This window comes from Antechinus flavipes, chromosome 3 (genome assembly GCF_016432865.1).
Source record: "Antechinus flavipes isolate AdamAnt ecotype Samford, QLD, Australia chromosome 3, AdamAnt_v2, whole genome shotgun sequence".
Taxonomy (NCBI): Eukaryota; Metazoa; Chordata; class Mammalia; order Dasyuromorphia; family Dasyuridae; genus Antechinus; species Antechinus flavipes.
In genome coordinates this window covers 68,061,286-68,349,643 of record NC_067400.1, presented here as the reverse complement: position 1 = coordinate 68,349,643, position 288,358 = coordinate 68,061,286, and the positions used below count along the sequence as shown (strand labels likewise).

Sequence of the window (288,358 nt, the reverse complement as noted above, 5' to 3'; positions counted from 1 at the left end):
TTTCTTTCCTTTAGTATGATTTTGCTGTATATTTAATAGAGTCATGTAGTTAGATAAATACTATTGTCATTTTACTGCATTATAATTGTAGGTACATATTTAACATAACTAGATAAGTGTAACATAGTTTTATATGTAAAATAGACATGTATTAAGGACTTGTGATTCCATCAGTGTGAGAACTTCTTCCACCAATATAACTTAACTTAACTTAACTCCAGAGAAGAACAACTAACATTTATAAAGTGCTTAACATTAGTAAGGCACTTTTACAAATTTATCTCATCTGATCTTCACAGCACTATGCTGAATCACATCAATTGTGAAATTCCTATTGTAATCAAAATCAGAAGAAAAAAGTTATAACTAAATGGAAAGAGAGTCCAAAGGTCGACCTAGGGGAAACAAAGAAAGAAAAAAAACAGTTCATTTTGTTGAGTTTGTGAAGCCAAAAAGAAATCTCGTTCCATGAGATGTCTGGTCATTTCATGCTGAAAAATTCATAATAAAAATATACAAAAAACTGCCATAAAAATGAGATAAGGTGATCATTCCCATCTTTCTGATAACTATCACTCAGAGGTTAAATGACTGGCCCAAGATCACACAGTGTCACAGATGGATTTTGAAAACTAATCTTCTAAGTCTAAAATTCCCAAATCTAAAATTTAATAATGGTAATCTTAGGCAAGTGATTTAACCTTTCTAGATGTCAGTTTCTTCATTTGTAAAATGAGAGGGACAAACAAGATGGTTTATATCTTTAGCTATGAGTTTTATATCTATAGCTATGAGCTATGGTCTATGTTCCATTATGTAATATTAGCCCTAAATTTTATAGTTTGAGAAAATTACCTTTAAAAGGCTAAATTATTTTTCTCCTGTCAGATTGTTCTATTAGACTGTGAGTTCCCTGACAATAGGAAATGCTTTTTGCCTTTTCTTTATCCCCAGTGCTTAGTACAGTACTTGGCACATAGTAGGTGGTTAATAAATGCTAGTTGTCTAAATGAAATGCCCGTAATCTCATTCATCAGTCTATGATGCTTCTTTATTCTAGGTAATATATGATTACTAAATAGTAATATGCTTTGTTCTCTGTATAATATTTATCATGTTCCATTCTTACCAGTTTATAAAATACATGAATGGATTACTACTTATTTCATGGCCACATGTATGGATTCTATGGTGATGAGACACTAATGAAAGCATAAGAGTCAAATCAATCTCATTCATGGGCTGGCCAAGCTGTCAGTCAATAACAGGTTAGACAGCAGTAGTATTAACTGTTTGATACTCAAAACCTGACTGATTGGTTCAGCCAATCAGAGGATGCAGGAATAATGAAGGACACTGGACATGTCCTCCAAGGCAGTCCTGGCAACTTTCCCCCTTTTCTTTTTTACTCCCATCTGAATATAAGGAAATGAATTGTGTTTACCTGAAGACATTAATAATAGTAATGATATAAATTAACTAGCACTTGATGTTTTATAAAAAGCACATTAGATGTGTGTGTGTGGAGTATTGTATGAGTGTATGTGTGTATATATCTACATATGTATACATAACTATATATTTTTCTTAACTGTAGTTTTCTTGGGTATTGAGGGGGATGAAAGGGAGATATGTTTGTCTGTGTGTACATATTTATCTACATTTGTATATATAAATATATTCTAAAAAAAATTTTTTAAAGCACTTTAGATTTTATTTCTTTTGATCCTCACAAAGCTGGGAGATACGTGCTACCTAAAAATTTATAATAACACATAATTTATACAATTTATATAATAATACTAATTTATCTCCACTTTATAGAAAAGGAAAATAAGTTTCAAAAAGATTATAGAAAGGGTCTGAAATAGGATTACAACCAGTCTTCCTGATTCCAGGGTCAGTGTCTTTCTAATTGCTAGGGCTAGGAACTAGGGGAAAATGATGAAGGACAGAAGGTTGAGAGATGGGAAGGAGAGCATCCAATAGCAAAGGAGCATGTGAGAGTCCCATCTTGCATAAGGAAGAAAGCATATGATGATATTGCTTTAAAGATTTATCATTGGATCAGGTAGGTGGCATAGTGGATAGAACACCAGCCCTGAAGTCAGGAAGACCTGAGTTCAAATTTGATCTCAGATACTTAACACTTCCTAGCTGTGTGACCTTGGGCAAGTCACTTAACCTCAATTGGCTCAGCAAAAGGGAAAAAAAAAGATTCATTGTTGTCTTGACATGGAAATTTCAAGAATTAGGTTACTGAATTATAAAGCTGAGAAGAGCCATGATGAATGAAGAGAGGGAAAGAAGAGTCCTTTCTAGGGACTAGACCTGTGGAACTAGACCTGGTGGAAGGTGGCTTCCACTAGGGAAATCCTCAATTTGATTTTTTTAGGAGACTGTCATTGTGACTAATGGTTACTCATTCAACACTCAGTGTTTTGTTTTTCACCTTTTAAATAAAACTTTATTCTGGCGAAATTCATTTTTAACAGTGCCAAGCCAGTCTCAGTACATTAAGGAAGTGACATACAAACATTTCTTCTATTTCCTAAATATCTTATGGCATCTCAACTTTGGAGTCTGCATTGAGTGCACAACCCTCTGCAAACATAAAACCATGCACCAACACTCCCTCCACTTTGGTTTTGACTTGTAGCTGGACATCAGATGTTCTCAAATGTAACAATGTCCCCATAAGCCCCAGTGTAGTTATGGAAGTCTTAGTAATTTCTTTCCTTTTTCCATTAAGCCTTATAATTCCAACATGTAAGTTATGAAGATAATTCTTTACACATGGTTGAAAAATATATTTATACTTAAATGAAAGAGTGTTTCATATGTAATGTTTATAAAACAAATTTCCCTGGATTACTTTAGACAAAGTATGAAATGCTTCATCTTCAACAACTACCACTTAAAGGTAAGAAGCTAATTATAAGAGTCTTTTTAAAAAGAATTTTTCACACTAATGAATCCAGAATGCCAAGATTTTGTAGTTCCTACTTGCTCTCAAGGACTAATGGAGCTATAGATTGTAGCCAACCAATTTTCAAGGTCAAATATCATTCAATTTGTTTCAATCATTATCAGTTCCTTTTAAAGTATCTTTTTTTTTTTATCATAGTTGGTACTTAGGAACTGAAGAACACTTGAACTTTGATTCTCTCTATATTTTCTCAGATAAATCCTCCAGTAATCTGTTGCTATAAGGACTATTATTATGCCTATTGTACAAGTGAGGAAACTGAGATACTAAAAGAGCATGGGATTTTAACTCAGATCTTATTGACTCCAAATCCAGTCCTTGATCCATCATACTATCTTTTGTTAGTCTATGATAGTCTACAAGGATGTATTATTAAGTATCTCTGTATACGCCTATAATTCCTCCCCCCCACCCACAAATAATATCACTGTGCTAGATTACAGGGAGGAAAAAGGAGGGGGGAAAGAAAATGATTAAATATAATTAATAATTTGAACTAAGCATTAATTCTGCATTTGCCTAATAAAGTTTGATGATTCCATACCTGTTACCAAATTTAATGTCTATATTTTTACAACCAAATTTCATTCCTCTCCAGCCTGCATTCTTGTCTTTCTCTATCATGCTGCAGAAGCCTTATCATCCTTTCACCTCTGAACTTCACATGTTGGAAGTGATCTCTATTACTATATCTTCTTCCTCTGATTGACTATTCCTTCCAGAATCTTTATTTTCAAGATGATGTCCAGGTACCCATGTCTGTCTTCATTCCTCCCCAGGTTCTTCTCATGAATCTCCTAACTTTTTTCCACCATGCCTTCTCTGGGTATCTCCTGCCACTTATGCCATTTTTCTAATTCTTCTTGTGCCTCATTAAATTGTAAAGTCCTTGAGGGTAGGATTGTCTATTCCTGCTTGTATTTGTATTTCTAACATTAAATATGGTATCTGGCACATAGTAAGTACTAATAAATGCTTCTTGACTCTACTTGATTACACTTTAAAAATATTTCATGAGGGCAGCTATGTGGTGCAGTGAATAGAGCACCAGCCCTGAAGTCAGGAAGACCTTAGTTCGAATCTAACCTCAGACACTTAATACTCCCTAGCTATGTGACCCTAGACAAGTCATTTAACCCCAATTGCCTCAGCAAAAATAAATAAATAATAACAATAAATGATGGAGGATGGGATGGGAGAAGAGAGTAGGTTAGAGGAGGAATTGTTACAAAAAGTAGAAAAGAACCAGAGAAAAAGAAAGAGATAAAATGTCTGTTAGGTACATCCTAAATGACCAACATCTTTCATCAGTAATTTTGAAGAGTTGTGCCCCCTAGTGGCTCAAAGGTAGTGAAACAAATTGGGATCTAGCCAAGAAATGGGCACTGATGCCTTTAAATAAAGTGTCCTCAAAATAAAGAAAATGCTGTTGTCATATATATATATATATAAAACTATGTTCATAGTTGTCTCCCACAATAGAATGTAACTTCCTTGAGGGCAGAAATAATTTCTTTCATCACTTTTCTAAGTCTATACAATAAACAAAACATTAAATCAAGCCTTGATTTGTAGTTTTTGATAATTTCCTAGGTATACATATTAACGCTGAAAATTTGAAACTTTGCTCTTATGAGCTAGGTATACTCCTGGAAGCAGTTAATCAAATTGTTGGGCAGAAGGCATGCTTTCAAATTTGATTCTCCCTGTTGGCTGTTTTGTTTTTTCTCCAATTGCCAATAGTGTCATAGTATCTAGAAGGACCCAATTCCAATACCCTCATGCCTTCGGTTTGGTTATGGGAATCACTTTTATTTTCTCTTGCATCTCTTGAGCCTGGTCTCTACTTCCAATCATAAGCTCAAAATCATTGAAGAATGATAAAAGGAGAAGAATCTGGAGCCAAGCGAATAGGTATTCTCAAAAAAGCTGTATAACTAGGAAAAATATCCAAGGTCACTGAACATTTTTCTCCCCAACTTCCCAACCATTCTTCTTCATGTCATGTGGGAAACCCTGGTTCCAAGCAGTTCTTATGGCTTTAGACTAGGCTCAGACATGCAGTGAGTTCAAGCACCATTCAGCTTATTTCATTCACCTCTGTTTACCATTAGGGGTAGCTAAGTGTGTGGACAGAGTGCTGAGCTTAGAACCAGGAAAATCTTAGTTTAAATTTTGTCTCAGATACTCAATAACTATGTGACCCTGGGCAAATAACTTTTCCCTGTTTGCCACAGTTTCCCCGTCTGTAAAATGACCTGGAGAAGGAAATGGCAAACCACTTCCAAATCTTTTCCAAGAAAACCCTAAATAGGGTCATGAATTGGATACAACTGAACAATTGTCACCATTATATATAGAACTTTTTGTTTTTTTTTTAAGAAATATTTCTAAGTCTCTAATATTTGGTTATGAAACCAAAAGTAAAAATTAAAGTCCCTATCAAGTTTATCTCAAGAAAGGAAAAAGAATTTTTAATTTTTTTATTCTTATTAGTTTATTTTTAATACAGATTCTTTTATGAATTATGTTGGGAAAGAAAAATCAGAGCAAATGGGGAAAACCATAGGAGAGATAGAAAACAGAAAAAAGAAGTGAACATAGCATGTTTTGATTTACATTTAGTCTCCTTAGTTCTTTCTGTGGTTGTGGATGGCATTTCCTGTCCAAAGTCTATTGGAATTCCTTTGGATCACTGAATTATTGAGAAGAAACAAGCCTTTCTTAGTTGATTATCGCACATTCTTGCTGTCATTGTGGAAGTATTCCTGGCTCTGCTTGTTTCACTCAGCATCAGTTCATGTAAATCTTTCCAGGTCTTTCTATAATCAGCTTATTCATCATTTTTTATAGAATAATAATTCTATTACCTTCATGTACCACAATTTGTTCAGCCATTCCCCAATTGATGAACATCCACTAAATGGAAAAATAATTAACCATCTCAGCTCTCACAGTAGAGCAACATTTTATAATAAGTTTGAGAGAGGACTAAAGAGCTCATATTTTGAATATCATAACTGGAATCATATATCATCCTAATATAATTGTATTTACTGGATAAAGATTAGCTATATGGGCTTAAATAGATTTTAATCTTTCTGACCCTCTGTTAAGTCTGAAAAGGAGTAAACTGTTACCTTTAAAGCCTCCTGCCAGCTCGAGTATTCTATAATTTATGATTAAATCACTCAACAAACTTTTAATAACAAGTGAAAAAGGTCTCTGACTTCAAAAAGTTCACATTCTAAAAAGAAAAAAAAAATGTATACCCTGAACTGCAAATACAAAACAGATACAAAAGAACTGTTGGTTGTCTCAATCAAGTCCAGCACTCTGTGATCCCTTTGGGGTTTTCTTGGCAAACATATTGGAATGGTTTGTCATTTCCTTCTCCAGTTCATCTTACAGATGGAGAAACTGAAGCAATTTTAAATGATTTGCCCATGGTGTCACACAGCTAAGAAGTATCTAACTGACCCAAGCCAGGAGTTCTATCCACCACACAACCTAGCTGTTCTATATAAAAGAGATCCAAAGTAATTGGAGGAGATGGGAAAGGTGATATCAACCAATGGGAGGTGGAAGATGGTAGGGAGATGGTAGGATCAGTAGAGATTTCCTGTAGAAGATAGTACTTGGATTGGATTTTGAAGGAAGCTAGAGATTCTAGAGGCAGTAGCTAGGGAGGAATATGTAAGAGGAGGGGTGCACAGCTTGTTGTAGGGATGGGAACCAATGGGAAAGAGCATAAAATGATTGTGTCTAAATAATCTATTGTTCCTTTAGCATTATAAAGAACTATAGCATATGTATCACCATATATCTATGTGGCTGACTTGTAGGAGTGTTCCAAATTAACACACCTGTTCATTTTTAAAAGTTCAATTATAGGCACAGCTAGGTGGCCATCAGCCCTGAAATCAGGAGGACCTGAGTTCAAATGTCAGACACTTAATATTTCCTAATTGTGAAACCCTGGGCAAGTCACTTAAGCTCAATTGCCTCAGGAAAAAAAAAAGGAAAAAGAAAAAAAGTTCAATTACAATTTCATTATTTTGCATATGCAACACTTTTCTCCTTTTGAAAAAAAAAAAAGCTTCTAAATGATGATTCTGTTCTCGGACTATTCCCCTCCCCTCAAATTTACTTGATCCATAGTAATGATAATAATGTGGTAATAATGTCACAAATTTGTCTAAAGTTTTACAATTTTCAAAGTCCTTTCCATACAACAATCCTTTAGAATATGTAGTATTTTATCCTTGGAATTTTATAGCTGGAGTCTCTAACAATTATATTTCTTAGCCAAAGTCACAAAGCTATCAAGTAATAAAACTTAGAGTTGGATAGATGGAGGTGAGAGAGAGAGAGAGAGAGAGAGAGAGAGAGAGAGAGAGAGAGAGAGAGAGAGAGAGAGAGAGAGAGAGATGGACATACTTGTTTGAAGGTGGCCAGACACAGATACTTTTGAAAGATGCTGGGGAGGAATATGGTGTGTAATTCTTTCCCAGTACTTCATCTCGACACGCATACACACGCATACACACACACACACACACACACACACACACACACACACCTCCCTGACTCCTCCCTCCTATATTTAGCAAGTTTAAAAAAGAAAAACTCTCATGCAATGAAGATAAAATTTTTCTGAAAGAGTCACTTGTTTGGATTTAGCCTGTTCACAAACACTTCTTGTAAAAATGGTCTTTTCCCCTTTTCCTTAAGTTGTAATCTTCACAGGTAGAGATGTCAGTTTCACCGGCTCCAAGGTTTCTGTGTCAAGCCAGCCTTTCTGCTCAAAATGCCTCTGGGTAGCAGGCATTCCAGACAATCCATAGCAGGTACAATGAGGCATTATTTTTCTAGTTCAGGTATATCATTAAAGAAGACAACAATTTATTGTGCATAATTCACATGATGTTATTAGGAAGTTTTCACAACACCCAGAGAATAGAAGGTGGGTGGGAATTTTTTTTATATACCCACCTAAAGAAGGTGAAGAAATTAAAGTTAATGATTTGCCAGAGGCTGCCCGGTAAGACAATAGCAGGTAGAAGCCAAAGCACCTCTTCAGAAAAATACACAACCCAGTGCCCTCACTCCTTCCTTCTTTGTCCCTCCCCCTCTGTTAGGAGTACTCCCACCTTTTCTGGGACTGTGTCAGTATTACATTCTCTGATAAAGGCTGTGGTAAAAACCATTTATAATGGATCCACAGACATATCCTATATCCCAATTTAACTAATGATCCAAAGCTGATATAGCCAAGGAACGCTACCATGCTTTCCCATGAGTTGTCTCATGTCTCCTTCCTTTGCTCTGCTCCTTGGAATTCCCAGTTCTCTTCAAGGTTCTCAGTGCATGATCTTTTCTGATCCCGGTCCCCAATTTATTTTACATTTACTGTATTTATACTTTGTGTTTTCTTACCAGTATGTAACTACCTTCTCTCTAGTTAAAGGTAAGCTTCAAGAGGGCAGAGATAAGTTGTTTGGGGCTTTGTACATGCAAACCTTGAACTGTACTTTACATATATAATAAGTTCTTGATAAACACAAGGTTACATCAAATTGATTTCAAGAGAATACTACCAGCTACTTTTCCTGATTGCGAACATAGTTACAATCTGCCAGACTTTAAGCTCTTTGAGGACAGGAAATTAGTTTTCTCTAAACTTTATATCCTGTCTCCTGCAGGGCCTGGAAGGGTGCTCTGCACCCAGTAAACCCTTAACAGATGTTTCTTGAAGGAATACTAATTTCAGATTATACAGATGCCAAGACTGAAGTATACTCCAATGATTTGCTACAAAAGGATATTAATGTAACTGCAGAATTTCCAAACTCTACAGTCCCATTTACCTTATCAGCACAGTGCTTTATTTGAATTTTTCTGCTATCAGCCTGAGCATGGGACCTAGTTTGATTGACACCATTCCTTTGGATAGGAGCTTCTTATTTCTACTAAATATGCATCTCACTCCTTACCATGACAGTAATTCCAAGGTCTTCAATATGTAACTGAGTCAGAAAGCCAGAAGGTAAGTTCCATCATTAATATGCTTGCTGGCAGCCTAGCAGAATGACAGTGGCAAGAATGAGTTGCTGATGGAGAGCTTAATATTTTTTAACTGTAAAAGTTTGTAATGGAAAGTACTTTACTATCCAGTTTGGATAAAAGCCTCTTGGCAGAAATTAAATCAATGATATCCTGAAAAAGTAGTATATATTTAATGTTGCAAGTTAGGTATGGCATCAGAAGGTACAGTATTTAATTCAATCAAAAAATTTTAATCATTTTTGTGTCATTGATCCCTTTGATAGTCTGGGGAGACATATGGGCCCCTCAATAATATTTTTCAACATAGAAAATGAAATAAATTATAAAAGAAACAAATTACACTGAAATATAGTTATCAATTAAAAAAAAAAGTTCTTGCTTCCCAGGTTAAGAACCCCAGAATTAAATCATATTTAAGCATAAGTCACTAATTAATAGTCTAATCACAGGACCCAACAAAGTAAATGTTTTCCCTTCTCCAATCTTCAATGTTCATTGAATACCTCAACTAATGGAATTAAAAAGATAAACATTTTCCAGAGCTAGGACCCCCTCTAGTTATAGATACCTAATGGAGAAAATTATCAATGATTTGAACATTAGGTGGTTACTATGGCAGACTATTAACTGATATTGTGCTTTTAATCTTTAGCTACTTCTTTCAGACAAGTACTCTCTCAAGCTTTTTCTTTAAATAGATTTGGAGAGAGTTGATGCTTTACTTAAGCCCACAAATCAATCAACATCTCAGGCAGTTATATAAACTCAAAATGCCAGTCTACCAATCTGTGCTAAGTATTATTTAATATGTTCAACCAGGTGGCTACAGGTCATTCTCCTCCTTATATTCAAGTCCAACCTATGGGGAAAGGTATTATTAAGTGAAGCAGGGTGAGTCACTCATTCATTTATGCCTTATATCCCTGAGGAACAACCTGACCCAAGAAGTGCCAATAAGAGAACCCAATTCTCCCTGTGCAACAAGAGAACTATTCGATTCTGCAAACATATATTGTATCTAGGATATACTGCAACATATTTAACATATATAGGACTGCTTGCCATCTAGGGGAGGGGGTGGAGGGAGGGAGGGGAAAAATCGGAACAGAAGCGAGTACAAGGGATAATGTTGTAAAAAAAATTACCCTGGCATGGGTTCTGTCAATAAAAAGTTATTATAAAATTAAAAAAAAAAAAAAAAAGAAGAATTCTGCTCACCTCTCGTTAGTCCTACCAACTCATACTCCAACTGAACACAGGCCCAATAGTTAGCAAGCTCCTAATCCTCTAAATGTCCTATTCCCAGTGATATGGAGTGCCTATTCTCCTCCATGGATTCTATTATATAGCTATACTGCATTACTTGCTGTTCATGACACCCCATGTTCCAAGCTTTCTTGCCTTGCTCTAGTGGTTTCCCTGGCTTTCTTTAAGGTTCAGCTCAATCCCATTTTATTCAAGAGACCTTTCTAGTCATCCTTCCCCAGCACTTCCTTTTAAATTTATCTTCGATTTACAGTGTATTTCCTAAATATGTTATGCCAAAGTTCCCTTTTAATGTCGTGACCCAGTTTCTCTAATTGTCCTATTTAGTTATTCTGCCTTAGGTTATAACATTTCCCTCTTAATGTTTGAGATAAAGGTTTTATAGGTATTCCTTCTTAATGTTTGACAAGATAAAGGTTTATCCATTTTAGATGTCATTAGAATATCAATAACCTCCCCCACCTAAGTACCTCCATTATGTCATTGTTCTTGTTATTCTATAAAAAGCTTGCTGTCCCCATACTCAGGGCTAGACTCTTTGAGATGATAGTCTCTTCTAGCCCTGGGATCAACATGGATCCATTGGAACCAGTATTTCTCTCCATTTAATAAACTATTGAATTGGTCTCTAATCTCTTGTCTTGCTCAGTTTCTTCAGCATTACAAATCATATAATGATTTGTAGATTGTCACCTCATTGGCAGTTAGGTAACTTGCTGAATAGGGCACTGGTTCTGGAATCAGGAAAACCTGAGTTCAAATCTATACTCAAACACTTAATAACTCAATAACTCTGGGAAAACCATTTAACCTGTGTTTGCCTTAATCTACTGGAGAAGAAAATAACAAATCACTCCAGTATCTTTGCCCAAAAATACCCTATAAACAGTGTTAGAATGCTTTGGTGCATAAGGTCAAGAAGACTCACTGAAGAGTAACTCCTCCATAAGAATATGAGCTCTTACTTTTTGGTCATGGTCTTACCAAGAAAAAGGAACACTAGACAGTTTCTCCAATTCTTATAACTTCTCCAGGAATGATACAATAAAAAAAAAAAAAAGGAAAGAAAGAAAGAAAGAAAGAAACACCACTAAAAAATAGAAAAATAAAGAAATACAAATTTGTTTTAAAAAAAAAATTTCAGTTGTCTCTATGGTCTAAAAAATAAAAAATCAAGAACCCTAACAAAGTAAAAATAATTTTTTTTTGGATAAAGTTAACAGCAAAGAACACTGAACCAATGAACTTACTTAGCAGCTCTTTCCCTACCAATCACAAGACTCTAGCAGAATGATACAATGCAATTTATGGATTTTCAGCAGAATTCAATTCTGCTTTCATGTACCCACCCACTTTGTGCTATGCAAATGGAGCTACAGAAAAGGGGAAAGTTTGCTCCTAGGGTGCTCTGTCAGAAAACTGAGGAATAAAGGAAGCTGAGGCAAGTTATGGGAGGGGGTGTGTGTGTATGTTTAAGAACTGACAGATGAAAAGCTTGAGTCCATAGTAGCAAAGCTTGCCAAAGAAATAAACAGAAGTTAAGGAAAACCTGACAGAAGAGAAACAAAATTCAATAATGCTAAATGAAAACAACGATATCCACATAAACAAAATAGGTCTCCCTGAACATGACAAATAAAAATCCCTGGACAAATTCAAATAACAAAAGACTATTCTGTACCTATAAGAAATTACTGGAGGGAATATTATGCATTTAGAAGAACAAAGGAGCCTTCCTGCAAAGAAAAACAGAAGTAGGCAGACTGAATGTTCTATACCACAAAAGTTCAAGAAAAGTAAATAATTGCAGCAACCAAGGAAGACGTAAGTAACAAAATAAATAACTCCAGAATAATAGAAAAAAATTTAAAAGAGGAAGACATCTACATTAAAAATAATAATACCAGAACAACACAAATACATCCAGGAGATTCCTTATAAAAAATACATAAAGAATCAAGGGTAAAAGTTCAAAGTAAATAGAAGAACTGATATTAGAAAAACAGGCCTGAGAAATTAATGCCTAAATCTTCTAGAATGTATTCTCTTTGAGGAAAGGGAACTGTGTTTTTGCCCTGGTGTATATGTGTGTGTGTGTGTATGTGTGTGTGTGTGTGTGTGTGTGTGTGTGTGTGTGTGTCTGCAGCACTTATTGCAGTGCCTGGTATACAGTAAATGCTTAATAAATATTTGTTGGCTATCTAAGTAAATGAGCCCCCACTCTAATCTCAACTCTACTCCTATAATGTACCAAAAGAAATCAGATGTTAAGATAGATAATGTTATTATCACATATTCTTGCAAACTATATTTGTATGAAAGAATACCTCAAAATACTAATATTAAGAGAAATGCAACCTTGAGCCATCACCTCAAACTCAATAAATTGGCAAAGGTGGCAAAATTAAAGAATAATCAATATTGGGTGAATTTGTGGTAAAGGAAGGCACATTCATGCATTGTTAGTAGAGCTGTGAATCAGTACAACCACTTTGGAAAGCAATTTGAATTATGTAAGCAATTAAAATGCTCACACCCCTTGACCTAGAAATTCTACTAATATATATATATATATATATATATATATATATACACACCAGAGAGTTTCCAAAAAAAGATTCCTACCTAGCTACTACACAAATAAGGTCCCTCAGTTGTTAATTGCTAAAATTGGTCCCTCAGTTGTTAAATGCTTCAATATTTTCACCTCAAGGGTTTTCTTATCTCCAGTAGTTAGGAAGGGAGCTGGAACTGAAGCATTTCTCTCTGCTAATAAAAGTAGGTGCATAGTGATAGCTTCTTAAACTTTTTCCACTCACAACCCTTTTTTTATACAACCCCAGGTAAATAGGTATATAAAAAAGGCAGACAAATTAAAACACTTTCTGAAAATAAATCATAATTTCATCATTCCCATATTCAGTTACTAGACCCCATAATAAGGTCATGATCCACAGCTTAAACAGCTGGAGAACAGAGCACTGGACTTGGAATAGAGAAGACTCAGGTTTCTGAATTCAAATACAGTTTCAGGTACAGACTGGCTTTATGATGGGCAAATCACTTAACCCTGTTTACTTCAGTTTCTTCATCTGCAAAAAGAACTGGAGAAGGAAATGGCAAATGACTACAGTATCCTTGCCAAGAAAATCCCAAATGAGATCACAGAAAGTCACATACAATTGAAATGACCCAACAAAAATAATATAGTGATATTATCCACCTCTTAAAAGAATTATACATTGTTTCAACTCTTATTTTCCTCCATGGAAACTTGAATTTTCTCCCAGTATCCATCTTCCAAATATTCAGAATTAGTAATTAAAGATAAAGAAAGGGCACAAAGATAGCCACATGCAATGAAGGCCACTTGAGAGAATCTCCGGGATATTTAGAAACAACCAACGCTATCTATCTATCCTGATACTGGTTGTTACACATTTAATTTTGAACCAGATTCTGCCAGTATACAAGTTAATTCATGAAAGTAAATTAAGTTCTTCTGAAATTCAATTAACATAACATACAATTAGATTTTTGGATAAGATTAACTTAAGTGGAACTCATACCTTTACAATCACATGCAGTTTAAAATGATCCTAACAAATTGCAAAAATGGTCATTAAAAATAGAATAGAGGAACAAATACATAGAAAGTCTTTCTCACAAGGGTATTGCATGTGGGTGACTGCAAATCTGCTGGACAGAGTACAACACCTACTAGAGCACCTGGTACATAATAGGTGTTTAATGAATGCTTTTGATGGGCTGATTGACGGAGGGAGAGCTCAATACTTCAGGTGTCTGAGGTAAAGTGGTAAGGTCATGGGATCCACAGGAAGAAAAGATCTGACATCAGGATGTGCAAGAAACAGTAGGCTGCTTGGGAAATGAGGGGCAGCAGTCAATTTGTATATTGGTAAAGAGGGTGGAGTTGATAGAAGTCTGATGTAAGAATCTGGCAGCTGAAAAGAGAATCTGGGCTAAGGATAGGGAAGGATAGGGCTAGGGAAAAGGTGTCTCTTAGTGTGTGTGATGTGATGGGCTTATGGTAAGGCCTGTTCTCTCTTTAAAAAAAAAAATGTAGTTTAGAAAATAAAACAAAAAACAGCACAGATTATGGAAGGGAATGCGGGAGAGCTGGTTCAGACAAGCTTATTTGGAAGGAAGGAGGGGGCAGGTTAAGGGAGGGAATGCTAATATTAGCTGGAAAGATAAGGCAATAGCTGGGGGGGAAATGGAAATTAGAGGTAGAATGTTTATGTAGCTGAGGCTAACCCTCCCAAATACAGAACTGTGAGGTCATAAATGGAAAAGGAAGCAAGTGAGTTGAATATTACATTATTAAGGTCAAAGCACAAGGATTTTCTTTAAAGAAGGAAGCAAGTGGGACTCTGGTAAATAAATGTAACATCTATCTATTTGGTATTTATTTAGTATTCCCTCTATAAAATCCTGCTGATTTTACTGTTGTAATATCTCTCACAAATAACCCATTCTCTTTTCTGCCACTGCCCCCACCCAGTACAAGCCTTCATCACTTCACGTCTGGACTATTGCAATAGCCTGTTGGTGGCTGAGCTTTCTTCAAGTCTCTCTCTATTCCACCCAATGGCCAAATGAATCATTCTAAAATGCGGATATGATTTCTCCCTGCCCTTCTCTTCAATAAGACTCCTTATCACCACAAAAATATAAAATCTCCTGTTTGGTATTCAAAACCCTTCACATCTTACCCCTCTTCTTATCTTTCCATTCTTATATTTTGATCCTCACTACATATTCCTTGATCCAGTGACATAGGTTTCCTTCAAACTAAACACTCCATGTCCTAACGCCAGATATTTTCACTGTGTGCTATTCCAAAAGCACTGTGTGCTTTTGAACTCTCTCATGCTTCATCTTCTCCTCTTGGATTTTCGGGCTTCCTTCAAGTCTTATCTAAAATCCCACTTTTTACAAGATGCCTCTAGATATCCTTTATAATACCCGTGCCTCTCCTCTGTTGACTATTTCTAACACACCAGGTATATAGCTTGTTTATACATAGTTTGCAAGTTTGCTTCCTCCTCTCCTCATTAGCCCATGAGGTTCTTTTTTGTTTGCTTACTTCTAATTTTTTGCCTTTCCTTTTTCCTTTCTGCTTAACACAGACTGACACATAAGAGATGCTCTATAAATGCTAATTAACTGAGGGAATATGGCAACTTCGCAATACTGATAGAAAAAATATATATCAACCAACAAAAAAAGTTATGCTAGAGCTACTTCTTATAGATAAAAGGGAATTAATACAGAATGTCAAAATGGAAGTTGGGTATTTATGACCATTGTATGAATTTATGAAAACAAAAATTTAAAAATAATTATATGAGTATCAGCAGCTAAGAAGAAAAAAAATCTAACCCAAATGCATTCATTTCAATTCATCCAACAGTTATGAAATTCCTGCTGTATGCTAAGTGCTAAAATAATATAGCTATATACAGATTTGACTCCAAATCTGTGATTTATTTTATATATATGGAGAATTTGTCCTCAGGCTAACTACCTCACATCTTAAGAGAGAAGTTTTGGGGAAATTGGAAAGTTAATTGACTTGTCCAAGGACACACAGACAAGATTTCCAACAACCACAATTAGATGTCTCTTTCATATCTCTACACATAGCAAACATTTGAAGTTTTCAAAGTGTTTTACTTGCTTATTTAATCTTCACAACAATCCTATAAGAGAATTAGGAAAGGTATCATAATACCCATTTTACAGAGGAAGAAATTAGTCAAAATATGCATTAGTATTTTCACTTTTTGTTTGTTTGTTTGCTTTTTCATCCCCATGGTTTTATTCCCTTTGGTCAGATTTTTCTTATGCAACATGATCAATATGGAAATATATTTTAAAAGATTGCATATGTTTAACCTATATCAGATTGCTTGCTGTCTTGGGGAAAGAGGGGGAAAGGGAAGGAGGGAGAAAAATTCGGAACACAAAATCTTACAAAAATGAATGTTGAAAACTATCTTTGCATGTAGTTGAAAAAGCAAAATGCTACCAAGGGAAAAAAAAATCAATATGTATTTACTGAGTGATTACTCTGTGCCACGTGCTATGCTAAGCACTAGAGATGCACACACACAAACACACACATACACACAGAGTGAAACGTGTACATAAGTAGGTATATGCAAGGTAAATACAGAATAGATACAAAATTTTCTTAGGATGGCTGAGAGAACCTTCCAGCAGAAGGTGATTTTTATATCAAGCCTTAAAAGGATTCAAAAAAGCAGCTGTAACAGGGGAGCATTCCAGGTCAGTGGGAAGAAGGTACACACATGGCAGATGGATCATAGTATTTGAGGAATAGCAAGTAAGCCAATATGGCTAGATTGTACCATGCAACAAAGGCCTCACCTAGCCTAGAAAGCTGGAAAGGGCCAAGTTGTAAAGAACTTTAAATGTCAGAACATTTTGTATTTGATTCATGAGGTAATAGGGAGCCACTGGAGCTCCCTTATTAAAATAAGTGACATTATTGCTCTAGACCTTGGAAAAATCCCTTTGATAGTTATGTGGAGGTTAGATTAAAATAAATGGAAGCTTGAAGCAGAAACATAGCTCAGGAAGTCAGGTACAAAGTTGAAAAGGGACTCTAAAAGGGTGGGAGTCGTGAATGTAGAAAAGAAAAAGGGCAAAATGTGGTGGAGATAAAAAAAAGAAATACAATTTGTTAATTGATTGGATACATAGGAAAAATGAAACTTATAAAACTTAGCAATCAAATTGTTAAGGATAAAAGATGATCCAAAACTTCAACATTATTACAATTCAGTTGAATTATTTTTGAAGATCCAAACATTATCTGGGCATACATTATAATTTCCTGGAGTAGTGGGACATGTTTCAAGAATGAAGTATATTTTGGAAAGAAATGGAAAACTCAATAGTTTAATCTCATCCAACTATCCAAAATCCTTTAAAGCCTGTAGAGAAAGATGTGAGCAATTAAAAAACAGACAAATACAATGATAATACTAGTTCATGGAATCTCAGGAAATAAAAAGAATTTCTCAAATATTATCATGTGTCCTTTGTTTGAGCTAATACAATCCCATTATAAAATGGGAAGGGGAGCTGTATGCACTGGATACACTGGAGCTGTAAAGGCCTAGTACAAATAAATTGGATTTAGAGAAAATCAAGTATCTGAACTCATATATGTAAAATATATATAAACACATACAAATATAAATATATTATAAAATATATAAAAATATAAATACACAAAATACATGATATGTTTAGGATTTACATATTACATAAAATATAAATGTGTACATATATCACATAAAACATTTATATATTATACATATAAACATATATGTATATAAAAGTATATATAAAGTATATAAAAGTAAAATATCTAGTTTCTTTTTAAAAACATGTTAGGGGAAACGCACATTTTGAACAGCTATATGCAAATCATCAAGTCTGATATGAATTCTAAGTTGATAAGGGAAATAGTTAATGAATTCCCTGCAGGCAAGAATCATTTTTGAAAAGTCTTAAGAAACTAAGAAGTTTCTAGGGGACCAGAAGAAAACAAATGCAATTCTGTTGATCAAAGCAAACAAACAAAAAAATCATTTGAGCAATTAACCTCATGTTCGCCACAAAAATACCCACTAAATTAATGCAAACAATGAAGAGAAAATGTATTAGTGTTAAGTGGTATTACTTTCTAAAGGAAAATTCAACGGAGATAAAATGGATATGATTTCAGAGCGGGGACAAGGATGAATTAGTGAAAAATGAATTACTATGTACCAGATGAACAAGATAATGCAATATAATTTGACTTTAACCAACTATTCAATTTAAGACCTAATGAAATTTCACAAAATGTATTCAAATTGATTTGTACATAAATAAATGGTAATGGTGAACGATGATGTTTAAAACAAAAAGACTACAGGATATGAGACTAAGTTTACTCTTTATTGAGATGTTCATTAGCAATCTGAAGGAGGGAAATAAAAATTTGTTGCTTTCCATTAAAATTGAAAAGGCCAAATGTTAGAAAACATTGTCTGGAACAATTTTAAAAGTGTATATAACCTAAATAACAGAATGGAACTGAGGTTGATTACTAGATTGAGAAAAACAAAACCAAAAATAAATAGATAGATAGATAGATAGATAGATAGATAGATAGATAAATAAAAGAAAAACAAAACCTTTCCATTGATTCTCCTACTCTTGCTTTGATGGATGAGCCAGATAAACAGGGGATTTCTGCAGTACAGATTGCACAAGATAGGTTTGACTTCCTTGAACATTCACCTATTATGTGGAAAGATGTGTATTCAAATAATTCCCATCAGCCTCCCTAAGTGAAAAAAACAAAATCTTCCAAGTTTGGGTCACTTCCCTTTTCCTTTAAGGGCTCACATCCATCTCAAATATAAGTGGGAGGAATAGGTGATGTAATCTTAGTAGCAATTACCAGTTACAAATGACATTTTGGGGTTTAGCACCAAATGATGAGATTAAACAACTGGTACCAAATGTTGGGGTTCTGTCATGTGAAGAATTCACAATGGCCATTCTCTTTGCCAAAAGATAGGTTTGTTTTAGAGAAGAAGTTACAGACAAAATGAAGAGATACAATAGATATCAGGAATGGAAATTGTGAAATAGAGTTGGGACAGTATAGAGAGAGATTTTAATAATTAATGCTGGAAAGGACAAGTTCCCTAGTGGAACTCACAATTATTCAGGAGAAAGGAAATATTCCATTGACTGACAGACTAAATTCATAGAGGAGTTTAGCACTCTAAAAGAATTAGCTATAAGAAAGAGAAAGACATCATAAGGCATGGAGGGAGGGGGAGCATGAAGAAGGGATGATGAGAAAGATACCATGAGACAGACTGCCACAGCAGACTGATGTGGGACATAGACAAACTTATAGTGGAAATTTAATCTTCGGGGTTTGATATAACTTAGATTTCTGACTGGACATAGCAAGGTGGAGCTACTCATGACCTCCACAAAGGGACTGATCCCCATCAGTGCCCTTCCCTGCCTACTTCAGGGAGTAATTTTATCAGTATTTTAGGCTCTCTCTGCCAATCCCAATCCCACCTAGTAACCCAGGGCTTCATCATAGGGATTGGATTTAGGATTTACTGGCATAGGAACTGCCTTGTGAGGAAAACTTTTATCGAGGTAGGTTGGCAATTAATAGTTGGCAATTTATAGTCTTCTCTATAATTTATAGCCTTAGAGTTAGATTGGGGCTTTCAGAGATTATTTGACTTTCCTGGTTTACACAGGCAATCTATGCTATAAGCATGATTTGAATGCTTATTTAGGGATCTGCTCTCTCTATATAACCTTCTTTCATACCTCAATGTTTATAGAAGCTAGATGGTGCCCAGATTGGAGTCAGGAAAATCTGAGTTCAAATCCAGCCTTAGAAATGTACTAGCTGTGTGACCCTGGGCAAGTCACTTACTCCTGTCTGCCTCAGTTTCCTCATCTATAAGTTGGAGAAGAAAAGATACTGGAAACTCCAATATCTTTGTCAAGAAGATCCCAAATGGGGGTCCCAAAGACTCAAACACAATTTAAACAACTAAACAATACAGCTACAACTTTTAAAACATCCTCCTCTGTCAGATATCATACTCTGATTTTTCCCTTTGGGTACAGTTTCATTTGAGCTACAAAAACTATTATATGAATAGGTCTCATTTTGATAAAATAGTGTGTCTAATTGTTTTGAAATTTTCTATATAGTACTGTGAAGACAAAACAATAAACAAATAAAACTCTAATGCCATATATACAACAATTTCCCCACTCTTCTACTCTAATATTAAGATTGCCAATGTAACAAGACCATCATAGTCAGGTTTGGGTTATTTTTAATCATATAAGCATGGCCCAAATATCATGAAATAGACTAAAAGTAGAATTCACTGAAAAGACACCAGATTTTTAAGCTTAGAGTTTCTGTTCCTTCCATTGTGAATCTCTGGCACATCTTTCAGTGTTCTGTAGAAAAGAAAGGATTCTATATCTTAGATTATTTCCCCTAGGGGAAGACAGAAAAATTGACTTCCAGTTATCAATAAAAGGTGACATTTCAGACTTTAGCTTATTGTCTCTTATTCTGTGACAGAAGTCTCCTTTCCGTAGCACTGAAGTTCTTTTTCTTTATTGATGAAGAGAGGGAAATACTTCTGTATGGCTAGCCAGTGAAGACAGTGATTACTCAGTTTAAGCAAGCCTGAATTTGGGCATGGCTTAAAATTAGAACTCAATCAGTGGCAAATTGCTGGTCTAAGAAAAAAGGGGCTGGGGAAGGTATGTTGTAAACTTTGAAGATGATTGAGCTCAGTTGAAATATTCTAACATTTTGAATTTATAGTTTTTCTTTTCAGTGTATATGGAAATAATCTTTTTTGGTAATGTTTGTCAGGCATAGAACAAAAACAAAGCAAAAAAATGTTACTTTGGAGTTTGTGAGAACCTCAATGTGACTTTTTTTCCTCTGTCCCCTTACTTTGGTGGGCAGAAAGGAGATACCTACTCATCTACTTAGGTAAGTAATTAAAAATATGAGCACAGCACCAAAAGTTCAGCTGCACTTTTACAATCAGAGATTTTAGTCAATCAATAAAGATTTTTTAAAGTGCCTATTATGTGCCAGATACTGTGCTAAGTACTGGTAATACCAAAAAAAAAAAAAAAAAGAGTGGGGAGAAGACGACAATCCCTGAATTCAAGGCGTTAACAATGTAATAGAGCAAGACAACACATAAAAAAGAAACAAAAAGAGAATGGGGAGGATACCCAGCTAGGGTTATTTATGTTGAATCTAGAAGAGTGCAAGCTAGGTGGACAATTTATAAAATGGATGTCCCAGAAGTCTCCTTAAATGGAGGATTTAAGAGCTCTTCACTGTCCCTTTTCCAACCTTTCCAATTAGAAGGAGAGGCCCCAGGGGTAGGGATACTTTAATGTTAGAAGAGACCTCAGAGTTTGTCACTTCTAAATCCTTGATAATCAATAGATGAGGAAACTTAGGACCAGGGCATCAAATAACTTGCCCAAAATATTACAAGTAATAGTTAGCATTAAAAACATTTTTAAAAATTATCTTATTTCATTAAATACTTCCTGATTACATGCAAAAAAAAATCTACATTTATTTTTTTTTTAATTTCAGTTCTTTTTTTAATTTTATAGACTGAATCTATGGTTGGTACAGTCTTGGGTATGGCCTGAATCATATTAAAATATGTGTGAAATATTTAATAAAATTTTTAAAAAGTCAATAGAATATAGATGATTTTTAATATGTGATTTTCTAAGTCAGTAAGTAGCTGACAGAGAAAATTATGTGTAGTTTGGTGGCCCCAGTTTCTCATTGAGTTAGACACCATTGCTTTAAAGAATTAATAACTAATATTTGTGCTTTAAAATATATTACCTCCCTTGAGTCTCACTGTAATGCTCAGTGTATGGCAGATAGTACAAATATTGTTATGCTCATTTTCTAGAAGAGGTTGTTGAGGCAAAGTGAGAATAAGTGACTTACCCACTATAGCTACTAATTAGAACTCAGGTCTTCCTCTAAGTCCAGTGCTCTAATAAATGTCAAGGTCAAAGATATGAATCAGTCAATAAATAAGCAAACATTTATTAAATTCCTGCCATGTTCCAGGAACTGTACTAGACACTGGGAATATGAAGAAAAAAATGAAATAATCCCCATCCTCAAGGAGTTTACATATTAAAGAAAGAATGGGACTTACGTACCTCAAATATGTACTTAAGAGATACAAGGTGATTTGGCAGGTGCTGGTAATTGGAAAGATAATGAAAGGTTTCATGGACAGTTGAGGTTGTGAAGTGATACAAAAATTCTGGAAAGCAATTTGGAACTCAAATTGCAAAGTCACTAAACATTGGGTATCTCCTCCTTTCACACAGAGATGTTGCTACTAAGCATAAACCCCCAAAGATCTAAGACATAAGGCAAGGACTCATAGAAATAAAAAAATATTTATTATTGCATTTTGTGTTGCAACCATGAACTGAGAGTAAGGCAGGCAAGTTGGGAACAATTGAACAAACAATGTCATGAGAATGTAATAAAATAGTGCTGTAGATTAAGAAATGACGAAAGCAACAGGCTTAGAGAAGCCAGGAAAGGCTTGATGGTAAACTTGATGAAATGATACAGAGCCAGGAGAACAATTTATTCAAATGACTACAATAATAAAAAACTTTTAAAAGATTTAAGAACATTGTACACAGTAATAGACACTGTAAACGACTCAGCAGTTCTCCACAACACAGTGATCCAAGATTATTCCTAAGTATTTGTGATGAAAAAATGCTCTTCACCTCCAGAGATAGAGACTGAGTGAAGATCAAAGTATACTTCTAATATTTCTTTTTTATTCTTGATTTTTTTTTGGCATACATTTTCTTTTGCAACATAGTTTAATATGAAAATGTTTTGCATGATTTTACATGTATAATTTATATCAAATTGCTTATCTTTTTGGGAGAGGGACAGAATATGGAGCTCAAAATTAAAAAAAAAAGAATATTAAAAAGTTTTGTTTACTTGCAAACAAGAGAAACAAAATAAAAATTAAATGAAGGATTTAATGAATTCTAATACAATGGATTCCAAGAAGACACCAGAAAACTGATGATGAAACATTCCTCCCACCTTTTGGCAGTGGGGATGTATTAAATGTGCAGAGACTTAAGTTTTCTCCCACCTTTTGGCAGAGTAGGAATGTATTACATGTGTAGTGAAACTTAAATTTTTAGATACAACCAATGTGTAAGTTTGTTTGGCATAAATATACCCACTTGTTATGAAGAAAGTATTTTAGTTTGGGGGAGAAGAGTAGTAGGTGGCGCAGGAAGAGGGGATAGAAGAGATAAGGGTAGTAACAGTGAAGAAAAGCAAAAAATAAGAGAACCAATGAAACATTTAAAAAAATACAAAGAAATTGCAGAAGGAAGTTCAGAAGTAAACACAGAAAAGGCGGGTAGTGCTTTTGCTAAATAAATAATAAAATATTTAAATATTTGATGTAGAAATTGGCTCTTGAACTGAGTCTTTTTTTTTTTTTAACTTTTTATTGACAGAACCCATGCCAGGATAACTTTTTACAGCACTATCCCTTGGACTCACTTCTGTTGAACTGAGTCTTGAAGGAAATTAACATTTTAAGAGGAATAGGTTTGGGCAGAGAGAGCTTCCCAGGTAGGGAGGACAGCAGTGATAAAAGCACAGAGACAGAAAATGGGATATCACATATGAAGAAAAGTGAGGTCAGATTGCACCATAGTTTATGAAGGGAAATGTATATAATAAGACTGGAAAGATAGGTAGGGAACATATTTTGAAAGAACAAAGAGAGAAGATAGAATTTGATTTTAGAGCTCCTTATTTAGAGCTACTGGAATTTATTGAGTAGGAGAGTAAACTCATTGCCCTTCAGGAAATTGATTTTGACAAATGAGTCAAAGTATTGGATGGATTGGAGTGGAGGTAGCACTTGAGACAGGAAGAGTAACCAGAAGGTATTTTAATAGTTTAAGAAAGAGGTGATGAAGTCCTGAATCAAGGTGGTGATTATATAAGTGGAGAGAAGAGTTCAGATCAGTCATGTCATAGAGATAGAAATAATAAGATTTAACAATTGTTTGACTCTGTCAGGTGTCTCAGATTCCATATCTAGAACCTGATCCATTAAGCCTTTGTAGCTGATTAGTAAGTGGAATTCTGAAGTCAGTCGCCTCAGTTACAAGTCCTAATATTAATGGTTTGACATAATTAGTAAACTTTAAAAGCTTACTAATTATTTAAAATTATTTATTTATATATTATTTATTTTAAAAACCATTATTGCTATATGCTTTTAAAACTACCTTGAAAAACAACTGTCCTTAACCCAATGGCTCTTCTATTCTTGTGCCATAAAACAGCTTCCTTTGGGGTTTCAGTGATAAACATCTTAGTATTCTTATTTCCCCTATGATTTTAGAAATTGTTAACTAGGTCTCCACTCTTCTCATTTAGAAATACAGTATTCATTTGACTTTAAAGGATAACCATTATTTACATTAATTTGGGGAAAAAAAGGAATCAGCCATCCAATTATAATATTGATATTTTCTTTGTCTAATTGGGTAGGTCAAGGCACTTGTTTGACTCACAGCTGTGGCAGGTTTTTATAGATTTTGGTGAACTTTAATTGCTATAAATATTGGATTGTGTAACAATGAGCATTCAACGGAATTCTGTTCAGCCCCATCTGCTTTCAAACTTTTGACAATATGTTGTCCATTTCAGGAGAATCATTCATTCCAAATAGCCCTAAGGGTAAAAAAGAAAGGAGTTTCACATATGGCTCAGAGAGTTGAAGTCCATTAACAAATTTTTGGCTGACAGTGTCTAATGAGTTATTGTCAGTGAAAATATTGTAAATAAGCCCTTACTTGGTTAATAATAATAAAACCAAACTACAAAGAAAACATAACTCCATTCCTTGTAGTGTCATATTGAATAGTAGATCAGATATTAAAATCATTTGTGATTTCAAGACTAATATTGTCTTAATTAACTAATTATACAGAGGAATAGTTTGGGATATTTAAGGGATGGGTGGAGAAGGAGGGAGAAATCAATACAGTGTACCACACACACGTTTCTTGAGCTCTCCATGAATAAATTTGTCCATTCCCAATATTACAGAAGGTATGGTCTTCTGAATGTCTCTGGATTCCCCTCTTTTTCATTTGCAAGGAGTAAGGTATCTTGGGTAATACCCCAACTATAACACAGTTGGGACAACAAAGGAGAATCAGTGGAGAATTTCATCATAGTTACTCGCTAGCTGTTTGAGCCTAGGCAAGTAAACTTTCCTCAGCCTCAATTTCTTTATACATAAAATAAAAATGATAATAGCATCTAGCTCACATGACTATTGTCAGGATCAAATGAGATTACCTACATAAAGCCCTTTACAAACACCAAAGCATTCCATGCATGTCAATTGTCAGAAATGTCATGATTATTGTTTCCATTATTATTTGTGAACTTAGTCCTTGCAACTTTATTATTAAAATTTATTTCTAGGATTGGCTGATTATAGAGTCAGAACTAGATATTTTTATTTACTCGTGGCAAAATTGATCATAAATTGTCTTTTGCACCTTCTCAGAGCAGAGGTGCAAAAGTCACCAGAGCAATGAAGAAGGAAAAGGGGAAGAAGGTCTGCTCCTCACTTCCATAAGAGTTAGACAGGAAGGTGGCCCTGGGAGAGTGATACGATAACATTTGGACACTGGAAATGATGGCTGTGGCTTAGAAGATATGAACTGTGAGAGAACAATGAGATGAAATGCAGGGACATTGTTCAGCAGAGAGAGGAAATATATCCCCTTCAGATATGGGTGTTCTGTGGCAAATACTTTTTCATCTCATGCTAGTTATGTTTCTGCTCATTAGCCATGCTTTTTATGTGCTCTCTTAGTGGTAGCTATGACCCATCTCAAGGTGGATCCTTTATTTTGTGATTATATATACAGGTGTTGGCAATGCTAACCCTTCCCACACCATATATTCTATGGCTTAACAATAGCAATCTTTTCCATTCCAAAATACTAATTTCTTCATATTCCAAAAACAAAGTCCATTGGCATAGGCCAAGAAAAATAGAATTTTTTAGCTCCTTTTCTCTGGCACCTAAGGTGGGGAGTGAGTAGAATTAGCAAAGGCAAAATAGGTGGCAGACTGGGAAGCACAAATACTAGAGCTTAGCCCAATATGGATCATGATGTTGGAAATTTCTTGATGTAGGCTACACATTAATGTAATTCAGCAAAGAAATTTTCAGAATCCAGAGGAAAATATCTATCTCTCTTTTGGAAGTGATTTATAAAAGACCTGATTACTAGGAAGAAAATAAGGTAATTTCTCAATGACTGCAATTTGTATGTGTGGCTGTGTCTATATATAGATTCCATATGTACATATTGAAATACATATTGCAAATTCTTATACACATGCAAATTATATATACATGTATATTAATGAAAACAAATTGACAAATTTCTTTGCAAATGAATGACATTCTGACAGTTTAATAACTAGACATTAATTTTTAAAACCACATAAGAAAAGACTTTTTTAAAGCTTACTTCGCCTATGAATCACAGAATTTCAAATAGTTCCATTTTTTTAATGTTGACAAATGATTCTCTGTTGAAGTCATTTTATTTGTAAGATTATTGACCATGAAGAACTCCAAATTTTCATTTTCACCTCACTATTCTTTCAGAGTTTTTTGAAAACTAGGGTTTCCCATGTATGGTCAAAATTCCATTAACCATGCTAACAGTGGCAAATGATGTTGAACATCTAAAATAGAAAATAATTGAAAAAAGAAATAAGAAAACAATTTTCATCCATTGGAGAATGGCTGAATAAGTTGTGGTATATGCATGCAAGGAATAATATTGTGCAATAAGAAATGATGAACACATAGATTTCAGAAAAACCTGTAAAGACTTTTTGGAACTGATGCAATATGAAATAAGCAGAACCAGGAAAACATTTTACACAGTATCAGCAACATTGTGTTTTCATCAACTAGGAGTGATTCAATTCTTTTCAGCAACACAATGATCTAAGATAAGTACAAAGGATTCATGAAGGAAAATGCTATACACAACCAGACAAAGATCTAATGGACTCTGAATGCAGATCAAAGAATATTTTTTCCACTTTATTCTTTCTCATGTTTTTTTTTTTCTTTTGATCTGTTTCTTCTTTCACAACTGTGACTAATATGGAAATATATCTTACATGGCAGCACATGCATAAATTAGGTCAAACTACCTACTTTCTTCAGAGAGGGAGAGAGGGAGAAAACTTGGGAATTTAAAGTCTTGTAAAAATGAATGTTAAAAATTTTCTTGTCATGTATCTGGGGAGAAAATACTATTACATATATATATAAATATGAAAAATATATAACAAATATATTATGATATGATAATAAAATAAAATATATAACATCTAGATATAAAATATTACACATATAATAATAAAGTAAATCTTTTAAAATTTTTTAATTAAAATAATTTTTGATTAAAAACTAAATTTTTAGTATTTAAAAACCAAATGTTTGGTTTTTAAATACAAAGAATATATAGTCTCCAACAAGCATACCTTTATAATTATTGACATATTCTTCTTGAACTATCTTCAAATTACTCCTGCTTGCCAGTAATCTTGTACTGATTACATCAAGATCTCTTTAATAAGAACCACAGCCACTCAAAAGAGCCCTCTCTCTTGATTGATACAGCCATTCACAGTGGAAAAAACAAAGTAAATAAAGAATAAAATGCACTTAAATAGACAATGAGATCTACTTCCTTTCTCAAATGAGTATTACAGATAGAAAATTTGTCAGGACTATTACTGAACAAATGGAAGAGAGTGCACCCATTTGGGAAACCACCACTTTTACCTATGCTGAACTGGTCACTGACACAAAAACCCATTTTTTCAACTCTATTTTAACAACCACCATCACCACAACCAGCATTTATAGAGGATCTACTATATGCCAGGCACTGTGTAAATACTATACATATATTCTCATTTGATCCTCATGACAACTCTGGGAAGGAAGATACTATTATTATTCCCATTTTACAGTTGAAGAAACTGAGACGAAGAATGTTTAAGTGACTTACCCAAGGTCACACAGATAATAAGGGGTTGAGACCAACTTAAATTCAGGTTTTCCTGATTCTGGGATTAGTAATTTATCTGCCATGCCATCTACCTCATGGCTTTCACATAATGGAAATGAGAGTAATGCAATCACTTCAGGGAATTCATTATTCACACTAATCAGGAACTAACTGATAAATTATTATAATAATGTGAAGAAAAGAGGAGGATTAGAAAAGAGTTCTTATAAGAGGTGGTACCTGAGTTGTACTGTGAAATAAGTCAGACTTGAAGACTTGGTAGTGCATTCTGGGAACAGGGACAGGGAAGGCAATCTATGTAAAGAAACAAATGATCAAGACAAAACATTGCATTGTGGCATAGCTATAGTTTACTTTAGCTGGACTATAGATTATGTGACAAGGTTTAATTGTGTAACAAGAAGTCCTACGTATATTTTGGCAACTTTGCAATGTCCTTATCCAGGTGAAATCTGAAAAAAAAAATCAGTATCTACTATTTCCCCAAAAATAGTCATCAGTTTCTCTTATATATATATAGGTTCATAAAGTTGGAAACATAGAATGGGTTTATTTAAAAATTAAAGAACATAGAAAAAATTTCCATCATACTCCCAAAGAATCAAGACACTATTATTATTTTCTCCCAAACCTAGACAGTCTCTATGACTTACACGGTGTCCTGGATTGGGATTCCAGATGAGAGACTTGTTCCTGAATATTACTGGGTCTTTTTTGTATGTACCTTGTTTTTTCCTTGCTCCTTTGACTATGGGGGTGGCTAGCTCTTTAGAAGCCAAATCAATTAAGAGAATTTTACTATAGAATTCTAATGTGTTATAACTCAAAAACATACTTCCTAACTAGGCTGCTATCATTCTTTGAAAATATATTTTGTATGATCTCACAGCTTTGCTCTTCCTACTTCAAGTGTCTCAGAGGTTGTTATGCTCATCCTTCTCATCCTCTCTCCTTCAGAATGAAGAATAGGACAGTATTGCTCATGTCAGCATGTCCCTCTATGTCTCAGGATTCAGAGGGGAAATCACATTCTTTCCTACTTGTCATTTTGTCCCCTCATCCTTTAAGGCACTTTTTCAAGTGTCCCATGGTTGCTTCCTAAAAGATCTCTAACATGGAAATGGAAGACCAGAATCTGTTGATCCCAAAACTTATTGGGAGAGAGGATCTTACCTGGAGAGGGAAAAAGATTGTTCTATTTTTTTTTAATAGCTTTTGCCATATTTATTGTGTACAGAAGATTATATTTCTATCAATAGCATAATGGCATCAGGAGCCTCTCTAAATTTTTGTTACAAAAGATTACTAAGGGAAATCTGTTTTCATTTCATTAGAAATCTAGGAAAAAAATAAGCATCTTTCAACATCTCTATCTTGACATGACCCTTGTGAATAATGTTAAATTAAATTGATAATCTTCCTTAAGAAGCCTTATATTTTATATTTTGGTCATATTGAATGAATAATGTTGTCTTAATTTTGATATTAATTAAAGTATATTCTAAAACAAATAACTTCTCTGTGTATCTTTGTTTTTTCATCTATAAAATGGGAAAATATCTTCTCTCTCTCTCTATAGCAAATGTCAAACTATGCAAGTAAAATTACATTAACAATATAAAATCATCATCCATTTTGAAATTGTTCAAATGGTCAAAATCTTTTATTAATACCTATTATAATGTTTTATCATCTATTACTTGATTACTTTCTATTGTAATCTACTGCCTATGTTTTTTTTCTAATTTGTAAAAATTGATAACAAAATGAAAAAGGAAGGATGCAGAATGGAACAAACACTAAATTACAACCTTAACGCTGTTATTTAGTTTCTGTGATCTGGGGTAAGTCACCTAAATCCTCCTGGCCTCGGTTTCCTTATTTGTAAAAGATAGGACTTGGACTGAATATTCTTAAATGTCTCATCCATCTCTAAATCCTATACTAAGGGTAATATAAGCAGAGAAGGGAATGTTAAAATAAAGTTGAATAATATCCTTTTAGGTAAATAGATCTATATTAAGATTTCTGGGAAATAATCATGATTTCATTGAACAAGCAAGGCTAGATGTAGACTGGAAGTACAGCTCAGTGATGACCTTCTGTTTTCTCTCAATATTAGTCAGCATAACTGAACAAAAAGCCAGGGTAGTCTAGCAATATTTTAAATTACTAAAAAAAAAAAAAAAAAAAAAAAAAAAAAGGTATAATCATAGGATACAAATGGAATAAAATGTAGCATAAAACATTTTTAATGGGTGCTGGAGCTTATGGATCCATTTCCAAATCTTACCTACCAAGGAGAAAAAAATCAAAAATAAAAGGAGATGTTTACAAGTTTGTTGAAGGTTTGTGAGTTAATCCTGGTCCTACCTAATTCCTAACTCTTTTCTTCTAGCTGTTCTGTGGGTCAGCTAATCCTTTCCTTTCTAGGTCATCTGGTTGATCTGTTTCAGCTCTTTTGCTAATAGATTCATAATGGTAATATTATATTCAAAATATATCTTAGTTATTATGGAATGTCCTCATCCAGCCCTGACTAAAATCCAGAAGGCTCTGCCCTATCAAACATTTCCATTCTTTACGCCTTGCCTGAATAACCTCTTGGTCACCAACCCTAAAACAGGGAACAATCCCATCCTGACCACTGGATAATTGAGTTTTAGGGGGAAAATATGTCTTTTTTGGATCCCTGAAAATTCTAGCCTTGGGTTTCAGGCTGTGGTTCTGATTTTGTGCACCTGTCTCATCTGCTTTTTATTTGTAAAATGTCTTGAGGATTTAGCCACCCACTTGCTATTGCCCTTAAACTATTCCATCTTAATCTTGCTTTCAAGGAATTCCTTGAGCCATTTCCACAGATAACATTACCTTTGGTTTGAAGCTTGCTTTTCTATCTTCTCACCCTCAGAATGACATCAAGGCTATTTCCTCAGGTCATAATGTTGCCACAATAAAGAAAGCAAGAGAGCCGAACTTTGGAGACAAAAATAAAGAGCTGTTACCCCAAAGCTGAAATTATCTACATCCTGCATATATAAGCAACATAAAACAGATTTCTTATATGGTATTTCTAAAGTCTAATCCATCATAATCCATCATAAGACTTATTATCCTGGCAAAGGGGAGGGATTGTGAACCAAGTCAGACTTCTTCACAGTGGAGCAGCATGATTTTTCTATTTATGCTTCCTGGCACTGTGTGGGCTCTGAAGAAAACATAATCTGCTAAGACTTTTTGAAACTCTTCATCATATATGCCAAAGAAAGACTTCATGTGTAATGAGTCAATGATCAAAAGTAACATCACTTACATCTCCATCTTTGACACATCTTCCAAGGATTTCCTAGTCTCTTAAGAATAATCAGTTACTATTTGCCTTTGTCAGTGGTCAGAAGACATTGTCACAAATAAAAGGGAGAATTAAATTGAATAAGAAAAAGTAAATGTTTCTTTATACTTCCTTTTAAAATTGTGAATGGACCTCTCCCAGTTTGTACTCTGTCATTGTAATTTATGGTAGTCATTCAAAATTTGGAATAGTTTTTGTTCTACATTATTACATGTATCAAAGTGACTATTATAAGCAAAGTACTATGCTAGATACAAAGATACAAAATTTAGATTAGAGACCAGCCTTGCCCACATGAAATTCACAATCTAGTAGAAAAGGTCAAAGTCATTTGACTTCTGTAGGCTGCTTTTGAGACAGAACTTAGTATGTAAACAGGGAGATATCTTTGGAGTCCAGTTTGACAGAGAAATAGCTTGAAGGAAACAGTGTTCTTTTCTTCCTTTCCTGAAAGATTCTTCAGGATTGTAATGGGAATAATAGAAATAAGACAAGGATATTTTAAATTTAAAACAATAAGGAGCCATTGAGGCTGGGGCAACAGTAGCATTCTGACTGATAAGAGAGAAACATGGAAGGAGGAGGAACTAGACAGTAATGGAACTGAATCTTTACCAGAGTGGCTTGTATTTTCATCCATGAGAAAAATGGGATCATTGTGATCAGGATACCTACTCCTTGTTTCCCCCCTCCCTTTTGTTTTTAAAGTTGTTTACTTGACTATTATAAATAATATGTTCGATATAAAGGATCTATTTTAATTGCTCTTGAGTTATATGCTTTCCTTATTTGGGAATAAGAGACTACAACAAAAAGAAATTATATTTAGTCTTGGTACACAAGGATAGAAAAAGGACTAAGGTTCAAACCTTGATTCAAAAATCCCAGTCTCTCTCCTAGTTAGAGTAAAACCTCAGTCAAAAGAAAATCCTATTAATAAGCTTTAATAAAATTCCTTGGAGGCAAAAATAAAGTGGATCCAAGGTTTGTATTTGTCTTTTCATTTGTCCTAAATGAAAAAACTGAGTTAGAGCACCATATTTTCTCACAGAAGATACTATTTCCGTGTTCCTTTGATTAAATACAGATACTTGGGGAGAGTGGGATCCCTCTTTCTCATATTTCAGGGAATTGCACCTGTTTATTTTCCCCCTTCCAACTTGGAAAGTTCCTAATCGTTCATCCAATTAGAAATCAAATTATCTAATTTTGTATCCTGGTTAATTGTTTTCTTTTAATTAATTGGTCTTATTTGGTTAATTTTTTAATACATAAAGATCTATCTCCTTCTATATTTGAAGTCCAGTGACAAAGCTGAAGAGGCCAAATCCTGATTTATTATACAGTTGGTATCCATTGCTTAATAAATTGGTGTGTTCAAAAGCTCAAACCTTTGTTTCCTTAATCATCTTATCTTTTACCCTCCACAAAAGTCATTTTCTTGTTCCATTTCCTTTTTTAGTGACTGGAGAAAGGAGACTGCCTGGCAAAAGGAGAAAAGGTATAGAAGGACCAGGCCAGTAAGACTTACATTCAAAAGTGGAAGCCAGAAGTAGGGAGTCAGAAGCATCCTCTACATGTAAATCTTTATCCTGACAGGCATAGAAGGCAATGGTTACAAAGACTAGTATCAACTAGATTTATTCTAATTCTAACAAATGGCATTAAAAGAAATGGACCTAAGCTATAGCTCAAAAAATTTATTTTTAAACTTTTTTTCCCCTGGGGCAATTGGGGTCAAGTGACTTGCCCAGGGTCACATAGCTAAGAAGTGTTAAGTGTCTGAGACTATATTTGAACTCAGATCCTCCTGAATTCGGGACTGGTGCTCTATCCTGCACCACCTAGCTGCTCCTGTTTTTTAACTTTTGAGCTCAAAGTGTATTAAAAGATAATATAACCCAGAATTTCTTAATCTAGAATTTATGAACTTCTTCTTGTTGTTAAATATTTCAATAACTGTATTTTGGTATAATTGGTTTTCTCCATAATTCTATGTATTTTAAAATATTGTTTGAAGAAGGGGTAATGGACTTCACCAGACTGCCAAAGGGATCCAGCACAACAAAAAGTTTAAGGACCAATATTCTAGCCCAAGTTTCTTCATTGTACAACTAAGGACAGCCAGACCCAGATAAATGAAGTCACAAAGTCAAATAGAGCAAGAAGAAAAAAATAAAGATTAGGGACCCAAGAGTGGTGACTCCAAGAGTAGTGCTTTTTTTCATAAAACCATCCTAATTGTTTAAGTGGCTATGAGAGCCTTCTCTGAGTATGATCTACCATGTTTTGGGTTTTTTTTTTTTTTAGGTGTTATTGATTGGTAAGGCTTTGACAACAAACATAACCTAGAGTCAATCAAAAAGAAACAAACACTTTTCCTTGGCCATTATTCTTATTCCAAATCCAAACTTTGACCCTCAGTTCTCTGAATTACTTCTCAGACTAGTCCTCTGGGGTCAGGGAGTAAGAGTTCTCTCTAAATTTTTAGGACTCACCACAAGGAAGAAAAAATATATAGTACATGTAGTACATAATAGTACAAATATTTTGCCTTTCCCAAAGAAGAGCAAGATCTGGTACCAATAAGTCAGACAGTAATTAGAATGAAGAAAGACATATTTGGGTGGATGTATGTGTAGGAATAAAGGGAAGAGAACATGGATAAATGAAATAAGAAAGCATAAAATTTGGGAGAGGGTAAGAAAATGTTTTAACTTATAACACTTATATTAAAATATTTTCTATCTCTATTTCCCTTTGCTTCTTATTTCAAAAAAAAAAAAAAGATCAAAGATGATGGCAGAAATATTCAAGACAGGAAGATGTGTGATCTCCTTCTTCCCAGCAAGCAAGTTATTGGGGGAGAAGAAAGCTGATTTCTGCCTCTCAAGAGGCACAGAGAGGCAGTCAGGTGGCAGAAGTCTCTCACTAGCCTCAGGTTTCCTGTGACTGTTTTTCTTAGTCAAGATGCTCACAATAATGGAATGTTTTCTGCCAGAATTTCAACTCCCCATCCCCAGGAGTCAAGATGCTTGAAACCTTTTTTTTTTAATTGACAAAAGAAGGATATGGAATGTTCCCAAAGAATTAATGTGTACAACAATTGCATGGATGATGAGAAGGCATTTGCAGTCCATTTTTAATTGAAGAAACTACAATATGTGTATGTGAAAGCTCCAAGGATACATTATTTGATTAATAGCTTAATACCAACCAGATGCTTGGTGATTGGTATCTTAGAAATGGAACAGATACCTATAGAAGAGAGATAAATAATCCAAATCTAGCTTATCTATTTAGCTCTTTAATAAAACAACAACACTTTTTCTGGCTCCTTCACCCATGCTTTCAATTTGCATTATGAAATTGATTATAATATCAAAATAGCTTCCAATAGTAAAGCAGTTTAAAAAATACATATCAGATTCTTCATATAGAAATCTGTAAACAAAGATAAATAAACATGTGGTGATCTTTGCAAGCTGCTCTTCTGGTACTCATATTTCTGACTGATACTGAAAAAGATGCCTGTTGGGTTTTGAGTAATACTAGTGCACCCTAGTGGTCAGTAATAATTGATGCAATTTAGTGTCGCCTTTGTTTCTAGGGGGTATCTAAATAACATCCAAATCAGACCTTTTTATTATTATAAGTTGTTTACTATTATGATTGTTATCACTATTAATACTGTTATTGTTCAGTCATTTTTCAGTCACGTCCAACTCTTTGTAACCCATTTAGAGTTTTCTTGGCAAAGATACTGGAGTAGTTTGGACTTTCCTTCTCCAGCTCATTTTACAGATGAGGAAACTGAGGAAGAGTTAAGTGATTTGTCCAAGGTCACATAGCTAGTTAAGTGTCTGAAACCAAATTTGAACTCTGGAATATGAGTCTTCTGGATTATGCACTATGGCACCGCCTAGCTCCCTCTAATTCTGTTACTGACAGTAGCTATAGAACAGATCAGGGAAAGAGCATTGACTCTGGAATCAAAGGATTTGGGTTCAAATCCTACTTTTGATGTCTATATGAACTTGCCTAGTCTTATTGGGCCTCAATTTCTTCATCTTTAAAAATGATGATTTTGACTTAAATATCTCTGAGGTCTCCTCTACAGCTCTGGAGCTGTGGTTTAAAAAAAAAAAAAATAGAACTGTTAACCTTGAAGGGATCCGAGTTCTAATTCTAAATCATAATGAACTAAAAAACCTAGCAGTTATCATTAAACCAATCACCAAAGGTAATATTTTAAAATATTCATTTCAATTCAATTCAACAAGTATTTACAAAAAACCTACTGTATGCTACCATTGTTATAAAATAACACAATATAGGATAGGATAGGATATTAGCATATCATGTAATATATAGTATATAACATATTATATTACTATATTTAAATATGAATAGTACATTATAACAATATAATATTATAATAATAATGTGTGACATAGTTATATCACTAGGTAACAAAAGGGTCAGTTTTCACAATCATCCAGATAAAAGCATTTGAAGAATCTTATATAATTTTTCATCTTTTACAAAGTCTTGTCTAACTATTACTTATCATCTCTAAGCCTCTATTTTCTCTACTATAAAATAAAAGCATTTGACTAGAATAAATAAAGTTTCTCCCAACTATGCTCTCTTCTAATGTTTGATTCCTTCAGAAATAAATAATAATAAAAATAAAAGTTGAAGTTGTCCTTCCTATAATTAAGTAGAAGAACTTTGTTTTTATTGGTCATTCCTTTACCTCCTGATGAAAAAGGACAAAAAAGTATTTTTTCCTAAATAATGGTACTGGATTTTCAAATCTTATCTGTACTATTGCTACTTTGGTTAAGCTCTAGACTTAAATATCTCAGTTTCTTCATTAGTAAAATAAGACAAATGGACCTAAATCTATGATCCCATTTTTCATTACTGATAAAAATTTATTTTAAAAATGAAATTAATCTCTTTATAGTTAGCCTTTAACAAGATGAACACAAAGAAGTAAAGTATTCCATTGCTGCACTCAGTGGTTTATTAGCTAATGCATTGTTGTACTTGTATGACTACATTGCATCCAAATATTACATACCCAACATATAACAAAATGAACAGACAAGAGATGGAATCTTGGTGCCTTTGAATTTGAATAGAATGCCAAAAGAATGAGAACAACAGAAAATTGAGAATGAAGGGGAGGAATTTCTGGTTAATCTTTACAGATATACAACTGCCAAACCTTTGAAGGAAGTAACTTTTAAAACCAAAAACATTATGGGGGAGGAGTTGAAAGAAGGGAGAAAGAAAGGGGAAGATCATGTAATCTATGCTTGCTGAAACTAGCTTGAGCTTTGGGTTTACTACTGACTCACATGAAATTGTCACTAATATAATCTTTTACACCTTCTCAGAATGCTGATCCCAAAGCACCCATTTTTTTGTTCCTAGCAAGGGAATTTCTAAGCTCTTTGGTTAATTCTTTGTCAGTTACATCATGGTAGGGTGAAGAAACTTATCCATTCTAATTTTTTTTGGCAAGATGATTGGGGTGGAGTGACTTGCCCAGGATCACACACGTAGGAAGTGTTAAATGTCTAAAAATGGAATTGAACTCAGATCTTCCTCACTCCATGGCTGGTGCTTTATCCACTGAACCATTTAATTGCCCCAAGAGCCTTATCCATTGTAAACATTTGATTCTAAACTAAATTGAATATCTTAAAAGGTATCTGTAACTACTGATGAGCAGAGTTATGATGAAGGATTACCTGGGAGATAGTATGGAAAAAATACTGGTTTTGGAAGAAGATATAAGTTCATATCCTGCCTCTTTTGCTTATATCCTAAGTGGCTTAGGCAAATAATTTAACATCCATAGGCCTCAAAATCCTCATTTGTAAAATGAAAGGGTTGAAATAGATACCCTCCAAAATCACTACTATCTCTAGAGAGGATTTTATGAAAATAAATAATCTTTAAAATACATAGGTTAATATATTTGATGGAGTGGTAGGTAGTTGGCACAGTGGATAGAGTACTGGGCCTGGAATTAGGAAAACCTAAATTCAAATCTAGCCTTAGATACTTACTAGCTGTATGACCCTAGTCAAGTCACTTAACCCAGTTTGATTCAGTTTCTTCATCTGTAAAATGAGCCAGAAACCCAAATGGAAAAGTACTCCACTATCTTTGCCAAGAAAACCTCAAAAGGAGTCAAGAACAACAACAACAAACAAATCATACTAAAATGTTCTTAAATGAACAATTCTATCTATTGAGAATTCCATTCTCTTTAAAATGAGAGGGTTGAACCCAATAGCTTCTGAGATCCCTACTGTTTCTAGATATATGATTCTATGAAAAGAAATAACTTTCAAAATGTATAGATTGTATTCCTTGTTTGGGGATGGAGGAGATGAAAGGGAAAAAAGAATAAAGTAAAATGTATAGACTGGCATATTTTTCTAATGCATACTTAAATGCAACAACAACAAAAAATTATCTCTGTCAGGGTAAAAACTGACCTTGGAATTCCATTCTCTTGAGAAAGAGTTTGACATTCAATAACTCAACATTGAACTATTGAATTCAATAAATTCAATTGGACAAACATTTGATTAAATAAAAGGGCAAGCTGCAGTAAACTTGAAAGTTGATTCTTAATTAGAACTGAATGGAATAGTGTAGCTAAGTCCAAATTCCTTTCTTTAGTTAATTCGTATGCATTCACCAGTTATAAACAATTATTTATTACCTGCCCTGGAGTCAGGAATACCTGAGTTCAAATATATTCTCAGATACTTACTAGCTGTGTGATTCTAAACAACCCAATTAACTCCAACTACCTGCAAAACAAACAAAAAAACAAACCAAAAAAACAAAACCCACCAAAAAACTCCAAACAAGTAGTTATGATATTTTCCATTTCAAGAAATGCAGGTGAATAGAGCATGACATCTTGGCCTCTCCAAATTAGAAAGACTTTTCCACTGGAAAAATCAAGGTCCAGAAAAATATAGTATAATCAACATTTATTTAGTACCTGCAGAGTTCAGAGCACTACGGACTAAAAATTTGATTCCTAAGAGTCACAGATATCGAAAACAAGATGGCCAGCATTATCAACTCACTGAGATTCCTGCAAGTTAACTCAACTGGCCTCAGTGGTAATTGTCTGAGAAAAGGATAGCTGAGGAATTCCAGGATAAATTGAAATAGAGACAGGTCACATTTGTAAGTGGTAATTATTTTCTGAGGTACTCCTAGCATGGTGATAATAAGGTGATCTCAATGCCCAAATAGAAGAGATTTGCTTTCTTTCATGGTCAAAGTCTTCACCCCAAAGCCCAACCAGGAAGATGTTTTTTAGACAAACCCACCATTCATTAACAATCACCAGGAAAGAAAGTATAATTCAATTAGCACAAATGCATTTTTACTCCTAAAACACAAATTCAAAGACTAATATCAACTGGTAACTAGTCACTGACATTATCCTCATAGGCAAAAAAAAATACATTATTATTGCTAAGGACAAGTTGTTTCATTGAAATGAGTGGTGAGCGACCTACCTGTAAGCTTGTCAACCTTAAACAATATGTATGCATATAATTGAGTGTTGAGGCTTTGAGGAGAATTATTAACCCTTATGGGCTGTGGGAGATGGTGTATTTTATTTGTGACTGTAAGGTCACAGCTTTCTATGAGGTTTGCAAATTTTCACTTAAGGTTAAACTTTCTGTTGATTTTGGGATGCAAACTATTAATTATTCACAGTATTTTAGATTAAACGTTGGAAGGGCCCTTAGAAGCATCAAGTTCAATCTTTTCATCTTTCATCTTTCATCAGGGGTCAGGGTTCTTGAACATTTTTTTACATCACAGACCCCTGTGGCAGTGTGGGGAAGCCTATGGCCCCTTTCTCAGAATAATGGTTTTAAATGAATAAAATAAAATATATAGGATTACAAAAGGAACCAGTGTGTTAAAACACAGTTATCAATTTTTTTTTTTTCATGGAGCTCCTGCCTTAACCATTAAGTGATTTTTGAAAGGTCACAGGGGTAGTAACAATATCATTTTATACATGAAAGTAGGTATTTAGGGATAAATCTACATAAATAAGGGGGAAAGTTTGACTGTATTTTTATTACTCTTGTTATCATTACAGTCTCTTCCCTGTCCTTTACCCATATATTTGTTCAGCTACTAGAATCAATCAGGTTGATTCTTCCTCTGATTCCAGAGGGTCATTCTGCTGCCTTTCAATAAACTTCCTGACTTTTAAACAAGCAGAAGCAGTTGGTAAAGCCCTTTTCTCTAAATTTATGTTGTAATGATTTTATATTAGCAACTGTGTTTGGGGAAAGAGGAGGGTGGAGATAGGAAAGACTTCCTTAGAAGGTGGCAAGGGATTCCAAAAGGTGAAGTGAGCCAAGAAGAGCATTCTGGGCAGGGTGGACAGTGCAAAATAGTCCTGGACATGCCAGGAGATGAGTGATATGCAAGAAAACAAAAATGAAGGAAAGGGGACATATTGTGATGATCAACTGTGATGGTCTTGGCTCTTTTAAACAATGAGGTAATTCTGGCCATTTCCAATAGATTTGTGATTGAGAGAGCCATCTGGACTATGAGGACTGAATGTGGAACACAACATAATATTTTCATCTTTTTTGTTGTTATTTGCTTGCTATTTATTTATTTCATTTTTTTTCCCTTTTTGAGCTGGTTTTCCTTGTGTAGCATGATAAATGTAGAAATATGTTTGGAAGAATTACACATGTTTAACCTATATTGGGTTACTTGTTGTCTAGGGGAGGGGGAGGAAGAGGGAGAAAATGTTGAAATACAAGATTTTACAAGGATGAATGTTCAAAACTATCTTTGTATGTATTTTGAAAATAAAAAGCTATTATTAATTTTTTTTTAAAGAGGACATATTATAAAGAGTTTTGCCTGCCAGAGAGTGAACCTAATATTTCATCTCTGAGGCAACAGAGAGTCACTGGAGTTTTCAGCCGATAAGTAGCTTGTTTATAATCCTCTTTTTTCTATCTTACATTTATTCCACCTGTGTGACTGCAAACTCTAAGGACAAGTCCTGAGATGTTCACTTCTACATATCCCATAGGTCCAATATTTGTCAACACTTATGTAATTACTTGGAGCAGAAAATTAGCAATCTTCTCCTTCTGGCTTGTCTCCCTGTTTTTGAAGACTACCCTTCCTCTCCTAAATCTGTAGCCTCTGGGATTTAAAAATCTGAGAAGAATAAGAGATCAAAATGGTGTGGTATTTAAAATAGTTTTCAAAACCGTTGAGGGGGAGAGGGAGGGGAAGGAAGTGCTAAATTTGAAGTCAGAGGCCCTTGGTTCAAATTCTGACTTTGCTACTTGTTATCTGAGTGACTTTGGAGCTCGGACCTGTGGACATTTCCCTCTGGGCCTCAGTTTTCTTATCTGTAAAATTAGGTAAATTGAATTAGGTTCTCTCTTAAGTCCCTTCTGGGCAGCTAAGAGGTACCTGGAGTTAGGTAGATTCATCTTCCTGAGTTCAAATCCAACCCTAAACACTTACCAGCTGTATAATCCTGGGGATGTCATTTAACCTCACTAGTGTCATCTGTAAAATGAGATGGAGAAGGAAATGGCAAACATTCTAGTATCTCTGCCAAGAAAACACCAAATGGGGTCATGAAGAGACCCTTCCATCTCTCTACACCATCCTGATTGCAATGAGTACTTCTTTTTCTTCCCTTGTAACTTGTGATCTTAGCCTCTTAAGATTAATTATGATAATGCATTCCTAAATCAAAACAATCATAGAGAAAGGTTGAAAGGGTGCTACCATTTAGATATATAGATATGCATGTCATTGGCAACTTGGCTGGTCTTAGACCTTTATCCAAGACAAATGACCTCAAAGGTCCCTTCCAGCTTGAAATCCACAATTTAATATGATCTGGAAAAAGAGTAGACTTTTTACTTGGATTAGCCCTCAAATGTCTCACCCCTCCATTAGATTTCCTCCCTTCCTTCCTTCCTTCCTTCCTTCCTTCCTTCCTTCCTTCCTTCCTTCCTTCCTTCCTTCCTTCCTTTTTCATTCTTTCTTTCTTTCTTTCTTTCTTCTTTCTTTCTTTCTTTCTTTCTTTCTTTCTTTCTTTCTTTCTTTCTTTCTTTCTTTCTTTCTTTCTTTCTTTCTTTCTTCTTTTTTTCTTTCTTCTTTCTTTCTTTCTTTCTTTCTTTCTTTCTTTCTTTCTTTCTTTCTTTCTTTCTTCCTTCCTTCCTTCCTTCCTTTCTTCCTTCCTTTCTTTCTTTTTAAAATAAAATTTATTTATCTTTTTTGTTGTTATATCACCTATTTCTTCCTGTATTTTTCCTTTTTTCTTCTTTCAGGCAGTTGTCATAAAATGAAAATTCTTAAAGAAAAAGAAAGAAAAGGAAAAAAATAAGCAAAACTAATCAGCACATCCACAAAACTCCAAATACATATGTAATATCCCATACTTAGAGACCTGCCACCTTTATAAAAGAGTAGAAGGTGCCTTTTTATATGTCTTATTGGAAGTACCAAAGAAAAAAATGTGGCAAATAATTGAAAAGCTCTACTTTATTTGATCAAGTAATTGAGAATGAAAAATAGGTAATGAAAAGCAGAAAAGGGATCAACAGGAATTATAATCATGTTAATTAGAAGTTTAGGATAGGATAGGACTAAATCTCTGAGTTAGATGGCTTAAAGGCCTCCCAGAGAAGGTGACTCCTTTCATGTAGGGCAACACTTTCTCTGTAATTCTTAGACTTAGAAATTTACCTCAATCAAATTTTAAGATGATGTAGCCAGAATGGATCAGAGATGGGATGGGAACTCATGTTTTCCTGATTTTAAAATAAGATCTTTCTCTATTATACCCCATTACCTTTCCAAAGAAATTAAACTATCACTTATTCTAAATAAAAAATATATATTTCCCATTAAATTTTCTGTATTATTTTTAATATGGCAATAGTGTTGCTTCTACTATTTTATTGCAATGAATTTCAGTCACATGATAATTGAAATTTCCAGGTAAAAGTCAATCGATACCTCCTCATGGTGTAAGGGTCTTCATAACTTGCATTTTACAATTCTCAGGTAGGCCATTCTAGTGAAACTCAAAAAATGGGCAGTTGCTGGATTGTGGATCTATCATCTGAAAGTTTCACCACTAGATGATTATTTTTTCCCTATCACAGACTGACCACCAGGTAATTATTTTTCCCCCACCACAGATTCCTGAAGATCATCTAATTAGCTAAGGTATGAAGCATTTGTAACCTATATCAATGAAGGGAATAGCCAAGCAAATAAAACACAGTATAAAGTATTGAACTATATAGACCAAATGAGATTCCATAGTCTGGGCTGGGAACAATGAGCATTTCCAAAACTGAGTCACCTAAAATGCCATCTGCCCAGGAAATCTCTTCTGAACCCTCCAGCCAGAAGTGATTTTTGCTTCTTTTTTAAATCTCAAAAATTTTTCTTTTATCCTTTCTTATTCATTTATGTTATAATTTATATTATAACTATTTTAATATAGGTCATATATCCAACTAGATTTCAAGCTCCTTGAGACCAAGGACTAAGTCCCATTTATCTTTAAATCTCTCTCAGAACCTGGCACATAAAATGTTTAAAAAATGTTGAAATTACTTCTTTGGTAAAGATGAATAAATGAGTTCTTCTTTCTCTGTCTCTATCTCTCTACTTTGTTTCTATCTCTCTGCTTCTGTCTGTCTCTCTGATTCTGTCTCTCTCTGTTTCTGTCTGTCTCTATCTCTATCTCTCTGTTTCTGTCTGTCTCTATCTTATCTCTCTGTCTCTTTCTTTCTGTCTTTGGTTGACTCCTCTTTGTCTGCCTTTGTCTGTCTCAGTCACTCTGTCTCTCTCCTTTGTTTCTATCTTTATCTCTCTGTTTCTGTCTGTCTCTTTGATTCTGTCTCTGTCTCTATCTCTGTCTCTGTCTCTTTTTCTTTCTCTGTGTGTGTGTGTGTCTCCTTTTTGTCTGCCTTAGTCTCTCTGTCTCAGTCTTTCTCTGTGTTTCTCTCATTTCAACTCCAGAAGTATAAGATGATCTGGGGGAAAAAATTAGCCTTTCAGGAAGACCTGAGTTCCTGAACCATCTCTGACCCATAGTGGCTATGTAAGCTCAATGCTGGAACTAACTTTCCAAGTCTATGAATTACAGAGAAAGGGGAAAGAGTCACTTTACCTGGGAGTCCTTTAAACCATTGAACTCAGAGGTATAGTTACCATCCCTATTTTAATAATTTCTCCACCACAGAAAATGCCTAAGCTAGAATAAACAGAGGATATAGATAATCCTCAACTAGTCCATTCCATTCACTTGACTCTTTGGATTTACATTGAACAAGTTATTTACTATTCACCTCAGACCTATAACATCTAAGCAAGACCAGGCATGATTAGAAATGTCAATCACCAACAAAATTGATTAAGCACCTACCATGTTCCAAGCACTGCCCTAGATGCTGGGTATACTGGTCCATCAATTTTTCCTCCATAAGGTATAACTCCAGTCTGTTGACTATAGGAAGAGTCAGCTTCTCTTCTGAGGAGAGCATTATTAAAGAAACTTAAGTGATTTTTTCCAAGCCACTTACCACACTGTGACAGAAAGGTCACAGGCATGTTGTGTTGTTGGGATTTTCTCCCTTCCTCTCTCCCTCCTCTCTTTTTCTTTCCATCTGACTCTTTTCACAGTCTAAATAAACTTGTTTCAGATCTCTTCTGCTAAAGAATTTAACCTGGAGGCAGGCTCAACCTTCCCTTTATAAGTATGTATTTTCTTCTGGGCCAACAAGCTCAGCATTAATTCACAGGGCGTGTGTCTCATCTTTTTGTTCCTGGGAGGACACAGAAGCCTGGTGGGAGCCCACTGATCTTCACAAGTCTGCCTAGGAATAGGAGGAATTGGAGAGCAAGGATTTTATCGTACTATTTTCTCTAGAGCCACAGAGAGGTACAAGGAATAAAACTGGCCGTGGGTTGTGGTCAAAAGCCTCCATGGGGAGAGTCAGGACACATTTATTCGGTCAAGGTCTTCTATGATAGTAATGCTTCTAGTAGGAAGCACCAGAAGGAAGTAGGAGGAGGGACTGGGGAAACTAGAGCCAGAGCAATAAGCAACAGGAAAGTTCAGGGGAGAGAATGGCAGGAAATATAAGTCAAGAAATACAAGGGAATATAGAAATATTCTCCAAAGGTAAAAACCAGCAAGTGTGGTCGATAGTGTAGGATATCTGGGATGTGACATACACTAAGAGAAATAAGGATGGTCTAAGGTAGAACCAAATATGCACATAGGTTTGAGTTAATCCAAATAGGATACTTCTGTTTGAGTCACTCATTGCAAGGATTAGACCTCCAGTCTATAACCCTTGAATTTAAAGCTAATCCTCTCCCAGTTTTGTCCACAATTTTTTGTTTGACCTTCAACAAGAAAGTAATTTCGTTTTCCTTATTAGAAGAAGCTGAGTTTGTGTGGTGTTATATACAAGTTAATGAGAGTATTAGCTGCTGATTAAAACTAATTTCAATCTAGTCTAGAGATTCTTAACATTTTGAGAAGGTGGGCATCATGACCCTCTTTTTGTGTTCTCAAATGCATAAAATAAAGTGCGTAGGGTTATACAGTCACCATTAATATTGAAATATCAGAAAATTCTTGGACTCTGGACAAGTCACATAATATTATTTGCCTCAGTTTCCTCATCTGTAAAATGAGCTATGGAAGAAAATGGCAAGCCACCCAGTAGTTTTGCCAAGAAAACCCCAAATGGAGTCACAAAGAGTCAGATGTGACTGAAATGCTAACAACAGCAAAAAATAGAATACCAGACTTGAAATGAGCCAGACCTGAGTTTTGCCTTTACACTATATAACTCTGGACAAGTCAACTAACTTCTCCAACTCTTTGTTTCCTTAGATGTAATACGGGGACAATAATAGCACCTATCTCATAGGCTTGTTATGATGATCAAATGAAATACCATATTTAAAGTGCTTTCTAAATCTTAAAGAGCTATATAAATCCTAGTTATTATTATTCAGCATCAGTCCTATTGGATTATTAATGAGGTAAGGTCTTAAGACTTGCCCTGTCTACCTCTATCCAAATATCTAATGACTTCCAAGGCAAGCAAAAATATATTCCAGATGCGGCTTTGTCTACCCCTACTCTTCACTCATTTTAACCACAGAAATTGGTCTTTCCTAAGCATTCCAGAGTTGGAATAAGTTGGACTCTTGCCACTATGACTGAAATTATCAACTACAACATGCAGATTTCAGAATAGGATGAGCCTCTGGAATCTCTCTGCTGGCAAAGTACAACAGAATTTTTTCAGGGAAAGTTGACAATCGAAATGTCCTTGGGGGCTGTCAGCCAGGGAAGATACCCATGAAGGAAGAAGGAGATAAAATGAGAGAAGTCCCAAAGTATTGCAGTCAGGTGAGAAATGAAATGTTTTGAGATGAGCCTCCTTCTGAGGTAGACTATCAAGGGGTCTTACAAAATGGTGAAGTTTTTCCAAAAATGATTATGTCCAAAAACAAAAAGAGGCAATGAACTAGGTCCAAATTTGAAAAGGAAGAAGAGAATGGTTCCTTTTTTGGTCTTCTTTTTTTTCCTCTTGTAGCTTTTCCCTTTTGTCCTAATTTTTCTCTCTCAATATGATTCATGAAGAATTATGTATTTAAAAATATAAAAAATATGTATTTTAAAAATTAAAAATAATATTGTGACTTGTCCAGGGTCCAAATTTTTTTTTTAAAAATGTATTAAAAAATGTGTGCACATATAACCAGAAAAATAAAGAAAACAATAACAAAAGGAAAAAAAAGTCGAAGAGAATGACAGGATTATTTTTAGGAAATTGAAAAATTCTTTTATCACTGTGCCCCCAGCTTTTCATTAAAGTATAGTGGAATATGGTGGGATATAAGAGGGTTGCTACTCACTACTCTGGGTTCTTGGGATCAGATAATAAATAGTCATTTAATTGTGAAGCAAGTCTTTTATTCTGGCCAAGCAGGACAGATACCCAAGTAGAAGGCATCTACAATGAGCCCAGGATAAGAGGTTCCTAAATATACAATTTAGGGCAGCATTCATAAACCAAAAATTATTCAGTGTATCATTGTGTAAAATTAATAAAAGAAAGATGACTATTAAAAAAAAACCACAGGTGGTTATATAAATATATAGTATATATGTTGAAAACATATATTAATCGTTACAGGAGATATATAGGAGAGTTATCATCGTGATATTGCTAGTTGAGAGAAAACTGGCAGTCAGGCTACACAAGGAGAACTTTCCTAGGATTTTTCAATCCTCAACTTTTATCAGCTAAGTTTTTACACCAATAAAAGGTGAAAAGGAGATACTAGATGTTAGCTGTGATACCTGATCTTATAGTTCTCTAGGAGTCATTACAGCAAAATGGCTGATTCAGAACAAGATGGAATCTGCATAAGGTTTTTTCTGAAGAGAGAAGGGTCTCTGTATGGTATAAATATGTCAGGGAAGTCCGTGGTACAGTAAAGGGAGAAGACAGTTGATAAGGGATGTTAAGGTGAGGGCACTGAGGAGGCTCACTGGAAACTGCCAACATCATGACACTTGCTGAAGTCAATCTCTATGGACCATCTGGGGAGGATAATTTTGTTCACTTCTCTCACAAAAGCAAAAGTTCATCTTTGCAATACAAATATTTTACCAGAAGCACTATATGGCAGCAAAATATGGAGGTGAACATGAAAAAATAAATAAATCTCTTAAACTTGGAGCTTACTCTCCCACAAATACATACCATATTTATGGAAAGAGTAACTCAAAATGAGAATGCAATGGTTAATAAGGAACATATGGAGGCATTTGTTGGCAAAGTCAACCCCTACTGAATAGTGCTGCAAAACCTGCAAATTCTCTGCCTCCTGATAGTCCTAGAACTGGATTCTCAAAATCTGCTCTTCTTCACAGCCCACCTATTCATTATTGGGGATCAAAGTTCCTTCAAACATTTCTTCTCTGTCTCAGTGTCGGACAAAGGTTTGGAACACATTAAGATCACATGGTCATTGTGTAGGGTCCATCATTGGAATCTCTTCCACAAGCTACATCTTGCATTGTTTTCAACTCTTGAACTGCTACAAGACTAATAAGGGGAGGAAAAGAGAGGTCTTTTCCCTCTGCTCAGGGAGTGGGCTGAGCTTTGGAGGATTGGGGAGAGGGTGTTTTCCTGCACAACTGCTCTAATTTATGGTACAACTGACTGCTAGCTCTTTAGGACTCTGCTATTTAGAGATGTAGCTAAATTGTTTTCTCATCCAATTAGAGTTCCATTTTCCACTCAATCTGAGAGAAGTTCACACCTCCGAAAAGGATTGAGACATAGCTACATCTTTTATAGTTAGTTTAATACTTCAGTAATTCCTTATCCTATAATTATTTTCTTGGTCTTCTTTGACAAAATCAACTGAATTGAGAGAATGGCAGAATCTCCTCCTTTCCTTATATTTGCCTTACACAATATCCTAAATTTAATTATGATGACATTAATTAGCATTAAAAAAGAGATCTCATGATTTTAAAAATAAGAATAACAGATTAAAAATATCAATTTATATATTTTCTTGCCAAACAATGAGAGTTAAACACTTATAGTGTGTTTTTGTTTTAAGGTTATTCATTGATTTCTACAGTTCCGTGTGTGATCCCTATGTGTAAGTAGTTAAATTTGTAGACAACAAAGTTCAATTCATTTCAATTGTTGGTGTAGGAACAATATAGGTTAAAAAAAAAAAAAGCAATATTAGATAAGATTTTTTATTTTTTTAAAACTGAAAAAAAAAAGAATTCTTATTCATATAACATTTTCTGTATATAAAGTATGTGCTTTCTGCCTTGTCCCATAAAAACAGATGGAAGAATATTAAGAATATTACAATGTGTATAACATTTTGAATGTCCTATTTCTATTTCTATTACCTTTTTTTAAAACATCTCTCCCCTCTCTCAAACACAACAAGCCATCTCTTATCACAAAGAATAAAAAACAGAAAAGAAAGGAGATGGGATGGGAGTTATTGAAATATTTTTTTAAAATGCTTGTAAAATAACAGAAGGATAGTTAAAAGAAAAAAACAGATAAGTTTGAAAGCCTTGAAAGTTGAACTTATTATGTAAGGTATCCCAAAAGTGTCAGTGCACTTTAAAGCTATTAAAGAATATTCACATGTACAGATATGTGTATATACGTAGATGCATATTCATACATATATGTTAAAGCAAATTGAATTTATATAATAAAGATTTGTAGGTTTACTTTTTTTTTGAAATGCATATTTTCCTGGAAAGTCTTTAAAACCTTCATCCCTCTCCTTACCACTACCCCTGAACCTCCCTACTACACACAAAAAAAGGTTCTATCTTTGGAAGTATGACCAAAAACCAGAGTTAGAATTCTAAAATCAGGTTATTGAATCTGGCAAACTCCAATTAAACAAACATATGTGCCACCTACATAGAAGTGCCTGGGAGTCTAAACACAAAACAACAACAACAACAACAGAAACAAAAACAAATGAAAAAAAAAAGTTTTGCTTTTAATGAATTAATTTTCTATTGGTAGAGTTTACACACAATCCAGAAGTAGTCTTGAATAAATAATAGTATACTTTGCTTTTTGTCATTTTCACTTTTATAGTTCCTTAAAACTAAAGATAGCAAATTAAATTACTATATCTATCATTACTCTACTATTACTATTATCATTACCATATATATATATATATAGCTTATATATCTATCTATATTTCTATATATCATTCATTCAAGAATACTTTTCATCACTAACATAAAGTATCTCATTATCCAGAATGAAAGAATTTTCTGATCTAATCACTCATAATTCACTAACCAATATTTGAATTTTAAAAACTAATAAAACGTTTCACCAATTCAGAAATACTATAAAAGATCATCTACCCCTACTTGGCAAAGAATTTTAAAGAGAGAATATGATTTGGTTTGTTGATCACATGCTTTTATCTTGTTCATCTATGATGGATCAAGTCCACCAATTAGCCCATTAAGTATATTTAAGCAAGTCTGCAGAGATAGAACTATAACATGGCTCCTTGATGATGGGTATGAGATTTTCATCCTTGCTATTTCCAAATAGTTTAAGTACAACAGCTGCTTGTGTTCCATATATATATATATATGTAGGTATGTAGATATGTGTGTGTATATAACCTACATACATATTTTTACCCTTAAGCAACTTATGTGCATATACACTGCTTAAAGGTAAAAACTGGGATCCTTCATCACTGCACAGTTCTTCTGGCTTGGTTTTTTTAGACTTCAGTTATATGCCTCAACAAGCAGAGACCTTGTACAAGTCACAGGTTTGCCACCAAAGTTTAACTTTGGTTCAGAGTAAAAATCACATGAAAAACCATTTTAATATGTGACTTCTATACTCTCCTGGTCAAAGCATTATGCTCTTCCAATGAACATGTTAGCCTAGCAAATTCATGCTGCATCTGTTTATCACATTATCCAGGAACAAATTATAGATAACAAGAATGTATGAAAATGAATCAATCTCTATCACCAAAAACATAATCTCAGATTATACCCTATACATAGTAGATCAGTAGCATCATTTGTTTTGTCCACCTCTTCTATCCACAATGACATAAGAATTATAAGGACAGTGAAATTTGAAATTAATATAAACTAAATATAACGAAGTCTTCATCCTTTATAATAATGGAAGATGAAGAGAACCTTTATATCTTAAATCCACAAGTTAATTACCAAATTTCATTTAATACAATAATTTTAAACTAGTATCCTAACACATCTTTAATAACTAGTATTATTAATAAATATAAGAAATAGTATTGTATAATGAATAGAGAGTTGACTTTGGAATTGGAAAGCCTGACTTATACTGATTGTATAAGTCTGGGCAAGTCTCTTAATTTCTGTGTCTAAACCAGAGGTAGCAAACACTTGGCTGGTGTGGGAGACAGCATATAGCTTACAGCATATATTAGAGGTAAACTCCAGAATGTGACTGATCATTCTGTTTTGGACAAAGACTCATCTCTTATCTAGATTACTCTTCAGTAGGGCAACAGGAGGGTGTGGTGCTCTTCTTCCCAAATGCAGCCAAGTGATAAAAGTTCAGATCTTTTATTATCTCCAATATAGCCCGGTTAGCTTAGAGGCCTATCTCTCTGCTTGGTTCCAAGAGCTCTTGCTGCTTTATCCTTTGCTTCTGCCTCTGCTTTCTTCAGCCTCCAGAGCCAGCACCACTCTTCATGTCATTCCGGTGAAATCTCTCCAAGAGCCTCTATCTGTTTCTTTTATACAAGAGGGAGGAATTGTGAGATGAGAGAGAAAGAGAGAGAGAGAGAGAGAGATTGAGATTATGGGTTTTCTCCCATAGTGCTCTCTGGCCCTAAGAGCTTCAAGGGAGGTGTGAATTCATAAAGTTACAAAGTTTACTTTGTGAAACTTCCATACTTGTGAACTCCAATGAGTAAAGGTGTGAACACAAGCCTTGTATTAATTAGTTCTACTTAGTACCTTGTTTCAGGTTCTGGCCCAAAACATCTTCTTGTAAGATCAGATCAACTCTAATTAGTTAGCAGTTAGTAAGGATTCCAACATCTCCCCCTTTCTTTTATTTTAGAACATAGGTTGGTCATAACCTATTTATGTGAATGGAATACCACTAAAAGGATTGGTAGACACAGGTGCAGATCGTACTGTAATTAGAGGTGCCAGCTGGCCCAGTCACTGGCCAAAGATTAAGGCAGACACCTATATGTCTGGAGTAGGAGGATCAATAGCAGCAGAAGTTAGTGCTGCCCCTATGAAATGGACATTTGAAAATGAAACAGGAGTTTACTCCTTTTGTGGTTGAAAAAATCCCCATCAATCTGTGGGGAAGAGACATTTTGCAATAGATAGGATTACAATTAAGTACTTCGGCTTTTTAGGCAGGGCTGCTGTTGAAGGCCTGCCAGCACTCTCACCAGTTCCTATTCAGTGGAAAACTGATACACCAGTGTGGGTAGAACAGTGGTCCTTAACAAGAGATAAAATTCAGGCCTTAGTAGATATAGTGCAAGAACAACTTGTCCCCATGTCCAAAATGTAACCGAGGCTTTCACTGGGCCTCTAAATGTATATTGACCCAGAGGAATGAGAGGCAGGGCCCAGCTCCAAAGTATCAATCAAAGGACAGGTGGGGCATGATAGCAGCAGAGGTTACACCCAGAGAGACTTTAGAAATTCAGGACTCTGATGTCATCAACCAACAGAAAAGCAATCAGGATTACAGTTGGGAAGAATACAGGCCTTTTAAGACAACAAGACAATATCCAATGCAAACAACTCCAATGTAATTACCAGATGATGAGGAGAAATCCCAAAAGTGGTAAATAGAAGGGAATTAGATAGGTTAACTGCTTGGGGAAGAGGATCTGCTTATATTTCTACAGATGGAGAAAGAATCAGATGGCTGACAATGAGACTGTTAAAAGGATTTTTAAAATCTTCAGAAATCATTGGATTTCCTAAGACAAGATGAGACTGTTTCAGTTCTTGAAAAACCAGCAAGAATCATTGGCTTCCCTGAGATGAAAAATTGTTGATGAGACCTTTTTCAGTACTTCAAAGCTTACAGGAACTATTAGATTCCTGGCACAAGAACTAATGGACAATGGATTCCTTATGGACTATTTCTAGGACTTATGGACATTTGTAAATTTTCAGGATGATTCATGTTATTTGTTACATTACTACTAGCCTGTGTTATATTGCTATGTGCTATTGTAAATTATGTATAATGCCTCTCATATTGATGGATTTACGTATACCATGTATATCTATTTCAAAGTTCTGCCCCATATTGATGGACTTATGTGTACTTGTTTCTAGTGAGCCCCTTCAGAAACCCGCTAATCTGATTTGACTTCCTATTTCCTTTGGGGTTTTTATCTCCTTCCTAAGGTGTCAGGGAAGGCGTGATCACCTTTTTTGGTGATCTTTGAAATAGATATACATGGTATACGTAAATCCATCAATATGGGAGGCATTATACATAATTTACAATAGCACATAGCAATATAACACAGGCTAGTAGTAATGTAACAAATAACATGAATCATCCTGAAAATTTACAAATGTCCATAAGTCCTAGAAATAGTCCAAAAAGGATTCCATTGTCCATTAGTTCATATGCCAGGAATCCAATAGTTCCTGTAAGCCCTGAAGTCCTGCAAAAGTCTCATCAACAATTTTTCATCTTAAGGAATCCAATGATTCTTGCTGTTTTTTCAAGAACTGAAACAGTCTCATCTTGTCTTAGGAAATCCAATGATTCCTGAAGATTTTAAAAGTCCTTTTAACAGTCTCATTGTCAGCCATCTGATTCTTTTTGGGGAAGCAGATCCTCTTCCCCAAGCAGTTAACCTAATAGGTGCAAACACAAGCATTGTACTAACTAGTTCTACTTAGTACCTTGTTTTAGGTTCTGGCCCAAAACATCTTCTTGTAAGATCAGATCAACTCTAATTAGTTAGCAGTTTGTAAAGATTCCAACAGGAGGGGGCAGGGAATATAACAAAACTATGATCTATTATCACTAAATGTTTGATTTTTACACTTATTTTATATACTTATATACCTGGGATCATGTAAACAATTTCTCAGTCGAAAAGGGGTCTTGCGTGGAAAAAGTTTAAGAAGCCCTGATTTAGACAAAAAAAGGATCTACTTCTACTCCAACTTGGCTGAGTGGAACACAATGGGCTGCAATTCACTTTAGATTAAATTCTTTGTAAGGTTCTCTAGTTGGGTGGAGGCAATAACTCTACTGGATAAGATAGTCTAGGAGCAATAACTTTTGGGGCAAGGATAGAGATTTCCTTAAAAAAGAATCTGTATCTCCCCAATAATTGGTTATTTAATGTTAATTTATCTCAATGTAGATCACAAATATACAAATATTTTTGTGAAAACTAACAAAATTGGAAGTTATATTTTCACCCCTTAACATCCCCAAATTTGTTACCTAAGTACAGATGGTTAAATAATAACCTACCTAAAGAATAAGTTGAAAATTTAAAGAATTGAAGATAGCATCATTAACAATTGTTTAGCATTATTCTGAATATGGGATCTAAATCTAATAACAGAAACTTTTTTTTTCCTTTTCATAATTATTTCATTAAGATTTAATCAAAGAAAGTTTTTAATCAGTTACAAGAGTATAATGTCTGCATAGAATACTCCCTCATATTTCTGTTTAATAACAGTTTAAAATTGTTTTAAAAAGACAAATTATGGACTTCCGGTTAAGATGGCGGAGAGGAGGCTCACAGTTGCATAAGCTCCGCGCTTTCTCTCACTATCCACTTCATTACAAGCCTCTGAATCAATGCTTGACTGAAAAAAACCCACAAATAGTTACCAAGAGAAGCCATCCTTGAGATCCGCCAAGAAAGGTCTGTCTTTACTGGAGGGCTGGGACGGTTTTAGATCGGGCGCAGGCTGAGGGCAGCGGCAGTGAGGGCACAGGAGCAGACTGGAGAGGGGGTGGGGAGTGATCGCAGCCGTCTCTGCGGGGAGAGCTTCGCTACAGGTTTGGAACCTGCAGCAAGTCAACAGCCCAGCAGAGAAGCTAAAAACACCGGGGCTGAAGAACACAACCCCAAACAGCTGGAGTCTCTCAGGACCTGGCCCCCCCCCCTTCCCCCCCCTCAGTGACTCAGCACGCTTTGGGATCTCAGAGCGCAGGCGCAGCACAGTCCTGCTAGTGCCTCACTACTGCCACCTGCAGTCTGTAGAGGAAGCTCGATAACACACCCAGCCCCCCCCCCCCAAAGAAAGACTCCAGTTTTTTCTGTTTTTCTTTGGTAGTTTATCTCTGATTAATAGACAGAATGAGCAAGAAGCTGAAGAGGACTTTAACCCTTGACAGCTTCTATACAGATAGAGAGCAGACTCTAAATCCTGAGGAGACTAAAAACAGGCAGTCCCCAGGTGATTCCCCAAAGGAGGAAATCATCTGTTCCTCAGATGAACCTCATAGAAGTGATTAAAAAGGCTCTCACAAGGGAGCTAGAAGAAAAATGGGAAAAGAGTCTGGAGAAAGTTAAAGAGAGAGTGGATAAAGAAGTAAAATCCTTGAAAAATAGGATTAGTGAACTGGAAACAGAAAACAGCTCTCTAAAAAACAAAATTGGCGAAATGGAAAAAAATTCCACAGAACAAAAGAACTCAATTGGACAATTAGAGAAAGATTTTAAAAAAGTGAGTGAAGAGAATACTTCACTGAAAATCAGAATTGAACAAGTGGAATTGAATGACTCGAGGAGACAAGAAGAATCAGTCAAGCAAATCCAAAAAAATCAAACAATGGAGAAAAATGTGAAATACCTTCTGGGGAAGACAACAGACCTGGAAAACAGATCCAGGAGAGACAATCTGAGAATCATTGGACTCCCAGAAAAACATGATGAAAAAAAAAGCCTGGACACTGTCTTCCAGGAAATCATCAAAGAGAACTGCCCAGAAGTCATAGGAACAGAGGAAAAAATAAACATTGAAAGGATTCATCGATCACCCACTGAAAGGGATCCTAAAATCAAAACACCAAGGAATATAGTGGCCAAATGCCAGAACCCTCAGGTGAAAGAAAAAATATTGCAAGCGGCTAGAAAAACCCAATTCAAGTATCAAGGAGCCACAATAAGGATCACCCAGGATCTGGCAGCATCCACATTAAAAGATCGAAGGGCCTGGAATATGATATTCCGAAAGGCTAAGGAACTTGGTATGCAACCAAAAATAACTTACCCAGCGAGAATGAGCATCTTTTTCCAGGGAAGAAGATGGACATTCAACGAAATAAGCGAATTTCATCTATTTCTGATGAAAAAACCAGAACTTAACAAAAAGTTTGATCTACAAATATAGAACTCAAGAGAAATCTAAAAAGGTAAAGATTAATCTTGGGAACTATATTTTGACTATATAGATGTATAAAGAATACATGTATACCTTGTTCTAGAAATTGATGTGGAAAGGACATTGTACCAGAAAAAGGGTAAAGTGGGGGTAGTACATCTCATGAAGAGGCATAGGAAACCTATTATATCTGAGAGAAAGAATGGAGGGGGATGAATATAGTGGGTATCTTACTGCCTTCAGAATTGGCTTTAAGTGAAAAATCTTAAGACATATTCAATCTATGGTGAAACTTCTCCCATCTCATTGAAAAGTGAGAAGGGAAAAGTGGAAAGGGAAGGAATAAGCTAAGCGGAAGGGAATACGGGAACTGGGAGGGAAAGGGGTAAGATAGGGGGAGGAACTCTAAGGCGGGGGGAGGGACACTAAAAAGGGAGGGCTGTGAGAAGCAAGGGGTGCTCACAAGCTTAATACTTGGAAGGGGGGAAAGGGGAAAGAAGGGAGGAAAGCATAAACCGGGGTTAACAAGATGGCAAGTAATACAGAATTGGTCATTCTAACCATAAACGTGAACGGGGTAAACTCCCCCATAAAGAGGAAGCGGTTAGCAGAATGGATTAAAAGCCAGAATCCTACAATATGTTGTTTACAGGAAACACACCTGAAGCGGGGAGATACATGCAGGTTAAAGGTAAAAGGTTGGAGCAAAATCTACTATGCTTCAGGTGAAGTCAAAAAAGCAGGGGTAGCCATCCTGATCTCAGATCAAGCTAAAGCAAAAATTGACCTAATTAAAAGAGATAAGGAAGGACACTATATCTTGCTAAAGGGTAGCATGGATAATGAAGCACTATCTATATTAAACATATATGCACCAAGTGGGGTAGCATCTAAATTCTTAAAAGAGAAACTAAGAGAGCTGCAAGAAGAAATAGACAGTAAAACTATAATAGTGGGAGATCTTAACCTTGCACTCTCAGAATTAGATAAATCAAACCAGAAAATAAATAAGAAAGAAGTCAAAGAGGTAAACAGAATACTAGAAAAGCTAGATATGATAGATCTCTGGAGAAAATGTAATGGAGACAGAAAGGAATACACTTTCTTTTCAGCAGTTCATGGAACCTATACAAAAATTGACCATATATTAGGACATAAAAACCTCAAACTCAAATGTAGTAAGGCAGAAATAGTAAATGCATCCTTTTCAGACCACGATGCAATGAAAATTACATTCAACAAAAAAGCAGGGGGAAGTAGACCAAAAAATAATTGGAAACTAAATAATCTCATACTAAAGAATGATTGGGTAAAACAGCAAATCATAGACATAATTAATAACTTCACCCAAGAAAACGATAATAATGAGACATCATACCAAAATGTATGGGATGCAGCCAAAGCGGTAATAAGGGGAAATTTCATATCTCTAGAGGCCTATTTGTATAAAATAGAGAAAGAGAAGGTCAATGAATTGGGTTTGCAATTAAAAATGCTAGAAAAGGAACAAATTAAAAACCCCCAGTCAAACACTAAACTTGAAATTCTAAAAGTAAAAGGTGAGATCAATAAAATTGAAAGTAAAAAAACTATTGAATTGATTAATAAAACTAAGAGTTGGTTCTATGAAAAAACCAACAAAATAGACAAACCCTTAGTAAATCTGATTAAAAAAAGGAAAGAGGAAAATCAAATTGTTAGTCTTAAAAATGAAAAGGGAGAACTCACTACTAACGAAGAGGAAATTAGAGCAATAATTAGGAGTTACTTTGCCCAACTTTATGCCAATAAATTCGACAACTTAAATGAAATAGAAAAATACCTCCAAAAATACAGCTTGCCCAAACTAACAGAGGAAGAAGTAAATATCCTAAACAGTCCCATCTCAGAAAAAGAAATAGAACAAACTATCAATCAACTCCCTAAGAAAAAATCCCCAGGACCAGATGGATTTACATGTGAATTCTACCAAACATTTAAAGAACAATTAACTCCAATGTTATATAAACTATTTGAAAAAATAGGGATTGAAGGAGTCCTACCAAACTCCTTTTATGACACAGATATGGTACTGATACCTAAACCAGGTAGGCTGAAAACAGAGAAAGAAAATTATAGACCAATCTCCCTAATGAATATTGATGCTAAAATCTTAAATAAAATATTAGCAAAAAGATTACAGAAAATTGTCACCAGGATAATACACTATGACCAAGTAGGATTTATACCAGGAATGCAGGGCTGGTTCAATATTAGGAAAACTATTAACATAATTGACTATATCAATAACCAAACAAACAAAAACCACATGATCATCTCAATAGATGCAGAAAAAGCATTTGATAAAATCCAACATCCATTCCTAATAAAAACACTTGAGAGCATAGGAATAAATGGACTTTTCCTTAAAATAGTCAGGAGCATATATTTAAAACCATCAGTAAGCATCATATGCAATGGGGAAAAACTGGAACCTTTCCCAGTAAGATCTGGAGTGAAGCAAGGTTGCCCACTATCACCATTATTATTTAATATCGTATTAGAAACACTAGCCTCGGCAATAAGAGTCGAGAAAGATATAAAAGGAATTAGAGTAGGCAATGAGGAAACCAAACTATCACTCTTTGCAGATGATATGATGGTATACCTAGAGAACCCCAGAGATTCTACCAAAAAGCTATTGGAAATAATTCATAATTTTAGCAAAGTAGCTGGCTACAAAATAAATCCCCATAAATCCTCAGCATTTTTATACATCACCAACAAAACCCAACAGCAAGAGATACAAAGAGAAATTCCATTCAGAATAACTGTTGATACCATAAAATATTTGGGAATCTATCTACCAAAGGAAAGTCAGGAATTATATGAGCAAAATTATAAAAAAGTCTCCACACAAATAAAGTCAGACTTAAATAATTGGAAAAATATTAAGTGCTCTTGGATCGGCCGAGCGAACATAATAAAGATGACAATACTCCCTAAACTAATCTATTTATTTAGTGCTATACCAATCAGACTTCCAAGAAAATATTTTATTGATCTAGAAAAAATAACAACAAAATTCATATGGAACAATAAAAAGTCGAGAATCTCAAGGGAATTAATGAAAAAAAAATCAAATGAAGGTGGCCTAGCTGTACCTGATCTAAAATTATATTATAAAGCAGCAGTCACCAAAACCATTTGGTATTGGCTAAGAAATAGATTAGTGGATCAGTGGAAAAGGCTAGGCTCACAAGACAGAATAGTCAACTATAGCAATCTAGTGTTTGACAAACCCAAAGCCCCTAACTTCTGGGAAAAGAATTCAATATTTGATAAAAACTGCTGGGATAATTGGAAATTAGTATGGCAGAAATTAGGCATGGACCCACACTTAACACCATATACCAAGATAAGATCAAAATGGGTCTATGACCTAGGCATAAAGAACGAGACTATAAATAAATTAGAGGAACATAGAATAGTTTATCTCTCAGACTTGTGGAGGAGAAAGAAATTTGTGACCAAAGATAAACTAGAGACCATTACTGACCACAGAATAGAAAATTTCGATTACATCAAATTAAAAAGCCTTTGTACAAATAAAACTAATGCAAACAAGATTAGAAGGGAAGCAACAAACTGGGAAAACATTTTCACAGTTAAAGGTTCTGATAAAGGCCTCATTTCCAAAATATATAGAGAACTGACTCAAATTTATAAGAAATCAAGCCATTCTCCAATTGATAAATGGTCAAAGGATATGAACAGACAATTTTCAGAGGATGAGATTGAAACTATTACCACTCATATGAAAGAGTGTTCCAAATCATTATTGATCAGAGAAATGCAAATTAAGACAACTCTGAGATACCACTACACACCTGTCAGATTGGCTAAGATGACAGGAAAAAATAATGATGAATGTTGGAGGGGATGCGGGAAAACTGGGACACTAATGCATTGTTGGTGGAGTTGTGAACGAATCCAACCATTCTGGAGAGCAATCTGGAATTATGCCCAAAAAATTATCAAAATGTGCATATCCTTTGATCCAGCAGTGTTTCTATTGGGCTTATATCCCAAAGAAATACTAAAGAAGGGAAAGGGACCTGTATGTGCCAAAATGTTTGTAGCAGCCCTGTTTGTAGTGGCTAGAAACTGGAAAATGAATGGATGCCCATCAATTGGAGAATGGCTGGGTAAATTGTGGTATATGAATGTTATGGAATATTATTGTTCTGTAAGAAATGACCAGCAGGATGAATACAGAGAGGCTTGGAGAGACCTACATGAACTGATGCTAAGTGAAATGAGCAGAACCAGGAGATCATTATACACTTCGACAACGATATTGTATGAGGACATATTTTGATGGAAGTGGATTTCTTTGACAAAGAGACCTGAGTTTCAATTGATAAATGACGGACAAAAGCAGCTACACCCAAAGAAAGAACACTGGGAAACGAATGTGAACTATCTGCATTTTTGTTTCTCTTCCCGCATTATTTATACCTTCTGAATCCAATTCTCCCTACGCAACAAGAGAACTGTTCGGTCCTGCAAACATATATTGTATCTAGGATATACTGCAACATATCCAACATATAAAGGACTGCTTGCCATCTAGGGGAGGGGGTGGAGGGAGGGAGGGGAAAAAAAATCGGAACAGAAATGAGTGTAAATATAATGTAATTATTAAATAAAAAAATTAAAAAAAAAAAAAAAAAAAAAAAAAAAGACAAATTATAGAGAATATGGAATTGTGTGCTTTAGACAGGGCAAAGTGGGTTTGTAGTCAAAGGAACAGGATTCAAATTTTGGTCCTGATACTTTCTAATTGTGTGAACTTGCACAAATAATTTCATCTCTCCTGGCTTTGGTCTAATCATCTGTAAAATGAACATGTTAGAGTATATAACTCTGAAGCTCATTCCATATCTAAATTAATGATCCTTCCAGATTTAACAAAGTATTCAAAATGGCAACATTCTGAGAATGCATTTTGTTATTTTCTTCTTCCTAGACGTATCTAAATGATCACACATACTAGATTTTTTTTTAAATAGCTGAATGTGAAAAAAAACTCATCTATCCTATATAGAGGGGTCTTCTTAATAAATCAATTATTTTAGGCAATAATGTAAATATTTAAAAAAAAAACCCACCACCAAAAATAATTGAGAATTGCAAAATTACTAAAAACAAGTCTGGCTCCAAAGAAAAGATATGAGAAGATACTTCTCTATGCTTTTGAAGAGGCAGGGATTTGTGGTTGGAGAGCATTGTACAGATAAGAATTTTTTGATATATTGGTGAATTTGATGAATTTTTTCTCTTCTTTAGATATCAAAATGATCTAATGTAAAGTGCAATTTTGACCATGTCACACTCTTTCCCCCAAATCTAGTGACTCCTTATTATCTCAAAAATCAAAAAATAAAATAACATTCAATTTTCAAAGCCTTTTATAATCTGACCCTAGCTACATTCCCAGCCCTCTTATATTTTACTGATCTGTCTATAATATAATCTATGATCCAATGACACTGGCCTCCTTGTAGTTTTCCCAACTTCTGACTCCAGAGGCAAATTTATTGGCTGTCCTCCACTCCTGGGATTCCCTCCCTTGTCATCTATGCTTCCAGACTTCTCCAGCTTCCCTTCAAGTTGAGTTTCTGCAAGAAGTCTTTTTTTTACTCTCAATTCTAGTATCTTGCCTTTGAAAATAAATAAATAATGCATATATACATGTATATTTACATATATACAAATATACATATATTGTTTGCATAGTGTTGTTTGTATGCTTTCTCCTTATTCTCTTTCATTAGACAGTGCGTCCCTTTAGAAAAAAAAAAGAGTTTTTGCCATTTTTTGTATCTTAAGAACTCAGCAAAGTAACTATCATATGGGTGCCACCTCATACATGCTTCTTGACTTTACTTTTTCATTTAAAAGTTTTAAAAAAACTTTTTTGTTATAAGAGATGGAGGGGGACAAGTAGATGGAACAATGGATAGAGTGCTGGGGCCTAAAGTCAGGATACTTACTAGCTGTGTGATTCTGGGCAATTCACTAAATCTTGTTTGCCTAAGTTTCCTCACATGTTAAATGAGATGGAGAAGGAAACTGCAAACCACTCCAGTATCTTTGCCCAGAAAACCCCTATTGGGGTCACAAAGAGATAGACATGACTGAAATTACTGAACATCACTACCACCACAAACCCAACAAACCTTTCTTTTGCTAGGAACTTTAATAGAGTCTTTCAATTAGTGCAGATTTTTTTTTTTTCCCTGTTAGCCCATGTTTCCATTTATTTATTTTTAGTTTTTTGATCTCATAATTCTTCTCATGAGGAAGAACCTGGCTTTTCTACTCTAATCATGAAGCAGTGACAGTCCTTTTCCATTCAAAATGCACGGGGTTTCCTCCCTCATCTTTAGGTGTTTACAGGTTGATTTCCTGTATCTAAGTTCAATGTGACTCCTTACTTAAAGCTTTTGTTTTTCTTCATCCTTTCTTCCAAATCTGGCCTTTTCTATAGTATTCTTTTTCTATTAACAATGATTTCTATTTATACAAAACACATAAAAAAGTTTTCAGATAGGTATGTGGTAGTTTCTAAACTCTCAATAAACAAGCCCCAAATGAATTCACCTATGCTTTATAATGGCAGGAATTACAATTGTTCCTACCAACATAACCAACATTTATAAATCTGATCTTGTGGTCAGTGCTCAACTTAAGAACAAATTATATTTGTTTTTGTCCATTTCTTATAACTCAGAACCCCTTTTTTTATTTGTTTTTTTGCTAGAAATTCAGCATGTAGAGATGAGATTCTTAGGCAATCACACAAAGCCTATCTATTTAATAATCTATCATATCTGTAAAATACTAAATATAGTACTGTGTTCTCAGTCTTGTAAACAGGAAATCCTGTTGTATAGGAGGAGAGTTTTTTTTTTTTTTTCTGATATTGAACCAGCCCTAGGCAAAATTTTGAAATTAATGATGCCTTTAATAGCCTCCCATTTCTCTTTCTCCAATCTTCAATCTCAACCTTTCTTTAGACACCTGTATCCTCATGAAACACCAAACCTTTTACTTCACTATTCCACCCTCCACCTCCCCAGGTTTGCCCTGCCCACAAAAAAACTCCATGCTTCAAAACTACCTACTTGCCCTTCCTCAAACTCTAATTCAAAATTTTCATTTTCTCAATCCATTCCATCATATTTAGGAATTAAGAGAAATGCCAACAGTTCCTAACTAGGTATAAATAAGAGTTAGCCCCTTTCCCTTACAGAAGCAGTTGTATTTTGTAAGAATGAGATTTAATCTGTATAGGAAGAGAAAACACCCTCTATCCACTCAATTTGGCAACTTTTCTGCAGTTGTCAGTCTTTGATATTGGCCTGGAGCACGGAGAGGATAAGTTAGTGATTTGCTCAGTTTCGCCCAGCAATTATATGTTAGAAATGGGACTTACACCCAGTTTGTCCTAATTCCAAAAGGGATCCACTGTCCATTACTATTTGTTGCTTATTAAACCAAATTGATATCTAATTTGTGGCAATTCCATGTAATAGAACAAAGAGAAAAATTTAAGGGGCATATAGGGCACCCCTGAGATCTGCCCTACCAGGGAACCTTATATCAGCTTTCTCAATATCTTTGTACTGACCAAACTATTTCTGTTTTTCAAAGTTTTCTTCCTTCTTTCATTTCTGAATCCAAATTGAATGAAAATATCTTTTTTTTCTTCCAAAATATCTCCCAAGACAATGGATGTGGTAACACAGACTTCATCTTTGTGGGAAAGAACAGAAGTGGCAACAAGTATGTAGGGATCATTTGTAAATTGAGCATTTGCAACTAAGAGACTTTCTACTTAGATGTGTATGTGTATGTAGTCTTTTTGATATTCCTCTAACAGGCTCAATAAAGAGTCATTGATAATGACATTCCATGGCTTTTTTCTTGGTCCTCCCCAACTACCTGAATACCTAGATTTGCCTGAGAGAGCAATACACCAATGAGGCAACTTAAGATCCATTTTCAAAAACACGGAGGAGTGGTGGTCTCCCTAGGCCTGGCCCTCAACATGGATGGAATTGCATACTTTTATTTGTGGAGCATCACAAGACCCACTTGTCCCTAAATAATTCTCTCATTATTTACAAGAGTACCAGCATTTCCTGTTATAAGGGCTAAAATTCCCTTTGTTATAGTCATTTATATTAGCCAGAAAGCAAAGATGGGGGCCGTTGTTTTAAATATTACAATGTATAAGTAAAGGAGAAAATAAAACATGATTAAGCATTTTATAAGATGAGTTGTTAAATATATTTTACCATATTTAACATATATTGGACTACCTGCCATCTAGGGGAAGGGGTGGGGGGAAGGAAGGGAAAATTTGGAACAGAAGGTTTTGCCAGGGTCAATGTTGAAAAAAATTACTAATGCATATGTTTTGTAAATTAAAAAGCTATTAAAAAAAAAAAAGATGAGTTAAGACAGCTATTTGTTTAAATAAAACTTTTTCCTGGAAAGAGTTCCCTATAGCCTTAGTTTATTTGTTTATCAAATTAGGTTCTTATAATTGGCAATTTGGACAGTAGAAATGGCCAGAGCTAGATACTATACCAGACAAATAAATTTCAGCTGCTAATAAGGACAAATCCCAGGAGGTTAGTAGTGAAGCAAAATGACTCTAGACTATAGACCAAGTGTCCAGACTATATTCCCAGAAACGGCAATAAAAGTTTAAACATAGCCTCCATCAGCTGAAACTTGACAATTTCTTCTACTGCACTTTTATGATTTGACTAGTTATCCTTAAAAGAAGATCCCTTTTTACTTTCCATTGAATATGTCAACACATAAAGAAGATAAGAAAAGAAAAAAAGTAAAACAGAAAAAAATTAAGGTGACTCTAGGCAAACCCAAATTCCCCCCAAAATATAAATATTTTGACTTTAACATGCCAGTAACCAAATCATTCACAAACATACAACTTCTTTTCTCTGCATAAAATGAGTTTATTACTGTTACTGTTGTCTGTAATTATATAGCTGTAGTCAGTATGATTACAATTCATTTGATTCTACTCTCTTATCTCTTTTAACACTTCATATGACATCCCATATTTCTGTTCAGTATTCATACCTCTCATTTCTTATGACATATTATACTATTGTATTTATGAACCACAATTTGTTCAGCCATTACCCAGTTGTTATCCACCTAGATTGTTTTGCTTTTTCAAATAGTATTGCTTGGAAATTTTTATAGCTTGGTCTATTCTTCTCTGCTTCCACCTCTGACCCATCCAATGATTTCTTTTGGCTACACTTTCAGTATTAGGACCACTGGGGCAAAGACTATGAATATTTTAATAATAATTTTACATTACATTTCTCAAAGACTGAAGCAATTCATAGCACTATTAGCATGTACCAGCATACTTTTTTATTTTCATATTTCCTAACATCCTGAATTGATGATTAAGGACCAAAGAGCACTTTCTGTTGCTCCCTAGTGATGGCTTGTACTATTGGTATTCACTTCCTGAAAATAAATGAACTTTATTTAACTTGTTGCCGATATTGATTTTTTGGAAACACTCAAGTCTTTTCTTGTTCTTGTTCTTATTCATGTTCTTGTTTTTGCTCTTCTTTTCTTCTTTTTCTTTTCTTCCTTCTCATCTTCTTCCTCTTCTTTATTTTCCTTCTCTTTCTCTTTCCTCCTCTTCTCTACTTCCGCCTTCCTTTTATTTTTCCAACTTATTATATAAATAAAATGTTAAAAATATTTTTCTAAGCAAACCATTTAGTATCATATCTTAAACATCAAAAAAAGTAGTGGTTTAATGAAAATGCTGTTTAAAATTATACATGTCATAGTTCTGCTGTATTTTGTTCTGATCAGAACTCATTTACAGTATTATATTCAGTTCTGGGAACCATATTTTATTAAGGGCATTGACATATTCAAAGGAAGATAACCAAGGTGATATAAGATCTAAACCCCACACTATCCAAGGATTCAATGAAGTAGAGATGGTTAGCCTAAAGAAAAGAGGATAGTTGTTGGGGATATGATAAGTATCATCAAATATTTGAGTTGTTATATGAGAAAAAAAAATGCATTTGTTTTTCTCAGATCCAGATAAAATATCTAGGAGAAATGGGCAGAAGATACAGAAAGACAGAGTTTGTTTCTCTATATAAGGAAAAATTTCCTGATAAGAACAATTAAAAAATACAATGGACTATCTTAAAAGACAATGGGTTTCTCAATAGTATAGCTATTCAAGTGAAAGCTTGATGAACTGCTTGCTGGGGATAAAGCCATAAGTAGAATTTTTTACCAGTAGCAAAAAACATTGTTTGGGTAGCAGAGGTAGTAAAGAAGACAATCCAATAATAGGTCCAATTACATCAGAAGAAAGGATACCTCCTAAAATAGTCAAGAGGGAATAAAGACCTTATAAGAAGGACCCTATAGTTAATGGTACCCCATGGGTGGCTTCTGAGAGCTGACAGAAGGCTATGGTGAAATACAGGTACATAAAGATGAATTATGTTTTCCCACAAAGGAAATAAACCTTCAGTACATCTTCATATTGGGACACAACCCCATGTATCCTGTGCTCTGATTGGGAACATTGGGTAAGAAATTCTCAACATCTATAACTACTTGACTCATCATCCTTTCCTTTAGTTTTAGACATGATTTAGTCATGAAGTTCCCAAATAACAAGCATATGATTCTTTGGTATGCAACCCAAAGATTTAGTATATCATTAGATGTACCCAGGATATTCAGTGAAAATAGGCTTCATAAATAAGAAAGCATATAATTTTCTTAAATATTTGTTGAAAAGCAAACATAAAGGAACCTAAGTCCATTAAGTCTGTAAATCCCATAAAACATACATTTAAAAACCTATATCCATTCACAGTTGACATACCATGAGTTTTTATGATAATAATTTCATTATAAATTATATAGATTTTGTTCCCAAATGAGTCTTATGCTGTAAAGGTGTTTTGACATCTAGTTTCAATAACCAAGAGTAAAGACAAGATACATTTTTGTGGCGTCTAGAATCTGGTATTTAATCTTGTTTCTAAACTAGATTCTTGTGGAAATGGAGACATGTGACAAATGGCAATTGTATTCCATCTTACAATTGAGCATATCAAGCTTCCTTGCCTCAAGATTTTTCTTTTTTCTATTTTTGAAAGGTTATCCATTTTTTTGCTCCAAGGAAAACATTCAAGATTTTTTTTTTATTATTATTCCCTTATTGTTTCAAGTGATCCAAAATATTTTTCTTTTGCTATTGATTTTTATATGGAACTCTTCCCAGATGTGAGATTGAAGATTTTACTTTAACCTTGCCAACTGACCTTTTCTTTTCACACACTTATGAAATTGCTTTCAACTTCTCAAGACATGATATATTGTTGGAGTTTTTATTTTTAGGTTGCTTGAAATAAATTCTAAGAAGTTATATTTGGAGATATTACACATTCACCAAGTATTTCATATGTACTTAAAATGTGTATATGCAATGCATATTTATAGATATTATATATATGTATACATATACACAAATATCTTATTTCTATGGAAAATATATGTAATTTAAAAAAATAAATTCCAACTACAGGAATTAGGACCAAAAGTTCTTCACATTCTGGCTCCAAACTAAATGTCATAAAAGCTGGAAGGATGTTTAAAAGCTTGTGTTTAGAAACAAGCCAATGATATTAATGTTACCAAGCTAATTGTCCTTGGAAGTAGAAGGGAAATGGCCACATGAGTCCTATTTGTCATGAGAATAGGAATTTGGTGTTATTAGATGATTTCTTTTGTGTGTAGAAGTTTCTGTTCCTTGTGTTAAGTATATCAATATTTAATTAATATTTATTAAGTGCTTACTACATATCAGATGCTCTATTAAGAACTGTGGGAAGAGGGGAGGAATACAAATAGTGAAAGAGAGTTCTTGTGCTCAAGGAGCACATAATCTAATGGAAGAAGATAACACATATACACACATACACACATATACAAGAAAGCTGAAAGGTAGGGTGATCTGAAAAGTGGGTGATGGGGAATACAACGCAAAGTAATAGAGGCCTTCCACACAAATTAAAGAACATCCAAAAAATAAGCTAAAAAACATGTAAAAGCTTAGAGATAGTTACATCCTTGATGCTGCCATGCCCAGGTTACAAATGTATAAAAAGTTACAGAACTGGGATCATTCAAGAAATTGAAGCAAATGAGAGTTTCTGGTAAAACCTCTAATTAGGTGCTAAATCCAATTACTATTTCTATTTGTTGAAGCACCAAAGTCATTAGCACTTCATTCAAGTTTATATTTACAAATTTCAGCAACTGTGTCTGGTGAAGGGAGTTCCCTAATAATGACAAAATAATGAGGGTTTTTTTTTAAGTTGCCACAATTCAAGCAATTTGATTTGAAGTCTATAATTAAGAATTTTAACTTAAACTTTATCCCTTTCCACAATTAGTGCCAGAAAAATCACACTACATAGAGATTCAAGAGAAATGTCTTCTAGTCTTAACTCTACACTTGCCTACTTACTACTGGTGTGATTTTTGACCAAGTTACTTAAGTTCTTTGGGTCTTAGTTACTTTATCTGAAAAAAATGAGTTGATTACAACTTAACATTTATATTTTGTGCTTTTATCCAACATATCACAGCTACTAGTAGTAATCCTGAGGTTTAAGTCCTATTGTTCTAACAATCTGTCAATGATTCTAGTTTTCTGGCCTTAGAAATATAATAACATGGTTATAGATTTTTTTCCCTGGATTTTAGGGAAAATATAGCAATAATCCTAAAATCTCCTGACTTTAGAGTGATATTGTTTTACCAATCTGTCTATCAATGATTTTAAAATCTTCTAGCCTTAGGATAATCCTACAAACATTGCTGATTGTCAGATAATCTGCTGTTCAGTGATAACCAAGTTCCTGAGACAATAGTGAATAGACCACCCCTTAAACCTATCTGTCAGTCATAAAATTAACAGATAAGTAACATGAAATTCTGGTCTCTCTAACTTTGACCTATACATTTATCTTCTTTCTCCTGATTTTTTGCTAAAAATTCTTTTGGAATTTAGGCTGCTTCAATTGGCATTACAATTACAATAAACTTTGCCCCTTAATTTGGAGATGGGTTTAAGCCTGCAAATTCTTTTGAGACACCTCATGACACTGGTCTGTGATCCCCAACCTTTTGGGGTTTCCTTCTGAACCTCAACAATATGAAAATATTCAGGGATTTGTTGGTAAGTATTTCTGCCAACATTGTTGCTGCTTGTCTTTAATTCTCTAAGAGGACCAGGATATCTGGGAGATGATGATATACAAATAAAGTGAATTAAAGTGAGGGAAGCTGGGCAAGGTCACCTGCCTCATTTTCCCCTTCAGAGCCATCTAAGTCCAGTGGCCAGATATAGATCAGGATGGAAAGAGAGATTGTGGCCTTTTTAAGCTAAGATCTTCAACAGATCTTAGACTGAGGTTACACCCATTTAGTGATTTAAGGCTAGGTATCAATTGAGGCAAAGAATCTCTTTTACCTAATCCAAAATAAATAAATAAATCTGGGAGGGGAAGCCCCTCAGGGTTTCTGGCCAAAGCAGAAATGATTGCTATTTACATTAAATCTGAGTGAATGAGGGCCCAAAAAATGATCAAAAGGGGCTTGGCTTGGGACCTATCAACGGCCAATGATTGACAAAGGACCATGATGCCAGCATACTTAACACTAATTATATTATATGCTTAGTATAGGTTTATAGTATCTAAATAATCAGTGAGCCATGAGTAGAATTTTCAAAACTCTTATGTTTGCTACATTAGCAGGAAGGATATAATTATACAGTTACAGTGGGCAAAGAGAAGGAAAAGATTTACATATAAAAACACAGATTGAGAAGTTCTACCTTAGGTGAAACAATTGATCAGTATATGCCAGGGGATCTGTTCTGAAATTTGTAACTAGACAGAACACATCATGAAAAGATAAGAGTTGACCCAGAAATTCTTTCATCATAGCTAGTTAATCACCTAGGTTAAATGTGTGGAAGTCTTAGCTAAATTAAGTAAATGGCTCTTTCAGGCAAAATGATGGCGCTACTAAAATTTTCCTATGATCTGTACCTTTATAATACAAAGATTTTATGAATTCTCTCTTTTGTTTCATTCTCCCCAAACTGATTCTCCCTCTTGATTCCTGAAATCCTTTTATCTTTTTTCTTCCTCTTCATTCTGAATGGCACCATCACAGTAGTTTCCTGATCAGTCTTCTGGCATCTGAGTTTAATTGGTGATCAAAAGGACATCCCCAAATCATAGGCTTGATCATGGCACCTTTCCCTTTCTCTCATGATTTTTTTTATCTTCCCAGGATTGAAAATAGAACCCTCAATTTGGCTTTAAAGTTCTTTAATAACCTGATTTATTCTTAAATTTCCAGTCTCTTTATCCTTTACTTCCCTTTACAGTAAAGGCCTCTTTGCTAGTCCTAGAATAATATATTCCATCTTCCTAATTGGGATAATCCAAAGTCTAGACTTCTCTGCCTGTTGGCTTCCTAGGCCTCCTTCAAATCTCTGTGAAAATTCTACAATCTACACGAGGTCTTTCTGTTTTTTTTTGTTTTTTTGTTTTTTTAATGTTAGTATTTTCCTGTAGAGTTTAACTTCTTTTTATAGCATATCTATATAACCATATATCTTCTTGGTTATTGTTAGAATCACCAGGTATTTCTTGACTTACTTGTGAATGGATTTAAATGAGAATTGCACAAAGTCCTCTGCTTCACTCTTTCTTCCAGTCATCCAAGTCCAGTGGTAAGACAAAAGTCAAATAAGATGCTGGCAATGGGCAGGGATGCCATCTCCTGTATCTGATCAAGCTCTGGGCCTCGCATTGCATCCAGGACCAATTTCCAGATTCTGCTCTGTATCTGGCAGTGGACCCAGATGGCTCTGGAGGGGGAAGTGAAGCAGGTGACTATGGTGAGCTTTTTCTTCTCAAAACTCAGCCAGGTGATAAAAGTTCAGATCTTTTATTATCTTCAATATAGCCCGGTTAGCTTAGAGGTCTATCTCTCTGCTTGGTTCCAAGAGCTCCCTCCGAATGTCGACAAATCCAAAGGTTTTGTCCTTCAGCCTCTGCCTCTGCTTTCTTCTGCCTCCAACCAGCACAGAGATGGAATGAATCTCTTGTCTCCTTCACTTGGGGCTTGGCTAGCTTTCTGGTGAGTCTTTCAGACCAGCTTGGTCTCAGTGGGGGGCGTGCAGGAGCCCAGCCACCAACTACAGGGGTGTGAGATGAAGATGAATCTGGTTGTCCACTGAACTCTCGACTCGTAGCTTCTTCCTCTGAAAACTCTTCTTCTGCCACCAGCCAGCCAAGTGGAAAATATTCTGCCTTGCCTCGGAGAGAGGGCTTCTGGCGTAATTCTGCAAAGTGCTCTCTGTCTACACCAGAGTCGCTCCTCTCCAGTCCAGCTGAACTCTCCTCTGCAACCAGCCCGCCAAGTGGAAAATATATTCTGGAATAGCTCTCTCTTCATTGGCCTTATATGTGAATCTTCTGAGAGAATGGGATTATGGGTTTTCTCCCATAGTGCTCTCTGGCCCAAAGAGCTTTAAGGGAGGTGTGAACACAAAGGTGGAAACACAAGCATTGTACTAATTAGTTCTACTTAGTACCTTGTTTCAGGTTCTGGCCCAAAACATCTTCTTGTAAGATTAGATCAACTCTAATTAGTTAGCAGTTTGTAAGGATTCCAACAGGTGACCTCGAACAGCCCTCCTTTGCTTTAATCCAATTCACTTGCATGTCGTGGCATTACCTCCCTGATGTCATGGTCCTAATAAACAATAAGCCCTCCACAGTGCAAGGCTGGAGAAACTGAGGCAAGACAGAGATTAGGTTTTTAATATTTTAATAGTGGAAAATTTGGACTAGCCAAAACTAGCTGGCTGAATGGGACTCTTGTCTCAAAGCATCCAGCAGCGAGCAATTACTTCCAGAGACTTTTATAGGGCTCCAGCTATCAGGGAAACTAAGGGGGGGGGGGAGCGGAAAGAACACTGAGTGAATGGACTGGCCTAGAGATAGTGAGCAATACTGAGGCATTTGAGATCAGCAATCTGGAGTTTTATGACTCTCACTGAAATGTGAGAGTGACTAAATCATAATGGGGTAAGGAAAGGGGGGGCAATAATCATTCCACTCAGGGCATAATAATTCAGGGAAATGGAGGTTGGAACAAGTTATTCCAATCCACCCGTTTTTTCACATGTGTGAAAACCCTGTAACTCATGGGTTTGAGACCTGTGTTTATACCATTTGCTGACACAGTTTTGCCCGATTGTGGCCGCTGGGCGTGCTACAGTAAGAAGCACATCTTCTTGGTACATACATGCTTGCACGCAGTCTCCTCCATTAGAATGTGATCTGCCTGAAGCAGGGACATATTTTACCTTCCTTTGTATCCCTAGGGCTTTAACAAGTAGGGAATACTTAATAAGTGCTTATTGATTTAATTTAACATTATCCAAATAACTCTGACTGGACATTCAAATTCATAGTCAATTCAATTTGGTAGAAGCTCCATATTGAATAAAGGGCCAGCCTCTGAGGCTCAGAGCGTTGCATGGACTTCCCCCCTCTGATACATTTGCTCATTTTACAAATGAGGAAACTGACTTGCCTGGGATCACCCAGCTAGTAGATTTGAACTCGGGAAGATGAACCTTCCTTCATATCCAGCCTCAGGAACACGCGCTGGGCGGCTCTGAACCCTTCGCTTAACCGGACACATTTTCCCATCTGTATGTTTTTGTGAGCTCCTTGAAGGACAGGGTTTGTAAGCACAGTACCTGACATAGAGGGGGGAACTTAATAGATATTTATTGAGGGAATGAATGGTTCTGTGGACAGTGTTGGACTTGGAGTTACGAATTCCTTAGTTTAAATCCTGATTCGTTCACTAGTTGTGTGACAGCCTCAGTTTTCTGATTTGTAAAATGAGAATTTTTATTCACTCGCACTTGGTAAACTATTATAGGAAAGACAGAGTGGTTCTTTAGTGGAAGCGAACTTGAGAGTTGCTGGCGGGAGAAACTAAAGGGCGGGGTCACTTTCTCCTCAGCTGCGCGCGTGCGCGTCTGGGAGGGCGTACCCGACCATGTGTGTCACAGGCACGTCTCTGTCCCGCTAGCCCCGCCCTCCTGCGCGCCTCCACCAATCCTGCCCTAACCCTTCTTCTCGACACTTCCGAAGCTGCCTGGCGGCAAGCGCCGGGTTGGATTGATTGCCCACGTGGGAGCGCGCACGCGCCACTCACTCCAGTGGGGGCCCCTTAAGGAGCGCACGCACATCCTGCTTCTGCCCCCGTCCCCGCTAGTCCGGGCCCAAGAGAGAAAGCTGTCGCGCGTGCTTCCCGATGGGCCCTACTTCTGCAGCCGCCGAGATGGCCGCCCGTCAGCTAGGTAATAACCTCCCTTCAGGCCCTCAGCGGGGTCCCGATTCTCCGCCTTCTTTATGCGGGGCCGCGGTCGCTTCATCTCCACTCGGAACCAGGCCTGGCGGAGTGGGCCCTGGAAAGGGGCGGGGTGCCTGGGACTCTGGTCGGAGCCTAGGCCTGAAGGGGGGGGAGGGGCGTTCCCAAACGGGACCCCCGCGCTGCTGGGGGGTGCTGAGGACTAATCCCAGCTCTAGCTTGAAGCGGGGCCCAACTCCGCCCCAAGCTTCTGGTCTGCTTCGTCCCTACCCTCCCAGACGACCAGCAGTTTGCACATAGTTGTGCGTACCTTTCCCCTTTTGGACCATTTTTAACCTTCTGTGTTCCGTGCATATAATAGGCGCACAATAAATGCTCATTGACTTGGCGATCGAAACTTGGCTCCACGTGTAGGCCTTTCCTCTTGAACTTGAGATAAAGTTTCCTAGGTTGAGATTTCTCCTTCCTCTTCTCTCGCCCCTAAATAATAGATACTTTATAGACAGAATGATTTATGATTCTAATAAAAAGTCAGATGGTGGGGAGGGGAGGGAACGTGAAGGAGGAATATTAAAAAACAAAAAACTGCTTTTGTTTTTACCAGCCTTGCTTAGTGTCTCTAACAAGACAGGACTGTTGGACTTTGCCAAAAATCTGAATTCTCTTGGTTTGACGTTGGTGGCTTCTGGAGGAACCGCAAAAGCTCTTCGAGATGCTGGTCTCACTGTTAGGTAAGATACCTAGCACTTTTTGTGTTTTAGTATAAAGAGATAAGACAGAGACTTTGTCTTAATTGTTTTCTCCTCCTGGAATATATCCTAGAATGTTTTGCAAATTTTGCTTTGGGAAACTTAGGGGTTGATGGAAGCAGATTAAATCCTAGGGAATGGATTGAGGGAGGTAGAACTTTTTTAAAAAATTTATTTATTTTTAATACACATTGTTGGGAACACAATATGTAACTTTGCTTTACTCTTCTGGTAAACCTTTTCTTCTCTTGTGAGAGGATGATGGTGATTCAAGGAGACTGAGAGGCAGTTGCTGTTCTCTCTTCTCCCCCACTGAGAGGCTTGTGTTATCTCACCTTTCTCCTCTTCCCTCTGCCTCCAATTTATTTTCTCAGTCCACAAGCAATACCCGTGCCTGTAAAGGCTGCTTTGCAACTCCTTCGGATGTTCACAGATGTGAAGGCTCTTGGAAAATTGACCTGCTCCTTACAGTGCACTTAGGCATGGTCCTTAACAACATATTGCTTTGTGGATCATGTTGGGAGAGGAAAAAAAATCAGCAAAAGGGAAAACCATGGGGAAGATTAAAAAACAGAAAAGAGAAGTGAACATAGCATGTGTTGATTTACGTTCAGTCTCTATAGTTGGCAGGTAGAACATTAGTGACTTCCTCTTGATAAGCCCTCAAGTTGTTGGTAAAATATTCTAACCAGCCCATACTGTCTTTATCTACTAGATGGCTAATAATAAGTGTGATGACATCTCAATTCATCATGTACTTAAATGGCAGAAATGGGCCAAAAACCGAGTTCCTAGAGGGGAAAAAAAATGACAAAAGCCAAAACACATTCTTCCCTCAAAAAGAGTTTAAGTTGTAATGGAAAAGTTACATAATGCAATGGGGGAGGGGGGAAGGGAGAATATATATATATATATATATGTACAGTAAATACAAGTGCTTAGTACAATGTTTTGTTTTAATAAATGCTTGTTAACTAAGTTGACAAAATAATTTTGGAGGAAGTTGGAGTAGAGATGCATTGATAGTGGATCAGTTAGAAAAGATCTCTTATGGGATGTAGAGTGCTTAAACCCAACATTTGAAAATTATTAACTTTTCCCTTACACATCTGCACTTTTCCTGAAATTTCTGTTGGGGGCACCACTCTTCTGTCACCTAGACTCACAATCTCAATGACACTCTTATATAATGCAATGTATATATTATAATGCATAAATTCAACCTTATACACATTTATAATGGATATATGCACATGTATACATACACACACATGCAATTAATACAGTGTATGTGCAGTGTCACTCTTTGTTCTCTATAATCACACATATCTACTCAGATATCCTTTTTCTACTTCCATAAAATGTCTGTTTTGATATCTCTTTACTCATGTATTTACTACTATGTGCTTCAGGCCCACATTTCACCTCTCTTGAATCATGGCATTAATCTAATTGATATTCTCTACTTTCTTATCTACCCTCCACATGGTGGCTCAAGGGCCTAAAGTGCAGATCTTACCAAGTTATGTAATTCTCTTAGTCTATCATTACCTTGAGGATCAAATGTAAACTCTATTTAAAGCCCTTTATAACCTCTTGCCTTTGTACCCTTATGTATTTCTCCTCTTGCCAATTCCCATTCTGCTCCAAATTGTCCTTTTTTTTTTTCCCTGTTGCCTACACCTGATGCTTCATCTTCTCTTGCCATGCCTTTGTACTTCCTGTCTCTCATGCCAGAGATACTTTTCTTTATTTCTGCTTTTGAAATCCATGTTTTCTTCAGGATTTAAAAGTATAGAAAAAAGTAAAATAAGATACTTTGCTTTAAAAAAAGTGAATTTATATTCCTGTGCCTCAGATCTAAGTTAATATAGCAATAATATGCTTGCTTAGAACTTAAAATTTTAAAGGAAATTTCTATTTCTATTGAAATTGTTCAATTTGAGCACAATAGTTCAAAATTGTAGTATTGTTGAAAAGAACTTTCTATTGTTTTGGGGGTTTGGTCTGGGAATGGAGTCTGGCTTTTGGATCCATGCCTAGGATGGCATACAGCCTTAATTCTCCTTACTATTTCATTATTTTAGATGTATGTCTCCATGTTCTTCTGTTTGGAAATAGTTCTTAAGAATGCGCCGTTAAGTGGAACTAATAAACCTATTGCAGTCTATATAGAATTCAGTATTCAGAAGTTTTTGATTATTATGGAAAAAATTTGGAATAATACTAAGAAAATGATAACAGCATCTAGACCCCTTTGATGTAGGGATCCTATTGCTAGACACATACTTCATAAAAGTTAAAATTTGGGGGGAAATAGAGAGCCTATATATATTAAACATTTTAGAAGTGCTTTGTGTGGTAGCAAAGTTTTGGGGATACCCATTGATTGGGGAATGGGTGAATATTATGGTCTATGAATATAAGAGAGTATTATCCTGCCATAGAAATATATCCTACCATAACAAAATGGTGAAAATGAAAAATGTAGAAAATAATAGGGAGATTTTCAAAATGCAAATAAAGTAAGCAGAAACCTGGGAAACTATTCATAGTGACTATCAGCCATGTTAATGGAACGAACAATACAATCAAATTGCTAATAAATTACAAAGAGCAAGTTTGGTCCCAAGGAAGAGCAGAAAACTTGCTCCACTTGCTCCACTCCTTTTTTTGTATTGGCTAGGGAGATGCCTTAAATCAAAATCACTATGATTCTCAGTGGCCACCCATAAGTCCTGGGTCAAGCCCCATTTGATCATTGTTTGGACCCTCATTCACTCAAATTGAATAGAAATAGCAATTATTTCTGCTTTGTCTAGAAACCCTGAAGAGCTTCCCCTTCTAGATTTTTTTTTTTTTATTTTATTTGGTAAAAGAGATTCTTTGCCTCAATTACTACCTAGCCTTAATCAGCAAATGGGTGCAGACTCAATCAAACTGAGATTTGTTGAAGACTTTAGCTTAAAAAGGTCAAGATCTCTCATTGCCTCCAGGGCTATCTCCAGTCATCCTGATCTAAATCTGGCCACTGGACGCAGATGGCTCTGGAGGGGAAATTGAGACAGGAGACCTTGCCCAGCCCAACTATAGGATAACTTTTGGAATAATCCCGTATAAGGAAATTTAAATGTAAAAAAAAATTAAGAACAATTTTTTTTTTAAGAAAAGAAAAATAATTTCAGATTGAAAATAACATGATTCAATGAGAATCCAATCATTATATATTATACTTTATAAATGTAATAGTATCTTCAGATCTTTAAAGAGTGTAAAATGAAACAGGTTTAAAAACTGCTAGAAAATGTTCTGGTAGGAATTAGGTTTAGACTAATCTTAACTGCTGTTCCACAATGAAATCAAAATGGATGGTCTGAATATTAAAATATATTGCATTAAAAATGAGAAGATTAGGAGATCTTATACCTATACAGCTGTGGGTAGGATATGAATTCCTAATTCTAGGAGGAAATAGAAGCAATTATAGAAGATCAGATAATTTTGATTATGAAATTAAAAAAAATCTTTTGCATGGGGAAAAAGTGCATCTAGTGCTTGATTGGGAAAAGATATTTGTATCAAATATTTCTGAAAAGGATTTGCTACCCAAAGATAAAAAGAACAAAGAAGAATGCAAACTATTAAAACTTCATGAAAGAATGCTCCAAATTATCAGTGATAATTAGGTTTCACCTCACATCTAACAAATTGGCAAAGGTAACCAAAGATGGAAAAAAAGTTTCCTACACATCAAAATATTAAATAAAAACACTTTGGGTAGTAGCAAAGAACTGGAAGCAAAGTGCATGTCCTTTGATTTTGTGGTAAATGAATGCAAATGAATTACTATGCTGTAAGAAAGGATGAACATAATGATTACAGAGAAACATGGAGAGACTTAGTATAAAGTAAAGTAAGCAGAGCCAGGAAAAAAAATAAACAAAAGGACTACAAAAGCGTAAATAGAAACAACCATAAAACAGTTAAAAGTATACATTGTGGAATTGTAAAGAACAAGATTGGCTCCAAAGAAGATATATGAGAAGATATAGCTCATTCTGCTTCTTCTGCAAGGGTGGGGAAAAGATCCATGGATATGGAACAGTAGCTATAACACCAGGCTTTTATCAATGTAGTAATAAATTTTGCTGAAATTTTTCCTTTCTCTTTTTCTTAAAAAGTTTTTTGCTATAACAAGTGACTATACAAGAGCAGAAGAAAAGGGTATGTAGGGAAGTCTAGGTGATAGAAAAACAATAAATATTAATAAAGATCCATTTTAAAAATGAGTTTGGTCATTTATATAGTTGTCCCACATGAAACTTAAATGTTTATGAACCTATCAATTGTATGATTCGTTAAATAGAAACCATTTTTTTTTATTTTAAACAACTTCTTTCTAGAGATGTTTCTGAACTGACAGGATTCCCAGAAATGTTAGGAGGACGTGTGAAAACATTGCATCCTGCAGTACATGCTGGTAAGTACTTGTTTGGTGTTCTTATAACTTGAAATGTATAAGAATAATTTCCTAGGAAATTCTTGAATAGTGTACTTAAAAGCATTAGTGAATAGAAAGAATGGAATCATCCTCAATTTTTACTTTCTCTTACCTGTTATCAACTGGAAAGTTTTTTTCAGTTCTTCAGAATGTCTCTTGCTTTCCTTTTCTTCACTCTACTCATATGGGTACTATCCTAGATGAAGATCTCATCACTTCAATAGCCTCATAATTAGTTTCCTGTCAGTTTCTCCCCTGTCACATAAGTGCAAAATTGATATCCTTAAAATACAGCTTGCCATTTAAAGCTCTTAATAGAATGGTTCCTTGCCTTATTTTCTTGTCTTATTTCACATTTCATCCATTTTCTGCTTAATTGGGCTATTTCTTTTCTTTCATTTAGTGTCCCATATTTTGCACACTCTTGAAATATACTCCTTTACTTATAAGCTTAAGTCTGTTGTCAGCTCTTCCTGTGGGAAGCCTTTGGAGTGCACATTGAGCCAATATCTTGGCTCCAAAGGACTCTGGAAGCTACTAGAATTTATTTATCTTGCTTACTTTTTATGATCTTATTTTGTATATCCCTTCCCCATTTCACTCCTGAAGAAGGCCAATTGATATAATAATAGACCAGTGCTACTAAGGTTTACTTCCCCTCTCTACCCTGTTGTGTTCAGGACTCTGCTGACTCCATTTGCTGTATATGCCTATCAGATTTCACTTGTAGATTTGTGACTTGAGCCACTAAGATTACATTTTACACTATTTCCCTTTGCTTTGGTTGTGATTAAAAATGAGGACTAGAGGGAGAGAGAAAAATGATTTGTTGAGGACTCCTGAAAAGTGATTGATTACTATGATGCTGATTTTTTAAAAAGTAAGGTAAAATTGAAATAAGTAATTTTTTGTTAATTTTATTTATTTAAATTTCTCTCAGGAATCTTGGCTCGTAACTCTCCAGAAGATCAAGCTGACATGACCAGACTTGATTTCAGTCTTATAAGGTAGCCTATTAAGTGATTATTCAGAAGATCAGCTAGAATAATGATAAATAAGAATAGGCTTCTTTTCTCATAAAATTTTAGAACTCACTTACTGTTACTTCTCTGTTTCTTTGTTTAGTGATCACTTAAATGTATGTTTATGTGTGTATTCATACTATCTGGGTAATCTGTATGAAAAAACTAGATATAAGAAATCACAGAACCTACAGTTGTTGAGAAAATTTTGATTATCATGTTGTTATGTGAACTGACATTTAATTTTAAAACAATTTATTGATGACTCATTTTGACAAAACATTCTTCAAATAAATATCTTTACATTCCATGAAGAACAGTATTTTTGATTAAAGGAAGGTTATGTTCTTCAACTTTGACACCATAGAAGGATTGATAATTCTTTGGCCTCAGTTTCATTTCCTACGTGGGTTTAATTTCATTTATAGTGAAGTGATTGTGCATATGATTCTCTTCCCTCCCTTCTCCCCACCCCCAGGGCCCAGGATCACACAGCTAGGAAGTGTTACATGTCTGAGGTCAGATTTGAACTCGGGTCCCCCTGACTTCAGGGCTGGTTCTCTATCCACTACACCAACTAGCTGCCCCTACTGTTCTTCCAATAGAAATGTTCCTGTATTTCTGTTAATTCATATTTCATATGGCACAATGATATTTATATATCATATCTTATTCAGTCATATCTTTGAGTATCCCAAGTAGTGTTGTTGTGGACACCTACACACATGTGTATATGCACACATATGTATATTTACACATGTGTGTACATACACACATACATAAATAAAAAGTTTTAAAAGATCTTTATTGGAGAAAAAGTTACCTGCATTTAAATTTTCTCTTGACTATCTTAACCAAACCATCCACGCAAGCTTCTCTAAATAATTTTAAATCATAACTTAGAATTAACAACCTGCTATAGAGGTCTTCAGCATGCAAAGTGTTTTTAAGTCAAGTATAACACATATTCACAAATTAGTATGAGTTGTCATCAAATAGGAATTTTTTCAGGAAGAAAAAAAATCTAATTCAGATGTACTTGTGGCTTATTTATCCCTATGAAATAAAATCCTGATAAACTTTTTTTTTTTTTTTTGATAAATATACAAAACTTTTAGTTACAGTAGGGTAATTTAGATGTTTCTATTTCTAAGCTCATTTTAACATTTCCCAGTTAAGAAGGAGGGTGTTGTTAAGAAGAGGGAGAAATAGGTGATTAGGGGTTGAAATGAGGTTCCAGAAATATATACTTTATTTGCTTTCAAAGAGAGGCACACAGAAGAGTGGGGGAAATGAAGTTGTCCAATTTGTTTTGAAAGGATAGAGATTAATTGTTAAATTGAAAAGTAAAAATTATTTAAAAGTGAATTGATATTACAAATAATGGTATGACAGAGCATGTAAACAGTATTCCTTTACGATGCAATGACTAAAGATGACAGGATGAAGTTAACTTATACATGGAGTTGAAACTGGAAAACAGTAAGCACAATGGTTCTCAGGATCTTACACTTGAATATAATTAGGAGGACCAATCAAAACAATGTGTGGGCATATTTTCCTAAATATATCTTTTCTTGCTGTTGCTATAAGGATGTTAGCCCCTTGTCCAATTTGGTATGTTTGAACTCTTGAACTCAAAGATTAAATATTTTTACAGTTGAGGGGACTGAGGCCTGATTTTGATGCTAATTTTAGTCTATTCAGTCTATTTTGTATGTTGAATATTTTCATTTTTTAAAGATTAAAATTTTTTAAGTTATAAGAAAATTCATAATGTCCATTTTTAGTGAATTCTAATTTTCTTCCACCTTCAGAGTTGTTGTTTGTAATCTATATCCCTTTGTGAAGACTGTGGCTTCTCCAGATGTAACGATAGAGGAAGCTGTTGAACAAATTGATATTGGTAAGATGAGGAGAATTTTTGATAGAATATGTAATGAAAACAGTTATGAGACTGGATTTTAGTATTCATTATTACCGAATAAAATTTCCCACACAGTCTGTTTTTGGAAAAATTTTAAAGATGTTCTGATACTTTAGGTTTTAGTGAATAAGGTTTTTTTTTTTTTTTTGGTTTGTTTTTAAATAGCAGCTAGTCTTATCCCAAGAGATGAAGTCAAAATATTTCATTTAAATGACTTGTGATTTTATTTATTTTAAAAAGATGATTTTATGGGTAAATAAAATTGACTTTTGATACTTCATTGAAGGTGGAGTAACCTTACTTAGAGCTGCTGCAAAAAATCATTCTCGAGTGACAGTTGTATGTGAACCAGGGGATTATGAAATGGTTTCAACCGAAATGCTCAATTCCGATACTAAAGATACTACTATGGAGACTAGAAGGCAGCTGGCATTAAAGGTATGAAAACACTTTAAAAAGTTTTTTGAAAAATAAAATGGTGATCTTACTATATAAATGTTTGTTATATTATTTGTAGGCCTTTACTCATACTGCTCAGTATGATCAAGCAATATCAGATTATTTCAGGAAGGAATATAGTAAAGGAATATCTCAGATTCCTCTAAGATATGGAATGAACCCTCATCAAAGTCCTGCACAGTTATATACAGTAAAGTCCAAACTTCCTCTTACAGGTAAAGTTCTAATTTTGTGTTTGTTTAGTCTAGTTGTTTCTGTGTATACAAAAATTTTGGCTTTAATGTAGTCTTTTGTGAAAAACCCAAGAGTTTTTTGGTTGTGATAAATTTTCCTTTTTTTTTTTTTTTTTTTTTTTAATGTAAGATTTCCTCAGTGTCTTTGTTTTCTTATGTCACCACAATTTCCCTCAGATGAAACAATTACTATTTTATAAAGTCAGAAAAAAAAAGAAAAAAAAATTGTAATTCATTACTACATTGAAAAAGTCTGAAAATGTGTACAATTTACAATATTTGTGACCCTCTAACCTCAAAAAAAAAAGGGGGGGGGGTAAAATTGAGAATGTCTTTTCAAATCTTTTAAGCCATGCTTATTTTATATAATTTTTCAACATTCAATTTTGTTTTTTTTTTTTTCCTTTTACATTGCTGTAGTTACTAGGATTTCTTGATTCTATTTACTTCATTCTGATTAGTTCACATATGTATTTCCATACTTCTCTGTATTCATCATATTTGTGGTTTCTCAACAACAGAATAGTATTCCATTAAATTCATGTGCCACAATTTATTTAGTTATTCCTCAAATTGATGGGCATCTGCTTTGTTTCCAAAGACTTAGAAATATTACTCTTATGCTTTAATGGTCAAAATAACTGTTTTTCTCTTAGTCTTTGTTTTTGTGGTTTCATTTTCCATTGATATGAGTAAAAGCTTTCAAAGATAATAGTGAATTTGTAGTTTTATTTTTCTTTTTTAAATATTTAAAATTTTTCTCTTCTCATATTGCTATCACTTCCCAGTACCTTTTCCATTTCCTCCGAGTAGAACCATATAAAAGGTATAGTCAGGCAAAATAAACAAAACAAATTAGCCATTTTTGAAAGCTTGTGCTTTGTTCCACACTTGTAATGTGCCACCTCAGAGGCATCATTCATTTTTAGTCCTCTGAAATCACAGCTACCTATTACCTTGATCAGAAATCTGAACATTTCACTGTTTTCTTTTATACTATTGTCATTATGCAAATTTTGTTTATATTTCATTATGTTCACATGCCACAATTTTTTCAGCCATCCCTGGTCAGTAAATATTCAGTTTTTTCCTCCAGTTCTTTGCTATTTGAAAAGATGCTTCTTCTTCTTCTTCTTTTTTTTTTTTTAAATTAAAGCTTTTTATTTATAAAACATATACATGGGTAATTTTTTCCAACATTGAACCTTGCAAAACCTTTTTTTGCTTTCCAGATTTTCCCCTCCTTTCCTCCACTCCCTCCCCTAGCTGGGGGTAGTCCAATACATATTAAATATGTTGAAATACATGTTAGATCCAATATATGTATACATATTTATACAATTATTGCACAAAAAAAAATCAGATCAAGAAAGAAGAAAAAGAAAAACAGAAAAAACAACTTGTAAGAAAATAACAACAGAAAGAGTAAGAATGCTGTATTGTGTTCCACATTGTGTTCTCACAGGCCTCTCTCTGGGTGTAAATGGCTCTCTTCGTCACTGAACAAGTGAAACTGGTTTGAATCCTCTCATTGTTGAAGAGAGCCACATCCATCAGAATTGACTGTTGTATAGTGTTTTGTTTTGTTTTTGCTGAGGCAATTGGGGTTAAGTAACTTGCCCAGGATCACATAGCTAGAAAGTATTAAGTGTCTGAGGGCAGATTTGAACTCAGGCCCTCTTGCCATGAGGGCTGGTGCTCTAATCACTGTGTCACCTAGCTGCCCCCATCGTTATAGTCTTGTTGCAGTGTCTAATGATCTCCTGGTTCTGCCCATTTCATTTAGCATCAATTCATGTAGGTCTCTCCAAACCTCTCTGAAAATCATACTAATCTTTCTTACAGTACAGTACTATTCCATAGCATTCATATACAATAATTTATTCAGCCATTTTCCAATTGATAGGAGTTTTCTAGTTTCTTGCCACTACAAAGGGCTGCCACAAACATTTTTGCACATGTGGGTCCCTTTCCCTCCTTTAAGATCTCTTTGAGATATGAGCCTAGTAGTAACACTGCTGGATCAAAGGGTATGCACAGTGTGATAACTTTTTGAACATGGTTCCAAATTGCTCTCCAGAGTGATTGGATCTGTTCACAGTTCCACCAATAATGTATCAGTGTCCCAGTTTTCCCACATCCCTTCCAACATTTGTCATTATCTTTTCCTGCCATCTTAGCCAGTCTAACAGATGTGTAGTGGTATCTCAGAGTTATCTTAATTTGTAGTACACTGATCATTAGTGATTTGAAGCACCAAAAAGGTGCTTCTTTAAGTATTTACATGCACATTTTTTTTTCTGTTTCTTAGGTCTTTGGGATATTTGCCCAGTAGTTATAGCATTAGTTTGTTTCTTCATTGGTTTTGCTATTCTTTTCATGGTCAGTCAGTTTAGTAACAAATATAGAATTTAGTATAATTAAGATATAGTCAGAGTCTTGCCATATTTAGATCCTTGTGTGTGTGTGTGTGTGTGTGTGTGTGTGTGTGTACAAATACATACACAGTTCCATTTTCTGTACTAAAAATACTTCATATATAGGAGCATATATCAAAAATATTTCAAAATATAAAATAATATAATTCCATCTCAAGAAAAAGCGATCTAATTGTGCCATCCATTTAAGATATATTCCACCAGCAAAAAAGAAAGCAATGCAATTTTGAAAAGGACTGCCCAAGAAAATATTTTTAGTTTATGATGTTAGAATTTGGACATAGAACTTTCTTTATAAATTCCAAATTTGAAATTCATAGTTTTGTATTAAATGAATAAAAAGTTGAATAAAGGACAGTTAATTTTTAATTATCTATAATCACCAGGATTGTGTAACATATTTTCATCTTCCTTTAATATTTCTCTCTACAACCTGTTATGTGCTGCTCCTACTGTACTGCACATAATCTAGAATGCATTTAAAGAAAAGAAACTAAATTTATTAACATGTAATACTTTCCCTGACTGCCTCTCCTCAATTAAATTGTAGCATAGATCCTTCCTCCTTTCCCCCTCAAATCATTGTTAGTTGTATTTGGTCTAATTCAGTTTGATCTAAACAATAAATTTGTTGTCAGATTTATTGAACTTAAAACACTATGGTTTTCAGGATGGGAACTTAGGTGTGATTCAGTAGATGACCCTTAGTTACTATGGACAACAATTCATCATATTAAAGATAATGAATTTCTCCACTTTTAGATAGGCCGGTCCTCAGATAGATGTTTTTATGCATATACATTTTATGGCACTGCCGTAGTACTTAGAAGCTTTCCAGTTGGTAAGATGTGCTGTCATTTGAGTTATACTCTACTGAGAATGCTGGATGCCTCCATGGGTAATTAATCTCTGAGCAAGAACTTGAGTGCAAGATTGGAAAGGCAAATTATGGAAATCAATTTTTCAGTCTTTGTTTTTTATTTTCAACTTTTTAAATTACTAACCCTTGGTGTTGGAATTGGGTATTTCTACATGACCTCTAGAAATTTGTCTTGGCAGAGGTTATGTCATTAATTGGCAGAAAAATGTACTAGTGCTTCAGTATTTAAACATTAGACTATTTTAGAAGAAAATAAAAGCTCATAATTGCTGATATAACCTCAAAGTTCTATTTTAAGTTTAATTTGTCCAGAAGCAAGTAATGATTTTAATAAATAGTGATTTTACTTGAAACCTTATTTATTTTGTTGCTTCCACCAGTATCATCTGGGAGGCATGTTAATATTTTACATTGTTATTTTCTTTTAAAAGTGAAAAAGAAAACATTCATAATTCTATTGGTCTTGATTTATAAATTTGCTTTTCTATCTATATTTGGAAATATTAACAGGTATCATTTAGTTCTTCACTAATATCTACCTTTTTATTTTCTTGTAATTTGATGTTTTATCTAAGTTCATCTGTTTGTCGTAGAGCAATTTGTTCCTAAGTTGTCAGCATTATTGTTCTTTAAATTTTTAATCAACTGTGTTTCTTCATATAATGTACATCTAGTTACCACCTTTCCCCCCTTACACTATTTAACTCAAAATTGAGAAAGAAAGAAAATGTATTTGAATAGATTTTTCTTGGGGGGAAAGAGTTGGATCTTATTTTTCTCTCAGAATAAAAATCCTATTTTTTTGATTTGGGAATGATTTGAGAATTAAACAGTCTTGAATACTTCATTATTCTTACAACATTTTAAATGGTTGTCTGTGACAATTTAAATTCTCATGAGCTAAAGATAGGCTAGGAATATTAACTATGTGATCTTTTTGTGCAGTATTACACATTTCTTTCCTATCCTCCATTTAATAGTAAAATAACTTTGAAAAGAAAGTATAGTATGTGAATGAATATCCTGTTCCTTGTTGGTTTTGGATATTAGGTATCCTTCGTTGTTACTTTTAATTAGGTAAAAAACCCAACAATTTATTTGTAAGATCAGTAATAGTATTCTTATTAAAGTAACAACTAGGTGCTGTTTTTAGTATAGCTTTTACTTCTACATCAAAATTATTTTTATGTATATTTGTATGTGTATGTGTCTATATATACCCAATAAGGAAGAGGACATTAAAAGAAATATGCTCTCCATTTAAACTTATCTGGTGTTTATACTGTATCTCTGTTTCATATGCAGTTCTGAATGGATCCCCTGGGTTTATAAACCTGTGTGATGCCTTGAATGCCTGGCAACTGGTGAAAGAACTCAGAGAAGCTCTCGGCATTCCAGCAGCTACTTCCTTCAAGCACGTCAGTCCAGCAGGTAATATGTCATATTTTTAGCCAAATTTTTTTTTCCCTAGCAATGCTCAAAATATATTTTTTGCATTCTTATCTTAGTTTTTATCTTTAACATCTAGAGTACTTAATTGCTAATAATGTCTATGCTGCCTGAAGTCATCTTTTCCATGTCCTTGTTACCAGTGTAACAATAACTGTCAGTTTATGTGGAGATTTTGTCCTAAGTAGTACAAAGGATTTCACATATCAGATTTATTGTTTAAGTGCTACTGTGACATAGAGAGGGCAGGTGACATAATTTATCATATTGATCAGGATCTAAGACAGGAAATTAAAATGAGATGAAACTGAGGTCATAGCAGTTTATTGAAAGTCAAATTTACATTCTGTATTTTTAGAATAATTGAAAAATTAATATATTATAAAACAAATGATTAAGAATAAGATGGAGAAAGAAAATCTCACCTAAAATAGGATAAATGTGGAACCAAAAGCCAGATGGACTGAAAAGGAACCTTTGCTCTTTGTTTCATACAGGTTTTCCTCTCACCACTTAGAGCCAGCTTGTAAAAATAAAGACATAGTTGAAGATGATCTCACTTCTTATTATGTTAATTATCTAATTGGGCTTAGATTCTTTTTTGTTGTTTTTAATTAGGTAAAAAGACCTGCTGTTTATTTGTAAGATCAGTAATATATTCTCTTCTTAAAGTAACAGCTGGGTGACTTTTTAATATAGCTTTAACTCAGTAAGAATAAAAATCCTACTTTTCTGATCTAATGGGAGCATTGTGTTCCTCAGAGGTTTAAGAAGGGGAAGTGTCTAAATGAGAGATGATTTTTTTACCTTTCAGTATTATGAAAAAATTAAAAGTATATGGCAGTGGATTTATTTGTCCCTGTGGCCCAAGGACCATGGACAATCATTTCTTTAACACTCAGGCTAAACACACTAAAACTGTTTAGTTCTCCCTTCCTAGTCACATATTGGTCAGCTGGTTCCTTTTCACATAGACTAAACAAATTTGAGTTTGAGTATTTAGAGTTTATAATTCTAAGTTGAATTTTTCAATGGTTTTATGGTTTTGTCCACCAGGTGCTGCTGTTGGAATACCACTCAGTGAGGAAGAGGCTAAAGTTTGCATGGTTCATGATCTCTACAAGAGCCTTACTCCATTGTCAACTGCATATGCAAGAGCAAGAGGTAGAAGCATCATAATTTTGGAAAGGATAAGTACTATTTATCTTGAATAGTGTGATAAGAAATTAATGATGCCTTCTCAGATAGTATGATTTCAGGTTACTAATTTTAAGTTTTTCAGGCATAGCTAAACATATTGTGTAGGTGAATTTGTAGATTTATTTCCAAATTTTATGTTGAGATCTTAATGAATTATCATGGTACAATGGAGAAATTTTTAGCAGAGGGTTTTACTGTTTGTGTGACATTGGGCAAGATACTAATCTTTTTGAGTTTTACTTTTTTCAACTGCTGAAAGGAGGAAAGTTGGAGTAGTTGTTTTCTCTTCTAGGTTTAAATATTTGTTTTGTGACCTTAAACTCTGCTGGTTAATTGTAAAATCAATATTTATAATGTCACTCTTTTGGAATTCAGTGTGGTCCCCTATAATGATTTAATTTGATGTGAGGTGGGAAATGCCTTCATGTTCTATTTTAATAACTTAGTAGTATTTTTTGTAGAATCCTTTTGTGGAAACCTTTTTTTTTTGAGGGTTTTGAATAGTTTGAAAGAATCTATAGTGTTTGGGTAGGGGAATGGATTGTCATTCATATGTGTTGCTTCAGTAATGATTTGTGTTAGATGGGATCTATTATAAATGGAGTGAGATGGTGGCAACAAATAAGAAGATTGAGTCAAAGAGAGTAAAAGAATGGGAAGGAAGCTCTGTGGTAAAGAGACCTAGAGCCAGAATAAGAAGGTTGTATTTTGTGCTATGAGGAAGACAAAGTAGTATGAAGAATAGGATAGAGAAGAGCGTTCTTAGAATAGTCAGACCAGGGCTGAAAAGGTCCAAATGGATGTAAGCAAGATTGTGGGGTTAAAATCACAGGGATGCATCCTTACCATCGGCAGGAACGTTTGCAGTCATGTCACCTAGCTCCTTCGTGGCCCAGTAAGATTATATGACTCTCACAAGATTACAGAGTCACTACGTGACAGAGCTGGATTCAGATCTAAAAATTATAGATGACTGTAGTCTTGAAATCTTGGCAACCAAGATTGTAATGTTGCTACAGTAGAGATTGGTTAGCAAGAAGGCTCAGATTTAGGGATTTACATTGTGAATATGAGCTTTGGATTTGTTCATTACAGTTACAGGAAATGTTTTTCCTCTCCAGATGATATTTTATAATTATTTTGATTCCAGGAACTGATGTATTCATATTACCTATAGACTTTGCATAGGATAGCTTTTAGCAATTTTTTAAAAGCCTAGTAAAGCTTTTAGTACTTTGGAAAATGTTATCATTTTGTATTTTATTTCTAGGAGCTGATAGAATGTCATCATTTGGCGATTTTATTGCTATATCTGATGTTTGTGATGTCACTACTGCTAAAATCATCTCCAGAGAGGTTAGTAACTAAGATTTTGGGCCATTTCTTCAGTAGTATTGGCAGATCTTTTAAAAACTGTCTCCTAGAAATTTTACTTACAGGACACACAATTTCTATCATTTACAAATCAATAATATTTTTTGTCACTATTTTTCAGTTACTTTATCTTGCTGACTGAATTGTTACATAGTTAAGATTTGTTCTAGAAATTAGCAGGGGGATGAGTAAATTTGTTTTCCATCAGATTCATTGATAGCCAGTTTTGAAAAATTAATGAATTATTTCCAATGTTAATAGTAATTTTTAAAACTTCCATAAGTGGGCTTTTGAGTGTGTGTTAAACCTTAGAAATATTTAATAAGTTAGACTTAAAGTATAAAGTAGCTCTTTATAGTAACCACATATATATGTTTGAGAGACTGATGAGCAACAGTCAAAATGTACTTGTTAACCATCTATTATATGCCAAGTGCTATGGTAAGTGCTAACATAGAAAGAACCTTATAAAACACCTGAGCTTATTAAAAGCTTTAAATTCCAAGAGAGGAATTTTATATTTTATTTCGGAGGTAATAAGAGGCTGTTGGAATTTAGAGAGTAGGAAAAGGACATGATCAGATCTACAATAGAGAAAAAAAATCATTCTGGTAGCTTAGTATAGGATGGATTGAAACAGTGATAGACTTGAGAAAGATGACCAATTAGAAAGCTGTTAAATAGAAAGCTATGTGCCTGGCACATAGTGGAAACTTAATAAATGTTTATTGAATTTAATCCTTACAAGAAGAGTTGATTAGGGCCTAAATTCAGTGGTGAATAAGAATGGAGACATGGGCACATATGTAAAAGATGTTGAGTCAAAGATGACATTGAAATTTAAGCCTGGGTGACTGAGAAAGTAGTTGATTATCACAGATTAATTCCTGTAATTTCTTTTGATACAAAATAGTTGGTTTGCACAAAAAACCTCCTATAGGCCTCTTGCATTCTCTTTCACAGGAGACCTAGAATAATTCTTGGTTATGGGGGCAGGAGGTTGAGTAAGTGTTTTATTAGAAAACAAAATCATGTTTGCTAGTTATCAGCTATAAAGGAATAAGGTTTCTAGAAATGGAGCAGTGAGCTAGAATACAGCTGAGGCAGCAAACAGATTTAGGTATCTCAAAAATCTTTGAGTGAAAGCTTACTGAGTGAAAGCTTTGTACGTTAATCTAGTAACTACCATTAAAATAATTGATGTTTATAATAATAGTTCCAGCTTATCAAAAAGTTTAATTATCTTGTTCTTTCTTGATGCTTTATTGAAAGTGGCAGTTAGCTGGGTATGATCATTTTCTCCTGTATTGCTACTACTAGGTTGGCTGAGACTAATACATTGCTTGTGATTGGGAGTTCTAATATATAGTGAGCATCTGTATTGTGATTTGCTCTGTGTTCTCAAAGAGGACCATGTCATATAGAGATGATGCTATGACATGCAAATGTATTTAAGTGAAGATGGGCTTTGTCAAGTCATCAGTTGCTCTCTTCTGTAGGCCATCTATGTCCATTGGCAAGATATAGATCAAGATGACTGGAGATGGTCCTGGATGTAGTAGTAGGCCTTGGCTTTTTTAAACTAAAGTCTTTAATTGGTTTCAGTTTGACTGAGGCGCAATGCCTAATCAATGACTAAGCTAAGTAGGAAATGAGGCCAAGAGTGGCCTCTTTTACCTAGTTAAAAAAAAAAAAAATCTACTCTGGGAGGGAAACAATTAGTATTTACATTCACTTTGATAAATCCAATACTGATATGAGTTGGGAGGACTAGGCCCAAGCCATCTTATGAATGGCTATTTTATGTTCTTATCAATAAGTGTTCCATAAAATGTTTGTATTGCACACATCAGGCTTTATGCAACATATTGCAATACAAAGTGTCTCTCTGTTTTCACCACCTATTTGCCCTCTTCCTTTCTCCTCCTTCATCTTTTCTTTAATGTTTTTAATACAATCTTTTATACCATTTTCCCCATGCAAATCATGGGTAATGTGTTCAATACTTATTTAATACATATGTCTTTCCATTGATTTCCCTCTGGTGTTTTTGCTTGATTTGAGTTTAGGATGGCTACCCCTGCTTTTTTGACTTCACCTGAAGCATAATAGATTCTGCTCCAGCCTTTTACCTTTACTCTGTATGTATCTCCCTGTTTTAAATGTGTTTCCTGTAAACAACATATTGTAGGGTTCTGACTTGATCCAGTTGCTATCCACCTCCTCTTTATGAGAGTTCATCCCATTCACATTTACGGTTAAAATTACTAATTCTTTATCTCCTGCCATCCTAATATCCCCAGATTATATTTTTCTTTTCCTTGCCCTCCTTCCCTTCTTCCCTACACTTATTGGTCCCACTTGCGTCACGCAGCTTTCCCTCTTTAGTATCCTTCCCTCCTCCCGTTGAATCCCTTCCCCTTTCTTGTACCCTTCTCTTATTACTCTTTTTCCTTTTCCCTTTTCCTCTCCCACTTTTTAATGAAGTGAGAGAAGAATCTCTATAAAACATATGTGTCAATTATTTCCTCTTTGAGCCAACTGATGAGAGTAGGATTCACACAATGTTCCTTCCCCTCTCTAAGTTCTCTCAGATATGATAGGTTTCCTTTGCCTCATTGTCGCATGTAGTTTCCCTCTTTTTATCTCCCCTTTTCCCTTTTTTTGACACTATCCCCTTTCCATTTCTACTTCCCTTTTTTATGTTATATCGATAAAATCAAATTATACATATAGTTTTTATGTATATGCACAACAGAAATACAGTTCTCAAGAGTTCCTTTTACCTTTTTCTACTTCTCTTGAGTCCTGTTGTTGGAGATCAAATTTTTTGTTTAAGTCTGGTTTTTTCCTTAGGAACAAATGGAATTACTCTGTTTCATTAAATGTCCATCTTCTTCCATGGAAAAAAGTACTTAGCTTAGCTGGGTAGTTTATTCTTGGCTGCTCCCTCTGGTGTTAACTGATTATCTTTGGTAACAAGGAGCAGTTTGCAGTCACTAAAAGTGCATAATGTACATTAACTTCCTATCTGTATTAAGAGAAATAGATTGGACAGAGTAGGCCTTTTCTATATTTATCAAAGCATTTAATTCAAAAAACATGGTGAAATTGCTATATAAGCAGGGTTCCCTGAAAAGCACTAAGCATAAATGAGGGAACGCAAAGATAAAGTCAAATGGAGGGTCTGTGACCTTAGTTAAATTAAGTATGGAGGTAATAGCTATAGAAAGGTCACATTGTTTAGGGATTTAGAGTGGACTTCATGGACTTAATTGAGTTGGACTAGAACTGAAGAGGAAGATTTCAGCAGGTTGCACATTGTGGAGAGTAATAGTTCCAATGCTTATTGGAACTTAAAGGTGTGAACACAAGCCTTGTATTAATTAGTTCTACTTAGTATCTTGTTTCAGGTTCTGCCCAAAACATCTTCTTGTAAGATTAGATCAACTCTTAATTAGTTAGCAGTTTGTAAAGATTCCAACATCCTAGCCAACATTATGTGATCCTAGCATCCAAGGCCTTCAGTGTGCTTTCTTCTCCTCTTTTGCTGTCCTGGAGAGATCAATAGCAATGTCTTCTGAGCTGTCCAGGAGATTGACTTTTTCAGAGCTCAACTGGGGCTCTCCATGCTTTGACTTCAAGTCTTCCTCTGAGTGGTTATAACCCCAGTTTTCTGATATTTTTTCTTCACCTGATTTCCTTTTCACATCCATGGATTTTTTGTGCATTCCAAGTAACCATGGAGCACAGGAGCCCACCAACCCACTCTTGGCAGAGTTGATGATTGATTCAGGAAGTGGTATGGAATGTCTCACCATGGCAGCATAAAGACCAAATTCTGCCATGACACTGCTCCTACCCCAACATTTTTCCTTCTTCCTCCATTTGGCTCTTCTATTTTGAAACCAGACCTGTATCCTGTCTTCTGGAAGCTCAGTTTTTAGAGCTAACATTTCCCTAGCATACACATCTGGATAATGTGCCTCATTAAAAGCCTTTTCCAATTCTTCCAGTTGGTGAGCAGTGAAAACTGTCCTATGCCGCCGCTTTTTCCTCTTAATATGTGATGAGGGTGTCTTCAGTTCATTTTTGTCTTCAGACAGACTGTCTTCATCAGAAACGCACATCACTTTATACATAGTAGGTGCTTAGTGAATTTTTTTTTTCATATATTCATTTTTCTGGTAGTTTGAATTTATTGGTACAAGTAAGTATAAGACTTTGAGGAACAATTAGTAACCCACTTTGGCTACATTGTGAAATAGTACTGGGAGGATAGTTCAGAAACAAATGATAGAAGGCCCTAAGTGCTGGATTAGTGATTTTATTTTATCCCATATTGACGAGAGAGCAATAAAAAGAATTCACAGATAAGATTAATTAACTGTGTGAAGGTTGGATTTTCGAGTGAAGAAGGCTTTTGCAGAATTTCAGCTACAGAATAATATGGACTGATTTTTGGGTGGTGGGCATTGTAAAAGAGAAAACATATTAACATATATTCTGGGGTTAGGGTCAGCCAGATTTGGCAACTGATTAAGGATGAAGGAGAAAATCAGACTTCAAGAGACAATGTGGTATGGCGCAAAGCACACTGGATTTAGACTTGAGTTTGAATTCTGGTTCTGGGAATTTTGGGCCTCTAAAATAAAAAGAGCTGGGCTCTCTGACCTTGAGGTCCTTTTCATCTCTAAATTTATTCTAACTTGGAGGATCAGAAGACATACATAAGTATGGGGGCAAGGTAGGAGCTCTTTTGAAGAAGTGCTAAGTAACACATTTCTAAGGATAAATGTCTAACAGAAACATAATACAAGAGTTTATTGCTGCTATGGTTATCAATTCAGTGGTTTTCTATCTAAGAATGAACATTGAAACCAGAAAAAAAAAAAAAAGAGTGGGGGAAATGTTCAAATGAGAGAAATTCTTTACCACCAGGAGAAAAAAAGAGTACTCATTTCAAAAGATATGTGAAAGATAGATTTTTTTCTTATTTTAAAATTTACAATTTATGTACAGAAAGTAATTAAGAATTCCTATGGTAAATAAGGTGATTTCTTCTTATTTTTCAAGGTAAAAATCATCCTTTTTTTTCCCTTGTATATTTTCAGGTGTCTGATGGCATTATTGCACCTGGATATGAAGAAGAAGCCTTGAAAATCCTCTCCAAAAAGAAAAATGGGAATTATTGTGTACTTCAGGTTAATGCATACATTTTTTAAAAGTATATTTTGTTAATCTCTCCTTCTCTCATGTTAATTCCAACCTATTGCACCTCCTGTCAAACCCCCTTATGAATTTTCCCTTTATTTTTATGTTCCTAGAGATATTACTCTTATTTTCTATGGTTATCTACTTTTATACCCATAAGACTCTTCCTCCTCATATGTTTATATTATTATCTTTAAAAGTAATTTAAAAATTCTTAAATGTCCTCCAAAAAACTTTTTCACAAACACAGCAGAAAATATAAAATGATTTTACATGAATCTTATTTATACTACTTTCAAAATGTTACAGTGGCTTCTTGGTTAACATTAGTGCTAACCTCTCTTCTTCAGCCCCAATTTAAAATTAAGAACAAGGTGAGGAAAACACCTTGTAACAAATGAGCATTGTCAAGCAAAAGGAATTCATAAAACAGCTATATCATATCCGCAAATAAGCATCTCTTTTTGGTTCATTTTTGCTGTCATCTTTCAGGGAGTGGGCAAATGTACTTCATCGTAAGTTCCCTGGAGACATGGGAATAATCATTGCATTGATTAGATTTCTTAAGTCTTTGAAAATATTTTTTTCTTTATGATAAGTCTTTGTATAAATTGTTCTCCTGATTCTATTCATTTTTCACTTTTGTCAGTTTATACTACTGAAGATTCTCTGAAAACTTCCTCCTTTTTTATTTCTTACCTTCCAGCAACATTCTACTACATTCAGATTCCATAATTTATTTTAACAATTTCCCAATAATAAGAAGAGGCAATATAAAGTAACTCCCTAGATTCTAGTCTGTGTTCATCCATCCTCCCACACCACCCCTCCCCACTCCCGATTTTCTTTTTCAATCTCTCTTCAGAATCAGGAAATAGATTTTGCTTATTTGCATTCCTTTGGATACCCATCTTATTTTATTCCTCAATTATTTCCCTATTGAATTTGATATATTTTCATACTATATGTTATATAGTATAATCCTCCAAGAGCTTTATATGATGCTCTCTCCTCTATCCCTTTACATATTTTTCTTCTCACTAACTACACTTATGAGAAGTAGCGTGATCATCCTTTCTTTCTCATCTTTATAATAGTGTATTTCTTTTGCCCCTTTTTTCCCTCTTTAAATCCTCAAAATAGAACCAGTTCAACTCTATGACTTTTGTTTTTTTCTTACTTAATTCCCTCAGACTCTTTGAAGACATTAAGGTACATTAAAGACTGTTTCTTCCTCTGTGAATATTAGTAGTATGTCACTAGTTCTTTCCAGAAATAAATTTTATCTAGAATTCTTTTGATTTTTGTGTTTATGTTTCGTTGTTCCTTTTTAGCTTTAGTCTTTTCATCAGAAGTACTCGTAAGTCCTATATTATTTAAAAGAACTTTTCTTCTATCAAACTTGAAAAGCAGAGTTCACAGTGAGAAAAATGAGCGCAAAATCCAATAGAATTAAACTTTATATTCCAAATTACAAAGGCTCGGATAACCAGTTGTCATCAAATGTTTATTAGATATTTTGTGTAATTAGAAGGATTACTTTTTATGTCATTATCTAATTTTGGTTACTGACAAATCTTCCCTATTCACTTTCTCTTGAAATTACATATTTTTAACTTTCTGCTAATCCTTGGCAAACAGAGATGTTTGTAATGTATTTGGTTTATCTTTTCCTTTACAAATCTTAAAAGATTTATAATATGGAGAAATATAAAATTCATTAACATTGTTTTAAGTAATAGTGCTGAAACATTTTGCATTACACTCCTGCTGAAATGATTTGATAAATTTCCCTTATGATAGATGTGCCAGATTTTATTTTGTTGAATTTATCCTACTAAGAAAGAATTGTTTTAAGAACTATATATTTCCTGTTATTTTAATAAAATCATATAAGAAGAAAACTTTAAATATTCATTGTTTTTAGATGGACCCTGGTTACAAACCGGATGAGGATGAAATTCGAACTCTTTTTGGATTACATCTAAGTCAGAAGAGGAATAATGGTGTAATTGACAAGTCATTATTTAGCAATATTGTTACAAAGCATAAAGATGTAAGTTTAAAGTATAATTTAAATTGTATTAAGCATTTTATCACAGATGTTAAAGTATTGAATGATGGATTTTTTTTTTTAATTGAAAAGCCAGCCTCTAATCTGGAGGGGGGAGAGGGGGAGGAGATGAGAAGTATGTTCCAAAGAGTCAGTTATTTGTTTTCTGTGAAAAAAAAAAAACAAGCTATTTTCTTACTTTCTATGTCCCATTTGTGGTGGTTAAAGCCATACTCTAGAAGCTTGAAATGTGAATGGAATCATTCTGTGTAGCAGTGTTTTCATTAAAAGCAGTACTTAGTGTTTAAGTTTTGACAATGGAGGAATAAATCACCCCTCTCAGCAGCCATCTATACCATGAGAACAGGAGCTTCATCTTCGGTTTCAAGTTTTTGAAGATAGCTTCTCTTAGTTTCGAGACTTAGGTAGAGGTGGTAAGATACAGTGTTCTGATGGAGCTGGACCACCTTTCTATTACTTCATTAATTTTCTTCCACAGGACCCATAACAATTATGGTCTTCCTACAGTCTTTTGTCATACTATTATAGTGCTTTAGTATAACAAAGGGAAAAGCTATATGTAGTTTCCCTCTTTTCTTTTCACTTAAAGTGTAGGAGGCCACTAGTTTGAACTTTGTTTTCATTTGATTCTCTGTCTACACAAAAACATCTCATTCAGAAATGGGTCCTATTGTGTGTGTGTGTGTGTGTGTGTGTGCGTGCGCGCGTGTGTGCAGGTACATAAGAAAGAGATATTAGTATTTGCATTGTTCATTGCTTTACAAGTTTCAGAGAAATATTTATAAGGATGCAGGTATCATCTGAGAGTCATCTGAGCAGTTGCTTTGATTTCTTAATACTGAACCATATTTTTTGTAATTCTGCCTGTATACCCTTCATCAGATATGAAGCCATTAACTCTTAGTTATATGTGTTGACTTGTTTGGGGATATTTAATCAAGGTCTTAGGAGAATTTCTCATTCTCATCCTTTGAAATATTTTGTAGTATTTTTATCTGTCTTTGCTCATCAAGTGGTAGCTAGGTAGTACAGTGGATAAACTACTTGACTTGGTATCAGATCAAGATCAGATTTGGCCCTGGGCACATTACTTATTAACCTTTTAGTTGTCTCATCTGTAAAAAAAGGAATAATAATAGCACCTGCTTTATAGGGCTTTGAAGGTTAAATGGGATAACAATTGTAAAGTGCTTTGCAAATCTTTAAATCATTATTTTAATTTATTATTGTCTTTATAAATACTAAAAGGCACAGTGACCAAATGTACCCTAAATGTTTCTTATTTTCTTTGGGTGCAGGATGAAACCAGTTCCATCAACTCATTAGCCATTTACTAGCAAATTTTTTGTCTTCGAATTTCATTTGCTAGATTGCCAATTTTGATCATTTCAGTTCTTCAAAAGTATTGTTATTTCAGTCACCTGACATTCATATAGCAAACATCTAATGTGTGCCTCATACATAATGTGCTAGATCTAGGAATACAAGTAAATTGATTGAATTTGTTTATCCTTAGTCAGAAACTGCATTTTTAGAGTATCAAAGTTAAATTTATGTTTATTCGGGGCAGCTAGGTGGCGCAGTGGATAGAGCACCAGCCCTGAAGTCAGGAGGACCTGAGTTCAAATCTGGTCTCAGACACTGTCTAGCTGTGTGACCCTGGGCAAGTCACTTAACCCCAATTGCCCAAAAAAAAAAAATTTATGTTTATTCTCCCCTTTTCTACCACCAGTACCAAAAAAATCAAATATTTTTGCTTTTTTTTTATTCCCTTTGTAGTACAAAAGGCAGCTTAACATCAAGGCCAACAAGTTCTAGTCTGTAGTCCATATTAAAATGCTGTAAGGCATTTTTAGACACGTGTAAAAAGTTCTGCCATGTATAGGGTTTTTATGGTGTACATTTTCAGTTATGGATGGTTTTACTACTTTCTAATGACTATAGATAAAGAAAAGCCAATCTTTGCTTCTTCCTTGATTTTCTAAGTGATTTGACAACTGCCTGAAATTATCCATACTTCAGTTTTTGTGAAATAAAATATAGCTTAAATCTCTTTGCTATGATAATAAATTAAAGTTTGTCTGAACTATTTCTGTGAGTTAATGATAAAGATATTCATTCCAATGATGGTCATTTTTTTAAAATTAAAGACATATTGGTGGTCTGTCTTTCCTTTTCCTTTCTGGCATCTCGCCTACTTTGACCCTGATTGAGAAAAGATGTGACTTGGTGTGAAAAATATATACAGAAAATGAACTCTGATGATGAGATGTGACAAAAGGCCAGGAAGAGTTTGGTTTGAGGCATGAATTATAAAATAAATATGTATATACCACACAAGGCATCATAACATTATGTAGATGGAGTGCTTAAAGATTTGTGAAGTTTCTATATATTAAGCCACATTTATTGAGCTCCAAAACCAATATATCCTCAAATCAAGTATATATATTTTTTCTGATCAAATAAAATAGTTCATTTGATTCCTGAATAGATGAGGGCTTGCTACAAGTAATCTAATAGTAATTTACTGCTTCTGCAGCAAAAAAACAATACAACTATTAGTTTGTACCATTGATTTCATCTACTTTTATTTGTTACATTGAAGGAATAAGACACAATGAAGCATTTTTAATGCATTTATGAAATGTAAAATTATTAATTTTTTTTTTTTTTCAGTTGCCTGAGTCTGCTGTCAGGGACCTCATTGTAGCTACAGTTGCTGTCAAGTACACTCAGTCCAATTCAGTGTGCTATGCTAAGAATGGTCAGGTAAATTGATTAAAGAATGGCATACTTGTTTGTTACTGTGTCACAGCTCTTTTGGGGGGATTGTGTAAAAATCATTTTTCTTCATAATTAGAAAACATTTATTCTGTATCTTGTTTTACCTAGCTGTCATGTCAGTGTTTGTTTTGAAATAATGATGTAAAGAATCTTTTAAATAAGTACTTTTCAAATAAGTACCAGCTTTTCTTGTTCTGCCTATTAACATTCAGTGATCACAGTGAAACCTCAGGCTCTGTGTATTTGGATTACATCATGATATTTAGACTTCATTCTGAAATAAATATAAATTTACTTGATAAAATTTTCTTATAAATATAAATTTAATCTAGAGAATTTTCAAAAGTAAATCTACGTATGTACCACAGATGTGGGAAAACCTAGTTCCAGAAGCTCTTTGCTTCATTAATATTTTAATGCCCAAGTCAATGAAATAATGGCACATTTACATACTCGTATTTTCCTTTCACTGGCCTTCAGTGTATCGTAATTCTTATTTGCCTGTAGAGAGTATCTCAGAGATATCACAATGATTCAAAGAGCTGAGACAAAAAGAGCTGCTTGGTTTGCATTTAGAAACTTAAAAATATATATATAATATATATATATTTTAAAACAAAACATTGTTCATGGCATATGATTGTTTAGTGATGAAACACTTCTTGTAAAGTTACAATGAAGATTTGAAACGTCTAGTTGACGCTAATATTAGAAAAACAACTCAGAATAAAAAAAAATACATTTTCAGAATCCTTCTGGCCTATATATATAGTATTTTTGTGCATATGTGTGTATAAATAAAAATAATCAGTTTTAAAAATGGAATTAGCTAAAGAAACTATAGTCTTTATCTTCATAAAAATTGATGTTTTCCTAATTCTGAGTTGAACATAGTTGTGGACATCAATTATTTAATAATAGTAGTCTTTATTAATTAATGGACATGATGCATTTTGTTTGTGCTACAGGGTGAAACTTAATGAATGGCTGCTAAATGATTCCATTACTGTGTTGTTTTCCCAGTTTAAGCTTTTGACATCTGTTGCTCAATAGTTTTCTTAAAAAATATCAGGTGTTTGACATTTTTCTGTTTTCAGTGTATATTCTTAGTTGTAATGCTTAAGTTAATGAATCTGAGTAATAAGTACTTGAAAGTACTTTATTTTTCTGGTTTTAAAACTTGTTGGTCTTTAGACTAATTCATTACAAACCCAATTTTTATATAATTTGTCTTTGTATTTTATGTTTCTAATTTGTATATTGAATCTATTTTAAAAATTATGCAGATAAGGTAAGGATGTGAAAGAAAGGCTTTTTGAGAAAAATCAATAAGCTTTTTTGTGAAATATTTTGTTCATTTTAACCAACTTACGGATTTCAGGTAATTGGTATTGGAGCAGGTCAGCAATCTCGAATACATTGTACTCGGCTTGCAGGAGAAAAGGCAAATAATTGGTGGCTTAGACATCACCCTCAAGTTCTTTCAATGAAATTTAAAGCTGGAATAAAGAGAGCAGAAATCTCTAATGCTATTGATCAATATGTGACTGGCACCATTGGTGAGGTATGTACAGAATTTCTCTCCATGGGGATTCTTTGCCATGTTTCTGGATAGTTTTTGGAATAAACAAATGGGTGGAGCTATGGATAGTGGTCAGACTTGGAATCAGAAAGACCTGAGTTCATCACTGGCCTTGGATTTGCCTTAGTTTCCTCATTTGTGAAATGAACTGGAGAAGAAAATGTTAAAATATTTCAATGTCTCTACTGAGAAAATCCTAAATAGGGTCATGAAGAGTTGGATATGACAAACAACTGAACAGGCCACACCTCCCCCGCTCCCTCCCCACCCCCCCCCCAAAAAAAAAAAAAAAAAAAAAAAAAACTTTAGAGGAACGGGGGGGGGGGGGGGGGGAAGGCATTTTGCCAGCAGTTTCTCTTAACTAGGACATGTTATATATGTGTTTTTGTCATATTTTTCCACATCTTTTTTTTTCTTTTCTATGGATCACTCACAAGGAAATGCCTAATAATTGGTAATAATTATAAAACTACTATTTTTTTTTTATGCTTTCTTGGTTTTAACTAGGAATTGATTTTGGTAATGGGATATCGTGTTAGATTAAATGAAGTAAAATAAATTTCATTATAATTTTTAATTTCTGTCTCCCTGAAAAAAACCTACTACTACTAAGTGTTGAGATCCTGTGATTTACATTTCAATTATTTGAATGTGTTCTGTCCTTCTAAAGTATTAGTACTCATTCATTAAAATGTCCAATGAATAGAAAAAAAGAAAGGAAGCAAGTGTTTATATGATGTAGGCCCTAAGTGGATTCCTGAATAATTCATTTAGAGTGGTACATTTGAACTCAGCATTTCTCTCTCCTTGGTTTGTGTTTAATAAGGAAAATTTGCATAACTGTCATTATGTGAGGTTAGAGAATGATACCCTCTTGTCATAAAATATATAGTTCACTATATCTGCCAAAGAAAATCTTTAAAGTTGCCTTTTTTTTTTTTTTTAAACTTTAGGCATTTTGCTTGTTATATCATTTTGCCTGTTCCAACCCCAATTGATCAGATTGCTGGCAGCTTATTGACCTTTCTTCTATGTCAGAAACTCTAACATAGTTAAAATAAGAACTTTTATTAAATAAAAATACTGTGAATCACAATAAAGTTCATGTTTTGAAGATGCTTACTTAAGAAACTGGTATGGAAATATAGTTCCACACACATAGAAAGTGAATTGAAATTAGATTTCCTATTTTTCATTTCTGATAACCCTTGAAAATTCTTTTTAAAAATTCTAGTTTATGAGCATACAGTACATCTATATCACCAAACAATCAGAGATTAAAGAATAAAATTTTAATAGGTGGATTAAAAGTGATATAGTTATGAATTTATTTGATTTATGACACAGAATTCATTGTTAAATTAAAAATTTTCCACATAAAAACTTAGTAACATCAGATATGAAAGGACTCCATATCATGTAAATGGGATTGTGAAAAGAATGTTATTGTTCCTAATAGAAATGAGGCAGGATTGCATTGTGGATAGAAGGCTAGATCTGGTATTAAGAACACCTATCTACATTTACATCCTGCCTATGTCACATACTGGTGATATGATCCTGGGCAAGCCTATTCAACTCTTTTCTTCTGCAATTTAGATTGCAGATGTAGATCACAGAATTCTGTGTTGTTTGATGGATATTCCTATGTCAGTAAGTGATGGGTCCAGATTAAAATAAATTAACAAAGTAAAAAATGCCAAGGAGAAATTCCTAGAGTTATTTTAATGTTCGGTAAACTTATCTTTTTTCCTTTTTGTAGGATGATGATTTGGCCAAATGGGAAGCGATGTTTGAGGAAGTACCTAAACTTTTAACTGAGGTAGAAAAGAAGGAATGGATTGCTTCATTAAAGCAAGTGTGTCTCAGCTCCGATGCCTTTTTCCCTTTTAGGGATAATGTAGACAGGGCTAAGAGGGTAAGTTCAGTGGACAAGAGAATATTTTCAGAATGTAGATATTTGCAAAATTGTTATGGTTTTCTTAATTTGTATGTATAGGTACTGAATTGGAAAAAAAAAAGTATGATATTTAAGTGGTTTTGTTATAACAAAATTGTACTATTAATCCTTGACTAATCTGACTTATTTGAGAAATTCAGTTGATATCTTATAACATTTTTTTTTTTTTTTAATATTTTAGAGTGGTGTAGAGTTTATTGTGGCTCCCTCGGGTTCAGCTGCTGACCAGATTGTGATTGAGGCCTGTGATGAGCTTGGAATAACACTCATTCATACAAATCTTCGACTATTTCATCATTGATTCTGATGCATACTTTTATGTATTATTTGCAAAATTTTGCAATCGTGAATTATTGTGGACACTCATGATAGTCATGAAAAATTTTAATGGATATCTTTTAAAAACATTTTAATGCTGTATCATTTTGGGGGTTTTGAAGTTTTGAAAAATTATAGTAAGAATGCATTATCAAAGAAATTAAATCATGGGAGTAAGTTTCATATTTTAAATTTCATCTTTGAGGACTGAGCTGCTGCTGTATGTGATCTCTATTGTATATGTTCATGTAAAAATATAATACATTTCAGCTGTTTGGAAAGCCATCTATGTATACTTATTTGAACACAGTTAAGAAGTAAGCAAAAAAGTACTGAGTAGCAAAAGGACATGCTACAAATTCTGTATTTTCCCCTCAGGCACTTACTCAAATTTTATTTAATCTTTATTTTATATCCAAATAGATTACATGTTTGTGTTTTCAGACACTAACAGATCTAACAGATGTAGTCATTTGATTTTTAAGGTCCCAGGAAATTTGAAAAAGCAAATTAGAATCAACTGTACCAGAAGTAAACTTACCCTCCCATTCAGATGAAAAGATTGCCATTTTGGTGGCCTGTCTGTTGAGATAGTTATATCTCCTTGTATTCCTTTCTCACTCTCCCCCTGTCCTTTTTTAAAGGCAAAGAAAAAAATGTCACCTAAACTTGCCATTTGATAGGGCGTCAATCACCTAGAGTGATTGTATATTCACTCCAAAATAAAGTGTGAAAGCAGTAATAACTAAAGAGTGATATGTTAATTAGGTAAGTAGAGAAAAAAATGGGCCTCATTAGGCAGTCCCAGTGCTGCTTCAGACTCAAGTTGACCTTCCTTTGTGATAGTTTTCATCTAGATATCTTGAGTAAACATTTTTGGGCTCTCTGAATAGACTTTCTATAAAGATATCTGCAAATGGATGATAACAATAAGATGTTTTTGTTTCTGTGTTTTTTAAGACTTGGACACATTTCTTATTGGCATATATATATATAAATACTTTGCTTAGAGTACAGGCAAAAAGAAGACAACTTGAGATTTTCCACAAAATTAGTAATGAAATTAACAATATTTTAGTTTTGTGTTTGTTTTTAAATGTAGAGTTTTGATTTTTCATTGGTGTAGAAAACTCCCATTGAAGATGCTGCCGATGTGGAATGGCAATTGTTCTGCCACTTAGTATTAGAACGTTTCTGAGGTACTGAAAAGTCAAGTGACTTGACCAGGATCATGTATGTGCCTATTATATTAAGACTTGAATCACCATCTATCACTTAGAAGCCTTCTCAATATCTGCTGTGCTGAGATGTATTTAATAAATGCTTTTTCATGATTTATCCTTTAAAAAAAATCTTAACTTTACCAGTATGGAAACAATGCTCAGGTTCTACTGAAGTTGATATCTTTTTTCAGATTGATTCAGCTCATATGTACCTTACATTGGATTATCTTAGCACTCTATAAACATTTTCTTTTGATTCAGCTCAAATGTACCTTACTTTGAATTATCTTAGTACTATCTAAACATTTTTTTTTCCCTTGAGGCAGTTGGGGTTAAGTGACTTGTCCAAGGTCACACAGGAAATGTTAAGTGTCTAAGATCACATTTGAACTCAGGGCTGGTGCTGTATCCACTGCACCACCTAGGTGCCCCTCTGTAAACATTTTCAACAGTTAAGCGTATGATCAGTCTTCATTTTATCTGTGATATGTTCATATTTCCAGTTTGTAAACAATTTTAACATTGAGATTTGTGAATGCCACATAAAACATTGGACTGATCCTTGCAGCAAGATTTTGGATTTAACTTAATAGAGATAAAATTTGACTTTAGTGGTCTCTAATCAGTTCTGTTTTTACTTCTATTAAGTGAGTATGTGAATTTTATCATATTTGTTTTTTCACATTTTAAAATCTTGCTTTTATAATTCCCATACTCCTGTGATTCCTTTCAATTTTTAAAAAAAAATTTTTGTGAACTTTGAATTAAATGCTTTTGTTACTTAGGCTATTTTTCTAGTGCATGAAAGCTTGATTCTACTTCTTTGAGACACCATTCTTCACAATTTGATGTGGACTCAGTAGTCCTAATTTTCATTTATCTTTTTAGGCCCTTTGAACTGCTTTTCTTTAGCCACTCTTTAGACTCATTGTTAAAACTTAACCTTTGTGATTATAGTTGTTTCATCTCTTTAGCGTTTCTCCTAGGTGATAGGAAAATAAGACAATTCATTTTAGTCAGTTTTACAACACTTAAAAGATCTTTCATTGTTGTAAAGTACCCATACTTTAGGAATATGAACACCAAAAAAAGTATAAATGTCATACAGATCAATCAGCATTTCTTAGTGAAAAACACCCTTTTATGTGCTAGTTATTTTGTTAGTCACCAGGAATACAAATATATTTTAGAAGTTTGTTGTTCTCAAGGGGGTCACATTCACTAGAGGGCTGGGGAAGAGTATCCACGTGTATTTGATTGAAATAACTATGAGATGCATGACTACAAAGAAAGAATGGGGAATAAAGATCTAAATAACCACGGAAATTGGAAAGATGAAATTTGAAGGAGGTAAAAGGAAATATGATATAGGAAATAGGCCAGGCCAGTTTGTGGAGGATTTTAATTATCAAAAAGGAGTTTTTAATATTTAATTTTTTCCAATTAATGAAAAAGTTTAAAACTTTTTTTAAACAAGTTCTCCCCTTCTATCCCCATCCCTTTATTGAGGAGGCAAGTGATTTGATAGAGATAATACATGTGCAATCATGTAAAACATTTGCATAAGTCAGGTGAAAGCAAAAAATATATATCTTTTGATCTGCGTTCAGAGATTTCTTTCTCTGGAGATAGACTGCATTTTTTGCTGTCTCTTGTAATTGATTTGGATCATTGTATTGCTAAGAATAGCTAAGTCATTCATAGTTGATCGTTGTACAATATTGCTGTTGTGTACGATGTACTGGTTTTGCTCACTTCACTTTATATCTGTTCTTGTCTTTTCTGAAAGCACACTGCTTGTCATTTCTTGGAGCACAGGTATATTCCATTATCATCATATTACTATATAATGTGTTCAGTTATTCCTCAATTGATGGCTATCCCCTCAATTTCCAGGGTTTTTTTGCTGCTGCAGAAAGAGCTACTGTAAATATTTTTGTACTTTCCCTTTTTCCTTGACTTCTTTGAGATTGGACCTAGTGCAAAATCCCCAATTAAATACCAAACTTGAAATTCTAAAAATAAAAGGAAAGAATAAAGTAAAAAGACTATTGAATTAATAAATAAAACTAAGAGTTGGGTTTTTTTAAATAATTATAACTTTTTATTGACAGAACCCATGCCTGGGTAATTTTTTATAACATTATCCCTTGTACTCACTTCTGTTCTGACTTTTCCCCTCCCTCCCTTCATCCTCTCCCCTAGATGGCAAGCAGTCCTATACATGTTAACTATGTCACAGTATATTCTAGATACAATATATGTGTGCAGAACCGAACAGTTCTCTTGTTGCATAGGAAGAATTGGATTCAGAAGGTAAAAATAATAGGGAAGAAAAACAAAAATGCAAACAGTTTACATTTATTTCCCAGTGTTCTTTCTTTGGGTGTAGCTGCTTCTGTCCATTGTTGATCAATTGAAACTGAGTTAGATCTTCTCTTTGTCAAAGAAATCCACTTCCATCAGAATACATCCTCATACAGTATTGTTGTTGAGGTATATAATGATCTCCTGGTTCTGCTCATTTCATTTAGCATTAGTTCATGTAAGTCTCTCCAAGCCTCTCTATATTAATCCTGCCGGTCATTTCTTACAGAACAATAATATTCCATAACATTCATATGCCACAACTTACCTAACCATTCTCCAATTGATGGGCATCCATTCATTTTCCAGTTTCTAGCCACTACAAAGAGGACTGCCACAAATATTTTAGCACATACAGGTCCCTTTCCCTTTAGTATCTCTTTGGAGTATAAGCCCAGTAGAAACACTGCTGGATCAAAGGGTATGCACAGTTTGATAACTTTTTGGGCATAATTCCAGATTGATCTCCAGAATAGTTGGATTTGTTCACAACTCCACAACAAAGCATCAGTGTCCCCAGTCTTCCCACATCCCCTCCAACATTCATCATTTTTTCCTGTCATCTTAGCCAATCTGACAGGTGTGTAGTGGTATCTCAGAATTGTCTTCATTTGCATTTCTCTGATCAATAGTGATTTGGAACACTCATATGAGTGGAAATTCCATCATCTGAAAATTGTCTGTTCATATCCTTTGACCATTTATCAATTGGAGAATGGTTTGATTTCTTATAAATTAGAACCAATTCTCTATATATTTTGGAAATGAGGCCTTTATCAGAACCTTTAACTGAAAATGTTTTCCCAGTTTGTTGCTTCCCTTCTAATCTAATCTTGTTAGTTTTGTTTGTACAAAGGGTTTTTAATTTGATATAATCAAACTTTTCTCTTTTGTGATCAATAATGATCTCCAGTTCATCTTTGGTCACAAATTTCTTTCTCCTCCACAAGTCTGAGAGGTAAACTATCCTATGTTCCTCTAATTTATTTATAATCTCATTCTTTATGCCTAAGTCACGGACCCATTTTGATTTTATCTTGGTATACGGTGTTAAGTGTGGGTCCATGGTGGGGTTGCTTTAATGAACATTTCTCTGATCAATAATGACTTAGGTCATTTTTTCATGACTATATTAGCTTTGATTTCTTCATCTGAAAATTTTTCATATCCTTTGACCATCAATTGGAAAATGACTTGTATTCTTGTCAATTTGATGCAATTATTTATATATTTGAGAAATGAGACTTAGTAGAGAAACTTGTAAAAATTTTCTCCTGTTTCCTGCTTTCCTTCTAATTTTGACTGCATTATTTTTATTTATGTAAAAACTTAAGTTTCATCAAAATTACCTGTTTTATATCTCATAATTCTTTGGTCATAAATTCTTCCTGTATCCATAGATATGAAAGGTAAACTATTCCATGCTCCCCTGATTTGCTTATAGCATCATTCTTTAATGTCTAAATTATGTTCTCATTTTCACTTTATCTTGGTATAGGGTGTAATTTGTTAATTCATATCTTGTTTCTATCAAATTGCAAATAGGTATTTCTGTTTTATCCTGGAGACAGCAATGAGGTGTTAGAGCTTGAGCAGAGGAATCAGGCCTCGTTTAGGAATAACTGTGACAGCTATGTGAAGTCTGAGTTAAAGAGGGGGAAAGATGATGCAAAGAAATAGAAAGCTGCTGCTGTAGTCGAAGCAAAGAGTGATGAGATATCCACATGAATGGAGAGTAGGGGATAGGGGCAAATGATTTTAAGGTTTTTTTAATTTAAAATTTTAAGATTTAAAAGCTGATAGGGCTTATAAGGTGAGATAAGTGAGTGAAGGCCTGAGAGTAACATCAGTTGTAAAACTTGGCTAAAAGATTGATTGGCTTTCATCATGAAGAGGAAAGTGAAAAGAGAACACTGTTGAAGTTAAGGGAATGCATTCCAGACACGGCTTGGGGACCATCTGTACCAAAGTCAAATTTGGGAAACGACTAGTCCCATCAGCTAGTATGTATGCAAGAAGGGGAATAATGAAACACTTGTTAAGTGGGAAAGTTGGGGTGGGAAATATCAGGCTGAGTTTGTTTCATATTATGAGCTATTTTTGGGGGAAGGGGGAGCTGAGGCAATTGGAGTTAAGTGACTTGCCCCAGGGTTACACAGCTATGCAGTGTTTAGTGTCTGACATCAGATTTGAACTCAGGTATTCCTGATTTCAGGGCTGGTACTCTACCCACTGAGCCACCTACCTGCCCCAATTGAGTTATTTTTGATGACAGGAACGACATAATCAGATCTATTCTTTGATAGTGATTGTTGTGGCTGCTATATGAAGGATGGACTTGAAAAAGCAATTTGGAAGCCTTTGCAAGGAGAAAAGTGATGGGAGCTTGTGCTAGGGAGGTGATTATAGTAATCATAAAACCTTATTTACATCTTAAAGGGTTCTGAAGCACTTTTCAGATAGCTTATTTAATCCTTATAGAAACTTAGTCATCAGGTTCTATTATCCCCACTTAAAAAGATGAGGAAAATAAGGTGGCCTGGATAAATGACCTGTCCAGAATTGTACAGCTGGTGAGAAGGGAAGTGATGCAAAGTATGAATGTAGAATTGATGAGACTTGGATAAGCTGGATAAGAAAATTAAGAATAACTCAAGTGACAAATTAGGATAATTAGAAGGATGGTGGTATCTGGCAAAAATGATAGTGTCAGAATTTAAGAAGGTAGTTTAGGACAAACAGGATAATAGGGTGGATGACTGATGGAGACAGCTAGATAGTGCAGTGGATAAAACACAGCTTGGGGCAGGAAAACTTCATGAGTTCAAACCTGGCCTTAGGCACAATCACTGTGGCTCTGGGCAAGTCACTTAACCCTGTTTGACTCAGTTTCCTCATCATAAAATGAGCTGCAGAAGGAAATGGCAAGCCATTTCAGTTTCTTTGCCAAGAAAATCCCAAATGGGATCTTGAGGAATTGGACACAATTGAAATGTTTCAACAACAGATGAATTATGACCCAACATGGGAAACGAAGGAGAACCAAGATTAAAAGCTAAAAGAGACAAGTATTCAGAAAGGTTGAAATATCAAATAGAATAGGGACTAAGAAAAGGCTATTGAGTCTGGCAGTTAAATCATTTCCTATGGATTAAATTATCATTTCTATGCAGATGATTCCCAAATATGCATATTCAATCTTCATTTATCTCCTGAATGCCAGTCTCACATTATGAAATGACTATTAGACATTTTGAACTGGATGTCCCATTGACATTGCGAATTCTAATTGTCCATAAACCTATCTCCCAAGCTTTTCTATTACTGTTCAAGCCTCTGCTCACCTTCCATTTACACAAGTTTACAACTTAAGTGTAACCCTGTTTTTTTCAGTCTTATCTTAGCATGTCACTAAAATTTCTTGTTTCTATCATCATAATGTTTTTCGAATGTCCCTTTTTCTTCATTCACCTAGGCTTGCTTCTGGGTTTTGCTACTGTACCATCATCCTACAGTATTTGGCCTTCCTTCCTCAAGCATTTCCCTCATGACAATCCATTTATCCTCTGCACAACTGCTAAAGTGATTTTGCATAGGTTTGATCTTTGCCTCCCAATAAATTCTAAATCTTTAGGATTAAATATAAACATTTCATAATAACCCTGTCCTTTCTTTCCAGTCTTCTTAAACATTACATCTCTGCACATTCTAATCTTGTCACACTGGTCAAATTGTCTTCCTCACTGTTTACTTGCCTTTGTACTGCTGGCTGTCCCATACACACAGTATAATTTCCTACACTTCTGACTCTTGGAATCTCTGGCTTCCTTCAAGAATCAACTGAAATATTACCTTTCAAAGTCCTCCTCATTCCCAGTTCTAATGCTTTCCTTTCATTCTCCATTCCTCATATAAAGATTTTTAACTTATTTTTACAAGCATTTATTATATCTGGCCCACTCTCTCATCATCCCCAATTGAACAATAAAAAAGAAAAGTAATCCTCATAAATATGTATAGTCAAATAAAACATTCTCACATTAGCCATGTTCAAAATGTTTATCTCATTCTGTATTTTAAGTCCATCATCTTCATTACAATGCGGGTAGCATATTTCATTTAAAATCCTTTGGATTGGTGTTTATCATTATGTATTGATTAGGGTCTTTTAAGTTGTTTTCCTAGTTCTACTCACTTTGTTCTGTATCCCTTATGTCTTTCCAGAAACATCATATATTTTCTAACAATATTCTCATATATATATATACACAATAATTTATATGATTATTCCCCAGTAGGTAGATACCCCCTTAGTTTCCAGTTTTTGGCTTTCATAAAGAGTTGCTATAAAAGTTTTAGCACAGGAGTCCTTTTCCTTTGATTTTGGCAAATAAGCCTGGTAGTGGTATAACTGGATGAAAGAATATGCACAATTTTGTCCACTAGCTCTATCAGTTCCCAGCTCACCAACAGTGCATTAGCATGTCTGTTTTCTCACAGAACCTCCAACATTTGTCATTTTCCTCTTTTGTCTTATTGATTTCTGATTTGTACTAATTTTGCATATATTGTGCATAACTTGTATATATGTATGCGTGTGTCAGGCATTAAGTGCTGGCTATGTACCAGGCATTGTGCTAAGTCTGAACCTTTCCTCAAGGAGTTGACTTTGCAATGGAGGAGAAAACATAAATAACCAGGTATGTACAGGATACATAAGTAGATACTGTTATTTGTCCTTTGTTTTCAAGGAGGAGCAATGACTTGTGTGTGATTTAAGTGAGACAGAGTTGCACAAAGTCCTTAGCCTTGTCCTCCCTGAGTCATCAAAGTTTGGTGGCAAGACAAAAATTGGACACCTGGCCATGGCCGGGGAGTCGGGGGATGACCTTGGTGTCTTCCGTGACTGACCAAGCTCTAAGCTTGCTTTAGTCACCTTCGTGACTATTGGGACAATTGTTCTCATCTATCCATGCATTCCACCAGAGGAAAACTTCATGTTGGCAGTAGAGATCCCCCTAATTTACTGATGGGTTGGAGATTTATGGGCCACTCTCTAGATGGTTTACAAACTATGGCTTCTTGGAACCGCTGGTAAGAGTTGGATGAGCAGGCCCGAAACGGACTTAGCAAGGCCTCTCACCAATGGTGTGGAACACCTCAGAGCAGTGGATAGTTTATCCTTTGTTCTCAAAGAGTACCAGTGACATCAGATGGGTGATGTCTGGCTTGGCAGTATATTGAATTTTAAGTGAGACAAAGTCATCATCCTCACTCTCTCTGAATCCAGTGGCAAGACACAGGTAAAAACTGGTGATGGTCTTAGATGCAGTGGGAGACTTAGGCCTTTTTAAGCCAAGGCCTTTCCTAGTTTTCTGTTTGAGGCAATGCCCATTCAGTGATAGAGGCTAGGTAAGATTTCAGGCAAAAGATGGCCTAGTTTGAATTCACAAAAAAAAAAAAAAAAAAAAAAATCAGTCTGGAAGAAGACCCTCCAGATTTCTGGCAAGAACAGAAAGAATTGGTATTTACACTTGCCATCAAAAGCCAAAATACAAAATAAGTGAGCCTGGGGCTGGAACCTGTTATTGGCCAATTAATGAGAGCCAGAGTGATTTGGGTTAAAATTAGTCAAGTAGTTCCATTTGAACCTCAATGGGCTATATCAAAACCTAGTTTACCAGAACTATATTTCAAGAAAATATAACTAAAAACTACACAAGACAAAGAGAATTGTCCCGTTTTTTTTTTTTTTTTGAAACAGGCAGTGATAATAAAAAGAAAAAAAATTGTCCCCCAAACTTGTGAAGAATAAGCAATCAAAATTTATAATCCTTTCGACAAAGGACCCACACATAATAGTATGGCAAAGACTGAATTATATAGTGACTCCTTGTGGTGGAGGAGGAGGAGATGTGAGTAGAAAGGTAATCTGAAAGCATTAGTAGTTAGAGGACTGGGAAAACTGACTGAGATCAGGAAGGACAGCATTCCAGATAAGTCAGACTCCTGCTATAGTTATGTAGTTGGAAATGCAGTGTTTGTCACTGACAGTAGTCAGAACAGTGTCTGTAGATCAAGTGTAAGGAGGGGCACGAAATATGTCTGGAAAGGTAGGACAAGGCCAAGAGTTTAAATGCCAGAGAACTTTATATATGATATATATGATTTTTAGAAGTAAATGGGAACCACTCGACCTGGCTTGGAGAAAAGAAATGATAGTTATGTGAGTATTGAGGAAAAGGGTACATGTACCAGAGATGTAAAAGGAGGAAGGACAAGGATTGGCAATGGATTGGATATTTGGGAGATCCAAGCCTGAGTTATTGTGAAGATGGAACTGTCTTCAATAATGGGAAATTTAAAAGAGATGAGAGTCTATGGGGAAAGATTGCGAGTTCTGTTTTCATTTCACTAAGTTTCATGCACATGTTGCTATACAAATTGAAATGTTTAACAGATAGTTTGTGCTGTGAGATTGGAACTCAGGAAAGAAGCAGCACTGGAAATACAGATTTAAGAGGCATCTGTATAGAGATGATAAGTGAACCCAGGGGAACTGATGGGATCACCAAATGAAATGATATAGAGTGAAAGGAGGAGTCCCAAAACAAAGCCTTAGGGGACATCCTGGTTAATGGAACAAAGAGGTTGAGAATGAGTAGCTGAAACAGGAGGAGGAGGAAGAACCAAGAGAACAGAATCACAAAAATCACCAGAAGAGAGCAGTACCTTGAAGGAAATTGTGATCAAAAATATTAAATGTTTCAGAGACAATAAGAATGAGGAGGATTTAGAAAATGTTCATTGATTTTTTCATACTACATCTTTGGCTTCTTTGGAGAGGGCAGTTCAAGCTGAATGATCGGGTCAGAAGCCAGACTGAAGAGAGTTTAGAAGGTAATGAGAGGAGAGAACATGGAACTAGTTGTAGACTGCTTTCTCAAGTTTTGTCAGAAGTAGAATCTATATAGAATAAGGATGGAGACAGTGACAGTGAGAGAACATGCAGTCTTCTGGAAAAGATGGGACGAAGTACAAATAGCCTATAAATGATTTTTAAAATATATTTTGTAATGATGATCATTTTGTAGTAGAATTGAGATTAATATTATATAGTGATTTCAATTAAAGTCCCTAAAGGAAATTTCAAAGGATGTTGCCAAAGCCATACAAAAAAGTAGAAATTAAATGATCAGATTTTGTCACATGATGGAAAGAACACTGTTTTAAGTCTACTAATTATAGGATCATAGAATTTCAGAGTGAAAGGAATCTTGGAGTTAATCTGGTTCAATCTGGATCCTTGTCTGACATCTGTCACTAACTGTGCTTAAACCCATTTTTTCTCTTTTTATTTGTCAAAAGAATATATTTCCATATCATCTCAGGTATTACATTTATCATTACTAGACCTCTTAGGTCACTTTTAAAAGATTTCAAGGCAGTCAGAACATTCTTTGTGCCTATTTTCCTAGCTATAAACTCAGGATAATTCCTGCCCTTTTTATGCCAAAGTTTTTGTGTGAGTTTGATTAGCCAACCTTGGACAATTTCCTTTTCTAATCTTTGTATTTCTAGCACTTAGTACAATGATCCACATAACAAATGTTTGTTAAATTGAATATACTAAATATAAAGTACTCATTCAAATTATTATTCATTATATTTGGATTCTAAAATTAGTAACTTCATAAATAACTCTGAATTCTTTTAACTCCTGCTCCAATTCTTCCCCTTTTTTCTACTTCAAAACCTTACTTTAGCAAGTAAAAGGAAGCCAAGGGCTTCAGAGAATAGAGGACTGGGTGGAGAGTTGGGAAGATCAGTGTTTGAATCCTGTATCCTTGCTAGATATGTGACTCAGGTCATCTCACCTTTTTCAGCTTCAATTTCCTTATCTATTAAATGAGAGAATTAGATTCCCGTTTTTTCAGTTAGAGTAAGGCCTCCCTCAGAGGAATCTTTAAGATCCCACCTAGCTCTAAATCTATGATCCTATGATTTTAGAGCTGTTAAGTGAAATATTTTGAAAGAGGTAAAGGACTTGGTCTCCCTCCCTCTCTGAATGTTGAATTATAGAAATAAGATTTTGTTTTAAAGTTCCACCCTGCTTCTGATGCAGATCTTGCTTCATTTTGGCCTAGGAGAGTTTCCAAATAATGGTGTGATAGAAATGGGACATTATAGAGATTCCACCTAAAGCAGACAGTTAGAGTCAGAAAATTTAATCTTTCTGCTATGGTGAGACACCAGATTGTTGCTGTTTAGTCATTTTGTATTCTTGAGGCCCCATTTGGGGTTTTCTCGACAAAACTACTGGAGTGATTTGCCATTTCCTTCTCCAGTTCATTTTCAGATGAGGAACTGGGGCAATAAAATTAAATGAGTTGCCTAGGATCATGCAGCTAGTAAATATCTCAGGTCATATCTGAACACAGTTTTTTCTTCCAGACCCAGAATTCTATTCCTTGCATTAACTAGCTATCCCTGAGATAACAGATACAGAGTACTTTCTGACACTAATCCCACATGACCACTCTAAAATATTTTGAGAATTCTTATAACTCCAAAAGGATTATAATTTGTAGTCTTTTGAAAATGACTAGCAGAAAAGTTTAGTAATGATAAACCTAGTACCTGAGTTTACATGAAAACATTAGATTCTTTTGGCAAATAAGAAAATATTAGTTTAGGCAAGTGTAGGATATGCCTTCAGATATTTAGTTGCTAAACACACTGAGAAACACTAACAAAGGCATTTCCAGATTATGTCTTTTGGAGTCAAAACCATACTCTTTTACCCTTATTCCTTATAGTATTTTCTTCTCTCAGTTTGTAGTTAATATAGTTTTTGTCTAATCCAAAAAGAGGCACATTATTTAAATTAGGAAAGAGAGAGATTATAGTTATGAAAATCCCTTCTTGCATTTGGGGGAGTTCTTTATACTTTTCAAAGAACATATGAATTCTTTCTGAGTTTATGAAAAAAAATTTGGAGTAGGTCAAGGTCATCTTTATGCTTATACTTTATCTTTAAATGTTCCCAAACATGAGAAGTCCCAAGGGGAGCTTTTTTTTTTTTTTAATGGTTCACTTGTATCCCCTGAAAATGGGATTTTATAATTGTTGCTTGCTTCTTCCCTCAACATAGTAATGGGAACTTACTGAATAAGAAGTAATTTTAGCACTTAAACGTGCTGATGGGATGTTTCTTAATCACTTTAATGAGTTTCATACAAATAGAAGTGGAATGGAATTTTCAATGGAAACATAATTAAATGGAAAAGTAATCTCCTATACTTGTAATTTTCACCTGATCATTTCTTTTTTTTTTACTTAAAAAAAAAAACTCTCCTCTGAAAGTGTACCATGGGCTTCTAGTGATATTATTATTATTGAAATTAATTTGCACAGTTCACTGGGATCATTGTAGCAGACAGACCCATGGGTGCCTGCCTATTAAATGAGGAACCTCAGCATAAATCAAATCTTTACTGTGGCAAAAATGTCCTTAGAATTATGAGATTTCTCTCTCTCTCTCTCTCTCTCTCTCTCTCTCTCTCTCTCTCTCTCTTTCTTTCTTTCTTCTTTCTTTCTTTCTTTCTTTCTTTCTTTTTACCCAGAACCATAGCCAGCCCAGGAAAGTATTGCTTTGCATTGGAAATTTCTTTATGTTCTGGAATTCTTTATGTGACATTAAAGCAATATTCCAGTAGTAAAGTCTTCTTGTGTGCCGCTGAAGAGCTATTGCTTCCAGGCTGTTTTGCCAATGAAAAAACTCTTCCAGAAAAAGGATTAGTTAGACATGCTGAGAGACATGTTGAAATGGTATTTAGGAATTTGTTCTGAGTTCTTTTGGCTAAATGATTCTCTAATATGAAGTCTATAAAAACAGATTTTACTGCAGTGGGGGCCTCTAAAAGGCTAGTTTAATTTGGTCTGTAATTCTGATTATTTAAATGTGGTCACCAACCTATTATTGGAAATTATTCATTTTTAAATGGTGCTCTACTCACTTAAAAAAAAATAGGTTAGCATCCTGGAAAGACAGCCTGCATCGTTTTCTGAAATGGGGAACAAGTTTGTGGTTTGGGTTGCAGAGAGGCAGAAGTCTCTCGTCCTGTTTAATTCATTACATTACAATCCAACCAGTTTTACCCAAAGTACTCTTTAGGGATATTTTTAGCTTTGTGGTAAAGTTGTCTGAGAGGAACACAACTTCCCATCCAAAACTGCTCTTTCATTAAGTCTGTCCAAGAATACATATGTACATATATTTTTAAACAGGGTGGAGTAGAGGTGTATCTTTTCAAAATTAAGGGGAATGGACTGTCTCTTCATAGACAGAGGTAATGCAGCTCACTCTCTACCTCCCATATTATGGAACATATTCTTTGAACTGTTTTTCCTAGTTGTAGGAAAAAGTGTTTGTACAGAGCCAATCTGGGTTCCCTTGTGACCAATAACATGCTTGTAAACCCGTTGACTGAGTTTAAAGGAGACATTTAAGCAGAGGAAATCTAACTGGCTCATAGACACAAATATTGAACTAGAATCCGAGTTCCTTCATATAGTTGAGCCATGAACCTTAAGGTTAAAGCTTTAGTTAAAATGTAGCTCATATTTCAATTACTCCTCTGTAATTTTTGTAAATCATTATAGCATTTGTAAACCAGTATGAAGAGTACAGAGAGGCAGTAGAGTATAATGAACAAAAAAGGTCATGTCAGGGAATTATGATCTTTATGGTTATGATCATAGTCATGGTTCCAATCCAGTCTCTGATATAAGCTTGCTGTGTGACTGACCTGTATGATGCTACTCTCTAGTCAACTACTAGGCAACTCTCTAAAGGAAGAGTTGTAGATGAACTATACAACTTGGAGGAGGAAGTGTCCTCAGCAGGTTCCTACACCGATGAAATCACAGATTCAGATACCTTCCCCTTCCCTACCAAACTCTCCCCTTCCCACTCACTGAATATGTGTATTTCTGATGACCATCATGCTGCATGTGAACTGTTATCCTATGTATCCTTAGATTATTCTTCTTTAAAGACTTCACCACTGACTGGAGGGCAGGCACTGTTACCCACTTGTATATACAAAAAAAAATATTAATCAGTGTGTCCCACCAATCTGAGAATATAAATTTGCTCACTTCTATTTTTGCTTCTTTTTACTATTTCTGAATGCCAAAGGCCAACCTAACATTTTAGAAAAAAGTTACTTTTGAAAGTATAAAAGACTAATTGGTCATGTTGGAGGAAACTCCTCCTAATCCTCCCATATTAGGATCATGTAACTAGGAGGGGGCTTCTGAAGCCATCTTGTCTAATTCACCCATTTTATAATTTATAATTGGGACTTGCTAAAGTTAAATGATTTGCTCATGATCACACAGATTGTAAATGTCAGAGGTGAGATTTGAATTCTGGTCATTTGATTCTAGAACCAGTGGATTTTCCACTACACTAAATTATCTCTCAGGTACAAATAAGGAGCGAGGCAAATAGGAAAAAATGGAATTTACATTCTAATGTAAGTAACCATCTACCTAGCTGTCCAAAGATACAGAAGAGCTTTTACTATACTGTTTAGAAGAAGTGTTCTGCCTTCCTATCACTAGCCATGTGAAGAACAGGACCACGGTGTAGTGAAAAGATTCGGAGGGCCTGACTTGCTCTCCTGCTCTGTTACTGTCTATATGATTATAGAGAAGTCCTTGGAGGAAGCTGAGCAATGCATTGGACAGATCCTTGAGCCAGAGTCAGGAGGGAGCAGGGTTCAAATGTGATCTTACAAACTATAGGACTCAGTATCTAAGTAACTTAATCTCTGTTTGCCTCAGTTGTTTAACTGTAAAATGGGAATATAGTAGCATCTATCTCTCATGGATGTCGTAGGGATCAAATGAAATAGTATTTGTAAAGCATTTAGCAATATGCCTGACATAATAATTAACTTTTGTTTCCTTCCCTAACTTCTCAAGGCCTTAGGGTTCCTCATAATAAAATAGAAGAGTTGGATGAGATAATCTCTGTTTCTTTTTGGCTTTGACTCCTATGATTCGAGGTTCTTTAAATGGCTGCTGTATTTCCAAAGATGGTCCTTGAATCTGGCTTGATAAATATTTAGATTTGAGTGGCAGTTAACATTTGAAAATTATAATTGATTGCAATCAATATGAAGTAATAACATGCTAAGGTGATTTGGAGATTATATCATTGAAGAGAGATTAAGTGACCAAGAAAAAGAACTAAAAATTTATTTGAAATGTATTCATATATCATAACCAGTTGCCCTTTTGTCAGAAGTAGTACTACTCTTCTTAAAGTTCTTGGTTTATAGTGAGAATTCAATAAATATTTGTCTAATTGAAAATAATATTCATGAATATTGAGTTTTAATTTCGGGGGATAAGCAGTATCCTGTAGTGAAAAGAAGCAAACCTTGGAGCCAAAAAAACCTGGATAAAAATAATGTTTCTGATTCATGTGTGATTCTAGGAAAGGTATAGACTAAAATAGCTTTCTACCCTGACTCCAGGTCTGGCCTCTTACTATTAGACCATAGTAATCTATTATTCCTAATTTCACCATTGAGGCCATGATGCTAAGTTACTGAAGTTATTTTCAAGACACCTTAGTGAGAAGAGGAATACTCAGACTTCTCCCTTAATTTCTTTGTACAAAGAAGAACCTGGACTGCAGGGCTCTGGTTTGTAAATCTTTTATTAAAAGAGTTGTCTTTCCACAGTAGTAAAGCTTTGGCACTTACAGTATAAAAAAATAATCACCAACCATCATTACACCAAATTCCTGTTGTCAACTGTGTACTAAGTGTCTCCAATACAATTTTCTTTTTCCATATTGAAAAAAAAAACCCTGGGGGGAGTGGGGGAATTGATAAATAATAGGTAAGAGAGAGCTATTGCTGGGAAATTACTAGAATCATTTAAGAAACAAAATTAAGACTGTGCATATTTAAATATCACAGTGACAGGGAGATGCAGGACCTTCAGAATTGCAGGCCACACAGTTAAGTGACTGCAGAAGTGTTTGGTGACTTTCCTATAAATTTCAATATGTCATTTCCATTCACAGCATTTTGGTTGGTTCCAGCTGCTTCCCTATAATTGACCTACTTATCTTCAACCAAATCAAGAGTCAAAATCAATGCACTTAAAATACTGAGCGGTATGGAACACTATAAGGGCAGAGTTGACAATGAATGCCCTGCTGCCAATCATGAATAAGAAAAGTCTTAAAACACTCCCAGGGTGATGCTTGTAGAAGCTGTGAGCTGAGCTTAAGCCGGGGAAGTTGCTCCAGAGCAGAAGGCTTTTTAGTGTTTACTTTGAAAGATGGGTTTGCTAGCATCACTCCAGTTTGGACGGTGTCTCAGCGGAAAGTTGCTTGCTCTTCAGGGCTGTAGAATATTACTTTTCTAGGGAATCTCGTGAATTTTCTGTGTCTGCCTGTACATCCAAAGGCATGAAACACTCAATTGGGCAGTTGACATTCTGTTCAAAGGGAAGAAGGGTAAAAAAAGCTTAGTAACAAATATAGAAAGCTGGCAACAACTTAAATAAATTATAATTTCCTTGAATTTATGTTACAAACTATGGTGCTCTTCACCCAGACTTGCTTCTTGAAGGTCAAAGGTATTTTATTCATGTGTAAAGAGAGTGATGGTTTCAAGGAAGAATCAGACAAACAAAACGTTTAGGGTTTGCATACTTATAACATAAAAAGGCAGGGACCACAGGCATGTTAACACATAACTCAGGTTCTATAGTTATGGTTTACAAAGCACTTTCTTAGAGTTAAGTGGTGCAAGTAATATCCCATTTCACACATCCAAAATAAAAGCTAAGGGAAGATGAATAATTTTTCCATGGTCAGGCAACTAATAAGTTTCATACCCAGGGATTAAACCCAAGACTTCAAGCTCTAAACTTAAATATAATAGTAATGAACTAATGAACATATAATAGTAATGAAATAACAAATAATAGTAATAGTATAATAAAATATAAAAGGCATTTATAATAATATAGTAAATAACATAATTGTAATATAACAAATCATAGTAATATAATAAAACATAAATAGTACATATGAAAGTAATATACTATATATAATAGTAATACAACAATAAATCATATATATGAGAGTAATATATAGAAATAGTAAATCATGTGTAATAGTAATATAATAAATAAAATAATAGTATATAATGGTAACAATTAATGATGATAGTATAATGACAGTATAATAAAATGATAAATAGCATATATAATAGTAATATAATAATAATAATAATAAATAGTAATAGTAATAAGGAAGAATCATCCAGATAGAAACTCTCAGGGGAAAAGGCTTGGGGACTGTATACTCACAGTATTTGTTCTCTGATGGTATCTCTGAGAATAATGGGAGTAGGAATGGCCTGCTGAGCCTTCAGGTGCCGTCTCTACCCCAGGCCTGCGGCAGTTGTCACAACGCCAGCCCTGCACAAATAGAGAAAGCAGCATGAAGCCAGGAGCTTTTGGATAATACTTACATCCCATATATATATATATATCCCATATATATATAAGGATGTAAGCAGACCTTAAGTCTGCTCCAAGGTTCTGTTTAGGATTCGGGAACAATATTAAAAAGTCAGGGGTCTAAGGGAACCTCAACATTAACATTTCCTGTGTGTTCTTGTTCCCTTTACAAGGAAGCTTGGTGTGTCAGGCACCCCAGATCCTCAATGATATCTCTGTGTGTATATATTTTTTCTCTCCTTTCTAAAATGATTCCCTGCCCCCATGTCCTTACTCTGTTCAAATTCTACCTATTTTTCAGGTTCCAATTAAAACTTCACCTTCTTTAAGAAACCTCTCACAACTAGGTCATAGAAGAAATTTTTGAGAGATCATATGAAGTGACTTTAAAAAAATTTTATAAACAAAGAAACTGAGACCTAGAGAAGTGATATAACTTGCTTAAGAATTTGTAGCAAATTAGTGTCAGAACCTGGATGAGAACCCAGGTCAGTTAACTGGCACTAATTTTGACAATTCAATCTAAGTCAATTCAACAAACATTTAAGTGCTGTCTATATTTAAGACGATGTGTTAGGCATTGAGGATATAAAAATTCTAATAGAGATACCATGTATAAAATGAATATAAAATAGCTTGGGGATCAGGAAAGGTATAATGTAGAAAGGAAATCTTGAAGGAAATGAGGGCTTCAAATAAGTAGCTGGAAAAAATACATTCTTCTACAAGAGGATGCAGTCCAAAGACAGCAAGATGAGACATAGAGGACTGGGTATTGAGAATACTTAGTAGGCCAGTATGGTCAGTTGTAAAGAGGGGAGTAAGAAAATTGAAAAGATAAGAAGGGGCCAGCATGTAAAGAATTTCAAATTTCTTAAAATTAGAGTTTTCCTATTTGATCTTGGAGGGAATAGGGAGCCACTTAGGTCTATTAAGAAGAGGGTTTGAATAACATGGGCAAACCCGGGCTTTAGAAAAATCACTGGCAACATTTTGGAGGATAGATTGGAGAGGGGAGATAGAGAAGGAGGCAGAAAGACTAAATAGAAAAATAGGGGTAAAGAGGGCTTGAAAAAGACTAGTAGCTGAGTGAATAGGCAGAAGACTGTTTTTGAGAGATGTGAAAATGATAACATTTAGTAATTGTGATTAGATGTGTGGATATTGGATATCCAGCCCAATCTATATTCCTCTCTCCATCTCTGAGCTCTTGAACTTCTAATCAAATGTTGACCTCTTACTTTTAAATTTTATCCTATTTCTTGCATTTTTTTTGTTCACTGTAATTGGATTATTATTGTTTGTCCTTTGTTTCCTTAGAACACCATAATATCAGGGAGGTGATGTCATGACATACAAATGAGTTGGATTTATGTGAGGGTGGGGCACGCAAAGTCACCAGCCTCACTTTTTCCTCTGGAACCATCTGGGTCCATAGTCCTCAATTGGATTATAAGCTTCTTGAGGAGAGATGCATATCAAAAGCATCTTTTGTATTCTCTCCTGGGGAATACACCACAGAAGATGTAATTGTTGCTCAATAGTACAGGGGCAATTATTATAGGAACAGACATGTGATTGCTGTTCAATAATCCTTTTTGACTGAGTGAAAAAGCATTTTATTACCTCCCCTCATCTTGCCCCCAAATATACTCCTATAATGCTCAGACATACCTGCTGTCCACCAAAACATGTGCAAGAGCAGATGGCCCCAAGGTACTCCTTTTGCCACTGTTCCCCTACATGGTATGTCTTTCCATCATCATAACATGTAGCCTCATCTGTTTAAAAAAACAAACAAACATAACAACAATGCAGAAGTATAAGCAAGACCTAGGAATTTTCATTTGATGAGTGGCCACTGGGACTCTCAACAATGATTTCTTGCCACCAGAAAGTAGGATTTCCATGTGGCACTGTATAGGTTCTATGAGGCTAAGCTGCTTTACAGACTACCATCTTACAAAAAATGAATCTTCTAATTAAATGGGACTAAATAGGTGGAAAGATATATCATTTTTAAAAAGTGAATGCAAAGATGAATAAAATAACATGGCTTCCATAGAACACATATAATGTTCAAAGTACTCAATGCTAAAAAGGGTTAAAGAGGTTCATAATAATCACAAATCATTTCTCATTTCTGAAGTGTGTCAGCCCCTTCTTAAATTACAAGATTAACAAGCATATTAGTCCCTCCTCCAAGGAGACCGAAAGTTCCCAATCTTTCCAATGAATGAGATGGTAGCAATTATATCCAGCTACGACAAATGGAAGTGCTTAACACAGCACTAAAAACAATCTGTTACTACGTACGAGGATCACACTTGAATTCTCCTTTTCCATTTCCAAGACAGGTGCAGCTCATCATCTGTCCATTCTCTCCTTGGCGATCCCACTTGTCGCCAATCTTGTAGTTCACGCCATTATCATGGCACCATTCTGAATAAATGTGAGCAACAAAAGGTAAGTATTTTTTGTGACTGCTTCTTAGAACTTAGAAAATCACAGGGAAGAAGACAGAGTCACAAAGAAATCTGTGATTATAGCTTCGTCCCGATTACCATGGATAATGAATAATCTTAAGTGGTCTCATTATGTGAATTCATGCTACATATTTCCATTGAGCTGGAATCAATGACCATTTCTTATATAATTTCAATGTCCAATAGTGTGAATTCAAATCAGGGGATTCATTTGTCTACACTTATCGGGACCTAGCTAAAATCATTATTTTGTGGGATTTAAAAAGATGTAAATTTTTAATTTTATAGGCTCCATTTCACTCCATTATTGGCAATACCAAAAAAAAAAAAAAAAAAAAAAAAAAAAAAAAGAAAAGAGAAGAAAAGAAACATTAGTCAATGATTGGCATTTGAATGTCTATTTGTAGGGTTCAAGGAACAGATTATAGATGAATGTTTCTTCTAGGGATTCCAGAGATGAATATGGGTTAAAGTTGAATGAAAGGAGAAACAAAACTAGATCTGGTATTTTCAGGATTCTGTAAATTACAATCTATTTCACATAGTTAGAAGGAAAGGAAAAAACATTTAACATGTAACAGAAACATAAGATCCAATAGTAATACCTGCAAATTAAAGTCTTATTCTGAAAACTGTATGCTTGGAGGTACTTTTATACATATTTCATTATAACATATCTTAGATCCTCTTTTACCCATGAGACTTCTATTACACCAGAAATATAGTTGAAAGGATACTATAGAATTACAGTCTTCAAATTATTCAACTCTTGTAGGTCCTCCCCGCTCACCCTTAAGGTTTCTTTGTTGTTTCAGTTGTGTGATCCCATTTGACATTTTCTTGATAGAGATATTAGAGTGGTTTATTATTTTCTTTTCCAGCTCATTTTACACATAAGGAAACTGAGGCAAATAGGGTTAAGTAATTTGCCCGAGGTCTTAAAGCTAGTATTTGTTTGAAATCAGATTTGAATTCAGGTCCCTCTAGGGGACTCCAGGTTCTTCCTGATGATCCTTAAACTTTTAAGAGGAGACTATTGAACAGTTATGTCATTTGATCAAAAATATTTAAAGGGAGCTAAAAGATGATCTGAGAATATATAGAATGCATTTTCATTAGTCCTACAGGGTTAGGTAACAAACTTAAAATTAGAACATTTATAGCATTAAAAAAACCTAAACAAAATTAATTGTTTTCACATTCCTGAGTTTTTCTCATATCTATACATCATAAAACACTTGTAACTATGTTTTTTTTTTTCCAGAATATCTGTGATGATCTGGATTAAATCATCTCATTCATATTAAAGTAAAATGCTGTAAAGATTAATTTAAAAAAGTTTAGCTGGCTCAAATATGTTTTAGTTCCATATATAGATAATGATATGTAGTAAGCTTTTAAACAAGTTCTTTTTATAATTATGGAGAGTGAATGAATTTTGATCACTCCACAGAAGTTTGCCTACTTTTATAATAATTAAAAATTAATCCTTTATCACAGCCCCCCCTCCAGTGCTTTCATAGAGCGGAGGAACCATTATGTAGCGACCCTGAGATCTACAAGACTATGATTGTGGACCATTAACTCTGACAAGTACTTTACCAAACCAGGGAAACTTTGCATATGCAGTCATGGATAGTTTGTAAAATGCCTTCCTTAGATTAGACTATTTAAGTTTGAAAGGAACATGAATTGGTTGATTGCTGAGTATAATCACAACTTTTGAAGACCATTTATGAAGTCATCAGAATAATCTTTCAAATGTTGAAGCAAGTCTAAAAATTAAATACTTGTCAGCAGTGATAAAGTCTTCTAAAAGTTTAAATAGCAGTAGTAATGTCCTGGGAAATACTGATGCCAGCCTCCAATAGTTCTGATATAATAATTTGAAGTGATGGTTATATCTCTCAATTTATCTCAACTTTCATACTCATTACATTCCATCTCTTTATAATCGAATGAGCCCAACTGAACAAAAAACTCTGACAAATAAACATGTCTATAAATTATTCTTTCTTCTTTTAGGATTGTTATTCAAGAGTTGAATTCCTTTAATTGTTTGTGTATCAGGAGAAAAAAAAGTTGTGATTAGTTACCAACTAATCTTTGATAAATAATGACATCCACATGTGACCCTTTGATTTATTGCAATATTCAACAAGCAGCATTTCCCATCATTTTTTAATGATGCAAAATATTGCTTTGAGCTAATTTGCACCATGTTTGGAACTGCTAATGTTTGCCAAACATGCTTACTTGGCCCATTAGTACTAATGCATGAAATCTGTAGGAATGGATGGACAAATAGATAGATGGATGGATGAATGGATAGACAAAGCAGGCTACTCACTAGATGAATCACATCTGAAATGACCACTGCCAAAACCTAAGCATTGGCACCAGAGTTTAAAGCCAGAGTCAGATAATCGCTCCCATTCCTCTCCGATGGAATAGTGAGTGACAGTGAATGGATCAAAACATGTGTCATCTGTAGGTTGGTTCAATCCTTCATTAACTGTTCAGGAAGAAAAGGGGGAATAAAAAGAGATGAGTTATGAGTGTTTTTCAAATTACTGAAGAATAAATGCTTAATCAAGCACCACAATCTGAATAGTACTTATTAATTTTTATTCTTACTTCTAATACAGTATTAACTTCAGTCATGTTCTTTAATTTGGCAAAGATAAGCACTGATAGTTTTTTCAAAGAAGACATAGTACCTTTCAATTTCCAGGGGCCATAAATTTGAATGACCAGGTCAGAAAATGTAGAATGTAGAACATATTTTAGTAAAATTACATTCTTAGTAGGACAAGTCTGAATTGTGAATGAATCATGATAGAAATATTATCAACACATTTAATGCTATGGCGGCTAATAAAATAAGCTATTCCAAATAAAAGGAAATGAAATCTGAGAGATTCAGGCAAAAATAATAACATCGAGGCTGGTTGTTAGCCTAGTCCCGAGTTTCCTTAAAAGCTTAAGCTAAAGTGATGGATGCAAACAAAAATGTATTCCAAGTTATTCTCCACTAAGTATGAAACAAACTTACTGTGATTTTAAACTTAAATTGGAGATGCTATGGTTCTTTTCCCACAGAATGAATCAAAAAGTAATAGTATGTATTTGAAGTGTCAATATTTAAAAAAGACATCATCCTGGAAAAAAAAATTGAGTTTTTGGCATAAACTAATTAAGTCTGAAAGTTCTCAAAGCCAGGGAAAGTTGGCTAGAACCCAAGCTATGCCTACTGGGCTGAAGAAATTGGAAAAGGTACTGAAGTAATCTGGGCGTATCAACAATGACTCCAATTTTCTGAAAACAGCTAGAAGTTAAAATTCCCTCATGTTCATAGTTCCCTCAGAAAATGATAGGCCCACCATGATATTCAAGAGGCCTTTATACTGCTAGAAACGCCTTTCCAGTGACAATTCTACTGGGAATAAATATGAGATATTAGACAAGGATTATGCATACTCCAGATAAATTTATATCTATATGCAAAATTTATAATTAATTTTTCAGAAATATTCAACAATTCATAGGGAGTATGGATGACTTCTAAAGTAGTAACCCCATTCTTAGATGAGGAAATGGAATAGAGTTTAGAAATTAAATTGGCCTTCAGTAAATCATAACTCCTTGAAAAATCTGTTACTTAATATTCTCTGTTGTATATTAGAAACTAATGTTAGAAGATTCAGGATTTCCCACTCTGAATATTCCTGGCCTTGTGTCCAGCATTATGTTGCCAGGAGAGGCTGAGATCTAGCCAGTAAGTTAAAAGAAAGATTAGGGGGTAATTCAGAGAAATGCTAAACCCATCAACAGCTAACTGGGATAGTCTGGCTGATATAATCAAAACAGAAATAAAACTGCCCTAAAAGAAAACAGCATACTTTACAGAAAACAATAAGCTCATTTTGTGTCAGGAACAAATATTTCAGATCTGTTCAATCACAGGAAACTAGACCAGGGGTGGGGAACCATTTTTTTTTTTTTTTTTGTCAAAGGTTATTTGGATAATCACCACATCACTCATGAGTCAAAAATTATCAGCTTATAGAACTCAAGCAAGGGGAGGTTGTTGTGTTCTGTTTTCAGCTCATCACGCTTGTGGTTGCATTAGCAAATGATTTAGCTGCCATTATATCGTCCAGGGGCAGGGTGTTCTACACCCCTGATCTAAAACTTTACTTCTCTGTATTTTTTCTCCTGAGCCAATTGGAGTTAAGTGACTTGCCCAGGATCACACAGCTAGGAAGTGTTAAATGTCTGAGACGGCATTCTCTTCTAGTTGAAGAGAAAAAAATTTATCAAACTAGTTAATTTATCTGTTTGAAAGTTCTTCACCCTAATTTAACCTAATCCATGTATATATTAACATTCCATAAATTTTTTTTAAAAGTTTTTGGACAGAATGCCTCTGGAACTGATGAAAAGAAAGGACTTTGACCACATGCTATAAATGGGAACATACCAGAGTTGCCCACTGTGACCATCTCTTCCCGAACTTTGTGTCTCCTCTGGTTTTTCAGGGCCTCCACTATGATGTTGTAGGTAGCCCCTCGGGTAAGGCCGGTCAGTGTGGCACTAGCTGAAGTTCCAGGAACTCTGAACTGTAATTATCAGTAAATCCAAGGTGGAGCAAAAGCATTATAGTGAGGAATAGACATGGCTTTTCCTAAAGAAATAGTCTCTCAACCCTCTCAACATAAACAGGAGAAGAAGGGGAATGGAAGGGCCAGGGATGGGGCAATTCTGTGAAGGGGATGGAATGAAGTTATATAGCATCACAGGTTTCTAGAAGGCTCTTAAAGACACTTAGTCTGCTTATTTTACAGACAAGGAGACCGTGGCCCAGGGAAGTTAACTGACTTGCTCATGGCACTCAGATTGTAAACCTCAGAGGCAGAATTTGACCTGTCTTCTAACTCTCTCCACTAGAATCTGCTATTTTTTGGGCCAACATCCCATCAAGTGGGAAAACATCCCTTTTGCCTTACTAGGATTCCTTCCCAAAAGGTCTATTTCAAGAAGTCAGCCAATCAATAAACATTTATTAAGTGTCCCAGACATTGGGCTAGGTGCTGGGAGTATAAAGAAAGGCAAAAGACAGTCCCTGTTCTTGAAGAGCTTACAACTAACAGAGGAAACAATGAGTAGCTATTTGAAATTAAACCAATGCTCTTCAAAATATTGTAGAAAATAGGATCCATGGTCTTGCTATCAAGACATAATTTTAGCAAATAAAAAAATAAAACAGTAAATAAATGTGTTTAGCAAAATGAGAAACCAGGCCTGGACTCTGGCACAGAACTTATCAGCACAGTCCCATGTCTTGAGAATAGCTGTCAGCTTCTGATATTGATTGTGGATTATGACATATTTGTGTATCCTCACAAGCCCATCTCCTCACACCCTTAACTTTTTCAAAGTGTGTGAACTCTGGCCAGATAGTCAATACAATTGAATAAAAACTTGATAAGTTCCTACTATGTCTCAGTACACTATACTAGGAACTGAGGGGAGGAAGAATGGAAGTACAAAGATAAAAATTCCACAGTCCTGCCCATTGAGGGTTTACATTCTGTATAGGGAGAGAAGACATGCATATCAATAAATATAATGCAAAGTAGCCTGTGATGGGGCAAAGGAGATAAAATAGTTTAGGAAAATTTGAGGAGGGAAACAATCCTTTTACTGGGGGAAAGGACGAGAGTCAAATATAAAAGGATGCCAGAAAAATTAATTATAGGGAAGGGAAGGTTTTGGTACTATTATAGTCATATATAACAATTTCTCAAGCTGCTTTTGTATTATAACCTTGATAATACATTCGGGAACAAGGTCAAAAATGATTATTTCTTTCTCATGGATGTCTTGATGGGAATCTGCATGGGCTTACTACAGAGATGGTATTTTACTCATTCTTGAAAAACCGCAAATTCAGATAGAATTATAGGGTTTTAAATGATCTGTCAATCAAGATCCCTAGATATATGAGAATTACACTGATTTAGCCTGCTGAGCTTCAACAGTTCATCATGGCTTCATTCTCTTTCTTCATTTAAGACTAATGATCCAGTGCTGGGAAAACACAATGGGATCAAACTTGGGGAAAGTGCCAAATCCTAACCATGCTGTCTTCCCAAAGGCTTCTGGGAATGAAGCCATTTGGAATTAGGTCTCATGACATGGAGTCAACTAAGCTAAGTTAAATCACTTGGTTTAAACCTTCTGTAGTTTCAGTGCAAATGACAAGAAAATAAGCAATTACCTGTAAAGGTTCTTCATCAATGCCAATGGGATGGCATGAAATGATATATTCAGAACTTTCCTGGAATGGTGTCCAAGAGATGGTAGTCTGAGAGAGAGCTTCTTGTCCTGTAGAGGCATTTGGATTGAGCCCAAGAACATGAGGATATGGAAGATGATCTGCATCCCCCCTGGGGATGTTAGCAATCTGAATCTCCTCATCTACATTCGGTGGGTATGGTCTCGGCCTATGCCTTATGGGGGTTGCTGCTGTGGGTGGCGTAGTCCGCCTAAAGCCATGTTCCTCAAAGATCATTTGTTGCCCAACACTAGGTTGCTGGCCGGTAGTGCCTGGAAGCTGTATACCATTTCCATTGTCATACCCAGGATTTGTGATGAAAGGGGTCTTTTGAACTGTGGAGGGAACATCCAAGATCTCTGGTCCATTAGGGTGTGGAAGGGTTACCAGTTGGGGAAGCTCATCTAGCCAAAGAGAGGTTAGAAGCAAAGCATATCAAGCTCCCGAAAATAAAGCAGCATTAATCATTATCAAATCAAGCAATAAGTATAAACTATTTTCCAATCTGATCAAAGCCACTCATAAATTAGCAACTTGCAGAATCACAGCACACTTTTACAAGGAGAAATCTCTATGATTTTCCCAAAAGTTTCTTTATAGCTTAGAAAGAAAGTGTTAGCATGAATATTTCATACCACTTAGTCAAAGCTCTGAGCCCCTGCACCCCAAAGAAGCTACCTCTTCTCAAATTTAGAAAAATAATGAATAGGAGTATAATCTGCATCATAATTTTGTTTTATCCATTTGAGGAGTACATCTGAAAAGGTGTAATTTCAGGTTATATATGATGGATGGTAATTAGGAAAGTTTAGTAATTTTCCATAGTTTCCCAAGAATTCAAATAGTAAATTAGATAAATATATGCTTAAATTGGTTTTAAAATGAAAAAAATTCTCAATTAAATATAAATGAAACATTTTGTTCATAAAAAACAAACTGAATAATCAAACATTCTTCAACATCAGGGCTTCAGAGAGGGAAAAAGAATAAAGATTTAGCAGCATCTTTATCTATTTAACATTTTAAAAATTTGATAGTGGGCTTTAAAGAACCCAGTTACTTAGAGATTTTGTTTGAATTTGCTATTAAAGTCAATATCAACTTCTTTTATATTTCATACTGCAAAAGAACAAAAAACAACCTGTAATGTATATTGAAAAATTGCTGTTACTGAGAGGGAAAAAGAGATCAAAGTTATGCTGTTAAAAAATAGTAAATTAGACACAGCCTTTTCAAACTGCCAACATGATCATTCATTTTTAGTCTTGGTTAGAATTCCTCTTGACAACCAATGCATTCTTTACCTGTCTTTTTTCTTCCAATCAAGGGTTCACTCTTTTGATTGTTCTTCAAGGCAATGACATAGATGGTATACTCAGTACCTGGTTCCAGCCCTAGAGGAGAACAAAATGATCAGGTTATCTCCTCTTCAAAGAAAAGTTTCCATGAAAACAGACCTTTCAATGTTATATCTGCTTTACTATTGGAATTTTAAATGGAGTCAGAGAGGTTTTTGTACTCAATGACACACAGTAATGACAATAATAATAGCTTATATTATGAATTGTTATTATCTAATTTGATCATGCCATTATAGGAAAGCCTAGATCTCCCTAGTTAGATAATAACCCTAGCTAAACTGTGAATTTCTCAAGACAAGAACTATAACTCGCTTCTTTTGTAAAACACTTGATATAATGAATGTCCTACAGAATCCAGAAGCTACTTCCAAATAATGGGTAGTGAAGTGTTAATTTGATGTTCCTACTTGGAAGAATATAAAGGCATCTTCCTTTTTCATGGGACATGTTTGCCTCCTTGAATTCAGGGGGGAAAATAGTACTTATTCACAAAGACAAAACTTGAACTTCACAGAAGTTCTTGAATAATTTTTGTAGAAAACTGTGATTAATATGGAAATATGTTTTACATAATAGCACATGCATTAATCATACCAAACAGCCTATCCTCTTTGGAAGAGGTGAGGGGAAGGAAAGAGAGTAAAAAATTCAGAACTCAAAATCTTGTAAAAATGAATGCTAAATAAATAATAGGGGGAAATAAAATACTATTTAAAAATAATCTCTGTAGAAATTAGATGACTTAATTATAAATAAATGTAAGGGATTCTAGTGGGGTTAGTAGTTTTTGGTTTGTCAATAAAGTGTGGTACTGTTGAGAGAATACTGGAGCTTTCATTAATTCAAATATGATTGTTTCCAATTATTATCTTGGGCAAGTAACTTAATTTTGGATACACTTTCTTCAAATATAAAGGGAAGGACCACATGGCTTCTAAGGTGTCTTTTAGCTTTAGACCTATGATCTTACATTTAACAAAAGACCAGATTAATTTACAACAGACCATCTTCCAACAATGATGTTTGGGATATAGAAAAAATCCCATGCAATACTATTCTAAATGGTAAGCCCGTTTGTTCAATGTGCAGAGTCAGTTTTGAGCCCATTGATTAATATCTAATGATATTGACTATCAAAGATGATACTCAGATTATAATGTAATAAAAACTCCAGTACCTCAAAAAACGGTATATTGCTTGAGAGATCAAAACTTAATAGTTATGAAGAGAGAATGGGATATTTCAATTCACTTCGCCCAGATTTTAAACTGGAACACTTTGGGCATCCAGAAAACCATTCTCATCATGGCCACAAATTGAAATTTGTATGGGCTACTATGCTTTAATTATTTAACCAGTTAGTAAGTCAATAAGCATTTATTTAATGCCTACTATGTATTAGACACTGTGATAAATTGTGGGAATATAAAGAAAACAACTCTTCCCCATAATCCTTGTACATTCTAATGGGGTTTAGCAATATGTAAATAACTGGGTGCATATACTATATATGCAGAGTAAGTAGATAGATCCAACTATTGTAAAAATATACAGTGATGGCACTGTCTTTCAGTAGTCATGTTAGATTACTAGGTCCAGGAGGAAGGATGCTCGGTGGGTACATATTGAAAACATTTTCTGGGTAAATATAACTTTACTATGATTATCCATGTAACCTTAGTGCTTGGATAGAGTGTAGAGATCATTTAGTTCAACCTCATATAACAATACGAAGATAGTAAACCATTTGATATTGAAAATCCTTTTATGTGGAATTTAAAAGACTGGTTTTAGATTAGTGTAAATAACTTGCTTTGAAAAAATCCAATTGTTGCCATTGTGATGGAAGTGCCATAAAAGCTTTTTACTTAACTCATCATTATTTGGCACAGTATAGAAAAGTGGCCCCCATCTCTAGGACTGCTCTTATGATTAGATGCGGAATATTGTTAAAAGACACCAGATAGTGACTTTTGTACCCTGTAGTTTTTATCATCAGTGTCCCAGAACAATAATGTCACTAAAGGTCCTTCTCTAGCATGTCTGCAAGGAAATGCTTACAAGTTTGTTATCGATGTTTCAGGAAACAAGACAGAAAATTCTCACTGGAGAATAGACATACCAGTGATAGTGGCCTCTGTGACCCCAGGACGAGGTCGAGGGACCACCTCTCGGGAAGGTGACCCAGGCTTCTCATACTTGATAATGTAGCCAGTGATCCGAGCTCGGGGTGGTTGCCAAGAAACAAGTAGTGAGTTAGGTGTTGTTGTGAGGAACCGCAGGTTGGATGGTGCATCAATGGCTGAAACAAATTAAAGTTGGAATGAAAAAATGAATAGCCATTGAAAGAAAATTAATTCACTTTCTCATATCTATTTACCTAAACATAATCACAGGATTGGTATTGGCATTTTCCATAAATAATTAAGGAAATGAAATATACATCATAATAAAAAATATAAAAACTTATCTACTTTCTCAGTATCACCACCAAAATTTGCATTTTTAATACATAAAAACAAATGGGAAAGCTATAGAGAGTTTTGAACCAGAAGAAAATTGAATAAGAGTAATAGTTTGCATGCTAAATAGGAATATGAAAAAAGAAAATATATTCTCTAGGATAGAGATGAATGAATAAAGATCAGAAGTATATATGTTATAAACTTATTATAGTTATTAATTTTACATGTACATAACTATCAATGTATGAAAATATGGCTTCATTGTCTACAGTTCAGTACAAAATAAGGAATCATTCAATTAAAAAAAATGCTTACCAGTTGAAGCATCAATCACTACAGGTGAGCTTCGGGCATTGTCATTTAGAGTGTAGAGGTGGATCTTATAATCAGTGCCTGGTTGTAAACCTAGAATTGGAATTTTAAAAAATGTTTCTGTGTTCTTACATTATAATGAAAAACAAAACTTCCTTTAATTATGTCGATTCTATCATTCTCGTTTCCTTAAATAAATATGTAATCTCAGGTCAGATCCATTTTAAATTAGATAACTAGGTAGGACTATTTATATAAATTATTTGGGGCTGAGAGTTCTTAAATCCAGAAAGAAAATCATAAATGCAAAGAATCTTAGGGAAGAAAAATCAAAACCAAAATCTCTCATTAGGTGATTCTTTTAGTGCTTTCCCCATCCCCTCCTTTCCCCACAGAAGTAATCAGAATTTTAGAGCTGGAATTGACCCTACTTCTTCAACTTTCTCTAGACATGTTTGCTCTCTTGTTTAAATTTCATGTCTTTATTTGTAGGGTCAACTCTATTAATCCTCACCACTAAAAGTGGTGCTAAGAACATGTCACCAATTAGCTCATTTTTATTTTAGTAGCTGCATGCTTAATACCTTAGAAAGAAAAGGATGAGATTGGAAAATATTAGGTCCCTTCTTTGGATCAATATTACAAGAAATCAGTGTTCTGGAGGACATGATTTTGTGTCCAGCATAGAAAAGAACTCATAATGAAGAAAATAATTGAACTATAAACTAAATAGTCTAAAGATAGAAATAAAAATACAATCAATTTAAGTCAGAATTTTGCTTCTTTTGGTCCAAAATGATGATTTTCATTAATATAGAGAAATTCTAGTGAGGGGATCTCTTCTATAAAGCAGGTCACCAATTGTTCTGCAACTCATACCATTAGAAAGTTATGTATGACGTTTAGAGATTAAATGATCTGAAGAGTCATACAACAAATGTCTCTAGATAGACATGAATCTAAATCTTCCCGATTTCCTATATACTACATTAGTCTGTGTCTCAGAATATACAATACTAATGCTTTATTGATTAGATAAAACCAGAGACTAAAACTGTCTTCTTTCTCAGTTTCACAAATACTTAGCTACCTATGAAACTCCATCTGGAAGAGTATTTTTGTAAGTCTAATCTAGAAACATGGAAAAATATGTAAAGTCTCTTCTGTTTTCCCAAATTAGCTTTTTTAGATTTTTTTTTTTTGACAAGAGAAAGGTAGGAACTTAATTCTCACCGGTAATGGTATAGCTTCTGATTTCAGGGTTGATCGTTCTCTGTACAGGACTTTGACCATTGGAGGGGATAGCATCAATCTGGAAACCTGTGATAGTTTCTGTCTTGGTTCTCCAGTTGAGAGTGATGGTGGTTTCAGTAGCATCTGTCACACGGGCTCTACGTGGAGGACTGACATCTACATGACATCAAAGTATATGGGTTTTTAGTGTTGTAATATCCACAGAAATGGTGATTTGAAGTTGTTTTTTTTAAAGTATATCTTATTATTCCTTAATATATATATAAGTATTGCAAAGAATAGATTTTTAGAAGGTTGATCTCTTATGACTATGATGTTAACATCTAGTCATTCTAAAGGGAAAATTAGTAATAATTTAGGAAATTGACATTACCACTTCTGAGTCTTTCTATGATGACAACATTCCATTATTATTGATGTTATAGTGAAGTGAATAATGAATAATAATTAATATTAATAGATAGTACACTAGTATACTGTTTTTATTCTTTTCAAAATGTCATATATCTTCTAACTCATTTGATTCTCCTAACAATCTTGTGAAAAAAGTAATTCCCTTCCTCATACAGATGAAAAAATGGAGCCATACTTTTAAACAATGTGGTGATGCAAGGCAATTCTTACAGCCTTGGGATGGAAAATGCCAATCACATCCAGAGAAAGTATTATGGATACTGAATGCGGATCAAAATATGGTTTTTTCATCTTTTTATTTGCTTTTTTCTTTCTCATTTTTTCTTTTTGGTCTGATTCTTCTTGCAAATATAGGAATATGTTTGAAAGGATAACACATATTTGACCTATATCAGATTGCTTGCAGTCTTGGGGAGGGAGAATGGAAGGGAGAAAAGGACAAAAGTTTGGAACACAAAGTTTTGTGTTGAATTGAATTGAATGATAAAAACATGTATTTACATGTATTTGGAAAAAATAAAATATTTATTGAGAATAAAAAAAGAGAAAAATGGAGCCATTGTAGCAATTCAATTGCTTGTATCTAAGATCTCAAAGCTATTATCAGATTTATCAATAGAAATCAAAACATGAACTTGTATTTTTGGTTATTCCAGAGATTAAGACAATTCTGTTCCCCATGTCCAATGTTATGAATCCAATGTTATGAACTCCCCTGCTACCTGTACCATATTAGTAAAACAAAAGTGTTTTATAATAAGTATCCTTTCCAGTAAATTCTGGGCTTGTCTGCAGCTTTGTCAAGAGACTTTGCTGTAGTTGCCAATGAGTTCTTTTTTTTTCTTTTTTTGAGGGGAATGGTGATGATGGTTAAGAAAAAAATTATGATCTTCAAAATAAATTTATTTGTAAGGAAATCCTGCATATCACCCACAGTCGAATACCATGTCCCTACAGATTTAAGTGTTATTTTTCATCTCTTTGTCTTCCTTCCTACATAATCATGGATATAGGAAAGTCTGAATTACTTACTCTCCAAAGTAGTAACTACACCCTGTGCTGGCCTGCTGGTGAGAGTATCCTTAAGAGCATAGACACTGACTTCATATTTAGTTGATACCTACAAATAAAGAAACCACAGGAATATTAACATTCAATATTAACAATGTAATCTTTGGGGAAAATAAAATTTTAAAAATCCAGAGAAAATTTGAAGATATAACTAAATCTAGCTAGAGTCCCAATAAGCAGAAAAATAATGTTAAGAGACCTCTACAAATGCAGCCTTTGTGAACTTTGTTTTTAATGTTTATAATGATGATCAGAGCAATTTCTCAACTACCATCTAAAAAATTTATCCCTGTGGCTAAGCACAGATACATTGCAACTTTTACACTAATACCATAATTTTTAAAAATACTGGAAAATCTACTTGATGTGTCTGTCAACTGACACTTTCATGAACTAGAGAATACCAGAAGTAGATGGCCCTGGGTACCTTCTCCTGCCTGCCTTCCTTTTATTTTCTCCTTGAAATGATTCAAATCAGGTTTCACAAGAACACCCTTTCTTTGGAATTCTGTGACTGCTACTTGGCAAAGTGGCATTTTTTTTTGTGACAATTTGTATACCTAGAGGAACTTGTAATGGGGGCAGGGTAAAGTGAGGTGAGTGCCAATAGGACGTTACTGCCATCATGACAGATGGCCAAAGTCTGTTCTTTTTTTAAAATTCATCCTTAGGATATCTGCATTTTGGCCATCAATATAATTAATGGCTGGCTCTCTCATCTTTTCAGAGACAATGTGGGTGAGAGAATAGGTGGGCAAGTTGAATTGAGAAGTCAGTAATAATCCAAGATTCTCTATTACCTTCAGCTTAATATCCTAGATACAGTTGGAAGAGCTAATGTTTTCCTGAAAAAAATCCTACTCTATGAACTGCAGTTAAGAATGTATATAATACTTCTCTACATTGAGAAAATGACTGGAAGATGATGTATTTGGAATCTCACATAGCGATCATATGTACTGATCAGACATCAGTAAGTTTTGCTCAAACTGTTTTATGTCATGAGAAGGTTCAGAAGTGACTAGTATATTGGAAAATGGCTGTCATAAAAAATAGGGTATCAATTAAAAAGAACGAATGCATGCAGGAAATAACCTTCATCTGAAGACAGTATATAATGGAATTTTAGCTTTATCACAAAATTTAATCCCTACCTCTTTGGCATGATATGGCCTGACCTGGACTGAGAATTAACCTTAAATTTTTTTACACTCAAGAGAAAACAACATGAGTTACCATTAGTCCTGATACCACCACTGAGGTGCTATCTGGAGAAAGGTTGATTTCCTTCATTGGTCCTGTCTTTTCCTTGGGTGTCACTCGCACTCTGTATCCAGTGAGTTGAACATTGGGTGCTGTCCATTGTGCTGTCAAGCTGGTTGGAGTAACCTGAGTGAACTTCAGGTTGGTTGGTGAAGGAATAGCTGTCAAGATGGTCATTAGTTAGAGGTTATCTTGCAAAAACTAAGGGATAGGCAGAGTCATAAACAGAGTCAAGGAAGCAAAACAAACTGATCTGTGAAAAATACTAAACAGCCCTAAGGTAACAGGTCATTTTTGTGAAATAGTTGGGGGCTTTTTTACTAGGGAAGAATGTGCAAATTTTATGGAAGATTCAGACCATGAGAAAAGGCATGTTGGGGCGTAAGTGACTTTTTTTTCCATTTCCACTGAAATCTTAACACCAAGGATAATTGTCAGCTCCCTGAAAAGAAGTCTTAGATGCTGGTCATTGTGTTCTGTTTCTCATAAAGAAGTATTTGCTTTTTTTTAGAGCCTGGACATAGCGTTCAACCTATGCATCTGTTAAGCCAAATTAATTTAAGAGCCAATATCATCCTCCCCCTTTTTATTCCATTTGTATATAAAGATAATAATGATTTAATTGTGGCGTTATTCCCCACATTTTTAAGCATATATGGATGTTTCCATTTCTTATGGAGAATTCTTGGCTAATTTTGAAGCATCATCTATGGTACAATACAGGCTAGTTAGATTGACTTCAGACAGATGGATTCAGGGGCCAATTTAACATATCACAAACTTTCACAGTACCTCAATACCACACCTACAAGCATTCTTTGTTTCTATGTTCATGAAACAGAAGGAACAAGTTTCCAACTCCCCAAATTTTTCATCTTTGTTTCCATTTTGTGTGCATATAATCAATGTTCCTTTAAGGAGATTAGGTGATCAAATACCCAGCAGGTTACTAATTGAAAAAAAAACACCCCAAAACTTACCCTTGTTGTCTCAGAAAGATTGCTGCTGTCAAGCATTTGTTTTTTTTAAAAGAAAACAGTAAGCAGATATGATGTCAGGCCTTTATAAACATAGTGAAGGCAAACCACAAGGAAACATGATTTAGGAAATAATATACATATTTTAGTTTGAAGCAAAGCATCAATTTCTAGTCTGCTGCTTTTAGCTCCTGGTTTTGTGCACAAGCCATGCATTTCCTAGATTTCCTTGTATTAAGCATATTCGGCTCTGACCTCACCTAAGCATCCTCATAGACCACCATTTCCTCCTCCAAAGAGGAACAGTTGGTTCCTGTTCTTGCAGAAGGTTGGTGTTTTTTTTTTTTTTTATTCTCGAGATGGGCACCAGTTATTTAAGGCAGTGTCTTTCAGTTAGCAGGGCATAAAGCCACTGTTCCCATGACCACCTGAGTGGTGCAATGAAAGGTATACCTGTGGACTGGATTCCAATCAGGGGCTGGCTCTCCATATCATCGTGCAAGGCAACAACACTGACTGTGTACTCAGACCCAGGCCTGAGACCCTGCAGTTCTGCTGTATCTTCTTCACCATCAGGGGCAGGAAATAGCTCATGGATTCCATCCTCAGGGCTTGAGTAGGTCACCCTATACCTGGAAACTTGCCCCTGTGGGCTTTCCCAAGCAATTTTGATGGAATCGACATCCACATCAGTGAATGCCAGTCCTTTAGGGCGATCAATGTCTGTTAGGCAAATTAACGATGAGAGGTTATGGGAAAAGCAAGAAGGGAAATAAGCATTTTATAACGTGCAAAGCAGTTTTGCAGATACCATTTCCTTTTACAAATTAACTCCAATCAAACAAACTATTATTAATTAAATGGAATATTATTCAACAGTTTCTGAAAAGATTTAATTTTTTTCTGATTTAAAAAATTATTATCCTTTAAAACTAAAAGCCAGGTGCACATGGATGAGAAATCCAGACACCCTGTAAAATATACCCACAATTAGGATTTTACATATCCCCTTAATTCCAAAGTAATAATTCTTTTTATTTCTTCATTTCTTTTCTGCAATGTGATGTTAGTTTTACAGACCAACTTTTTCTATGCCTTGAGGATGGTAAAGATGATTTCCAAAATGAGTTTTAGACTCTTACACATTTCCATGTTTCTCCAACACCTGTTCTTTACCTCCCTCTATCGGGTATTTTCACTGACATCATCTAAGAAACACTTCACATTTTACTACTAAATTTACTACCTTTACTGCTAAATGGAAGGATGAGCACATAAATTCAATTTTACCATCCAGACATAGAAAATGAGGTCCTGGCCAGAAAAAAAAACATTTTGTAGATTTGCTAAAGCCAAATCACATTCTGCCAAGGCCATCTGAGCAAAAGGAATCTGAAGCAGCACCTAGCTAGGGCTGTTTGGTGACATTGCCCCCTTCAAGTGCAATATGGCGCCACTGAAAAGGAAAATTGCTAAGGGACCAGCTGAAGATGTGAACCAGTAGACGGCTATTCTAGCAGCAGAGATGTTCATGGAGCTTTTGGATACCTAAACACAGAATTTTACCTTTGAAATTGAAAAATAAGTTAGATACGTACTAGTGACTGCAGTCTGCACCAGAGGCTGACTCTCTCCATTTTGATTCTGAGCATAGACACTAACTACATATTCCACTGTGGGCTGCAGTCCTTCAATGGTCATTTCTGTTTGATCTGAAAAAAAAGTTCACATAAGACTTATGTAAGTAATATATTGTGACACATAATGTAAGTGTCTATGCTGGTGATTAAAATATCGACAAATATTACCTCAATCTGCCAGAGCAGGAGAATCTGGCATCAAAGTAAAAAAATAAAAAAAGGAGGAGGGGGTAGTTGTACAAAATTGTCCTCTATGGCTCCACCATCCAGTGGGAGTTTGGCATTGTCCTTCCCAGTACAAGCATTTTCATTTCTTAACTCCATTGACAAATGTATATATTATTAGATGATTTAATCTAATTAATTGTTAAACCAATTGAGGAAGATAAGAAACTACTTAACTTCTGAATTATTTGATATAACTTTCTAGATGGTCTTCTCAGATTCTGACTTGATATAGCACATAAATATGTTGTTGAATTGTGTCCAACACTCCATGACCCCATTTGGGGCTTTCTTGGCAAAGATATTGGAGTGGCTTATCATTTCCTTCTCCAGCTCATTTTACAGATGAAAGAAATGGAAATAAATAGGATAAAGTGACTTGTCCAGAATTATAAAGGTAGTAAGTGCCTGAGACTAATATTAGCCCTCTATCCACTGAGCCATCCAGAGCAAAAATATAGGTCTGGGATATTCTGGCCAGGGCTGAGAAAATGCCTAATCCAGTCTAATTAGCATTAAGTACTTATGTCCTGGTATAAAGACAAAAGGGAAAGAAGTCCTTCTACCCCCAAACCCTATATTTTCTTAGGAGAGGAGCTTGTATTTTCCTAAGGAATACTTCCCTTTGCTCTTAGGGTGCTAGTCGTGTCAATCATGGTGGACTTATAGACTTAAAGATATTATATTCCTAAGAAGAATTATCCACACGGAAAGAACAATACATATAGTACCCTCACACCACTATTGTGGAGTAGGATGGCAAGAAGTATGAATTTTATGCCCATGAATGACCATGCTCAGTCATATAATAAGATACTACAGTGAAAAAGAAACTGGATTTACAGTCTGAAAATCTAGGTCCAATCCCACCTCTGTTATGTCCCTACTGGGTGATAGTAGATCACCCAGCAGGTGATCTGCTACCTATTTCTTTCTTTCTTTCTTTTTTTTTGCAATGTGATGTTAATTTTACAGACCAACTTTTTCTATGCTTTAAGGATGGTAAAGATGATCACCTAGATAGAATGATCACCTAGATAGACTTTAGTTTCCTACATAAGGAAATAAGAGGGCTGAACAGGGTAATTCCTAAGGTTCCCTCCAAGTTTAAATTCTATAATCCTATGTATCTAGAAAGGAGAGATTATATCTTTGTATTCTTCAGTGCCTACCATAGCACTTTTCAGGTGGTGTTTGCTTGGTAAATACACGTCTAATTTAATTGAATTAGCGACATTTATTTTATGAAAATAATGACTGAATCTCCTATCTTTATCCTGCTGAATGAGAAACTGAGACTGCTCTTACCTGGGCCAGTAGTTTTTGTTTTAGTTGGTCCAGGGCCATTTTTGGGAGCAGTGGTCACTCTGTAACCAGTGACTGGGGAATTTGAAGGTAGCCACCTCACACTGATGCTGTTGTCCTGCACATCAGTCACTTGCATTTGTGATGGTTTATCAATTTCTAGGAGAAAAAAAAACAGTATAAAGAAGTGAGGAAAGCCTGTCAGAAAACAAAGTGAGTTTATACTTTGGCACCATAATGTTCTGATGTGATGATGCTTGCTCAGCTGTAGGCCATTTCCTTTCCTTAGGCCACTTGGAGGAAAAAATGACAAGAAGATTAGGTTATTTGTGAATAACTAATTTTGGAGTTCAAGAAATCAATGCAAGATTAAATCATATTTTTTCCTGGTGGAATGGGATCTATACACAAAGCACATCCAAAACAGCTGTAATCCTTCCTTATTTACATTTACTTTCAACTTCAAGGTACTCTTGCCCTCCATCTAACTTTGGTCTTAGGTTGGTCCTATTTATAGATGGGCTTTACTTCTCAAGAAAGTCAACAGAATGAATGTTTGCTCAATGGCTTAGGAGAAAATGAGGTCAAAAGACAATTGGAACTATATTAGTCGAAATAAATCTGCAGTAGCTTTAGAATGGTTCGCACCTGTTCGGTATGAAATGGTCACGGGTTTGCTGCTGGCTGGACTGTCTCCACGACCAGTTACTGCATACACAGTGATGGTATAATCTATTCCAGGTTTAAGGCCAGTGATGGTGGCTGTAGATTTGGTGCCAGGCACAGTGAACTCCTGTACAGGGCTATTGCCTCCTATAGGAACAAAGTGGTAGAATTCAGCGGGGCAAGTTGGATAAAGGGATAAAATCTAGTGAATCAGTATTTCAAAGACAGAAAACTTGACTCATTCACTTTTCAAAAATAGATAATTATTTTCAGTTCAGTTGTGTCCAACTCTTCATGACCTTTTTTGGTGTTTTCTTAGCAAAGATACTGGAATAATTTGCCATTTCCTTTCACAGCTCATTTTACAGATGAAGAAACTGAGGTAAATAGGTAATAAGTGACTTGCCCAGGTCAAACAGCTAGTGAATGTCAAGTTTTCCTGACTCCAAATTCAGTACTTTAACCTCTGAACCACCTACCTGCTCAGGTGATTATAGTTCATGTTAACTAATGAAGAAACTAAGGAAGATGGCAATGATTTAAAGTTTAGATCTAACATTGGATTTGGATTAGGGAGTGGAGAAGCCTTGGATCATATTTCTTACCATTCATCTTAAGTACAGTGTGACTGAAGTGTATATTATTTTGCTGTCTTACCTGTTTCACCATAGGTGATTCTATAATATCTGACAGTAACTGCAGGTGCATCCCAACGAATAAGCAGGCTAGTGGGGGTAGTAGCAATCACTTCAAGGTCCCTTGGAACATCAGAAACTGAGAAATAAGTGAAAAAAGTTCCATTTTCATTAGTTTCAAGTACTAATGAGATTTATCATTATGTAAGTTTGCCAATACTTTAATGACAATTTCAACATATATTTTTCACAAATCTTATACAAGGATGTATGAGTGAAAATGAATTCAGGGTCAAGTAATCTACTAGAGATCTGATAAACCAAATGTGTAAATTATTTTAGAATTTAAATCCATGAGAAGAACTATTGCTAGGGATAACTTAAAAACACAACAAATTTTGTATTCAGACTTTAATTTTGAATAAAACTACAGGTCTTGTTTGTATGTATAAATACCTAAAAAATTCACTCTATAAACTTCTTAGGATGATAGAGTTTCCCATCTCCACTCCCTAACTCTATCTTTTGTCTGTCAAACAGTCTGAGGCATATAAGACAAAAACCCATTTCATGGAAGATACCATATGAGATAGGACAACCCCCTGAGTTTACCTACAATTCAGGAATAGTTTACCTGTTGACTGTTGGCCAACCAACGGGGCACTTTCCTCTCTGCCATTGACAGATACAATGCTTATCACATATTCTGTGCCTGGATTCAGGTTAGTAAGTGTGATGGAATTTCTTGATGGGGGAACCCGGTCTTCACGAGGTCTTCCACTGGCATGTTCAGGATGGTGGCGAATTCTATAACCAGTATTGGGGGCCCGTGGAGACATCCAATGGACAGTGAAGGAGTTGGCAGTTATATCAGAAAAGTCAATGCCAGTTGGGGAATCAAGACCTATTTTCCCACCAAAAGAAAGAAAATATTCAGGAAGGAAAAAGGAGTGCTAAGGGAAAAACAACCAACTAACCTCATTAACACAATAATAATATTTCAGGCATGATCTATTGAATAAAATGATATATCACTCAAACAACATTTGATGAGCACCTAATATGCGCCAGACTTAGGGCTAAGAGTTGGGAATATAAAAGAAAGTAAAAGACTATGCCTGTCTCCATGAGCTTATAATGGGGAGAGAACATGGAAACAAATAAATACTAAGTGAGCTAAAAACAAGGTAAATAGCAAATAATTAACACAGGAAAGACATTAAAATTAAGAGGGAGGGTCAGGGAAGGCTTTCTGTAACAGGTGGAATTTTATTTAGAACTTAAAGGAAGCATAGGAGATCAGTAGTCAGAATGGAGGAAGAAAAACATTGCAGACACAAGGGATAGCCAGAGAAAATGCCCCAAGCTGAGAGATGGAGTGTTTTATTTATGGAACATCCAGGAGACCAGTGTCAATGGATTAAAGAGTTGATGTTGGGAATAATAAAGTAAGATTTTAGGCAGAAAGATACAATATAATATATAAATGTTAAGGCAACTTCAAATTGGAATTGTAGATAACTCCAAAACCATTTCCACATATCTCTGGGATATATTTATGGATTGAATATGGGCAAGTCTGAAAAGCTAGAAATTTCACTTAAAAAGTAAATAATGAAGTTCTACTAGGAAACCATGATGTCCATACTTTTATTCAGTGCAAAAAACAAGTAATAGGAATAATATTGGACTTGGAGTTTAGAGTTTTTGTATTTCTAGATAGCAATGTGGTTATGCTAATCTTTGCCTCTAAAAGCCTATTTCCTGAGAGATAACTTTAACATCTCTTGTAGTTCTAAAATCCTATGAATTTTGGCATTCAGAACTCAGACTATTGCAGAGTCTACCATTAAAAATCCAAGTCTTCAAAACTCTCTGGACTTCAGTTCTCTCATATATGAAATCAAGGATTGGGGGAAGATCTGAAACGAACCTTTCAAGCAACTAATAGTTTGTGATTGTATTCACCCGAAGCATTTTACCTACACTACACTATGTACTCTATTTTGTAATTAAAAGTGCTGAAAGAAGAGCTAATATTTAAGAAAAGGGAATATAGTCATTTGAATTAGGACATGACAAACTGAAGTAAATGCTACCTGCACACAGTTAAAGAAGCATTTAATTCGGTGAAGGAAAATTTAATTTAAATCTTTAGTCTGATGAAGGGAAATAAAGACCTTATGTTTTCACTAAAGAGAGAATAAGAAAGAAAAAGATGGATACAAATGGAAAAGGATATGATTAGTCATTAGAAAGAACTTTCTGATAAAAAAGAAAATAAATGCTGATTTAGTCATTAAGAAGGACTGTAAAAGCTTTTTTCTGGAGACCATAAGAGTAAAGATAAATAATTAGCTTCTGGAAATTGCTTATTTTTATCTGCCACTCATAAGGCAAAACTATTATGGACCCACTCTGTTGGACCAAAGGGATTTAAGAATTATTCAGCAAGAAGTCTTTTCTACCCAGAGTACTAAGAGTGATAACAACAACAAAATAGTAATAGTAACAAATCAATTGGTTTTGTTATCTGCAATTAACAGGTGTCAGCAACCTGGGAAACCGAATGAGTTCAAACCTTACCAATGTAACCTACCTGTTTTCTGTCTTCCTTTAAGAGGTATGCTCTCGTGTTGTTCATAAACACTGGAAACACTGACCAAGTACTCAGTTCCAGGAAGGAGATCTGAAGAGTAAAAAGAAAAAGATCATTTTCAGCTTTGAGTTTGAAAATGAGGTTGTCTGAACCATTTCAGTGGATGAGAAAACAAATCCTTGGTCGACCCATTCTCCCCCTATACGTAGGACAGATCATGTTTTTACATATGACACTGACTTTGGAAGTTTTTGGAAGAGGGGAAGCTTATCTCCCTTGGTACCACATTGTAGGTAGATCTATTGCAGCAAAAGCACAGTATCCTTATCACCCAGTAACTAAGCCACAGTAAGATCTTTTTGAGAAGAAACCTTTCTCTGAAGGGAATTAAGATTAACCCCATACTTGATGGGCCACTGTGATTGTCTTGGATTTTCCTCTTTTAGCCACTGTATGGAAGAAGAGATGAGGTGATAAAGAAGAGAAGCCGTATTATATTGAAAATAGGAATAGAGATTTGTGCCTGTGTTTTCATTGCCATATGCAACTCCTAGAGGAAATATTATCTTTACCAATGCAGACCTCTCCAATTTATGAACTTAAAAAATTGCACAAAACACTTAAATGTTCAGTGATTTGACCAAAGTCTCTTGGCCAGTATGTGTCAGAGGCAAGACCTGAATCCAAATCCAAATGTCTTTGAGACTAGTTTTATATCCACTAACATGACATCTGTTTGACATAACTTATGCAAAGACAAATATAAAATAGTTCTTGCTCTCAAGGAGCTTACGTTACTCTGGGGAAGATAGCATGTTTATATACATGCAGAATATACAGAAAATAAATAGTGGATATTTTTATGGATATTTTAAGTCTTTCTGTGTGAAATAATGATAGGTTTTAACCAATTCCCATCCCCAAAGCTGGGCTGCCTTCCATGATTCCTGAGGTCCCTTCCTTCTCTCAGTATGATGATTCTATGATTAGTACTCTTCTATTGATCATTGCTACATCATCTACAAAATTCAAATTAATAATAATATATGTGCCTAAAGAAGGAAAAATATTTTGAGGTTTCACCTATTTCTAAGATTTGTGATGGGATTCCTATATGTACCTTTCCTTTATTCCAGGTGTTTATTCTGAAGTATCAGTTCAGAAAAGGTTATTTGATGGTGATGTGCTGGGTTACAAAGAACTTTTGCAGTGCACTAAAAAGTACCACAACAAGAGACCAGTGGTAGAAGAAAAAATATATGCAAACATATTTTCTCTTTTACACATTGAAAATCTGAGATTGTTTCTGCAATAATAAGCAGATTTTCTCAACATGTTGCTTACCATGAATGGCATAGAGCTCATATGGTATTGCACCACTATGATTAAATTATAGAGTGATGTTTCTCAATCATATGAAGACAAATAAAGCTATAGTGTTCTTCAATGATCCTTTCATCTCCCCCAAAAGCTCCCCAGGAAATATTAAGTAGTTTTTCAACTCAGCCACTTGAAGTAACTTTTAACAGGAAGTAACAAGAAAGGACCATGATGGGAAGTGGAAGTGAAGTTGCCAATCTCTAAATATGTTGGAAATATAAAAGACATATGAGTCCCTTGTCTAGAAGTTCAACTTTCTTTGGCCCATGTAGTAGTTTCAGTTATAATTAGAAACATACACATATAATTACTCTGTTTGCCTCAGTTCCTCATTTGTAAAATGAGCTGGAGAAGAAAATGGCAAAAATATAGTATCTTTGCCAAGAAAAGCCCAAATGGGGTCACAAAAAGTTGGACACGACTAAAATGACTGAAAAACAATAATGTATGTGTATGTGTAATTATAGCATATAGGTATTTGTATAATTCTTTAACCTTTATTAAAAATCCTTATTGGAATTTAGTTAATTATTTCTCGTAACTCCTCATTTCATAACAAGTAATATTTGTTTTTATTTCATGAGGTTTTATTTCATGCCAGAATAACACATTGCCTCTCACAGTCAGTTTTTGCAAAGTATTACTTTCTCTGAGTTCTTACTGCTGTAATATCTAGCTAACATGCTCACTACAGTCTGGATTTAAATGTATTCTCTTCCTTTAAAACAAGCAAAGATATAACTTACTATATCAAGTAATCATTCATTTTAGTCATTCTAAAAAGTTCATTCTGAGTTTTCAAGTGTTAAACATATGGCCCAATGACACATTTTTACTTAATAAAATGGAAATGGTGACAAAAGTTTAAATCTATTCATTTCTACCAAAAATATTTGGCTCAAATCTTGCATAATTCATTCTGACATTAACTTGACTTGCATGTGGTTCTTTGATGTATATCTTAGGTCCTCACCACCAGTTTTCCACTCTGCCAATATAATCAGAACCATACCAAAAAAGCTATATACACAGATAAAGATTCACATAATTATCTGCTTGGATTTAAGAATTGAATTTCTAAGTATTCCAACAAATTTCTTGGTTTTAATTACAATTATATTGGAATGCTGCTAACATATTCAATATGCTTTTTTTGACTGGCTCATTTGAATCACTTACTTGTTAGAACCACCATGTTATCTGAAGGAGAAATGCTCAATTCTGCGACATCTTCCTCATTTTTCACAGGTGAATATCGTACCAATAGGTTAGTTAATTCAATAGATGGGGGTGGAGCCCACGTCACACGCATGGTGTCTGGGCCAACATTGGTGAATCTCAGATCAGTGGGAGGAGGGACAGCTGAGTTCAAATAAGAGGGAAGAAAAGTTAAATTGAAGAATGGAACACAGTTGAAATGAAATAACAAGGAAGTTTAAAAAGTATATTTCATGCAAAAAAGGAAAAAAGACAATCAGATTCATGCAAACACATTTCTAATCTACATAAATTTCCACTACTGTTATTTAAAAAAAAAAAATCACACACAGAATACTGTTAGGCTCCTTTAACCTTTCTGCCATCTTTGATATTTAGAACATGAATTTCACCTATTTTGCAAACACAATAACAGATTTCAAGTACATTATCAGTGCCATTGGAGACACTATTAAACCCAAGGCTAAGAGAGGCTTAAGTTGCCACACAGCAAAGAGAGACAGAGCAGGACTTCCAAATACAAATGCATGCACACAGAAAGAAAGAGAAGAGTATCCTGGATGTGCCCATGACCGGTCCATCTACAGCTACTGGTATGGCTATATTTTCTGAGTCAGTGGGTTCTACTCATGCAAAGAGGTTCTCAGCATGTTGTTTTTTAAATTTATTATTATTATTATTATTTTTTACCATGCACAGCAGAGAACCTTTACAGTGCTGCATGCTTGTCACTAGCCTTTGGTTAAAGAGTGGTTTTCTTTCAAAAGAGGCACTAAATGTGTTCTTTGACTCAACCAATGTGAAAGGAGAAATCAGAGAACCTTGCTGGGGAGCAGAGAGGAGAACAGACCAAAATATTTAGAAAATAGTCATTTGGAAGCAAATAGTCCTGGCAGCCCAGGACTCAAGTTTGTGAGGAGCAGCATGACATTAAGTAAATATAATCAATTATGTCATCTAGACATAAATATAAAAGGCATCAGATATATTTTCTTGCTCTATATAGTTTCAAATGGAATATAATTTCACATTCATTCTAAATATATCACATCTGATACCATCATCTGCCTCCTCTCCCTTTCTACTCCACTTTCCCGAATGCATATTCACCCTTCTTTTTAATTTTAGCATTGACTTGGTTCTCCTTTGAAACTGCCACACCTTTGACCAAAACAGCTGGTACCAACATGCAACACCATCCATGTCTTAAACACAGAAGTTTTCAAAATTCACCCGTTTGTTGTGTCAGAGTGGTAGGGGCACTCTCTCCGCCATTAATGAGAGTGATAACGCTGATGTCATAGTCAATGCCAGGCTCCAGCCCTGTAACTGTGTAGTATCCTACTGAGGAGTCCACAAAATCTTCAAAAATAGGGATACCTTCTCCTGCCGCAACTACTGTGATGCGGTACCCAATAATGGTGGAGGCGTTTAGCGGGGTCCACCTCAGGCCGATGCTTGAATCGGTTATATCAACAAAGCTTAGGTCAGTGAGTTGGGGTACCTCTATTGGTTATAAAGCAAAAGGGGCAAAAGGAAAATAGAGGCAAAAAAAGAGGAAAAATAAAGCAGTGTTCATCAGGTGACAAGTAGTAAAATTGATAGAATGCTAAAGCAATGATGGTAATATGCAAACTTTTCTTGTCAAAGTTATCTAAAAATGATTTCCAGATCAGCATTTTTTGGCTTCTTTCCAGCACAAAATATATTACAAAATGCTGTTTTAAATTGCTATGAATTTTTTTAATCTCCCACCCCAACTGTTGTAGTTTGAACCACATAGGTTCTTAAGACAATAAAACTCTTTAGGATGCCAACATTATTTCCAGAATCCCAATATCACATCTTCAACATATATCAGTTACTAAAACAAGAAAAAAGTGAACCCAAATCCAAACTCTTTTGGAGTAGTAATGTGAAGCTTGTTTGGAAAAGGCTTGTTTGGCTTTTTTTTTTTTTTTTTAAGAAGGTTGCTGGAAGAAAAAAAAAAAACAGAACCAAATCCAAACTCTTTTGGAGTAGTAACATGAAGCTTGTTTGGAAAAGGCTTGTTTGGTTTTTTAAAAAGGTTGCTGGATAGGTTTTCTATAGAAAATTAAAAGCAACACCATCCCCCATCATGCTGTATTTTCCACACAAAACTTGCCATCCAAAGATGAATGGAAGCAGAGAACAGATAGGTCTGGTTTATGTGCCTTCTCCACCAAATTATATGCATATGCTCAGAATCTGTGGTTTTGTCACCATTCTTAGTGTGGAAATTCCCTTCATCAGCAGTGTTTTCAATCTCTCCTTAACTTGATAGGTAAATAATAGGGAATTGCCTGAACCACACAGACATTAAATGATTTGTCACACATCTAGACAGCATTAAAAACGAGAAGGGAACTAAGGTCTTCTAGACCCTAAATACAGCACTCCAGCTGGTATCACATATTGTCTCTATATTTAATATTGTCATAAAAATAAATTATAACTGGTAAGCAATACTATAAAAATATTGAAAGGCAACATTCCAGGTATATCTGTCCAGTGCATGGCACTTTGTAACAACTTCATTTTGGATGGATCAAAGTCAAGGGAACTAAGCACTACAGTTTACACTTTCCTGTTCACTTTTTTTGACCAAGAAAGTCATGTTGTTTTTCATAGCACACCCTGAAGGTGTTCTCTTTACCCAGCATGATATTTTCAAATAAAAAAATATATATATAGGCTAAGAAGTTACAAGATATTGATTTGTTTAATAACTGAGCTCAAGTTAGGGCTTAGTTTTGGGAACATTTATAAGTTTTACAAAACATGTGAGAAAAGAGTTATCTGTAAAATAAAGCAGTAACAGGATGCATTTACCACATTACTTTTAGTGAATATTGAATGTGCACAAATAACATCATTTTAGTAAAATTTCCACTTTAGAGAACAGTGCAGGGTTAATGCCAATATTTGCTATCATTACGCCACTGCATCAGGTATCTGTAGGAGCAAATAGCGTCCCAAGAAAGCACAGACATTTAAAGCTGCATTATCAGCAAGCATTTGTCCAAACAGCTGGTGTAATTTCTTGGCTTGGTGAAGAGACAAAAAGTTAAAAAGCCCAAACACAGTAGATATACAGAACCTCTTGGGGATCAAGGGATGAATCCCCCCTGCTATTGAAACTGCTCTTCTGCAATCAATAGCCACAACTACAGTTTGTTTTGCCATTACCTGGAATGATGGTATCGGAGATGGGGACACTTTCCTTGTCACCTTTGACAGTGTACACACTGACATTATACTCCAGACCAGGACTCAGATTTTCAAAAGTGCAGGAACTCTGATCTCCATGGACCACTTCTTCCAGAGAATAGCCCTCTCGGCCATTTGTAGGTGTTGTGGTTATTCTATACCCAGAAATGTCTAAATATAACCAAAATATAACAGTTAATGATTAAATTATTATATTCTCAGAGGCTATACAATAGATATCTAACAAAATAAATAAAAATGCAATAGAATATAGATAATATTAATAAGTGGATTTCTAAATCATTATATATATTTTAGTAATCCTCCTGTTCAATTTGAGCTTGACATCATTGCTATAGAAAATATACTTTTAATTGCTTCAATAAAGCATTATTTATCTTATGGGGTATTATATATCTTAGCTCTCCTGTTCCCTTTTTTATAAAGAATGGAGTTTAAATTCTGTAGCATCCTACCAATAGGACTGGCATTCAGTAGCCTGAGGAGAAACTGCATACCTATTGTTTGAGAACCAGACAATTAAGGTTCATCAGCACAAAATTGGCCCCCAGGGAATGAATCTTGTTGATCACAACAATTCATGAAACCATCTACTAAATCATGGGATGATCATAGTCTCTTTTCCTGAAGGAAGTCCTCGCACATGAATGAAATAAGAAATGGATTCACATATTGCTTCTGACTCTTACTACCTATATGAAGCATAGCAAGTCATTCAACCTCTCTGGGGCTTGGTTTCCTCATCTGTAAAATGGGAGGAATTGGACAAGATGGCTTAGGAGGACTCTTTCAATTCTAACTTTTTGATCTTCATACCCAGAAGGATAAGCACTATCACTTGCTCACTTGCAAAATGAGAATCATAATCATACCTGCCTTAGAAGGTTGTAAGAATCGAATGAGATTGATCTATATAAAGTACATTGCAAACTTTAAAGTGCAATATCAGTCGGTATCATGATTTATACTGTTATATCAGTGAAGCAGGGAACATCATCAGGTAGGCTAATAATCCCATGAAAACATCTTTTCTTGTTTTAGCTTATATTTTGCCCAACTATGAAATGAGTAACAATGTGTTTTTTTTTTCTTTTGTGTTTGGTGGATAGGATATGAAACAAAAAATATCCATAATTTGACAAAATTTTTCAGAATACATTTTATCAGTTACATTAAGACTGATTATCATTTTTATATATTTTGGAAATAGAATATATTTTTAAATTGCTCTTGTGTCCTAGGGTTGCTTAGGTGGAAAATAAAATTTTTAGGAATACAAAAAAAAGGAAGAATAGAAAATAATTAATATAAATGGCTATTGCTGATTTTTTTTCTCATCTTGTATATTTGAAAAAACCCAAAATATAGCCTTTTCATTGTCCCATTATAGAAAACAAGATCCCATTATAACAGGCAATTCAAGGAAAATTTTTCAAAATGGTGACAGGGAATGGGCTAGTTAATTCTCAGTAGTGTGTGTGTGTGTATGTGTGTGTGTGTGATACTTGCAGTAGAAGTCTTGTGGATAAAACTCATTTAAGCCTTTTGAAAAATCACACTTGTATAACCACTTGACCAAATTTTCAGTGATGAATAAAAAGCATATATAAATCATTTCAGTTTCAGATGATTATCTGCAAATTTGCTCTTATCTTCATATGCCAAGCTATATTTCCATTTCACTTGCAATAATACTTAGCTTTAAGACAAAATAGAAAAAAAGAGGCTTTCCCGAGTCATTTCATCAAGTTTTAGAGAGTGCTGGAAAATAGTTCCTGCCTTTCAGATGGAATTGTATCAAGTTGCTGTGTGAACCATTCATAATCAGGGAAAAGTGGAGTCTATTCAGCTATGGAACCCAAAGACATTTATTTCCCCATTGTGGATGTCATCAAGCTAAAAGCATGACCCTCTCGACTCTTTTCAACTCTCATGAGCACTTTGGATTAAGAAAAGAATAAATCACTATAATTCTGATTATGACTCTCTGTATCTCTTCTCATCCTTTTCTAATATCCTCAGACTATATTCCATAGGTGACCCCCGTTTCTGCTAATAGTACCCCACTAAAAACATAATCATGGATTTTGATCAAAATTGTGAAACACATGCCTCATTCCTGAGTGTAGCCCAAACCAAACTTAAAAGTAGCTGAAGATATCTAATAAAATAAATAAAAATGTATTAGAATGTAGATAATATTAATAAATGGATTTCTAAATCATTATGTATGTTTTAGAATCCCCCCTGTTCAACTTGACATCATTGATAGAAAATACACTCTCAAATGCTTCAATAGAGCATTATTTATCTTATGGGGTATTATATATCTTAGCTCCCCTGTTCCCTTTTTATAAAGAACTGAATGTTTATAATTCTGGCTCCACTATTCTATGGAATCAAAACAGTGAATTAAATTCTTGTCCCAGGAGACTATTTCTTTTGTTTGTATTGCTGTTTCCAATATCTTTTTACCTGGGGTGGTGCTTCTTTCCCAGGAGACAGTTAGGATTCCAGTGTCTGGGTTTGAATCCAAGTGGAGGTTGGTTGGTGGAGACAGTGCTATACAAAACAAAAATGTTAAATTGTTGTTGAAAGTTAACATATATCATTTGGATCATTAACTTGTTTTGAGAAGACAGGTATAGGATTACAGAATGTACAAATAATTATCAAATAACAAAGAATTAACAAAAAAATTCCCTATAACTGGGAAAAGTTATAGAAAACCTAATATTCTAGAGATATAGGTCTTAAGAACAGCACTTCTCCTGGTGCTGTAAACTAAAATTCTGTCTAGAAATGGAATAGCCATTTCTTGAAGCCTTAAGATGGGTAACAAGATTTTATCCTGCTGCTCATCTTGGAGATAAAACAAATGTTAGTGTCCCATCTATGATGAGATAATAATAACATGGGAAGAATTATTTATGATGGTGAACTAGGTAAAAAGGGATACATGTTACTTTTTAGAAAAGACAGTAATGAAAAATAAAATCTCCTTACGTGTAACCACTTTCTTTACAATTGGAGCATCTTTCTCCTGACCATCTCGTAAGACAGAAATAGAATATACATATTCCACCCCTGGAGTTAGGCCAGACACTACAATGCTTCCAGACTCTGAAGTCACCTCACGAGGAGCTTCTCCACCTTGACTTGGTCGTACACCCAACTAGAAAGAGATAAGGAAAAGAATAAAATGGTTAGCTTTTGTAATATCAAGTAAATTCCTCTTGTTCTATGAGTTATTGATTAAAGATCTAAATTCATATAACTGCATGTAACATGATTCCATTGGGAAATCCTGCAAAGAAACAGATAATTGGACAAAGTACACAAGAAAGTGGTTTTATCCATTATGGTTTGAAATTTGGCATGTTTATTTGTCAAGAAGATAATGACTAGAAAGACCAAATGAGAATAGAAAAGCAACATACTATAACTGAAAAAAACATTGAACATTGATTCAGGAAAAGAGTTTGAATGTCATCTTCAATACTTAATAGCATCATAAACATAAGAAAATCAACAATTTCCTTTGAGCTTCAATTTTCTTGCATGTGTAATAGCTATGATAAAGAAATAATCTATCTCAAAGGATAATTGTGGGGCTTAACAATAAGATAATGTGTGTAAATCACTATGAAAATGAAAGTTGTATAAAAATTCCAGTTATCATATTTATAATCCTTTTCTATTGGGAGAGATACATTCCCAAATCCCATGGACACTGATGCGTGTGTGGGGGTCCTCATGGCAAAACCCAGTGTCTATTTTTTTTAAAAGATTGCCATGTTAAGAGTTCTCTTGCCTTTTTGTGTTGTCTCTAAAACTTACTAGCCATATAGCCTTGAACCTCACATGAAATAATATTTATAGAAGCTTAGTACAGTGTCTGGAATATAGTAGGCACTTAATAGATGCTTGTCCTCTTCCTTTCCACTTTCTCTTTCTGTTATTTGTTTCTTAATCTGGAAAATGGAGCATAATGCTACTTCTATCTAATTCACAGGAGTGTGCTAAGGAATAGATGAGATAATGTGTGTGAAAAAGGCTCTGTGAACTGTGGTATACCATGAAACTGCAAAATATTTAATTTTCATCATTATTTGATGTGCCAGAAATTTCTTTAACTCTGTTTTAATGAGACCTATACATGAACAGAAAGCTTTTTGGCTGCAGTTTAGAGACAACAGCAGGTGTTGTACCGTAGAGGAAAAAAAAGTAAAAACCCAAAGATTTTTTAGGGGTGTGGAGTACAAAGATTGAGATAGAGAAGGTCCCTTATCTTGTCCAAGCTGAAAGTACAGAGGGTATTGTGATCCCATTGTGAGCCCTTATTATTAATCTCATTATTGACTGTCACAAGAGTTTTTCTTACCTAGGCCAGGCCTTCTGCTCTTGGGAAATTAACTGTATTGTTGCCAGACTTGGTTTAGAAACCCAACTCAGTATTCCCATTAACAAGGATTACATGTGTTCCCCATTACACCTGGTCCCAAACACTTTGAAGCTGTGAATATTCCTTCCATTACAGAAAGATGTTTTATAAGTGAAGAATCCAATATTGTTTTTGAACTTTTACAAATAATGAAAACTTTGATTTTAAATTTCTTTTTAATTTCTGATTTTAGCATGTTACTTTTTTCAGTGTTAATTGTGGGCATAGGCTGTTTATATAAAAAAAAATTCTGAAAGCCAGAATAGAATATAGAGGAAGTTTCAGAAGGCACAGTTTTTCCAAGAATATTCATATATTATTTCAAACTCTTAATGATTTAACACAAAAAACCTCAAAACCCAAAATATTACATAAATGTATTCAGTACTGATTATGGTCAACTATATTAAAAATCCCAACTACAGTTTGCATTCTAAAGCAAGAATTTAATGATAATGATAATGATGATATTCATTGGTTTTCAAATATTCCTTCCCTTAAAAAAAAAGCTAAAATATTAAATCAGCCATTTTACATAGAGGAACTTAGTTGTTATATGTAATGAGAATCACTGAACAAAAAACGGTTAGAATGGATAAAAATGTTATTGTCAAAGGATATTAAGTGAATATTTCTTGAACTTATGGATGATACTCATGTAAATCATTGTAGATGCAAATTTTCTATATTTTCTAAAGTCTTCATTTTCTTCTAAGAATAAAGACAAAATATCAGAGTGCCTCCAGAGGTCTTTAAGGTTAAAATACCACTCTACTTACCTTAAAACCGATTCTTGGAGCTGGTGTCCAGGTGATGATAATTGTTGTTTCAGTCACTTCTGTATTGTAATGAGGAATGGAACTGGCAGGTTGTACTGTAGAGTGAAATCAATGAATAAGCCATGTTCAAATGTATCTGCTCTGGACTTTGAAATCCTCTAGCACATAACACAAACTTATATAAATATTTTAAACCCTCCTTGGAATTTTACAATCTTACTTTAATATTCTATTTGTCCTGATTTCTTAATGGTTCAGGGCAATGGTTCTGGCAACAATATATTTTCTTCTATCTGCTCCTTTTAATTAAAAAACCTTTTCTAAGTCAAGTCGACCACAAGAAATGGTAACTATAATTTTAGAGTTCTCATGTTCAACGAATAACTAAACAACAAACACGTTACTTTGTAGATTAAGATTTTTTAAAAATATTTTAATAGTATACTACCTCATATGGGCTAACTGCTTTTTTTTTTTTAATTCATCCTTTTGCTTTCTTGTTTTGGTTGCAGAGGGACCACAAAAGAATTTGTAATATTATATTACCAAAGTCTTACTTGCTAGCTAACATATATGAAGAGTGATCAAAGAGATAATATTATTAAAACATTTAGCATAATACTTGGAATATAGGAAGCATTATCTAAATGTTTATTTTCTTTTCTGTTATATAAATGTCAGTAATGATGATGATGATGACATAGTCACAGATTTTATATTTTTATAGGACATTTTTCTACTCAGATCATTCAAGTATTAACATCTCCTCTTATTATCATCACCTCCCCTTGAAGACACCTTAATATTCTTGTTCAAAAATAGCATCTATTTGATGATCCTAAAATCTGAGAACAGAGCAAAAGTTTGTTATTTTGAGACTCCTAGAATCTTGACCACATGCTTATTTCCTTAGTGGAGACCTGATGTTTACAATAAGAATAGAAAAGGGCCTTGTATAAGTATGGCTTGAGGTAGACATTTCCAACAGCCTTAAAAATATCACTCCACATTTAGAACTTGTGAAAAGATCTGGATGGAAAGGTAGAAGGAGGTTTTTAATGAACAGAGCAGGCTCTCCCATGACTCATCCTTTCCAGCTCAGATGGAGAAAAAGCAGCTCATCTCTAAAATGGAGAGAACCACTCTTGGATTCAGTGAGGTAGGTTCTCAGTGGGAGAGGTGGCCAATTTGAAGGATGTCCAATGTATTAACTGGGCAGGCCTGAAGGAAAATTGTTAAGCAGACAAAGCTTGTCTTTAGCAGCGGCCTTCTCTCTGTCCTATTTGGGGAAACCCCTTAATATTGGCTCAAGTGACTTTTTTTTTCCTATGCTCTTATTGTTTCCAATATAAAAATCTGCTCTCATTTAAATATGATAAATCCATTCCCACTCAAGCATAAATGATTGTTAAAGGCTTTAAAGATTTTCCTTCTCAAAGGCATTTTTATTTTAAAAAGGGCAGAATAGCTGCTAATCCTGCAATCAGGTCTCAGTAGGTGGTCACTTAGTATGTCTACAGCTAAGAACCAGTTGGTGTGACACTGAAACACAGCAATGGTGAATTCCCTTTAGCCAATAATACCATCTAACATTTACAAGAGTGATATTTGCAAAAGGATATCTGAAGTCAAAAACGACAACTTTCTGTTGTGATTTCCTCCTCATGTGAACAAAGCTCTAACATTGATTATCTTTGTAGAACTTTAACTCCACTTGTAGACTCTCAAACTATGGTATAAGCAACTTGTGTTAAAAAGATAATTCAGGGGAAGAAAAAATCCCAAACTATACACACCATGATATCAAACAAAAGCTTTGACTTGGACTATACATTATAGATTCTAGCAGCTTTGCTAATGCCTAATCAATAATTAATTAGTAATTAATGCTAATTGCTGCCTAAAGGACATATGTACCTCATTATTCTTCTAGGAGAACAGACTTGGAATCAGAAATAAGAGTGGATTCATATTCTGCTTCTAATTTTAGTCTATGTGGTCTCAAGGAAGAAACATAACTGCTCTGTGTCTTATGTTATTGTTCAGTTTACGAAGTAAGAGATGTTGTGATCTGTGTTGTCACACTGGTATCTACACACAGTAAGGAAATCAGAACCTACATGTACCCTGTCAGAAACACAACATGGAGTAGATTCCACTTACAAAAAAAAACAGCTCTTACTTCTACCATCTTCTGTCTAATCCCTATCTGAAGCCTTAATTTGAAGCCTGGACTATTATTATAATGCTATTATTAGTCCCCTAAAAAAGATTTCTTTTTTGCTTGTACTCTACTACCCTAAATATATTTCACAGTGATGACAAAATTATTGTCCTATGGTAGAGATCTGCTCATATCACTCCTTCGTTCAAAATCCTTCACTGGCTCACTATTGCCTTTTTGAATACAGTTCAAAATTCTTAATATCTCTATTTTTTTGTTTTGTTTTAAGGCCCTTAACTACCTGGGATCACTTTACCTTTCTTAGAACTTCCCTCCCCTCTAGTTAAACTGGGTTTCTCAGTACCTTTCAAACATATTTCAAACTTCTTCAAAGTATCTTTAGTTTTGACTGCACCTTCAGTTTCTGAACAAGCCACTGCTCCTTCACATTTGTGAGAGGTCTAAAATGTACTCTACAAATTGAGGTGAACATTCAATCACAAGTCTGATAGATTAGATTGCCTAAAAGGATATTTGAAAAGCCTCTATGTTGACATGTCTGCTTTGACATAATTGAAACCGTTTTTCCTTTAATGGAAGCTGTATCTAACAAAGAAAGGCCACAAAAATTTCTATTGTGTAAAAGAGCTCTCAGAAACAAGCATGATAGTTTTCTGAGCATTTAAAAAACTATTTCTAAAAAGTTTTTTTTAAAGCAATCTTAGTATACTCTGCTCTCTTAATCGTATAGTTCTCTTAGGTAATCACAAGGAAACAATTGATCCTTTGGTGATAAATTACATAATAGCATGGTTAGGTACACTGAATTATTGATTTTCTCTTATAATAAGGCATCATTTAACATGATTAAATGGAAATGTCATTTTCATTGGGTGAAGGTACAACAATTAGGGGTGAAAGTAAGCTACCTGACCAAGTCTCATTCATCAAATTTAAATGTGGGATAAATTTTGAAACACATTAGAAATTCCCAGAGAAGGAATCAGTTCACACTTGAAATGATTTTAAGAAAATTCTAGTCAATACGTGTACAGTTTATATTCATGTACAAACCTATCTCCAGTTCCAAATGCAATCAATAGAAATCATGACAACATGGGCTGCAGCTGAGAAACTCAAAGGCCCTTATCCTGGGAAGTCTATTTTCATTAGGGTAAAAGTGAATCTTATTGACTAAAAACAGCACATGTTTAATGAAGGCTGCCTGTCACCCATCCATTTCATTCCCTTCAATGAGCATGATCTGCTGAAAGCATTTGGAAGACAATGTACATCACTCATGCCTATCAGAGGTTTTCAATTTGCCGAGTTAAAAAATGAGTGTAGAGGCTGCCATATTTCAAGATACTCATCTCAATGAACATGTAGTGTTCAGCTAGAAATAAAGGTTTACACTTCCCTTTGTAATGTCAATGGGAAGGCACTTAATAGAAATAACTTTGTGAATAAGGCCCTTTATTATAATGTCATTGCATTTAGGGTGGTAGATTTAAGACCATTTTCTATAAAACAATTTCAAGAGAAGAGCAGATGTGCATATGCTCACAATTTATTGTCCAGTCTTTATTGCTACGGAATTTAAAAGCCTTTTAAAAAAATCTGCTGTGCTCTGTAAAAGTATTTTAATTTGCTCCTGATAATGCCATCCTAAATAAAAGAATGAATTGTTTCTTGGTTTGGCTATTCTGTTTGCTTTTATGCATAGTATTGGAGGATTTGAATATCAGTCTGAATATCACAAAGTCCTTTAACCTCTCTATGCCAAATTTTTATATCTTTTAAATAAAGATAATGATATTCCTTGTACTTCTTATAATACTCTTACAAGGAAAGATCTTTGTAAACTCTAAAGCCTTTGAGAATGTAATTTATCTTTATTACTCTTCAGTGTAGCTGTTAGCCCCTGTCTTATACCCATTGGCTAGCATCCAATAACTTTAAAATATTAATGGAAAGGCATGAATTCTGATTTTTTTCTTTATTTCTCCATATCCTGATATAACTAGTCTTTGGGGACTTATTTGGTTAGAAAGGATCATAGAATTTGAGAGGTGGAAAGGATCTCAGCAGCCATCTAATCCAATATATGCATGAAAGGAATTTTCCCTGTGACATACTATACTCAACTAGTGGTCATCTATTTGAACTGAATTCAATTTTCAACCAGTCATGTAACCATCTGTGCTATAAATTATGTCTCAGTGTAAAATGCATTAATGAAAATTCTTTCTTTTGAAAAATGACTTTGCATATAGGACCTGGTCTACATAATAGAATTTGACCAAATCAGTGTCACTTGTACAGAGGTTTGACTTACAGGTAGTGAAGATTCCAGTTTGCTTAGGACTCTGTTGATTGCCTTTGACAGCCACCAGGGAAGCAGTATACTCAGATCCTGGTTGCAGATTCCTCAATGGGTATTGGGTAGCAGATGGTCCCACATTATATTGCTTAGGTTGGTTTCCTCTAGTAGGGCTCACAGTCAGTCGATATCCTGCTATCCTGGCACGAGGTGGAGTCCAGGTAACCAAGACTGTGGTGTCAGTCTCATTGACAAACCTTAAGTTGGTAGGAGCATCCAGTTCTTAAAAAAAAAGGCAAAGGAATGAATAAGGAATAGGGCATTTTTTTCAGGCAATATTTAAATGATCAATTAACTAGAGAAAGCAACATATGCCTAGTTTATCCATCCTGACAAGGTTAAAATTTTGTGGGTAAACCACAACAAAGAAAAAATACCAACTCTTTTTTTATCTAGATGGAAAAGTAGCCCAGAGGATAGAGAGCTGGGGTTGAAGTTCCAAGAAAGGCTCAAGTTCAAATTTAGCCTTAGGCACTTATTAGCTGGATGTCTCTGGCAAGTCATTTAATTTTTCCTCAGCCTTAATTTCTTCATCTTTGAAATGGGGATAACATAACTTACCTCCTAGTATGGTATTTGAGATACTTGTACCAATTTATACAAACAAGATATTTGTAAAATATTTTGCAAACCATAAAATTTTCATAAATAGTAGAAATATAAATATAAATATCATGATTACTGTCTTGCATGTTCATCCATCTCCTATGTTAGAATATAAGTTCCATGAAGACAGGGACTGTCTTTGCTTTTTCTTTGTAACCTCAGAACTTAGCTCAGTTTCTGGTACATAGAAAAGGTTTAATAAAGTTGTTGGTTTATTTATTGATTGACATAGGCACTTTACTAAATTTCACTTGAGGCTTGTAAAACTGCTGATATCCCTGAATGACATTTCCTATTGTATTAATTGCAATGTATGATTTTCCCATCATTGTATACACAAAATAAAGGAAAATAAAACTCTATTTTATGATAGCAAATTTCTATTATATTTCTTTTCACATTATTTGGAGAAATTAAATATTTTCTTCATGTGACCCAAGTAAAGATAATACTTTTCACTTGTAATAGTATAGTTTAGTATCTGCCTTCTGGGATAAGAACTATTCATGGTGAAATTTGTGGATGGTTTAGCTTCATGATTATTTAGTCTGGGAGTTTTAAAGTGTTTTGTGTATGTGTGTGTGTGTGTGTGTGAAAGAGACAGACAAAAAGACAGAAAGAAAGTGACAGAGAGAGAGAGAGAGAGAGAGAGAGAGAGAAAGAGAGAGAGAGAGAAAGAGAGAGAGAGAGAGAGAGCGAGCATTATATGCTCCTCTGGTCAGCTAGTGAAACCTACAGACTCTTCAGAATAATGTTTTCAAATCATAAAATTAAGTACATAGAATTATAAGGGAAACCACAATCATATTGAAATACTTATCAAAATATTAAAAAAAATTTGCAAACCCAAGTTAAAAACTTCTGGCTTACCAGAAAATACCTGTGTTGTAGAATTGGAACAAGTGGGATCCAATTCGAGATTTGATGATTAATAACTTTATGAACTTAAATCTCTTCAGTCTCTTATGTGTTAGGCACTGTGCTGAGTATTGGGAATATAAACAATGGTGACTTAGCCCCTACCTTCAAGGAGCTTGCAATTTAATGGGAGAGACAACATGCAAACAAATATTTACAGAACAAAGAATAAACAAGAAATAATTAATAGAGGAAAGGAGCTGGAATTAAGAAGGTGTAAGAAAGATTTCTATAAAAGAAGAGGGCGAGCATTCCAGGCATGGAGTCAGCCAGAGAAAGTGTTTGAAACTGAGAGATGGAGTGTTTTGTTCTTGGAACAGCCAGAAGGTTGGCGTTGCTGGATCAAAGACTATGTGTTGAGGAATCAGGTATAAGAAGACAGAAAAGGTTGCAAAGGGCTTTGAAGGCCAAACAGAGTATTTTACATTTGATCTTGGATTTGATATGGAGCTCTTGGAGTTGATTAAAATGATCAGACTTATGTTTTAGAAAAATTGCTTTAGTGGCTGAATGGGGGATGTTCTGGAGTGGGAAAAGATTTGAGGCAGACAGATTCACAAGCAAGCTTTGGCAGTAGTCCAGGTGTGAGATTACAAGGAACAGTACCAGAGTGATGACACTCTGAGGAGGAATTGGGGTATATTCCAGAGTTGTTACAAAGGTGAAGTGAGCAGACTTTGGCATTAGCTTAAAAAATTATGAGGAGTCCAAGATGACTCCTAGTATATGATGTTTTCAGTAAAAGGGAAGTTGGAGGGAGGGATTAGGGAGAAAAATAATGTATTCTATTTGGGAGATATTTAATTTAAAATGTCCATTGGACATCCAGTTCAGATTTCTGCAAGGAAGCTGGATGTGCAAAACTGGAAGTCAGCCAAAAGGACAGGGTAGTTTAAGTAAGTTTAGGAATCATCACCATAAAGATGATAATTAAATCCAGGGGGGCTGATTAGACCAACCTCTCTTGGTTTATTTCTTTATAAAATGAATGGGTTGAATTTTATAAATTCTAAGTTCCCTACCAGCTTTCCATCCAATGATTTTCATTGTCCAAAATTTTAGGTCCTATATTGCCTTTATAATATCCCAAACAACCATTAAAACTTTCTGTGAAAGCAAGGCTAAATGGCACTTAATCTTCCTATTTAGTAGTGAGCTGAGGTTAAGTCCTAGATATATTTAACCATTGGTATATTTTATATTAAGAGAGTCTGAAAAAGGTTTCCTGTAAAAGATAGAATTTTAGTTAGGACTTAAAGAAAGTCAAAGGGGTCTATTGGTAGAGATGAGGAGAAAGAGCATTTCAGGAATGGGGAACATCCTTTATAAAATTCTATTTGACACACAAGTACCATCTTATATTTTTATATCCCTTACATGGTTCATTATAAAGCTGACTGTAGTGATCACCACCCTAACAGCATGCATATAGTACTTTAAGATTTGTAAAATGCTTTATGTATACATGATGTTCTCACTTGATCCTCACAACAACCCTGAATGGGCTTATTATTATTATCCCCATATTTTACAGATGAAGAAACTGAGGCTGGGAGGGTAAGTTACTTGCCCAAATCACATAACTAATAAATAACTGAGGCAATATCTGAATTCAGGTCTTTCTTACTGCGAGACAGTCCTTTATCCAATCTACTATATAGCAACTTGTGTCTAATTTATAACTATAATTTTAAAATAGTTATTTATTTTCAAAATACATACAAAGATAGTTTTCAATATTCACCCTTGCAAAACTTCGTGTTCCAAATTTTTCTCCCTCTCTTCCCCTACTCCCTCCCTAAACAGCAAGTAATCCTATATATATATAACTATAATTCTAATGTTACAAAAGGGCTCTAAAATTTGCTGATCACAATGAAAACTAGTTTGCAGGTGGCAATAGATGATAACAATAATAATTGTGATGACATTAAGGTTTGCAAAATGCTTTTCAAATAGAATAATGGTTAAAAGAGATTCTAGGGATGTGTAATTCCCTTCTTTTCTAAGTGCTTTGTCCAAGGTAAGACACTAACTAGCAAGGGACCACCCAGGATAGTATGCCCTCATCAAAGAAAATTCTGGGCTCTATAAGCAAAGCAGAATTGCAGAACTCAAATGTGAGATACACAAATTTAGAGACAACTTCACTTCAAATGTTCATGTAGACTATTTGTGTCCAACCTGAAGTAGAGGCTTCTGAACTCTGAACTTCTGATCAGCCACAGTGATGACCATGACCCCAACAAGGACAATAACCAACCAACCAACCAAAGTCAGATGGCAGAATCCAATTCAGACTTACTCTAGCTTCAAATTCGACACTCTAGTGCATCAACTGACCTCAAAGGTTTTATATTGTACTTCAAGAAAGAAGAATTTGGGTAACAAAAAACTTACTAGTGGTCTGTTCTCCTGTCAATGGAGTGCTCTCTTTTCCCTGGTTCACTGCAAAGATCTTGAAGTAATAGGTGACTCCAGGGGAGAGCCCAGTGACCTCAGCAAAAGTACTCCTGCTGACTGGCAGCCTCTGCCCATGCTCCCCAGGAAGATTGACAGGGACCACATCTACCCGGTAGCCAGTCACTGCACTTTCAGGGGGGGTCCACATGATGGTGACTTTGACATCTGTCACTTCCACAAATTGCAGATCCTTAGGAGGAGGAACTTTGTCTAAAAATATGAAATGAGGAATCAATAAACTGTCATTTAAAATCACTGTTGAAAATTTGTAATATATATTTTTAAAAAGAATGTAAGAAAAAAGGAGAAAGAAAGAAGATACTATAAACTTCTTAAAACCAGGGATTATGTCTTTGAATCCTCAGCCTTTGTACATAGTTGGAGCTTAAAACAAAACTTGTTGAATTGAATCAATTATAATATTTTCCACTAAAAATGTTTTCCCATTTTATTGTCATGACTTAAGTTTTGGCTTTTAGTACTTTTTAATTGGAATAGTTAAGCAAGAGAATGTGTTTCCAGAACTTATATTCCCGGCCAAAAAATTCATTATAATGACATATATTATGCTCTTTCCTTTTACTGAGCACTTAAGAGTACTTGGTATACATCTGCCTTACCTGTAATATTTTAGTAAAGCTACATAAGAGCTACATATGGTTCATTTTTAATCAGTGATAACTAAGTACATAAAGTGACCATTTTAGCTAAAATGTCACCAAGACTACTTGCACATATGAGGCATTAGCAGAGAGTTAAAACTCTCCTTCAAGGACAATGCTTTCTTTCTTTTGCACAACACAAAACTTACTGAATAAATAGTATATTTTTGATAATGTCATCACAAATAGCATTTTGAATGTTACCTGGACGCTGAACTCCAGTGGTTTCTTGCTGAATAAAGATGGGGGCACTTTCTTGATTTTCTTCTACAGCATAAATAGTGATGTTATATTGAACCCCAGGTTGCAAGTCACTAAGAGTTACAGAATTAGCAGTTTCTGGGAGATTGAGCTCTGTGCTGCTTCCTTCAACTGATGGGGCATAGACAATTCTGTAACCTGTAAGACCAAAAGAAAATGTGATGTACTTTTCCCTTAAGCAAACAATTATTTGATAACTCTTTCCTAACCTCAGAAATCATAGTCCTTCGATTATTATAGGCTCTTAGTGGGCAGGGACTGTGTCTTTGAAGCAGTGCTTAACAGGGTGCTAAGCATACAGTGATTTAAAAAATGTTTGCTGAATTGAACTGAATAATGGTGTCATTTACAAAAATGACCATCTGTTCCTGCATTTTAGTACATGAACAAATAAAAAACCAAAAAAGGAGAGAATCCTAAAAGAAAGATACTGAAGAATTTTAACATTTTTCTTAGACAAACAATTTCAATCATATAGCAGCTCCCTATATCAATGCAGACCTGCAATTGCTCTGCAATTCATGGCCTGGAGATTGTAGATCAAAGTGCTGAGAAGGGAAGTTCTTGATCACACAACTAACATGTGTCAGAGTAAGATTAGACCCCAAGTCTTTCTGATCCTGAGACTAGTTTTTTTTTTAATTTTCTATACAACAATAACTCAAAACATACCATATAAAGGTTCATGTAAATACCCAGAAAGAAATAGCAGGGTTAAAATTTTGCAACAAATAGTTGTGTTTACTGAGCTTGGAATAGTTTTTTATATAAAATTATTGTAAGATTTTTAAGGCCAGGGGTTTTTAATATTCCTAACCTTTAAACATAGTAAGTACTTTAAAAAATGTTCGTTAATCATGATGGGTTGAAATAATGAAAGGAGAATCCCCTTTTTAATTCTTCTTCCACAGCATTCCTTTGAATTTGGTCTGTAGGAGAATTACCCATTTAAAATAGTCTAGAAAAAATGCTATAGTGAGGAATAATCAGAAAATTTTTAAATAGCCTGTAGAAGGCCCGGTTTCATAAATAATAATTTTGCTTTGTCACCATCTGATTTTTCATACTATATATGGTTGCTATACATTTGAAATATGTGTCTATATGTAGTCTATTGTGTGTGTGTGTGTGTGTGTGTGTATGTGTGTGTGAATTGCAGGGTTCAGGAGCTATGTCAGATAGATTATAAGATCTTCACTTTGAATCACTTTTTTGTTGCAAGTAACCACATTTCCAGTGAAATCCTGAATTATTAAAATATCTGCTTAACCTCGGTTCAAAATTTGCTCTCTCGCCTCCCCTTCTCCCCATACTTGGAAGAAGCCCTTCCAGTCAAAAGCAGAAAAAAGTAAACTGACCTGTGATGGGGGCCTGTGGTCTGCTCCAGCGAATGACAATTGAGGTGTCATCTACTCTGTCCACTGCATGGTCAGGAGGAGCATCAGGTGCTGAAAAGTGAAAGGAACAAAGAAGAAATAAAAGAAATGTCCTCAAAATCAGAGATTTTGTTTTACAGAAAAAGTCTTAGCCAATTGTAAAGTCCAAACATACCTGTTGTCTGTGAGGTAGACAGGATCAGATTTTGTTCTCCTTCTTCAGAGATCTGATAGACATTTACAATATATTTGCGTCCAGGAAGCAAGTCAGGAATGTTAACAGAAGTGGCTGTGCTTGGAAGATCTTTGAAAAGAAAAACCAAATTTCATAAGCAGATTCTATTCAAAAGCAAAGATAGGATTCTGTCCTAATGCCAACCTGTCCTACCATAAAACTGGTCAATTTTGATGCATATAGAAGGTAAGGTAGCAAAATGCCTTTTACTCCCATTATTATGATCTTTTTTTAAATTGCAAAACTATTTTAGAGATAAATAATCCAGATTATGCAATCAATAGCCGAGCTAAAGTAGAACCATAAATCTTCACTGTGGGAAATGATATGGTTTTCCCTCTAAAACAAGAGATCCTAATGAGTGTGTGTGTGTGTGTGTGTGTGTGTGTGTGTGTGTATCATAGACACCTTTGGTTTATCTGATAAAACCTTTTCTAAGAAAAATGTTTTAAATACATAAATAAAATACATAGGATTATGTGGAAATATGCTGAGCTTGGAATAACTTATATGAAGTTGCTTAACAAGTTACTTAAGAAGTTAAGAATGAATGCTCTAGAATATTTTACTCTTTTGTTTCATCCCATATTCCCTAGAATATCCTCTTCCATGTCATGACTGATTCCCCAGTTGTTGTTGTTGTTGTTGTTGTTGTTGTTGTTGTTGTTTAAACTGAATGGTTTAGACATTAGTTCTTAAACTAGTTCATGGAGCCAAGAGAATTCTCCAGTTGTTGTGTGTGCACTAACTCAATAAATCCTACTGGAAGAATAAATGGATCAATGAATTAGAGAAGGGAATGAGGCTTTCCAGGATTTTAGTGGGAAAAGTGTGGTGCATACATACATGTCTATCTCTGTATGTTTGCAATTACAATGTAATTCAATAAAATGCAATTTCAGACTATGTTAATGAACAATTTCAAAATTACACCTGTGTCCTTTTTGCCTGATGCTCCCTCTTCTAAAAATGGTGTCTTAAAAGACACCCCCCCAAATTATATAATGTATAATAATATATATACTATATAAAATAAGTCAAAAGCAAACTTACCAAGATACTGTGGCTCATCACCTTCCTCGCTCAGTTCATACTCCACCCGGAATCCAGAGACGGTGTCAGAGGCTGAGACCCATGAGACCACAAAGCTGCTGGCTGTAATTTCCGTAACAGATTCCGAAGTCGCAACAACAGGAGAAAATGGTGTTGTCTCTCCTGTGACTGTGTTGGCTGGATGGCACAGAAAAGAAACAGGCTATACATAAAAGAATATCTATTCTCAGTTACCCCAGAAACTTTTCTCCCTCTCCATCCCCAGGGAAAAGAATGCTAATTGGAGGAATTTGGGCAGGAAAGGGAAGACTACCTTGAGAGCCCATTCCCCAAAGCTTTGGGCAGAAATGGCACAGGCTGGAGTAGAGTCTCTTGGTAAGAGCTCATTCCCCAAAGCTTTGGGCAGAAATGGCACAGGATAGAGTAACTTACTGGACACAGCAGGGTTGGTGCTAGTGGTAGTGAAGTCAAAACGAGTGACTTCCTTGTGTCCATAGTGTTGTACACTGATAAGCTGTCCCTCATAAATCACACCAGGCCGTAGACCTTTGATTGTGTAAGAATTTAAATGACCAGGAATAATAGCCTCTTTCCAGCGATTTGGAGAATTTTTCTTTAAAAGAAATAAAATAAAATTAAATTAAAAAAAAGAAGGTAGTATTTAAAAATCTCTTGTTTTCCTCAAAATTCTGCTAAGATGACACTTTCTGTATTGTCTTTCCTGATCTCCTTCAGTTGCTAATGCCCTTCCTTTTAAAAATGTACCTTATATTTAGTTTATACATTCACAGACATGCTATTACCAGTATTAGAGTGTAAGTTTCTTGAGGACAAAAATACTTTTATTTTCTTTATCCCATGTTTCCTTGCTCCAGTCCACTCTTTCAATAAGGACTTAAGCTCCCAGTTTGTGGTCTTCGGTTTCTGAGTGGCAAGAGCTCTATTATTTAGGTCAGACCCAGACTAATCCTGCTTCATTCTAGCCACAATCATTCAATGTTACCAGTGCTTGTTTGTCCCAATTTAGGACTTTCACTTTTTGTCTTTGTATCTCTAGTGCCTATTTAATAAATATGTATCTTTCCTTTCTTCTTTCCTTTTCTTCTTTCATTTCCCCTTCCTTCCTCCATTCCTTCATTCTTTCTTTCCTTCCTTCTTTCACTCCTTTCTTCTTTCCTCTTATACACTCTATTGTTATTTTTTTATCTTGAGTTTCTAGCATAGTGTCCAGCACAGGATAGGAGCTTAATAAATGGTTGTCAATTAACCAATTGAATATAGGCAAATATACAGGGATACAGCAATGAAATAAACTCTCTACTGAAAAGCATCAGGTCTATCCCCTTTTATGAAAAGTATTACCAAAATAATCCTTATGACAGGAAGAGGGGTGGGCAACTGCAACAAGGGTACTTTCATTTTTGCTAGACTATTTATTTTAATTCGGAAACTTAATATGAACAATCTGTTTTAACTTGACTAATTTTATCTCATGCTTGATATCAATACCACTAAAACAGAAATCTTTTATTTTGAGATGAAAGTGACCAAAATATTCCATTTTTTAAAAATTGGCAAGACCCAACACAGCTCTCTGCTTTGAAGGGGAAGGAGTGAGAAAACAGAGGGTCTACCTCGCTTAGAAGAACAGTTGTCTGAGTTGGTATAAAACCTACTTCTGGGGTCATCATAAACCAGGTTCATTTGAACTAGTTCAAAGGGAATGAATAGTCCTACAAAAAGTGGTTAGGTGATTTTGGACATGTCTGTAGAAGAAAACAGATTCCTGTTTGTTTAATCCTTTGCTGCTGTTTATACATCTATATCCTGCCCAAATTCATTCATGTGGTACTCACCACACAAATCTGAGCCGAGTGATAGATGTGGAGTGTGGAACCAACCTTACTTAAAACAGGACATTTGAATATATGCAACTAGACCAATCTTGGCAAGCTAAAATATTATTTGAAATGACCACTATCTGAAGAAGTCTGACCAAATCAGCCAGGATATAAATACTTCAAATATTCAAATGTCCAAATTAGTAGAAGAAATGAGAATAATCATAGCTTTCATCAATCTTAAAGTTTAGCTCACATTTTCAAAAACAAAAATTATAGCTTAAATCAGGCTATATACTATAGTATAACTTCCATCATCTTAAATGTGAACTTTTCTCTCATCATTGTACCTTAAATTCAATGTTGTGTCTTTAATGGTGAATGTAAGGAGAAAAGATGGAGAAATGAGCTTTCAGTTGCTTCAAGAGGAGAAATATTCATCTTTTATTTGTTATTCAAAAGTTATTTTCAAAGTTATTAAACTGTAGTTCTTTAAAAAGCCTTCTAATTTTAAAAATGCCCATGAAGTTGTTCTCTTTTGTGCATATTTAATTCAACCAAGATTTTAATCTTTGAGAAAATGTCAAAAGTCCAAATGTGGAATAAACAGACTAAAACATACAAAAATGGCACCACAAAGAAAGGAAACAGTAAGTTAGTTTAAAGCAAACTTTTAAAACTTTGCAATTTCTGAAAAAAACCAACAAATTACTCCAGAGTATGGTGCGGTGGAATAGGAACCCTGGACTCCAGTACACATCTTTTATTACTTAGTTATATATGTCAAACTTTAGTTTTTTCGCTTATTCAAACATCTCAGTGTCAATAATCTCTTGAAATTTGGAACTTGAAAGAACTTTGGAAATCAAAAGAAACATTAGAGATTATCTAACCCCAATCTGTTCATTATATATATATATATAGTTATAGTTATAGTTATATATGTACATATATAAGAAAGCTCAATTTCATGAAGAATACATAAATGAAGAAAAAGCTACCAGTCCAGAATTCTCAATTTTCATCTTAGTCTGTTTGTCCATTTATAGGTCAATTGATAAACAATCAAGTGGATCATGAACGGTCAATTCATATTGGTTGGTTCAATTACTAAAGTAACTAGTTTACTAATTTGGCATTAAAATGAATATAATGAATATTCCATGATCAATCCACTAATCATCTTGATGATAGTACAAACTCCTAAAACGTTCATTTACTTGATAAATATGGTACCAGGCTGCTGAATATGGTACTTACAGGCTTCCATCTGAGAATGTACTTGGAAATGTGAGATGGTTCAGGTGCATTCCACTGGATAGGATGAGAATTGGGCTGACTGGGATTTTCAGTATTGATTATTTGGACTGGACCAGTTGTGCCTAAAAAATGAACACTTGGTATTTTAATATCCTCACAATTCAGAATTAATGCTATTAAACTTAATAATCAATAAGTATGAGATGATTTTCCCACTAAAGTCCTATTCTGATACTCATCAATAGATAGAAGTGACTACCAGTAGATTACAACTCTGGAAGTTTCTTCAAAGTCAGAAAAGAGTTCAAGTATGGACTAAATGATGGATTATGAGCATCATTTCACCTGAGAACCAATCTACCTAAATTTGAAAAGACTCATCACTAGGAAGTTGGCCAGAAGATATATTTTGAAGTAAAATTAACTCATGAAATTGTCTGGTCAGGTACAGATGGGGCTATGATTTATCTCAGTGACGAGAATGCCTGTATCAATGAAATCACAAATGTTTTAAAGTATATCCTACTTAAAGATTAGACTGTAAACTTTTATGAATTGAAATGGATTATTGTGTCTAAGTTAAATGATAGGTGTGCTTTTGTGTTAGAATTTTCAGAGTTTTCTATTTTACAGTAATTCAGTGAATACTTTTAAAATATTAAGTCTTGAAATACAGCACTCACTTTATCTATCAAAGGATTACTCTTAGCATAGAAATATAGCCATAGTCTATTAATTTGCTAATTACTATTTCCTATAACATGATCACTATTTTTACTTCTATAGATATGGAGTTGTGTAGCCAAATATACCATGAAAAAAGTTGTTGAGAAAATGGTGAAACATTATTAAAACATTCTGGCATGAACTATGTCCCCAAATCTATAAATTACATACAAATACTCAAATTTCTGAATATGATAGAATTTTGGGCAAGAATTAAAAACCTAATATTGTTTCTAAACCTTCTAAGAAATTTACAATTCATGTTGGACTTTTGGCAGGTCTCTTTTTTCTTCATAGAAAACACATCCTCAAATTGCACTTCGTTGTTCAAATAATGAAAGCACCAGAGATATCTCTTTTACTCTCCCAATCCAGAAAACAATTAGTAACTCTCCAATTCAAACTAAAATATATGGCAAATGTGACAGCTTCTAAGTCTTGTTAGATATGGCTAGTAAAACAAATGAGAAAAATACTAAGAATCCCATTTGAAAAAATCTGAAATTAAGGGAGGATAAGTCAACTTTTTAGAGTGTTTACCTCCCTAAATGGAGAAAAGTACCATCTGGAACATGCATGTTACAAATCAGAATACAGCATACCATCTTTTTTCATGTTCTAGCTTTAGTGAATCTAAAACTCATTAAGACAAAATTGAAAAGCCCTAACCTCTTAACCTTTTCCAGAAGGTAGGTTTTTTCCCCTTTAGTCAAATACAAAAAAAGTATGACTTTTAATAAAGAACTTCACTAACTTAACAACAGGTCTAAGTTGTCTGAAGACACGAAAAAAGAGTCTTCATTTCCAAATGTAGTTGTTATTTTAGCTGTTATCATTTTTTTATACTGAAAGTATAAGAACAAACATACAATTTGCATACCTGTATGAACTCAGAAATCCAGAAAAAACAAATCCACCACCAATTTGGGAAGAATTCAGGGCTGGTTAAAGACCAACAGCTACAATTTTCTCATCTGTATTTCATTTTGTTCGCACACTTCCTAACCATTCAACTAACAAAATGTAAGGCAGCAAAATCCTTGGTTTCCCAGAATAAGAGTTACATAGTATCATGGACTAGCAAGATACTTTCTTAAGCCATTTGAAAGATATCAATGGAGCCAAGTAGAAGTCCTAAGGGACTCCAGGCAAAGATTCCCAAGATGGAATTCAGTGTTGCTTCCTTGAGAAGCAAGTTTATCAGAAATGGCTCATTACTTACGGAGGAAGTCAAAAATTTTACATATGTTTATTGAATGAAAGAATGTATCTAAAAACCCCAGAAAGAACAGAATCTTTATGTAGAACTGTAAAGGTATAAGCCCTTAAGAGGGTTAGGAATGTTTTTATATTACATTAATATCTGGGAATCAAACAGAGGATGCCAACACATTTCTTGTGTTTGGCACTCATGTTGTTTAAATGCTAAGAATTTGAACTACTTAATTAGTGGATTTCTGGTCCCCTTTTTGCCACTGAAATTCAGTACAACTTACTTTCTCCTCCAACTATGAATCAAATGGTTGGCAGGACTGTCATGTGTATTTGCTTTGGGATTTAACAGGGAAAAAGAAAAGTAACCAGAATGGTGATATTTCCCCTTTTGCTTCCCTGCCTGCAGTCAAGTTTGACCAGGCCACCATGGCCAAATTCAGGCTTTGCTGAGGAAGGAAAGAAAAACAACTGCGAGGAGAAAGAAGATCAAGGAGGAGCTTCAGGCTTCTGACTTTCTCCTTTTCAAAACTTCCTCAGAACAGTTTTTTTAGAATACAAGTCTGACCATACCATTCCCCTACTGTGAAGTCACCAGTAACTATTTCTTTTAGGATTAGAAAAGCACAAAATCCACAATTTAGCACTTAAAACTTTTTTTTTTGAGGCAATCAGGGTTAAGTGACATGCCCAGGATCATATAGTATCTGAGACCAGAATTGAACTCAGATCCTCTTGATTCCTAATGTGACTGCTCTATCCATCTTATCATCTAGCTGCCCTTGTTTAAAGATTTTTTTTTAACAAGCTAGTCTTAGCTTCCTTTCCATTCCAGGCTTATTTCATCTTTTTTTTTTTTTTTTTGGATACAGCTCATTATAAATTGATTTATTTGTTCCCTGAACTTAGCAGTTCAACTCTCACCTCTGCACCTTTGTATTGGAATACTTACCCTTCCCTAATCTACTCCCTGGCATCCTTCAAGAGTCATGTCATGTGTCAACTCTTCCAGGAAGACTCTAATGATCACCCTCGTTTTTACTGATATTTCTATCTTCAAATAGTCATATATGTACCTAAGACATTTTATGTCACCAGGACAATGTAACCTCGAGGGCTGGGATTTTTTGTTTGTGCTTGTTTTATTTTTGTATCCACATAGCACAGTTTCCTACACATAGTATGTATTTGTTGAGTTGGATTTAATTAGAAAGGGATGAAGCATCCTTCGAGGACTGATAATCACTTAAAAGTGAGGGATTAGAATTGCAGCAAAATCCCAAGATGTTGGTGCTCTCCTTACCTTATACATTGACTTGGATTTTTTGTTCTGTTACATGGTCAAATGGACCTTAGGATTAGATGCTATCTGTTTAAAATTTTGCAAAAAGCCAGAGGGAATATATACTTAAGTCAGATTTACACCTAACATATTAAGGAGAAAATAGATCCTCCATTAACCAAATTGCTTATCAACAACCTCCATTAACTTTCTCCTTCACCATGGCAGAGATGGCTCTGAATTTCTTACAGGTTATTCCAAAAATACAAGCTCTAGTAAGTCTGAGCAGTTAGGAAGTCTCCTACTATAAATCCAGGATCACACTATGAAGACCAGTCCAGATAGACTCAGATAAACTCATAATCAAAAGGCTAGCCACCAAGGGATGATTTGTTTCTTTTGGTAATATTATTTTGTGAAGATCATTTACTAAAGTGGACTACAATTATGAACTGGTAAATTTGCAAATTTAAAACTGGCAATTGCAAATTGCAAACACCCACACTGGTACAATCACAGATCTTCTGAAGTTCAAGTTGATGCTTACCTAACAAGCCAACCAAATTGTCATTGTAATGCTTCAGTACTGTTCTGTTTTATATTGCACAAGATCTAGGGTGTGGGATACCTGGAGGTTTGTGTAGAGCTGAATCATGTGGATTTTTATGATTAGCTTCATGAAATGTATTATTTGCTACAAAGTGTTAAAAAACAAATGCTAGTCTATTGATTTAACCATCATGCCTTTTTTGCTCTTCTGTTACTTTGCTATTACCTTTGCTAAATGGCTAGATATTGTTAATTGATGAAGTCTCTCCATTGTAACCCATATTAAAAAAAAAAAAAACTAAACTAAACCTTTCATAGACTCTACTGACCTTCTTGGTCCTTATCAGCCAAACTATTAAGATATGAGAAATTTGCACATTTTTAAAACAAATTGTTTAAATAAAAACCCACAAAGATAACTTGGGAAAAGTTAAACATTCATGAGTAAAACAGGGTTTTTTTTTTAATCATTACAAAATCTCTTCCTTTAATTTGCTGAGCTCTGTGTTTTCCTACTTGCTTATTTACACAAAAATGCCTTATCTTCCTTTGGTTTGTTCACATAGAGGACTACACAGAATTCTTCAAACAGAGGAAACTCAGAGATAATTTGTTACAGGAATTTGTACTTTGTTTGCTATTCTGTTTCTTCTACAATCCTACCAGGAATTTTCTGTGAAGAATGGAAGCTCCTTGAGGTCATAATCTATGACATTGATCTCTATGCCTATTACAGTATTCTTCATATAGTAGATACTAAACTTACCTGTCTGTCAGTCCATTTGTTCATTTATCTATCATCTATCTATTCATCCATCCATCATCTACTTATTGTTTCTATCTACTCATCTATAATACATCTTTCAATTATTTATCTATTTTTTCCCTATTGAGCCCAAATATGGTTTGATATACTGGGTTATCTTAAAACATGGAGATAAACTAAATAGCTATGTGCATATGTGCTTAGCAGCATAGGTAAGGGCAAAAAGCAACTTGCTGCCTGTGTCTTTCTTTTTTTATAATCCATAAGATATTTGTTGTCTTCTTCAGAAAAGGAGAACTATTATTCTAATGGGTCTCCAGTATATCATTTCTTCCTCATTTGTAGTTCCAGGTCTTCCCCTGTTTTACTTCAATCTATGTAAATTAACAAAAAACTATGAAGAAAAGTCCATTTCCCCATCTCTGATGGTTTTAGAAAACCATTACAATAGCCTGTGGAGCTATAGTACTAATAACATCTTTTTTTTTTTTATGTTTTGTGTGGAAATAAACAAATAGTTTTTTCCTTAGGTCCAGAATCAAATAGTTATATAAATGTGCGTACAGATATAGATACACATAGATATTTAAATATATAATGCATGAGCAATGCTTGAACTTGAGAAATTTGAGTCCTAATAATGGCTCTCCCACCAATTTGCTGTGTCACCTTTGGTTAATGATCTTGCATCCCTGATCCTCAGTTTTCCCCATCTGTAAAATGATGTGCTGGAAGCAAACTTTGGCAACTAACTTAACAAAATGGTTATTATGTGTAAAATGAGTGAGCTGATCTAACTGATCCCTGAGGTCACATCCAATTTTAAATCTATACATTTAAATCTACACAGTGACTCACAACAGGGATGTAGAACTTTTTTTTTTTTTTTGCCCAGGGACATTTAGATATTTACAATATTATTTATGGGCATGAAAAATTATCAACTTATAGAATTCAAGCAGTAGGAAGTTATTGTACCCAGCTTTCAGCTCATCATTATCTGCAGTCGCCTTATCAAATGATTTCATGTGCCTTACATAACCTGCAGTCAAAATGTTCCCCACCTTGATCTATAAAATACCATATAATTCTAACAATCTAAAAAAAAAACGTATCAGAGATAGAAAAGGGATCTAGTGGATCATCTCTTCTATCCTTTTTATTTTGTAGACAAACAAATTAAGGTTCAGAGGAGGTTAAATAACTTGGCAAAGTAGCAGAGTTAAAATTTTAACCTAGATTCTATCAAATTCAGCAATTTTTTCATGGCTTATATACTTTCAAAGATATATAAGTATATTTGAATATTTACAATTTTCACCATTAAAAAGGACACCATTTTTATATTTAGACTCAAAAATATTATGAAACATGTCACTAGTCTGCAGAAAGTCATAAGAAATCTATTTGTCAGATTTTACATTTAGCAAATTAAGGAGAGAATAGAATCTCAATTATCCAAATTACTTATCTGTTGTTATGATCAAACCAGTTCCCTAGAGAGAACTAATTTAAGACTGGCATTATCCCATGCTATGCTACATAAAGCATAAATTTAAGTGTCTGAAATACTTGGGAGTCCAGGAAAGGAGATGGTCTCCTTGTTTTGCATACTAAAGGTAATACCACATGGTCACTATTTAGAATCACAATGATTTCCACACAGTTGTGCTTAATTAATGGTTGTTGAATTTTTAAAAATGAAGTTATTGAATTTCAGAGCTCGAAGAGTTCTCTATTTAGTTTAACCCTTCATTTTCTATGAGGCTCAGAAACATAAAGCAATTTATTCAAAGATCATATAGCCAAAGCTAAAAGTACCATATGGTTTTTCTGACTCAATTGTATCTTGCCCCCTTCATATCTTACAACACAGTCAATTCATCATCATGGAAAGTTTTAATTAATTTAATCTCCTTTTCCTCATGAATTTCATCTCTTCTAAAACTTCCTATGAATGTGTTTGCCTAGAATAAGATGTTCAAAAATATTCTTGTTCAAATTCTGCTATATTAACATCAAAGTACATTTAAATGAGAATACAAAATTTTGGTCTTAATTCTGTAATTCATGAGATTTTATTGTAATTCAGTATTAACCACTGAAGAGCAAAAAAAAAGCTCCAATGTAGTCTCAGAGAAATCAGCCTAAGAAGGTCGGTCATGTTTTATGTCTTTCTCTCCCAATAAAGACGCAAATTGGCTCTTGTAAATCATTTGAGGGCAACTGTAACTGCCCAGGTCACTCAAACACTGACTGATCACAGGCACTTTGACCCAGATTTCATCAGGATAAACTAAGAAATATTTGTTCCTCAGAGGGAAATTAGATAGGGACTAAAATCAGAACTATGGACTGTCATAGACTTTATATTGAATTTTAATAAAACTATTTGGAGAATTGACCCAGTGTTACATCCAAATTCTTTATTTCTGAGAAATAGTTTATATAACCTGACTAGATGCCTTTAGAACAGTAAAGATTCTGCTTTAAAATGGAAAATTTGCTTCAAATGGAATTTTCTACATGACTGAAACCTAAACTATAGGAATACACATTTTTATAACTTCCAATAATCATAACTACCAGGGGAAAAATCACTCTAGGACTGTGCTGGTTGATTATTAGTTATTTTATAACGTAATAAAGAACCATATGGTTTTGTGGAAGGACCACTGAATATAATATCAGAGGATTTTAGTTCAGCTACTATAACTATGTGACTTGGGTAAGGGTTGGACTGACATTCATTATAGCTCTAACTTTATTTTGTGATTTTAAGATTCAGAAGTATGCTTAAAGTCTGAGTGACAGTGATATGATAGAAGTAATGTTGGCTTTATATTAAGAATTACTATTAATGTTCTGTCAACTACCTCTATAATCCCAGGAAAGACCGATCTCAGTTTCCTAATAAGAAAAATGAGTAGATTATTCTGAGGTCTCTTTAGGCTCTCAATCTATAAAAATATATTTACAGGCTAGGTAATTTCCTTTTAATTGCATTACTGACATTTTGAACAATGTAACTATTATTAATGAGTCTTACCTGGATAGGTCTGTAAAGGTTGGCAGTGCCATTCTCCAATTCCCCGGCCATGACAGTAGCATTGATATCTAACAGCATGAACGTATTTCTCCCATGAATCTCCAATCTGGTAGAATGTACGGGTTTCTGAATCCTGGCATTGGTCTAAAATACATACAGGTAATAGAATCAACATTACATGTATTTGCTCATACTGTTTTCCAAGACCAAAGACCCATATTAAACCTTGAACATGCTGCATTATACATTCAAATTTTGAATTTAAAACTGTGACTTCTATCCTAATTCATCTTTTCTTTAAATTAAAACCTCTATCTCAAAATACATAAAATTCTTTCTTGTACAGTCATGCTAAAAAAAAAAAGGTTGCTTGTATTCTTTGGTAGTTATATATTGCTAGACATAGGCCCCTTAGGGACAGGTAATGCTTTTTATTTTATCTTTATAGGCTCAGGGCCTTGACCAGTGAAAATGAATTTTATCCCTTGTTATCACAACATGCTTACAATTTGAAAATTAAAAGCAAAAGCTTTCAATAATTCTAGTCCATATCTTTTCTTCACTCTCCCCTCACCCCCTAACATTGGCCTCTTCATAAGGTAAACTGAATGACTTAGCTTATTAACTCTGTAGTGCTTGCCAAACAGCTTCCCAGAATACCTTACAAGCCCCTCTTTTGGGTTTAGCAATCTCAGATCAAACAAACTGATCTTATCACCAGAACAGGGTTTGTTTTGTTAGTTAAAAAACATTCAAGGCTGCTTTGTACATGAAGGAAACATAGGTTTATGGTCTAAGAAGCCAATAAACACAATTCTTCTAAGTCTTAGTCTCTGCAAAACATTCTAGGGATGATATATAAAAATAAAAATCTTCAAGAAAAAAATTTTTTTTTTTAAATGCCTTTAAAGTTCTGGGCAAATCAATGCAATGGACAGCCAAATAAAATATTTTTTTTCTGAAGGCAAAGAATGGCACACTTTTTACATTTTCCCCCTTTATTTAAGAGATGATACAATAATCAGTTAAGGAAAGAATGTATAGTTTTAGTCACATGTTTCCATTGCCCCAACTGGGCAGTTCCCCTACTCACAACAATAGGGTCTTGATAAATAAAAGTGTATTCAGTTCCTAATGACCAATGGCCAATTCAAAACTATAACTTCTTAGTCATCTACTAATAACTTCAATCAACTTAAATTATGCCATATCAAACAACCCATGTAATCATTCCAAACTCATATTTGGAAGATGGGGAAAATTTGATCACCTTGAACCCTTTCAGTTATTAGGTATAATTTTAATTTCTGAGGGAAAACATATATAAGGAAATTGGTTAGTATTTAACTTACCAATGGGATCACATTTCCACCTTCCACGGCCCTGGCCAAAACATGTGCAGTTCAGCATATGACCTTCTTCATGACGCTTATGGAATGTATCATTCACATTATATGTAATACCATCAACAATACACTGATCTATGGAGGAAATATCAGGAAAGATTTAGTCTGGAGCTAGTAGGGCGTTATGAAAAGAAAGCCAGTTTTAGAATCCGGAGAATTTGGTGCAAGTCCTTCTGCTGACACATCCTGGTTATGTGACCCTGGTTAAGTCACTAACCTAAAGAAATTTTTGGATTATTTGCTAATTTATGTCTGATTTCGGAACTTCCACTGTTCCATTGTCACATTAGAACTTCCATAGACTGATGTAATCATAGATCTGGAATATAAAGAATTTATACTAAGACTCCCTATGCTGATGAAATGATAGCTCTGAAATAGGAAGACTAATATAAAAAATAAAGTTTTTACAAGGAAACAAAAAAAGTTACTCTTTCTTAGAGTAAATAATTCCTTTCTCTTATTTAGATCCCTAATCTACATGGCATTTTGGATTTTTGTTTGTTTGTTTCTTACTGGTATGTGAGAAACATGAAAAGGGTATTAAGTGATCATTTTTTTGGTTAAAAAACAACAACAATGACACAAAAACAAAGAAAAAACAACCTTATGTAATATACTTATTTTTTTCCCCTCAGAACCATACAGATGCAAAGGATTAGAATTAATATAATATGCACATTGAGAAGCAAATGTGTGCTATATTGTGAAGTTATTTTTTCACAAATACATTCCCTATTTTCTGAAAAAAATTCTTCCATTTGACTGTTTTCTTTAATTCTCTTTTATAATAATGTGACAGTAAAAGAGGCCAGATTAAAAAAAAAAGGTATGCAAATACCTCTACTATATGGAACTAGCATATTGTAGAAGGAGGAGCTTTGCTGTGTAGAATCAGAACCCTTGAGTTCTAGGCCTGGCCTGGAAATTCCAAGGTCCACTGTTAATATCATCAGGTATATACTAACACAGAAGTTTATAGAGAAAATAGTGCTCAGTCCAAAGTCCCTTTGGGTAGGCAGAAATGAATAAAACCAAAGATGGGCTGGGCTAAGGAGCATGATAGTGGTCTCTGTCTCGAAGCACTAAAAAGCTAGGGCTGTTTTTCCAAGCAAGAAATTCCTCATCTATATTCCTTTCCATTTATCTGTTTGAAACTGGATCTTCATCAGTGGACTCATAGCAACAGCAGAGCCTTTTGTTTTTTCCTTCTCTTTTAACCTTCATAGTAACTCTACCCCTTTTCTAGACATGATTTCAATGGTTAAAACTAGTAGGAGAATGATCAAATGTCTGTGTTCTGCCCTTTGAAGTCATTTTTTGGCTTGGTCCAAGTGCTCACACACCAGGGCATCCCAGAATCGCTGAGCTAGCTAGGTCATTGGCTGTCTGCCCTATTCGCTTCACCCAGCACCACAGACTAGAAGCACAGCATTTCAATATAACAGAGTGACCAGGATCCCTTTGCTGGTCTGCTTACCTCTGAGCTGTGAATACGCCACACAGGTCCATTCCCCTCGACCATTTCCTACACATGTGCACCTCATCATATGGCCCATATCATGCTGTTTGTCCCACTGATCTCCAATACGATACATGACCCCTTCATTGGTAGTGCAGATCTCTTCATGAGCTATTTGATTGAAAAATGAATGATGATAATCTAAGAAAGACTGTAATCTGAGAAGAAACCCTTTTTATATTAGAAACAAAAGCAGTTGATTCTTTTTTGTAGATTACATAGAACAGACTAGTATAAAAGCCCCATATACCTTTCAAATACAGACAAAGGTTAGGGAAAGTAGAATTTCTACCTCAGATATGTAAGTCAATGAATTGACCTGATACAGATCGCGAATCCATTCTAAGACTAGGGGATGGCAAAAGGATAAAGGATATCTACAACCTTCTTACTGCCAGTAGCCTGGGTATTAAAAGGACAACCATAGCATTTTTCATTTTATACTAATTAATTATAATCTAATTAATTCAAGATAAAGGGAAATTTTACAGAATGATTCATAACTTCCACATCCAGCTGAATTCATGACTGAAAAGTTTCTTGGGATCTAAGTGGTAGATTCGAGCTGAATAGAATTAGCTTTCTTCTTTCAACGAATGCATACTAAATGATTTATAGAATTCTTATATTCATTCACATAGTTCATATAATGGGACTTCCAGCTATGAGCCCTAAAATATAGAAATAAAATATATTCTAATACATTAAGACTATACTGACGGGCTCCAATGTAAATAGTAGACCCCCTTTTTCCTTCATGCCAGACAAGCTAGTTTCTTCCAGCTTGATGTTGTAAAAATGAAATATGGAACACTAAAAGGGACATGTGAGTCAAAGTGATTGCTACAATCCTCAACACAATAAAACTAGTAGAGTTTGTATGTAAATTATCATAATTGTAACATTAGCAAAAAACTTGTATAAAATATTCAAAGGTACCTTTACAGGGAAAAAATACAAAAATCTTACTTTTAGATTTTTAATTCTAAATATTCTTACCTATTACCCAGTTCTAAGAAAAACCTTTAATCATATCTTAAAGTTATATAAAATAAAAATGAACATATATATATTTATATACACATATAGTTATAATAATGGACCTTATTATATTTCTTTTCAATTTCCATAGTATATCTTATATGAACCTCTCAGCATCTCAGTGAAGTAGGTACCCACCACTAGTTGTGAAGAGCTCATCTTACCAGCCATAGGACAGAATCCAAATTTCTGATCAGCATCATAGTTGATGGTGGTTCCACACCATTTCATGTTGTCTCGCCTTCCCTCTGAAGTACAGTCGGTGTAATTACGGTTGTTGTACAAGAATGGGAAGTGACACAAGGCACCATTGGAATTGCCACCTCGAGTCTGAACCAGAACTACAGAGAACAAGAGGAGAAAGAAAAAAAAAGATTGTAATCTTAGACCACAAAGAATTACTATACAAAGATTGCTCACTCCTAGGACCTTGCCTCAGTCTGAACGATGTTTGATGACATGGGGCTCATTTTCTTTATACATTCTCTTCACCTTCAAACTAGATTTAAATTTCATTATCACTCATATCTACCAAGGAAAGAAATGTTAAAATAACAGCTTTATATAAAACTCTAACTTTCAAGAAAATTTGCTGTTATAAGCAGAAAATGAGCTAAGACATGTAGATATTCTACTGCTGTATTCTTCAACTTTGTGGGATTTTCTATGGATTACACTACACATATTTTTAATAGCACTGCAATCATAAAATGCCAAAATAAATGAATTAGAAAGGATTTTTCTTGTAGATGCCATTCTCTCAAGGGAATTGGGGGATCTCAAAATACTGCTTGGTCTCACTGTTAGTTGTTTTAACTTTTGATTTTAAAATAGTTAAGTAGACCAGACATTTGAATAAAAGTAATACTTCCAAAATGGCCTAAAAGTCAAGGATAAATTGAAAGCAAAAAAGTAAGCATTGTGCTTGATTTTAGACACCACATTTTAGCTGGAAGGACTGAGTCTGGATATGCCCAATGTCTGCCTAACACATAGTAAGTGCTCAATAAATGCTCAATGACTCTTTGGTTGATCAAAATGGTAAAGGGGGCATGAGACTATGCCTTCCAAAAACTAACTGAAAGACCTAGGGAATTTTTAGTCTGAATGAAAGAAGACTTAGAATATGAGAGTCATCTTCAAGTATTTGAAAGTGTGCCATAAAAAGGGGCTTGTTCTGTTTGTAAATAACGTGTAGAAGTAGTCAAGAGGCAGGTTTAGGCTTGGTGTTCCTAGCTATTAATGCTTCCTAAAAGTGGAATGGCCTAGTGGAACTGAGTTGCCCATCTGCTTCCCCATCCCCAAGGATGTTTCTAATCAGAAGCTGGATGACCACTTGTCAGGGATGTTCCAGAGAAGACATTTATTCATCAAAACAAGGGGATCTTTGAAATGTTTTCCAGCTCTGAGTCTATGAGTCTATGTAATTTAAATTTAAACTAGTACCAACTTCACTTGACAAATGAACAACTCAGAATTTTCATATTCTCTTCAGAATTCTACTTTTGGGGGAGGGGGACACTCACCATTCTGGTCTGTACAGAAAGAATATTTCTGGTCTTGTTCATAATTTGAAGTGGTACTACACCAAAGATGTCCATCCTGACGACCTTCAGTTGTACAAGAATAGTAAGTCCTGCCATTGTATGTGAATGGCAAGACACATGGTTCTCCATTGGAATTGCCACCATAGGTTTGAGTTACAGCTGCAAACAAATCAAGAAAGAGTTGCATTTTACCATAAGAAAGTAACAAGAGATAACTTACTACCCCCTCCAGTTTACAAAAGTGAGACAGTGAGTTTAAGTGATCAACCACTTAATTTCATATGTAATATTGTAATAGACAATGTAGAATTTTGCTTTAGATTCTATTGCTACCGCTTTGCTTCCCTTCATTAAATGAATGTTGATTGCTTCCTAACTGTCCCTCACAAACATCTGAAGGATATGTCCTTTTTTTGTCTGTAAGAGCAGCCTGTAAAAGATTTTTAGGAGACAGGGATGCTCACATATATTTGTAGGTATGCTAATAAAAAGAGAAAAATCAACATGTTGAAAATTTTAAAATAACTTATTTTAAATTACTTTAGGAGCCACAAAAGTATTACTCTATACCCTTTAGATGTTAATCATAAAATATTAGGCAAACCATGACAATGAACTAAACTTCAAATGTATGACTCACAATGGACTGCCACACCACTAAACTCAGACTGATTGCTGATATGTCTCTGCTCACTGTATAAAAAAGCATTGTGATGGGGGAAAACTGGAGAGATATATTTTGTAATAATGTCAAGGATGGAAAATAAGCATCCCTCCTTAAAAACCACTGGCTTTTATCCTTAAGGTGAAAATATGCAATGTACATGTAGATGTAGAATTTTTGACAACTTTCATGGTATATATCCTCCTATATAATGGTGGGAAAAAACCAATATACACATACTCAGAGATCTATGATCTCATGCATTCAGAAGTTTTCTATAATAATTCAGATTAGAACTCATCAATGCTTCCTTGTCCTGTGCTTCCTTTGTCCATAACTTCCCATACTTGGGATCCTTGGGATGTACTAGTAGAAAAGAATACTCACAATTGTGTTGGGACAATAAAAAGAGTTTACATCATCAGCTATCTCAAATTAAATATTAGAAAATATATAAACTATGTATGCATATATATGCATATATTTTAATCATTGGCTATTATATAAAGGAAAGTCAGCTGTAATCATTGAATTCTACTTGTACAGATCCAGTGTACAAAGCTGTGGCCAGAGTCATGCTCACCGGTTTCCTGGCAGCTGACACCATTGCCCAGACATGTGCATAACATCTGTTTGTTTCCTTGGGTTTTGAGCCACTGCATTCCCAGAGAGTAGACCATGCCACTATCAGTGACACAATGACCATATGGAGCAGGCTGAGGCTGAGGCTGAGGCTGGTACAGTGCTGTCCGAACATCTGTGACAGAGCCAGGCCCTGAAAGGAAAGTACATGAAAATTAATATAATAATAATAATAATAAAGATAGTATCTAACATTTACACAGCATTTTAGGGATTTGCAAAAATACTTTACATATATTGACATTTGATTTTTAAAAATATTTTATTTTTAATTTATGGAATAAAACAAATATTTTCTATATTATAGAATAATAATAAAAGATTATTTTAAATAAAAAATTATTGGACATGAAACTGCAAATCTATTATATATAGCTTTCTAGTCCTTTTAAATATAGAATAAGATCATCACATAAATTTCTTACCCCTTTCTTTTTTTCTTCCTTGAGAGAAAAGTTTAAACTATTATCTAAAGAATAATTAGTATGATTACAGTGTAAAAAATATTCTAATAAAATGGAAGCTTTTTGAGGGCAGACTAAATCTATGATAGGTCAATTAGATAGACAATCTTTTCTATTGCTTTTGCTCCTCTTAACTAAAGTGTTCCTTGAATCCTTTGATGCTAGACTCAAAGTTGCCTTCCATGAAAGGAAGTGTGTGTGTGTGTGTGTGTGTGTGTGTGTGTGTGTGTGTACAAAATGAGAATAGAAATTCTTCTTTTCTAAGAATAGAATAGAAATTCTAATTGACCTATCATCTGATGCAAGGATCTATTCAATAATATCTTTAACAAGCAGTCATTTGGAATTTGTCTGAACTCTTCCAGGGACCGTTAGCTCACTACATCATAAGTCAACTCATTTCATTTTGAGACAACTCTTATTATTAGAAAGTTCTTGCTGTTGAATTGAAGTCTAACTTCCTGTAATTTTGATCCATTTGCTCTGTCTTTTACCTTCCACCAGTTTGTTTGGTTTCTACCCTCTTGAGCTAAGTAGAATACAATTTATTTTTTTTAATGCAGGTCCTTCAGATATCTGAACAACTATCATTTTCCTCTTATAATTTCAATACATATAGCCCCAAGTACTTTTAACCAATCTTCAAATGATATTATTTAAAACTTTTTTAAAAATATGACTCCAAGGTTAGAATGTAATACTTCAGGTATGTGCAAAACATGATGGCACTGTTCCTTCTCTTGATCTGAACACTATCTTGATCTATGAATACAAGTGAATCTAAAATTTTTATTTAAAACAACCTTGTTATTCATAAACTGAACTTTTAGTCAACTGAAGCTCCTTTTTCACATGAACTGCTTTTAAGCCAATCTCCCTCATTTTGCACTTAGGCAAAAGTTGATATTTTGGATCGGACAGTTGGACTTTCCACTGATCCCTTTTTCATTTGACCTTAAAATTTTAGATTTAGCTCAATGTTCCAGCCATTTTACAACATATTTACATGTTTCTCACCCCAAATATTGACTAGCCCTCTCATTTATGTCCTCCACAAGATTTGTAAGCATGTTTTTTTTTTTTTTACAACTTTCTCTAAATTACTGATAAAAGTATCTAGCAGATTGAGGCTGGGAACAGAGTGCTATTAGATACCAATGGGAACCACCTTCTAGGCCCATTGCTCTTGACACTAATTCATCCATCTATGAATCCAATTGTCCACTTATCTCTTCTCCATCCTTTTGTATTCTCCATGACAAAAATCATGAGGACTTTTGTCAAAGGCTTTGATTTTCATCAATATTGACATTTCCTTTAACAGTTTAGTCATCTTATTAGAAATTATTGAGTTCACTTAAGAATGTCTTGTTCTTAGTGAACTTATATGACTCCTAGTGATCTCTCCTTTTTTGAAATGTGCACACACCATCTGTTTTAAGAATCAGTCCAAGAATATTGCTAGAAATTGAAAGCAAATTTACTTGTCTCTATTTTGTGATATCCCCTTTTAAAAAGTGTTATGTTGGGAGTAGCCGAGTGGCCCAATGAATAGAACACTGACCCTGGAGTCACAAAAGCCTGAGTTCAAATCTGCCCTCAGATAATACTACTGTATGACCCTGGTCAAGTCACTTAACCTGATTGCTTCTTAATAAATAAATACTATAATTTTAAAAAATATATTTCCCTATCTTTATTATTCTCTCATCTTTTCTTTTCCTTACTATTCTAAGATTATTAAAAGATTCTACAACCATATTTGCAAGTTTATTCTCCCACTATATCCTTACCTATCTTGCACTTCAATTCCTTTTAAAATATTTTGGTTCATTCATCTACTTTAAAGATCTTTCTTCTTAATAGAGGAAATGGAAGCAAAAGGACTTTGGCTTTCTCTCCTTCACTGATCTCATACAATACTGAATTATCCTTGTTTTCCTTTTGGTCTAAGAACAGCTTTAAAATCCTCTTTTAACTTCTTTAATATTGTTCATTTTGGTCTCTGATCTTTTTTATATTAGAATTATGTTACTTTTGAATTTATCTTTCATTTTATGTCCCCTCTTTTATTTTTTGTATACAAGTAGTAAAGTAAAGTGGAAAGAAAAATGGATTTTTTTAGGCACGTTAATAGCAGCACCTGCCTCTTGGGATTGTCATGGAAATTAAAAGAGGTATTCTTCTGAAGTTTACTTCATGTATGTCCATTCACAGGACTGACTCTAAATAAGTTCGTGGGCTTAAGTCTATTTTTGATAGTATATCCACAACTTCCTTCCTTTATTTATCTGCAATGAATGTAAGTGAATGTTAGAGTCAAAATAAGAATACTTTTTCTCAAGCCTGATCTCACACATCAAAGACTTCTTAGAACAAGAGGAAAATCTATGAAAGACTATGAAAGACACAGAAATCTAAGCAAATGGAATTCATATCTTTAACTAAATGATTATTAGTGAACAGATGCACAAGATTATATTATTATGAATTTAATACTAGAAAGAAACTCAGGGGTCATTTAATCTAACTCTCTCATTAATAAATGAGGAAATAAAAGTCTAGGAATGTGAAGTAACTCTAACCCACATTCTCTGACTCAATAAAATACATTTGAATTGACCTATAAAGACAAAATTTGATGCAGAAAATCATATTGAGCAGAAAGAGGGAACTTGTGTGTTTTATGGCTTTATTTTTTTGTTCCTATTTTGACAAAATAGTGACCCACTGCAGAGGTTTTCTTCTCTCTTTTCAATCATAAATGATGAATAACTAAAATAAATGAACAAATGCTTATACTTTTCTCCATTTAGTATGGTTAAGTGACACAGTGGATAGAAGCTGGAGTCAGAAAGAATTAAGTGCAAATTCAATTTCTGATACTTTCTAGCTATGTTATCTTGGCCAAGTCACTTAGTCAGTCCTATTTGCCTATCCTCATCTATAAAATTAACTGGAGAAGGAAATGGCAAACTACTCCAGTATCTTTGCCAAGAAAACCCCCAATGAACCACAGAAAATTGAACACAACTAGAAGATGACTAAATAACAACAAAATGAGGATTTTCCAAATTTATGAAATGACTAAGGTAATGGTTACAAATTTTTAAAGATACAACGGGTAACAAAATTCAAAGGCTTTTTCATGTTGAAGAGCTAAATATCAAAAGAAGGAACCAGGCTCTCTTCTGAGACAAAGAAATTGAAGAATATCTATGTAGACATTTACTTTATTGTAGGGGAGGAGCCAAGAAAACACATAATAGGTCAGAATCCCACTCTTTCATCTCCAAGAAGAGGAAAAAACACTTTGAAAAGTAGAGCAATTCAGAAAAAAAGATGAAAAACTGTTTTTGTTTGCTTGTTATTTATACAAGTGAATAAATTGTTTTTGTCTACTTGTTTATAAAAATAAAAAATTGTTTTTGTTTGCTTACAAAGTGGAGGGCTTATGATTGAATTCATCAGAGAGTGAATGTTTTTCTGTTTACTTTTGATTTGTGGGCCATGAATTGGGGAGAGAGGAAGAACATAGTTTCAAAAATTCATTATAAAGTCATTTATTATTATCCTCCTCCTCCTCCTCCTCATTTTTATTATCAGTAGTTTCACAAGAGCAATGTAGTATAGTAGAAAAATGGGTGAACCAGGAGGCCAGAGTTTGAATGATTCTTCAGAGACTTTGCAAATGGCCAACAATCAAGAAGTCTTTGCTTTTCATTCTACCTTAGCTTTCTCATTCTAGAATAATATAACTCTTTAACTATCTACTCTTACAGGTATTTGAGAGGAAGTGGTTCAAGCAAGTAGTACTGTGTAAACCTTAATCATGTAAATATATACAGATATTAACTATTATGCTAGAAATGAAAAATTAATATTTAAAAATAAACACGCAATTAATCTGCAATCCACCTAGATGTTCCAACTAAATGTTGGAAACATCACACTAAAGAACTGTTGAGGGTGAGTAAATTCAGTAGAAAGGATAATTTTCATACATATTTCTGAAAATGGCTCTATAATTTAAGTTTTCACTCTTTTGGAAGGCATCTCTTACCTGTAGCAGTTGTTTGCAAAGATGAATGTCTTTCACATTTCCATTCTCCCCTCCCATTACCAGTGCAGATACACTGAAGCAAATTTCCACGATTGTCTTTCTTGCTCCAGGTGTCTCCAATTCGATAGGATGTCTTGGTGTCTTGATCATTACATCTATCTGCATATGAAAAGCAAAAGGGTATTTCAATGCCCAGATCAGCCCCCAACAGGGAAATGATTAGTATTTCAATTACTGTACAGGAAAATCCCACAATAGCCCAACACTGCATGACATGTTTAAACTCTGCAAGAACTCCAGCATTTAGTTTTAGCTTCCAGAAAAGACAGAATCAGTTTGGTAAGAGAGGAAAGCAGTAGGATTTGACTCTCTTTCCTTTTCAGTGGCTGAAAAAAAGTTGTTGTTTTTTGTCCCCAATCATGTAGTAACTTGTTATCTTTGTCAGATTGGTCTCTTTTCTAAACTCCCTCTCAGGTTTTAACTGTTCTTTACAGACTGATCTTTCAACAAGAATCTTTGGGGAATTAGAAACAAAGAAGACAGCAGATTCTCTGCAGGCCCAAAGGAAGCAGATTCAAAAGACAGAAGTGTTTCTTTATCCCATTTTTATGTAGAAACCACAGGGGACCAACAACCTTTTAGACACCAATTGCTTTTCCCCTACAGACAATACTTTCCAAATCCCAGAAAAGCCATCTCCATTCAGTGGTTTATAGCTAATGAGAGGGTCAAACATTCTCCTACTTCAGGGTAAAGAAAGATAGGAATCACTATTGTATATTAGCAGCAGGTAATAAAGCAATCACTAGTCTATATGTTGGAAAGATGGAAATGATCAAAGACCTTGGCTCATAAGATATAGTTTAAATATAAGGGAGCAGAGCTTTAATTATGCTGCACAATTTCCTGACATTTGAGTTTCCAAACTTTATGGAAAATTGTTAGAATTAGGGAAAAAATGAATTCAGCATATTTGGTCCATAGTGTCATGTATTCAGATTAGATTCTTACTTGGAAAAATCTCTAGAATTAAGGTAAGAGTTCAAATTAGTCAATCAGCAAGCATTTATTAAACTCCTCTCATGCATGATAAACACTGTACTGGGGCCTGAGATTCAAAGACAAAGAATAAAATAATCCCCACTCTCTAGGAGCAAATATTCATCTTCCTCCCTCCATCCTCCACTTCCATTTGGAGCTACATTGTAATACTGTTGGATGAGTGGAAAGATTTGGAGTTAGAGATCTTGGTCTGAGCTAAAGCTCTGATACTTTTAACCCAAGTAGAACAAGGTACTTTTCCTTTCTAAGCCTCTTTATTTGTGAAATGAGGGAATTGGATTCAATGTTTCTAAACTCCTTCCCAACTCTTAATCTAGCATTTCATGAGTTCCTATAGTTCCTTTCTGGTACTTTTCTTATGGCACTTACAATATTCTCATTTTTATAATGGTTTTTTTTTTGTATGTGTCTCACCTCCTCTACTAGACTTGTCTTATTAATTTTTCACATCTCCCACACAAAAATGTTAAATAAAGGCACTTAATATTTGAATTCTTTTTCTCTCTCGATACCCTTCCATTATCCTTATAATTATAGAAGAGTAGAAGAGTAAAACATTAATAATGCAATTTTTTTCTTTCTAGAACATCCCATTTACTTTTAAGCTGGAACATCACAATTAGGTATGGAAATTCTAACAACTATAATTACAAAGGATTAGTATGGTTCAAAACCATAACATGGTCCAATTTCAGTCAAAAGGACTGATCAGAAGAAAGCAAATACTGTAGTCTACAATTTGCCATAGTATACATAGTGCATCTCCAGCACATAGGCTAAAGGTCTGGCACATGAAGGTGATTAGATGCTCCACAAGTCCTTCTTGCATTAAATTTAGAGCTTGAAGAGACCTAAGAAATCATATGATTCAACCTCCTTTTTTTTTTTTACAGATGACTAAATTGAAGAATAAGAGCCCAAGGTTTTGCCCCAAGGTTGATAAGAGTATCAAAGACATAAAGAAGTTTTTCTGACTTCAAATGCAGTACTTTTTCCTCTGCACAATGACATAAGATGTCAAAGCTTGATTTGTTACTTTTCTTTTGCTTACATGGATCAGGAAATCAAATTAAGAAGAAAAAGCCCTCAAAAAATAAGTATATCACACAAGATTAAAAATATAAATATAGGTTTAGACTAGTTAACAATTTTACAATTTGCCCTGTGATTTATTTATTTTACAAAACTTTACAGTTTTCATTAGTTCAAAGCTTTGGAAAGCCTTGAATTCTAAGACAACATGTGATCTTTAGGGAAGGTAAATGACAAAGATTCAGGAGACCAAATTTTTTACAGCTTGTTTTCAAGTCTATTAAAGGCCCTAAAGAAGAAAAGTCATATCTCACTGAAGTCACACATTTCAAACAACTTGTTTTGACTTCCAGGTTAATTTTTTTCCAAGCAATTAAGCCAAGACATAGATACCATTCAAAGTTCAAATCCCCACCAAGAAAACTCACATTTTAGGGCTTTGCTTCTATTTGCTAAACCTTAAATCTTCCAAATTACAAAAGCAAGGAGATATCAGATAAAGTGAACCTTTTCCTTCATGAATGTTTTTGATCTGGAACCTACTTTAACATATTAAAAAGGGATAAGACCATTGATGATTTCCAACTGAAGTGATCAGGATATCTGAATAAATATTGAGGTCTCCCTTCTTTGCAAATGATCAGTTTCCATGGATTCCCTTTCAATAATGATTGGTTCATTCTTCTCTGTTTGTTTTGCTTGTAACATAGATATTGCAAATACTGGTAATAGATATTTTTCTGCAACCAAAATTTGAAAATCTGTGGAAATCTTTTTGAGTTCTAAGAATTACATGAGATTGCCATCTTCTCTCAAAGAAGGAAGAAGAGATCTCTTTGTATCACTGATGATCCATTGAAAGTTTTGATTTTCAATAAAGGCTAAGTGAAGGACAGTTCAGGAGTAGGAAAATGGAGCACTGAGCATATGAATTGAATCCACAGAAGTCAGAAGGGCAAAGTAAGAGGGGAGAGGAAGGAGATTGGTGATATTATTTTCAGTTCCATTTTATTAAATCTTTGTCTAGATATTCTGGGACACCGTGTCCAGATTCTGTTCTAAACCAAATGCTCTAAATACTCAATATTTTTCTTGTATTTTGCTTTTTCCAATCTGAAACTGGGGAGATAGTGGGTATTTTGACTGTACATAATTTTTAAAATTACTGACCTTAAACTGCACCCAGGAAATAACTGTTTAACCTGGAAAACAACTCTATTTGTCCAGAAGCTAGTTCATCATTCACTCTTCACTCTATTGTCATTGGGCTAGGTAAAGTCGCTCTGAATGCATTCTTCTCTATGAAAACTTACTCTTAAATGTCTGAACTCTGGGACAAACATTTCAATGTCTTGAGCACTGATCAGAAGTCCACCCTTAAATATTTAGGTTCAAGAAATAAGCAAACATACTTCTAGAGGTACATGTGATACGTCCACTGCCTTCTCCTAAACAGGTACAATCCACCATCATCCAGCCTTGATAGGGCTTTTCCCAAGTCTCTCCAACAACATAGGAAGTTCCACCAGTGTTATCATAGCACCTTTCAGCTGTGGAACAAAAAGAAAAGAGTTATTTGGAATTGTGTAACTTCCCTGTAATTTAAAGTTTAAAGGTCAGTAGAAATCTGGTTACATTTTTTTTTTTTAAAGAAAAAACCCATTGACAAAAATCAGGCCTTAGGTGCACAATAAGCAACAACAAAAGAAACTGTATACAAATTGGGAGCTAGATTATTTTACTATCATATACATATATGTATGTGTATACACACACACACACATATATACATATAAAACAATTTTTCTGCCTTTTATCCACTTGTATTAAGATATTTTGCCATCATTTCTAAATTAAAGAATATTATTTTCAACAGAACTTTAAATGAAAATCAGTGTATTTTTGTAAAATGGCTAAAAAAATCTAAAAGAATAAAATTTTAGTCTTCATCAGAAAGGTCAAAGTCTCCCATTTTTATTTTAAAAATCCTCTAATTTTAAAAATTACTTCTAATACTTCAGTGAAGGTTTCAATTTTTTTTAAAGTCCCTATAAAGTTCAAGAAAAAAAATTCAGGAATGACATAGTACAACATTTTGTGTTTTAAGGACCCATTTTTATAAAGATGTATAAAAACTCAAAACCTTGCAACTTTCCACCCTTATAAATAATTTAGCTTAAGGGAGTTTTCTGAATCTGATAGAAATCTGATATCTGATAGTAGAAATGTTCCCTTCTTGCCACTCCCAATTCTGTCTGGGTGTTTTGGGGAGAAATATCTAGGATTCTATCATTCTAAGTCAATATGATACACTTACACTATAACGGGGAATCAGAAGCTCTAGCTGTGTTTAAATCTTGATTCTAACACTTACTACCTGTATGAATCAAATTAAGTTTCCTAATTTCTCTAGACCTCAGTTTCTCTTCTATAAAATAAAGTAATTAGATTAGATGGTCTCTGTGAATTCTTCCAATTTTATACATCTATGATCCCATTTACTATTTTATCAATTTTACTAGCAAAATAGAGGTAATATATCATTAGAAGTTTGACTCAAACGGAGTTGAGCCTTTTTTCCCATCTTTGAAATGTCACATACCTACAGGTTTGCAGGTCCATTCTCCTTTTCCATTCCCAAGACAAACGCACTCAAGCATGTAGCCTCCAGTCTCATGTGGACGGCGCCAGGTGTCACCTATTTTGTATGACTGGCCTCCTTCATGACATCTATCTGTTGTTTTTGTTTAAAAGGAAATTCAATTAATTGTTTGTTGTCAAGAGGGCAAAAAGAACAGGCATGTTTCCTAGTTCATTTTCCATACACATAAACATGTAACTTAAAAACATATCACTTTTATTTGTAAATATGTTAATTTATAGAAAGCAAAGCAGTATAGTGTCATGGAAATATCAGTGTATATGAAGACCTAGGTTCAAATGCCATATCCCCTATTTACAAGATGTAAGATCTTACTCCTAACACTTTTGAAATTGTTTCCTCAATGTAAAATGGAGATAATACAATTTCTACTCTATCTCACTGGGTTGTTATGAAGAAAGTGCCTTATGAGATTATGAAAATGCTTCAGAAATGTGAGATATTAATGAAAATGTCTACAGTTTTCCAACTGTCCTTAATTCTTCTAGTCATTTCACAATGAAATACCTACCAGGTAACCTGAATGGTTGATGAGATGCCTAATCACAAAATATAGCTCAAATCTTGCCTTCCTTTGAAGATCACAAAAAATCTAATTACTAAAATAAGATTGAAGTAAAAAAGAAAAGAAAAGAAAAAGATTGAGGAAAATAGGGTGAATGATTTTCCTCCACCCAAACAGCTGTGATATAGCTAGGTTGATCCCAAACCTAATTCTGACACAGAGAACACTACACACATATTATCCCTCCTTTCTGGAATGGGAAGAAACAATAGTAGGGAGTTATCTTCATGCTTATCTTAGTCTAACACACTTGAGAGTAGAATTACAATTCTAAGGAAAGCATAACAAAGGCAAACTTAAGAATATAATAGATTCTTACTTTCCAAGAAACATTAGATTCATTGATAGAAAAAGTACTGTTTTTGGAGTTAGGGGTCCTGTGTTTAAATTCTGGTTCTTAAGTTTATAGCATATGTTACATTCTGCAAGTCATTTATTTTCTGAGGCTCGGTACCTGAACTATAAAATAAGGAAGTTAGACTAGATAACATTGATGGAATCTTCTATGTATAAAGTGATGATTCAAAGTCAAGGAACTGTAGTAGACATGAAATATCTTGGGAATACACATACACAGACAGAGAAAGACAGAAAGAAAGAGACAGGAAGAAAAGCAGACAAAAAGGGGAGGGGGGAGAAATTTTTGAGAGAATTTAGGTTCTTAAATTTAGATGTCTCCAAATTGAAGTATTAAGAGACTGGGCACAAATGAATGCCTGAGTATGGTGTCTCAGATTTTTAAGATGATAAAGATATAAATACTCTCTATGCTCTCTCTCTCTCTCTCTGTCTATATATATATACATACATACACACACACACACACACACACACACACACACATATATATGTCAATCCACTTTGTGTTCAGAAGCCCACATCTTGGCTGAACAGTTGTGTAAAAGCAGTCCAGAATGCTCATGGGAGTCCACAAAATGGATCATCCATTTTGCAAATAGTAGAAAGTTGTCTGTGATTGGAACTGAGTTCATACTTGTAAGGAAATTTACACTTTATCTGAATAAAGATAACTTTTTCAGAAGTCATTGGGTGTTAGGAAAAAAATAAATCATAAGAAGTGTTCCTTACTTGCAATGGTACAGCTGATTCTCCCTCGGCCAGCTCCAATACAGGTACAATCCCAAATCATTGAATCCTTTGGGCGCTCATAAGTGTCCCCAACCCGGTAGGTGTTTCCAGTATATTTGTCAAAGCATGTTTCTTCAGCTAAAGGGAAAGATTAATTTTTATATTTCTAAAATCCTATTTCTACAAAGAATTTTCCATTCTATTAGGAGAACATGGCAGAGTGGAAGCAAGGGACAAGGACTGAGAAGATTCAAATTCTCCCTTTGGTTCAGACAATGCATCTAAGGCCTTAGGTCTCAAGCTTTTATTTTTTTTTTAAATTACTTGGTTTCCATTGTAAAAAGTAGGTGCCATATAAAATATTGTGCTTTTGACATACTCTATGCTAGCAGGGAGGAGGTTTGAGTTATACATCAAACTGAGTGTTAGACATGTCTTCCGTTTATTGATGTCTACCTCTTCTCTCACTGGCAATCAAACTTATTATTTGATCTTATTTCCATGATGATCCCAATAATGCTTCTTTTTGGTGAGATTTGACATTCTTAAAGGGAAATAATATTAATGATTACAAAGGTGAAAAGTTTGTTTTAAGAGATTGTAGGTCAAGGTTAAAGCTATAATTGGCAGCTTTTGAAATGTAGGGGTATTTAATTCTCCTAATATGGTTTCTGGTCACAAAAATTACTTCTCTGCAATTTAAACATTTAAGACTTTAAGTCGCAGAAAAGATGACAACCTGCATGGTTAAGGGAGTTTCCTCAGCTGGGAGATCCCAAAGAATTCACAGGTCCATTTCTTTTCCCTTACATTTTATATTTCTCAGTGATAACTATTTTATTCTGTGGGCAAATAATAAACATATTTCTCATCAAAGTATATCATAGAAGGCTTAGGAAGCAATTTATTCTATTTTTTAAAAATAAAAATTACTTTTGTTACTATCATCTCTAAGACAGAGATGAGTGTACAAAGAGAAGAAATATTTTCAGATGTTAAAGTTATAAATTGTAACACAAAATAAACTCTGAATTAAGAAAAATCCCCTAGAATTTTAATTTGTAATTTCTCTCTAGTAGCTTTCCATTTAACAAAAAGAGAATTACCATCTCTCTCACTTACGTTCAGGTTTGCTCTCACAGTTAAAACCTCTGCTGCCTCCATAGCAGGTACAAACCAGTGCATTGCCCAGATAAATTCGTTCCCATTGTTGATTGATCTGATAGTGTTTTCCATTGTCATAACAGCCGGCTGCAAAGAATTCATAGGAAAAATGCATTATCTGTTACTGACTTTTCATTTCATGTCTGGAAAGGGAAACTTTTCTATTCAACTAAATTGACGATAATGAAATAAAGAAACCAGAGTGAATAAGAAACTAAATTAACAATAATGATAAGTGAATAGAAGTGAGCTCTAGACTTCAGAGCATCAGGAAAGCTGGAGAGAGAAAGAACTAGTATATGATCCAAAAACAATGAGTTTAAAAAGTTGTCTAACAATCACTATTTAGGGAGTCGGGATGGCATTTGGTTGCTGCTGACTAAAGTTATTTAGTGAAATGATTTCCAATTAGTCAGAAGTGAAAATGTTTCTAAAAAACAGACAGTTGGACTAACAGACTAAAAAGAAAAAGAAAAGAGTTCTCTTAAGCCACATTGACATTATGGCGATAAATGGAGCAATGATTAATGATAGAAACATGTCCTACTCAGCAAGTTTTAGTGGTTTCCAAACATTGAAAAACTGTTCGCCCTCAAAGTTGGAAAAGAAATTCCATCTTCCTTACACGGTGAAGTGTCTCCAAAGGCTGAAGGCAATTTGAACCAAATGCCCAAGTTTCAGAGTTGGCTCTATAGCAGTAGTAGATTTTGCAGGCATTCCCTCCCCACCTCTTCCCCCTATCCTTTTATCTTGCCAACTTTTCACCAATAAAAAGTAGGGAAAAAAGGAAAATGCAAAGTGTCCATAAGAACCACCCAAATCCTGAATGGACATTCTGAGAAAACGCCAATTGCTCAGATTCAGCCATAAAAAGACCTGGATGGAAAGGAATCCGATCTATAGGAACGATGGGTTTTCCAATGAAATACACTCCCCCACCCCTCGTACACCCATTCCCAGGATTAGAGCAGCAGCAAGCTCCGAATGTCCCTGAAATGTCTTTATGCCTACGTCGGGGTCTCTTAACAGACCCAGAAAAGTTTCTTGCAGCAAACTTTGGGCGGACCTGTCCCATCCTGGGAGAAAGTCTTTTCTCCGAGTAAGTTACTCACTTTTGCTTTGGCTGACAGCCACTGGGGATGGAGGCTGAACCATTTGCTGAGTTTGCCTCCGGGTTTTCTTCGACTTTGCCTCTTGCACTGATGTTCCCACACATAGTGCAAGTAGCAGTAGCAGCAGCAGCCGCCGTCCCGGGACTGGGTCCCTGTGCATCTTGCAAAGCGGGAGTGAGGCAAACTGCACTCCCACCCTAAGTTTCTGGTTTACTTTGCAACCCGCAGGAGAACAAGTTGCATAGAGCACTGGCTTGCCCTGGACTTCTCCGAGGAGGTAGGGAACCAAGGGTGGGGAAGGGGAGGGAAAAGGGGCTGGGGAGAAATAAAGAGGTTGGGGCTGCTGCAGGTCCCTCTGCTCTCCAATGCAGTGCGTCCTCCTCAACCCTCTTGAACCCTGCAGCCTGCTCCAGCGGCACAGCCAGAGTGCGCGGGGGTTTATATGGGACCCTCTACTCCCGACCCCCGCGAGGCCACTGGCGAGTCGGGGTAGGTGGGACCCGCCCGATTCCCTAGCCGGGGCCAGCGCCTCTCCGATTGGTCCAGGGGCTCCATGACGTCATGGAGGGAAGGCTCTGCCGGGCCGCTAACAAAAGAGATGCTGATCGCGGGCCAGGCTGTGGGGAAGAGAACTTTTTTGTTTCCTTTAAGAGTCGCCAAACTTTTTTCCTCTCCCCTTCCCGCCCTGCTTCCCCTGCCTTCTATGGTGGGGGGCGGTAGAAAAGTAGTAAAGCAAGTGGTGGGAGTTGTGTAAAGTAAGGGTATTCCGATTTTTTTTTCTTCTCTCCTCCTCTGCTCTCCTCTCCTCTCCTCTGCTCTCCTCTCCTCTCCTCTGCTCTCCTCTCCTCTCCTCTCCTCTCCTCTCCTCTCCTCTCCTCTCCTCTCCTCTCCTCTCCTCTGCTCTCCTCTCCTCTCCTCTCCTCTGCTCTCCTCTCCTCCTCTCCTCTGCTCTCCTCTCCTCTCCTCGCTCTCCTCTTCTCTCCTCTCCTCTCCTCTCCTCTCCTCTCTCTCCTCTCCTCTCCTCTCCTCTCCTCTCCTCTCCTCTCCTCTCCTCTCCTCTCCTCTCCTCTCCTCTCCTCTCCTGTCCTCTCTTCTCTTCTCTCATCTTCCTCTCTCTCTTCCTCTCCTCTCCTCTCTTCTCTTCCTCTCTCTCTTTCTCTCTCTCTCTCTTCCTCTCTCTCTCTCTCTTTCTCTTTCTCTCTTTCTTTCTCTCTCTCTTTCTTTCTCTTTCTTTCTTTCTTTCTTTCTTTCTTTCTTTCTTTCTTTCTTTCTTTCTTTCTTTCTTTCTTTCTTTCTTTCTTTCTTTCTTTCTTTCTTTCTGTTAGTTTAAGAACATTGCATCACCTCAGCAGAAAAAGTCTATTCACTGCAGTGGTATTTGTGGGAAGACAAACTAAAGTCACTAACCGCTTCCCTTCTGCAAACTGAGCAAGAGCCCAGAGGTTGCCCACTGTCCCAGTCCCAGTCCCAGCCTGATCATTCTTGGCTTCCCTCATACTCTTTGCTCACTTTGGGCTGTGGTTCTGGATTTGGGAGTCTCTCTCTCTCTCCATTAAGTATCCTTCTTGTTCAGCTCTTCCTCTCTCTGTGTAAATGCCACACTTGCCAAAGTGTGAACTCTGAACAAATTGAAATGCATAGACAAATGACATCTATTGGAAGTCTGGGAGTGAAAAAAAGGTTAGTTTTTTTTTTTTTTTAATATATAGGAAACTCTTCCTTGTTAAATAAGACTTCATGCCATTTTCATGGGCTAAGAGTGCATAAGGATAAACAGAAACAAATAAACTGCCTCCATTTTCAAGACAGAGAATAGTAGAATAACCCTAAGACAGAGACATTCTATATTAATATAAAAGGTTCACTATACAAAAAGCATACAATCATTTTGACCTATAGAAGAAAGAAGATTGGACTTTGATTAGTTGATCAAAACACATTTATTAAGTATCAGTGTGCCAGAAATCATACTAAGTACTATATTAATCTGTCTTCAGTTCAGATCTTGGCTCATAGAATGAGGAAAGGATCTCATATGTCAGCAAATATAATTCCCCCCATCAGGAAACTGAGGTAGCAAGAGATTAGGGTCTTGTCCATGATCACCCAAAATAAACCTTCCTGACTGAAGTCCAGTCCCCTCTATCATATTACCTCTGCTAGGTGCTTGTAGCTTTGTGATCTCGGGAAACTCATTTAATTCTTAAAGTCCTCAGTTTCCTCATCTCTAGAACCAACTATGCCACTTATTATCTGTGTCCTTGGACAATAACTTTATTTCTCTAACTTTTAGCTTCCTCATGTGTATCCGAGGAGAAGATACTTTCCAGCTCTAAATCTGATTATTTGGTGAATACAATAAAGGTAGATGGAGATTAGTAACCAAAGGTTTTTTAGTCTGCTTTTTTTTGAATGGCTTTTGGAGCCAACTACTTGATCAAAGAAAATAAAAACGAATTTAACCATTTTCTATCTGAATTATATATTCTTCAAGAACTCTTTTCTATTGAATAGTTTCCTCCTTTCTCTCTAGAACTGCTCATAGTGTCTAAACATTCTTTATTACCATGCCAATAGCATGCTGGGAAATGTTTGACAACTGGTTCTCTGGGGAAATGGATATACACAATACACATATACACATATGTATTTATAGTCACATATTTAAAAGCACATATAACTTTAGACAATGAATGAAACAACAAGCCAAACCCTCATTTGCAGCATTTACTGGTTTCCAAAGCATAAATGCTCATGATGAAAATTTGACACCAGGCTTTCCTGGATTTGCACAAGCTGGTCCTAGCATACCACTGTACAAGGCCAGCTTTGTGATCAGTTTTTTCCAAATTCAGATGGACTGATCCTCAGACAATAGAAGTATGTCCCACACTTAATGCCTTCTTAGCTGGTAGGGACCTATCAATGCTTGGACGTAATGGAGATAACCTTTGAAAACCCAGGGTTATTTCAGTGTTCTGATGGAACATAGGAATAGGACTTTAGTAGACATTCTTGACAATTCAAAATCATTCTGCTTTTAGAGGATTTCAAAGAAGAGTCTACAGCCTCTTCCAGTAATCTGTGATAGACTTATATAAAAAGGTATGTTAATTATGTTTTCTTCAGGGAAAAAATGTCAGTTTGATTGGTAGCAAGTAACTTTAGCTCTTCAAGATATTTCTTCCCAAAGTCTCACATTCAACCTTTTCTATAGTGTGATTCTAATGGTAGGCTTTGGAAAATACTCAGCCTATTAAAATGATAAAACAAAAGCCTTTTGTCAGTGATAAAACAAAAAAAAGTTATAGTCCAAAGGGAATAGTCAAATATGGATTTCTTACAAGTAGTACAAAATAATCTCTCTCATGGGGCAACCCACATTTTAATTTGGAAGAGCATTGTGGATTTTCCCAAACTTAGAATACTTGTTCACTTTCTGTCTGGTCTGAGTTTTTTTTTTTTTTTTTTGGTTCTCATCATTACCTGACAAAACAGTGTTTCTCCTTTAAAAGTAAAAAAGGCTCATTGTGAAAGTTTTAGTAAGTTTCTGGGAAATCAGGTATTCCCCAGCAAGGATACCTGGAAATCTGTGCATAAGCACAATAAACATTCAGCAGCAAGTTTACTTAAAATACATAGATTCTGGGAGAAGGTAATCAGTGGTCAGAGAAATATTTAGTGAACTAAAAACATGAGAGTTTGAGATAGTTTCTCTCCCCCAAATTCATTAGAATAATATATTTATATGTATACACACACACACACACACACACACACACTTACTCAACGAACTCACGTTCCCCCAACTCTAAAACTAAAAAGAAACTTCTACAATTCCATCGCATAATTCAAAAGATTGAGAAATAATTTTTCATTAGCAAAAATGAAGAAATATTTGACTGTGACTTATAAGAGTTGTCAATATAGTTTTATTCTTTTATATACTTAAATATTCTTCCCCTTACTTTTTTTTGTTACACCATTAGAAATTGAGACAGTTCCTTGCTTTAAATAAAAAAGGTTTTGTCCTAGTTTTCTTTCATTACAAAATCACTTATCACTAAGGTAGTCTAACTGTCTCTAACTAGAAAGATAACTAAATCCTAAAAGTTACATTGATTCTTGGTCTGCTGTTCATACTGTTCATAACTGGCATGTAGTCTCTAAAGCTGCCTTCTTTAGGAACTCTGAAACATATTTTACATGCCTTATTATACTGTGGTAAACAACCTTACTCCTCCCCACTCTTTACATGGAATATTACTGGGGTTTCTTTATTTATTTGAAGTCCAAAAAGAAAAGTTTAACAGAATGCAATGGTCTTTTTTATTTTTTAATTGCTATTATTTTATTTATTTATTTTGCTGAGTCAATTGGGGTTAAGTGGCTTGCCCAGAGTCACTCAGCTAGGAAGTGATAAGAGTCTGAGGTTATATTTGAACCAAGATCCTCCTAACTTCAGGGCTAGTGCTCTATCCATTGTGCCACCTAGCTGCTATATTTAGTTTTTAACCATCTTGATTTTTTGGCAAAGCTACTTCTGTTATTAACAACACAGAAAGGGTGGCCCCCCCTTTTTTTTTCATTTTCCTAAGAGAAAGTTTTTTCTTGATAATGGACTGGATTTCACCTCCTATACTATATACACATTGAAACAAGTGACTTGTTGGACTAATACTAATTTTTGTCTTTGGATTTTCCAAAGCAATCTGAATTTCAATGTCTTTCAGAGCACAGGAAGACTTTTTTTTTTTTTTTTTTTTTTTGGTTTCCAGTAAGTGTAACAAGAAAAGCTGTTTGTGGTTTCATTGTTTTTAATTTTTGGTTGAAAGAAGTTAATGAAAAGGAAGAGTAGTCATGTGCTTCTAAATTTAATTTCCTTGAATTTTCAATTGAAGATTATGTTTAGCATATATAAGACTTAATATATGATAAAGACTTGCTACCTTATCACCACTCAATCCCAAGAAAAGTATAAGAGCCAGGCAGTTAAAATGTTTTTTAGAAAGATCAAAATAAATTGAGAAATGTTGTTGTTCAGTCATTTTAATTGTGTCCTACACTTCAGTACCCCATTTAGGTATTCTTGGCAAAGAAACTGAAATACTTTGTCCTTTCCTTCTCCAGTTCATTTTACAGATGAAGAAATGGTATTATCCAAATGAATTATCCACAGTCATATAGGTAGTTAGTGTCTGAGGTTGAATTTGAATTCACACTTCTTCCTGACTCTAGGACCAGTGTTCTATCCACTATCCATGTGCCACCTAACTTTCCAAATCAAGGAATAAATGTGCCAAACAAACAAACAAAAATCTAACAGAATGTAAACTCCGTTAGGGTAAGGGCACTTTCCTTCTTGTCTTTGCATCTCTAAGCACACGGTGCCTGGCACATAGTAGGCACTTAATAAAGCCTTATTAAATTGAATTGTTAAAACTTGCTATTTTTTAATTGAATATTTTAATTTTATTATAGGAGATATAAATCACAGGCAATGTTCTTGTCCCTGAATCTTTAGTTCATAAATATTTAAACTTAGATAATGAATTATTTCCTGATTTCAAGGAAATAGTAAAAAAATGTGATCTTTCTTTCTTGAATATGTTTGTATTCCATCCTATTTTTAATTTGTTAAAGGACAGGTGATAAACAAGATAACTACTAGAGGTTCCATTCAGTTCAAAGGATCCATGACCTTTTTACAATACAACACAGTAAGTGCTTCCTGTATTAGGCTGATGGTGATGAAAGGGTGTGTGTGTGTGTGTGTGTGTGTGTGTGTGTGTGTGTGTGTGTGTGTGTGATTTTCTTTCCTTATGTTGATTTAACTAAGTCCAAAGATCTTTCTATTGCCTTTCCTTAAAAAGCCACTTGTTGAGTATAGGTATTGAGTCTGACCATTTAAAGAAACCCATGCCCTGTTCCTGTATTTTGAAGATCTGAACAACTTTGTCTGCAACTGGCCTGTTGCTTAAAATAATATGAGAATACGCATAAGAGAGTCTGATACTTTGCTTCAAAAGTCAGGCAATTTTAATTTAATTGGCATTTTCTTTACATAAGTTAATCTATTAAAAAAAAACCCTAACCCATTTCTTTATTTCTTAACAGGTTAACTCTTCTGGTTACACCTAAGTAACTCCCAGCAGACTTTGCAAAATTGACATTAATCCAATAAAATTTAACTGACTCCTGTACAGTGTGTTCTCAAAATCTTAGTGCAATTATTTCATAAAAATTGAAAGTTGCATTAAGACTTTTGAGATACTTTTGGGTCCAACTCTTAAATATGATTCTGACATGACAACAAACAGGAAAAACAAGTCAAAGATGTTTGTTTTTTTCCTGCAAAGCTCCCCTCTAGCTTTAATATCTGTCCCCACCCCAAAATACAATATTTCAATGTTTTTGGCCATTAGGGTTCTTGCTATCATATGGAATTAAGTCCAGACTCATCTTCATTGTAAAAATGAAATTGCAATAGTAGTAATGATGGTAGAATCTATGTAACACAGTGTATAGAGAGCTGACCTAGGAATCAAGACAACCTGAGTTCAAACTCCCCTATGATATATACTGGCTGTGTGACCTTATGCAAGTGATTTGACCTCTGATTGTCCAAGACTATGTGTTAAGAGTGTAAGTTGCAGAACCACTACCCGTCTGTATTGGTAGAAAAGTTTCCTTACTGGACTGTTGCCTATACAACTGAAATAGTAGATTTGGTTTAAAAAAAATGATGATATCAAACATATTGAGGAGCAACTAGATGATTTAGTAGAAATAGTGCTGGAATCAGATTCAGGAAGACTCAGTTTGCTGAGTTAAAATCTGGTCTCAGAATAGAATCATGAAAAATTGAGCATGACTGAAAAAGAACAAGCATACTAAAAGTTTATATAGTACCATCATTTTGGAGATTTAAAGGTCCTTTGCATTAATTACCTGTCTTCCTAAGAAATCAATAAAGGGTTAATGTTATTTCAATTTTGTCATGGAGAAATTAAAGGTAGAGACAGATAAATGGTTTGGCCATGATCACACAGTCCCTAGAGAATCCATAGATCAATTAATCATGAGTCAATAAACATTTATTAAAAGCCTACTATATGCCGGGCACTATGCTATGAGTTGGCAATACAAGTAGAGGCAAAAGACAGTTGTCAGAAGAAAAGTGACTTAATTCAGCTTTCTCAAGTTCTAATCTCTCCCCTAGAATTATTGAATAAATTAATCAAAAGATGTCATAGCCATTTCCTGTGGTGTGAGGACAATCCACTACAATCCCACTTTCTACCATCTCAGCCAAAGTTTGAAGCTTTCTTTCTTTTTCAGTTTTCATAAGCTTATTCTTGGTAGCAAGCAAAAAAAACCCAACATGCTACTGTGTTCTTCCTTTAGTGGGTGTTACTATGATCATTCCTCCATTTCATTCTTAGGAATCTCCCTTCAAGAGTCCACAGCTCATGTTGCAATTTTCCTGAAGGACAGATCTACATTCTCACAGAAAATGGACTCTTGGGAAATTTTAGCACACTCATCCTTGATGGCTGGAAGTTCACCAAAAATATTGTCCTTTTCTCAAACATGTCCTCATAGTATAATAATTTAGTAGAGGACAAACTACATAAAGATATCCACTCCAAGGATCCTCACTGATAAGAAAAGGTGATTTTGAGTAGTAGTTTCTTGGGCTATTACTCTTTTACTTGTTTGGTCAGAGATATGAAATAATTGAGGTCATAGGAGAATAAAGCAACATCTGGATTTATTCTTCCATCTTGTTCCTTGCTGCTCCTCGAGTCTTAGGTTCTCTGCATTGTTTATAAAGATATGTTACAAAAATAATTTGCAAAGTTTTGCCTGTACCCATGTTATGTTTTCATCAAGATATTCTTAATTAATGGATAAACCATTTTCCATAAATATTTTATAGAGATGAGGAAGCAGGAATACTTAATAGCTGTGATCACCCCCTCCTCCATTCTTCCCTCTCTTTCTCCTGCTACTCTTACAGTGTTGTTGACAGAGTCTAAATGTGGTGATTTCACTATCATTTCTGATCCAGACTGATCACCATAAATATTGCAGCAATTCCATTAATTTTGAACTTGTTTGCTGTCCTTTCAATTCCACCTTCGAAAGCTCTCAGATAATCTGGCTTGCTAGAATTCACACCAAACTCTCTTGGTTTTTCTTCCACTACCTTTAATTAATCAGTGAGGCAAGTTTACTTCTATTTTTGTCATCCTCCATTATATTTAAAAAATGATCTTCTAATCCAAACCCATTTTGTCACTGGCTGTCATATTTCTCCCTGATTGATTAAAAAAATCAAATATTCTCTGGCTGAAGCTGTTCCTAAACAATTTTGGCCTTCTTACAATGCCAACTTTTACACTGGTTGAATTTTTCTTAGAAATGGTGATTTAATTCTCTTCACTTTTATACAGTTTCCATTATGCTGTCAACAGCTTGTTTAAATAGGTCAAGTGGGAGCTTCTGTGATCATACAATGTTTTTCTATCTCATCTTTGTCCTTTCCTCTAATTTGGTACTTAATTTTGACTTTTCCTTCATTAGTTGATGACATTATAAAAAGTGGATAATTGATTCTAGATTTGTTTTTTCCTAACTGTTAAGTTATAGTTGTTTTTATTTTTTCAAAATGTTCAATATGTGCCATTTTCTCAAATAATCCAACCCTTTTCTTAATTAGGATATTAATAATAAAATACTGGCACAGAATTTTTTTAAATGACCTATAATATAAGACTATGACTTTTTTCATTTCTTTTTTCAGACCATATTTTCCAACATTTTTTACCTTTCCCTCTGTAGGAATCCAATGTGGCAATTAAGCATTAAAACAAAAATAGACAATATTTTGCTGCTTTACATAACTTTAGAAATTATAGAAATCTAATGTTAAGCTTTAAAACCTCATGAAACCAAAGTATTTGGGTCTGGTGGGTATTTTAAAAAATATTGTGAGGAGCATTCTTAAAGATGTTTTAGTAAAATTTTATCTTTCCAGTGACAAACATTTTGAAGAAGAATTTGTAAGTTTATCTTCTAGTTTTCCTCCACAGAGGAGGAAATTCCTCATTGTGGTGTGAAGGTGACCCTGTAAGCTGTGCCAGCTAAGTCTAAGCCCTGAAAAAGCTATATCAAACAGGAAAACTTTGATTATGGGCTTTTACAGTGAACTGTCATCTGAGGCTCTAGCTAAATTGGGAGAGGCTCACCACTGGAGGGTTAACCACCAAATGATGAAATTTTTGGCTGCAATAATTTATAAAGACTTTCTACTGGAGTGTAGAGAGCCTGTGACTTGTGTTGATGGAGGTAGTGCCCAGTGAAATCATGGGTCTTTTGGTATAGCCAAGTTTCTAGTTTTATAGCAGACAGACCATATTTTGCTTTTTATTCTTTTTCTTTCTAAAGGAATCTCTGAAAACTTTCTAAATCTCTTAACTAATTTGCTTCAGAATATGCTCATACAAATCTTAATTGGTCTTCTCATATTCCTTGTACAATCAAATTATGAGGCAGTATAAGACAAATACTCTGCAGACTAAATACTACAAGCTCATATAAATTCTAGTCGATATAAGGTAAATATAGAGGAAAATTATAATTAGCATGTTTAATTATAGTTAGCCCTAATACAGATGGCTCAGAGGAATTACATACTTCAATCTGAGCCCACAATATGTCAAATGAAGAAAAATTTTTATCTTTGCATAAAAATTTTTATCTTTGTTTTTCTTTCTCTTCCCAAGCCCAAGTCTTAATTATGTCTTAATGAGAATTCCTTAGACAATATTCCAACTCAGAAACTTAGCCTAAAGTTCTCCAGCATTTCTGTACATGGTGATTCTGAATTTTTAGTTTACTATACTTTGATAAAGTTAAAAACAGAAAATGAGGGAGAAATTCATATAATGACAACAAAGGGCAAGAAATCTTGGGTTGCTTATAGGTTGAACTGATATCTAAGTAATGCTAAGAGACCTAAATAAAAAGATCTCCATCACCAATGTAGCCCCCTTAGAATATAGCATCCTTGGGAGAATAAACAAAAATCACAAAAGATGGAAAGGCTTAGAAAGTTTATGATCTGCACAGTTTGAGGGAGTAGACCATGGATATATGCTGGAGTCAGCTTGGAATAGAACTTAATTGTAAAATTTTCAGTATGAACATTTACACCTTTAAAAATGCTACAGATCAGGGTAATTAGGTGGCAAAGTGAATAGAGGAATGGACTTTCCATCAGGAAGTTTCATCTTCATGACTTCAAATCTGGTTTCAGATACTTTATTAAATATGTGACCCTGGGCAAGTCATTTCATGTCATCTGTAAAATGATCTAAAGAAGGAAATGGCAAATACTTCCAGTATCTTTGCCAAGAAAACCTCACATAGGGTAATGAAGAGTCAGTCATGATTGAAATTAATGAACAACACAACAAAAGCAAACTGTTTTCTGGATTTCACTCTTAGTTCAAAATTGCTGATTCCCATCATAGACTTAAGCAAGTGATAGAGAAAATGTTGATAATCATATTAAACTTAAAAGTGTTCCATGTGTACATTCAGCTCCCCTCCCCCCAAGATGGTTGTTAATATACCATTGTACCTCTGGAGTAGATAATCCTATTATTCCTTCCTAATGAATCCCTATCTCACTCTTCACAGAAGTTATCCAATACTTTATCTCAACTCAAATTTTCCACAACTTCCCATTTCTCACTCTCTCAGCTGAAAATTCTACATCTTATTTTATTGAGAAAGTGGAGGCCATTTGCCATGAGCTCCCTCTTCTCCCCTATCTCAAAATCCTTGACATCATCACCCCTTTCACTTTCTCTGAGTCTCTTACCAAGAGAATGCTGTTCCTTCTCCTTTCTAAGGCCATGACTTCCTGTATTCATCCTCAATCATCAATGTGTCTAACCTGTAACCTCTTCCTATCTACTAGTCCCTTTATTGCCTCACCCAAATCTTCACTACACTCCATCAAAATTTCAAATTTAAATCTTGTATCTCTCCTCCCTTTCTCAGTCAAACTTCTAAAAAAAATTCCTTCCTTCTTTGGAATCTGTATCTCAATATCATTCAGCTGCTCTCTCTAAGTTGCCAGTGATCTCTTAATAGCCAAAAGTGATTGTCTTCTCTCAGAAGTCATACTTGTTCACCTTTCTACTACATTTGACTCTGCTGACCTCCTTCTCTTCTTGGATCTTTCATCTTTGAATTTTCATGATACCATTCTTCCATTTCCCCTGAGTTCTAGTTCCATATTATCAATTGCCTATGGGATATTCTTTCTAACAACTTATTATCTTTCCCCCTCAAACCCATTCCTCTTCCAAATGTCCTTTTGTCTATCAAAGAGACCACCAACTTCCTATGGTTTAGTGACTTAGTATTATCTTTGACTTCTCATTCTCATTCACTTCGTTTATCCATTCACTTGAGAGATCCCAATGCTAAATCTTACCTTCATATCTCTCACATTTGACCTCTTCTCTCAATTCAAATAATCACTGTCTTAATTCAGGAGCCCATCATTTTGCTTAGATTAACCCAAATAATCTAATTGGCTTTCTGCTTTAAGTCTCTCTGCACTTCATTCTATTCTCACACAGCTGTCAAAATGATTTTCCTTAGGTACCAATGTAATCATATCAATCTTTTATCCAATAACTCCTTATTTGGTTCTAAAATCAAATATGTATCCCTGTGTTTAAAGGACTTTAAAGTCCTCCACAACTCTGTCCCAATGTTATTCTAACATCATTACACATTGGTCCCCTTTCCGCACTCCAAGATACAGCCAAATGGTTTTCTCTTTGTTTTGCACTCAGGACCTTTGCACTCCCATCTCTGTGCCTTTGTACTGGTCATCATCCATCCCTCAAGTGCACTTCACCTTTACCTCGCAAATTATTTTCTTCTTTGGAATACACAGCTCAAGCAAATTTCAAGAAGCCCTTCCAGATCCCTCCAACTGCTAATGTTTTCTCTCTTTCATGACTTTGTAATTATCTACCTTGAATTTATTTATATTTATTCTTTGCATTTGTTCTGTATATAATGAGTGTTTAATAAATGCCTTTTCATCCTTTCATATACATTGCATGAACTTCATCTCTTCCCAATACATGGAATTTCTCAAGAAATTTTTCAACTTTTGTGTCTGTATCCCCAATACCTTGTATAGTGCTTGACACATATTAGGTTCTTCACAAATACTTGACTGAATGATTGAGTATCAATGATGTCACAGATCTATGATGGTATCGAAGTAATGAGAATGGTTTGGTACCTTAGTAAAGTGAAAAAATTGGAGCCAGGAAGAGCTGAGTTAAAATCCTGCCTCAGGTACTTGCTGTGTAATATGGGACAAGTCACTTGACCTGTGTTTGCTGGGAAAGCATAAGAATAGTGAATAGGAACATAGACTTAGAGTCAGGAAGGCCTGAGTTCAAATATAACCTCAGACACTGACCAGCTGTATGATATTGAGGAAGGCAATTTTAATTGCCTAGGAAGCAGTTAGGCAATATAGATAGAATGCTGAGTCTGAAATCAGGAAGACCTGAGTTCAAATGTGGCCTCAGATACATATTAGCTGTGTGATGCTGGGCAAATCAATTAACCTCTGTTTGCCTTAATCTATTGGAGAAGGAAATCGCAAACCATGCCAGTATCTTTGCCAAGATAAACCCATGGATAGTATTGGTATGCTATGGTCCACAAAGTCACAAAGAGTTGGGCATTATTGAACAATTCTTACTTATTTAAGAGAAAGAAGGAACTAAGTAAACCTTTTTTTCTCTTGTGTTCTTTTCAGAGGCTATAAAGATCTGACTGTGTTACATAATGTTAAATTATTGCCAAAAGAATTTTCATCATATAGTATTAAATTTACACATTTACTTGTGATGGAGACTATGGCATTTTCTGAGGGAGTTTAAGACAATCTATTAATTTCCTTTATTTTGTATGTAATGATATTTTCAAGAGGTTTTCATTATAATAATTCATTTGACTTCTTATTGTTTTAGAATTTCATTTCAATCTACAATCTATTTTAATCTGTTACCAGTCAGTTCTTTTCACATAAACTTGATTCCCCTAGAACAAAATGTCAGTCACTAGAAATTATGAGCTTAGTCAAATCCTGAGAGAAAAAACAACACAGGGAACATGCAATGACCAAAGTCTTCTTCTTTGCTGAAGCAAATTATTAATAAGCTAATTAGCAGATAATCAACTGTTGCTGTTATAATTTAATTTAATTAGTATGCAAATAAAGTAAAATGATTTACTGGGGTTCTTTGTATTCTAAGAGTTTTCTAATGAATTCTGCTTATTCAGTTGAGCTGCCCAGATCATTGCGTTCTTCTAATAGGACCATTATTTCACTTCAGCTTTCTTTAGATCTTTTTAGAGCCTGTCTTTGTGGATCTCCTTGTCTCTTATCTCTCAGTACTCCTGAGGCCTTTGATCAAAGAGTTAGCCATTTGTGATTGTTGCATTTAATGTTTGCTGCTTTTATCTTCTGGCAATCTACAACTTAATGATCCTTTGTTTTTGTCCAATATCTATGCTCTTCTAGGACAAGGCAACTGGGATTTTGCTCTTGGGTGCCAAAATGATGGTGGTTGAGGGGGGATGGGGAGGAAGGGCTTTTCTTCCTGTTAGTGGTCTTCTGACTAGCCAACCCTATACAACAGCTTCCTATGCATTTCACAGAGAGATCACCCCTGTATGGTTGTCTTTCTGAGATTCTGTCACCACCCTCCACCACAGTGAAAGCCCACCTTCTACCAATCCCATCCTTTGTCTCAATTCCATCTGCGTATTGGGAGTTTGGGCATTATTGACTACATTGTCTGTGTGGGTTAGATTCTATGGGGGATTGGTTAGCTTTCTTTTAGAATGATTAAGCTCAAGTATGGCAGACTATCATTACACTCCCTCCCCACCTGGATTTTCTTCAATGAACAGAATGAATAGAACTGACCTTTCCAGATTCTCCTGAATCAGCTTCTTAGATGTTCTGGTGTTATCCCTTCTCTAACTCTCTCACTATGTCATCATAACCTAGACAACATCAAAGTAAGATTCACCATGTGCCTGGATTTCTGTTTTGAATAAATGCTAATAAGGAAACATATATGATGCTGCTAATGTTTTACCATCAACTCTAGTTCGATAAATATGGACCACATATATGAATAGAACATGGGTCACATATTCTAGCTCATCCACAATGATGGTACAAGAGGTAGGTGTGTCAGCATGACAGCCCCAGGCTTCATGTAAATTTGTGGTCTCAAGCTGAAATCACCTCCTTCTAAAGCAACTTCTAATCTGTGAAACTGGGATAATTTCAAACAAATTAAATTAACTTCTGTGCATAAATTCCTTTTAATGGATTGTATCCCCTGACTTAGTTATCTCATTAAGATATTATAGAGGTGGGACAGCTTGTTTGTGCAGTGGTTAGATCACCAGCCCTGAAGTCAGGAGGACCCGAGTTCAAATTTGACTTCAGACACTTAACACTTCCTAGCTGTGTGACCCTGGACAAGTCATTTAACCCCACTTGCCTCAGCCAAAAAGGAAAAAAAAAAGATATTATAGAGGTGAATAAGATGGGTCTATAAAACAACTTAAACTTATCAAAAAAAGTACTATTCAGGGAGATGTTAAAGAACTATAATTTCATGATATTTATCACCTTCTAGGCATTGTTATAACATTCATTTTCTAATTCTGGCATTGACATTTACTCTTATTAGGCAGCTATTTGATAGAGTGCTGAATCTGGAGTCAAGAAGATTTGAGTTCAAATGTGGCTTCAATCACGTATCTTTTTTTTTTTTTTAATAATAACTTTTTATTGACAGGGCTTCAATCACTTATCAACTATGTGATCTTAGTCAAGCCACTTAAACTCTGATTGTCTCAGTTTCCTCATCTGGAAAATAGAGCTAACAATGCCACCTACCTCTCCAGTTGTGTTATTATTTCATATAAAATAAAATAATATGTGTTAAGTGTTTTGTAAATCTCAAAGGCTACCTACCATTATCACCATTATTATTGTTATTATTATCTGTGTCATCTTGAACAAATTGTTTGACTCCCCATCTAAAGAGCTGCACAAAATGATTCCTAAAGTCTCTTTTTATTTCAAAATGTGCCAATTTAAAAAACTATTGCTCTCTCATTTTTCTCATTTTGTATTTCAAAATGCCTGAATATATAATAGGGATAGTTTTATACCATTCACCCATTCCTCTAGATATTTTTTGCATAAGTCTCAAATATTAGAAGAACCTACTTAGTAAGGAATGTTAATTTGTATTCTTAACTGTTGTTTATACCCAATTAATATCAGAGAAACTCCATCAAAGAATTAAAAGTTAATCTCTAGGTAGAAAAACTTGCTTTTTCTAACTGCTATTTAAGTAAGGAAGCGGTCTTATTGTTTTGCCATTTCAGACCTACCTCTCTCATTCTCTGTAATCACACTAAAAAGGAGCTATTCTATACAGGTAGATCTTTGTGAATTCATTTCATTTCTTAGCAAAAACCAAAATAAATCAAGAAAAAAAATTTCATTTCGCTTTTCTAATAGGCATGTCTAAAATGAAACAGTTCCTGTTCCTTCATTTTATAGATGCTCACTGCAAAGGAATGCATGCATTCACCAACATATTTCTTCTTAGTTTGTGCTATGTTGCCATCAGGATCATTTATTGCTGTTATTTAATTTGACATTTTCATTTTAAAAGGAAGGGGATTTTTAAAAAAGCAATTGGCTTGAAGGGAGCCACAACTCATTTTCACCATCCAAGGTCATTTGGGTTTCTTAAAAATACATTTCAAGAATGTCTTTGAAATATTCTGAAACAATGTCTTAGAATATATCATTCAGGAATTAGTCCCCCAAGTGGGACTTGATTTCTATTGAAATGTATTTTCGTTTACAATGTAGACTTTAATCTGATTTTATGTGAATAGTAGAATTTTGCATTGTGACCTGACAAAAATCTGCCACTGAAAAATAGTTTTCCTGGAGATATAAAATAGCCCCCAAATTAAGCATAGATTTACCATTGGTTTAAGCAGTAAATTGACATTACCAAGCTATCTATCAAACAATCAGTCAATAATCATTTATTAAATGTCTGCTATTCAGCAGCCAGGTACTGAAGATGCAAACACAAAAAAATGAAACATTTCTCGCTCTCAAATTGTTTTATTAAAAATTTTACTTTTTCAATAAAATAATTTTTTCCATCCCCAATCACCTCTCCTTTTCTTTCTCTTGGAAAAAAAAAGGACATTATAATCCATATGCATAGTTAAGCAAAACAAATTCCTGCATTGGACAGGTCTAAAAATGTTTGTTTCCACCTAGATCTTATGCCCAAAACCACATTTGAAGGAGGCGATGTACTTTATTATTGTTCCTCTAGAATCATGATTGATTATTGAATTGAACAGAGTTCATAAGTAGCAAGAAGCTTTAGAAATGCAAATATACATATGTTCATGTAATAGATGATACAAATATATAACATAATATCACTTAACATTATAATATATAGTGTAATGTAATATAATATCTATATAATGTAACATAACATTATTAATATAACATTACATTATTGCAATAATGTAACATAGTATAATATAATAAATGTAATATAATAATACATGTATACACATTAAAGTTGGGCTTCCAATAGTGATCAGACCTGGCAATGATGACAGTATGTGAAGAGAAAATTGACTATTTGAATTTAATTTTTAAATGTGAATTCTTTTCTCATAAGGTGAATGGGTACTTAAAATATAAAATATCTTTCAGCTGGGCTTCCTATATTTGGGGCAAAATCTAGCTTTTGCATATCTATAAGTCTTGGAAAAACTTTCTAATTATCTTAAAATGTACTAGGAATTTGCTGAAATTTCTTAATAAGTTTGTCTGACCTAAGCACAATTCTCAGATTTTCATGTGAGAATTTAAGAGATTATATAGTCTAGGGTTTAAAGAATGTTAAATTTAGAGTATATTTTCAGGACTAAGAGAGATTGTAAACTGTGGGATCACATGGTCACATTGACAGTGCCAAACAGAAGAAGGAATAGAATGATCAGAGACATACTGGTCATCACAGCCAGGTGTTGATAAACTCTCCTTATTTGACCTCTGCTGGGCACCAGTTGCAAATAATGATTTAGGAACGAATACCATATTCCCACTGCCAAATAGGAGGAGCTATTTAGTTTCTGTTCCATTATAAGAATGTTTTTGTGGCACAGAAAACATTGTACCCACTCCTACAGCATTCACACTCCTACTACGTTTACCATGTGCATTTGTGAGTGGAGGGCAAGGGGAAAAGAATATATATGTGTACACATACACATAAATATATACATAGGTACATCATGAACACGTCTTCTTTTAAAATTTAAGAAAGTATATCTTATCTTTGTCATCAGGCTAATTAAGTATTAACTGTTTACATAATTTAATTCAATGAGATTTTATGAAATGTTCACTATGTGCATAGAATTGTATAAATACTATATGATATAAAGACAATCCAAAAATAATCCCTGTTTACTTTCTGGTGGAGTTATGTAACACACCACAAATAAGTAAATATAATATAATTTGATAAGGGATAGAGTGCTAACAATTAGGAGGATCAGAGAAGGCTTTCGGATGGTACCTAATATGATTCTTAAAGGAAAGGAAGAATTCTAAGAGGTAGTGGTGACATGGGTACATATTCTAGGCAAGAAGAATATAGCCTTTGCAAATAAAGATGAATGACAGAATACTATGTAGAATAGATTCGTTGGTATGTGAAAATCAGGTTTTATGCCAATGGAAATTATGTTGAACTTCTTTTTTTTCCCCTAAAGCATCTTTAATATACCAAATTTATTTTGGTATATTTCAGATTTCAGATCAGCTATTCAACCCATGCAGATTCTTTCTTGTGCTCTAGGAAAATAGATAATCTTACCCCAAATTGTTTCAAAGATAGAAAATGAAAAACATATCACATAAAAACATATTCCTTTCCCTTGGCAAACTCATGTAACATGTTGGCCTCATTAACTATTTTAGACTCATCATTCTGAAAGTCATTTTGAGATTTTGCTTGATAAACAAATTTAAATGAGAAATTATGGCTCACATTTGAAGTGATAGCAAGAGGAATTGTTAGAATAGGGGACAGGAGATATTTTCTGAAGTGTAGAATTAACGGAAAGGTCAATATGAATTCTCTTAGAATTAAAGGAATGGCAAGCATGGATTTTTTTTCTCTTTTAAAAATTTATTTTTAACACATGTTGCTTTATGAATCATGTTGGGAGAGAAAAATCAGAGCAAAAGGGGAAAGTCATTGGAGAGATTAAAAAAACAGTCCAAAATCTATAAAGATTATTTTGAATTACTGAACCACTGAGAAGAACCAAGTCTTTCATAGTTGATCATCACATATTCTTACTGTTATTATGTACAGTGTATTTCTGGTTCTGCTTGTTTTGCTAAGCATCAGTTCATGTAGATCTTTCCAGGCCTTTCTAAAATCAGCTTGTTTATATGTTTTTAATGGAACAATAATATCCCATTGCTTTCACATACCACAACTTGTTCAGCCATTCCCTAGTTGATGGGCATCTATTCATTTTCCAATTCTTTGCTACCACAAAAAGAGCTGCTATAAACATTTTTGCACATGTGGGTCCTTTTCCTTCCTTTATGATTTCCTTTGGATACAGACCCAGTAATGGCACTGCTGGGTCAACGGGTATGTACAGTTTTATAGCCCTTTGGGCATAGTTCCAGACTGGTCAGCGTGAATTTTTAAAACTTCTTTGGTTTGGGGGGGATGAGAAAAAAAGTGGAGGGAGAATCACAAAGTTACCAGTAAGCTCTTAAGGAACAAATTTAATGATCTTTTTTCTCAGTCCTGCTCCTAGTAGCCCTCTCTGCTGAATTTGGCATGGTTAAGTCATCTCCTGAATATTCTCTCTTCTCTGGGTTTCTGTGATTCTGCTCTTCACTCTTCTTCAATTGTTTCTTCTTGGTCTTCTTAGTTGGATCTCAAGAATGCTATGTCAGTTAACTGTTATGCTCCCTCTTCTCTTTTCTTTGCATATTTTCTCACCTGGTAATCTTATTGGCTCCTATGAGTTCAGTTAGCATTTTAAGGAAGATGATTTCTATATCTATATTTTACAACTCTAGTCTCTTTTCTATTGGACATTTCAAAGTGAAAGTCACATAGACATCTCAAATGTTGTGTGTCCAAAAGAGAACTCAATCTCTCGCTTCCTATTTTCCCCACCCCAACCCCTAGATCCAATCTTTCTCCAAACTTCCCTATCACTATTGATGGCACCACTATCCTTCTAATTACCTAAGTTTACAACAGTCTCACCCTTGACTTCTCACTCTTGCTCTCCCCTCAGCAGTGTGGGACAGGAAAGAACACTGATTCTTGAGTAAAATTCAAATTCTACCACGAATGTGGTTTTATGTGGCTTGTATGGTTTTTAGCAATTTGTTTGCCTCCCTGGGCTTTCTTATCTGGAGAAGGAAAGAGTTGTACTAGATAGTTTCTGAAGTCTCGTCTACCTCTGCATCTGTAATCTTATGAATATATCTTTGATATATCTTCTTTCCATTCACATAGCTGTGTCCTAGATCAGAGTGATATCACTTCTCATCTGGACTGTTGTAATATCCTTTAATTGATTTTTGTGCTTGAAGTCTTTTTTTCCCACTCTAATTTCTTACCCCTGCTCGTCATTTTCCTAATGTGAAGTTCTGATCATGTCATTCTCCCACTTAAAACCCTCCAATATCACCCATTTATATCTAAAATTAAATATAAGCTCCTCTGTTTGGCACTGAACCCTTCACAACCTGGGTCCTTCCTATACTGCCAGACTTCTTTTAATTTGCTTTCCTCCACAATCATCTATACTGGTCTACCTGTTCTTCTTCATACACAATTCTTTATCTCCCATCTCTTTTGCACTAATTGTCCTCCAGCCCTGGAATGCTCTCCCTCATTTCCATATTCCATATCTTGGAATACCTACCTGCCTTCTTTCATGATAGAGCTCAAACACTATCTTAATGATAATGACAATACTTAAAGGTTTACAAAAATTATGTCATTTTATCCTTACAACAAACCTGCCAGGTAGATGTTATTCTCCTCAATTTATAGATGGGGAAACTTAAATAGATTAATGACTTGGCTAGGATCACACAGCTGAGACAGGATTTGAACTCAAGTCTTTCTGACAATATGAGACTTAAGTTGTTTTCTATGGGAATCCTTTCCCAAATCCCCTAGCTAGTAGTATCTTAACCTCAAAGGAAAAATAAAACTTTCTGTAAAGCCACTTTCTATCTATTCTCTATGTGTCTCATACTTATTTATTTATATATTTTCTTTCTACATAAGACTGTAAGCTCTTTGAAGGCAGGATTTTTAAAAATTCTTTCTTTGTAGCTCTAATCCCTAAATCCCTAAATAGCACATAGTAAGCACTTAAGTACATGTCTATCCATCAGATGCTTGATGTCAGCTCATGGACATCAAGTGCCTTCTCCAAAGAGTAATGTTTATCACTAAAATATTTTGGCTGTCGAATAAGTAATAGCATCAGTGGCATTTCTATTTTGGAATCATTTCTCTGAGCACATAATAATTGTGTGATAAAATCTCAACAACATTTACAAGATTGCCAAGCATGAAAACTGATGGACTTTTCATTTTTCTTCTTAATTTTGTGCACCTAAAGCAGTATAGTTCTTACAGAGAGTTCTGTTTTTGTTCTCATCTTAATTCTTCCCCAAATAATAATAAAATACCAATCATATTACTGCATGACTCAATGTTAAAAAAATGGTTGGAAACTGCTGTGATAAGAAATAAAATTAACATGTTGAGAAGGACCTCAAAGAATGAAATACATATTTTTAGTTAGCTTCATATTTTTTTTTAAAGGGGACATTAGTTAATAGTCTTGGTTCATTTTCCGATTTTGAAAAAATTTAAATTCTCCTTTGAGAGACTTTAAAGGATTTTGGTCGTTTGGGGATGCTGCCAATTTTTAGCCAAGTAACAGATTTGATTCGATTCTGTCAGTATTTAGTGAGCACCAACAATGTGTTTAGCATTATGCTAAAGGGAGATAGAGGAGAGTATAAGCCACAATCCTCACTCTCAGGGAACATGGGATATAGTTGGAAAAATAAGATATGTACATACATCTGAAACAGATGACAGTATGAGAAAGTGTATAATTAAATACAAATAGGAATTTCATCCTCTTCTTGTGTTTGCTTTCTATGACTTGTGGCATAGTAGTGACCTTGTGTCCTCAAAAGTGATGTCAATGGAGTGCAAATTCTGGCAGGTCTTACAAATATGCAAAGAATTTGATTAAATCCCTAGTGGTAGATGATGTATCCATCACTCTAGGAAGATCCTGGCTAAGTTCAGAGGGGTTCATTTGGGATGATCAACTACCAGTTGATGTTTCCCACCCCCTATTCCCTCAAACATAGTCTACCAAGGTGTAAAGAAGGTTTTGCTCATCATCCATGAAGAAGAGGCCTATTTGACTTAAAACACAAATCCTGGAAGAACTGAAGTATGATTAGTTATAAAAGCTATACTATAGTCTATAGTGATTCATAGAAGGGAAAAAAGTCAATATGTGAGCAAAATATGGGGGAGAATTAAGGAAGAGGAAGAATTTAAGTTGGAATTGATTGCCTTTGGATGGGGCATTTGTGAGAAGTACAAGGATCTTAATAGTCTCTCTGAAATCGAACCTCCTGCTCATGAAATGCTGATGCCTGCAGAAATCTACCTTGTATTGGTATCTAGTAGCTATGTGCCTGGGGGAGCTTTTGTTTTCAACACAAGCAGGACCCCCAAACCAGAAGTTTCCAACTCAGGACAATTGCCATTAGCTTTATTTTGATAACATTATGTTGTCCTGCTTATCTTTTTCTTATACATAACTGATCACTTGGGTCCTGAAGCTAGATTATCAGCAAGGACCTTTTTTAATATGCTTACTTAATTTATGGTTCTTTTAATTAGCTATACTTAATAATGTAATAGAGAAAATTTACCTATAATAATGCAAGTTAAACTTTAAAAATATGTCTGGCATAGTTTATTTTTCCCTAAAGTTGCTATTAGGTATTTGCTGGCTCTAAGCTCCTCAACATGAAGTTCTGTCCCTTTGCCTCTTCCTTTTCCATGTTAACATGTTAGACTTTGGATATGGCTTCCTTATTTGGATATAAGATACTTATGAACTCTTTAGTTCTTCCTTCCTTCCTTCCGTCCTTCCTTCCTTCCTTCCTTCCTTCCTTCCTTCCTTCCTTTCTTCCTCCCTTCCTCCCTTCCTTCCTTCTTTCCTTCCTTTCTTCCTTCTTCCACAATTTGAGGAGCCGAGTATAAAAAGACAAAAACTATCAAATCCTTTCCTTAGCTAAGTAAGATTTATGGGGGAGATAAAATCAAGTGAAGGTTTTTTCAACATAGTGATAGAAATGAATATCTGAGCATGTTTGAAGGCAAAGGGGAATATTTCAAGTAAGACAAGAAGGTTATAGACTCTGAAAAGGAAGAAGACAAAAGTCAGCAAGGAGAGAAGAAATAGAATCTGTGGAATATATGGAGTATTATCTTTAGATAGCAAGAAAAGCAGCTTTTTTCTTTAATTTGTGGCAAGAGAGGAGGAAATGGGGAGACACATAAGAGAAGATAGAGGGCAGCTAAGTGGTGCTATAGTTCATAGAGCTCTAGGCTTGAGTTCAAATCTAGCATCAGATATTTACTATCTATGTGACCCTGGTCAACTCACTTAACCCTGTTTGTCTCAGTTTCCTCAATTGTAACATGAACTGGAGAACGAAATGGCAAGCTTCTCCTATATTTGCAAAGGAAACACCAAATTGGACCACAAAGTTGGATAAGACTGGACATGACTGAAAAATGACTAAATAATAACCACAAAAGACAGAGATGTGTTGAAGAGGGTACAAAAGTGAGCAGACACATAGACTTATAGAATTTGAGAGCTGGAAGAGATCTTAGAGTGGACCTAATCTAATTCTTTGATTTTATAGGCAAGAAATCTGAAACTAATAGAATTGATTGACTTTCCTAAGGTCACACAGATAAAATGTATTCTATGTGGTAAAATGTATTCTATGAATAGAATAATATTAATATATAGCATTTATATAGCACCTTACAACTATTATTTCATTTTATTCTTATAGAAATCTTTAAGGGGCTATTATTATTATCCCCATTATACAATTGAGGAAACTAAGGCAGGCAGAGGTTAAGTACTTGCCCAACATCACACAGCTAATAAGTATCTTAAAGTCATATTCAAACTTAGATCTTTAATTTTTTTTTAAATAATAGCTTTTTATTTAAGAAATATATGCAAAGATAGTTTTCAACATTCACCCTTGTGTTCTAAATTGTTGTTCCCTCCCTTCCTTCAAGTAATTCAGCAAGTAATCCAGTATATGTTAAACATGTGCATTTGTTCTATACATATTTTCACAACTATCATGTTGCACAAGAAAAATCAGGTCAAAAAGAAAAATAATTAGAAAGGAAACAAGAAGCACTGAACAACAACAAAAATGTGAAAATACTATGTTATGATATACATTCAGTTCCCCAGTTTCTTTCTGGATGCAGATGGTTCTCTCCATCATAAATCTATTGGAACTGGCCGGAATCATCATTGTTGAAAAGAGCCACATCCATCAGAACTGATCATCGCATAATCTTCTTGTTGCTGTGTACAATGTTCTCTTGGATCTACTCACTTCACATAGCATCAGTTCATTGGTATCTCTGAAATCATCCTGTTGATTGCTTCTTATAGAACAATAATTGTAATGGGCTGAGGCTTGAGTTGATGCACTGAGGTCCCAAGCACAGTGATGCTAAATAGTAATTGGACCATACTCTATTAATATATATGCTTAGAGAAAGAATGGCTCCCACCCACCTTTGTGCAAGTCCTGATGTGTTGTATAGGAAATGACGTTTTTGGTGGCTGGAGGCAGGGGGGCAGAGAAGGAAGCGAAAAGAGAGGCTACTGGCTGGCATCTTGACACAGTTGCTCGCATTGCTATCACGACCCTCTTTCACCTCCAATCCCCCTTTCACCTGCAATCTCCCTTCACCTCTGCTAGCTGGCTTCCTGTTGCAGCTGCCCATATTTCTATCGCAATCCCTCTTCATCTCTACTAAGAATAAAGATTGAAGATTTTCCCCTTAATCTGAATTTTAAATATGCGGTCATCACATTTGGCACCCAAGTGCGGGAACCAAGGACCCTACTTTCACTGAAGAAGTCTCCAGTGACCAGGAACTTAGGTGAGTATAATAGATAATCAGGGAACTTATTTTCTTAAAGACTAAACTAGTAACCTTTTTTGGCTGAAATGGGACAGATGCTAGCTAACAGCTTCAGCCCCACCTAAGGAGCAGGTAATTGACTCTCCTCCATCAACTCCACCCTCCAGGATGGAAGGAGGAGGGGTAGGGGGGGAGGGCAGTGACAGCACCAGCACCTCCCCCCCAGCATCCAGCCACTCCTATGACTAGATTGCAAAAGTGACTAATTAAGGCCAAGGTGGAAGGGAGAGATGTATTGGAATTTCAATACCACATTATTCCTGTTATTCAACAGTTTAATTCTTCAGGTCAAGAAAGTAGAAAATACGTTCCTTTTGATATAGAAATCCTCAAAGACTTGAAAAAGGCTTGCAATCTTTATGGGGCTACATCAGCTTATGTTAAGATGTTATTACAGAATTTGGCTTTTGAAATCTTGACCCCTAATGACTGGAAATCTATAGCAAGGGTATGCCTAGGACCTGGACAAAACTACTTGTGGCTTTCTGAATATAGTGAGCTCTGTAGACAAGCCCAACAAAACAGTCAAAGGGGAGTTCATGCTGCAATCACCTATAACCTACTAACAGGTGTAGATTCCTATGTAGATGTCGCAGTACAGATTAATTATTGCATAGCAGCATATGAGCAAATTGCTGCCAGTGCTATAAAAGCGTGGGCTTCTCTCCACAATAAAGATGATAAGGGTGAGGCCTTCACAAAAATAACACAAGGACCAAATGAACCTTTTGCTGACTTTGTGGGACATTTACAGACAGCTGTCACAAGAACTAATGGGGAAAATGCAGTAACAGACATTTTGATAAGGCAACTTGCTAAGGAAAATGCTAATGAGGTTTGCAGAAGAATTATACTAGGAGTGCACAAGGATGCTCCTTTAGAGGAGCTCATAAGGCACTATGCCACAGTGGGCACAAATGCTTATTATACCCAAACTATGCTCAATATGGAAAGACAGGGTCCTTCTTGGCAAAGGAATTCTAGAGAAACTCGTAGATGCTTTCAGTGTGGAAAAGTTGGACATTTAAGAGCTCATTGTAGAAATGGAGATAGAATGAGAAGACAGGGTGAGAGAATAAAACCCCAAACCCCATGTCCAAAATGTGACCGAGGCTTTCACTGGGCCTCTGAATGTAGATTGACCCAGAGAAATGAGAGGAAGGGCCCAGCTCCAAGGTATCAATCAAAAGATAGGTGGGGCATGATAGCAACTGAGGTTACATCCAGAGAGTCTTTAGAAATTCAGGACTCTGATGTCATCAACTAACAGAAAAGCAATCAGGATTACAGTTGGGGAGGTTATAGGCCTTTTAACACAACAGGGCAGTGTCCAGTGCAAACAACTCCACTATCTTTAGATAAGTACCAGGTGATGTGGAGAGATCCAGAACGTGGTAAATAGAAGGGAATTAGATAGGTTAACTGCTTGGAGAAGAGGATTTGCTTGTATTTCTACAGGTGGAGAAAGAATCAGATGGGTGCCAACAAGCCGTATTCACCTTGTCCATCGTAGAGAGACGGAGCAAACCCTTGAAACAAAGGAGAAGACCCAAGAAATATCAGGTGGTTCTGTTGCTGATTGTGCTCACCATTGAAAGAGTGTTGCAGTTATGGCTTTTGACTCATGGACATAGAAAATTGTTGGACTTCAAAATCCTCAGGAATCATTATATTCTCTGAGACATGATAAGGTTGTTGTAGGACTTGAAAACCCTCAGGAATCATTGGCTTCTCTGAGACATAAGATTGTTGTAGGACTTGAAAACACTCAGGAATCATTGGATTCTCTGAGACATGATAAGATTGTTGTAGGACTTGAAAACCCTCAGAATTCATTGGATTCTCTGAGACATAAGATTGTTGTAGGACTTGAAAACCCTCAGGAATCATTGGATTCTCTGAGATATAAGATTGTTATGGGACTTGAAAACCCTCAGGAATCATTGGCTTCTCTGAGACATAAGATTGTTGTAGGACTTGAAAACACTCAGGAATCATTGGATTCTCTGAGACATGATAAGATTGTTGTAGGACTTGAAAACCCTCAGAATTCATTGGATTCTCTGAGACATAAGATTGTTGTAGGACTTGAAAACCCTCAGGAATCATTGGATTCTCTGAGATATAAGATTGTTATGGGACTTGAAAACCCTCAGGAATCATTGGATTCTCTGAGACATTAGATTGTTGTAGGACTTGAAAACACTCAGGAATCATTGGATTCTCTGAGATATGATAAGATTGTTGTAGGACTTGAAAACCCTCAGGAATCATTAGATTCTCTGAGACATGATAAGATTGTTGTAGAACTCGAAAACCCTCAGGAATCATTGGATTCTCTGAGACATAAGATTGTTGTAGGACTTGAAAACACTCAGGAATCATTGGATTCTCTGAGACATAAGACTTGAAAGCCCTCAGGAATCATTAGATTTTCTGAGAAATGATAAGACTGTTACAAGACTTCAAAATCTGCTGGAATCATTGGATTCTCTAGCACATAAAAAGACTTTTGCAGAAAACTTGGGGGAATCATTGGATTCCCTGACATGTGAAACAATGGACAATAGATTGGTTTTGGACTATCTCTTGGCTGCTGAAGAAGGCGTATGTGTGACTGCTATTTACATACCCTCTTCTAGGACTTCTGGCAATCTTTTACAACACCATGTTGATTTATATTGTTTGTCATAATGCTACTTGCATGTACAATTCATGTTTGTTACACCACATCAAGCCTGCACTGACTGTGGGAAGGGTCATCACTAATAGCCTCTGCATTATTGCTGTGTGCTTGTGTAATATCTCCCATGCTGATGGGTTTGTGCATACCTATTTCTAATAAGACCCTTCAGCCCAGAAACCCGCTAACAACTCCCACTTCCCTTTGGTGCTTTTCATCTCCCTTCCTGAGAAGTCAGGGGGTCATGATCACCTCCTTTTTGGTGCTTTTACCTCCTTTCCTGAGAAGTCAGGGAGGGTGTGATCACCTCTCCTTGGGGGCTCTGATCTCCCTGAGGAGTCAGGGATGGTATGACCACCTGTGTTCTAAAACAAAAGGAAGCGGGAGATGTAATGGGCTGAGGCTTGAGTTGATGCACTGAGGTCCCAAGCACAGTGATGCTAAATAGTAATTGGACCATATTCTATTAATATATATGCTTGGAGAAAGAATGGCCCCCGCCCACTCTTTGTGCAAGTCCTGATGTGTTGCATAGGAAATGACGTTTTTGGTGGGTGGAGGCAGGGGGGCAGAGAAGGAAGAGAAAAGAGAGGCTGTTGGCTGGCATCTTGACACAGCTGTTCACATTGCTATCTTGACCCCCTTTCATCTCCGATCCCCCTTTTACCTGCAATCCCCCTTCACCTCTGCTAGTTGGCTTCCTGTGGCAGCTGCCCATATTGCTAACGCAATCTCTCTTCACCTCTACTGAAAATAAAGATTGAAGATTTTTCCCTTAACCTAAATTCCTGACTCCAGCTGATTTTAAATACGTGGTCATGACAAATAATATTCCCTAATATTCATATACCATAATTTATTCAGCCATTCCCCAACCAATGGGCATCCATTTGAACTTAGATCGTCTTGACTCTAAGTCTAGGATATATTTCCTCTACCACTTAGCACTGACTATATTTAGGATACTGGCATTATTGACATCATTTATATTAGTGTCAAGGTCTGAGATCTAGTAACAGTAACATCTTTTTAGGATATAAGGTAAGGAGATATATAATCAATTCAGTTTTAGCAATTAACCAGTTAATTTTTTAAACTCATCCCAGAGTATCAAGGTGGACCTTTACAAAGGCAAAGTAAAAAGCCTCCTCTCCCCATGTATTATGATTTGTGGGACACTCACTAAGATGTATTACTGCTCCTAATTACCTTCCCAATTAACTTGTCACTACATTTGGAATTCTTGCCACTAGATGAAATCATAATTTCTAGAATCCTACTATGTTAAAATTCACACTTATTTATTACTTAGGGGGTTGAAAGGTCATATAATCCTCCACTTGGTTAGTTTATCAAGTAATTATTCATACATATGCAGCAGGTATTATTACTGACCCTCTTCTTCCCCATGAGAAGAAGAAAATAGGGTACTAGATATGCTGTATGCACAAGTCTCTATAATTATCTAGCAGGGCCCAGAGGAATGAGGACAAAACACAAACAGAATTTGCTGTAGAAGAGTGAGATGGGAAAGAAAGGTCTAGAGTATGGTATATTACCTAGAGGAGACAATAGGCTTGATATGGGAGGCAATAGGCTTGATAGCAGCACTAAGTGCCAATGATGGATTTCGTGGAGGAGGAGGGAGTGACTGTGCTGAGGATTAAAATGATTTTACTTTCCATATTTGTATAAGGCTAGACTGAGAAGCTAGCAATATTCAAAAATTGTGCCATGACAATCCTTTCTCACTGGCCATCAGATTTCATAACCTGGTACCTAATCTAATATTTTGCATGTAAGAAACCAAAATAGCATTTGAATTTCAACTAACATGGGATGACTTTTGCAGATATTTGAGTGTATTAGTTCCCTTACATCTTGTATGGATAAGTGGCTATATCAAGACTAGTTTCTTCTGGTTTTCTTTAGAGAAAATAAATATCTATTACTTCTGCTATGAGCTGCTAGCGAGTCTTCTCCACATGTCTCCTGCATATGTATTTTTTTCAAAAAGCCAAACATAGTTTTCTTTAATGAAACCATAATGCTGCTTCCTTTCATAAAATCACTCCTGAGTTCTTCCTGGCACAGTTGGGTTCTCTGCTTATCCAGTTGCCATGAGAAGTTTATATCCAGGAAACTTTAGCCAATATTAACAATGGAAACACAAGAAAAATAAACATTTGCAGTATCTCCTTTGAAAGATGAACAATGCACTCCTGTTGAATGATGCACAGATGGTGTAGGAAGAAGGTAAAAGAAATATATATATATTTTCATTTCCATTCTTCACAGTCTCAGGCTGTTGAGTTCTATTCCTACATCTGGTCATAGATTCATAGGAGGAAGCTACCTTCTTTAATAATCCTTCTCTGACCCACTTTCCCTGTCACATTTCCTTCTTCATCTGAAAGTGATCTTGACTTTGAGTCAACATTTATTATGTACCTACTATGTATGAAGCACTCAAGTTTCTTATAGTATTTTTGCCATTTTTCAATTTATTTTTTACAAGAATTTTTGAATGATTTTCACAATGATAGTTTGCATCTCTCTTAAGATCTGTTCACAGATCTTTACCCCACTTGATTTTAATTTTCATGAGGTCAGGGTCTGCATTACATCTATTTTCATTTTCCCATTGCCAAACATAGTGTGTTTCAATTTGATTTAAAAGTCATTAAATAGCACTGATTAAGAGCCCACTGTGCACTAGAAGTGTGCTAAATGTTGAGCCCACAAAAAGGTAAAAACAATCCTTACCATTCAAAGAGCTCATAATCTATCACATTATGGTTAATGAATGTTTATAAAAACGAATTCACTTAAAAATTACTGATCTTGGAAACAAGCATCCAAATGCTGGCATTTTAACAGAGGAATGATCTGCATATTTTCTTCTCATTAGTGTTCTCTATTTAGAAGGTTTTGCCACTTTCAATATTCCCATTTGATGGCTCAGGATTTTTTATACACTTAGTGTCAAGGCTTAATATAAAAAATTCTATTTGTCTGTTTTATACTTTTATATTAGACTTTTGTTTTATCCTATACTTTCTGACCACAAGCTTAATGTTCACACACACACACACACACACACACACACACACACACACACACTTTCATAGATTGAAAACATTTTTGGGAGTTCTTGATTTCTGTAAGTAGCAAAATACATCACATACATTATTCGGGCAATATAAAAAAGAAATAAATACATTACAAGTAGCTATCTTGGAAATCATTTTCAGTTTTATCTGTGCATTTGAGACTTCTGTCAAATAGACACTGCAAAAATCATGGAAGATTGAAATACTGAATGAAAGAACTTTGAAAATGATGCATCACATAGGGCATTGTTAATAGAAAGTAAAATAAACCCAGTCTGGCCTTGGAGTTCATTTTGAATGTTTCAAGTCAGTGCAGCTCATTTTGTGCTACATTTCAATTCTACCTTGTCATTTCCAAATGAAATAATATCATCAAAGAGTAGATAAGGCTGTCCATTGGGTCAGATGAGTGTTCTATCCTTTATGAAGCTGAAGGAATGATGGAGTAGAGTTTTAGATTCCACAACTACACGGTACATCTTCAGTTTTTAATTTGGACTTTGAAGATTTACACAAAATTGAGAGACAACATAACTTTCTTTTAGTTTAATTTTCCATTTGACATTTTATTATGGAAGTGCATATCTGAATTACATAATGACAAAGTTGTTGTACCAACAGTTCTTATCCATCAATTTATAATCAGCAATGTATGTATATTGAAAAGAAATAAGTATAACACATGGTTAAGACATTTACCTCCTTATATTTCACACTTTTCCTGGACAGACACATTCACCTTGGTCTCTAGTAGTTTTCTTAATTGTACTGGGAAATAAGAGAAGGAAATGTATACATTTTTCAAATTTATTTTTTACAAGAATTTTTGAATGATTTTCACAATGATAGTTTGCATCTCTCTTAAGATCTGCTTAATTATAAATTTTAAAAAGATAATTGTCCATTTCTTTTAAGTGACTAATATTGTTAGTATAAATGTATGTTTGTTAGGTTCTAATAATTATTTTTAATTCTTTCCTGTTGTAACTCAACCTTTATTATTAATAAATTTGATTGAATGTTATTTTTGCTAATATGCTATAGCCTTCTCATTCAACCAAAAAGCTTTTATATAAATATTGAAGGTACTAACCCTTTATTTACTAATTTTATTTTAAATTTTAACATATAATCATTTTTAAAATTTACCAGTGTAAACATTCATGGTATTGGAATAGTTTCAGTGAAGAGAGGAGAAACCATTTCTTGCAGGTACTGCCCTTCCCAGAGTTGGATTGTTCAGAACAAGATCCAAAGCTCGTCAAGATATTGCATGCAGGTCAGTGCATATAAGAGAATTTCTCATACAGGGTGCTGAAGCAAGTACTACACGTAACTATCAAAGGGCAATCTTAGTGGATCTCGTGAATTCAAGTGAGTGGCAGATGGCATGGTAGAACTTTGCAATTCCAATGTTGCCTTTCTTGTCAATGTCAGACTTTTCTAAGATAATCTCATTTTGCTGCTTCAACTCTGATATGCTAAGATGAATGCCATAACCTTCTCCAGAAAGGCAATTCACTAGCTGATAAAGGAGTTGGCCATGAATTCTGGAAGTCTTAGAATCTGTATCGAATAACCCGATCCTTAGAGATTCTACATTCTGAGACTTTGGAAGGAGTAGTTTAGTAAATCTCTTATATGCCAGGAGGGTCTCTGTCTTCATCAGAAATGTTCATTCCTGATACTCCATTCCTTGGAGGTCAAAATTAGCTAAACTTCCCACACCTGTCCAGTTTGTCACTGAGTCTTGATTAATATACTTTGGCCACAATTCTTCCTTCCCCAAATTTCTCAAAACCTAGGAAATGGAAACTTTTTCAAAAGCAGGTAATACAGTCTCACTGGTACTGGGATCATCTCTATTATCCCTACTGCACCCTCAGATATAGCAAAGCAGCGGCACTACTATGGCAGTGATTATTTTGACACCTGGGGAATACTGATTCTGACTTTTGTAACATAGCCACATAACTAATAATGCAAGGCACACATTTTTGATATGGGGAACTCATTCTCAAATAAAATTTTTGAAACATTTATATGAATGAAAATGAATACATATTTATATAACAAATAGTGAAAATCAAACCATATTTAAATTCCTTTTCTCCAAATATTCTACTGATAGGAAAAAAATAAGTTGAATCATGGTTCCTTTTTAGTCATGTTTGTTGTTGACTTGTAACAGTTCTGGATTAACTAGTAAGTATCTTTTACTACATTTAATCCACAACCTAAATATTGGTCAGAACTAACAACTGTTATTTATAATTTCCAATTTTTTTGTAGACATCAAACTAAAGTCCTGAGCTGAATCCACTAAGAGCTACATGACCCTTAAATTTTCTCTAGAAATTAAAGCATCAAGGAAGTGATCTAATTTCTATGGCAAAATTTTACTGCTTATAAAATCTTTAAGAGGAAAATTTCAAAGTCATTGCTCACTAGAGCAAAAAGATTTCATGCCTCACTATAGGCCTCTCAGTCTTGGGTTTCTGTTCTATTTCAGATAGGTAGAATGAATCTAAGAGACACTTGACTTATTATGCACATCAAAACAACAACAAAACCCAAAATCAATTCCCCAAAATGAATAGAAATGAGGTCCCACACTTTGTGCTAGGACTGTATGCTTTTAGGTTGAGCTAATTCCTTCCCGCCATGATGTGATTTCTTGTAAATTTCCACTGAAAGGGATAGAAGGAATGGGAAAGGGACTGACAGTTCTGATATTGGTAACCATGAGTAGTAGGAACAAGGATGTGATGAACAGATGGAAATTGCTTGAGGTTTGTGAAAGTGGACAGTCTGGAAGACTTCATTAAAGCTCTTTGCATAAGAGGACAGGTATTGTGATTTGTGCTGTCTTTATGTTCCCATCAGTTGCTGTGGTACATACACATAGTCAATTGTTCTAAATTAGATTTAATTAAGAAAATAAACAAGCATTTATTCTCTCTTTCTCTTATCTCCATTCCCCCCAGCAGTGAGGAATAAAGAAAAAGAAAAAGACAATTTTGTTACATATATGCATAGTTTAACAAGCAAATTTCCACATTGCCCATATCCATAAAATGTTGCATGTGGTAAATTGGATTGAAAACTGAATATATACTATTCAATTGAATCCAATTCAACAATTATTTATTTAATACTTATTATGTGCTAGGTATTATGTATGTTAGAATGTAGCAGCCCCTGCTCTTGAGGATCTCACATTCTCCTGGAGATGGGAGAAAAACATATACATGGAAGCACATACCGCAAGCATATAAAGCAAATACAAACAATTTAAGGAGGAGGTGGAAACCATTATAATAAGTATGGAGATCAGGAAAGTCTTCCTGTAAGATATTATACCTAAGCTGTGCTTTGAAAGATTATAAATCATTTAGTCACATGAGAAATATTTATGAAATGCCTATTTTATGCCAGACATTGCACTTGGAATACAAAAGGCAAATACTATTTATACTCTCAAGAAGCTCACAGTATAATGCAGGAGACAACATGAAATAACTATGTACAAACAAGATGTATACAGGATAAATTGGGAATAGCCTCAGGGAAGGCCCTAGCATTAGGAATCAAGAGAGCTTTCTTGCAGAAGGTGGGATTTTAGCTGGTATTTAAAGAGATCCAAAGAAATTAGGAGGTAGACATGAAGAGACCATTTCCTGGCATGAGAGATTGGGGCAGGGAGAAAAAAGGTTATGTGATAACTTTATTGTATATTTAAAAAGAATTGCAAATTGTACAAAACAGATTTGCAGTTCTATGTGCAATCATATTTTTTATTATACTATATTATGAAAATTCTTGTTTTATTCCATAAATTAAAAATAAAAAAGAAAGAAAAGGCATGGAGGGTGAAGAGAAAGTGTTTTATGTGAGGAATAGCAAAAAACACAGAGTCATTGGATCCTGGAATATGCTAAAGGGCATAAGGCATAAGAAGGCTTGAGGTAGTAAAATGGGGCCAGGTTATAAAAGGTTTTAAAAACCAAATGGGGAATTTTATGTTTGACCTTGGAGGTATCACAGCCACCAAAATTTATTGAGTAGACAGATGACATAATTACACACTTTGTTAGCTGAATGGAGAATGGACTGTAGTTGAGCGAGAAGTGAGGAGGAGTGAAATATCTTACTGTAGTAGGGGAGTTGATGAGGGCCTACACCAAAAAAAATTAGCAGTATTAAAGGAGACAATTTGTGTCTAAAAGAGATGCTTTAAAGGTCTAATTGATAAGACTTGGCACCAAACTGGATGTGGGAAAGGGGAGTGAGACTTTGAAAATGACATATAGGTTGTGTGTCTGGGACAATGATGGATCACAGATAGGGATGAATCTGAGTTTAATAAGTCCAGTTTCTTCATTTTATAGATAAGGAAATTGAAACATAGAGAGAGTAGGGGATTTTTTTTAATGTCCCACAGATAGTAAATATGAATCTGGATCTGAACTCAAGGTTTCCTGATTCCACTATTGTTATACTATATCATGCTACTTCTTTAAATAGGTAATCTTTGAGGTAGAAGTTGGGAGAAATTAAACATCAATGTGCATTTCTTAGCTCAAACATATATCTATTCCATTCTTGAAATTAAACTTGCATACAAATAAACATGCAAGTTAGGAAAATGTATCACATTGAACTAAAAATACATTCATGGTCCTTTATTAAAAAGAATGTTTTATTATTAATGGCCAAATCAAATATCATAGCTATAACTTTGAAAAGAAATAATTAAATTCATTCAGCATCAACGTCTATATTCATATGCATATTTTTCTTCTTTAGGAATGTGAGAGTTGCTATTTAAAGGTGCTGATTAAAGTTTGACATCACTAAAAATCAAAGAGTAATTTCTGATAGGTGTGACTAAAAGATACTCTTCGATGAACACATTTTCTCCCTTGGAGAAAAGATCTAATTATAGCAGAGCTTTTTTTTTTTTCATTTTTCTTTGTCTTCTTCCTTTTTTTTTTTCCCACTAGGTTTATACACTTGGGAAGTAATGAGTCAAGAACTGAATTTCTTTCCAATTTAGGCAATGTTTCTTTAGGGCTTTCATTTATTTCCAGTTTTGTACATCTGTGAGGACCAAAGATATTGGGAGGTACCAGACTGAGAAACTAAAGGCTGCACAGTCAATTCTATTTTTAAAAAATTGGTAAAAAATGCAAATTGTTTTTTCACTATTTGATCCAGCTATGATTGTGGGTGCCAGAGGAAGTCATTGGACATTTATTAGGAAATTACTATGTGTCAGGCACTGTGCTAAGTCTTGGGGATGCAAAGAAATATAAAAGAGCTTCTGTACTCTTGAAGAACTTATAGTCTAATGGGGGAGAGAACTACTATGTATATACAATATATATAGAAAGTAAGTTGGAAATAATTTCAGTATTAATGCTAGCATTAAGGGGGACTGGGAAAGACCTTTTAAAGAAGGTTAGATTTGAGCTGATGATTGTAGGGAAGTGGGGAAATCAAGAAGTGGAGATGGGGTGGAAAAAGGGAGGGTTTTGAGGGAAATACGAATTCTACTTTCACTCTGTTGAGTTTAGGATATTTGTGGGACATCCAGTTCAAGATATACTATAGGCACTTTGTGATGTGAGATTGGAGATCAAAAGATAAGTTAGGGCTGGATAAATATGTTTGAGATAAAGATCATAAGTGAATCCATGGGAGCTGATGAGCTCACCAAATGAAGTAGTATAGAACAGGACTTCTTAAATTTTTTCCACTTGTGACCCCTTTTAGCTTGAGAAATTTTTATGTGACCCCAGATATATAGGTATGTAAAATAGGTATACAAATCAAACACTTACTGATAATAAATCATGATTTCATGATTCCCATGTTCAGTTATTTAACCCCATATGGAGTTGCAAACCACAGTGTAAGAAGCTGAGGTATTGAAGAAGTAGAGAAAAGAGTCTAGGATGGAGCCTTAGGAAACTAAGGTAATTTCATTAGACATCTGACTATTTTTAAAAACTACAGTTAGACCAGTGATGAATTCCAGGAGACAGTTTTTGAATTTTCACACAATTTCTTTTCATAGATTAAACCTTAAATACAATGTATTGATCATTCCCCCATTTTTGTATGTGTGCTCACCTGCAGTTTGTGTAAGTAGTTTCTCTATACCTATCATTGTGCAGCCACTTGCATAACTAAATTGGCCATTGTGATTCAAAAGGGAGTCAGGGATCTGGGTTTAAATTATGGATCTGATTATCAGAAGTCATGGAAACAAGGGTAACTGTATCTTTCAGAGCTTAAATTTCTACCTTTATAAAAATGGGGATAAATAATACAGGCATTTCTTACCTCACAGTGTCATTGTGGTCACAGTATCTACTCTAAACACTGTAAAAATACTATCTGTAACTATTACATAATTTCTGTCATATAAATCTCTATTGTTACGCTCCCTCAAATTTGTCAAATTATACCACCAATAGTTTAGGAGCAGCTAGGTGGTGTGGTGGATAGAGCACCAGCCCTGAAGTCAGGAGGACCTGAGTTCAAATCTGATCTCAGATACTTAACACTTCCCAGATGTGTGACCCTGGGCAAGTGACTTAACCCCAATTGCCTCAACAACAACAACAACCAAAAGAAAGGAATAGTTTATTTGCTCTGACATCTGAGGGAAAATTATACTTTTTTATTCCCCAAGATGAATTGTTTCTTCTGGTCCCCCATTAGAATCTTGATGGATGATCTTGAGACATTTTAGGAAAGTGTAATATAAGAAACATTATCCTTGTGCTAATCAAAACATAAGCATGAAATGGTGTATGCATGGTTACAATAGTTTCATTACTTAATGTTATTACTTAATTTATTTCTCAGAGAGTGAAATGTATTGTTTTCTGAAATAATTCTATTTATTTTCATTCAACCTTCAAAATAGAAAGTAGAAACCTTTTTAAAATACCTAAAATGAACCAAAAGAACAAGTATTTAGTATGATAAATATATTAAAGTTTTCATATTTTAAATAGATTTGAACTATTTTATTGGTAAAAACAACCTTTACAAAAATCGTTTACAGTATAGACAAACCACTTTCTGGATTTGGGATACCTGAAAAGAGAAACCTCCCCAATGTGTGATAAGGCTATTTCTCAGTGAATTAGGGAAATGGGTATGTAAAACTTACTTGAGAGACTAGAATTTGTTGATGCCATAATCACAACTATTTTAATTCTATTTATTTTACAACTCTGTGAAAGGTATGGTTATTACTAGTCATATTGGGTCATTTATCCATCTCTGTTTTTCTTAAATCCGATTTTTCTTTCTCTTCCTTCTCCTCCTCCTCCTCCTTTTCTTCCTGCTTTTCCTCTTCTCCTCCTCCTCCTCACATAGATGATGTCCTCTTGATTGCTTTCTTTTGGAAATGATGTCATATCCATGGCTTTTCCTAATTGTGTGTTTTGTTTTAAATTTTTTCTTATTTATTTTGAACTTCACAGTTATCAATAAATAAAAACATTTCATTATTAAAAATGACAACAATGAAGATAGTCAACTTCTGTTATGCATTTTATTTTTAAAAGAATAGATATTAAAGTTAATGAGATAGTAGTTGAAGTACCCATTTTGGATTCTTTAGGAATTTTTTGTTTTCTGTATATTAAAAAAAGTTGATACTTTTCTTACTTTTTTTCCTCACTTATTCCTTCCTATGTTCTCTCCTAGAAGACCACCCTTGATTAAAAACAAAAAGAATTATGGTCCCGAGGGAAACAAAATTCCATTTACCATATCTGAAAAGTTCATTCTGAGCTTCTCTACTCCACCACTTCTCTGCCAAAAGCATTTAGTAGCATTCCCTCCTTTTATATTTCTTAAGAAATGATTTTTCACTATTCTTACAATTCTGTCATTTCTGGCATGAATTTCCTCTAGCATAAATTTTGAGGGGTCCAGAGACATTTCTTAATGCCATTTCTATTTATTCATTTAACATTTATAACCCAGGGGGATTGGGTTTGTGAAGTCAAATATGGTGTTTCTAGTGACACTAATGAGCAAAATGGAAATGCTACCCTATTTATTCCATTTTCATCTATTTATTGTTTTCTGGTCAGTTTCATCTTTAAATGATCTTGAGATGATCTGGCTTAATTGAATCTCACTCTATACTGTCAACAGGTTCATTTTCCCTTTCAATTCATCATCAAGGAATTTAATAATAAAGACACTTACTTTATAAATAAGATACACTTGCTCATAATATTTCACCATCTTTCTCTATAAGATTTTACAAATGGTAAGACCTCAGACCAGAAATGTTTCTAATGTTTTTTAAATTCGGAGTCTAATCACCCTGATCTGGTTAGGGTTCTCAATGCTTTCCATTTGAAAGCACATTGTAGGAATGTCAAAACCTTTATAATTTGTACATACTCTTTGATCCAGCAGTGCCATTACTAGGTCTGTATCCCAAAGAGATCATAAAAGAGGGAAAAGGATGCACATGTGCAAAAATATTGGTAACACCTCTTTTTCTAAAGTCAAGGAATTGGAAATTGAATGGATGCCCATAAGTTGGACAATGACTGAATAAATTATGATACATGAATGTAATGGAATATTGTTGTTCTATAACAAATGATGAATAGGATGATTTCAGAAAGTCCTGAAAAGACTGGAAACTAATGCTGAGTCAAGTGAGCAGAACCAAGAGAACATTGTACACAATAACAACAAGATTATGTGATTATCAACCATGATGGACTTGGCTCTTCTCAACAATACTTGCTCCAAGAAAATTCCAATAGACTTAGATTGGAAAATGCCATTCGCATCCAGAGAGAGAACTATGGAGACTAAATGTGGATCAAAGCATAATATTTTTTATTCTTTTTTTGTTCATTTGCTTTTTCTTTCTCATGTTTTTCCCTTTTGGTCTGATTTTTCTTGAACAACATAAAAATATGGAAATATGTTTAAAAGGATTGTATATATTTAATCTATATCAAATTACTTGCTATCTTGAAGTGGAAAAATAAGGAAGGGAGGGAGGGAGAAAAATTTGGAACATAAAGTATTACAAAAATAAATGTTGAAAACTATATAAGTATTTGGAAAAATAAAATACTGTTGAGAAAAAAAACCCTCTTTATAAAAATTTGGTGGTGTGTTCAAAGTTCATACCCTATTGATACAGTTATCAAGAACTCAGATTATTTTCGTACTTTTGTCTTATAGTTGAAGGAATAGAGTTTTTGCTAAATTTGAAGGCTTTTTGAATTCATGGTCTAAAGACATAATAAAATATTGGAGTAGGATGAATTCAAGAGACAATGTGGAGTGGTGGGTAGAGAGTTTGCAAGTAAAGGAGCTGTGGATTCAATTCCTACCTCTGACATACTGGCAGAATGGCATACTGACTCAAATATACTGACCAAGTGACCCTTGGCAAATGATTTAATCTATTAGTGCCTCAAAGAACTCTCTAATGCTATAAATTTCTCAACAATTGCTAATCTGTATTGGTATCCAGAGTTCCTCATTCTGAGTTCCATACATTGATGAAATTATAGATCCCTCCAAAGTAAAGTTATTAAATTGGTTCCCCAAACCGAGATAATTCAAATTTCTTTACTTAAGAGATGTTTTTATTCCAGGGTAAATAACCTAATGATTAAGAAAGTTTATTTTTTGAGCAATCTCATAGTTGATGTTAAAATAAATTATATTAGCCGAGTTCTTTTGTCTCATAGTTAAAGCATGATAGTTTTTCCTAAATTTGAGGACCTCTTTAAGTTCAAGGTCCAAATCCAATGTTCTTGATGCTTTCTCCTCCTGCTTTCTTATGGTACCCTATTTGTAGTATTCTTCTACTAGTAGAGAAGCAGCCTCTTGTTCAGAATATGACACTTTTCTTCTTTATCATCATCGTCATCATCATCATCATCATCATTTACTGGCACTGAATTTTGCTCAGCAGCATTAATATTGTGAAATAGTGACTCTGTGGTCCAGCCTTACCTCATATTATTTCCCTCCACAAATTAGTCCAACTGGATTACTCTTTCTCAATTCACTTCACTTCAGAAATTTATTGAGTGACCATGGGCAATTAACTATGGTAAGTGTTGGAAATACACAAATGAAAATGAAAACTTCCCTAAACTTAAGGGGCTTACATTCTACTGGAGGAGGAACATGTGTACAAGTGAAATTGATGGTGGTAGTTAACATAACATATACACAGATAAGCAAATATAAGGTAACTTTAGGAAGGAGAACCCACTAACAATTGGGTGTTTGGGTGTGGGAAGGACCAGAGAAAGACCACATGGGATTTATAGTTTCATAGGCCTAGAGCTAGAAGAGACCTAAGACACTACTGAACCCAAAATTTGGATTTTACATATTACATATAAGATCTAAGGCGGTTAAGTGATTTGATCAAGATCCCATTGTTATAAGCATCAGAAGTAGAAGGTGATACTTGGTTTGAGCCTTGATGAAAGATAAGGATGTTGGAAGGTGGATTGTGAGATGAGGGGTAGATTGCGAAAATCCATGGAAATAGGAAGTATAATCCAATTTAGTCTGAAACATACAGGATGTAAAGAGGAAGAATGTAAAGTAAGAGTGGAGAGGTAGGTTGAAGCCAGATTGTGACAGTCCTAAAATGGCAGGCTAAGGAATTTATCTTTGATCTTAAAGACTGTTGAACATGGTCACACATGTGCCTCAGGAAAATTATTTTCACAGCTGTATGGAAAGTAGCAAAGATGATAAAGAGGAGGTGAGAATGGAGACAGTGAAATCAAGAAGGCTATTGCAATAGGTTAGGTAAGGCAGTTGATAATGCAAGTCTGTAGCTCAAAAGAGATAAGTATGGACATGTAAATAGAAGAGAGAGTTGGGGGGAGATTAGTGCTAAATGTATAGAATTAGATTCTATACCTATAGAAGACCCATAGAAAATGATTAAGTCAACAAAGAGTTTATAGAGAAAGAAGACAAGATGGCTCTGTTCACAATCTTAAAGAATACTCATGTTAAGGAAAGGGGAGATAAATGATGAGGATATAGTAAATGGGACTGCAGCATAGTTGGACAGGAGGTGGGAAAAAAAATAGCAATGGAAGAGAAGGTTAGTGGAGGAGAGAGTGTCCAGGAGAAATGGATAGTACTTGGGATTTCATTAGAGTAATATTCAGCACAGTCAACTAACGTCCTTCTTTAATGCCTCATTGTAGTGTGGAGAGGATTGCCAAAGTTAACTGAACAACTTAGTGAGAGTTTCTTGGGGAAGACAAGGAAAAGGGGAAGGGGATAAGCATTTATATAGTGCCTACTGTATACCAGCAGTTTACAAATATTATCTCATATGAAATTGATTTTGTTAAATTTTTGTTGTGAGCATTTATATTCTGCAAATTAGCAAACATTAAAAATCTTTGTTTTCTTGACAGTCCAGACTTAAGAAAGTGATGGAGAAAAAGTTTGTGATTTGTATTAAACTTAACAATATATTGTGCGAACTTCCGGCCAAGATGGCGGAGAGGAAATACACTGCTGTGTAACCTCCGTGTTTTTCTCTCACTATCCATTTCATTTCATGCCTCTGAATTAATGCTCGACTGAAAAAAAACATACAATTACTTACCAAGAGAAACCATCCTTGAGACTCGTCAAGAAAGGTCTGTTTTTGCGCGAGGGCGGGGACGGTATTTAAATCGGAAGCAGTCTGCGGGCAGCAGCTGCAGCGAGAGCACAGAAAGCAGCTCAGAGCCGAGCAGAGTGGAGAGGGGGTGGGGTGTGATCGCAGCCGTCTCTGCGGGGAGAGCTTTGCTACAGGATTAGATACTTTGCTCCGGCAGCAAGTCAGCAGCCCAGCAGAGAAGCTAAAAACACCGGGAGTGAAGAATACAACCCCAAACAGCTGGAGTCTCTCGGGACCTGGCCACCCCTCCCCCACAGTGTCTCAGAGCGCTCGGATCTCAGAGCGCACGTGCCATAGCACAGTAGGACCCGTGCCTCACGAATACCCTGCCCCTCCCCCAAAGAAAGCAGCCTCCATTCAAGGGTTTTTTTTCTTCTGTTTCTCTGATAGTTTGTCTTTGATTAATAGACAGAATGAGCAAGAAACTGAAAAAGAATTTAACCCTTGACAGCTTTTATACAGATAAAGAGCAGACTCCAAATCCTGAGGAGACTAAAAACAAACAGTCCCCAGGTGAATCCCCAAAGGAGGAGATCATATGTTCCTCAGCACAGATGAATCTCATGGAGGAAATTAAAAAGGCTCTCACAAGGGAGCTAGAAGAAAAATGGGAAAAGGAGAGGGAGGCTTTGCAAAAGGGGAAGGAGGCTTGGCAAAAGGAGAAGGAGGCTTTGCAAAAGGAGAGGGAGACTTGGCAAAAAGAGAGGGAGGCTTGGCAAAAGAGCCTGGAGAAGTCAGTTAAAGAGAGAGTGGATAAAGAAACCAAATCCTTGAAAAATAGGATTGGTGAACTGGAAAACAAAATTGGCGAAATGGAAAAAAATTCCACAGAACAAAAGAACTCAATTGGACAATTAGAAAAAGATCTTAAAAAAGTGAGTGAAGAAAATACCTCACTGAAAATCAGGGTCGAACAATTGGAATTGAATGACTCGAGGAGACAAGAAAAATCAGTCAAGCAAATCCAAAAAAATCAAACAATGGAAAAGAATGTGAAATACCTTCTGGGGAAGACAACAGACCTGGAAAACAGATCCAGGAGAGACAACCTGAGAATCATTGGACTTCCAGAAAAGTATGATGAAAAAAAGAGCCTGGACACTATTTTCCAGGAAATTATCAAAGAGAACTGCCCAGAAGTCATAGAAACAGAAGGTAAAATAGACATTGAAAGAATTCATCGATCCCCTACTGAAAGGGATCCTAAAATCAAAACACCAAGGAATATAGTGGCCAAATGCCAGAACCCTCAGGCGAAGGAAAAAATACTGCAAGTGGCTAGAAAAACCCAATTCAAGTATCAAGAAGCCACAATAAGGATCACCCAGGATCTGGCAGCATCCACATTAAAGGATCGAAGGGCCTGGAATATGATATTCCGAAAGGCTAAGGAACTTGGTATGCAACCAAAAATAACTTACCCAGCGAGATTGAGCATCTTTTTCCAGGGAAGAAGATGGACATTCAACGAAATAAGCGAATTTCATCTATTTCTGATGAAAAAGCCAGAACTTAACAAAAAATTTGATCTACAAGCACAGAACTCAAGAGAAATCTAAAAAGGTAAAGATTAATCTTGGGATCTATATTTCGGCTATAAAGATGTATAAAGAAAACATGTATACCTTGTTCTAGAAACTAGATGTGGAAAGGACATTGTACCAGAAAAAAGGGAAAGTGGGGGTACTACATTTCATGAAGAGGCAAAGAAAACCTAGTATATCTGAGAGAAAGAATGGAGAGGGATGAATATAGTGAGTATTTTACTGCTTTCAGAATTGGCATTAAGAGAAGAATTTTAGACATATTCAATCTATGGTGAAACTTCTCTCACCTCATTGAAAAGTGAGAAGGGAAAAGTGAAACGGGAAGGAATAAGCTAAGTGGAAGGGAATACGGTAACTGGGAGGGAAAGGGGTAAGTTGGGGGGAGGAACTCTAAGGGGGGTGGAGGGATACTAAAAAAGGGAGGGCTGTGAAAAGCAAGTGGTGCTCACAAGCTTAATACTGGGAAGGGGGGGTAAGGGAATAAGAAGGGAGAATAGCATAAACCGGGGTTAACAAGATGGCAAGTAATACAGAATTGGTCATTTTAACCATAAATGTGAACGGGGTAAACTCCTCTATAAAGAGGAAGCGGTTAGCAGAATGGATCAAAAGCCAGAATCCTACAATATGTTGTTTACAGGAAACACACCTGAAGCGGGGTGATACATGCAGGTTAAAGGTAAAAGGTTGGAGCAAAACCTACTATGCTTCAGGTGAAGCCAAAAAAGCAGGGGTAGCCATCCTGATCTCAGATCAAGCTAAAGCAAAAATTGATCTAATCAAAAGAGATAAGGAAGGGCACTATATCTTGCTAAAGGGTAGAATGAATAATGAAGAAGTATCTATATTAAACATATATGCACCAAGTAGTGTAGCATCTAAATTCTTAAAAGAGAAATTAAGAGAGCTGCAAGAAGAAATAGACAGTAAAACTATAATAATGGGAGATCTCAACCTTGCACTCTCAGAATTAGATAAATCAAACCACAAAATAAACAAGAAAGAAGTCAAAGAGATAAATAGAATACTAGAAAAATTAGATATGATAGATCTCTGGAGAAAATGTAATGGGGACAGAAAGGAGTACACCTTCTTTTCAGCAGTTCATGGAACTTATACAAAAATTGACCATATATTAGGACATAAAAACCTCAAACTCAAATGCAGTAAGGCAGAAATAGTGAATGCATCCTTTTCAGACCACGATGCATTGAAAATTACATTCAATAAAAAGCCAGGGGAAAGTAGACCAAAAAATAATTGGAAACTAAATAATCTCATACTAAAGAATGATTGGGTGAAACAGCAAATCATAGACATAATTAATAACTTCACCCAAGAAAATGATAATAATGAGACATCATACCAAAATGTATGGGATGCAGCCAAAGCAGTAATAAGGGGAAATCTCATATCTCTAGAGGCCTATTTGTATAAAATAGAGAAAGAGAAGGTCAATGAATTGGGCTTGCAACTAAAAATGCTAGAAAAGGAACAAATTAAAACCCCCCAATCAAACACTAAACTTGAAATTCAGAAAATAAAAGGAGAGATCAATAAAATTGAAAGTAAAAAAAACTATTGAATTAATTAATAAAACTAAGAGTTGGTTCTATGAAAAAACCAACAAAATAGACAAACCCTTAGTAAATCTGATTAAAAAAAGGAAAGAGGAAAATCAAATTGTTAGTCTTAAAAATGAAAAGGGAGAACTCGCTACTAACGAAGAGGAAATTAGAGCAATAATTAGGAGTTACTTTGCCCAACTTTATGCCAATAAATTCGACAACTTAAATGAAATAGAAGAATACCTCCAAAAATATAACTTGCCTAAACTAACAGAGGAAGAAGTAAATATCCTAAACACTCCTATCTCAGAAAAAGAAATAGAACAAACTATCAATCAACTCCCTAAGAAAAAAACCCCAGGACCAGATGGATTTACATCTGAATTCTATCAAACATTCAAAGATCAATTAACTCCAATGCTAAATAAACTATTTGAAGAAGTAGGGATTGAAGGAGTCCTACCAAACTCCTTTTATGACACAGATATGGTACTGATACCTAAACCAGGTAGGCTGAAAACAGAGAAAGAAAATTATAGACCAATCTCCCTAATGAATATTGATGCTAAAATCTTAAATAAAATATTAGCAAAAAGATTACAGAAAATCATCCCCAGGATAATACACTATGACCAAGTAGGATTTATACCAGGAATGCAGGGCTGGTTCAATATTAGGAAAACTATTAACATAATTGACTATATCAACAACCAACCAAACAAAAACCATATGATCATCTCAATAGATGCAGAAAAAGCATTTGATAAAATCCAACAGCCATTCCTAATAAAAACACTTGAGAGCATAGGAATAAAAGGACTTTTCCTTAAAATAGTTAGGGGCATATATTTTAAACCTTCAGTAAGCATCATATGCAATGGGGAAAAACTGGAACCTTTCCCAGTAAGATCTGGAGTGAAACAAGTTTGCCCACTATCACCATTATTATTCAATATTGTATTAGAAACACTAGCCTCTGCAATAAGAGTCGAGAAAGAGATTAAAGGAATTAGAGTAGGCAATGAGGAAAGCAAACTATCACTCTTTGCAGATGATATGATGGTATACCTAGAAAACCCCAGAGATTCTACTAAAAAGCTATTAGAAATAATTCATAATTTTAGCAAAGTAGCAGGATACAAAATAAATCCCCATAAATCCTCAGCATTCTTATACACCACTAACAAAATCCAAGAGCAAGAGATACAAAGAGAAATTCCATTCAAAATAATTGTTGATAGCATAAAATATTTGGGAATCTACCTACCAAAGGAAAGTCAGGAATTATATGAGCAAAATTACAAAAAAGTTTTCACATAAATAAAGTCAGACTTAAATAATTGGAAAAATATTAAGTGCTCTTGGATAGGCCGAGCGAATATAATAAAGATGACAATACTCCCTAAACTAATCTATTTATTTAGTGCTATACCAATCAGACTTCCAAGAAAATATTTTAATGATTTAGAAAAAATAACAACAAAATTCATATGGAACAATAAAAAGTCGAGAATCTCAAGGGAATTAATGAAAAAAAAATCAAATGAAGGTGGTCTAGCTGTACCTGATCTAAAATTATATTATAAAGCAGCAATCACCAAAACCATTTGGTATTGGCTTAGAAATAGATTAGTTAATCAGTGGAAAAGGTTAGGGTCACAAGACAGAATAGTCAACTATAGCAATCTAGTGTTTGACAAACCCAAAGATTCTAAATTTTGGGATAAGATTTCATTATTTGATAAAAACTGCTGGGATAACTGGAAATTAGTATGGCAGAAATTAGGCAAGGACCCACACTTAACACCACATACCAAGATAAGATCAAAATGGGTCCATGACCTAGGCATAAAGAACGAGATTATAAATAAATTAGAGGAACATAGGATAGTTTATCTCTCAGACTTGTGGAGGAGAAAGAAATTTGTGACCAAAGATGAACTAGAGACCATTACTGATCACAAAATAGAAAATTTTGATTATATCAAATTAAAAAGCCTTTGTACAAACAGAACGAATGCAAACAAGATTAGTAGGGAAGCAACAAACTGGGAAAACATCTTTACAATTAAAGGTTCTGATAAAGGCCTCATTTCCAAAATATATAGAGAACTGACTCAAATTTATAAAAAATCAAGCCATTCTCCAATTGATAAATGGTCAAAGGATATGAACAGACAATTTTCAGATGAAGAAATTGAAACTATTACCACTCACATGAAAGAGTGTTCCAAATCACTATTGATCAGAGAAATGCAAATTAAGACAACTCTAAGATATCACTACACACCTGTCAGATTGGCTAAGATGATAGGAAAAAATAATGATGAATGTTGGAGGGGATGCGGGAAAACGGGGACACTGATGCATTGTTGGTGGAGTTGTGAACGAATCCAGCCATTCTGGAGAGCAATCTGGAATTATGCCCAAAAAGTTATCAAACTGTGCATACCCTTTGATCCAGCAGTGTTTCTATTGGGCTTATACCCCAAAGAGATACTAAAAAAGGGAAAGGGACCTGTATGTGCCAAAATGTTTGTAGCAGCCCTGTTTGTAGTGGCTAGAAACTGGAAAATGAATGGATGCCCATCAATTGGGGAATGGCTGGGTAAATTGTGGTATATGAATGTTATGGAATATTATTGCTCTGTAAGGAATGACCAGCAGGATGAATACAGAGAGGCTTGGAGAGACCTACATGGACTGATGCTAAGTGAGATGAGCAGAACCAGGAGATCATTATACACTTCGACAACGATATTGTATGAGGATGTATTCTGATGGAAGTGGATTTCTCTGACAAAGAGACTTAACTGAGTTTCATTGGATAAATGATGGACAGAAACAGCTACACCCAAAGAAGGAATACTGGGAAATGAATGTGAACTATTTGATTTTTGATTTTCTTCCTGAGTTATTTTTACCTTCTGAATCCAATTCTCCCTGTGCAGCGGGAGAACTGTTCGGTTCTGCAAATGTGTATTGTATCTAGGATATACTGCAACATATTTAACATATATAGGACTGCTTGCCATCTTGGGGGGGGGAGGGAGGGAGGGGAAAAAACGAAACATAAGTGATTTCAAGGGATAATGCTGTGTAAAAATTATCCTGGCATGGATTCTGTCAATACAAAGTTATTATTAAATAAAATTAAATAAAAAAAAAACAATATATTGTGCATTCATTTTGCTCCCTTCTTGAGATGGTTGTTAAACATTTAACAGAAGACCCTTGAGAGAACTCAAACTTCTCAAAAGGTATATAAGCAGAGTTGAGTTCTAGCAAATCTCATTATATTACAAAGCTTGGAGAATCTCATCACTTGAAGATCTGCCACCAGATGATGAATTATTTTGGCCACAGAAACTCATAAAGCCACCCATTGCAAGCAGGAAGGGGTTGTGATCTCAATTGGCTCAGACTTCATGAGTCTGCCCCAATGAACTCATATATCACATGAAATTGTGAAGAAGTGTATAATCTGTGGGTTGTGGGCTGCCCAACACTGTTTTTATTTTCTTTTGTCATGACAATAGCAGATTTTCTTCCATTTAAAAAAAAAGTTTTTGTTAGACTGGATTCCTATGGAATTGCTTTGAATGCTCAATGATTAGCCACATTTTTGTGTGCATGTGTATGAGTGCTTAGCATGGAGGATTCTCAATTCCAAGAGAAGAGAATGTATTTAAGTAACTTGAAAGTTTGATTAACCAATGCCTATATTTCTGAAAATGTTTTCAACATCCAAAGTAAAATTTCATGGTTCTGTCCTTTTTTTTTTTCTTTTAGTCTTTGTTTAGGAATAGTTTGGTTTAGTTGCTTGGGTACAGTTGATTGGATACAGTTGGAACAACTAATAAAAATCTGGTATAAGTTAGCTGGACTTTATATTGGGGCTATGTTAACTCCACTATAAGAGGCATACTTTTAAATTTAGTCCTATTCAGCACCTGTGAAAACTCTGTCTTAAGCTTACTGTCCCAGACTCATAGAAAAAGGAAAAGGTACCAATCAATTGTTTTTGGCATGCAGAATTTTTTAAAAATAAAAAGTCAGGTTTTAGGTACAGCTAAATGGTGCAGTAGATAGTCCTGGAGTCAGGAGAATTTGAGTTCAAATTCGGCCTCAGACACTTAATACTTTCTAGCTATATGAGCCTGGGCAAATCACTTACCCCCAATTATCTTGAAAAAACAAAACAACAACAAAGTCACTTTTTTAGAAGTGTGCTTTGTGCACACATATAAATTATATATGTATATGTATATGTATGTGTTGGAATATACATATATTCCAACACATACATATATTTTGTAAGCATTTGCATTTTTTTTTTTTTTTGCTGAGACAATTGGGGTTAAGTGACTTGCCTAAGAAAGAAACAGACAGACAGAGACAAAGACAGAGAGACAGAGAAAAGTTTGTTGAAGGTTGAAGGAAGACCAAAGGGTCTGAAAGTGAAGAGCAAGAAGACTGGCGATTTCTCCTGCTGTCCCAATGAATCAAGGAGTAGGAGAAAAAGTATACTCAGAATAGTCGTTATCAAGGGTGAAGCATCTTCTTGGCAGAACCAAGGTTTCATAATTGTAAGAAGACAGGAGTGTTGAGGAAGAAGTCTAATATGAAGGGCAGCATGGTAAAAATAGCATAGTCATTGCAGAGACACTGTGGAAGGGGAAGCTAGAAAAAGTTAGAGATGGGTAGTAAGTGAGGCATCTGGAATTTGAACTCTGATCCTGGACTCCCAAATCAGGTGTCCTTTTTATTCCATGAAAGGGCCTTTGGAAGGTTACTTTGACAATAAAGTCAAAAATTGTAAAAGAAAGAGCCTGGAGACAGGGAGTCAGATAGGAGACTATCTTTGTGCTAGTCCAAAGAGCAGGTAAGGAAGGTCTGAAAAAGAGGAGCTCATCTTAAAGGATACTTCAGAGTTAAAAATAAGAGAACTTTGCTCTACAACATTATAATGAATGTAATTATAATATACAACATTTTATGGCACTTCTTTATCTTCATACTAGTCTCTAACATTAAAGGTGTTATCTGCAGTTTTTCCAAAAGAGACAGAACTTAGCTAATTTAACTGTTCAAGATGAAATTCTTCTTTTCCACATTCTGTAGGTATGAAACTAAACTCTCTATATTTAAAGATAGTAATCTTCAATAGTAGTCCCCAATTTTTAGAATAGGGGAATCTTTTTTAATTAAAAAATAAATTAAAGATTTTCTTCACATCCTTAAACTATTTCTGATAAACACATAGTTGTGTCACTGATGTGCAGGTAAATGCTTAATTTTCTCCCCACTCCAAACTGTTCAAACAACATATTTTTATTATATCACTTTGTCAAAGCCTATCTTTTGTCTCTATTAATTCTACTTTGTATCATATTTATGTATCTACATATATTATCTATCTTTTTAGAATATCAGTTCTTTGAGGGAAGAGATAGTAATTTTTCATATTAGTATTCTTAATTTGGGACAGCTAAATGGCTCAGTGGATAATAGAGTGCTGGACCTGAAGTTAGAAAAACCTGACTTTAATCAAGCTTCAGAAAACACTTGCTGTGTGAACCTGGACAAGTCACTTTACTCTCTGTTTGCCTTAATCTACTGGAGAAAGAAAGGGCAAACCACTCTAGTATGTTTGTAGGAAAATCCCATGGGTAGCAGTGACAGGCCACCATGGTCCACAGAGTGGACATTACTGAACAATTATTTTTAGAATTTAAATTAGAATTTAGAATTGAAGTAAATTGCATAGATTCTCATCTAATTTTTCAGTGCTTTATGTAGACAACCAATTCTTTTCATTTTTTTAAAGCTTAGTATTCAATTCAATAAACATTTACTGTTTTATCAAAAATTATTCTGAAAGTCATATATAGAGGAAATATATCCTCATTAAAGTTGCAACTTTTCTGGAGAGAAAGATCTAAAGTCTTCAATATATTCCATTCAAGTAGAACTTTGCTGGGGATCCAGCAAGAATGTGAGTTCCACTCTTTCCATTGATGTCTAAAAGATACTATTGAGGTAGACAGAAGGGAAACTAAGTCTATGGACAACATCAGCTGACACTTGTAGGGCCTATTACAAGCTTATTTTGTTATATTGACAATTATTCCCCAAAAATCTGAATGTGGATAAGAAAATGTTTATAGAGAGAAGCAATGATTCCATGCACAGGAGAGCAAGAGAGCTGTTTCTCTATAAGACAATACATGGAAGTGGGAGGTTCTACTCATTCCTTCTGCCTTGAGGAGAACAACTCTCTGTAGATTTAGAAAAATCTCTTTTTTCACCAACAAGTTAAGAAATTGATTAGGTTGACTTATATATCTAGGTTAATAAAGAACATTTGAGAATATTGAGCCAGTGAAGTGATACAGCAGATAGTGCTGCATCAGGAAGACATGAGTTCAAATGTGACCGCAGACACTTCTTAGGTATACGATTGGGCAAGTCACTTAATTTTTGTCTGCTTCAGTTTCCTCATCTCTAAAATGAGAATAAGTCATATTTGCCTTCTAGTTTTTTGTGAGGACAAAACGAGATAATTATGTAAAGTATTTTGTAAACTTAAGATGCTAGATAGTATTATTATTAGCTAAGCTGCCCATTTTGTATAATAAAATGTAGCATAAGAGCCATAATGAGTATATTAAGTATCTGAAGCAAAATGTATAGAAGATACACAAAGAAATAAGCACAAACTTCACTGTAAGTTCAGTTGGGATGATTTATCATAGATCTCAGACCATGTGGAGGTCATTAGAGGAACTATTCAGCAGAAGGTGGGCAAGGAGACACTGAGACAAGGAGACACTCAGTTGTCATCAGAGGATTCAACCAGCTCAATTGGGAGATGATTTTAGGGGAATATGGAAAGATGTGGTAGGAACTTATTCTCAGGGATATTATAGCTATTGAGGTCAGGTTCCATCACAAGATTTCTTCTCAAGTTTCTTTAGAAAGCTTAACTCTTCTTTCTTCTTTGACTACACTACATTTTTCTTTTAGCTTCTGCTATTTATGTTATTATTCTTCCAACTTGATCAACAAAAGTGTGAATTTGTCCAATTAATTTAGAACTATCTGATTGACCAAGGTCAGTTTATATTTCATTCAAATGATTGGGATAATCCAGATCAGGGGCTGTTAATCTGGGATCTGGAACTTGATTTTAGAAAATTATTCTGATAACTTTATTTCAATATAATTGATTTCCTTTATAATTTAATTTAATGCATTTAAAAACTCTACTCTCAGAAAGCCCAGACTTCCCCAGAGTATCGAAAGGGCTATCCATAACACAAGACAGGTTAAGAACACTTGATGTAAATTATCTAGCTGCAAATTTTCTGGGCATCCATGTAGCCCAGCTACTTAGTACAGTACAGAAAACAACATTGAGCTCTTAATCTAAATATATCACTGGCACTTAGGCACAAGCTGAAATAATTGCTATTATATTAAAACATAATTGTTATTGTATACCCAAAAGGAAATGAAGGTTTCCTTTTCAGTCAGTATTTCCTGGTGCAAAATAAATAAATAAGTAAATCTATTAGTGATGTCATCCCATGTAGAATGAAAGATTCTGTAGGAACAGCAAAGCATTTTTGTAATCCAGACAGGCTCATTTTAGGTGCCCAAGGAGATTTGCTTTCTATGGAGAAAGGGGAAATAAAGTTGGACAGATTTTATCAGATGAAAATGTTTTCTGATGATGTCCAGTTGACTAAAATGAATAATTTTATGACTCCTTTGTAGTTGCCTAACTCTGCTTCTTAGCGTTGTTTTCTACTAACAAAGTGCTCTATATGTAAAGTATTCAGGAAATTTGGTCACAGTCTGTGCAAAAAGCATTATGGAAATTGTGTGACTGAGAAGTCAATAATATTTATGGATTTTTTTTCCTTTTTGGTCTAGACTGGTGATTTCATCTGTGTGGGGGACTCCTGGTGTGGAAAGGCCTTTAGCCATTCCAAACCAGCTCCTGTTAATAAATTTATCATCTTAAAAACTTGTCTGGGAGCACTAAGAGATTTTGTAAGGATCCTGAAGTCACATGATTGATATAGATCAGAGGGAAAACTGGAACCCAGTTCTTGTTTTCAAGGCTGGCCATGGTACAGGGGAAGGAGCACTGCCTTTGGGGTTGGATGATCTGGGTTCTAGTCTTACTTCTGATATTGACTACCTTTATTACATTAGACAATTCACTTAAAATCTTAGTCTCAGGTTCCTCATCTGTCACAGTGAGAGGATTGGTCCAGATCAAGGATTTTTAATGTTTTTGTGTGTTATGGACCCCATTTTGATAGTGTGGTAAAAAAAAAAAGAATATACGAAGATAGAAGAAGAAAAAGAGGAGAGTAGGAGGTAGGGAGAAGAGGGTCTAGAGAATCCCTTTTCAGAATAATATTTTTAAAGGAAGAAAAAAAAATATGAAGGATTATAAAGGAAACCAGTTGTATTGAAATTTGTCAAACTACTAAAAAAAAAAAGACAAATTCAGGACCCCAAAGTAAGTACCATTGAAATAGATGAACTCATATATCTTCACCAGCTTTAAGCATACAATCTTTTCCATCTATTTAACCAAGATGCCTCTCAAACATTATAAAATAGCATGGATTAAAGGGAAATGTTAACAAAAGTATCAATTTTCTTGATCCCTCCTCCTCCTTCTTAGGGAGAAAAAAAAGGCTTATTTATGAGAAAACCCAGATAAAGATTGAGTTCCATCTCTCCATTTTATCTTTGGGTAGTGATTGTGAGAGTAAGTTTTAATGTATTCTCATTTCCATTTAAAATCACACTGGCTTACTTTGGCTAACGTTTGTATTTGCTTGCTCCCCTCCCTTTTTGCCTGTTTTTCCTTTTCCTCCTCTTCTGAGTCATGTGTTGACATAACTCCATGCAAAACCTGAGGTGGTGAATAGTCTTGGACATGGAGTTCAGGTACAGAGAAATATTTGTCTGATAACACCACAAATGCTCTGCTGTCAGACTTCCTTCACTTGGGGCATATTTTCAGCTTACCAAACAAACTAGTTAGCACCACCCCAGAGCTTGAAATGCTTCTTAGAGCCAAAAAGTCTTTCCTGACTTTTTTGACTTTGATTCTTCTTGGGTCCAATTTTTCTCCCAAACTCCACTAGTAAGTATGTCTTCCTTTTGAAGTCCCTAATCACCTATAAGCATGTGGCAGATTGTAGAGACAGTTAACAAGGAGACTGCTTCATCTTATCCTCAGTTCATGATTAAGAAAAGTGACAATTTCTTCTGGAAGTAAAGGCTTTGCAGGCTCATATTATGAACCGTGGAAAGCTAAAGTGCCAAGTACTATATCATCTTAATGATCACTTGAAAGTTCCATTTCCTTCCCCATCCCATGGGGTCTTTTTGGTATCTTTACCAGTAGTCACTTATTTTTTTCATAATTAATTTCCTTCTCCCACATGATTGTTGTCGATTTGTTTTTTTCTTTCAATAAGGATTGTTCCAGGATCACTCCTTCTATATAGAGAAGAAGGGAATGGGGAAGCTGAAAGACAGAGGATGCATTGGGGAAGAGAGAATATAAGAAGATAGAAGAAAAGAAAGAGGAGATTAGGGGGTGGGGAGAAGAGATAATAGAAAGGAGATGGGAAGATCAGAGAAAGCTGGTGGAAAAAAATTAAGAGGGGAGCAAAAGGAAATTTTTAAAATAAAAAATTTTTTAAACTGGAAAATTGCACTTGGTCTGTCTAGTCAATTTGGCTCCTTTCACTTAGTTGAAGCCAACACTGTAAAATTCCAAGAAGAATTGACCATTCTTTTTAAAAAGTATATTTTTGCTAGTATTCTGACTGACACTTTGCTCTCTCTTTGATACCTCACTATGATTGAGAGAACCCCAGGTCCCTGGTACTTTGCCAGCAGAACATAAAACTATGGTGGTGTCCTGCCAAGCTGGAAAGGTTTCAAGTATGGACCCAGGGATGGACTACATGTTTGTTGTCAGAGGACTAGCCAAGCTCTCCCTCATTCTCTAGTCAAATAAAACCAGTGGAATATTATAAGTAATGGTTTGTAATTTTATTCCATCCTCTTTGTTAGAAAGCTCCTATGTTTCTGTCTTTAGGAATAATACTAGAAATTATATCCTAAAATTTTAAATCATTTCATGTCAATTCACATATTTATATGAGAGAAGAAATGTTCTAAGTAGTCCATTTGCTTGTACATCCTCATTAAATACTCTTTATCTCTATTCAAGGAAATAATTGTTTTCTTAGATTAACCCTTCACCTCTATTTTGCTATCCTTCTACTCATGTTGGTAATACTTCCACTCAAGAGTATTCTGGTAAATATTTAACAACCAGCTTTCTGGAGGGAAAAGAGGAATCACGGCATACTTTTAAGTTTAGCTTACATTGATAACATTGTCTCTATCATTTTCTTAAATCTAGGCAATCACAGAAAAGCAATTAATCAAACCCTAATTTGTGACCTTTGTAAGATACTTTTACTGAAAATTAGCAATTGACTCTCCTGAGGGTTTTAGCTGGCTCCAATATAGTCTCCAACCCCATACCTTCTTTCTATTATTGGTGACTTCTTTCCCAACCTTCACTGAGGAAGCACCCATGCAAGCCACATGTGAACCCATCCATGGTTCACTGGGTATGGAGAGTTTTTACATACATAGTAGATTTATTAACAATAGTAATAATTGACATTTTTATAACACTTTTAGGGTTTATAAAGGCCTTCACATATAGCAAACCAGTCTGGTGATATAGTATCGGAAAGACTAGAGTTTAAATCTAGTGTGAGACACTAGCTATGTGGCAAGTCATTTTACTTCTGCCTTTTTCAGTTTCCTCATCTGCAAAATGGAGATAATAATGGCACTTAACTCCTAAACTTGTTATATGGATAAAATGAGAAAATATTTTAAAGTGAGAGTAAGTTTTATTACTTATTCTCATGCAGTAGGAATAAATTTGACAACTTGGCATAACTGACTCCATTTTGTTTTAAGGCACCATTTTGTGATGGAGTTGTTTTGAATAAGTTGAATGTATATGTTCTTTTTCAACAAAAAGATAAGCACTTGTATGAAATGCAATAAATGAATATGTTCTTAAATAGCTAGTAAACATATGTGTACCCTCTGATAAGAAAGGCCATCAATGAAAAAATGTTACAAACAACTTTGTCAGTAATTTATGGAGTAAATTATTAATCCAATTATATAGTAAACGACTTAGGAATACCCATGGCTAGAATGTAAGAAACCTTTAGGAGGTCCTGACCCAAGGCTGGTTCCTGCTTCCTTACACTTGGGACTATAACAGCTGTTGCTTACTTGAGAACAATGCTGATTAATTTTCAGAGATTTGTTAGATGACCAGCTCAGAGAGGGAGATCTACTGTCTCTGGCTGGGCAGAGAAAAATATTGGTATAAATTTGGTATGAAAAAACCTCTGCCTCAATGAGGTAGTTTGTTCTTAGAGGAAGGTATTTGCATGTATTTGCATGTTATTTATATGTATTGATTAATAAAGTTTGATTGGATTCATTGAAAAGATTAAATCTAGTTAGGTTTCTGTCACTTCAGTTAGCATGTGTAATGGTTAACAGGCTATTAGTGTACATGAGTATTCCATATTTGGCAAGTGAAAGACCTATACAAATGTTAAGAATATTATTATTATTATTATTATTATTATTATTATTATCATCATCATCATCATATACCTTGTTATTTGGTCATTTCAGTCATGTCCAATTTTTTATGATCCCATTTGGGATTTTTCTTGGGAAAGATACTGAAGTAGTTTGCCATTTCTTTCTTTAAGTTATTTTTTTTTAATTTTGTTTACTTATTATCTTATTTTATTTCTTCAATTTCTTTTTCTTACTTATCACTATAAGCAAGACTTTCTAGTACAATATTGATCAATAGTGGGAAAAATGAACACCCTTCTTTACCCTTAATGTTAATGCTTCTCTAGTTCATTTTATAGATGAGGAAACTGAGGCAAACAGGGTTAAGTTATTTGTCCAGGGTCATGCAGTCAGTGAGTATCTGAGACCAGATTTTTACTCTGGCTTTTGTGATCTGACATTCTATTCACTGCTCACCTTCACTGTCCCATTACATACTCTATCACTTTCATGGTGAATTGGGATTGTTTGATTTGACCAAAGGATGAGCATCATAGATGGGATGTAAATCCAGGTCTGCTGATTCCTAAGGTCTTTCCAGTAAGCTACATTGTTTCCCAAAATACCTATTGACCCACAGCTATTAAATGTTGAATGACAAACTCACCTAATTTGAAAGCTGAAAGAGATCTCAGGAGCCATCTAGTCTAACCCTTATACAAATAAATGATTGATCAACTTTTCCTGTAATCCTTCAAGGAGGAAAAACTCATCAACTCTCTGGACAATCTTTTCTCCTTTAGAGAGCTCAAATTTTTAGGAAAATTTTTCTGACATCAAGTCTATTGTAGACAGTTATGATGCCCTTCCTCCCTTTACCTCCTTTATTTCCACTCCATCCCCAGACTTCTACAGGACAAATATACCCAGTTCCTTCAATCACTCCTCGTATGATTCAATTGAATTGTCCCATTTCCTGGACTTTCCCCACATTAAATCATTTAAGAACCAGAGAGAAGGCTTTCTATAGATTTTAAACTAGGAACTCCCCACCTTTGTCATGGACCATATTGCTATTTTTCAATAAGAGACACATCTTCAAAGACTCAGATGGACTCTTTTAGGTGTGGTCTTACAAAGTTGGGAGTTTAAGGGGAAAAAAAAGATATGCTTCCCCTCCTTTGATGTGGGTGCTATTTTAGCATCAAACTCAATAGATTGTCAAGGACTTATGCTGATACTCTCAACAAAAATACAGAGCTATTAATAAATGGTCTTTTCTTCAATTCAGCACTAGACAGATTCTCACCAGAGTATGCTCACCAATTCTGGGCTCCACTTCTTAAGAGATATAACTAAGATTTGGAGAGAGTTCAGAAGAGAACTTGAAAGATGATTAGAGGGTTAGAAAATAGGACCTATGAAGAAAGGTTAAAGGAACTGGAATTGCTTATCTTGGATAAGAGAAGAGGGGTGACCTAATAACAGTCTTCATCTAAGAAGCTATATTATATACAGGATGGTGACCAGCTGTTCTCCTTGTCTACCAAAGAGAGAACAGGAGGAAAGGAGTTTAAATTGCTGCAGGAAAGATTTAGAACAGATTAAAAAGGAGGATTTCCTGATAAAGACTGTTGCAAATGGGAACAGGTTACTGAGACCAGTTGGAAAATTTCTTGCCTGGAGGATTCAAGTCTCCTAGGACAGATAAGGGGCTTTCAGCACCAACTTGCCTGGGGAGATACATCAGCCTAGAGTATTGTAGCTGCTAGCCCTGTGATTCTAAAGAATTACTTTCCACTAATCCTTGTAGACAATACCCAAGATGTCCTTAAGGACAGGCATGTTGTGTTTGTATTTCTTAGTATTTCTACCACATAGCATAGTACCTGGCACAAAATTACCTCTTAATAAGTCCTTGATCTAATGGAATACATATCAGGGGAATATAATTATTTGCAAACTGAGTGTTCAGAAAGTTATTCAGTCAGTCAATCAGTCATTTTCAGTCGTGACTGATTCTGGGATTTTCTTGACAAAGACACTGGAGTGGTTTGCCATTTCCTTCTTCAACCCATTTTACAGAGGGGAATTAAGGCAAACAGGATTAAGTGACACAGTACAAGTCTGGGATTGGATTTGAACTCATGAAGATGAATATTCCTAACTCTAAACCTGACACTCTATTCACCATGCCACCTAAATGCCTTAGAGAATTATTAGATAACTTTGAAAGCCCTTGTGAGGTAGATGAACAAAACTAAAAAGATAAACCTACTTTTTTTTTTTTTTTTTGGCCATCAAATACTCTTTCCTAGACAAAAAAAAAATACCATTATAAACCAAAAAGGAAACACGGTAGCAAGAGATTGTGAAGTTGAAAATGCTAGCACACAGGAATCTATTTGAAGAATCCAAGCAGGATCATTGCACATTTGGGTCATGATTTTATGATTCTACCTGATCACCAGCTAATTCTCTTGTTTTATGGACTATCAACCCTGAAAGCCCCAGAATCAAAGACTTGATTATCAATTGCTAGAATTAAGCTGACATGACTGAATCTTTCTCTTCTTTAAAACATGTAGTCTCCTTGTAGTCTGATCAGTTTAGCAAATTGAAATAGAAATTTTTTGAAGTCTAATCTGATCATGGAGTATGGAGGAGGAATGATGCAGGATGGAATAAACCCTCTGATTCTTTGGCTGTATTTTTTTTTTATTTTCAGCTGTTTGTGTGACATCATGAAGATACAGACTTTTTTACTTATTGGACTACATTTGGATAGACTAGCATATAATTTAAATGAAATACTGATTGTCAAATTTTTTGGCCAAAGGTATGATAAACATTATTGCTACTGAAAGTAACATGATGGTGCTTTATTGATATAGGACGATATTTACATATATTTTATGTGTTTCCTTTAACTTATTTGCTGTAGTCTATTTTTTTTTCTTTTACCAATTTGCTATTGTCAATGGAGTATTCTTTTATGCTTAATAGCACTAAAATCTTCACATAAATCTCTGTGAGAAGAACAGAATGCTTTTCTTCGCAAATTTAAGCTGAAAACAACTCTTGAGTTATGAAAATATGGTATTAATAAGATCCAGTGGAAATATACTAATACCAAAAGATTTTCTGATTATATCATAACAGGAAGTGTTTGACTTTTTTGTCTTTCTCACTTTATTTTAAAGAAGAATTAGGTCATGTTCCTTTTATTTGCTTTCGAACAAAGAGCTTATAAAAGAGACCACAAAATGATATTTGGCTGGATGACTTCTTTAAAATCAATCTAGAGACCTCCTTTCCCCATTTTTTTTGCACATGTGACCCATGTTTTTGAATGAAAAACCCTTCAAATGCCCTCTGATAATGAACAGTATCTTTGTCACTTTCTACAAATTAAAGTACCATTTTTAATTTTTTTCCCTGATCATATGAGGATAAGATTTCTTCATTATATCTGACTCTCAGGAATGTGGTAGATTGTCTCAGAGATACAGTTCAACGTTGTTTTAGATATGTTCAGGGTTATGGTGGTAAGTGTTTGATGACTGGCTCTTTATAAAAAAAATGTACACAAGATACACTTTAAAGTTTAATTTGCATTATTAACATGTTCTCTATCATTTTCTGGAGTCAAGATAATCAACAAAACCAGATCTGTAGCATTTGCTGATTTCTGATGTGTAAATACTCACACTGAAAACTGGTTAATTGGCTCAAATGAATTGGTACAAGCTGGTACCAACTTTTCCCTGAATGTTACATATATTTAACAGCAAACTAATATATTTAAAGGAATAAGCAAGAAAACATTTTGCCAGACCCCCTGGGCTACACCTATGTTTAATTCTATGCTCTGTTTAGTGTCCAAAGAATAAACATAATAACTACAGACTTAATTATCTAAGCATATCCACAAACCCTTTTGGAATAGAGTCAAAACAAATATTTTTGGGATACACTACAGTTTTAATTGATAAAATGTCTGACATGAATTAATGGTTACTGACCTGAAATTCTGACCTTATGACCTGACGGATGCATTTATAGTAGTATATCTGGACACTTCTGTCCCCAGAGGTTTTAGGGAATTGTGCCATAGTTTTTTCCAGTTTGCTTTCCATTGATTTTTCTCTGTGCCCCAATTCTATACCCTAAATCCCCATTTCTCTTCAACTCCCCATAACTTTATGCTCAAAGGACAGAGTACTCAGAAGCCAAGGCTTGGAAAGTCATTTGTGATATCACTGCTGCCACATTACAGATATAGTTAGAAAGGCTGCAGATGTGAAGCAGATGTGGATAATGAAAAAAAAAGTCTTACTATGAAGGGCTCTCATAAAATTGTCTATAATAAACATACACAGGATGCTTATGATTTTGTTCCAAATCACCCTATTTTTATTTTACAATCAGCAAGCATTTATAAACTATGTGCTAGGGTCAGGGCTTCCACAGAAAGGAATGAACCAGTCCCTAATCTCAAGAAGTTTATAGGCTAGAAGAAGAAATGACATATACATAAATAAGAATATGTAAAAATAAAATAAACACACACATATACATATAGCTACACATACATGGAAGATACTAGAAGCTAGGGAGATCAGGATAGATTTCATGTAGAAAGTGTCATATAAGCTGAGTTTTGAAGGAGACAAAAATTCGAGTTGATTCCAGGCATGGGAGATAAATAGTGCAAAGATGAAAAGAAGGGAGACAAAATGTTGTGTTTGAGGAAATGCAAGACAATTATAACTGCACTGAAAAATATGGGAAAAGGAATAATGTAGGTTGGAAAGGTAAATAATGGACAGATTATGAAGTGCTTTAAAAGCCAAATTGGAGAGTTTATATTCCATCCTAGAGACAATAAGAAACCATTGGAATTTATTGAATAAGGATGTAACATGATTGTGATTCCACTTTAGGGGGGAAAAACCCATGGCAGCTGCTTTGGGGATGAATTGGAGTGATGAGAGATTTAAGGCAAAGACTAGGTGGCTACTGTAATCATCTGTGTAAGAGGTGATTACTTCATAATCTATGATACACATTTAACTGAAACACATTTGAGCTTAATTCTGTGTTTTCCTTTGGAGAAAAGGAAATCAATGGGTTTAGCCCTTTTGATTCTCCCCCCACCCCAGAGAAGGTTGTTCCAAGATAGAGGGGGAAAGATTCCTCCAGAGAACTTCTATTTAGATAAGCACACCCTTTTAGAAAAGAAATAATAGCTGTTCTTCCATGAAGAAACTGAATATAAGTAAATACTTTGACTTAGCATGTTTAATCTTTGATCTTCTAAACCAGAGGCATGTTCTCTTGGAAAGCACAGTGACCTGCCTGAACTAGGAGAATAGTGTTCTTGCTTGTGAGGTGATGTTTCTTCTTGCCATTTCCCCTATCTTTATCTGATACTATCTTTGAAATCTTTGGATAATCACTTAACTTTCCTGAATCTCAGTTTCCTCATCTGTAAAAGGAAGGGGAAGGAATATAAGGCTTTTGAAGTCTCTTTTAGCTCTAGATCTGATTCTAGCAACCTATGGTGATGGAAGATGAAATTTCCTATGTATGCTCAAACACTGGATGATATAATGTCATTGCCAGGTTTCCATGTACATAAAAAAAAAATTGATCTGAATGATTCTGACCATTTACTAAAGAAACGGATACACACACACACACACACACACACACACACACATCTTAAAGTGGAAACAACATAAGAAAAATAAATAAATGCTAGAGAAGGACATTATTCTGAGAGAACAACTCTTGTGAGAATGACACTAACTATGAATTATAGAGTTGTTATGGAGTTATAGGAAAATTCAAAAAATTCAATTCAATTAACATTTATTAATTGTTTCTTATGTGTAAGACAGTATCAGGTGCTAGAAATACAAAAACAACAATGAAATCATCCCTACCTTAAAGATGTTTACATTCTAGAAGAGAAGTATAATGTGTCCAAAAGATAATCCAAAGTTATTTCAAAAAGTAAACAGCAATGATAACTGGAAATGGGAAGAAGGGTAAAGTCCTTGGCTCAGCGGCATTCTAGAATTGGAAGATCATTTTTTCAAAGGCATCAGAGGTGGGGAATCAATTGTTGTCTAGAATTCGTATATTGTAATGGGGAATATTACGAAATAATGCTGGAAATATAGGAAAAAAGAATATTCTATGAATTGGAGGTAACAGGAATTAAGGACTGATTACAGCTATGAAGTTGTTTTTTATGATTGTGAAGAGATAGGGGAAAATCCTGTAGATTGAATGGGGAAATAATACAATACTTTCTTATCCTGTTTCTTATCTATACAAATTCCTATCCCATTTCTCATTCCTTTACACAAAGAGTTCAATGAGAAGGATTCGCAAAGAGGAGTTTAGCAGATGCACAAAAGGAGAATTAGCTCATAGAGATGACTTTGTAGTATTTTCTACAATTAGGTTACGAACTTTACCAATTCACTCATAAAATGAGATGATAAAGAAGACAATGAATAGGAAAGTGCTTTGTGGCAATGTGGCAAGTCCAAGAGAAAACATACTAAGAGCCTGTAAACATAAATGTAGTAGAGCAGGCTAAATAACCAGGAAAGAAGTGTGCTACTTGTATGACTTTAAGCAAGTCATTTGATTTCTCTAGACTGAAACAAACATGTCTATAATATGAAGCTAATTCCTTATCCAGACCTGAGCTGAATCAGATAACTTCTTGAAGTTCCTTCTGTTTCTGTCTGATTTATGATCCCATGATTCTTTGAGGAGATTGCAGTGTGCCATCAGTATGAAACCAGAAGAGTGGGTTGGGATTCCTCTTGGTGTTTGTAGAAATGGGGAAAAGAACAATGGGAGCGGCTTACTTTCCTAAAGGCAGCCTGGCCACAATTTGTGAATCAAGCAAATTTTCAACAGAAAGGATTTTGAAAGACTACAAAAGAGGAAACTGCAATAGTCAAGGGAGGAAGTGATTAAAGTATTTCATAAAGATTTCAGAAGAACTGTGGTCAGCATAGAAATACATTTTGACAGCATTTAAGAGGAGGTGGGAGGTAGCCATATGGGTGAAGTTGTGGAATGAGAGATAGGTCAAAGTGTGAGACTTTGTCTAAGTCTCAGACTTCTGTCTATGTCAACAAACTTTCCTGAGTTGAAAGAGAATTGCAGGGGGTGCTCTGGGATAAAAAATATGATTTTTGGCTTGGGATATTTTCCTTTCTTAAAATGTCAGTTCTTACAGATTTATTATTATTACAGCTATAAAAAGCAACATTTTAATTTTAACCAACCCGATCATGATAATTTCAGTATAATAAATTTTAAACTTAGGAAAATATTTTCATGTGTATTTTTTAAACTTCAATACATATTTATTAAATGGTTATGATATGTAATTGTAGCAAGCACTAGATAACTGAATTTGATTAGATCTCTGCCCTCAGGAAATTTATAATCTAGTATATAGTACACTAATTATTTATTACTTACTTACTAAAGAACTAAATACTTATCCATCCCTTGATTAATATATGGTCTAAATCAGTGGTTCTCACAGTATGGTTTAGAGAATCCTGAGGATCTCTGAAACCTTTTTAGAGGATCTACAAATTCAAAAAATAGTTTTTATTTCCAATATGGTAAATGTCTATAAATATAATCCAGATAAACAAAAACGCTTTGGAGAGCTCCTCAATAATTTTTAGTAGGATAAAGATACTGAAAACAAAAGTTTGAGAACCACTGATCTAAATAGACAATCATGGTTGAAAAAAGAACATAAGTTCTAAGCAAAATGTTTTATAACTCTGAAAAAGATAAAGTCAAAACCAGTCAGGGATATCATGGAAGGCTTCATGGAAAAGGTAGTATTTGAATTGAACTTTAAAATATGTTTAATTGTCTCATTCCACTATCCATGTTCATATAGATTGCAAGTTAGACAATAAACCTAGAGTTAAGTGAGTAACTTCTTCAGTTGGTATTTATGGTAATCTAAGATGTGATGTTGATTATCTTCAATATGGACTAGGAACATGTAGAAATCAATATCAAAGGTATGAAAGATGGAGAAGACATAATTGAGTAACCAGATTGTTTCCTAGGTCCTATTAATTTGAGACTTTATATTTTATTTAAAATATTTTTCATCCCCAGCATATCCAATTACACTCACACTTGTATGTAAAGTCAAAACATAGCAGTGATTTTTAGATTTTCTACTGATTACTATAATTGAAGACAACTGAATAAAATAAATATGGAGAAAGGAATGCTTGAACAAATTATGTTATATGAATATAATGAAATATTATCATCCTATAAGAAAGGGAACTTTCAGAGAAAACTGGAAGACTTGCATGAACTGATGCACAGTAATGCGAGCAGAAGAGAAAAATTTATATAATAATATTGTAAAGCACAGGCAATTTTGGAAGAAAGAACGCTAGCTAATTGCAGTTACAGAGGATTAATGATGAAGTATACTACCCATTTCTTATCAGAGAAGTAATGAACTTAGGATGCAGATTGAGACATGGACAGGATAGAAATTTGTTTTGCTTGACTACATATATTTGTCAAAATATACATATACACATGCCCCCTCCATTCCACGGAAAGGGGAGTGGGAAAGAGAGAAAACAGATATTTAATTTAAAAATAAAATCAAACTTTTAAAATAAGGAAAATGTTTTAAGTTTTAGACTTGTAAAACTCTGATTATCTCTGAAAGAAGTCAGTAGTGTCTCATATAAATCAATTGCTTATTTTTCTTTCTTAAAGCAACAACTCAATTGTCATTTGTTCTCACTTATTCTAAAAAGTTAACCACTTTTCTACAGACTCTTCAATGAAAAGTTTAAATAGAAGAAACCCTACAATACAACAAACTTTGAAAAAATCTAAAATATCAAATGTTTCAATAGAGTATGAAAGAAATGCAGAATATTGTGATGGGTTCTTTCAATGGTAGATTTTCACTCAATTCCTAATAGCATGTAAATTCCTGGTGGTCAAGGCCTCTTTTTTGTTATTGGATTTCCAGGGCATAAATCAATGCCAGCTACATTATAGAAATTTATTGAATGTTAATATATTGAATTGAATTGCATATGCTTCAAGTGTTACAGAGTAGCTACTTTTCATTCATTCATTCATTCATTTGTTTGTTTGTTCCTCGGTTTATATCAGAACTATGTTGTGTTTTGTATGACTGAGCAGATTGGTCATCTGTTTGTCTTGTCATTCATATATCACTTTGGGTCTCTCTGAAATGACCAAAATAAGAGATTTAGCCATCAACTGGAGAACTATCTTTTATTTAGTCTTGTAGCATACACATCAGCATATAGTTTAAAAGTAGAACAAGAAAAGTTACAAGGTTCCCTATTCATGTTTCATATTCTACTATCAAATGATAATTGCAAGGTAAAAGGTGAATTAAGTTAAGAATATAGGCTGGGAGGTGGCCCAGTGGACAGAGTGCCATTCTGCAGTTGGGAAGACTAATTTTCCTCAGTTCAAATGCAGCCTTAAACATTTATTATTGTATTTTTTTCATATCACCCTCTTTGTTTCAGTTTCCTTCAGTATAAAATAAACTGGAAAAGAAAATGGAAGACCACTCCAGTATCTTTTCCAAGAAAACCCAGGGTCATGAAAAGCTAGACAACAACAACATTAAAAAATTAAAAGGGGTTAGGATGCTCAGAAAAAGGATAGAAATATATTTGAGGCCTATCTCTGACATATCTTGACTGTATGACTTGGGGGCTACTCAGTGACCTACTCAATTTTCTAGGTAACTGTCTAAGAGTATAAATTTCTGAAAAAGTGTTAAACTACAGTGCTACAGGAAGCTTCCTCACCTAAGAATACCTTATACCAGTGAAATCAAAGAGCTAGTACATATCTCTAAGCTAAATTTATCATTTTTGTCACTGCTTACTTCCTTTTAGCACTCCACAAGCCAAGGTATAATACATCCCAGTGCTCCCATATTTATATATAACTCAGGATTGTCTTCTCTTAAGGGATTACCAGTTTTCTCCTTCTTTAACCTTTCCAAAGTTTACTTACAGATCATGGATTTTTGAGATCCTTGAGTCCAGCCCTCTCACTTTATAGATTAGGAAACTGAAACTCAAGTAGAAAATGATTTATTCAAAAATCAAAGAGATATTAAATGAACTAGATATAAGATTAGAACTCAGGTCTTTTGACTCCAATTTTTCAAATTTCAGATGTCAGAAATACTGATACCTATTACCAAATTTCTCAAATGTCCTTTCAAATATGCCATATTACTTAGAATCCAGGCCTTCAGAATTCTGCTTGGTGACTAGCTCCTTGAAGTAAAGAAAATCCACAAAAGAAACAATTTGGATATTAAATTAATCAGTTACCCAGAAAGATCTTAAAGAACACAAGATATTGGGGGGTAGGAGAAGGAGAGCCATCACAATCCATTCCCATGTCTTTTATGTTGCCATGTTCTCAAATGACCCAACTGCGCAAGTCAACAAAACTAAACAACTTCAGCAGCAGTTATTTCCCCAGAACAATAATAGAAATCCAATCTGGTCAAAAAGAATAATAGCTCTATGGAAACTGGAACACATACTCTCTCCCACATACAATGGTAGTATCCACTCACCAAAAGCTTTGTATCAATAAAACAAGAGGAAAAGAAGACAAACAATTGTAATAGCTTACCTTTATTCGGCAGTTTACAGACTATTTTCACTGCATTTTTTATTGGAATTGTCAGTTAAAGAAACTATTACCTGAGAAAGTAGCACTAGGCTACACTAGGCTATACCACCCATAATTATTAGCCAGACTGAAAGCCCTTGTTCATGGGCAGACATTCTGAAGCCTTGTTGAAAGACTTTTTACCAGAAAGTACCCTGTTTACTTACTGTGTTGGTATTTCAACATGAGTTTTTCAGCACACCAAGATGAATTAGTCTCTGGTATTCAGTATTAAATCCCAAGGGACATAAGAGAACTAGAAGTTCCATAGTAGAAGCTCTTGGAATGTTAGGACTGGAAGAGAACTTGGAAATTGTCTAATTGAAATTCCCTGTTTTTACAGATGAGGAAACTGAGGACTGGGAAACTTTTGACTTACCAGATTTACACAGTTGGTTAATGGCAGAGCTACTACTTGAATTCAATTTTTTTCAGCTCTATTATATGCTCTTATTCTAAACCTAGGTATCATTGAAAATAAGAACAATCCACTTCAAAATATTCCAAATGAGCCTTATATTATGTTTAATAGTCAGCAACATAATGGATAACAACTTTTATCAAAATCAGTAAAACCATTAGGTTATGGCCTAAGCCATAATCTAACCAAGGACAAAGCTTAATTTAAAGAAATACTTGATTTCTTTTAACTAAGTTTTAAAGATATTTTCTACAACTTTAAAAGTAGCATTTTAAAATTCTGCTTTTGTAAAAAGATGATTATATAACATTGAACACATATATTTTCCAAGTGGTATGGTATGAATTTAAGGGGAAAAAGAGAGCAATAATTTTGGAATGCCTCTTTTTTTCCCAGAGAAAATCTTAGAGGAAAATAAACATCAGACTGACATAAAAACTAAGTAGTTTGAACACCATCCATAGAGAGAGAAATACTGACACCTAGTAGTTTTATTACCAATAGAATGAATTTTCTTTTAAGCATTGGATTTTTATATTACCCTCCATTTCAAGAAGATACCAGTTTTCTTTGTTATTAATTCCTGTAGCAGTAGTGCTATTTTTAAAATTCCAAGCACCCTATCTCAGTCAAGATTCCTTTGAAGTCAAACTGAAAAAAAGTTATTTTTTTTCCTCTTTTCTTCATGGATTCAGTTAAATGAAGATCTATGATTTAAGAGATTAATCAAGGGTGGGGAAATGGTGAAAAGGGAAGAGTATATTCCAGTTCACATATCATAATTTTGGCTTTCATATTCCTTTGCTGGAAAATAATCATACTAGACATATTAATTTCCAAATTGTTTTGTCACTGATTCAGTTAAAAACCATTTGCTTAGTGCCTATTCTGCTAGGCACTTGGGATTCAAAACAAATAGTAATATTTTTTATTGTAATGGCAAAAACTAGACTCATACTGAAACAAATATTTGAAAATTCAAATGAACATAAATGTAAAAGCAAGAAGAGACCTTAGAAATCTGTAAGTCTTTTTTTTTTTTCATTTTATGAATGAATATACTGAGATTTGTCCAATGTCACATAGATTGGAATTTAGCCTAAGTTCTCTAATAATAAATAAAATATTCTTTTCATTTTGTTGTTGAGTTGTTTCAGTCAGGCCTGATTCTTTGTGATCTCATTTGATATTTCCTTGACAAAGGCACTGGAGTAGTTTGCCATTTCCTTCTCTATTATACTATGCCTAATTTGCCAGAAATAAAGCTTCAAGAAGCATTAATGATGTTAATACAGATTGGGGATAAAGAGGGATAATCAATTTCAAGTTTGAGAAAAAGTCTATCTTGTCACAGAGTTGGGAAGGAATAGGATGAAACAGGAAAATGATAAATAGCACAGTTTACTTGGAGTATAGGAGAGAGTACCACCAAAGTTCAACTGGAGCTAAACAGCAGAGTACTTTAAATGCCTGGACTAGAATTTTGTATTTTATCTTATAAGTAATAAATAAAATTTGAAATTAAATAAACTGATCAGATCTATTCATTGGAGATTAACTCATCAGTATTTTGAGCAATGATATTCAACTAATTAGATGAAGAGGTTATGAATTGAGAAGAGTAAACAATGATTCAGTCTTTGAATCTGAGTTACTGAAAAAAATAGAAGTTGGGGGGGACAAATTTTTGAGGAAATGTGAATTCCATTTTAGAGTTTGAGGTATAAGTCAATGGCAGTATCCAAAAAGTAAATAAACATGTGGTATTGGAGTTCAGAGGAAAATCTGGGACTCAAATATACATTTAGGAATAATCTGCATAGATGGAATTATTGAAGTTATATAAATGAAGTTACTAAAAGGAGAGAGAATATAGGCTATATACAGAGTGAAAAGAAGAGTTCTGAGGAAAGATCCTCAAGGGCCAATCATATGTAAAGGGTGGAAGCAAGAAAATGAAACACTGAGTTATCAGGAACAGGAGTAGAAACAGGAGAAGGGTGTACCATTCACATTAAGGAAGGGAAGAGTGGGGGTGGTAAAGAAAAGCCAAAGAGAATGACAAGCATCTTTCTTCCACCTTGATCTCAATGTCCTATCTACCTCTAATTTTATGTGACTCTATAAAGATATAAAAAAGGAATCTTCTAGCTTTAGTTGCCACTTTTAAGTGTGTGGTATTCTACAAAACTAGGGAATCTGCTAGGTTGTAAAAATGCTGTATAAAGCATTAGAAAATCATTCTTGGTATCCCTTGAATTGCTAATGAGATCAAATTAGAGAGCATTTTAATCCCCCCAAAAGTCAGAAGTATTGATCAAATCAAGAGAATATCCTTAATTTTCCTGAGAATAACAATAGCAAGCATTTACATAACTTTTTAAGGGATTCAAAGTACTCTATAAATATTATTGTTATTCCCATTTTACAGATGAGGGAAGAAAGACAAACAGCAGTTAAATAATTTGCCCATAGTTGTATAGCTGGTTAGTGTCTCAGGTCATATTTGAACTCAGGTCTTCCTGGCCTCCAACACTATATACTGTGACATTTAAGTATGTTGTATACATTTTGGGGAAAGCTTTTGGTTTATAATCTTCAAGTTACTAGTTTACTCTATTGCTCTTATACAATTTTTGTCTAGACTGTGAGCTTCTTAGATGCAGTAATTTTATTGTATCTCAACTATCTCCCTTGGTGCCTAGCACAATGCTTTGAACACATTAGGTGCTTGATAAATAATTATTGAGGCAGCTAGATAGTGCATGGGATAGATTGCTGGACCTACAGTCAAGAAGACCTGTGTATGACATTTGCTTCAGACACATATTTGGATTACTATGTAACCTTATATGTCTCTTAAATTTATTTGCCTCACTTTCCTCATCTTTTAGCAACTCCTTTCCACTTCTGCTGAACTTGCCATTTTTAATTACATGTCCCCAATTATCACAAGGTCTCTTTTTGATGATAAGTAGCATTAATACAACATGAAATCATCTGCAAAGTATTTTACCTATTATATAAATATATATATTAAAGTCTTTACCATCTCCTTTAAAGTGTTAACTGAGATGAGCATTAGGAGTAAAATCTGGGGACCATTTTCTGGAGGCTTACCAAATCATACTTAACAATCTAACACCCACTTCACCTAGTTATAAGGTCAGCTTGCAACAATATATGGAAGCTTTAGATTCTTGAATTTTTGCCCACACATCAGTTAGACTCAAAAGTCCAACATCTGGTTTATTGTGTGACTGATCATCCAATTGCCTGTGCTGGTAAAAAGAAACAATTGGAAAATGAGTTCTAGTGTTAGAACTGTAGAAAGCGTTATTGAACTGACCACCTGAGATAAATGAGCTGGTTTGACAAGTGTGCCCAAGTTCTGGGCTCAATTAGCCTAATTGCCTTCTCCTCCACTCCCCCCCCCCACTTTGAAATGAGTCCTATATTCAGAAGTCAGATACAAGAAGTCAGGGGAAGGTGAAGCAGAAAATCTTGCCTAAGTACGATTCTATGGCATTTGCCATCATCACTATCCTGATAAATCAGGATAATTTGATGGACTGTCCAACTTGACTGGTCTGTCTGACCTTTACATTTCAGTTCATTTTTCTCTGTCTTTCACCACAATGACATGACATTTTGAGTTCTCCATTTTCAATTTGTGCTCATTTTAAAAATCATTTTTCCCCAAAGCTGAACTTTTAGGAACTTACAAAAGCTTTTGAAAAATCAATTTAGATTAGAACACAACATATATGATTTATTGAATACAATAGCTCTCCCTTTAATATTAGCTTTTTAAAAAACTATTATTAGAGATGGCTAGTAAAAAGAAAAAGTTTAGTGCATTTATGCAGATAGTCCTTGCCTGAAAAGGAAGAAGGAAAAAGTCTTGGGGGCTCTTTTTATTTCAGCTTATTAGGTTGCAGTTTTCATGTTTTGAGAGGGTGAACAAGAGATAGCTAAGTGGGGCAGTGAATAGAGTGTTCACCTTAAAATAGGAAGACCTGTATTTGAACTTATCTTACACATATATCAGATGGTTGACTTTGTCATTTAATTTCTGCTTCAATGTCTTAACTCAGGGGCCAAATAGATAAAGTCCAATCTTTCTACATATTCGCCCTTTGAATACTTGAAGATAGCTATCATGTCCTTACTGAATCTTCTCTTTCTCAGGATAAATTAACTTCTTGAATTTTAATAGGATAATCTAATCCAATAAACATTTATAAAGTTCCTATAAGTGCAAGTACTGTTCTAAGAATCTCGCAAGCATTCTTAGCTGGGGAACTTAGACTTTAAAAAAAAATTGATAACTGTATTTCAATTTAATTGGTTTTCTTTTAATCCCATGGACTTTATTTTATAGATTTAAACTCATAATTCTGAGAAGATGTCCATAGCATAATCAGATTGCCAAAGGACTCCATGACATAAAAAGATTAGGAAAGATTCTAGACAAAACAAAATGCCTTCAAGGAGCTTGCATTTTACTAAGGGATGAAACTATATCTTCTAATGATAGATACATAGCGTATTTCCAGGGACATGCATGAAGCTTCTTTTTCTTTTTTCTTTTTCTGAGGCAATTGGAGTTAAATGACTTGCCCAGGGTCACACAACTAGGAAATGTTAAATGACTGAGGCCAGATTTGAACTCAGATCCTTATGACTTCAGGGCTGGTGTGCTTTCCACTGTGCCACCTAGCTGCTCCCATGAAGCTTTCCTAATTAGGTAAACTTTCCCAGAACTGGCCTTCCATACCATGAAAAGTTACAAAAGTAAATGTGAGGTACGGAGTATATGATTCCACCAGAAATTTATTCAAATTAGCACAGTCCTATAAGATCAAAGTTTTTGAACATGACTTGAAAAAATAATTTTAAATAAGAATTTAAATTATGTTAGAACATTAACTTATATTTCATTAGGTGGTGTGTACATATGTACACACACATAATAAATACATATATACAAACACATACATATATACATGCATGTATAAAATCAGTGACTTAGAGATTTATTTTTTCTACCATTTAATATAGGTTGCCTAATTCTTTTTCAGAGTGTAAAAATATAAAAAAGAGACAGAGCACAAGCTATAGTTGCCTACAACATTTATATCATCATAAGCAAAATGCTCAGACACAAGAAACAAACATACTTATAAAGTCTGAAACTGGCTATGTCAGCTTTTTAAAGATTGTTATGAAGTGAAAATGAAATAATAGGTAAGAAAGAAGAATACAAAGAAAAGGGGCTATAAACATAATGGAATTATTTTAATTTTGTCATTAGAACTTAATTTTGAAACTAACAAATAAATAATTATGTGTTTAAATTTATCTGTATAGAATCTAGATCAAACTCTAAGCATAAGGCTAATTCTCTCCTACCCAATTCATATCCAAATCTTTTTTCTGACCTTAACCACACCTAAACTTTAAGAGTAATCCAAATGCTAAATGTATAAGAAGTCCAATAAAATATATTTTCCAAAGTTGATCTATTCCATCATGTTATATCACATAAAGAAAGTATATAATGTAGACTATCTCCAGAAAATAGTCATAATAGATAAAAACATGACTCAGTGAATTTGAATACCTTGTGACAAGTCTAAATTAAGGTAATAGGAGATGAGGTATTTTTCAAAAAGGGCATTTACTGTCCTTTTCCTTGCTTTGTGGGGTGGGGCAAGGAGCATAGCTTTAATGTAATTTATAAGAATGCATTCATCTTCTGTCTGATTTTTTCCCCCTAACTTAACAGTCACAAGATGATTCCTTCTAACTTGTGGTTTTTATGTGTCTATGGGCATTTGTCCAGAGTGTGGCAGTGATTTCAACATGAAATAAATAGCTTGCAAAAGAAATGAATTAGGAAAACAATCCAGTGTTTTTGTCCTTATATAGAATGTTAAAAAGTGAAATGTACTTTATGGATCAGCACAGATATATACATGCATGCACGTTTCATAAACTTTTTGTTTTGTAACTTTAAAATGCCTCATAGAAAGAGAGATAATGCCTGCTTTTCATTGTTATTAATATAACTCTTTAGGTTATGTCTATGCAAACAGAAAAAAAAAGGAAAACTGAAATAACTAGCTGAACAATTAAGGCAAAATTCTGCCATGTAGGTAAAGCAATTTCTTTTGGCCCTAATTATATAAACCCAGTACAATTAGTGATTACTTTCTTCAAGTAACAGTCATATGTGCTTCATTTTTTCACTGTATATGCACTCCTTGTTTCTATGTTCCTTCTCTTTTGAATTTAGCATGGCAATAAAATAAAGTTAAAGGTCTGAAAACTGGGATTTGTAATTCAGAGGGACAAGCAGTTTCCCTCAGTCCTGAGAGTGATTTGGATCATAGTGATCTTTGAACAAGGAAGCAGACTTTGGTCATGTCTGGGAATTTAAAAAAAGTACATGGTTTGTGGGGGAATAGACTAGAGGGAAGGAGAGGAGACAGAAGTGGTGGCATAAGGGCAATGGTGGGGGAAGAGAGAGAAGACAGACAGAAAGAGAGACAGACAGACAGACAGAGACAGAAACAAGAGAAGAATTGCATTTAAGTGAGGCAGAAGAGGAGGAGAATAAGAGGAAGAGGGAGAAGAAGAAGGGGAAGAAGGAGAAGAACAAGGGGAAGAAGAAGGAGAAGAAGAAAGGAAAGAAGAGGAAGAAGATGAAGGGGAAGAAGAGGAAGAAGAAGAGGAAGAAGGGGAAGAGAAGGAAGAAGATGAAGAAGAAGAAGAGGAAGAAGGGGAAGAAGAGAATGGGGAAGGAGAGGAAGGAGAAAGAGAGGAAGGGGAAAGAGAAAGAAGTATTACAGAGGCTGAAGATATTGAAGTAAACTCTTAGAACTCTATAGTCATCTTGGTACAAAAACTAAACTGTCATAATGCTTCTTCAAGAACTAAGAGAATTAAAAAAAAACCCTACTCTTGCTATAATCTCCTTTCTGTTGTCTAAGTATTTTCTGTATCTTGATTTTGTTTTATATATGTGACAGAGAGCCAAACCACTTTTCAGGTGTCAGGCATTTCCCTAAGGACTTCGAACTATTGTCATAGTTTTAATAACTTTTGAATTGATATAAATACCATAGTAAAGAAGAGAAAGGGGCCACATTGCTATGAGAGCCATGCTATTTCTACTGGGCTAAAAATAAGTTAATTGTTGAAAAACATGAAATGACTGAATAAATCTCCAGAAAGGACCAGGGCAGAAAAAAATGATTATAATCAAAGAAAAGACTACTTACTCTCTGAACCAACTCTCAAAGAGGATATAGTTAAGGCCTGAGAAAGACCAAGCTCTTCTTTCCAGAAAGGAGGATGAAACAGAAAGTATTGAGTATTGAACAGCTGATTCCATTATTCAAAGAAGTATCCTTCCATTTTTGTAAAAAAATATTTTTCATTTAGAAATCAACTTGAAAACAAGGGACTTTGGCAGATTAGACAAAATCCACCATTCTACAAAGTGATCATCAACTGTTCAGTCTGCTCTAAAATAAGGATCAGAGATTCCTTTGTTAAAATGTAAATGTGAGTCATAAATATTTTTATATGTATGACAATATTGTAAAGGGAAAAATGATAGCTATGATTGGGGGAAGGAGATATTCACATGGACTAGATGGATAGATTGTATAAGGAAGTATACTTTTGATTAACTAAGGTGGCTTTAGGGAAACATAGGTGATGCAGGATGAAAAAAATCCAGATATAACTGAATTTTTAAAAATAGAACATTCTGCTACAGAATAGAATAAATAAAAGTCTGGGAATTAGAAGAACAGAGCCTGGAGAAAAAAATGGAAAATATGATTCCTACTGAGGCAGGAAGAGATTCAATCAGTTAGTCAATAAACATTTATTAAGTGCTCATTATGTGCCACATGTGGCACAGTGGATAGAACACCATTCTGGGAATCAGGAAGATTCATCTTTTCTGAGTTCAAATCTGGTCTCAGACTTACTAACTGATTCCAGGCAAGATACTTAATCCTGATTGCCTCAGTTTGCTCATCTATAAAATGAGCTGGAGACGTAAATGGCAAATTGCTTTAGTAAACCCCAAATAGAGTCAGCCAGAGTTGGATAAAACTGAAAAATGACTAACTAATGCCGATATTCCAAGCCATATGCTAAGCACTAGGGATATAAAAAGTCCTCAAGGAGTTCATAACCCAGTGGAGAGGATAATAAGCAAATAAATACGCACAAGCAAGCTATATGCAGGATCAATAGGACAAAATTAAGGGAGGGAAAGCCCTAGAATTCAGGGATTGGGAAAGACTCCCTATAGAGAATGGTATTTTGGTTGCAACATAAAGGAAGCCATGGCTGATGATGGAGGTGATTGGATAGGCAGTAGTTTTAATCAAAAACTAAAAAAGACATGCAACCCTTAGGGTCAGACAGAAAAAGCAGCTTGCTTTTTTAATATCCAAAGAAAGAAAATAGCAGCAGTTTGATCTAAATGTGTGTGTGTGTGTGTGTGTGTGTGTGTGTGTGTGAGAGAGAGAGAGAGAGAGAGAGAGAGAGAGAGAGAGAGAGAGAGAGAGAGAGAGAAAGAAAGACAGAGACAGAGACAGAGACAGAGACATAAGATGGGATTGGTAGAAAAGTCATAAGCTCAAGGGTCAAGGTCTAGAAGAACATCTAGAGGCTTAAGTGGGAGTGATAACAGGAAACATCTGGAAGGGAATATTAATGACTATGAGCCTCTGCCAAGAACACTAAACAATTTCAAAGTTTACAATTTACCTGCCTGGGGTGGGGGGAGGAAATATATATATATATATATATATATATATATATATACACACATACATCTATCTGTATGTCTCTGAATCTATCTTGGTATCTATGTTTCTATCTATCCTTCTTTACCATTATCAACATATTTCATACCAACAAATTCCTCATGTGAAAGTCTAGTTAAGTACCTGTACTATGTGCTCTGGACTGAAGTAGAATAAAAGGAAATACTAATGGAAAAGAAAAAGAGGAGGATTAAGACTTTATGTAGAGATTGCTTCATATTTTATTCTTGAATTGTGAAAACAACACAAAAGCTCTAAGTATACCATTTGGGGAATGAGAAGCAGAAACTCATGTTTTTACAGCGCCTCAGTTAAGACAAAATATCTGTGCAGATCATCTATTAAAATCTTAGTCCAATGCTTAATCATGGTGACCTCGGACTCTTGAAAGCCAGTGGCATGCCATCTCTAGGAAGTCTTGGCAAGTTGAAAGGGCTTCAAATTTAGAACTGTTGGTTCTATTAGACTCAAATGACACTGTTGTTCAATTGTCTGAAGATCAAACTCACCAAGTTCTGAGGCTCATCAGAAGGGTAGCCACCAGCAATTAGGAAAATTCTCTTCCAGGGAGATGTGAAGAAGTAATCTGCATAAGAAGAGATAGTATCCACATCCTACAAAATCACAAATATCTTAATGCATAGAAATCATGCAAAAATGTAGAGCATCTTATTTGCCAAAATTCTTGATAGGTTTTCTTGTTTATCATGTTCAAGACTTTATTTAGCACCTAGTCTACCATGGCCTCAAATTCAGCAGCAAGCTGACTTTATTACATTTCTCTAGAGAACTTATAAAAAAAGAAAAAGTTACATGAAAACTTTCATCTTGGCATCATAAATATGCAAAATATATGTAAATATATAAATGCAAATATGTAAATATTGTAAATATATGCAAAATATGGATTTATATAGAGATTAGAGATGAGGGCTCTGCCAATCATTCTCAGAGCAACTTTATATCTTACAAAATCACTTAATCTCTTGGACCTCACTCAGTTGCTTCCCCTGTAAAAAGGGTTTGGGGAGTAGTTGAGTTGAATGACTGCTAAGGTCTCCACTTCTAACAATCAATAATTCTAGGATTTGTCACTAAAACTCTACAATTTTTTTTCCTCGTTTCATGGCTGGAGAAATGAAATCACAGACAAATGCAAATGTTTTCCAGATATGCTCGGATATGTTTTCTTTTCCCTTTTGGAAATGAGAGAATACTTATTGTGCCCTTTTCTAAACTGAGAAAAGAAGTGGGCTGGAGTCCAGGCAGAAAGGCAGCCGACCTAGCAGCAGCCCTCTCGTCATACTCTGATTGTGCAGAGAAGGTAAATGATACTCCCTTTCCATCCAGGGTGTCTTATTTCCTGCTTGGGAAGGGATTAAAAGGGGAATTCCAGCCAAAAGGGAGGATCCTTGTTCTACCCTCCTAGGGTGGTCTGCTCTGATGCCATTCTCTCTTTGGTACCAAATAGCATTTTAACAGGTCATGAGAGTGGACATATTCAGTATATAGATGATAATATGGGTAAACTCATTATCCACAGATAGCCCACTTCAGAATGGAAGTAGTAATTGATCTGGAAAACAATTAAGAACTTCTGACTTTTGATTGATGGTTATGTGCTATGAAATGTTAGAGTGGAAATAACCCCCACAATGACTTTCTCACTGACCCATTGTGGAAATTAAGGGTATGATTCATTCAAAAATAAAGCTAAAATCCCAATGCAACATTTGAGAAATTTGATTAAAGTATTTGTAATAGATCAAATATAACTTTCTTAAATTCCCCCTTTTCATGTTAATATGTGTTTTTACACAATCACATCCAAACATTCTCATAAGCACACACACACACACACACACACACATACACACACACACACACACACACACATACACACACACACATATATATATATATATATATTTTACCAAAACAAAAGACAACACGGGCCAGATTTGCACAGTATAATATCTCATGATTTGGATTACTCTGGCCTAAACTCAATTCTTTCATCCTACTATCACCCTAAAAAATCTATTTCGTCACATTAATTGAATATTCTGGATGAATGGGCACTCTTTATTTCAGTCTATTTAGAATCGACATGGGTTGAGATGTAGAATACCAACCCCATTTTCAAACTGAAGGCAAGAAGTCAGCAAGAGCATGTTTATATTATATTTTTAAAAAGTCATCTAAAGATTCAATATTCATGTCCTTCTCAGGGCCTGATTCATTTTTTAAAAACAGAAAAATGGCTTTTTTTTGAAGGTTTGACTCATTCAAGAGTCAAGTTAGTTCAAAAGCATCTGTGAGAGACTTAAATAAAAAAACCTAATTTGGAACAGTAGCAAAGAAACTGGGCTTTTTATTTCAACCTCTTACAGATGCTTTTGAACTAACTTGATAGGGGTTAGCTATCTGCTAGATGTTTAATAGGATAACTTTCTTTGGCCCAAAAAATAATCTTCTTCTCTTCTTTTTTTCATCTCCTTTGAATAGAAGTTTGATCTGATTGGATGTCTGTCAGCATTGCAACAATCTTCTTTTCTGGTAGAGATATCATGCCTACTTTATTTCTCTGATTTTAGGACAAGTGAGCTTTATCACCAAATTTATCCCAATACCAGCTGGGGTCTCTAGGGTAACAGGAAGAAGAATCCAATTTATACTTTGCTGATCCCATTTTAGAAAAAGAAATGTTAAGGAAATCTTGATGACAAACCAACACCTTCAGAATACTAGTTGAGTTTGTGGTTGAACTCTTAAGGGAAAGTCTTGAAGCAAGTCACAAAAGATTCCTTCCTTAAGACTACCAGATATTGAAGACCCAGCTCCCATTCTCGATAGGCTTGACCCTTTTCCCCTTCATTCCAGCATAGTGATTACAGTGATTCACAGCTATATAAATCACAGATAGAATATTAAAATATGAATTTCTATTTAAGAAGAATTTAAAGATCATTTTAATACTTTATAATGTACCAAAAACAATGTACTCACTCTTCCCTTCCTAGTTAATTCTTTTACATATAATATACACCTATTTAATCTATAGCTTTGCTGCCTCAAGCCCTGAAGCACCTTATACATTTAGCGAGGACTAGGATCAGGAAATAGCTGCTCAAAAGTTCCTAATAGGGATACAGAGAGAATATTGGTCTCACACAAAGGACATGAGAAAGGGCTGGTAGGATGGGAGGACTTTGAGGGCCACCAGAATTTGTCAAAAAAAAAACAAAACACTAGTTTAGTCATTTATGTGACTGGTCATATAGCACAATAAAATTTATTATGTTTTTTTAATCTGTTGTTTATTTTCTGTCAGATGAATTTTGTTGTAAGTTTTACTTGATTACAACAATAAATAAATAATAACTCTTCTCTGTAGGTATTTTAAAGGTTATAAAGCACTTTTCTTACAACAGGTTTGTGAGGTAGAAAGTGCTCATCTTTACTCCATTTTCTAGAAGAGGAAAAGAAGTGACTTGACCTGCTCATGATAAAAAAGTGAGCAAGTGCAGCAGAATTCAGACTTTGGTCTTGCATTCCACTGCCTACTAAGTACATATATAAAGTCTTCAAAGCTTATTGTTCATGAAGTAGAGTCATTTTCTTCCCAGTCTAAAACTAGAGGGAACACTAGTTTCATGGAGAAGAGCCTTAGAAGTCCAAATTCTGGCTAAGTTGGCTGACATTTTCCACATTGGAAAAAAATACCAGACTGAACGACCTGTGCTTTCCTGTGCCTTGGGAGGAGCATACCAATGAGAAGGCTCCTATTGGACTATGATGACCACTGCTTATAATAGCCTAGTTATGAGTTGTTACGAGTGATAACAGTATCCCTTTCTTCTGGACACTGAAACATTCTCATACTGATACTTTCTCATACTTTGTTTCTCATAAAGTTTAACTCCTGTTCTTCCCAACTCAGGCTAAGTGGGATAGGGCTGGATTTTCAGTCTCATTTCAGCATAATGCAGTACCTCAGCATGAGACAAAGAATGTCCTGTTTATAAATCTTTATTGGCTGAACGCTAAGATAGCAGCTGCAAGCAGTTAAGTGTTAGAAGATTCTTTCCTTCCCTACCTCCTCCCTCTGGTCATTTAAATCTCCCATTGGTGAACTTGCAAACAGCCCAAATGATAAAGATTTGGAACTTTTTCCAAGTCCCACTCTGTGTATTCTAATCTTATAGAAAAAAAATATATAAAAAGCTTATTTGAGTGTTACTTGATTGCTGTTTGCTTAGTTAATTTTCACATCAGACTTTGCATTTTTCTTTATAAGTTTACATATTTAATGAATAAAAAAATCAATGGTTACAATACAAAGTTATTCATCTTCCATATTCTTTAAGGGATCTTTTAAAAAAGCAACAGGAAAAAGTGTTTTCTTTTTTTTAATCATGTGAGCAAAGCAGCATCCAGGAGTGCATAGAAAGCCAGCCCCAGACTCAAAAAGACCATAGTTCAAATTCTGAATCTTATATTTTCTGACTGTGAGTTCCTAGGCAAGGTATAGAATTGTTCTATGCCCTGGACAACTCTTTAAGAATACAAGTTATGTACAGCTGGTATTCCCTCGACTCAAGTATGGAAAGGCATCTGTGATTTCATCTTTGTGGATGTTTCCTCCAATTACACAGATTGATATACATTCCTGCCTCTTCATATTCCATTCCTTGTTTCCCATAAGTTTTCTAAAGGAAATCTGCTCAATGCACCATGTGGCTCTACACAAATATCACACTGTTTGTTCCTTGCTCTCACAAATAGACAAGTCCATTTTCTTTTTGAGCATTATTTCTTTGAATATAATTTCTATATTCTATGCTATAATTTCTACATAGCTCTTTTTATCCACATGGGTATGAAGATATTGAATAAGTTACAGTTAATGCCATAAGCCTCATCATTACTATCTGACATTCTAATTTTTAATTCTTTTGTGACTATAGTGTCCCATAATTTATGACCCTCTAAATCATAAGTAGTATATAATAAAGATGAATTTCTGTTTCAGGAAGATTTTTAGTATCATCTTTAATACTTTACTTTTGCAATGTCCCAAAAGCAATCAGCCCACTCTTCTCTTCCTACTTAATTTAAAATTCTATTTATCCTTTTCCAGTATCTGTTTAAGATATATAAAATATAAACTGATGGATAGATCTTTAGGCTGTCTTTCTAACTATACTAGTCTGGACAATAGTCATCCTTCATCCACTTGATTTTTCCTATGTGAATGATTAGTTCGAACTCTTTTGTGTATATAGATCTTATCCAGAAGGTTCTGCAGGGTACTTGAGTTTGATGTAACTAGCACAATGCCATGCATAGAAAGAATCATCAAACTTAGTAAACCTCATTTATAGTTTGATTATGCACCAAGGGTCTTCAATGACAGCAGTGAACAACTTTAGCAAGCATTCATCTCCATGTTTTATTACTTGCCTTATACTAATGATGAGAGGATCAAACAAAGTTATATCTGGTGTTACAAAATTCAAGGAATCCAGCATAATATATATGTAAAACACATGTATACATACATATATATTATCTCATATGGGAATAGAGCCTTTAAGGGATTTTGATCTATAAATCCAAGCACTTTCTTATATATTCAATAAATTGTAAGCCCAATGGAATCTTATAGTCCATACATTTTTCAATCATCCCTATACAAATAAAATTCCATATCCAGATTAAGGGGAAAAGGATAATATATAAAGGTTAGTAGTTGAACAATAATGCTTACTATCTTCTTCCTAATCCCTTCAATTGCAAAGAGCTAGATGGAGAAGGTATAAAATTCCAAGTAAGTTCTGAATGAAAGAAGAGGTGTGATTTGGCATATGTAGAGAAAGCTCTTTGTCCAGATGTCTGGGCTGGCAGGCTCTAGTATGGAGGATTTTAGAGACAGGCAGGAGAAAACCAAAAGGACTCAAAAATATATAACTGATTAACGGGCTTGTTTTCTTGTAGATTTTACTTGTCAGAAATTGGTTAGAAAGGTTCTTGAAATCCTGAAGTATTAGCATTCTTGTTTGGGCAAGCAATAAAGAATGCTAATGTTTCTGCTTATTTCTTGCTCTGTTCTTAAAAAATGATCCTTGAAAAAGTCAGAATCACAAATATGGTGGAAGTTTTTTTTCAGATATTGTATGTATAAGCAGTAATGCCAAAAAATGATATGATCTGGGAATTATGCCTCCTAAAAATATCTATTGAAAGGCAAACTTAAACTTACAGACTTGGGCTTTTTCAAAAATTGTTTAGAACTTGAAACATATTTTCCTCATAGAAATAATGTAATAAAGTAGTAGTTAATTTCCCAGGCCAATCCATTAAAAACATCTCTAAAAGACCTGTTTAATCCAGAATATTACATAATAATAATGATATTGGGATAGCTATGTAGTACAGTGGATAGAGCATTGGATCTGGAGTCAGAAGGACCTGAATTCAAATTGGGCCTCAGATACATACTAGCTGTGTGACCCTGGGAAAGTCACATTATCCTGTTTGCTTCAGTTCTTCATTTATAAAAGAAGCTGGAGAAGGAATTGGAAAATAACTCCAGTATCTTTGCCCAGAAAACAAAATAAGATCATGATGAGTCCAACACAATTGAAAAATGACTAAACAATAACAAAATAGTTAAATTATAGTTTTAATAGTACCACAATCTCTGTATACCTTTTATAGGACTCTTTCTTTGGGGAAAATGAATCAAGTTCTAAGAATGGAAAGAGCACATCATGCCCACAATCCTTATGATCTTGCAGGTGAGACACCATTTCTCCCACTGCTCAGTGACTGAATTTATAAGGAGTTCAGGTAAGGACAGATTTGTACATGTGTTTGTGAGAGATGGGATGAGGGTAGTGGGGAAGTAAGTAGTGGCTTCTAGTTTATATGAGAGAAGCAGCCAAGATTGGCAGAAATGGGGGTAGCATATCATAATTGGATGTAACTGTGGCTACTATTCTCTGTAACAAGAAAAGTAAATTAATAGACTCCTGCTGTATCAATCTATTCCATCAAGTTACATGTCCCTCTCAGATGGTCCCCTTCAGTTTCCTAACATTAAAGACTGCTCATAGGGCTTTTGATCAGCACTGATTTAGCCTTTCACAATCTAAAGAGGTGGATTTTCTTAGTCTTACCCGTGAGCTTTTACAATCTACTTCAGAATGAGTTTATTTCATTCAATCTACTCAGCAAACATTTACCAGATACCTGCCATGCATATTATGTACTACAGACTTTAGATAAGACATGATCTGCAGAGTCTCACAATTTATAAGCTATCTAAGCCATGATAGATACACACATAACTATAGTCCAAACTAATGCATAAGTTTGACAGAAAGGGACAAGAAAAGTGGCTGCAGGAGGTTTGTGGAGAAAATGAGGGATGTGGAAGATAGAGATCTATCTTTATAGGAGATGATGATCATGGACTGTTCCCTAGATGTGTGGCAATTTGAGTTGGGAATTAAAAGATAGATAAGGATTCAAGAAGTACAGAAGAGGCATAGTGTTCACAGAGAACAATCTGAGCAAAGGCATAGAGATGGGACAGCATGTATATTGGATATAAAAAGAATAGCAAGTAACATAATTTGGTGAGAACACTGAGTATGTATAAGGGAGTAATCTTAGATAAGGCCAGAGGGGAAAAGGACAGTCTTTGACTGTGGGAAGACTTGAATGTCAGGCAAACATTTTGATAAAAGTCCATATACTACTTCTGAGCAGAGTGACATGACCAATTCTGTGCACAAAGGAGATCAGTCTAGCAGTGATACAAAGGCTATTTTGGAGGAGCTATAAATTGGGATATGTCCTAGGCAGTCATCATTGCTGTTCCTCCTCTGCTTTTTCTTTCTTTGCAGCCCCCACATGTTTAGGTTTGTCTGAATCCATTTATGTTTACTTGCAGACCTAAAAGCAGAATGTATGCTGAGATTTCTGGGAAACACTTATTATCAGTAAGCATTTATTAAGCATTCCCTATGTGATAGGAACAGTGTTAAACAGAAGGGATACAAGAAAAAGCCTAGACAGTCTAATCTCAAGGAGCTTTACATTCTGTTCAGAAAGATGGCATGTACCTAAACCAATACATATAAGATACATACAGAGGAAGAAAAAAATCAGCAGCTGAGGGAACCAGAACTCCTTCAGTAAGTGGTGCTCACTACTCAAGTTGTTATTCACAATGGTATGTCCTGAGCAGTTTTAGAAGCCTATGGAGAAGGTAGGGAATAGTACTTTCTCCTTCAATCTGGGTTACTGCTTGATCAAATTCATCTGGAAGCCCAGAAAAAAAATGAGAGCTGTTGTTTCCCTATTAATCTTATTCTGGTTTAGATTTCCCTCCAAAGCCAGGAAGAAGCAGAAGATGGTTTGTCTCAGCTCCACCTAGATGCAAACTGACTTCCTCTTCACTGAAGCCCAGGATAGACATACTAATGAATAAAGGGTTCATAGTGGGCAACTGGGAAAATGTGTGCTAAAAGGCTCTTCTCTATAAGACTTCTGTGCACAGTCAACATCATGCCAGAGTTGGCTTTATATCCCAACAATAACTATTGGCAATATAAGGAAACATGTATGCTGGACACTGTGATCAGAATGAGTGCTACAAAAAAGACCCATTGGCCTAGGAATGAAAGGATATATATATATATGAATTATTCCTGTCCCATATCAAAATAAATTCTATTTCAACAGGAAATAATGAAAAGATGTGTATAGTGAAATAACTGGTGGATTCAGAGAGAGAGCCTGGGTTCAAGTCTAATTACTGGGGCATGTTGTGGCAGACCATTTAACTCCCCTGAGTCTGAATTACCTCATCTGTAAAATGATCAGGTCTCAGAGATCTCTTCCAATGCTAAATCTATCATCTCATCATTAATCAATCAACAAGCATGGATTAAGTGCTTGTTATGTAACAGTCAATTAAAGGCTTTCTAAGTATGAAAAGATCAATCAACTTAAATGTCTCTGGTGAAGCATTTGGGATGCAGTAGCGGAAGAATGCTTAGATCAATTGAAGAAACTTGATTGGATCCTAGATATTGTTTCTAAAATATAAAGCCAGTGAGTCCCTGGCAGTGGAGTAAGGCAAATTAGACTTTGGTTTCAATATTCTGGTCCCCTCTTTGGCCAGGAGATGACCTTTCCAACATTAGAGATCTAGAACACATGTTGTCTTTCAACTAGGAGTGTCTCCTGGACCAGTGCACAGCCATCTTTGCATTAGGAACCAAGGACAAAACAATTCAATAATATCTGGATGCAGATTCAAGACTCTATAAGGAAAGAAACTTTAATATGCTTAATGAGAACTTCTTAAACTGCTCCCTATCTCCAACCCACCTTACCCCAATCTAAGAAAGAAAAAGATTTATGATGACCGATAGCTGTGAGTTAAACATTTGCCATATATACTTTCTAAGCCTGAGCCCCACTTTCCCCTGCAATGTGTACGTACATGAGGGAGAGTGTCACTCCCTCCCCTTTTTAGAGTAGAATGTTTTGTAATAATTACTACTATTATACTTCCTTCATAAATAATTCTTTAAACAGCTAAGTATGGCTAATTAATTGATAATTCAACCCATAATCATGAAAGGTAGCATATCAGTAGGGATTGATAAGCTGTATAGTCCTATAAAAGACTCCTGAGATCACTTAGTAACACACTGCATGAATACACTTCTCTTTTTTAGTAAGAGCAAAAGTTGGGAAGTTTGTTGCAGGGCATAATGTAGCTTCCATGTTATATTAGGATCTCATATTGAGCTTACTGTTTTTGAAAACCTACCCCAAGTTGTTTTTCTTTTTGAAATCCTGCCTTTATTAGAAGGCAGTGTTTAAAATATAAGCCATGTCTCAAAGGTCTTCCTCTTCATTTTTTTTCTATTAATTTTTATTTTTCCCTTCATTTTTTTTACAATCCCTTCTAGATTCCCTGTGTCATTTGTGCCCTTCTATAGTGACCAGTCTCGTGCATAAAATATGTCAGAGGACAATAGTCTTCTCTTATTTTAGATCAAACTATAATTGTTTCAGTATCACTTAGTAGGGAAACATCAATCACAACTTCTGGTCCAGCAAAATTGACCAATAAAATATATAACAGAACATGCAAAATTTAGTGCTCACAGAGGACAAATGTACATTTCAAATCGTATTGTTAAGGACCAAGATCGGTTATTATGATTAACTTGAAGTAGTTGCCTTTCAGCATTTATTGTTTTCCTTTATACTACTGTAGACATTTGTATTTTTTTTGATTCTTCTTTGTTTTATATCACACAAAGGTTCCTATTTTTAAACAATGAATTCATTATATTTATAATTATCTTAGGTACAACATTTCCTTATATTCATATATCAGAACTTTTCTAGATATTCTATAATCAGTTGGCACCCACTTTATTTCCAGTTTTTTGATTTTTCAAACATTGCTGCTATGATTATTTTGTTTCATCTGAAAATTTCCTTTTTTCATTACCTCCTTGAGGTAAGTGAACAGCATTCATAGCATATAAATAAAATTTTCACATAATTTCAAATTGTCTTTTAGATAATGTCTTTTAGAATGAATGTACCAATTCATGATAATTTAAATAGCATATTAGTTTGCCTTGTCCTTCTACTGCCACTCCGATACTGGCTGTTTTTATCTTTTGTCTTATTTGTCAATTTGATAGGGTATGATTTGAAAAATTCAGTCATTATAAGTTGCTTTCTCTTATTATTAACAACTTGATACATTTTACACAGATATTTTTCAGCATTTTCATTTCTTCTTCTGAAAACAATTTATTCATATCATTTGACTAGTTATCTATGGGGAAGTGAGGAAGATTTTAGTCATATATTTATGTCAATCCCTGACATATCTTAGATATCAACTATTTATCAGATTTGGATTTTTAATCATTATTTTTAATGCAAATATTTCCCACCAATTAACAACTTCTCTTTTTATCTAAGCTACAATGCAA

At 34.8% G+C, this 288,358-nt stretch overlaps 3 protein-coding genes across 14 annotated transcripts; 1 reads left to right on the top strand and 2 right to left on the bottom strand.

Moving 5' to 3' along the window:
* Window positions 1-72,954: 72,954 nt before the first annotated feature.
* Window positions 72,955-106,605, top strand: ATIC (5-aminoimidazole-4-carboxamide ribonucleotide formyltransferase/IMP cyclohydrolase). Its single transcript, XM_051983607.1, has 16 exons — window positions 72,955-73,135; window positions 73,751-73,877; window positions 78,299-78,375; window positions 79,337-79,403; window positions 81,236-81,324; window positions 81,632-81,783; window positions 81,863-82,019; window positions 86,661-86,786; window positions 87,861-87,968; window positions 89,275-89,360; window positions 94,493-94,582; window positions 96,520-96,648; window positions 99,346-99,438; window positions 100,835-101,017; window positions 102,798-102,953; window positions 103,177-106,605. Exons 1-16 carry the CDS (start codon window positions 73,090-73,092, stop codon window positions 103,294-103,296), a joined length of 1,806 nt encoding a protein of 601 aa, XP_051839567.1. The 5' UTR covers window positions 72,955-73,089; the 3' UTR covers window positions 103,297-106,605.
* Window positions 92,903-94,486, bottom strand: LOC127553143 (visual system homeobox 1-like). Its single transcript, XM_051983608.1, has one exon. It carries the CDS (start codon window positions 93,518-93,520, stop codon window positions 92,903-92,905), a length of 618 nt encoding a protein of 205 aa, XP_051839568.1. The 5' UTR covers window positions 93,521-94,486.
* Window positions 106,606-119,621: 13,016 nt separating the features above from the next.
* Window positions 119,622-200,782, bottom strand: FN1 (fibronectin 1). 12 transcript variants are annotated; one of them, XM_051983596.1, is made up of 46 exons: window positions 200,390-200,782; window positions 199,236-199,364; window positions 198,114-198,251; window positions 196,400-196,531; window positions 195,210-195,347; window positions 191,704-191,862; window positions 187,118-187,309; window positions 185,850-186,029; window positions 184,488-184,664; window positions 183,241-183,393; window positions 181,707-181,835; window positions 180,355-180,498; window positions 172,771-172,892; window positions 170,102-170,282; window positions 169,670-169,846; window positions 168,557-168,685; window positions 168,364-168,453; window positions 166,949-167,143; window positions 166,020-166,292; window positions 162,051-162,317; window positions 157,549-157,643; window positions 155,332-155,500; window positions 154,801-154,887; window positions 152,284-152,475; window positions 150,307-150,579; window positions 149,035-149,217; window positions 146,476-146,565; window positions 144,511-144,780; window positions 143,899-144,015; window positions 143,224-143,388; window positions 142,579-142,734; window positions 141,004-141,117; window positions 139,859-140,128; window positions 138,402-138,589; window positions 137,127-137,214; window positions 135,660-135,836; window positions 134,430-134,519; window positions 133,772-133,951; window positions 131,593-131,682; window positions 130,232-130,623; window positions 128,432-128,570; window positions 126,299-126,463; window positions 123,779-123,904; window positions 123,137-123,243; window positions 121,310-121,420; window positions 119,622-120,430 (listed from the first exon to the last, which is right to left on the bottom strand). In XM_051983596.1, the coding sequence occupies exons 1-46, from the start codon at window positions 200,547-200,549 to the stop codon at window positions 120,347-120,349; spliced, it is 7,383 nt and encodes a 2,460-aa protein (XP_051839556.1). In that variant the 5' UTR covers window positions 200,550-200,782; the 3' UTR covers window positions 119,622-120,346. The 12 variants fall into 12 exon arrangements, with proteins under 12 accessions (XP_051839556.1, XP_051839561.1, XP_051839555.1 ...); XM_051983601.1 differs by having other exon boundaries at window positions 130,232-130,338; XM_051983595.1 differs by having other exon boundaries at window positions 130,232-130,692; window positions 200,390-200,781.
* Between the last annotated feature and the right edge of the window lie 87,576 nt (window positions 200,783-288,358).

Excerpts from the sequence above, each read along its gene's own strand:
- ATIC (XM_051983607.1), top strand. The coding sequence starts at position 73,090 with ATGGGCCCTACTTCTGCAGCCGCCGAGATGGCCGCCCGTCAGCTAG. Across the intron at positions 81,784-81,862 it reads GAAGGCAGCTGGCATTAAAG|GCCTTTACTCATACTGCTCA; the intron begins GTATGAAAACAC and ends TATTATTTGTAG. Across the intron at positions 82,020-86,660 it reads GTCCAAACTTCCTCTTACAG|TTCTGAATGGATCCCCTGGG; the intron begins GTAAAGTTCTAA and ends TTTCATATGCAG.
- LOC127553143 (XM_051983608.1), bottom strand. The coding sequence starts at position 93,520 with ATGTATAAAGTGATGTGCGTTTCTGATGAAGACAGTCTGTCTGAAGAC.
- FN1 (XM_051983595.1), bottom strand. The coding sequence starts at position 200,549 with ATGCACAGGGACCCAGTCCCGGGACGGCGGCTGCTGCTGCTACTGCTA. Across the intron at positions 144,781-146,475 it reads TAAAGGAAGACAGAAAACAG|GTCTTGATTCCCCAACTGGC; the intron begins GTAGGTTACATT and ends GTGGGAAAATAG. Across the intron at positions 121,421-123,136 it reads CATGTTTTGGTGGACAGCAG|GGCTGGCGTTGTGACAACTG; the intron begins GTATGTCTGAGC and ends CTATTTGTGCAG.